The sequence below is a fragment of the Rhododendron vialii genome, chromosome 13a (assembly GCF_030253575.1).
Source record: "Rhododendron vialii isolate Sample 1 chromosome 13a, ASM3025357v1".
NCBI classification, from domain to species: Eukaryota; Viridiplantae; Streptophyta; class Magnoliopsida; order Ericales; family Ericaceae; genus Rhododendron; species Rhododendron vialii.
Genome location: NC_080569.1, coordinates 5,534,579 through 5,783,545, shown reverse-complemented (window position 1 = coordinate 5,783,545; position 248,967 = coordinate 5,534,579). Strand labels below are relative to the sequence as shown.

At 38.4% G+C, this 248,967-nt stretch overlaps 27 protein-coding genes, 2 long non-coding RNA genes, 1 other non-coding gene and 1 pseudogene across 43 annotated transcripts; 15 read left to right on the top strand and 16 right to left on the bottom strand.

Annotated features, from left to right (window-relative positions):
- Nucleotides 1-665: 665 nt before the first annotated feature.
- On the bottom strand, nt 666-7,673 carry LOC131312733 (protein PEP-RELATED DEVELOPMENT ARRESTED 1, chloroplastic). Its single transcript, XM_058340675.1, has 9 exons — nt 7,235-7,673; nt 4,731-4,886; nt 4,134-4,202; nt 3,850-4,020; nt 2,285-2,428; nt 1,924-2,076; nt 1,704-1,769; nt 1,400-1,459; nt 666-924 (listed from the first exon to the last, which is right to left on the bottom strand). The coding sequence occupies exons 1-9, from the start codon at nt 7,562-7,564 to the stop codon at nt 880-882; spliced, it is 1,194 nt and encodes a 397-aa protein (XP_058196658.1). The 5' UTR covers nt 7,565-7,673; the 3' UTR covers nt 666-879.
- TRNAK-UUU (transfer RNA lysine (anticodon UUU)) lies at nt 7,670-7,742 on the bottom strand. Its single transcript has one exon. It is a non-coding gene; the product is annotated as a tRNA-Lys (tRNA).
- Nucleotides 7,743-10,977: 3,235 nt separating this feature from the next.
- LOC131312731 (uncharacterized protein At5g48480) lies at nt 10,978-12,104 on the top strand. Its single transcript, XM_058340672.1, has 2 exons — nt 10,978-11,429; nt 11,630-12,104. The coding sequence occupies exons 1-2, from the start codon at nt 11,155-11,157 to the stop codon at nt 11,868-11,870; spliced, it is 516 nt and encodes a 171-aa protein (XP_058196655.1). The 5' UTR covers nt 10,978-11,154; the 3' UTR covers nt 11,871-12,104.
- A 13,065-nt stretch (nt 12,105-25,169) lies between these two features.
- LOC131312730 (uncharacterized) lies at nt 25,170-28,129 on the top strand. The gene is made up of 4 exons (XM_058340671.1): nt 25,170-25,394; nt 25,507-25,716; nt 26,779-26,955; nt 27,722-28,129. The coding sequence occupies exons 1-4, from the start codon at nt 25,389-25,391 to the stop codon at nt 27,773-27,775; spliced, it is 447 nt and encodes a 148-aa protein (XP_058196654.1). The 5' UTR covers nt 25,170-25,388; the 3' UTR covers nt 27,776-28,129.
- Nucleotides 28,130-30,835: 2,706 nt separating this feature from the next.
- Nucleotides 30,836-43,384, bottom strand: LOC131312729 (AUGMIN subunit 3). Its single transcript, XM_058340670.1, has 18 exons — nt 43,043-43,384; nt 42,107-42,143; nt 41,244-41,347; nt 40,465-40,660; nt 39,736-39,802; nt 39,042-39,145; nt 37,015-37,099; nt 36,638-36,692; nt 36,078-36,209; nt 35,225-35,294; nt 33,867-33,924; nt 33,712-33,767; nt 33,166-33,318; nt 32,581-32,692; nt 32,347-32,488; nt 31,955-32,030; nt 31,584-31,679; nt 30,836-31,244 (listed from the first exon to the last, which is right to left on the bottom strand). Exons 1-18 carry the CDS (start codon nt 43,216-43,218, stop codon nt 31,101-31,103), a joined length of 1,863 nt encoding a protein of 620 aa, XP_058196653.1. The 5' UTR covers nt 43,219-43,384; the 3' UTR covers nt 30,836-31,100.
- A 6,505-nt stretch (nt 43,385-49,889) lies between these two features.
- Nucleotides 49,890-54,463, bottom strand: LOC131312728 (uncharacterized). Of its 3 annotated transcripts, XR_009195956.1 has the most exons (3): nt 54,165-54,444; nt 51,646-52,230; nt 50,931-51,562 (listed from the first exon to the last, which is right to left on the bottom strand). It is a non-coding gene; the product is annotated as an uncharacterized LOC131312728 (long non-coding RNA). The 3 variants fall into 3 exon arrangements; XR_009195955.1 differs by having other exon boundaries at nt 49,890-52,240; nt 54,165-54,463; XR_009195954.1 differs by having other exon boundaries at nt 49,890-52,230; nt 54,165-54,463.
- Nucleotides 54,464-64,661: 10,198 nt separating this feature from the next.
- Nucleotides 64,662-70,256, top strand: LOC131312726 (uncharacterized). The gene is made up of 8 exons (XM_058340668.1): nt 64,662-64,876; nt 65,698-65,854; nt 66,714-66,799; nt 67,491-67,603; nt 67,919-67,984; nt 68,878-68,987; nt 69,105-69,170; nt 69,627-70,256. The coding sequence occupies exons 1-8, from the start codon at nt 64,782-64,784 to the stop codon at nt 70,026-70,028; spliced, it is 1,095 nt and encodes a 364-aa protein (XP_058196651.1). The 5' UTR covers nt 64,662-64,781; the 3' UTR covers nt 70,029-70,256.
- A 2,354-nt stretch (nt 70,257-72,610) lies between these two features.
- LOC131312727 (uncharacterized) lies at nt 72,611-74,531 on the bottom strand. Its single transcript, XM_058340669.1, has 2 exons — nt 74,122-74,531; nt 72,611-73,049 (listed from the first exon to the last, which is right to left on the bottom strand). Exons 1-2 carry the CDS (start codon nt 74,245-74,247, stop codon nt 72,783-72,785), a joined length of 393 nt encoding a protein of 130 aa, XP_058196652.1. The 5' UTR covers nt 74,248-74,531; the 3' UTR covers nt 72,611-72,782.
- A 9,570-nt stretch (nt 74,532-84,101) lies between these two features.
- LOC131312725 (uncharacterized) lies at nt 84,102-85,684 on the bottom strand. Its single transcript, XM_058340667.1, has 3 exons — nt 85,272-85,684; nt 84,916-84,995; nt 84,102-84,573 (listed from the first exon to the last, which is right to left on the bottom strand). Exons 1-3 carry the CDS (start codon nt 85,342-85,344, stop codon nt 84,391-84,393), a joined length of 336 nt encoding a protein of 111 aa, XP_058196650.1. The 5' UTR covers nt 85,345-85,684; the 3' UTR covers nt 84,102-84,390.
- A 2,595-nt stretch (nt 85,685-88,279) lies between these two features.
- Nucleotides 88,280-92,454, top strand: LOC131312722 (asparagine--tRNA ligase, cytoplasmic 2-like). The gene is made up of 8 exons (XM_058340663.1): nt 88,280-88,991; nt 89,600-89,842; nt 90,204-90,794; nt 91,197-91,382; nt 91,475-91,539; nt 91,624-91,753; nt 91,889-91,947; nt 92,144-92,454. The coding sequence occupies exons 1-8, from the start codon at nt 88,602-88,604 to the stop codon at nt 92,325-92,327; spliced, it is 1,848 nt and encodes a 615-aa protein (XP_058196646.1). The 5' UTR covers nt 88,280-88,601; the 3' UTR covers nt 92,328-92,454.
- LOC131312723 (cysteine-rich repeat secretory protein 55-like) lies at nt 92,413-93,382 on the bottom strand. Its single transcript, XM_058340664.1, has one exon. The coding sequence runs from the start codon at nt 93,335-93,337 to the stop codon at nt 92,504-92,506; it is 834 nt and encodes a 277-aa protein (XP_058196647.1). The 5' UTR covers nt 93,338-93,382; the 3' UTR covers nt 92,413-92,503.
- A 4,615-nt stretch (nt 93,383-97,997) lies between these two features.
- LOC131313811 (asparagine--tRNA ligase, cytoplasmic 2-like) lies at nt 97,998-101,008 on the top strand (annotated as a pseudogene).
- Nucleotides 100,960-102,026, bottom strand: LOC131312724 (cysteine-rich repeat secretory protein 55-like). Its single transcript, XM_058340665.1, has one exon. It carries the CDS (start codon nt 101,841-101,843, stop codon nt 101,055-101,057), a length of 789 nt encoding a protein of 262 aa, XP_058196648.1. The 5' UTR covers nt 101,844-102,026; the 3' UTR covers nt 100,960-101,054.
- Nucleotides 102,027-106,431: 4,405 nt separating this feature from the next.
- On the top strand, nt 106,432-108,775 carry LOC131312720 (ras-related protein RABA5b). Its single transcript, XM_058340662.1, has 2 exons — nt 106,432-107,035; nt 108,238-108,775. The coding sequence occupies exons 1-2, from the start codon at nt 106,702-106,704 to the stop codon at nt 108,549-108,551; spliced, it is 648 nt and encodes a 215-aa protein (XP_058196645.1). The 5' UTR covers nt 106,432-106,701; the 3' UTR covers nt 108,552-108,775.
- Nucleotides 108,776-109,329: 554 nt separating this feature from the next.
- Nucleotides 109,330-119,930, bottom strand: LOC131312719 (uncharacterized). 2 transcript variants are annotated; one of them, XM_058340660.1, is made up of 14 exons: nt 119,416-119,930; nt 117,631-117,740; nt 115,664-115,726; nt 115,381-115,573; nt 115,096-115,200; nt 114,870-115,000; nt 114,189-114,768; nt 113,529-113,594; nt 113,239-113,315; nt 112,604-112,885; nt 111,933-112,272; nt 111,700-111,849; nt 110,499-111,035; nt 109,330-109,774 (listed from the first exon to the last, which is right to left on the bottom strand). In XM_058340660.1, exons 1-14 carry the CDS (start codon nt 119,680-119,682, stop codon nt 109,592-109,594), a joined length of 3,084 nt encoding a protein of 1,027 aa, XP_058196643.1. In that variant the 5' UTR covers nt 119,683-119,930; the 3' UTR covers nt 109,330-109,591. The 2 variants fall into 2 exon arrangements, with proteins under 2 accessions (XP_058196643.1, XP_058196644.1); XM_058340661.1 differs by lacking the exon at nt 109,330-109,774 and having other exon boundaries at nt 110,848-111,035; nt 111,570-111,849; nt 119,416-119,913.
- A 7,347-nt stretch (nt 119,931-127,277) lies between these two features.
- Nucleotides 127,278-128,111, bottom strand: LOC131313810 (cytochrome b561 and DOMON domain-containing protein At3g25290-like). The gene has a single exon (XM_058342318.1). The coding sequence runs from the start codon at nt 128,109-128,111 to the stop codon at nt 127,353-127,355; it is 759 nt and encodes a 252-aa protein (XP_058198301.1). The 3' UTR covers nt 127,278-127,352.
- A 2,250-nt stretch (nt 128,112-130,361) lies between these two features.
- LOC131312718 (auxin-induced in root cultures protein 12-like) lies at nt 130,362-131,328 on the bottom strand. Its single transcript, XM_058340659.1, has one exon. It carries the CDS (start codon nt 131,253-131,255, stop codon nt 130,488-130,490), a length of 768 nt encoding a protein of 255 aa, XP_058196642.1. The 5' UTR covers nt 131,256-131,328; the 3' UTR covers nt 130,362-130,487.
- Nucleotides 131,329-133,918: 2,590 nt separating this feature from the next.
- On the top strand, nt 133,919-136,631 carry LOC131312717 (large ribosomal subunit protein eL32z). The gene is made up of 4 exons (XM_058340658.1): nt 133,919-133,974; nt 135,006-135,101; nt 136,021-136,202; nt 136,329-136,631. Exons 2-4 carry the CDS (start codon nt 135,012-135,014, stop codon nt 136,456-136,458), a joined length of 402 nt encoding a protein of 133 aa, XP_058196641.1. The 5' UTR covers nt 133,919-133,974; nt 135,006-135,011; the 3' UTR covers nt 136,459-136,631.
- Nucleotides 136,632-139,501: 2,870 nt separating this feature from the next.
- On the top strand, nt 139,502-145,241 carry LOC131312716 (E3 ubiquitin-protein ligase CHIP). Of its 2 annotated transcripts, XM_058340656.1 has the most exons (8): nt 139,502-139,859; nt 139,961-140,028; nt 140,111-140,174; nt 142,943-143,014; nt 143,760-143,893; nt 144,023-144,176; nt 144,396-144,506; nt 144,585-145,241. In XM_058340656.1, the coding sequence occupies exons 1-8, from the start codon at nt 139,743-139,745 to the stop codon at nt 144,708-144,710; spliced, it is 846 nt and encodes a 281-aa protein (XP_058196639.1). In that variant the 5' UTR covers nt 139,502-139,742; the 3' UTR covers nt 144,711-145,241. The 2 variants fall into 2 exon arrangements, with proteins under 2 accessions (XP_058196639.1, XP_058196640.1); XM_058340657.1 differs by lacking the exon at nt 142,943-143,014 and having other exon boundaries at nt 139,570-139,859.
- Nucleotides 145,242-147,616: 2,375 nt separating this feature from the next.
- Nucleotides 147,617-151,227, bottom strand: LOC131312715 (U-box domain-containing protein 9). Of its 2 annotated transcripts, XR_009195953.1 has the most exons (3): nt 150,707-151,159; nt 148,779-149,931; nt 147,617-148,148 (listed from the first exon to the last, which is right to left on the bottom strand). XR_009195953.1 is itself a non-coding variant. In XM_058340654.1 (2 exons), exons 1-2 carry the CDS (start codon nt 151,001-151,003, stop codon nt 148,846-148,848), a joined length of 1,383 nt encoding a protein of 460 aa, XP_058196637.1. In that variant the 5' UTR covers nt 151,004-151,227; the 3' UTR covers nt 148,634-148,845. The 2 variants fall into 2 exon arrangements, 1 of the variants encoding a protein (XP_058196637.1); XM_058340654.1 differs by lacking the exon at nt 147,617-148,148 and having other exon boundaries at nt 148,634-149,931; nt 150,707-151,227.
- Nucleotides 151,228-160,070: 8,843 nt separating this feature from the next.
- On the bottom strand, nt 160,071-161,332 carry LOC131312714 (uncharacterized). Its single transcript, XM_058340653.1, has one exon. The coding sequence runs from the start codon at nt 161,068-161,070 to the stop codon at nt 160,162-160,164; it is 909 nt and encodes a 302-aa protein (XP_058196636.1). The 5' UTR covers nt 161,071-161,332; the 3' UTR covers nt 160,071-160,161.
- Nucleotides 161,333-169,816: 8,484 nt separating this feature from the next.
- On the top strand, nt 169,817-172,511 carry LOC131312712 (transcription factor bHLH62-like). 3 transcript variants are annotated; one of them, XR_009195952.1, is made up of 9 exons: nt 169,817-170,756; nt 170,844-171,044; nt 171,144-171,209; nt 171,315-171,383; nt 171,474-171,548; nt 171,646-171,774; nt 171,880-171,979; nt 172,073-172,223; nt 172,363-172,511. XR_009195952.1 is itself a non-coding variant. In XM_058340652.1 (8 exons), exons 1-8 carry the CDS (start codon nt 170,133-170,135, stop codon nt 172,108-172,110), a joined length of 1,302 nt encoding a protein of 433 aa, XP_058196635.1. In that variant the 5' UTR covers nt 169,817-170,132; the 3' UTR covers nt 172,111-172,511. The 3 variants fall into 3 exon arrangements, 1 of the variants encoding a protein (XP_058196635.1); XR_009195951.1 differs by having other exon boundaries at nt 172,360-172,511; XM_058340652.1 differs by having other exon boundaries at nt 172,073-172,511.
- Nucleotides 172,512-181,179: 8,668 nt separating this feature from the next.
- Nucleotides 181,180-185,221, bottom strand: LOC131312711 (small ribosomal subunit protein eS8). The gene is made up of 5 exons (XM_058340651.1): nt 185,041-185,221; nt 184,880-184,952; nt 183,224-183,554; nt 182,019-182,191; nt 181,180-181,505 (listed from the first exon to the last, which is right to left on the bottom strand). Exons 1-5 carry the CDS (start codon nt 185,042-185,044, stop codon nt 181,418-181,420), a joined length of 669 nt encoding a protein of 222 aa, XP_058196634.1. The 5' UTR covers nt 185,045-185,221; the 3' UTR covers nt 181,180-181,417.
- An 8,149-nt stretch (nt 185,222-193,370) lies between these two features.
- On the bottom strand, nt 193,371-194,035 carry LOC131312710 (cell wall / vacuolar inhibitor of fructosidase 1-like). The gene has a single exon (XM_058340650.1). The coding sequence runs from the start codon at nt 193,954-193,956 to the stop codon at nt 193,453-193,455; it is 504 nt and encodes a 167-aa protein (XP_058196633.1). The 5' UTR covers nt 193,957-194,035; the 3' UTR covers nt 193,371-193,452.
- A 2,305-nt stretch (nt 194,036-196,340) lies between these two features.
- On the top strand, nt 196,341-196,991 carry LOC131312709 (uncharacterized). The gene is made up of 2 exons (XR_009195950.1): nt 196,341-196,440; nt 196,879-196,991. It is a non-coding gene; the product is annotated as an uncharacterized LOC131312709 (long non-coding RNA).
- LOC131312708 (peptidyl-prolyl cis-trans isomerase FKBP15-2-like) lies at nt 196,890-201,343 on the bottom strand. The gene is made up of 6 exons (XM_058340649.1): nt 201,019-201,343; nt 200,791-200,840; nt 200,496-200,558; nt 199,422-199,512; nt 198,185-198,289; nt 196,890-197,197 (listed from the first exon to the last, which is right to left on the bottom strand). Exons 1-6 carry the CDS (start codon nt 201,092-201,094, stop codon nt 197,109-197,111), a joined length of 474 nt encoding a protein of 157 aa, XP_058196632.1. The 5' UTR covers nt 201,095-201,343; the 3' UTR covers nt 196,890-197,108.
- Nucleotides 201,344-203,755: 2,412 nt separating this feature from the next.
- On the top strand, nt 203,756-207,484 carry LOC131312707 (receptor-like kinase TMK4). The gene is made up of 2 exons (XM_058340648.1): nt 203,756-206,199; nt 206,756-207,484. The coding sequence occupies exons 1-2, from the start codon at nt 203,913-203,915 to the stop codon at nt 207,277-207,279; spliced, it is 2,811 nt and encodes a 936-aa protein (XP_058196631.1). The 5' UTR covers nt 203,756-203,912; the 3' UTR covers nt 207,280-207,484.
- An 11,372-nt stretch (nt 207,485-218,856) lies between these two features.
- LOC131312705 (chloroplast envelope quinone oxidoreductase homolog) lies at nt 218,857-223,465 on the top strand. The gene is made up of 4 exons (XM_058340646.1): nt 218,857-219,016; nt 220,631-220,772; nt 221,599-221,690; nt 222,456-223,465. The coding sequence occupies exons 1-4, from the start codon at nt 218,951-218,953 to the stop codon at nt 223,143-223,145; spliced, it is 990 nt and encodes a 329-aa protein (XP_058196629.1). The 5' UTR covers nt 218,857-218,950; the 3' UTR covers nt 223,146-223,465.
- Nucleotides 223,466-226,384: 2,919 nt separating this feature from the next.
- Nucleotides 226,385-232,502, top strand: LOC131312706 (chloroplast envelope quinone oxidoreductase homolog). The gene is made up of 4 exons (XM_058340647.1): nt 226,385-226,675; nt 229,200-229,341; nt 230,530-230,621; nt 231,487-232,502. Exons 1-4 carry the CDS (start codon nt 226,583-226,585, stop codon nt 232,174-232,176), a joined length of 1,017 nt encoding a protein of 338 aa, XP_058196630.1. The 5' UTR covers nt 226,385-226,582; the 3' UTR covers nt 232,177-232,502.
- Nucleotides 232,503-233,619: 1,117 nt separating this feature from the next.
- On the top strand, nt 233,620-236,808 carry LOC131312704 (pentatricopeptide repeat-containing protein At3g07290, mitochondrial). Its single transcript, XM_058340644.1, has one exon. The coding sequence runs from the start codon at nt 233,860-233,862 to the stop codon at nt 236,569-236,571; it is 2,712 nt and encodes a 903-aa protein (XP_058196627.1). The 5' UTR covers nt 233,620-233,859; the 3' UTR covers nt 236,572-236,808.
- A 3,422-nt stretch (nt 236,809-240,230) lies between these two features.
- On the top strand, nt 240,231-248,657 carry LOC131312702 (serine/threonine-protein kinase MHK). 7 transcript variants are annotated; one of them, XM_058340642.1, is made up of 18 exons: nt 240,231-240,421; nt 241,386-241,676; nt 241,772-241,850; nt 242,788-242,856; nt 242,998-243,087; nt 243,211-243,349; nt 243,458-243,560; nt 243,724-243,776; nt 244,590-244,656; nt 245,004-245,106; nt 245,203-245,268; nt 245,380-245,448; nt 245,520-245,580; nt 245,678-245,782; nt 247,030-247,064; nt 247,202-247,247; nt 247,932-248,007; nt 248,242-248,657. In XM_058340642.1, exons 2-18 carry the CDS (start codon nt 241,669-241,671, stop codon nt 248,369-248,371), a joined length of 1,299 nt encoding a protein of 432 aa, XP_058196625.1. In that variant the 5' UTR covers nt 240,231-240,421; nt 241,386-241,668; the 3' UTR covers nt 248,372-248,657. The 7 variants fall into 7 exon arrangements, 6 of the variants coding, with proteins under 6 accessions (XP_058196625.1, XP_058196622.1, XP_058196624.1 ...); XM_058340639.1 differs by having other exon boundaries at nt 247,012-247,064; XM_058340641.1 differs by having other exon boundaries at nt 240,235-240,421; nt 241,394-241,676.
- The last annotated feature ends 310 nt before the right edge of the window (nt 248,658-248,967 follow it).

Here is a 248,967-nt window from a genome sequence, read left to right as displayed (position 1 = left end):
TTTTGAGTAACACCACAATAATTGCTATTCAGTGCACCACAAAAATAGCAATTGGAGTATACAAGATTGAACACTAAAACGAGTGCATAAACCTCAAATTACCAGAGGGGGGGGGGGGGGGGGGGGGAGGAAATGGATCTTTAACCATACCCACAAAATTTCAGTGGGTTTGATTTTCCAATTTTGGGACAGAAGAGAGAGAAGAGGAGCAGAGGCCACCCACTGGATTCACTCACAAAAAATTCCCTAATTTTGGATTTGACATCCCTAATTTTCACGATGATGAGATGGGGGGCAAGAAATTCTGAAGAGAGAGAACCACACTTTCATTCTTGGCCGTAATGTTAGCGGGTGGTGGTTCTGTTGACAATGACGATGTGGTGGTGGCTATGAGAGAGAGAGAGAGAGAGAGAGCACCATATGTTTTCCTGGGTGAGAGGGGGTGAAAGACAAACGTGTAAGCATCCTCCGTTTACAACTTAACCGACGGCACGGGTGTAATTGATAAACTGGAATAGTTCAAAGGTGTAATTAATATTTATTGAAGTTTGGAGGTCTACGGGACTTCGAGGTGATAGTTCAGAGTTTTTTTTTGGAATTTCCCGTATATTCATTACAAATAAATCCACATGACTTAAAAGACTACAACCCGGACCAAATCCGAATTCATGATCACAACCTCTCTCTTTTTCTTTGGTATAGGAATTTGCTTTGTCATGCACAAGACTACAAATAATAAAATTCTATACAGGTAACAATTGATGGGAAGGGTAATGACATTCCGAAACATGGAAATACCAAAAGAATTGTCGCCCTTGAATCACAAGAAAAATTGTGTGTGTGAACTTACTGCAGCATTCAGCACCCATCGCAGGATAACTAGAATGCTATCTCTTGAAGAATTTGAAGCGTCTTCCGATGAACCTGGACCAAAAGATCAACAGAAGATTCAAAACAAAGTCACTGCAACGAACACAGAACTCTAGGTGCCAAAACCAATGAGCATTTTCACTTGAACCATGAATACTTCCATTGCAAGAGAAGCGACCAGAAAACTTTCTAATGAAGTTATAAGACCTGCTTCTTAACCCCAAGGGGTTGGCCTAGTGGTCTAGACTTGTGACTTAGGGGTTTGCTCCTTCCTAAGATCTCAGGTTCGAAATCTCTTAGATGCTATCAACTCTTTTGGGGCAAGCCCATACGGAGCTTTGCTTCTGTCTCTCCGCAAGTGGGAGGTGGGATTGAGCCCCCAAGACTAGTCGAGGTACGCAAAAGTTGGCCCCGGACACCTAAGTTATCAAAAAAAATAAGACCTGCTTCTTTTGAATCATTTTGCATTCGTAGTACATTACCCAAAACAAACACCCAATAGAGAGCGACAGAGAGGGCCAGAAATTACCCATTCAAGATGCTGAGCTGTGATGCCAGAGATATTTCCTGCATATATGCCGCCTAAGACCTGATAATTCCCCACACACAGACAAAGGTGCATCTCAGAGAGTGAATGATTCAATCATATTCGTCTTCTTCAGTAGAAAGAGATTTTTACAAGATGCTAGTGAGATGATCACCACAATGCACACACGAGAACAAGGGCATCCATGACTTTTCGATTAAATTCAAGGAAGTCAACATTTTTCAAATTTGCATCCTTTCACAAACAATAATTGCTAGCTGTGAGCATACTTGAAAGCGATTAGTACCTTAGAAACAGTCTCGAGAAACATGCCAGGCCGCACAGGTAATGGTTTACGCCCACTAACACTACCCTGAGAATCACAACTATAGAGTCAACATAACAACACCAGCCATTACTCATTCATCTAGCTTGCATTGTTTTTTTTTTTTTTTTTTTTTTTTTTTTGTGCATAGTGTTTTTAGCCCAAAAAAAAAAAGGCTTCTGTCCAAGGAAATTGAACTCACCCTTCCTGCAATTCCGCTAGAAAAATCAGCAGCATTTTCCTTGTCAGTGCTGGAATTGTCTGCACCTTCGTCTTTTCCTTGCATCACATTCTTTATCATCTCCTCTACAGTTTTCCCTGGCTTCAGAGCCACAAGCTTGGTCAGAAAGTTGACCTGCATCGATCAAACTTACTAACGGATTAATGACTTAGTTGCAGTAGCAAGCATGCTTGTCCTTGGAGGAAAATGGAAAGCCCCATTCACTGGTATATGGTGGGGCGGTTTTTAGTATGACAATAAGAGAAATAACTTATTTAGGCCAACAATTAGCCTGGCATTTTCCTTCTGATTCATGATTTCAAATCTCCAGACATGTACTGACCTCTGATTCAGGAAGTGTAGTTAAACCACGGTCATTTCTTTCATCTAGCATTCCACCTCCCATCATATTCCTAGCCTCCTCTCTGATTAAAACAAGCCTTGCGAGTAGCTTTCTATCAGGGACCACAGGCCGAGATTCCATAGTCTGAAAAGGATTATGAATCCACGATAATTTAAGGCAAAATCATTATGGACTGTTTATATACAATACACAACTCATTAGAACCATTGGTATATCACTGATGCGGATCATAAGATAAAAAACAAGAATAGTCGTAGAGGGTTAGTAAAATCAGAATAAGCTTCATGAAGAATTGCCCGATTCTTGGTCAATATGAGCAAAAATGGAATGCCAGTTGGGAACCAAGTTATTTAATTTTTCGGACTTTGAGGTACACCCAGAATCATATAACTAAAAACTACTGGTCCATAATGAAGATCAAGTCAGGAAATTAGGTCCCACGCTGTTTTCTAAGGGGAAAGCTATATTACTGAAATGACGCAGAACTGCACTATTCAATTTCAGTTGATTCCTTGTTACGCTATAAACCAAAAAAGAAAAAGAAAAATATCCTTCTAGCATACAAAATACAAATATGAACAGTTATTGGGACAAAATACTGATATAGTTAGCTGCAGTTCAACAACATCAGCATTGGTCATGGAGTTAATATCTTGGATACTCTCAGCTTTATTTCCTTTTTTTTATTTGCTCGGCCAGATTTTTGTCCTATTGAGAATGAGTGTCATGTTAAGGGTGTAATCATGTAATTCCATTTGGGTTGAGAGTAGGTCTAATGTGGCAAACAAGGAACTCTTATAGAAATGTCTTCAGCTTCCTTCCACATAGAAGAGACCTTGAGGTAATCTCAAACCATTTTGAAAACCCTGCTTCAATATTGATCACTTTGCCATCTACACACAAGTATCACAAATACAAGTTGTCTTCTTGACTAAAACAAAAAGATGAGTTCTGTTCTGTCTTCAATAGACTGACTAGATTCTGTAATAAATCTCCCCCGAAATGGCTTTAATGCTGCAACTGGCAACCAAGGAATACATTTTAAGAAAAACAGTTGAATAAAAACTGTGCAGTCCCCTTTCAACAGTGCAGAAACTGGAGTGCTGCGAGTGCATAAGTTTCCTCTAATAAGAAATATGACTAGAGGAAAATGATTATAGATGCCTTAAAATGTTTGCGACATTTACTTTGTGATTGTGCAATACACCTATCACGGAATTGTGAAGTCCCAACCCAAACTTGGGTTTTTTCACAAACTCGAGAAATACATCCTATGAATCCATGTGAGGATTATCATTACTCAAACCCAACAATCCCTTGTACTTCCTAATGAAGACAATGAGAAGCTTCTTCAATCCTATCATAATATATGTTGCATTTTTTGTGAATATTTAGCCTTCGCATTTGAAACTGAGGGTTTTCTTAACAATGAAGAAAAACTTTCTAAAATAAGAGAGATTCTCAAACAGAGATTATACTTCCAGATGCTTCATCAAATCAAAAAATTGTACAGCAACCCATTTAGGCAGCTTTCGAATAATTACCTCCAATATATCATCAGCCTGGTTGGCTATATCAATTAAATTTGCTCCTGGAAGATGAACCTTCGTGCCATTCTCACCTTGGAATACACCACCACCTGCAGCAACTCGCCGAAGTAATTCATGCCTGCTGTCTTTCTGGGGAGTTCTACAGAGAAGGCCAACCACTTGAACCTAGGAGACATATCACAAGGGAAAATGTATATATTTAACAAAATACACGGTTTGCAAAACCCCTTATCACTAAATCTAGTATATCATGTATTTGAGTTCAGAAGCATCCTCACATGTGGAGGGCACTTTTTTGTCAGGTGGGATAAAACTGTCTCCTTGATAACAACCAAGAGTGACTTGCGCTGCAGGGAATCAATGGAAACGTGTTAAAAACAATCTCTAAAGCCAACAATAAAAAAAACCAAAGAAAAGCAAGAAAAAATGTCCAATAGAAAGGCATCAAGGTCCATCAAGAATGGTCGATCCTGTAACGTGGAATAAATGCAGTCATGCCCGCTGACCCTTAATGTGCCTATGCTGTACCAAAGATGAATTCTTTTGGTATTACCCTAAGCCAATCTATCAGTCATCGGTTAGGTTTAGGAAGTATTTCCTACAGTAGCATAATGAATAGTGCATGGCCAGTCACAAAGAGCTTAGAGCTGTAACTCCAATCAAATGTAATCCCATTGAACTCAAAATTTGGATATGCCCCGATGAAAGTATTTGAGTTTGACAACACATCAACAATAATAAAACAACAACATCAAGTATAATAACAAGATACCTGATGCTTAGTTCAACAATCCAAATAACTAGAATATCTATGTATAATACCAACTGATGGTCCTCCGCAATATGAAAGCAAGAACAAAGGTTGAAATATGTACTTTATCATCTTCGTCATTCTCAGCGAGTTCAATCATGTAATCCAGGGCCATCATAAACCCTGATTCCATCTCATCAACTCTCTTCCCAATAACTCCATGTGCAGCCAACTCCACCGCCAATTTTTCAGATGCTTCATCCATGTTCATATCTTCCAACTACATCCATGGGTAAACATTAGGTAATGTGATCAACAAAATCTATGGACCTTCGTGTCACTAGAAACAAGTCAGAAAATGTTGAAGCAAGGTTACTAAATCATTTGTCTGAAACCGAGAATAGGCTCGTGAAGAGCATAGAGTATTAAGTACAAAATTTGCAACCTATTGTGTGTGTTCGTAGAATGCAGAGTAAATGGCACTACTACTATGTAGCTCAGTTTCTAAGTAAAGAGCCCGATCCGCTCATGATTGATTCAACTCAACAAGCTTTTTTTCACAGTTGTACATCGTTTACCAGGGTAAAATAGCATTAAATACTTGAACTTGAGAACATGCAATATGGTATTACTCAAGCTCGAGTCAAAAACAAAGAAGAGAAAACTATGACCATAGTTGAATCAATCTCGGCAAGTCACCTCAAGAATGAGGGTTCTCACTTCTCACAGTTGCAATATGTGGAGATTTGAGGAAGATCTATCATTGATGCCTTAAATGTCTCGTCCTGATGAAAGGATGACACCTGTGTTTGTATTTGGGAAATCAATATCCACTTTGCCCTCGTAGAAATTTTCCAAGATAAAGAACATGTTTTAAGTTTGAATTGTAGTGTAGAAGGTCTGCCACACTCGTGAGTTGGTTACATCTTGCATCAATTATGGATTCCTATACATACATGTTCACAATAGGCAGTTGTGGACACCAAGACATCGGTGCAAGTGTGGAGGTAAAGCTTGGGCATTGCTAGGTCGCATTCCTTGGAGTTTCTATGCCATGTTCTTTTGCCTCTTAGCTATTAACCGTCGATGTGGGAGGGGAGGGTTGGATCATAATTTGGACAAGCATAAGGCAATTTATCATTCCTAACTGGATTCCAGCATCATAATCATGAAGCAAAAGGAACAACATAGCAACATCCAAATAGTTGGAAAGACAACCCAAATAGGCAATGGTAATGGTGCAGGGATTGTATTCTGAAATTGTACCACAATGGCAAATTCAACTGGGTCTGTATTAGCATACAAGAGACGAGGGAAACTAAGGGGAACATCAAATTGGAAAAAACAAGCAAATTCTGGCGTACTTGATAGCTATTAACCGGAAGACGTTACGGGAAAATATCTAACCTCTGCATCCTACAGGATGACAAGGCATCTCACCATGACAACTGAAAATCCGCTTGTTGGTTGGTTTTGATGGCACTATTACATAAATGGAGCTTAGTGGGGAAAAAAAAAAAACTGGGCAAATGGTCAAAGCATTGCAGACTCATCTTATAAGGGGTTTTTTTTTTTTTTTAATCGATTCAATCCATTTAACATGGAAAGCCCGAAGGCAATACAGATTTCATCACGAAATACACGAGTGAACCAAAACTACCTAAACTTAAACCAAGGCACCAACTGCCAAAGCAGGCCGACGATTCCATCGGGACATAAGAACCAGCCCTAGATAGTAGAGTATCAACAAAGACACCTAGCTCAAACCCACAATCAGCACAAGATGAAATCCAGGCGGGGCTCAACATCGGCACACCCATATCAGGAGGCACACCAACAGACAATCACCGACGAGCGAACCACACTAACACGGGTAAGACCACACCGGTGCAAGACTTGCCGACACTTGTCGTTCTGCCGGTGTTCGCATCCTATAAGGTTGAGATACCTTAAAGACAAACAAATAGCCTGAAATAAGGGGAGAGAAACAATTGAGGGATGAACTATAACACCTTGAAGATTCATAAACATGCGGTTTAGAACTTTCACTAGTACACATGCACAATTTGAACTGTCAATCATATTTCGTATTCAAGTACAACAACAACAATAACAGAATCCATCTAGTCCCCAATCACTGGGGGTATGGATGGAAGAGGATTGGAGACAGACCTAACCATTGGCAATATATGCACAAAGTGACCCCTCCGAGAATACCATTGGAACAGTGACACCCTATATATTTCGTATTCAACTATCTCCGGATAAAAGCACAAAAACATTCCGGAACAAATAAATTCAGTGAATTGATACCGATAAAGAGCAAATAATCGAGGTTATCGCTTACCTATTTGAATATCTAGATTTACCATAGTGATTACTAATTAGTGATTACCAAATTGTCCAATCAAAAAAATCTAGGAAGGCTGAAACAGGCATGTGGCAACTTGATAATTAATCCAATACATTTGGATAAGTGATATCAAAATTGTCAACCGAGACAAGACGATGCGGCTTCTACAGAAGGGTATCAAAGATAAGGAGCGAAGGGTTTAGGGTTTAAGGTCAAACTGCAATAATACCCGCCTAAAAACAACAACACGATAATTGAAGAGTGGAAAAACTTACAAGCTTGGCGACCTCTTGAAGAACAGAGACGACCTGTTCGCCGCCTTTGATGATAGCTTCGTACTGGGAAGGAGCCCATTTTGGGAGCTCCGTTTTTTGCCTCGTCCTCACTCTTTTACCCCGTGACTTGAGTTCTTCATCGGAGTAGCCTCCGCCGACCTCGTAGCTGGTACATAGGGCCAGCAGTTTTTGTTTCTTGAATTGCTTGAGTTGCCACTGGTGGTGGTGATGGTTAGTAGGAGAAGAGGGTTGTGGCGGTGTGATGAAGTAAAATGGTGGGAAAGGGCGAAGATTGGAAGTGGGTATTGTTGGTGTTAGGAGGGCGGCCATGGAAGAAGGATGGGGATGGAAGATGAGAGAGAGATGACCTCTGCAAAATGTTTTCTCCCTGGGTAGAGAGAGAAAGGGGGGCGGAAAAAAAAGTTGAAGGAAAATCGCCGTCTGTGGGAATCGAACCCACGACCACGTGGTTAAAAGCCACGCGCTCTACCAGCTGAGCTAAGACGGCTTGGATGCACAAGTGGGATGCATCTTTGCTTTAATAATATGTTAAATAATGTCCATTGGCCAACTTATCATACACACTTTCAAACACCTCTATATATGTTCGTGATTGATATGTTAAGCTCTCTGCAATTCTGCATTGTCAACCATTTTATCCATTGATTTCGCAGATAGTACTAAAAACGATATCTCACTTAGTACGACTCTAAAATCTTGCAGAGTTGTAGTAGACTCGAGTTCGTTCGTTTACCTCACAACCCGAGTCGAGCTTCAATCTGCTCGCGAACGGCTCAATTGTTTACTGCCTTACTTGCAATAGACTTGAGTCTTGTCTTGCAATCATGATGTATGCATCTTCAAATTAGTAGTATTAATTAGGCACACGGGAAAACAACTTCAGCAATCATCAAGTGAAAATGCTTAAATCACCAAAGTAGATCAACCCATGATGGTCGAGAAAAATTAGACAATGACCCATACAAATGCGTTTGAATGAAGCCCTTCTAGACTTAAACTTGTAGTTTTATTAACATTCAAATGAAAATGCTTAAATCCCCCAAGTAAGACTCATTTAGGAACCCCAACAATACAAAACTGCGAAAGAAAAATGGTAAAGAAGTTTGATTCTCCAAAAGTCTCTTCCTTGTTGGGAATGTCAATGGTTGTTCGACCTCTCGGCCCCCTTACTTTATGGTCATTTAGACCTTGTTTCTTTTGGATTTTGAGGGAGGTTTTTAAAAGTAATAAGTAAAGAAAAATAGATAAGGATTTCGTTTATTAGACCAAATTTCTATTAGGGATGACAGGGAAATATTCTTCCCCATTAAAATAAAATTTGAGTTAGTAATCTAAATATTTTTATTAAGTACGTAAAGGAAAATCGAAAATCCTATGTGTACCGACCATTTTTGGACCGAAACCGTACCGACGGCCGCGCGCGGCCGTCTCCGGCCACCGGACGGCCGATCCGAGCCGTCCAAAAATTTTAAAAAAAAAAACCGAGGGGCCCTACGCGGGAATTAACGTCATCCGATGTGTGTAGGGTGCTTGATCTAAACACCCTATTTTTCGTGTATATATGTATACACGAAAAATAGGGTGTTTAGATCAAGCACCCTACACACATCGGATGACGTTAATTCCCGCGTAGGGCCCCTCGGTTTTTTTTTTAAAATTTTTGGACGGCTCGGATCGGCCGTCCGGTGGCCGGAGACGGCCGCGCGCGGCCGTCGGTACGGTTTCGGTCCAAAAATGGTCGGTACACCTAGCAGTACTCAAGGAAAATATAGAGCAGCAAAAGCCACCGCAACTCTTGGGCTCGTACGTGAAACATAATGCGATTCGGGAAGCGCTTCGCTAAAGGTTTGGAGTTTGGTAATTTGTAATGTAAACCCTATCTTATAAAATAGTAGTATATATACAACCGATATAACATATACTCTCTACATCTGAAATACGTAAGTAGAATTGGTATGAGTCATTAATGTACTCAATTACACAATTTGAAAACTACGTATGTGTCTTGTATTTTTTTCTCATTGTTACTTAATCTATGTACGTCGAATGTTAGTTGCTTTGACCGTATTCCAAAAAACAACAGCAAAAATAAGTTAAGATAACCAAGCCAACAAACAACACGGCAAGCAGGTGTAGCAAATTGGAGAAGTTAATGATTAATTCTCTTATTAAAACCATGCCTCAAATTGTAACAAGATCAGGCCTATTTTGGCCAAATAATCCAAATGTATTATTGGAGTATTACTCCTATTTTGTTCTTGTTCCAAAAAACATCGCATCTAGTTTTGCGTTAATTTTTTTGTAACTTATTGTTTCGTCATATAACAAAAAAAATTAACATCGAAACTCCAATAGTTTTAAATAAAAAAACAAAAATAAATAATATATGTGAATAAAAAATTATTTGGCCAAAATAGGCTTGGTTAGTTCACATATCTTGTTTATGCCCATGGTTTAAAAACTGTCCACAATACTCTGTCATCATTCCGTACTCGACTCTAGAAAAAATGCCAAATTATGTTAAACAAATCCTTTGATTGTTTGACCACACCTGACTCTATCTTGACCATTGACGAATCTTAGGCATTGGCATCTAGTAGGCATTGGCATCTATACTACGAGTAGTACTAACAAATACAGTTAATCATTTTCCGCTTGACCAAAAAAAAAAAAAAAATACAGTTAATCAACTTCCGTCATCGTTATATTTCTGTCGTTATTTTAAGTCGATTGGCACGGTGATTAATAATGTAGCCGTTTACAAAACTTTATCCTAGTACGACTACTCCATAACTTATTCAGACCCCGTCCTGCTAATTATTTTGTTCCTTTTAGTACTATTTTTTTTTTGTATTTGTTAATTTTGTGTCAATTTTTTTGAATTATATCGAGACGAATTTAAAAAGTGAAAAAACTTACTTTTATCAAAATATTTTGTGAAATAATCATTTATTAGAAAAATAATCATTTAATTTTTTTTTGTTTCTAAAATGTGGTTATTTTTGCTAAAAGTAAATTATTATTTTTTTACTTTTCTAAATCTTCTTATTGAAATGAATAATTGACAAAAATTTGTGGCAATACTTAGGTTTTGTTCCAAAACACCTTCTTAAAAAATAAGTACTTATTTTACATTTTCAAACTAAAAAATAATGTAAATAAAAAATATATTTTTAAATTTTTTTACACCGTATAAAAGATCTCGATAAGATTTATCAAATAAGATTCATATTGCTAGAAAAATTATTTGCGTAAATACATTATTTTTGAACTTAAAATTACCTTTTTAAAAAATAAGTGCTTATTTTCAGTTCTGGAACGGAACCTTAAAAGTACAAAACAAAATTTGAATAAAGACAAACTAAAAGAAGTACTCTCTTCATCTCATAAAGTTTGACACTTTTACTATTTCAGTCCCATGAAAAAATTAATTATATCTTTTAATCCGTAATATTTTTTATAAGTAATATAGATCTTGTTTAATAAAATTTAATTTGTTCAATAAAATAAAATTTAAGAAATTACCTAAAACATTATGAATTAAAAGACATATAAAATTTTTAAATGACATGCATTCCTAAAAATGCCAAACTTTACAAAACCGAAGGAATAGTAAAAGTTGGAACCGGGGTCTCACGACCGTTATAAAGCACTGAAGTTTGGTACATCCGTAAATGTAAGCAAAACCAAGGGCCTAGCTCAGAGTTCTAAAACCCCACTTTTCCCCAGGAAAGAGCCCACTGTTCCGCTTCCTCGCCGCTATAAATGCCCCTTGCCTGCGGTCTCGGCATTTCCATTTTATCCAGTCCCTTCCCCTCCTCCTGCATTTTCCCATCTCTCCTAGGGTTTTCTGTTCTCTCCGCATCCTCTCTCTTTCCCTCTCTCCGCAACCGGCAGTAATGGCTCTTGAACTTCAGAACGGAGGCGGCGCCGATAACGGAGGCTCCAAGGCCGTGGTCTTCTCGGCCGTGAAGCCTCAGCTGTTCGTGGAAGACGGGAAGGCCAACGACGCCGTGCAGTTCTACAAGGCCGCTTTCGGAGCCGAGGAGGTGAGCCGTTCCGTGCATCCCAAGAGGAAGGCGGACCAGGAGCTCCCTCTCGTCCTCTCCGCCGAACTCCACCTCGGCTCCTACTCCTTCCTCGTCTCCGACCTCGCCCACGACTCCTCTACTCCGTAAGCAATTTCCCCCCTCGATATTTCCGTGTTTCTACGTCTTCTCGCTCTGATCTACGTAGAAATAGAAGCCGTACATATTATCTTCGTTATGTGATGGTTTAGTTGAGTTTATTATGTTTGCATGTTCTCTGCTTAGGGCTTATAACTTATTATTGGGTTTCCCTAAGCTTTCCTAACGGCTTTTGATGTTTGACCAGCGTCAAGACTTCGGGAACAGGATTCGTCATCTGCTTGGAGACCGATGACGTGGAAGCTGCCGTGTCCAAGGCCGTGAGCGCCGGTGCTGTCTCCGAGGGAGAAGTGGCGGAAGGGGACGGCGCGTGCTGCGGTGGGCGCGTGGGGAAAGTGAAGGACCCCTATGGCTTCGTCTGGATGATCTGTTCCCCGGCCGAGAACTGCGCCGACGTGGAGGCTAGAGCCATGCCTGTGGCGATCTGAACCGTTTCTGTTCTACTGTTTTCGCCTGTTTTTTGTGTTCATCTAATCTGACCGCCTTATTATGACAGTGGTAGTAGCAAGTAGTTGTGGAATCGGCTGTGTTGTTGGTAGTGTCTCGATTACAGTCGTTCTTTTGGTTGATTTTGAAATGAAACGGGGATGATCTTAACCAGCAGCTTTCAGTCGTTGACTTTAATGGAGTAGTAATGAAATTACTTTTAGAAGTTTCGTTAATTAGTTTGTGATCTGTTCGATGTAATCTAATCTCTATGGTGTAACCGGTAAATATGGTCGATGGTAAATAAATAAGCTTAGTGAGTTCAAAGCTCGTTTAGTTAGTTTATTGTAACTTAACTTGGATTAGTAAAGTTTGGCATGTTTGTAGAGACTCTCTATAGTTAACAAATAGGACACGAATACCTGGATTATAAACAAATACGAGTAAGAGTTCAGGCCAAGCTAGAGCCAGAAGGCCCAGAATAGTTTTGAAGGAGTCGGGTTGAAGGAGTCTGAGTTGTTACACGCCAACTTTCAGGTTGACCCGTGTTTGCATCTACAATTCTACATTGGTTTGTGTTAGAATGTGTGTGAACGTTGAGTCTCACATCAGATAAACAGAAAAATGATTGGATCTTAATATACAATTGAATGACACATCGCTTACAATGCTTAACTTTTTAAGTGGATATAGGTCATTCAATGTATGTTGAGCTCAAATATGGTGGATTTTTTGCTGATACTCATGCAAATTGAATCTTGAGCACGTAGTGGTTGGTTGATGCATCGGTCAAACTCTCAACAATTTGTCTATGTATGGAGCTTGCTTTGTGTTTAATTGAGACTCTTGTGAGGGGGTGGTAAGATTGGTTGTCTTCAGTATTAGATGATGAGATTGATGTTTTAAGATTAGTCAATTGCGAGAAAGCTAACCTAAGTTATCAAAAAAGCTGGTCGATGAGAGAGAAATTAGATTTCCTAATAGTAATAGGATCAAGGGGTAGTTCGGTCATTTCAGAAGCCCATAGGATAGTAGTAGTAGTAGTTGTATGGTAGGTTGTTATTGGTGGCGGTGACGGTTTATTGTCTCCCCTCGTTAGTCGAGAGAATATCGTACTTTCATAAAGAAAATTAGGAATTGAATATCTCCGGATTATGCTAGTTGAGAATATCTAACTAATTGTTTTCCTTTTTAGGTATAGAGATAGAACAAGGTTTTGGTTTTTTGGTTTAAGCTTATTAATGGTTGGATAACAGCGAACAGACTAGTGACACGTGTGGTGCAGCAGTAGTATTAGCAATCAAGTGTGTGTATGTATCTGCGGAATCGGCCAGTACAGTATGCGCGTGGGATTGATTTGGACGCTATGCCTCACATGGCATAGTAGGGGTTTGGGTAGGTTTCTCGTGAGTGAAGAAGCAGCCTGCCTACTGGTTACGGGCCAGCTTTTGCAGCTTTTCATTAATTGGTTTTTACTCCCAACTAGAAAAACGTTTTTCATTTCTACTGTTTTCAACGAAGAGAGAAGAATTGTACTCCTACTACTTGGAAATTACCCCTCCGTTTTGACAAATTTGTCTTTTCTTCCAGTGTAGTAGTAAAATGTTTCACCGAAAATAAGGAGAATTGTTTTTATCACTCTCTAAATTTATAATCACAATCTCCTTCATAGAAGACCGTAAAAATCAATTCTTTGATTCTTACACTCTCCGAAATTGATTTTGGCACTCTTTTGAGAGTATGGTTATTAATTTGGAAAGTGCTTTTGATAGCGCGAACCCTAACTTTTCATGCTTGGTGGACCTTCTCAAAAAGACTATTAAGGGGTTGTTTGGCCTAATTAGTCTAATGACTTCTTTTTTTCCCCTTATACAATTTTTTTTTTTTTTTTTTTGCATTTCTTGATTTTTCGTGATTTTTTTTGTTGATTATTGACTCGTTATGACGAGGAATTTAAAAAATAAAAAATTATGATCCAAACCCCTTTTTTAATAAAGACGAAAAAATTGATTTATTAGCTTATTTTGTCTTTATTCAAAAAATTTGGGTTTTTATCACTTTTTTTTTTAAAAAAATTTCTCTCGCTATGACGAACCAACAATCCTAAAAAAATTGACAAAAAACTAACGAATACGATTTTTTTTTTAAAAAGGACCAAAAAAAAACATTTTGCTTATCAGACCAAACAACCTCTAAGGGTCCGCACCCGTATTATGATACAAGTCATTTCCATTCATTAAATATTTCAAATTTTTTCTAAAATTAGTAATTTTTAATATTTCTAACGATTAAATTTTTTGTTTATGTGAGACCTATAAACAAAATCTATTTTGCATATAAAAACTACTTACTACAATTTAAAAACTGGGGGAAATTTTAGGAGAGGTGGCAATAGGAAGAACAGAGTCAATAGACTATTTTACGGGACGGAGGGGTATATTGTATAGTATTGTACTCATCTATATTCATCAGAATTCAGTAAATATTGGCACACATTCGGCATTACTCTCGATAATTTTACTCCAAGAAAAGTATCCACGTAAATTACACCATAATGATTCTGTTCCAAATGCCAAAACTTAGCTGTAAGAATTACTTTGGGAATGTTGTGCAGCTTGTGCTGTAGTATTGATTTGAGGCCGAAACCCCGGAATCCAAATAGGCCTCTTTTTTGGAGCAAAAGAAAGTCAGCCTTGTTAGTTGTAGCAAGTGACCATTGCTGTCAAACGCATAAAAGTACATGGTGCCTACCTCTTCGTTATCACTCCACTTGCATCGAAAATGGGCCTTCTTTACTCGTGTATAGATTTAGCCCATGTACTGTATCCTTTGTGAGAGTCTTATTACATTGTATACAAATCTAACTTCCTAAAGTATCGCCGAGTCCTATTTATTTACTGTATTCGTCTAACTTCCTGAATAAACAAATCTAACTTCCTAAAGTAGAGCCAATAATAATTGGCAATATGCGGCGATACTTTAGTAACACTGTAAGTGGAGTGAAGTGTGCAGTTGATGTCTCCCTTATGCTCTCATGCACATGGGGTATAATTTCCGTAAGCACCCATCCCCTTCCCCAAGCCCCCTAAGATAGAGTAGATTAGGATTAACGAATGGCCAAAAAAAAAACTTCCGATCAAGGCTAATTGCTTGCTTTCGTTAAGTTTGTCATTGGCGTTTTAACCTTAGGAACAGCCCAAGTTTCAAGGCCCAAGATCATATGGGCCAGATATGAGAGTGATTGCTAAAGCCGTAAATGGCCACGGCCCGAGGGTTCGAGAGAGAAAGTAAGCCGCTGTAAAGGAATTTAATTGGGCCATTTGCCGGCCGGCCCAGATTAATGGGCCTACTTCCCACGAGCTCCAGCCACAATTAAATTGAGATAAATTTCTTTCCATCTCCACACTTTTCCCCATCTCGTAGCCATATTTTCAGATATTTTGATCCTCGGAAAAAAATAATAATAAAACTGAAAGACGTGTGAGAAAAAAGGTTCATTTTTTTCACAAAAGGGAAAACACAACCAATTATTCGAGAGGTTTATTCGGTGTTATTAAAGTATCGCCACGTGGTGCTTCAAGACCGTGTGACCAGAAAATAAGAAAATCCAGTCAAGTGAAAAACCGATTTCAAAGTTTTCAAGACGTCCCAAACGTGCCGCTAAGGAATGCTTGTTTTTTTTTTTTCTTCTTTTCTTTTGTACGTAATTAATGAATAGTTGTTGATTTCTTAGCTTTTCTTGCCAAATTCTTGACTTTCTACTCTGAAAACCCTTGAAAAATCATGGGCTAGTGATGACTTTTTGTTACCTAGGTGAAGGAAGTCTCTAAAATCCACGTGATAAAACAGTTCACAAGAGAAGAGAGCCCCTCAGTCCCTCTCACCAGTAGCCCTAGCTCAGAGCAATTCAAAGCTACCCTACAGTACTCACACTGCACAACGTGCATGTCTCTCCCATGGACCCCCCCCCCCCCCCCCCCCCCCCCAATATCAATGAAATTCAATTCTTTTTGTTAATTCAATTATTTTTGTTTAGTACATACAGTACTACTTCTGAATTCCCTGGATCTCTCCCTGTAGTCTGCACTCGCTGTGATTTTTGTTTTTCGTTTTGTTAAAGACTGTGCGACTCTTAGACTCATCGTACCCCTCAAACCTGGCCACAACCATGGTTTTTTTTTTTTTAATTCTAGGCCATAGCCATGTCACCACATGATCTGGGATCATATTTTTTCGTCATTTATACAAGAAGGTAAGCTATTGGAGGTATCGTTATCGTGTTTGGCACTCCAAATTGTGTTTTATTATTCTATGTACGTGTGTTGCTGAATCCTTATAAATTCTTGCATTTTTTTTTTTTACATAGTTTTATTGCTCCATGAAGACCTTAATCAACAAAGTCTTGGGGCCTCCGAAGATTTGAGACAAAAGAATTGGACTATTCTTCTTTCTTTCTATTTGTTCTTGTTGTTTGACTTAAAGTGGAGAAATAACGACATTGACTGGTAAAGAGTAACGATAGTCATGAACAAAAGTTACTTAAGTAAGGCTTTACATGCAATAGACCACGACAAGTTTTCATATTGTGAAATTGAAAGCTTTGCATTATAGTTTTATTGTAAACGCATGTCTATGTAAATATGTCCAAGATACATTCATGTTATCACTCATCCATTCGGTTTCGTCATTGATTCTTCACATAATTCATAAATGAAAACGTCATCCCAAATGTAGCGCTTGTAAAATGTTAATGTCAAAACTTAAAGCAAATAAATCAACGGACATATTCGGTGTTTCATAATCTTCACCATCGCGTATGATTGTAGCCTTTCCTGCTTTAAACTTTTCAAGTCTTTGTGTGTTCTCTGAGCCCCCACACCTATGTGTGTTCGAAAGGCTCTCTGAGCACCACCACGTACGACTCTAACTAGGAGCACCGTCATTTATTGAGGTGTCAGAAAGAAGTTTAGGAGTTCAACTAATCTAAATTTTCAAAGAAGTACTAAAAAATTCGCCAATAGAAAAAAAGTTAGCTAATCAAAATCAACTTTTTTCAGAAAGAAATTTTGACCCCTAAACATACATAATATTAGTGGCAGAGAAGTCAAACAGAGAAACACAGAACATGCCCCAAGAATCTTTAATGGTGGTCGAATCTTTTTAGTGGCTTCTTGACTTCTACTCTGAAACCACCTTGCCTTGAAAAATCATGGGCTAGTGATGACTTTTTGTTCTACTCCAGTATTTAGAAGGAAGAAGTCTCTAAAAAATGAAAGAAAATTCTAAAATCAGCTCAATAGGCTGACAATAATAAGTATGTGAATGTATATAAAAGGATGCAAAAAATACACAAAAATATGTGTTTTTCTTATCTTTTAATATACTTATCGTCAGTCCAATAAACTGACAATAGCAAGACGAAAAAACGAAATGCACATGATAGTATTAAACAGTTCACAAGAGAAGAGAGGCCCCTCAGTCCCTCACTCACCAATAACCTCAGAGCAATTCAAGGCTACCCTACACCCACACTGCACAAGTAAATTGCTAATCCCCCCTGACACACCCCCCAGGTCCCACCTCCCATTTCCCATTCTACCCTCTCTCTCTCTCCCTTTCTTTTCTTTCTCGTTTGTTTCTTCTTCTTTTTTTTCTTTTCTTTTCAGTTTCGTTTTTTTTTTTCATTTTATTTTCAGTTTCGTTTTTTTTTTCATTTTATTTCCTTTTCTTTCTTTTCAGTTTGAAATTTTTTTCTCTTTAATAATATGTTCAAGTCTAATTCTAGGCTTTGTAAAGTAATTGAGAGAAAAAAAAGTGTTTCAATTGATCATGTTTATCCGACTGTTTTATTTTAATTTTTTTGTCCTTTATAGATTAAAAAATATAGTTACAAAAATAAGTGTTTTAATTTTCAATTCGTTTGAACCAGTGCAAAGATGTTATTTTTCTGATCATTTCATCCTAAATGGTTGTAATAAATTTTTGACTTCAAGGCCTTTCAATGGACACCCTAAGAGAGTCTTGAAACTAAATAATGAGTCTTAGGGTATTTGTTGAAAGGCCTTAAACCAAAAAATTCATCATGACCATTTAAAATAAAATAATAATAAAAAACGATCTTTGCTCTGATTTAACTGAATTGAAAATTAAAGCACTTAATTCTTGAATTATATTTTTAAATATACAAAGGGTGTATTTATAGAAATTAAATAATTAAAAGTAATTAAAAAAATTAAATTAAAAAGAAGAGGGGCCCGAGGGCTCTGCTGTTCCCATTGGCACAGTAGCCTCTACGAAGCCCCTAAAACGTTTCCGTTTTAGTTTTAAAAAAAATAAAAACCAGCCATTTGCAATCCTATAGAGTAGAAACGTGATTTGAAGCAATATACTACTGAATCAGTTAAGAGGATCTATGCTAAATAATGGTTAATAAATTTATTAAATTGTACTATAGTTAAAAAAAAGTAATCCTAAATATAACATTTGTATTCTGGATTAGTACGTCGTTTGCAAAATACATTTCGTAATTAGTTCCCGAACACTAATTGTAATCTTAATGAATTTTTTGTTTCAAGGCCTTTCAACGAGCACCCTAAGACTCATTATTTAGTTTCAGGACTCTCTTAGGGTTAGGGTGTTCATTGAAAGGCCTAGGAGCCAAAAATTTATCACGACCATTTAGGATGAAATGATCAGAAAAATAATATCTTTGCACTAGTTCAAACGGATTGAAAATTGAAACACTTATTTTCGTAACTATATTTTTTAATCTATAAAGGACAAAAAAAAGAAAAATAAAACAGTCGTATAAACATAATCAATTGAAATACTTTTTTTTCTCAATTACTTTACAAAGCCTAGAGTTAGATTTGAACCTATTATTAAAGAGAAAAAAATTCAAACTAGAAATAAAGAAAAAGAAATAAAATGAAAAAAAAAATCAAACTGGAAAGAAAAGGAAAAAAAAAGAAAGAAAGAAGGAAGCTGGAAAGAAAGAAAGAGAAGGAAGAGAGAGAGAGAGGGGGGGGTAATTCCGGGAATTGAGGTGGGGCCGGGGGGGGATCCAGATCCTCTCCCTACCTTTTTCTCCCCATATCTACCCCATCTTTTCACCACAACCTGCCACCACATTAATGAGTTCATCCAACGGCTAGGATAAAACACAGCCCCTCCTTTAGTTAAACGACGTCGTCTCATCAATTGCTCCAAACGGCCGGCTAACTTTTCTCCCTTTCCTCCGTTATCTCTTTATACATTTATATATTAAAAAATATGATTAAAAAATTATGTATTCCAAATTTCAATCCGTTTGAACAGGTGGAAAGATTTTAATTTTCTAATCATTTTATCCTAAATGGTCATAGTTAAATTTTGACTCTAGGGCTTTCGTTGATTAGCCCTAAGAAAGTTGTAGAATCAAACATCTCTTAGGGCTAACCAACGAGAGTCATAGAGTCAAAATTTAATTATGACCATTTAGGATAAAATGATCAAAAAACTAAAATCTTCACACCCGTTCAAACGGATTGAAAATTGAAAAATTAAATTTTTAACTATATTTTTTAATATATTAACGGTGTAAAAAAATTTAATTTTCCAATTTTCAATCCGTTTAAACGGGTGTAAAGATTTTAGTTTTTTGATCATTTTATCCTAAATGGCCATAATTAAATTTTGACTCTATGACTCTCGTTGGTTAGCCCTAAGAGATGTTTGATTCTACAACTTTCTTAGGGCTAATCAACGAAAGCCCTAGAATCAAAATTTAACTATGACCATTTAGGATAAAATGATTAGAAAATTAAAATCCTTCTACCTGTTCAAACGGATTGAAATTTGGAATACTTAATTTTTTAATCATATTTTTTAATATATAAATGTATAAAGAGATAACAAGGAAAGGGAGAAAAGTTAGCCGGCCGTTTGGAGCAATTGATGAGACGACGTCGTTTAACTAAAGGAGGGGCTGTGTTTTATCCTAGCCGTTGGATGAACTCATTAATGTGGTGGCAGGTTGTGGTGAAAAGATGGAATAAATATGGGGAGAAAAAGGTGGGGAGAGGATCTGGATCCGGGGGGAGGGGGGGAGTAGCAGCTCTCGCAGCACAATGTGCATGTCCTTGGAGTTGGAGTTGGAGTTGGAATCCACCCCCCCCCCCCCTCATAGATCAATGAAATCCTAATCCTAATCCAAATTCAATTCTTTTTGTTCATTATATTTCTATAGGAATAGTACTACTTCTGAATTCCCCTGGATCTTTCTTTTTTTTTTTGTCAAGCGGAAAATCACCCCTGGATCTTTCTGTAGTCTGCACTCTCGCTGTAATTTTTGGTTTTGTTAAACACTGTGCAACTCTTACACTCATCGTACCCTTTCTAACCCGGCCATAACCATGTCATTGTCACCGAGAATTTTTGCAGATGGATATATCCCACGTAGTATCCGCTCGGCATATTCAAACCGTTTAATACATTATTGGACGACTCGGATTAAAACCATTTCTTTCCCTCACCCCAACACTTTCTCTCTCATTTTTTTCTCTCCAAATCCGAGCAGTCTAAAACGTAATGGACGGCTCGGATGTGTAGAGCAAGCACTACGTGGTGCCCACCCGACACTGAAATTTTTTCCGATTGTCACCCCATTTTTAAAAAAAAAAATCTCGGCCATAACCATGTCACCCCATGTTTTGGGATCATATTTTTTCATCATTTATTTTCACCTTTAGTATGAAATTAGTTTCTGGTCAATATTATGTCAGTTAAACGATACGTGTTAACACAAATTCAAACCTCAATATTGTAACTCTTGATTTGAAAGTATTTTTTTTGAACTGAAAATATGCTTAAATGTGAGAGAACTCAATATTGAGTTTATTTTACTTGCAACAAAATTATGGATACACCATTACTTATACTTATAGTTTTTTTTTTAGAGCGTCTCCAACAGCCTAAGTAAACCTCTATTCTATGACAAAATGGCTAGCCCAAGGCCAAATCGCAGACCCAAGAGTCTCAATAGGAGTCTCGGCAAATCGTCAATTGTTGGCAAGTTACTATAGCATCAGCAGACCATTTCTCTTGCGCTACTCCCCCCCCCCCCCCCCCCCCCCCATATTCATTCTCTCTCCCAAACACGTCCCAGACACTCGACGTGTTTTGCAAATCTACCTCGTCAGCGCTATCACCGATGTTTACATCATTGGCGTCATTTGTCATCTACTCTCTTTGTTAGTGAACAACTCTACCTCTACCTCTACTCTCTCTGTTACGTATTCATCTTCACATGAAGAATTTCCCACCTTTGTAGATTTCGGTTCGGATTTTGTAGGAGAGAATAGGGGATTTTGGTTCTTAGAACCCTAATTTTGATTTGGGGGATTTTGTTTGTAAACCCTAATTTTTAACAATACTTAAGACTATTGGGGCTTTTCTAAATTTTGTGGCCATGTATTATAGAAATTGATATTTTTCCTAAGTAAAATGGCTAGGAATTGCTGGAGATTCTCTCATAAATTTAGCGAGGGAGAGGCTAAATTCTGGTCTATGGCTCAGAGCACGAGGTCTCTTTACTACATCAAGCGTGTTTGAGGGTTCAAAAATCCGTTTTCAGCCCAAGCTAATTCGATTGGTTGGTGGGTTTATCTCTCGCTCAATTAAATTCCCAAATCCTCTGATCGGATTGAAGATGAAATTAGTTGGTGCGCGTAAATTGACACTAACACCTTTGATCGTCGGAGGAAAAAAAAAAAAAAACACATTTCCAAAGTTCTGCATTTAAGATCGGGAGCATCAAATCCTCTTACCTTCCCCTTCATCTTTCATTGGAATATACAATATATTGATCAGCGACAAACCAGGAAAAAGCAATTGACCCCTCCGCGCTGATACAGAAAAAGAAAAAGTATTCAAAGAAAAAAAGAAGAAGAGAAGTATAGAAACCAGGGTCTTCTCTTGTCACTCTCTCTCTCTCTCTCTCTCTCTACCCTTTTTGCAGATTCTCTCTCCAACCTTACTTCTTTGTCTTTCTGTCTGTTAGCGAGCATTAATACTGTACCTGGGAAGCTTTTCATATCTGGGGTTGCGTCCTTTTTCTCCTTCCCTCGAGAGAATTTAATTTTCTCCTACTTGGGGTGGTTAAGGAGTCAGTCCTGGCCCTGTACCACGCCCCAATGGCCTACACTTTAGGGTATGAATTCTGATCTTTTGAGTCCGAGCTTTCGTGATATGATGACGTGTGAGTTTTCTTAATAAAAATTCCTTATATTTGCACATGTGCTCGGGTTAATTTACGTTCACATTTATTTATACGAGGAACTAATTTCATCGTCTATTAGCAAAGAACCTTGTTTTACAGTTGAAACAAAAATTCATATGGAGTTCATAGCATTTAAAAAGTTTCAAATATAATATAAAGTATTCGGAGGCAGCAAACTTTTAAATCTTGTTCTAAGCTGTTGTGATTGAGTTTCTACAAATTGGTTTGAATTATTGTAACACTAGGGTTTGTCCGTGCCTACGGCGCTATCTACTTCGATTGGAATTACTTTTTCTTGGTGACATGAAAGAGAATTAGTGTACGTATGTGATCCACTTTTTCATAACATAAAAAAGAATTACTTGAGAGAACTATCGGTGCCTACGGCACTCCCCCCACGATAATTTTTAGGTAGCCACATATTACTTATGGAGTAGATCAACAAAGAAGTATCAATTTTCTCATGGAACCCAAGTAAATATCAGGTAATAAGTTAACCTGGTAAAAAAAACTCTTCAAAACCATCGTTTTCAATTTTCATAAATAAAAAAAAGGCAATAACAAAGTACAAAACCTACCCAATTCATCACTTTCCTTGTTTTCTACACCACTAATTATTACAAAGCTAACCTGGCATTAAACACAATTACATAACCAAACTCCAACAAAAAATTTACTCATCTCAGGTTAAAAACAGAAAATGGAGACCAAATTAACAATCTGACACCACCTGAATTCTTGAAGCCAACAATCTACCGTAGAAAGTTTAGAAAGTGCAAAGGTTTTCCTGTTACAAAAAAATCAAGGGCAAAGAGCCAGAGACACATGTTAGATAAACTTTTTAAAGGAATGGAGGAAAAAACCAAGCACATTCTATGAATAAAAGGTTATCCACTCTGATGAAAAAGCTACACAAAAGAATATTATAACTGTAGTAACAGAATGCTCTTAATAAAAAAAAGCTCTTCTTCAATATCACAGCATCACAGAGGGGTCCAAACACACAGAACCATAAAGGTCACAACTAGAAAAAAGAAGAAGAAAGTTTTTCATATTTTGAGGCCTGACTCTTACAGTAAAATGCCAATCGCTCAACCACAAACTGACAAAGTAAAAGAAATAGTTTAGCTTACTCTTCACTTGAATGCATCTTATCTCCAACAAACTTGAAGACCTGGCATCTTGCAAAAGGGCATCACTGTCAGTTTGTGGTTGAGCGAATGGCATTTTACTGTAAGAGTCGGGCCTCAAAATTTGAAAAACTTTCTTTTTTTTATCTTTTGTTTTCCAGGTTGTGACCTCTATGGTTCTGCGTGTTTGAATAAGGACAAAAAAATAAGCCAGTTGGCTTATTTAGCCGAACGGGCCCTAACATCTCTGTGGCATTACAGAATGATTCATGTGATCTTGAAGCATCAGTGTGTACAATTTCATTTTGAAGGCTTGACAATATATAAGCCTCGTGTTATTTTATTTATCGATCTTTCTATCTAGCAAATTACTCGTAACTACAACACTCCGTATTTTTTTTTTCTAAACTGTTTTTGAGAATGCATTCGATTGATCAAATCAAATACCTATGGCAAACCCAGAGTTTCTGTATTGGGGCAAAAAAAACTAATCTCTATGACTTGTGCACACACCTATTCAAATCAATCAAGTCGTGGTATTTTCTGTAATACTACCACACTGATCAACCAAACCGAACAAAGCACAATAATAATAGCAAGTCTTTCCTAGCATTTGTTCACCACCAAATCAAACCATCACAGATTACTCTCACAAAATACTATCAAAACAGTTGACAAAAAACGATTATACTAGTACTATTGATTTTATTTTATTTTACGAAATACTAGTACTAGTATCATGTACTTTTAAGAGGCTATATAGCACAAGAAGTTCTTGTATATATGAAGAAGATAAGTACTACTCCTTTCATCCCATAAAGTTTGACACGTTTATTATTCCAACCTTATGAAAAAATTAACTATATCTTTTAATCCGTAATGTTTTTTATAAGCAATATGGACTTTGTTTGATAGATTTTAATTTGTTTTATTAAAAAAATTCAAAAAATAGCCGAAAATATTATGGATTAAAAGATATATGCAATTTAAAAAAGGCACGTGTTCCTGAAAATATCAAACTTTATGGGACGCAGAGAGTAATTTTAATTAAAACAACTAACTCAATAAATAAAAGATCATAAAATTAATTAAGTACGTCAGGCTATGGCCCTTGCTTTCCGGTTGCTTCCTTCCATCCAGTCCAGTCCAGTTTGGACCATTTGTGGGCCTTTTCTGGACTCACAAAAATGACCAGAACCGTTCACTCTTCATAGCTCGTTGTGAACATCGACCATGCCAAAAATCACATTGATTGGATATCGTTCGATATGATTTCGAGATGCTAGTTTGTAAGAAAAAAAGTATGAAACGCTAGATTGTAATCTATTTGACACAATTATATTAATATAAATACATTTTAATATCCTATCAAACGATATTCGATCGACGTCATTATTGACGTGGTCAATATTTTCGACTAGCTCTAAAATATGAATGATTCCACTTATTGTTGTGAGACCCGAAAGGATCTACAAGCGGTCCAAAGTGCACCGGACTGAATAGAGAGTGAGACCGGACAGGAGCCGACCCCATTGGACCCATAATAGTAGCTGCATAGTGTGCACAGCGCTTGCCTCAAAATTCCCCCTTGGATCCCCATGGAGAAATTTTTCACTTCCGAACGGGTATATTCTATGTGATGTCCGCTTAGCACTTTCAAGCCGTCTAATGTATATTTGGACGGCTCAAATTAAAACCTTATCCCTCCTCTCACTCCTCCTCTTTCTCTTTTATTTTTTTTTCTCCAAATCCGAACAATCTAAAATCACATCGGACAACTCAAATGTGTCGCTAGCACTACTTGTTACCCATCCGGCACTTGAAAAAATCCTCATCCCCGTGGGCCACAGAACCGATGCCCGTGATTCATTTCTTCTTTTAAATACACACCTACACCCAAAAGAAAGCCACAAAAGAAAACCGAACCCATTAAAAACACCACCCCACACCGCACCCCCTCGATCTGTCACTTTCTCCTTCTGCCTTTCCACCCTTCCACACCCCCTATAAGAGAAAGCACAAGAATCATTAATTCAAAGCAGAAGAACACAACCTTTGAAGAAATACCATATCTGATCTGAGAAGTCTATCTCTCCAAGATTCTTCAGACCCACCAAATTCCCTCCCTGCCAATGGATGTAAGCATGCACTAGTATTTCTTCCATTTTTCTTACTTCGTTCTTGTTAGTTAAGCTTCGTTTGGGGGGTGTTAATTTCGTTAATTATGGTGTTAAATGATCGGTTTTGCAGGAGTTTTGGAGAGGGCACATACCGGCTTTCGGGAGCTGGGATTGCAACGACGAGTACGGGCTCCCTTTCACTCAGTGTTTCGAATCGGCGAGGCAAGCCGGCGGGTTGCTTCGCTACACTTACTCCGAGGATCGCGACCTGTACGTCACCGGCGATTTGTACCAGAATGACGTCGTCACTCCGGCCATGATCGTTGTTCCTCGCCGCAGGGTAATTAAGCTCGTGACTCAGTCCTTTCGTCGCAAAAAGTTTGTCCGGCGTAGGAACTCAAAACAAATGTAGTACTCCTTTCGTCCCACTTTAATTGTATTGAACACTTTAATTTTGCGTAAGAAAATAAAAATAATACTCCATAATATGTTTTTTGGGTTCAAAAATGTACGAAATATAAAACATTTAAAGTGGCACGAAGGGAATAGTACATTTCCACCAAGAAAAATTATATATAGTAGTAACTCTTTTTTTGATAAGTTGAAAGAACTCGTAAATATAGCAATTACAGCGATATTGGGTGTAGCATGATAAGTTGCCGCGCTTTAGGCCTCTAAAAAATTTTAAATTTTAAGAGGTGATCATATTTTTTAACCCCTTAATAATAATTCGACAAAGAGAATCTCATATTCTATTTTCGCGTTAAACTCATAAAAAATCAAGGAAGGCCGACCGACCGACTCTGGGCACCGTGAATAGTACTTGAGTTTTGGTACAACATCTCAGCACTAGACATAAGAAATGTGATTGACAGCTCTCTGCATCTAATGTGTGGTACTTATTTTACCCACTCTGGTACCATAAAGTTTGCTGTCGTCAAACCACAAGATTTGCTGATGTGTTTTCTGATTTTTTCAAAAGGAAAATTTTAACACCACACCCAATCACACACCCATACTCATAATAAGGGTGGGGTCCACACACACTGGGTGTGTAGTGTGTGCGGGCTCCACCCTTGTTGTGAGTGTGGGTGTGTGATTGGGTGTGTAAATGAGTGCGTAAATGAGTGTGGTAGTAGAATGATTGTTTTCAGAATCTAGCTACGAAAACAGTCCTTTCTTTGGAAATGAGAAAAATCTGAAGGAAAATGATTTTTTAGCATTCTAATTTTTTTATTATGACACTTCAAAATTTATCTTTCAGTGTATTTTATTATGCATAATTTTTATATTAAAAAATAAATTTTAGAGTGTCATCATAAAAAAGTGGAGTGTCAAAATTATTTTCCAAATCTGAACGCTGTCCATTTTGTTTTAGTACATGTTTGATTGATTAACGCAGGCAAAAGCACGTTACCCACATGTGAAAGAAGCAAAAAAGGAGGAATGGGTGGTGAAGGAACCACCTAGCCCTGTTTCGCTGGCGCAGCCACCACGGCCGCCGCGAAAAGCTCCGAAAGCAGTGGATGAAGACCTCTACAAGATCTCCCCGGAGCTGCTCTACGCCAAACCCAAAAGGGTACGTCTTCTAAATTCTTTTACCCCACCTTTCTAGCTACTCCATTTCAAAATTAGTCGCAAGTTTTTTTGGTTAAATAAAATTGAATTAGTACAAGAAATGAATAAAAAGACTGACAAAAAAAAGTTGTGGGTCCTGATTAAATTGGGGCCTACCGGAGACAGCCATTTTACATCATTTGGTACTGATGTTCAACCTTTCCGAAGACCCCGTAACGACGGGAGTCACGAGCCTTGTACACTGGATTTGTCATTTTATTACTAATATTTTTAGATAAAAGATTCTACATACAATAATGATGGGTCCGATAGCGTCTAATATGTGTGAGTTCCACGTACGTCGTGTGAAACCCACGTGCATCAGACGGTCTCGGATAGATTTGTGTCTGTATGCTTCTGAATGTAAATGTGTTTTGTAGAAGAACGAGATATGATGGGATCTCCAGTATATAAACCGTAGTCTCTTTGACTTCGATTCACATGAATGATAATCGTACAACTTTTGTAAACACATTTATGGTATATGGCTATGAGCATAGAAAAATTATTTCATTGCTCCAACACCTTTATCCAAAACACATTTTTACGAGGTCCTTTGCTAAGTGTATAGACCCCACAGAAATTAATGCAGTGGAAGAAAAGTGTTGGACACCGCCACCCTTGCAAGATTTCTTTTTGTTTTCTTTTACAGTTTGTGGGGTTGAGGATAAAAAAAGAAAAGAAAAGCAAATTGACTTTCCCTGATTTCATATTTATGGTTTTGGCAGAAGAGAGGAATGGGCTTCTTTTCAAGCTGCTGGTTGCCAACCTGTGCTTCATGAATCCTGGTGGAGATTATCTATCTATCTAGATAGTGGAGTATTATGCTGCGTACATATATGGAAAAGGGAACTGCTTTTTAAAGTAGAATTAGGTATCTATATATGGTGATCACTGGATGTACTTTTGTGTTCAGTGAAACTCATCAGCTCAAAAAGCCAAAGAAGATGGAGTGTAGGATTATTAGGCAAGAAGCCCTCTTCTTCTTGCCAACGGTTTACTTTTTTTTGGGCAAACCTTTTAGGGTTTTCTGTTGACAATCTATGCTTTTGGCTGTTCTGAGAAATCATGGAGGAGTTATTGTTGGAATTTGAGCTTAAACCGAAAGCTTGGGAATAGATCAAGTTTCCTATTCATGTCGGTGTGTCTGTAATCTATATATATATATATCGTCAGTCTACTTCAGTTTTTTCAATTTTTTCTTTTTACTGTGAAATATGCATGAATTTCAATGTGAATTCATTGTCGGCGACGCGGCATTTAAGCATGCTACCAAAATAAAACCGAAATAACGAAGATAAACAATACTTCTAGTAAAAGAGCAAGTCCAGTGATGGTAAAATGGTTTGAGTCATTCCCCCAAAAATTATGGCATTGCAAATGCGAATGCACCATTGAGCCAAATGTCGCCATTTATGGCCATTTTTTGAGAATGGCTTAAGCTATTCTGGCAAAACCACTCGACTTGCTCTAAAGAAATGTAATGGTGTACATATTGTCCCCTTGTGATGTTGCTCCAAAAAAAAAATAGGTAAAGGAAAAAGAACAAAGAACAGTCACGTTCCGGTGAGGGATCTCGCATTTTATTAAAATGCGGGACTTTCCTTCCCGATTGAATTTCGATAATCTGAGCCGCTCAAAGTGATCAGAACGTGATTTTAATGGTCTCCGCGATAAATCAGCAAAAAAAATAACCGGGAAGGCTTCATGAGCAGTTTTCATTGAACGGTTCAAAAAAAACTGCTCGGATGAAATCTTTCCCGGTCATTTTTTTTACTGATTTCTAGGGGGATCTTTAAAATCATATTCTGCACACATTGAACGGTTCGGATTTTCAAAATTTGATCTGGAAATGAGAGTTTCGCATTTTAACAAAATAAGGGATCCCTCACTTGATCCATGGTGTGTATGTATGTATGTATGTATATATATATATATATATATATATATATATATATATATATATATATATATATATATATATATATATATATAAAACTTACCCATAAATGACTGAAAGTGCAGCGAGTAGAATTTAATTTCATTGGAATGAGACATCGCACGTGGTAACTGGGACTGGGATCAGGTCTCCCCGGCAGCACCTGCATCTAATTGATGCTTTCGAAAACTCCTGCTTTTCCGTTAGTTTTTCCCCACAGCAACAAGGTGGGAGATAGGATTTTTTATGCCGAAAATATTTGTGTCGGAACGTTTTCTGGCTATTGGTTTAAAACATAAAAAAAATTACATAATCCGGCGTCCTAAAAATCGCTCGGCACATAGGTACATGGGTTTTCGAGCATAATGATCTGACCCCGCAAGGTGGGCCATGTAGTTGAAAAGCAAATGTGGTGGGTGGGAGTGCCCTACTTGCTAGAAGGGAGCGAACTTTATCAAAAAATGTGAAAGCAGATAAGCTAAAGAAGGAACTGTCAAGTGAATATATCCATTCTACATTTTTCTTTTCTTTTCTTTTCTTTTCTTATATATATTCAGTAACCAAACGGTCAAGAAAAATAAGTTTCCTCTTGTATTGGTAGTTTCCTCTTGTATTGGTCGCAAGCATGGAAAACTTGAGTTCGTTGTTGACGAAAAGCGAAATTTTCTGGGCTCATAAAAGTCTTCGGATTGCGAGTTGCGGGCTTATATACAGATGAGATTTTTTTTTCTAGGCAATAGAGACTGGAGAGGAAAAAGAGATCATAAGAAAAATATGAAAGCAAAACGAACGGCTAAAGAGGGATCATTAGACAAAGAGAGTGATGAGACACCACTTCTACCGTAAGTTATGCACTGCGCATGCGACAGCGCAAGTGGAAAAGTGTCTTTTGAAAACGGTATTAAAGTTTGCAAGGGAAAAAATTGAGAGCAGTATCATTGTTTGACAAGCATAACTTATGTTATTTGTTGACATCCCAACTTAGATCATGATGGTAAGTCAACAATGAGAAAGTATGGTATAAAAACCAGGGGCCATTAATAATGATCTGTTTTTCACCCTTTTTCTTTGGTTCGGATGCTCGGCCCAACTTATGCACACCTCTACTATCCCCGTCCGGTTAAATGTAGGTCATTCACGCTGGAATAAAAGAATTCACAAGAGATTGCTTTCTTGCGGCCTGACCCCAAGCAATTTCCATGTTTCAAATTCAACATATGGGGGTTTACAGCTTATGACTCTTCTCACTTGAGCGAGCCGTTGGGATCTCTTACAGAACATTTATATCCTCATTTCATGCAATCCTGTACCTTTTGGAATCTATATCAGAACCCGCCAAATTACGTCCAACCATTGAAACATGCATCATCTTCAGTCATCCATCTCTCTCTCTCTCTCTCTACACATAACTAGATAGCTCTGCAGAATTCTTGTTCTGAACCATCTGTAAAACTTTCTCTTCTTTCTATTTCCTATCTTCGTTAAGTTCCTTTCACAATTGTACATAGGTTACAGCAGTAGAGCAGTAGTACGTGTGAAGAATCTTGTAGTTCTTTCCAACAGTCTTCCCGCTACACAACTGGTCCAAAACACTCCTATTCATGCACCCAGGGAATTTCCCAACAAAGCAAGATGATATGGTGGAACTTTCTGAAGTAATCTTAACAACGACAAAGATAACAATTGATATTCCTAACCCACCAAGATACGAACCGGTATCCCTACTTGCATTTCTACGGTGTATTATACCGAAAAAGGGGACGGAATATCAACTATCAGGACAGTTATCACCTTCAATAACTTCGAAGGAAATAGGCAATGGTTCAATTTAGGAGCCACATCCGCAAGCTAATACATCCATCAATAATCAAAACATAAGGTGAAAAAATGGCTTCCAAATGGATAAAGGAAAGCTGAAAAAAAGAAAAAGAAAATGACTTTAGAAATTCCCATTTCCAATTCCACACGGTTCTCCACAACAAAATGAATTGGAAACACTATATAGAGATATAAAAGTGAAACTGCACAATATTGGTACAAAAACAAATAAGATTGTGATCACATCCCTATAAAATGTCATTTGGCATCCATAGACAACTGAAGGTAACAGACATGAAACTTACAAACCTCGGTTCATTAAAGGTATTGATGGACCCACCGAATACAAGTCAATTGCGTTCTGATGAACTATGCAAAGCCCTGACTCGATCCGTCAGTTCTCCAACTTGATTCCGCAAACGCTCGGGATTGCAGAAGAAGTCGACAAAAACCCGCCTCTGAAGGCCCACCTCTTGCGAATGATGTTTCACAATCTGCGTTGCCAAAGCCATGAGGACGAGTTCGTGGACACAAATACTTGTTGATCATTGGTGTCAGGGTTGAGTTTGATAACTTATTAAGAAAGCAGGTTGATAACTACAACATCAATGACCATAGTATCACTATTCGTTTTTCAAAATTTGCTCTTTCTACAACATTCAACAGTCACTCTATAGAATATGGATCAGATTGCTTGATCAAGGAGTCAGCACTTTCCAAAATCACTTTGTCCAAAAAATTATTAAGTACGAATTACCCACATTAGTAATTGAACTTGATTACGTACTTTGAAGTGATCCAAAACAAGAAACAGTAGACTAGGTTGGAATTACCTCATTCTTCTTGCAATGCTCAAGTGTCACTTCTTCAACTGCAGCAGACAGTTTTGCATTGATCTTTTCCATCTCATCCAGCTCTTTCATTAGTGACTATAAAGAACCAAATCTTTCAGAATCAGGAATAACAAATGACACATAGTATTGCTCAAAGTGAATTATACTGAAACCAATGGAGGAGTTACTCATTAAACATGCAGTTTCAGTCATATACAAAGAGGAAATGATTCTACAAGGTTTCATTTTACTTCAGCATGCTGACAATAGTAAAGGTAGGGCGTAATAAACAGACTGAACAAAATGTAAAACAACTATGTACACAAAAGCACGGTTAACAGAGTGTAATGGCCAGTTTATGAAATGCATACCCGAGGTGTCAGGATTGGTTGTGCAGTTGTTGACGATGAAAAAAGTAGTTGCTGCAAACTTTGAATAAAAGTGCACCTAACATATACACAAAACACAAGAGATAAGTGCTAGCTGTTAATTCGAAGTTCCATACAGTGTCATTGATTCACTATTTGATTTGTGAATCGATAAAATGAGAACACATCATAAAGTAATTGGTTATTATTTTGTTAGTAAGGCATGACTTTCATGTCGCTCTCACAGAAAAAAATTGCAGAAAAAAAGTACCAATTTTGTTGGACTGAGGGACAACTTTGTCATGAATATGGCAAGAGGCAGCAATTGAGGACGCTTGGAAAAATGTCTAGCAAATAAGCATCAATCTAATCTAGCTAAGGAGGACAACACTCACAGCTCATTGATGCATCTATTTCTGTCCTCTGGAAGGGCATGCTCTAGGTCAGACTGAAGGGTCATCAAGTCTGACTGTAGGCCAGAAATCTGTTGAACAATTCCTGGTGCTGATACGTACGTAGACAAACCAGCTTGAGCATCTAACCAAAAGGAAAGAAGACCAAGCAAATTTCAATTTCTGAGAAAAGTAGATAGAGCAAGGGAGAAGGAGAAGCAAATGTACTGTTATTACTTGAATGAATACTCAAGAGGTCTCTGACACCATGAAGAAAAGTATCTCGATCATCCACTGCTCCTTGTTCTTGTACATCAGATGCAGCTTGAATCAATGCTAGGCAACGACTCTAGGAGTAGAAGACGTTGAATGAGGACAGATAATAACGCAAAGAAAACGACTAAAATTACAAGAGTAATTCTACTTAATGTTCATGTTTGTCTCGATTATAAGTGATTTCGAGGAGCCTTTAAAGTCTTTGGAACTTGGTGGGAAAAAAAGAAAAAAGAAGGGAATGTATTAAGTAAGAAATTCTAGAGAGTTGGTTATCTACCTCTCTTTAGGGGGGCATAAGGCAAGGAAAATGACTTTTTCCTTGTTTGGTTTGACAGGGAAGATGAAAGCAAACAATATGGTAAACTAACGAAACATAAATTTTATGGAACGAGTGCAGAAAACGAAACTTATTTACTCGATTCCCTTTGAACTTTAGTTCTCTTCAGCTCAAATTAGGAACCATACATAGGGAGGAAAAGTATTATTCCCTTTCCTTTTTTTCTTTCCCTACGTTCCAAACACATCCTTAACGAGGTGTCCACATACCACTCGACCTTTGGTTGCTGACAGATATCCCTGCAGCTCTGACTCAATAACTTTAAGCAACGCATAAGCTCCAAGCATAGTCTTCTTTTCCAGCTGACAGGCTATTTTCAACAACTGATGCCTTGCAAGCTGATTAATCAGATGATTTATGAACTGCAAACATGACAAATAATTAGAAGCTGGAAAAAGATGTGAACTAACGCCAAACACCACAACATCTATGCAGCAGCAGTTGCTAGTGCTACATAATGGAACTCACTGCACACGCATCAAATGGCCAAACTAGTTTTTTCATCTAACCTCATAATCATATAACCATACCTCACACGATTGTTCATCCAACAAAAAAAATTTACATCAAAATTTCTGTATCTTATCGAAACGATAATGCGAAAAGCATAAATTTCAAATTTGACTAGCTTGGTCACAACACTAAGTTTCGAGCAACTACGCATCTCTAGAAAAGCACCCAAAAAAAACACCATTCTTGTCCTTTGCTTTCATGATTACATTGTTCCAAATACAGTTCGATGTAGCAAATCATACCGCTTTTTGCCTGCTAATATAGTATTCTTGGCGCATCACCTTCAAATCATAATCACCTGCATAATAAAGAATGAAATTGTAGTTTCAAAAAGATGAGTAGAAATGTGGGATATGAAGTATTTTAGTCTTCAACTTAAAAAAATTATTTCCAATACCTTGCAGAATGTATGTGTCTTGAAGTTGAGCCAGCTCCCAACAAAGATCAGGGATATTCTACAAATAAATAAAAGCCACACTGATAATTGCGATTTACAGAAATTATCCCCACTCAACAACCTGCCAAAAGCTAGGTAAGAGTTTCTTTTTTGCAAATACAGAAATCAGGGACTTATTTAGGAGAGAAAAGTTGTGACAACACAAATAAATATTACAAACTACATCTAATAGCATTATAAGCATCCATGGCTTTTTCAACCTGGTCAAGGTAGGAATCAACATCACAGTTTTTTGAATTCTCAACAAGCATAGTTATGCATTCCTTGACCGTCATCTGTCGCCAATATAATAGCAAATAACATGCTGAGGCCATTTGAATGTTAAAACAACGGATGTAGCTTAATGGCATGCAAATACCTTTGGTGACAGTACCTTATCTAGCCTTGGTATCGTATTAGTCCTTATTTATTGGAAAGGTTGTTAGATCATGCTCGAGTAATCGCATTCTTGATATGGATAATCAACTTACATGGTTCTCAATGCTAAAGAAAATTTTCCTTGGCTACAAGATGCACTTCCCACTGGAGGTACTTCAAATGTTCAACAATGTTTTCTCCATTATAAATCCCAAAGTCTTTCTATAACACAAGTCACACAACCACCCAAAATGCAAGAAAACCCATGGCGGCTCCTATTTTCAGTGGCACAGCATAGTCTGCACCACGTCTCATGCCTGTTTAAAGGAAAATTTACAATGTTGAGGATGAGGAAATTTACATTAGCAATGCTCTTTTTCCTGATTCTATGACACCTTAAATATATTTGGAAGTAGCAAACAATGAGAGCATGAAATTCATTCCAAATTGAGGGTAAACACAATTTAGTCAAGAACAGCTGTTATAGAGGTTTCCAAAGAACCACGAACTAAGTCATGTATTTCCACAAAAGATGACGAGCAGCTGCTAGGACCTTCCTAATTTATGCCTCAAGAAAAGTACACCCAATTTAGCCCATTAATCGGTGCCTCAGAGGGGTAGATTAGGTATATGACTAACTTTTAGAATAGAATGCATAAAGAGGCTCTACGAGTTTCCATCTCCTCTAGGAACTTCAAAAAAAAAAAACTGATAGCTGAAAATAGAATCAACTCCCAGGATACATCACGGTAGATGGAGAATCAAGCATTCCATCTTGAACATGCCAATAAGTTCTAACATATATATGAAACCACATCATAAACAAGAAAGTTCTGGTTACAAGTTTCAACCACCAAAGGCTTTTGAGCAAAAGAAATAACTGAGAGATTTTACATAACAAGCAGCAGATTAAAAATCAGATACTAGCTGAAGGTTCATACCTCAGATAACAACTTTTCTTCTTTGTGATAAAGATTTGAAAGTTCTCCCACCAGTTCAGCATGTTTTCTCCTACAAATTAGGCAATACAAATGCATGCATTTATTACCAATGGAGCTAATCTTCTGTAGGATTGACTACCAGGCCTAAATGGCATCCATGTCTTTGGGTGAGATAAACATTCATGTAATCGATGGTGATAAATTAAACACATGTGTTCTGTTTGCTAGTAATTAACAAAAATAGACTACCTCTACCTAATAGAAAGACTACCACAACATTATCCAACTTTTTGAGCTTCACAAAACCAATTAGATTTAGATATATTTGAAACTTCAAAGATCCGTACATCATATCGGAAATTACAAAACATTCACAGAAACTTTTATAACACCATCAGAACATGTATGCAGAAAACCTCCAGACATGAAAGCCCTCCTGTCCAAGATTCTAATTCCCAAACAACGGGTGCTTAACAACATTTTATGAAGTACACAAATTTAATTATAAGGATATATAACTATGTAAGACCTATTACCAAGACATTTTTCAGGTAAAGACTTGCTAATGGCTTCTTTTTTATCCCAAGCAACGTAATTATTTAAAAACTGAATAGCTTTAGATATGAAAAATAGAATGTTTGAACTTTCATGGAGATTTATAACAAGATTTCCTTTTGCATTGAGAGCGAGAAAAAGATCATTCATTGCCAAAAATCACACTGTAAGCGCACTTATTTAAGTCAAATCTGGCATTCATTGGATGTTAATTATCTTTGTTTCAGGGAAAGCAAGTAAATAGAGATCATGTACCACATGCCAGCAAATGAAAATCAAGATAAAAAAGATGCTCTACCGAAGGGAATGAAGATCAAGATGAATATGAGCTTCATCAGATGTTACTTGAGCTTTAAGTGCCATGAGAATAGCTTGCTGCTTAGCATTCTCCACTTGAGCTTCTACCCACTGTCTTTCACTCGTTCCAAATCTGTCACGGCATTAAAGAACTAAAATTTCTTTCCTTTGACATGCATTGGAAGACTACAAACTATGTCGGGAGAACACTCTTCCAAAAGACACAGGATTAAAGAAGTATGCCAAAAACAAGTAGCTGTGTTGTTTCACAAGAAACAACGCGTGACAAAAAGGTTATTGAACCTGATCACGTAAGTATGCCAAAAACAAGTAGCTGTGTTGTTTAACAAGAAACAACGTGTGACAAAATGGTTATTGAACCTGATCACATATCATGTTAAGATCTTGCAAAACAGGTAATATAATTTATACGTTCAACCTACTACATCTTTGAAACTCATCTTCAGAGAGATTATAAAATCCTTCATAGTCCATAAACATTGACAGAGAACAATAAAAAACCTAAAAACCACCAAAAGTTGCAGAAGTAAAAGTGCATACATAGAGCGAAGCCGTTGCAATTCAGATACACGTTGATGATGCGACTTCTCCAAATCTGCTTGCATTGGCAAAGGGAGAATGATATGTCAAAATCATCTGACTTTTCATTAAATCAATGGCAGTTAGTTAGGCTTGATGATTTTAGGTGCTATACATATTCAAATTGTCTGGGAGATGGAGAAATGGATGGGTGGGTGTCAATGCAAATTGCAGATATGGCTATAGAATGCTCAAATGGTATCTAGTATGTGCATGTGATCCTAATGACAAAGGTTCCTAAATAACATATGGTCACTAACATGTCACGTTTAGCCTTAAAATATCCTTAACGATCCTCAGAAGGTATTTCAATAACTAGAAAGAAGAAAGAAGACCACCTCGTACTAGAATATTTGACATGTCATCAAGATTCACCCACGAGCATTTAGCTTTTCCCTCCTCTGCAACTAGTCGGTAAGGACCCTGAATCATATTAAGGTAAGCCCATTAAAACCAACATACAATTCCATAAGAAGATATCCAAGAATTTACCCTCAGTAGACAACTATTTCATGATACTGAAAGTTCCAAAAAATGCTTTTACAGTTTTCATTAAGGAACAAAATAGGTCAGTAATGGATAAGCAAAACCATACAACTGTTTTGTAAGCCACTGAGTCACAAAATAGTACCCAAACTAAGCACGAATGCATGTGGCCCACGCTTAGTAAATAACGCATCCCAAGTTAGTATATGAGCCTTGTAGACTTCTCCTCTCACTGCCAATGGGTTTTAGTTGACTGTTTTAACTTGTAATTGAAGCTAGGCTTCAAGATATTTTGGACAAGATCTGTTTCAACTCGGTGATTGGATAGGTCGTTCTCTCTTTGTTTGTGACATAAGTGCACCTTGTTCCACTGTGGTCCCAAAGTTCTGGATCCTTCATTTACCTCTCCCCGTGCAAGTGGGGTCGCACATGTGGGGAAAGTGTTAGGGCTTGTCCCAAACAGGTAAAAATAACATCTCCCATGGGATATGAGACTTGAGGGCCTCTTCCCTCTTCGCCAACTGTTTTTCAGTTTGATGCTTTAACATGAAGAAATATATATCCAACCAAAATCTGTTAACGAAGGTTACATACATCATACATATTTCTCTTTCAGCTCTTATCCTTGTATACAATGTCGCCATCTTTGCCTCTACCCTTTTCTTTTCTTCCCTACTTGTAGAGGGCCGAACCAAAACACCTATCAGGCCTAGCAAGCAGGCAGCCCAAAGCACAGAGCATTTTGGCCAAACAAAGGCGCACTGACCGGCATGCTAGGGGGGGCGTGTGATCTGCGGCGCATAGACCCAAGACAGCGGTATTGTGGAGCTAGGTCTAGGCCAGACCAGGCCAAATAGGTCCGACCCAAGTGAAGACGGAGGATCAACGTAGATACTGGGAGGAGCAGCTCAGTCATGTAGAACCCATCCATGCAGCACTCGGTGAATCATGCAAGACATCAACCGAGAGGTGGGTATCTCTGACGTCATGAGGGGCACAAGCTTTCTTGGAACCTAGGTCAAGTTTCTTCATATTAAGTACAAACTAAACCCTAGCAAGGTACACCATTACTGTTCACAAAAGAGCTCTATCTACTTTCCTTCTCTTGAGTTGAGATTGACTTAGGCATCGGGGTGCCTTTCGGCTGAGTACGGCCGGTTATACACAAATTGGTGTCTGTTCTTGCAAGCTAGGTTGATCTCAAAGAGGAAGGTCCAGATCCATTAAAATCCGAACCAGAGATCCAGAAGAGGAACCAAATCAATCCCCCGCACAACTCTATAATGTTCCTGTGCTTTTCTGGTGATGAGAGCTTGGAAGATGCATGCACTCTTTCTCCTATCTTCTTCCTTTATTCTCTTAGTCTGCTATGTTCTTTCTTTCACCTCTTTGTTCAATAGTTTCCACCCAAATCGAAAGAGAACAAGATAGGTAGGACGATTAGCTAACGTGTCTTTAGAATACTGAAAAAGTATCATAAGAGTTCAGGTTAACCAGAGAGAGAATATCAAATAAGCAGCTTTTCTGCGGATTTTTCTCTGCTAGGTAGGATGATTGGCACCAAAGCAACCCCATGTCACTATCCCAACCATACATATCAAGGATCAAACAGATAATCAATTAACAACTCTATTGTATGAGCCAAAGGGTTCACCCACGATGGCAAACCTTGTTCTCATACATCTTAATGTCTTAAGAGAGCTGGGACACGGATCTTGAAAACACTAGTGATCCCAATACTTTTGCAAAGTGACTGGTCTATTGACTACCTATTTTACGAAGGATCAGGCCACATTCCTCTATTTCTTCTACAAATAATGTCGAAAAACATAATCTGGAGATAAAGCAAACTGAAACTAACAGTACTGTGATCGTGTACCGTGTCCAGTTGTTTAACAAACCACTGATTCAGTTCCTTCATACAAGAAGCATCCACAATCAGGTACGGATGGAAGTCAGAATAAGCTAGGTAGATGCCATCCTCTGCAAGTAATAATAACCAAAAAGTTCATTAGAAAGGTTTTCTTCATAACAGTATAATAAAATCATGTTGTGCATTTCCTTTACTTTTCTCATTAAGTGTCCCCAAATCTGCTTAACTATAAGAGAATATCAAGTACAGGTATCAGAAATATGACCAAGATTAGTTTGGTGCAGATGACAATGAGTAACTTTAACAGCATTTTGCTAGGCTCCAAAAAAAGCAAGCCTAGACAAGCTCAACAATAGTTAGGTAAAAAACTGATGTAGAACAATGGACTGCATCAAAAACCTCAAGGTCCACAACCAAAACCCAACTAGAAAGTTAAACCCACAACTAATTCCTCCGATGAGTCACATTACTGATGAAACTGGTCGCAACTTCCTAGTTTATACACTTTAGGTCATAAAGTATTTGAAACCAAGTGGCCAGTTCAAACACCAATCCATGTATGTTAAGATACAGGTAACTGCCTCCAAAATGAAAAGTTCCAAACTAAACTCTACAAATAACGTCGTAAAATTTCAAAGTTTGCCAGCAGAAATAACCAAATGGTGCAAAAATGACAATGTGCATGCAAGAGCAACGTTACCATCCCCTGAGTGATAATGAGCCAACTCTTGAGCCGTAGAGGAAATCCTTCCCAGAACTGCATTCATCTAAGGCAAAATAAAATACCCAAATCAAGCACCAAATGTTCAGTGCATTTATCTTCTCTACAAAAGAAATGAGTGCATCAAACCCAAAAAATATATATATAATTGAGAACTTTCTTGTGCGCGATTCAAATGAATACAAAGCACCATGATGCAGCTAAGCAAGCACATCCGCTAGATATCAACTACCACCCTCTCGTCCCCATGAACTTCTGTCTTTTGTTAAAATACGATGGAGACATTGGAAACTTGGAAGTTGAGTCAAGACTAATTCTGCCCAATAATGCACTTATCAAAAGGGTGTATCAGTGGTACAGCAATATGTGAAGAGATCAAATCATGAATGCCACTAACATGCATTGTCCCTATGAGACGCTTTACTGGACACATAAACAGACATACCAACTTGACTCGAACATTCCACCCTTTATGAGAGATGGAAAGTTATGACACTCAAGCTAACCGCCCGTGGTCATACATTCTACGAGCTATCAACCAATCTGAAATGATAATATATATCTAAAATCTCATTGGACTTGAAACTGCGTCACTTTGGCAACTGATCTATATAATTAAAGCCGCTACCCCACTTGGCGATTCATTAAAAAGCATAATGTATCCAACTACTACGGATAAGAATAAGAACATTGGTTCATTCTACACACCTCCAAATTTCTCGCCGAAAGACTATCATCTATTGTAGTAAGTTGCCCATTGACATTAGAAGTTGCTGCAACACGTGCTCTTCTTCCTTGGATCAAGGATGAAGCCTGGCTTGTGAGCATATCATACTGATTCTGCAGTTGCCTAAGTTGCCTCTGTAATTCCAAAGCCTCAGCTTTATATGCTAAAGTAGCATCTCTGGAGATTAAAGTTAGTCGACCAAACAGTAGAAGTCAACAACTATGCCTCTGGCTCACTTACAGCTTGCAAAATATAAGATACAAGGAAGCAAAATGAAAACACTTCCACACACAGAAGGAAATTTACAGGCACTAGAAAGAAATCGTTTCTGCATTCAGAAGGAATTTTACAGAGGCTAGAACATGTAACTGATAAGAAAAAATCCAATATCATATTGAACCTGAAAAGCATATATTTCATATCATAGAGCAGAAATGAACCCATCCAAACAAAACATCTACTCCCAAGGGCGACATTCAGATGTAGAGTGGAATGTTGAATGGATTATATGCCACAAATAGTTGCTTAGAGTGTGACATTATGGAACTTAGTTCCCAACATACCCAACCTTTAAAACACAGAAGAGAAAAAGAAATTATATGGCACCAAGGGCAGATACTAAAGCATTGTGACCAACCTAAAGCTGTAGAATAAATTTAAGTAATTAACTAATCACCATTTGCTAATGAAACAAAAAGCCCTTAAAAGATAATTGAAAAAAAGGAGTTGATATCCCAAATATGTGCATGAAAAGATTTACCGTATGTCTTTCAATCCTTCTTCAGCTCCAAAAACTGCCTCTTGGTTGTCTCTCCTAGTTGAAAATGCAGATATACTATCATAAGCAAAATCCAAGTCTTCCCCCTGATAAGTAATCATGTCAAATGTACACAAAATGAGCACATACGATCCCATATAATTGAAGAAAATGCAGTCATTCTCACAACAATATTATATGCACTGCGAATATTCACATACATGGTATTTTACGGCTTATTTGTCGGAATTATGAAAGGCCAGTCAAGTGCACAGTAGTATGTACAGAAGTTCAGAAAGCCATATAACACCAGAGGTTAGAATCAACGAGTTCTGGGAACCTATTTAACATCCATCCTCGACTTCGATCACTGTAGAAGTAAAAATCTAAGCCCTGACACTCTAGTCTTCCATAAAACGAGTTCCAAATTTCAAATATCTTCAATCTTAATCATTAAACTGCTCAAACTCTTAATCATTAAACTGCTCAAACCACCATCCTTGCTACGATGACTAACTGTGCACAATCCAACAAGAAAACCAATCAGCAGCTATATAGGCATCACATAAGCTACGAGTTAGTGTGAGCATTTTCACAGCAAACCAAGGTAAACAGGGGTTAGGATGTGAGTTAGCTTTCTTATTTCTCCACTTTAAGTGAAACAACAAGACCAAATAGAAAGAAGAAGAATAGTCCAATTCTATTGTCCTCAACAACACAAATTTTCAGAGGCCCCAAGACTTTGTTGATAAAGGTCTACACGGAGCAATAGAACTTCATGAAAGAAGCAAGCAAGAACTTAAAAGAATTCAGCAATACATCAAATGATAAAACACTATTTGGAGTGACAAGCATGATAACAATACCTCCAATAGCTTTCCTTCTTGAATAAATTGCTCATACCTGGACAGCAAATACAGGATAGTAGTTTAACAATGGAAACAGCAACTGTGTCAAGTGAAATATAGTAGATATTGACCAATGGATCAAATGATATGTTCCTTGCCTTAACTATGTTTTAGCAATTTCCTTTCCTTTTTAACTTCAAAAGTTCCACTGTAACGAATCCCAAAATTCTCTAAAGAGGAATGGTGAATGAGTTTGTCTTTATTGCATGATCTGCGGTCCCCACTCAATGAGATGGTTTTAGATTGGTGTTTCCCATTCAATTGGTGCCGGCTACAACATGACTAGATCGGTGTAAATCTAAATATATAGCTTTAGCTTCCTTCTAATTCCACACCATAATTTCCTCCCCTATTTCCCTCTCAAACCAAACAGTGAAATTTGTCTCCATTTACAAACAAAAAATCATTCTAGAAAAACCAATAGCTAGAATCAACAAAAAACCAATACTAGTGAGGAAAACAAAAGAAAAATCACAAACACAAAGAGAGCATAAGCAGCCACTGAAATTCCTGAATACAACACAGGACCGGTAATGGTTTTACAACACCCCCACTTCAATCGGAGTGCAATTATGTTCACCTAAACGTTACCCATTACTCAAATTGGTCAATTTCGCCACGAAAAAGGCCAATTAAAGTGGTGGGCAGTGAACAATCTTACGCTACTTCAAATGTACTCAACATAGTTTTAAAGCTTAAAACAGCAATAAACATGACCAGCCCTCCAAATTAAAACCGCAATAAGATCTAAAAAAAACCTAAAACCCCAGCCCAACATTCATAACTGACACCTAGAATCACACTTGAAAACACGTTTGAAACATTGAGAGAAGATCAACGGAATAAAACCCTTTTAATCAGACGGGAATTAAGCGAGGGGAGTGGAGACGTAACTGAGAAACCTCGGAAGGGGAGAGGACGTTGGAGGGGCGGAGGCTGTGGCATATCCAGTCGAGTATGGGGCGGTCGTCGTCGTACTGGAAGGGCCATTCGAAGCTGTCTGGGTCCAATGAGCCGTGCCCTTCGTAGCCCAGCTCACCCAGCAGTGCACACAGCCTCGCTCCGCTCATTGTTTCTTCAAAATTCGAGTTGGGAACTCTCAGATCGGAGAGCAATCGGAGGCGGGATTCGAAATCTCTTTGGTTGCAAGCAACATTGCTTTCTCTTGAATGGACAAAAAGGAGAGAGAGAGAGGGTCGAAGGGTGGTTTTGGCGCCGGCCCGGTTTGTGGGGGAGCGATTGGGTGATGGCACCATAGGATCGAATATGTTGTACATGGCATACTTGTCCAATTGACTACTGCCGCGTAGGACTGACAATTTTGAGTTTTCGAAGGGCCTGTTTGTGCTTCCTGTAAATTGATAGTATCACAAAAACAAAAATTACAGTGTGCTATGCTAGCCTTACCACATGGTTTTACCGCGCCCATTTAGTGGTGTCCACTTCGGATCTTACAAAAATACAGAAAAATATTTATAAATTTTAAAATAATATTTTATGCGATTCTGTAAAAAATTAAAGAATATTTAAATATCCATCCTCTTTATCCATGTCATGTAAGAATTCATCCAGCCATTTTTTTATGCTTATGTTTTCATCCTCTTAATGTGTGAATTACCTTTCTTACCCTTTTTCCTATGATATACATATATTATGTTATATTGCTTTCATAATTTGGTGGGATTGGATTGGATTGTTTTCCTAATTTAGTGGGATTGAATTGGATTATTTTCCTAATTCAGTGGGATTTGGTAAATTTCAATATGATTGATTTTTTTTTTTGTCATGGAATGTATTTGAGAAATCAATATTTTTATGAATATAACATGATAAGTTGACCACATCTTTCCATTTTTTCTTCATTCTTCTAGTTGGCCAACTAGACAATAAAAAATTATATTTTTCATTGATCTTATTACATGAAACATGGCTAAATTACCATAAAAAAAGAAATAACATAACATACTATAACATACTGATAGGCGCGTAAATGTTCACATACGTGCCCCCTAATTTATCTTTACTAAGTCCGTTTATATTGTTACTCCAGAGCTTAATGTTTAATGCTTGATTTTCGTGTTACAGGTATTTGAAGGTTTAATGAAATAAAACTGGACAAATCAAGTCCAGTGACGAACAATGGCAGTTTGTTGGCCGAGATAAGCGTGAGCCGTGGGACATACTACTACTGGACTCTTAGAATTGAAATTGGTTGGAAACATTACAAAATACAAAAGTCTTGGTGGGCCTAAGAGTTAGTTTTTTATTGCTCTCTTTAATTAAGAGTTGGACCAAAAGAAAAGGAGGGGCCCTCCAAAAGCAATTCTCGGCTGGGAATTTACAAGGAGAAATAAGGGTTTTTGGAAGAAAGTCGGCTACAGCAATATATATAGGAAAAGAGGGGAGTTTTGGACGGGGGTATTACTTTTGTACGCATTACAGAGAAAGAAAAAAAAGCTGCGCAGACTCATGCCTTCGGGAAGAGAAAAGAAAGAGAACAGTACGGCAGTCAACAGAAAAATCATTCCGATGTTCTCCTCTTTGATGTCCGGCTAAACTCGTTTCTAGGGTATAGATGAAACTCGATCTCTAAGTAATAATTTTTATGTTTTGATTTAGTGTTTTTATTATTCGAATCGTGGTTGTATGACTGGAGGATTTATTTGCGGTATTAATTTTCTGTATCAAATCTTGTGTATGATTTTCTAGATTTTCATGCACGTTCATACAACAGTTCTTTATTGTTTTGTGATAGCTGAGTAAGATGGGTTATACTCCGAAAGACGCGCCGTGCTATTAGACGATCCGTGCCATAGAGACGGATCGTACTAGTAAGACGGTTCGTGCTAGGCGGCGATACCCCATGCTATTTGGTGATTCATAAATATTTTGGTGATACCGTGAGGCCTGCAAACCCTAACGATATCCGGATTGATTCGAATAATTAACCTTTGTCATCATATAAATATTGTTACAACGGGTCGAGTGGATTCGAAACCCTAGATTTTTTCTCTCATAAACTTTAGTTATTTCTTAATTGCTTTAATTTAATTTAGCTTTTAATATTTTCGAAATCCAACAATCAAATCTCTTTCTGAATTAAGTTAGAAATTAATTAGAACAATTGCAATTCAGCCTTCGTAATCCCTGAGGACGATACTCGGAGTACTTACCGCTATCTTTTAGATAGTAGTAATTATTCTGTTTTATTAATTATTTTTGATACGGAAACGACACGATCACATACTCAAACCGTTACATGGTTAAATCAGCATGACCTTACATGGTTAAACTACCATGACGATTACAACGTGAACACGATAAATATCCCATGATTCAAACAAATATTTTTCATGGTAAACGGTTCAAATAATTTATCAGATGGTTAAATTACCATGACCTTACATGGTTAAATTACCATAACGATTACAACGTGAACACGATAGAGATGATGATTATTGGATAAAGAGGATGATTATTTAAACGTGAATACACGTCGTCACCATCGTCATCCACCTTCTGCATCGTCGGCAACCGACGATTGAAGCCCAACCCTCACCGACCACCAGCGAACGTTTTTTGTCTACCGACGACTCTCAACAAATCTCGAAATCCTCAGATCTGGTAACGAGTGCCTGTTTCGACTCCCGAAGACTCTCCAAAAACCTTACCCAGACGCCAAACCCTCTCGAAATCCCGTTCCGGATCTCGCCACTGCTTGCCCGGAGATCATTTCGAAAATGAAACTGGTTTCGTCGCTCGCTTCTCAAAATCCCGCTGTGGTCCAGTTGGGCGAGCCTCACCTCAAATTAATTGAAACGAAAATGGAAGGGGGGAGGGGGGTTAATGGAAACGGAAAATGGGGGGGACGAGGGTTGTGGGAGATGGAAAAGGAAATGGGGTGGGTTAAATGCTTTTTGGTTGCGACATTTTCGGTGCCGAGATTTTCGGTTTGTGATAAATGATTTTAGCAAAAATATTGGGTTTGGGACTTCAGGACTTATCTTCCATCCTAAAATTCAATACTATATATATATATATATATAGCATGTCGAAGGGCAATATTGGGTTTATTTTAAAGTGAGGATGAAAACATAAGTATTCAAAATGACCAGGATGAAAACACAAGTCGGGTATGAATAGAGGATGGATATTTAAGTATCCCAAAAATTAACTCCAACAGATATTGGTAGGTATATTCTCTTAATTCGTAGGGGCGAAACTACTCATCCCTACGAATTCAGAAAACATAAAACATACTTACCAATATCCGTTGGAGTTGATTTTTTACAACGAACCAAAGGCCTTGAACTGGGTCCTTGAGCCAAACTTCTACTTACCCCACACCTAGTACAGGCAATTCTTTTTGGTTCTAGTCTGGTTTGCGCTTTACGATCATACACACGTATCTTGTATCATGAGTGTCTTTAGGAAGTAGCCTAATTTTCCATAGTAGCGGCCCCACTGCCACACTCACTTAGGTGAGACCTTTAGTGTTATCTGTAACCGATATCCTGCGAAATACCTGTCTCGGACTCATTCAGAGTTAAGCACTTCCTCAAACATCACAATAAAGATCACTATCACCATAGGGATGAGACTTGGGAACACCCCTCAATATGCATAAATATCGTGATCTTTCTAGTCAACCTACAATTTTATTGTTACCCATTGAACCTTCTTCATAGGATCTCCAATCACAAAAGTTGGGTGTCCACTGTGATGAATCTGATGACTGACTTATAGGCTCAGTCCCAAACCCCTCGATGATTTTATGATTAGCCTAGCTGCACGCTAATCCTATCTATGTTTATCGCAAGCCCCTTTTTCTTTTGTCAACATCATCAGTAGACTAGTAGAGTACAAGGTCGTGTTTAACTGAGCTCCATTTCAAGCCAACACTAGCTTATAGACAAGCACCTGCAACATGCTAAGCAAAAATCTCCACTGAAACATCAATTGTTAGTTCTTCATAACCAACAAGCAAGAAATAAAAGGTCTAGAGGTGGTGTCGGAGAGTGGGGGCGGAGAGGAGGAGAGAGCTGGGGCGGAAGACGACGGGGGATGGTGGGATAATAGCATCGTGTATTACTGGTACGGGCCGTTTTTTGGTAGTTAGAATTAGCCATCATGAGATTGTTAAACAATCAAGACGAAAAAGATGTGGATGATGAACCTAGACGAGGTAGGCTGCTCTACATTGATTGAAGGGTTGTCAGTTGAACAACCTTAAAAAAAAAAAAAAATTAGAATACATGTATAGTAAATTTGGTTTAGTCATTTTGTTTTTTTAAACACCCAATTGAAAAATTATTGAACACTCGGCCCAAAAATAATGGAACACCCCACAATCTAATTCAGTGGCAGCTGCACGACAAGGACGAGTGTGTAGACACCCAAAACATTTTTCTTTTTGAAATTTACAAGCTACTACTAATATTATGTATGGTTCTTTTTTGAGTATAGTGTTCGCTACATTAGGAACAATCATCGTTCCATCTGGTAATTAACTTGTAGTTGAACGCGTAATATATTAGCTCAAACACAGTTCACACTCACAATGATAAACATTTTGAGAGAGAGAGAGAGAGAGAGAGAGAGAGAGAGGAGAAGAAGAAATAACTATTAATATCGATCGGTATCGTACTATGTGTTCTCTCTCCATGACTATCGACACAATATACATTGCCTACAACATAAATGTATTGGTTTTGCTTTTTTTAGTTTATGAAAATATTTACAAAGGTCTTTTAAAAGAATTGAACTAAATTGTAAAATTCATCTTCTAAGAATTTTTTTATTGATAGTAACACTCGCAGATTTTATAAGCGAATCCTTGTTAATTGACCTGAACAATTTTTCATTTGGATTCTTGACTACGATAACAAAAATCATTTAAGTTTGGTGATAGGAACGAAATAAGATGCAATCTATCGAAAAAGGCTCATGATATTAATCCTATTCGCTTCAATTTCCCATTAAAAGATATTAGTGAAATAGTGCATCAGTTTGATAATGCTTATGTAGTTGAACATTTGAGAACTCGTGATAACAATTCTAATTAATTTTTTTTTTTCCGATCGCACCATACACAATGATTGATAAGATCTTGTGAAAAATAATCGGGTAACGGAGCTAGTAAAATTAAATAATATTCAAAGACTCTCATGTAAAATCCTGGAACCGCCACTAAAAATACAAGTTGTTGTATTTAACGTGACACAACTGGCAAATAGACTCAATTTTGACATGTTCTTGCGTGATATTGTTCCTGTGGCTTGCCTTATTTTTTTGTGATACGGTTTAGTGTTTTTTTTCCTTTCGAAAAGCATGAAGTTCTTGTATCTTCTAGTGCATAAAAGAGATCTTGCCTGATTGGTGGCGACACATGTATCACTCTCAACTTGGGTGTAGAGATTGCAATTCAACCTGCCCCGCCCCAATCGGAGGCGGATTTGTGTTGTATTTTTCGGGGGTCGGGTCAGGTCGAGGGAGAATTGATGGAACCCTATCGGGGTCGGGTTGACGTTACCCCGTTCGGATACCCGCCCCACTCCGAAATTATTTTATGCATAAAAAATTATTTTTATTCTTGTATTTTTACCCTTACAACTAAAATACCACATAAAATATTAACTATTTCTTCCATTTTGCTTTTAGATAATAGATTTTGGTTAAATTATAATAGTTATTTCATAAACTTTTATTGTTCGTGCTCACTTATTTTAGAATCTAGAACATATTTTCTCAATGAAAAAAAAATGAGTAGGGGAGGATAAACGGCTAAACGCAATACACGATAAGGACGGAATACACATAAATTACCCCGGCGCAACAAGCAATGGCGTCCTTTGTATCTTGAGTCTTGACATAGCGTAGTAGAATCAATCATAAGCTTCAACGCTAAAGACGGGCGCTAGAGTCAGCTAAAGACCAAAGAAGCAAGCATGAGTGATTCCATGAAGGCCTCGATCCTCACTCGTAAACCCTGTTTAACTTGATTTGATGTCAAATTCGCTTTTTATTCTGAAGTGAAAAACCAATAGAGGGAGAGAGATATTAGTGGCTTGGGTGAATTTTTTTAAATATATATTTTTTTACTTTCTCAATAGAAGAAGAGTGTGTCATGAGTCATACTCGTGCTTAGTATATGGTATAGATAGATAGATAGAGATTCATGAACGACAAAGTTGAAGGTTAAACTTTGTAAATCACATTCGTCGTCCACTGTGTGTCTTCCACAAATATGAATCATCGGTATCATTGTCGATGTCTAATCGAGTTAGCTTTTCTTTTCAAGATTATATTCTCTGCAAGGGCTAAATATTTACTAACAATTCAGTTTCCCGAGTCCACATTGGTTCAAAACCAAACCAAACAAAAGGATTGGACGAATGAACAATTCACGAAAATGAAACATGAGTAGTAGGGGAAAACCATGAATTATAGTATCAGCATTCTCTGTGTGTACGAAAACCAGGAAAATGAAAGGACATCTTTATCCATCCTCCTGAATGTTTGACTCATTTACCCTGCTGCATCTTTTGCTTCTATCGCTTGAAATAACAAGACATGCATACAGGAAAAGCCAGGCAAATCACAAGTATGCCGATCTCTATCGCTATAGACAATAGCTAATTATCACCAAATCCAAAGCAAAGCAAATTAAGAAACCACACATAATATACACGAAAAGGAAACCTCTCAAAGATTTTCAACACAGAACATCTCTCTCTTCGTATTTGTAGGAACATTCATCCTTTTCCCACCTTTTTCCCGATCGGCAAAAGGAAATATATTGAGAGAATAGAAATAGAGTACATGATAGGAGGTTGATGAAATCAACTCCTAACAAGGCATATAGCCAAACAATAGAAAACAGAAGCAATGAGCTAAAACCAAAATAGAAGCAAAAACAGCAGCAGCAGCTAGCGAACCAAGGATGCGCTTGTAAACTTGATCAATTCCACCAGCACCAGTGACGTATCAAAGCCTCCTCAGAAGAGAGGGGGAGACTGAACCGAAGGAAAAACTTTGAACATAACCTTCAAAGAACATAAATCCTTCAAGAAATATAGCATTGAACCCAACCGAGACCTTAGACCAAGGAATATTGCAGCAACATCCATGACCAAAGGAATACGTTGCAGAAAGAGAACAAAACCAGGCCAATCAATCCACAGCGCATGAGCAAAACCAATATCAAGCCTATGAGCAAACCATGGAGCAGCAGGAGAGCAATGGTATAACAGCAACAATACATGATCACCAAGAAAAATCGACTAGAAAAGTAGTTTCTGCACTCTCACTCAAACCAACTTAGCAAGCATCAATAAGACTACCATAATTGTTTGGGGAAAAAAAAGAACCAAATCACATTAGCGAATCTCAAACTCAACTGTAAGTGGAGATCCTCGGTTTAGTTCAAATTTCTCGCCAACACAGACACACACAACCCCATAGGAAGTTCCCTTTTCTTCCACAAACCCATTTCAACACAAATTTAAAGACACTACTAATGTCATCAAACCAATGGACTAAGGCCCCGTTCCAGAACGGGTTTTAAGTCTTTATTTTTTAAGAAGGCAATTTCAAGCTCAAAAATTATAGGCTTATTGAAATCTAAAAATATGCAATATAGATCTTGTTTGATAGATCTCATTGAGATCTTTAATACGATGCAAAAAAAATTGAAAAATTATTTTTCATTTACATTATTTTTGAGTTTGAAAATATGAAATAAGTACTTATTTTTTAAGAAGGTGTTCTAGAACGGGGCCTAAGACACATTTGAACATAGCAACAAGCAAAATTTCCTCTCTTGTTCCATTCCATCACCATATAAACCTGTCAATAACACCATTTTTCATGCTCATGAAACAAAGAGACAACAAGAGAATAAATCAAAAAACAAGAGCATAAAATAATTAGACTCAAAGAAACACAACAAAGTAAATGTGGATCTCAGACAATTCCCATTCTTTCGTGTCTCTTTTGCATCCGCCAGCTGAGGTATATCGGTTGGCAAAATCTTCTCCCCCATTCGTTGCCACCTTAACCCGTGTAAGGACCGGCACAAGAACACTGAGGCTTAGTATTTCACATAAAAGGTAGTGCATTACCTCTTAAGACTAGCTCACCTGAGATGCTTCGATACCAACCAACGATGGCACAAGCATAAGCGCTAACTGCGTTCAATTCATCAAATGAGCGACTACGAAAGTGTACATAAACGAAATCCTCAAAATTTTTGGGCAGACTACGCAATACGTAAGCCATAGTCTTACATGACAAAGCTAAGGCATCCTCATTCTAAGCCCTAGAGACTTCCACTCAATCTTCAGTGTACACGTGTCCCAGCTCATTGAAGTAGGGTCTCTCATTGAGCAAAAGCCCTTGAATGGAAACCAGTAGCTGAAGAATAGAGAACAAAGAACAGTTCCACTTCACTTTCATGTTGCCAATGCCAAGTGTTGATTAGGCTCAAGCACACATACCGGCTTGCATATAGGTTGGGATTCGGTCGCAGGCCATGGGAGTGGTAATAGACTTTTGGAGGGTCGTTCGGGTAGTTGAAAGGGAAGGCGATGTCGAAGAAGAAGAAGCCGTCGTGGTGGGGGGTCCGTGGGCTCCAACGATCACAGCTCGAAGTAGGTCGATCCGGTATTCGTATGCCCGGATGTAGATGGGATTCAGGGAGACTCTTTTGGAGAATTTTCCACGAAAATGTCTTCCTGGATCACTACTTTTTTGGAGGATTTTCATGATCTTCTTGTGGAAAATACTGTTTTCATCCGCGAAACAATTATTATTTGACAAATCAAACGATTCAAACTACAGGGCTTTGAATAGTAGTGATCCAAAGGGTCTGAGACACTCTCGAATCATTTGAATCTGACACTGGTCCCCTCTTTTCAGTTGACTTGTCATCTACCACTATATACGAACAAACAAAATATTGCAATATACTTCAGTACAGATTTAGAGATGTCGATGACCTTCAGTTTATATCAAATGCCCTATGTTGTGATATACAGCCCACTGGAATTATGAGGAAACTGATATCACTTTTCACATTATACCTGTTAACAACTGAACATATTCAACATGAGGATTCGAGGAGGAAAGTGTCAAGTAATTAACTCAACCATTCATTCGAGTCTATTTTCAACAATGAAATGTGATATAAGTGAACACAGATGTCCAGTTCTCAAAAAGAAAGCTCTGAAACGACAGTGAGAGCAAATTGAAAAGATGGCTTAACTCTTGAGCAAACTACACTCCACAAAGTTGCCTGTTTTTTACCTTTTCGGCACAGAAAAGTTCCATTCCGGGGACATTGGGTAATTAATTCAAACAAACACTAAATACGCGTATAAATGATCATTTCAATGGTGCTTCAGATTAAGCCATTGTTGACAACACCATAACAATAACTACTCGAAAGGATAAGACATAACTTGAACCTCACATTTAAAAAACATTCGAAATCCTCAAAATGGATAATCTGAGGATAATACAACCATGAAGGGGCAATAACCTGATTCACCAACATTTTTTACCGTCAAAACTTCAGGAATGCACTGTGGAAATAGTTTATGTGCTAACTGTAGGAAGCAGGGGATTATACTTGATTGACTCATTACATGTCTACGACAATTAACTGTCGACCCAAGATATGAATGGTAAATATTCTCTTTTTCTGAGACAGGAACAAATTGCTAAGTGAATAAATAGTAAGATAGGGTAATGCAGACGTGATTGGACATATAATCTAGTACTACAAAACTTCTTGGGCAAGTACGAATCCCGCCACAATATAAATGCCAGTATCACACACACCACAAGCAAACAAGCGTGTGTGCATCGATTCACGAGCACCCAAAATATATTCAACCTTAGCTTGTTTATGAGAGAGGCCAATCTCAAAGGAGCTTCAATCGAATCGAACACGAGCCAATCCCAAGTAGTTTAGATTTTTCATATATCACAAGCCAGAGGAGCCCAATAGTAACTTATTCGAGCTTGGTTTGAAACTTTTAAGAGCTACAAACATTTGTGCATTGATTCACTTGGAATATTGTGGGGGGCTGATTTCACCGTGTCTTTCCTTCTTGAGCCTTCTTCTATGATCCGTGGGAATATTGAAATCTTTGCGTACCTGCAGAACCGAAGAGGGCTGTTCCTCCGGGAAGAAGCTCCGACGAACTAGTCAGTAAGTAGAGAAAGGAGAAGTTTAGCAAGAAGGTATGGAAAGAGAGAGAGAGAGATGTGTTTTTCCTCTCTTTTTTCTTAGACTCCTTCACATGAGGGGATGGTCTTGTATTTATAGTTAAAGATATTGAGTGCTGCACAGGCTGGCTTTGCAACCCACGTGGTGTGCTACGTTCGGATGACGTCACATGTCAGCGTATTTACTAGACATCACTTCTGAGTAAGTTGCAGAACCGCGTTTGTCAGTGTCAGAAAAGAGTCACATCATACAGAGATGTCATCTCAGCTGTTGACAACCCAAATATCAGTGGAAGCTTCTAGAAGATTCTACTGAAGCGATATCCGAACAAATTTATTCCCGAGTGAATGAAACCAATTCGAATGAACTCATTATCTACCGAACAATAGGAACTCTATCCGAACATAGTGGTCCCACCGAACGTTTGAACAAATTACCGAAGGAGACCAAATCTTCATACCCTCAGATAATTTCACGTTCGGCAAAGATTACAAGGACCTCCTTATCTTATCCTTCGGGAAATGGTCACATCCATCATACCAACTCACGTGTAAATCCATAGATGAACTGAGACAACTACGTGCTGAGCTCAGACAAGCGCGACCCATGAGGACTCGTCTACCCCTCGGATATTTCGGCCCACTACAAATATAACGCAAAGTTTTGTTGAATTTCGAAGCACAAGTTCCAGAGCAATGGAAACAAAATCAATTAATCAACCAAACATCGCAAAGGAAAATCGACCAAAAATACCTTTAGAGAGAGAGAGAGAGAGAAGTAGACCTGTTGAGCAATGGAGTGAGAATCCTTTTCCTTTTCCGTCGGGGACGTCCCTTCGTCGTCGGAGTGAATTTAATGGATTTGATACAGTGTGGCCAAAATCTATTTTCATAAAAATTAATTCACTTTGATAATCTCCGATCATGCATCATTCAGATTTCGATTCAAACGATCTTTAACACTGTTTATTTTCTTCATGAGCTCTACAATTTGAACGATTTCGATCGTGGAGATCAGTCAAAACGAGATCAAAATTTGACGAACTCGCGTTGCAGATCCAAGAACGCCCGCTTCCGACGTCGTTTTACTAAACTCTGAACAGCTCCTCTCCATCGTTCGACACAATAGATTTGATAGAGTGTGGCCAAGGCCCCGTTCCAGAAACCTTCTTAAAAAATAAGCAGCTTATTTCACATTTTTAAACTCAAAAATAATATAAATGAAAAATAATTTTTTAATTTTTTTTTGCATCGTATAAAAGATCTCAATGAGATGTTTCAAAAAAGATCCATATTGCATATTTTTAGATTTCAACAAGCCCATAATTTTTGAGCTTGAAATTACCTTCTTAAAAAATAAGAGATTTTTTTCTGTTCTGGAACGGGGCCCAAGTCTATTTTTGCAAAAAAAAAAAATCACACTTATCGTCTCCGATTATGATTCAAAGAGTGCTCGATTCAAAGGATTTCTTTCCAGGTTTATACTCTTGAAAATCCCTGAAACATGAAGGGTTTCGATCATGGTGATGAATTAGAACGGGCTCACAATTTTACAAATACATTTTTTCAAGTGACTTCGCAGGTTTAAAACAGAGAAGTCTTAACAATTACGGACGACGTCGTTTTCGGTATACCTCGCGTGTTCAAGATGCTTTCTTAGATGGAACCCTGTCGACAGGTATACCTCGCGTGTTCAAGATGCTTTCTTAGAGCATGTACACCAATGAAAATGTAAAAATGCTAATCAACAGTGCACTTTTTCATTTTACCTACTCACATCTCTCTCAATACTACACCAATATTATCTATTTTACGTAACTCTAATTAAAATATATATTTTTCACTCATTTTTTTATTACTTTATTGTTGAAAGAGAGGAGAAAGGAGGGAGGAGAGAGAGAAAGAAAAAAAAACTGTATTTTTTAGGTAAAAATAGAGAACAACTATTCACAAATGCATTTTAGTTCCTCTTTTAGCTCATTTGGTGTAGACTATTTTTTATGTTTCTCTTAGGTAAAATAGCAAAAATTGTATTTTTGCTCATCTAGTGTACTTGCTCTTAGATGGAACCCTGTCGACACCGTTTGGACCAAGCTCGCATCTGTTATACGCGAGTTTCTATTAATGTATGATTACCAGCGCGTGCAGTTAACCGAACACCAGTTTTCGTCCACATTTCCCCAAGGTTAATTAATACGTAGTATCTCTCTCGCTCAATTTTCTGCGAATTGATTCTGGCTCTCAACTTGCTTTTTATTCTGAAGTGAAAAACCAATAGAGGGAGAGAGCTATTAGTGGCTTGGGTGAATTTTTTTTTTAACTTTCTCAATAGAAGAAGAGTGACCAAGGGCCCACATAGTACCACAAAATCATTCAGAATTCGATTCAAACGAATTTTTTTTTTAGTCAAAATGCTCATACTAACTCGAGTGAAACGTTTGAAGTGACCAAGGGCCAACACGGTACCACAAAATCATACGGTAAGCTACAAGAAGTCATTTACAGGTAAAAAATGGTAACCGAACGTGGTATTTCGAAACGTCAAGCTATAGAATGGATTTAAGTAATCAACTAATCACCATTCGCGAATGAATTCGCAGAGAAATACGATAAAGCTTCTCTTGCAAAATAAATGATTCCGATCATTGTTGTGGGCTTGAGAGGAGTTCACAACGGCCCAAAACTGGACCGGACTAAACATTAATAAAACTGGGCTGGACCTGCCCCCAATCAAATGCAAAAAAATAACTGCTGTTGCCTGTTTTTTTTTTCCCATTAGTAAGTGCTGTTTGTTGTTCTTAAAGCTGTGTACTCCATATTTTGTATGCAGCCTTGGTGAAAAGGGAAATTTCAGTGACTGTTTTTTTTAACGGCAAAATAACAATTTATTAGGGGAGAGGAAAAAGTTTCCAACCAAAAGTTGGAAACAAAGCATTGGAACAAAGTCCAATGCAACACCTGAGGGTCTAAAGTGCCTAGATATACAATAAACAGCACAGAACACTCAAAAAGCATAGAAGTCCAAATACAACAAACAAAGCCCAACCCAAAGAAAACCTAAACCCTAAACGTCCGCCCCCGACTCTGATAGAGCCAACACCACTGCAAGGTTCCACCGCCGACAACCACCAAGCCACCACAGGCTACCCACGACAGAGAAACTTGAAACCAAAGCAAACTCAACCTGTCGCGGAAGCTGCACCATGCCGTTAGGTGAGTACCGGGCCGCCCAAAATTTCAGTGATTGTCACCACCAGGTTACCGTGGAAAACTGGAGGTAGCGTCCATGAGGAAGCAGATACTTCCTATGTTGCTGCAGAAGTCTTTATGGTAACCTTGAGCTTTATTCCAACTTCCTTGTATCTAATATTTTTAGCTACGCCTAAAAAAAAAAGACGGCAAAGCATCTGGTATTGGCTAGAGGTGGCAAACGAGCAAGTCTGGGTGGATTTGGATGGGTTAAAACGGGTCGTGGGTTAAATATGAGAGGGTTGAAATGGGTCAAAAAGCAAAATGGGTTGAAACGGGATGGGTCGAATATGAGTCAATCCAAACCCAAATCCGCCCAACCCGACCCGTTTTTTTTTTTTTTTTTTCCCTCTTTCTTCTTCCCCCCCTTCCCCTTCTTTTCGTCCCCCTGATTTATCTCAATAAGGAGATTCAGAAAAGTAAAATTTTATGATTAAAATTCAAATTTTTTTTGAATAAAAATGAAGCAATTAGAGGCTAAAAAAACTTTAACAAATCAGGTTTTTACTCTTTGTTCTATGTCCAAACAGTAATGTAACTTCAACGAGGAGTTATAGGCCGCATCAAAGAATTGTCTGGAAGGCGATGATTGCACCAATTGTACAGTTTCGGTCTTCGTTACGTTCGCCGGAGCCATTGCTTAGGTTTGGATTAAAAAAGTCAAGTGACTTTTTTTTTTTGTCTCTATTCAATTTTTTTTTGTATTTGTTTGTTTTGCGACAAATTTTTTATCCCTATTAGTTCGTCTTGACAATAGAATCGAAAAAGTAATTTTTTACTGGAGTATTTTCTTTCCCAATTTTAAAGGGAAAACGAGACACAGTGATTGAAAACATTGTATACAAGTAGCTGGAAATGTAAAAAGAAAAACGTGACACAGTGATATAGAAAGGAAATTCTTTACTGGAGTATTTTCTCTCCCAATTTTAAATATACCGGTCCTCAGCTCATTTTCCTTCTTTTCCCCTCTTCTTCAAACTTTTTAAAAATTCTGTGTTCCACAGTTGTTTATTACCAGTCACAGTGATAGAGAAAGGGAAGAGTATCTCGAGACAAAAAAAGAAAGAGTAGCGAGACATTTGGGTCTTTTTAAGTCCGGCCCATATTGAATTTTGGGCTTTGGATAACTAAAACTAGCAACATTTTTTAATAATCAAAATTTGTGAATCCCACACCACAAAGTTAATTGGTTCCAAAATTTATACACACGCGTATTTCAACTAGTATTTTCTTCTTCTCTTCTTCATCTGCTTTATATCTTCTTTACTTCAACCACAAACTATTTCTCTTTCTTTTCCTTCAAAAGTGAAGCTCATATTTCTCGATCATCTACAATTTAACCCATCGTTGCCGGATTGCCGGATTAAGGTATTTCACTCTTCTTTCCCATTTCTATTTTAGGCTGCATTCTTATGAAGTTAACTTAAATCTGAAAATTGTCTTTATTTGAATTTTTTTCGCATTTGTTAGTTTTGCACCAAACTTTTTATGGGTTATTGATTCGTCTCGACGAGAGGAATTGGAAAAGTAATTTTTAATTTTTTTACTTTTACCCAAGTATTTTGAGAAATAATCATTTTTTAGCAAAAAATAATAAATTTTTCGACTAAAAAGTGGTTATTCTTTTTTGTTCCTCCCCTTATGTTGAGTAAATGAAGAACCTTGCAAAAAAAAAAGAAGAAGGAAGAACCTTGCATTCTTTTCCAAATTCAATAACACATCTGATTTTTTTTAAAAGATTAAGAGTGTGACAGCCTACTCGCCGGTTGAGGGGGGTAGGTCACAATTTATAATGAATGATCCATCCTACTTGTATAAGGCCTTTTAAAGCCGTGAGGGTGAGTCAAAGAACATAGAGACTTCACAGTTAAGTGTGCTCATCCTGGGGTAGTCTAAGGATGGGTGACCCTGCTGGGAAGTCTACGGTCTTTGGGCGTCTAAAGCGGACAATATTGTACAAAGATGGATTAGATCGTCGTGGGCACGTGGCCGCACTGGCTTGGGCCCTCGTAGGGCGCCGTGCGCAGGGCGTGACAAAGAAAGTGGTGGATTTGTGATATAGGCTACAGGAATAGAAAGAAAAAAAAAGTTTCGGTGTTGTTTTGATAGATAACACTAAGAAGAATACCATATGTTCGATATATTTTGCCAAAAAAAAACCATATGGAGAGAAGTGAATGGCGGGAAACAGACGGGGAGAGATAGATTGCGTGAAATTGCAGAGGACTTCTTATTTTGGCTATGAATTAGAAGTGACCATTGTGAACCTCAACATTGTTAAGCTTAGCAACCTCTTAAGTATAATCAAAAGTTAATGTGTCAACTTTTGATTATCTATTTTTGATTATACCACTGTGGATGGCCTGAGTTAGGATTTTTTTTGCTTTCCCTTGAAGTATAACAGAGGAGTCTGACCCAAGAAAGAACAGAGGAGAAATCATCACCACTGCACATCCATTAGCTTAGATATGTGCAGGGGCAGAGCCAGCTGGTGGGGGGAGTGCCACGTGCCACCCCCGTTTCAGGAATTCCCAAAAAAAAAAAGAAGCGTAAATACCCTTAAAAAGAAATAATTTATGCAAAACACAGAGAATATGTTCTTTGCCCGAGCAGCAAAGTTGTATAGCAATGATGCATGCTCCACACACAGGACCTGTGTTTGATTCCTTCTGGCAGCAAATTTAATTTAATTTTTATTTTTCAGTTTTCCCAAAAACTCAGCTAGTGCTCTCTCATTAAATTTTTGCATAAATTTTCACTTGTAATTTCTCTTATTAATTGGAGAGGAATCCAACCCATTTGGGTATTAAATTTTCTCCCACAAATTTGGTATTTTTGTTGCTTATTTCTTTTTGGATTGTGGTGCATGTAAATAGACATATAAAAAGAATTATAAAACATGTCGATTTACATAATTGTATGAATAAGTTATGGTTTAATTCTTTTTCTACACTTGGGGTGGAAGAGGGATGCCCCATTGTCCTCGGCATGCCTGTAAGTTTGTCAATGTATATTTTTAATTTGTTGTGCTTGCTATGGGAGAAAGCGGATGCAATAGCTCCCCCTATTGGAGGATAGGAGCTACTTGTTAATTTTATTTTGGGACAGCGTTCACTAAGAGAGAAAGCAGGATACACCGGCCCTCCTTTTAGAGATTTGAACTCATGTCGCCGGCAAATGGAGAAAGCAAGATGTAGCATTTTCCATGAATTCAATTGACGCCACCCCTATATACAAATCCTAGCTCCGCCCTTGGATATGTGTAAAACCCATACAACTTTTTCTTTTTTGTAAATGATTTTTTTGGGTGAATACAAAATCTATAGGGTCCTTTAAGAATGGGAGCACAAATAAGCACCACGAATTCAACTTTCTAAAAGTCGGCCGCCTAGGCGTTAGGAAGTGGTCCAACGCCTTAATTTGTGCATATGACAAGTTGGTGCTAAATCCATGTCTAGGCGCTAGGTGCCGGCCCAATGCCTAAATGAGGAAGACAACTAGTCGGCGCCTCTTTTCCGCCCGACTAGCTAGCTCCTAGCAATTTTTATAACATTGCTACACACCATTTGGGTTACTTAAAATCGAGCGTATGACAATGCATGAGAGTATGCTGTCAGATAAAAATAGAAAAGCAAGGCAAAAATGGCAATGAATAGAGGGTTTCACCAAATGTGGTTCAAAGGCCGAGAAAAAGAAATTAACTAGGTGATCCAAAACCCTAAACCCTAGAAAGAGAGAACCGAACCGCTACGAAATAAGCGATTTCGCATTTTATTCCGTTCAAGAGAGAAATCAAGAGTCATTGAAAAATAGTTAAGAAAATAGGAACAAGTACAAGAAAGATAAAAATTTCCCGTCACAAAAAAACCAATTAGATTCATTGAAACTTCAAAGATCCGAAAATACAAAACAACAATGACTCTCTCCTCAACAATAGCACAAAACCCTATACTTTTTGAATCGAGAACCTTCATGGTTTTGTAATTCAGAATTAAACCATGGTACCCACAGAAAAACAAATGGCAAGACCCTATACTTTTTGCAACATCAAAGATCCCAAATCAGCGGAAAACCCTTTACTTTTTGCATTGAGAACTTTCATCGTAGTTTAACCAAAAGCCCAAGCACCCCAACAAAACAAATGGTAATATCGGGCTAACATCCAAAGAAAATAATAATACCAGTGGAGCGGTCTTCTGGAACATACTCCCCGTTTCAATTTCTTAAAAAAAGAATTTTTAGAAAAAGAAGGTAATTTCAAGCTCAAAAATAATGTATTTATGCAAACAATTTTCCTACCAATATGGATATTATTTGATAGATCTCCTGGAGATCTTTCAAAAGGTGCAAAAAAAAAAATTTCTTTTTCATTATATTTGAGTTTAAAATTACTTTATTTTTTTAAAAAGAAAATTTATAAAGAAAGCGGAATGAGGCCTAAGATATGGATCGGTCAACTTGCTCATTGCGGTCACGGTTGCTTCTCCCATGTAACATTTGGGATGAAGTTGAGAAGAACCCTTGCGGCAAGAACCAACGAACATATTTTAATCAAAGTAGCCCCCCCGCGCTAATCCCGGTAGGCCTCGGGTCTTTCTTGCCAGAACCAGCATGTTGGAAAATTGCTGCTGCAAATTCTGAACTGTTGGCGAAACCTCCACAAATAATGAAATACGTTTCGAGTCACGACTATGTCGCTTTCCTAAAGACGGTATTTGCCTCCACCAATAACGGTATGCAAAGGGTTGCAACAAACCTGCCTTCAAGATAAATCGAAGCCCGAACTCGAAGTTCTTTCCGTTTGCGTTTGCACTAACGAAACGGACAGAATATCTGCTGAACGGAAATGAGAACCGAGAACCACTGCGTACTGTTTTCTGCAGCAAAACATAATGCAGAATGAATGCTAGAAAATATAGAGAGAGATGCGGAAGAAATTCGGATTCTTTTTTGTGTGTACGAATTCTGTCAAGTAGTGGTCTATTTATAGGCCACTACGTACCCATTAAGAATGGGTATGCACCCGATCGAGACTGACCGTTGGATCAGATCCTACGGTCTAGATCGACCAGTCACACTCGGTCACACCGAACTGGTGTGGTGTTTCACTCACACCCAATCGGATTTGATCCAATACGTTGGATCAAGCCCATTCGCGGCCGACGGCTAAGATCGCAACTCTACGAACCAACGTACCCGTAGGCTCGAGTTGCACCCGATCGGAACCGCTCCGTGTGACTCACCTGCCACGCGTGTGACACGTGGCATCCACGTCAGCGTCACCTTACTGCCAATTCGCAATAAGAAATGACGCCCACAAAGCGCCTAGCACTGACGTGCAAAGTGCGCCGCTAAAGAGCCACAACCCACGCCACGCAGCGCGCACGCGCGTGCGTGTGTACCGGCTCTGCCTTCGCACCAAAGGGCTGCACCACACTAGATCATTAGTTACTTATATTAGGAATGTTTCCTAATATATACCACTCCAACATCTCTCAGCTAACCAATGTGGGACAAAGCTCACAAAGAGAAAAATAAGCATTTTAAGGAAACAAATGAAATTTACAAAACCAAAACCGACGACTCTTTTATTTTGAAAATCTCTAACAATTCCCCACCATTTTCGAAATACAGATGAAATATTCTTGGTTCTTATTACAAGGTTTATGCATACATAAATAGTGTCTTGCGATTTCAATTATTCACTTAGTGAAAACATATCAAAGCTGGTTAGGGCAACATAGTAGACGTGTCTTTGTACTAGTTGTCCTCTGTCGACCAACCGGACGTGTCTCACACATAATCTTCCAAATAATGCAGATATCTCAATCGGTTGACCCGTGAACTGGCCTTAGGTCTTTTATCTTGATTTCATGAACGCTCTAAGGTCTAGCCCCTGTGATCTATAGGAAGCGGCATCACCTCTACATTCACATAGGTAGATCGCTATCCGTGCTCCTATAACATTAGCACAAAACAATCTATTAAGAACTAAGTAGTTCAACCTCCTTTGTATTCACATTATAGGTACAAAACACTTTACATTGGAATGTATAAAATAGCTTTAAAGTGTTTTCAATCACGACATATGGTGTAGTTTCTCATTGAACTCAAGAGATTGAGAGTATCAACCGGTTGAGTTGAGTTTTCACCAGGAGTGATTAAGCTAATTGGGCAAAAGTCCAATTCCCCTTGATGTTTTTAACACCAAATCCCTTGCAAGGCCTTTCGTAAAAGGATCCGACAAATTTTGACTTGACTTAACAAAATCAATGGTTATCACCCCATCAACAATCAATTGTCTCACATAGCTATGCCTTAGTCCAATATGCCTGGACTTTCCATTATACACTTGGTTATACGCTCGCGACAACGTAGCTTGACTATCATAATGCAACGATATAGGTGGCATAGGCTTAGGCCACACTGGAATTTCCAGCAACAGATTTCTCATTCATTCTGCCTCCTTACTACCAGAAGCTAATGCTACAAACTCGGCTGCCATGGTCGAGTCTGTTATCAATGTTTGCTTCTTAGATCCCCAGGAGATTGACCCTCCACCAAGTGTAAACACCTGTGTACCGGCTCTGCCGGTATGGTGCGAAGCACCAAAGGGCTGCACCACACTAGATCATTAGTTACTTATATTAGGAATATTTCCTAATATATACCACTCAAACATCTCTCAGCTAATCAATGTGGGACAAAACTCACAAAAAGAAAAACAAGCATTCTAAAGAAACAAAGGAAATTTACAAAATCAAAACCGACGACTCTTTTGTTTTGAAAATCTCTAACAATTAGAACGGGTCCACTGAAAATGGCTTCGCACCCCCATCGACATCTGGCAAGGTTCCACTACATTTGAGGGAAAGCACATGAAATTGGGAAAGAAGAACCTTGTACAGTGGTATTGCAATGGCACACAAGGTAATGATGGCGAGAGTCTGGCTTGTGATTGGGGGTGGGTTTTGAGGGTTCCGGGTCGGAGAGGGTGCTGGTTTAGAGATAGTGTCGACGGGGAGAGAGGAGGCGGTGGGTTTGGCGCGGAAGATAGGTGTCGCGTTTGGAGAGGATAGGATATTGGATTGGGTACGGAGGGCGAAAACAGAATGGGTTTGGCAAGTTCAACATCTATTTATGGAGATGTGCTATCTATTTTTCGAGGTCCAAAAATAAATTTGGAAATCAAAATTATAAAAGGACAGTGTGTTCTTTCAAAATCTACATAATAAAAAGGGAGAACGGTTTTTTGAATATTCTCTCTTTATAAATCCTAATCATTGATTTGCTCCATAAATCCTACGGCTCTCCTTCTCTCTCTCTCTCTCAAACAATAATAATTGCACGATTATCACTAATTAGATCTCACATTCAAATTTCATATCTTACTCTCTCCTCCTCCTCCTCCTCTCACACACACACACACATCTTTTTCTATCCGCTCCCAAAGTCGATGCCCACCTGTGATTTTCTTCGAGACCGAACACCTTGTGTGTGTGTGTGCTATTTTGAAATTTTTAACGAACCTTCAGTGTTACATGAACATGTTGATACTTTGTTCATGATTACAGTGTTGATTTGCATGTGCGGTGATTATTTGATCCGTGTCTTTGGGCACGAGCATGCACTAAAAGAACTCTGTTTGAACCTAATTTTAAAAAAAAAAATTCCCGTATAAATTAGTTTCGTTGGTGGAGGTAATCAATAGTTTCATAATTCATTTTAGTTGTGTTCAAAATGGGTTGTGCCGTACCTTTAAGCACAGGCAAACCCTAGTTCTCCTATTAAATACAAAGAAGTTGAGATAAATGGGTGATAAATTTCAAAATCTTCTTGTAATGTATATCATGTCCATTCTGCATTAAATTTATTTTGGAGATGAGTTAGAGATGCTCTTAATATTAGAAGTGACGTTTTGTGATTTCGAAGAATATAATGCGTATTGTGTAGTTTTGAACTAATTGAGGTGTTGTCAGTGAAATTTACCGTCGAGTATTCGGGAAGCTTTCAGTTTCAAATCTCCAGACGTCCACAAATCCGACGGTCGTGAAACGTTCCCAACTCCCAACGCCAGTCCACCGCCAGTACCGGAACAAGAGCACTCACCATTGCTTCGGACAGAGAGAGAGAGAGAGAGAGAGAGAGCGCGATGTGCGGGAGAGCTCGATGTACTCTGAGGGCAGACGATATACCCAGGGCTTGCCGCCTCAACGGTCGCCCCGTCCGTTCTATCAACACCGACCGGTAATCCCCTTCAACTCTATCGTCAATACAACAAACATTTACATATCAACGTATAAACATACCTATATATACACATGAATGACTCACTCACGGAGCCATAGCCAGGACTATGCATCACTAGGGCTCTATAAAAACAAAAACAAAAACAAAAACTCCGGTGATAGCCAGTCTTTGACAACATCCCACTGACCGACGAGTTTGTTGGCAATGCGCTAGTGCCTTGGGTGAGTTATTACATCATGATAAACAAAGGAGAGTTTCCAAGTTTAGGAGTACTATTTTATTCACCCACATAATTAATGGGTGAACATTACTCACTATTCATGCTGGGGAAAATTATTCACTTTTTGTAATGTTTCATGAGGATTTTTACTTCGATGATCAGAACTACTCATTTTGTGAGGCTTGTTTTTGTAACAAATCAAGCAAGTCCATTCTTGTTTTGATGAGTATTTGATTGAATAACATGGTCTTGCAACAAAAAATTAGATAGTGTGACTAAGCACTTAGGGGTGTCTAATTGAGATATATTTTACAGAAATGATTAAAAGTTTAAAACATAAAAAGATGGCTTTGAATATTGAAGTGGGACCTAATTTCAGTTATTGAACATAGTATCTTTGATATGCGCTTAGTTGTGTGAGCTAGTTGGCTCAACTCTATAAAAAACAATAATTGTTTATTTAAGTAAAACTAAAACGGGAAAAAATTGCAGTGGGGGCCTGTGCCCCCGGTGGGCCTTGGGTGGCTTTGCCACTGTCACTGATTTCTTCCATATTTGGACTGAACTTTGTTGATTGGAACTTCAAGCATAATTTCAGGTACCGGCCATCGTATAATGTTTCTCCGGGAAGGGATATACCTGTGGTTCGGAGAGAAGATGGTTCTGATGGTGACGGGGTGGTTCTTCAGTGCATGAAGTGGGGACTCATCCCTAGTTTCACAAAGAAAGATGAGAAACCTGATCACTACAAGATGGTATAATCATCTACTTAAGCTTAGTCTTGTTTTGAAGCCATCTTTAATTTCTAGGGAACTTCAACTGGAAAATTTCTTCATGCCTACTGTGGTTTTTGCTTATTGTTTGTTTTCCACATGTCTAAGTAGGATTTTTAATTAATCTAAACTAGATTTTGTGGAAGCATATCGACTACGTTATATTCTGTACCTTGCTAGAAGTGATGTTTCTACTTATGCTATATGTTGACTTCTTTGTTTTACCCTACTTGTGGTGATTACTCCCATATGGTCTTGTGACATTCATTGTCAAGTAGTTGTACTTGAGTCCTTGTGAGCCTAGGTGCCGTTAGACAATGGAATCACATTGGTCTTAACATTTAGTAAACTACATCGTTACCCCATTCTCATTTATGTCTTGTTGCCATAAGCTTGAGGATGTACTGGCTCAAAGTGGCATGCTTGTCCACATTGAAGTTTGGACATCTAGATGGGTTATTATCTAAAGATTAACGCTCCTACACGGTATATCAAGCTCTCCAATACCCACTCATATTTGCAACCTCGTCTTGAACATAGTGATGCAAACATACAGCTTTAACTGCATGATCTAGGCATAGAGAGAAGTAGAATGCAAACACCAAACAAATGCAAACTTGAGAGACCCAAACCCAACACATCCCACGCACAAAAGCTCTAATAATACCATGTTAGACCACCTATTGTTCCAAAAGATCAAACTGTTCAGGGAATATATACCAAGGTATCTGACACTTGTTGCTAGAAAATGATGGCATGGTTTACCGTACGATGAGTGTGATGTCATGCAGATTTTACAGTTAGTATTTTCACTATGATTGTCCTATATTGTGTATGACAGTTTAATGCTCGCGCTGAGTCAATACGTGAAAAAGCTTCTTTTCGCCGTCTTGTCCCCAACCATAGATGTGTGGTGGCCGTGGAGGGGTATGTGTTGTCTTCATCTCTGTTCAAAGGTTCCTTCATGATTTTTTTATGCTCGCTTATTTGCACTAAGCATGTTCATCAAGGATAAGGAAATAATTCATTCCTCCCCTAGTGTCTTTCTGAGTTGACAAAATTCAATCATCATCTGTTCTGCATCAATTAGAAGAGAAGACCTAAATATACTGTTCAACTGCTAGTTATTTTCTACAGCAGTCTCTATGGGCTTCCGTTGCATTTCTGTCGCAGTTCTGTTACTGGTGCTTGTTCAGTCTGATTTTTTATGCTCTCTTATTTACTAGTGCATCAAATTTTTTTTACAGATAATCCCATTAGATTTTCTGTAAAAAAAACTTGATGAATTTTCCTCCCGAATTTTTTTTCGATGCCCGGGGCTCGGGCACATTCATACATCAACAGCCCTCTATTCTTCTTTTGATCAACATTTGCCCTGTATCGACATTTCATGATTATTCTGCTTCCATTGGCATTTGGCCAGTTACATTCTGTTTGTCTCATTGTTTATGTATCCAGCTTGACTATATGTACACCCAAAGTACGTAGAGTTATTAATTGCTACAAAGGTGAACTTGTGGTTTAGACGACTCTTCTACATCTGTATTTTGTATCCTGTTCAGTCATTAATTGCTTGCTTCTAGTATTCATGCTGCAATGGGAATGTCATACTATTCAGATTCTACGAGTGGAAAAAAGATGGTTCCAAAAAGCAGCCTTACTATATTCACCTTAAGGATGGCCAGCCCCTTGTGTTTGCTGCTCTTTATGATACTTGGAAGAACTCTGAAGGTGAATTACCATTGTTTTATTCAAGTTTTGAGCTAACATCTCTGTTGCTACGGATTATTGTATATGCTGCTGTATAGGCATATTGATTGTGCCCCATAATGCTTGTGGTTATACGAGGGTTTAGTCTGATAAGTGATAACTGTTTTCGTGGTGGTATTTCTAGATTAGCTACTTTCTGCAGCTGTCCATTCCCATTATTTTGGCATCATATTGGACAACTGGTTATGTAACATGCTTCAATTCGTATTGGTATTTAAACCGATGATACTTGTTTTGTGCACCTTGGACTAAGTATTCACTTACTCTTATTTGCAGGAGAGATTCATTATACATTCACTATCTTGACAACTTCGTCATCATCAACTTTAGGGTGGCTGCATGGTTAGTCATTTTCCACTGCTATCCTAGAGTGGTTGCAGTTGCGTCAATCCAAAAATTGGAAAGAATTACAGACTACTAGGGTGTTTAGCAACTTGATTTTTGCATTTTCGGATTCTCATTTTCCCATTTTGGGTGTTTGGCATCCCATTTTGAGAATGGATTGTGGGAGAATGGATTTTGGGTTTTTGGGTTTAGAAGCAAAAAACCAAAATCAGGCATGGAGGAGTTTTTTGGATTATTGGCTTTTCCCATTTTGTGGTCAATTACCAAAATACCCACATTCCTCCCTTCATTTTACCTGTTTTGCCCCTCCCTCCTCTTATTCCTTACCTGTTCAAAATAATGGCCAGAGGCAAAAAAAAAATTATCAAAATAAAAATTTAATAAACAAACGTATTCTAACTATTGAATAATAAATTAAAAAAAAAAAAAAACACAAGTGGCAGTGGCATGTTTACACCTGTTGGACAAAGGACAATATGGTAAAAATGCAACCCATAATTCATTTTCAACAATCATCTACCAAATACTACTACAATTTCAAAATACATTCTACACAAATCTTCTAAACACTCTACCATATTCAAAATACATTCTGGCTATAATTCAAAAAGCCAAAAAGCCAAAAAACTGAAAATGAAAAGCCAAAAAGTAGGCTCCCAAACACTCCCGTAGGGATTAAGTAATTTCTGAACGCATGTTCAAACAATTCTTAGATATATTACTAAATGGTTCATCATGTTGGCCTGATGGTTCAAGATGTTGCTTGGATTTGATGGTTGCATTATCCATTGTGAATCTGCAGTTTAGTTTCATGATACTGAGACATGTCATTACTTACCTGGTAGCACATTTGAACATTTCTTACTGATGTCCTGAATTTTTCGTTACAGACAGGATGCCTGTTATTTTAGGTCACAAGGAATCAATGGATACATGGCTATTTGGTTCACCATCTTCCAAATTTGAGACAGTACTCAAGCCATATGAAGGGCCAGATTTGGTAAGCGCTGATATGAAATAAGAAAAACAGGAATTACTCGTCGATCTGCCTATTAAACCAGCTTGCTTACAAACTCTGAACATAGTTTTTCTTCTTTACTAAAACTTTAATTTCCAGGTATGGTACCCTGTGACATCTGCAATGGGTAAGCCTTCTTTCGATGGACCAGAATGCGTTATGGAGGTTCGAATACTTGGCTTCGCTTTCCAATCTTGACATAATTTATGCTTTCATGAGATGATGAAGACCCCCGGGTCAGGTTAAACAATAAATGATTAGGTCTTTAGCAAAATTATCTTGATTGCACAAAATTGAATACGTGACTGCAAACCTAAAGTCCCTAACTGACCTTTAGTTTCCTATCAGTCTCCGATGTATGAGTAGGGCTTTGAAGAGTGGCGACAATACCATGTTGGATGCGGTATAGTGGATTGACTTTGAAATGTGCAAACAATAGAAGGGTTTATTGCTTGGTCTAAGTTTTCAGCTTAGCTGTTGGATTTTAACGACATTCAGTTTCTTTTAGCATGTGCTGCCAATAAATTCTGATCACGTTGAAGAACTATAAATTGCTGGAGGTATTGCACCGTTTTATCCTTCAAGCATACTAATTTGTCATTTCTGTAATACGTTCTGCAGATAAAATTGAAGACAGAAGAGACAAAGCCAATCTCACAGTTTTTTTCAAAGAAGGGAGTCGATAGTGAACAAGGGTCAAACCTTGGGAGCATGCATGGAGATCTCATTAAAAACAATCAGCCTAAAAGCTTGAAAGAGGAACCTCAGACCCAAGACAGGCTGGATCATCCTTTTGTTACCGATGAAGGCAATGATGAATCAAAGCCTAATATTTCGACACTTACAAACGAAGGAGCTGGAAATCTCCCCATCAAGCGAGACTACAAGGAACTTTCAGCTAACACAAAGCCAGTTAGTGGCAAAGCCGAAAAGCCTCAAACAAGTCCAGCAAGGAAGAAGAAAAATGTTGGTCCTGCAGATGATGAACAACCTACACTGTTGTCCTTTTTTGGAAAAAGATAGTAGCACTTCTTATTTTGTATGTTCCACCTGCGTGTGCTAATCAAATGCCTGTATATAGAGATTTGAAGAACGTGTGTACCCTGTTGTTTGTTGTTATTAAGCCTGTGTACTGCTCCATATTTTTGTACGAAGCCTAGAGAAAATTTCAGTGACTATTATCACAAGGTAACCGTGGAAAGAGGGGTTATTTTGGCATAATTTATGGAAATCTCTTGTTCTTTTTTCTTGGATATTTGAAGCCAGTCTCTTTAAGTTTCTTTGAAATCTTTCTCGTTGTCGTCAGACGACCAAGTGCAATGACAAATGCACAAAAGTTTAAGTCTGTATCTGGATCACGTATAAGCAGCCGCACTGCCTAAGCAGAAGTGAAGGATCAACTGATTTAATAGTTGCCCTGTTCCGTCTCCACCTCGAACTCAAATTGATAGAATCAACGAAGTAGAAAAATGGCATGACAGAGGCAAAAGTACACCCGATCCATACTTCATCAGCTATGCCAACTCAACATGTTATTGGCAAATCAAAGTCGCAAAACTCCTATCACCACCCGTTTCCTTGCTCCTATTAATCTTGTAGTAACAATTTCAACATTAATGAAATTTTTTTTGCTGTTAAAAAAAAAGGAGACTAAAACCCCTAGTAGGGTCTGCATCGTCTGATGGGGAAACACACAAACAGCCACACAGCCGGACTGAAATAGCTAACAAAAATTAACTGAATTGCATGACAAAGCCTCTAAATGTCCAACTATCCAAGAAGAATGGAACTACGCCCCCAGAGAGCCTGCATGCAGATATGTGCAATATTAGCAACATAAGCGGTGTCAAAGTTAGCCAAGCTCACTGCCAAGTTTTGAATGCTGATGTCGCGTTGCAATTCGCGAGTAAATTCTCAAACAAAAACGCATACGATTATCAAAAAAAACAAAAACAAAAACACGTATGAATGGTAAAAGACAAAATTGCACCTGCAAGAAAATCACATTTGTTTTTCCACCTTATTGCAAGCCCCTTATGACATTTACAAGAAAGAAAAGAAGTAGGAAAAACAACAAGAAGGAGTTGCTCGTTACAGCAATACTATTATCTAACACAGGGGAAACAGCTGGGGTCGAAAAATGGGTAAAGCCCAATCGCAGTTCTCCATCAATTTTCCATTCGAAGTCATGTCCATAATGATCTTCTTCAACATCTGAAAAGGGCACACCAGGATCCCCCAGTTCACCGCCGGGCGGCGGCACCGGAGATAGAATCTCATGCGCTTCTTGTTCCCCAACCGTATGGTGCCGCCTTTCAGCCGCCTCGGCAGCCGCCGCCGCTTCCGCCGGCACCACCCGACCACCGCGGTGGGGGTGGCAAAGGGGGATATTGCAATAGCACCACTCTTCAGCATTCCAAAAGTTCTACTTGAACTGATGAGTGTCCTCTGGCCTGTTTTCGTTCTTGCTTGTTATATAGTGCGCCACTGTGCAACTTTAGCCAATGATGAGGTTTGATTAATTATTGCGCTCATCATAACAGCAATGATGATTGTTAGGCCCTAATCCTTATACAAACTAAGTAAAGTAATGCTATTAATTAGGAATCTTCATGCCTAATTCTATCTTTAGGGTAGTGGGTTTCATCATTAGAGGGGATGTGCTTTCCTTAGTTTACAATTGATGATGGTGTTTTCTATACTCCGTTTGCTTTATCTGGCTAAGCTTTTTACTAAAATGTGATCACTTTTTTTTCTTTTTCTTTTTTTTTTCTATTCTCTTTTAATCAAACCTATCCCCTAAGGATGTGAAAGGACGTCAGTTACAGGCAACTACCCCTTTAGATACACGACAAAGCGTTTTTTATATCATTCGTTCCAGATTCCGGGATGACGATAAAAAAAAAAAAAGGCTGCTCATTAATGTAAATTGGTGGTTTCGGCCATAGGAATCTTTTGAGTTCGTGGTCCTCTTCTATATTTTTCACAACATGTTTCTTTGCATTGTTTTTGTGCTATTGAAAGACACATTTTCGATTTAGAAGTCTTAAACCCAATTGAGGTGGGCCAAACCCCGAGCAATCTGCGCGAAGGATTTCTGGGCTTCGCAAGGCATACTGGTTTGCAGACAATGATGAGCGCAATAAGCCGCAAAAAATATATAGATTCCGCCACGGATACTGTAATGAAAGCAACCGTTTCTTCTGAGTATCGGTTTTCAATTTCCAATCAACGACGGGTAGTTCTATATGACAAGGAATATGGGACGCGATCACATGGAGAGAGCATCATGTGGGCTACGGGGTTAACCAACTCATGAGGTTTTATCCCAATTGTGAAACAAAAGTCCTCGCAAGAATCCTGAGTCTGATGAAACCGGTACATGCCACGGTTATGTCACATGAAGAAGAAGAAGAATGTTGGGACTTGAGTCAAATTGCAGCGGCGCACTAAAAGACCAAGTTATTCTTTCTCAGCCTAACTTCATTGTTCAATGTTTATATATAGGAGTATATGTTGATACAAATGGGCTTTCATACTCCATCCATGACCATTTGTCAGAGTTCTGGTTTATGATTTCAAAACCTTAATTGGTACTAGAGAAATTCTCATAACTGTAACATTAGAATTGAAGATGGATTTGTCGAAGTTGTCCAAACTGTGAAACCAACCAAAACATTAATTTACCCATAAACATGTCACATCCAAAAGAAAGAGCCAAACAAGTCACCAAAAGGTGAGGGCTTTTCAGTCTTTAACACATAAAAACATTGAAGATCAAGCACTATCAGAGCCATTGCTGCTGGTGTTGTGTTCATTTGTGGAGGGGTCAATTGGATATTTGATGGCATTAAGTTGAAGCTTCCTCAGGGCAGCTTTGCCAAGATCAACTCCACATATGTCAGAGAGTCTGACAAGGTAGAGGAGAACATCAGAGAGCTCTTCACCCAGGTGCACTTTCTCTTCTTCTTTCCAGTCGGGTAGTCCCCTTGGTACCTCCCCTTTCCACTGGAATATTTCAGAAAGCTCCCCCACTTCTCCCACCTGTGTAGATCAAAAGCAAGCCAGAAAATGACCAAAGGCGTTTGGTTTCATTAGATTCCTTTTCCTTGGTGTGACATAAAAAGCTAAATGCTAAAGTTTAAAGATGGGCCTGTTTGGGTATGAGGCAAGATTCTCTATGCCGAAAACCCTTGTGCCTCTGTACCGAGGGATTTTTTAACCGTTGGATTTACAATATAAAAAAAATCACACAATTCAACGGCCGAAAAATACCTCGGCACAGAGATTTTCCGAACAGAGAAGATCGGACCCATTTGCATTATTGGAGAGTTTTGGATCTGACAGCAGGACACGATCGTTTCCGAAGTACAGGGAAAATGCTCCAAAAATGGAGCAATTAGGGATAAAGCCTTGAACTTCCACGCTAGCACAGGCGGAATGTTCACTTCTCTCTTCGATGATGACCAAGGTTCGAGTCCGACGGAGAGCAGATTTGGGGTTTAGGGCTATGAATAGCCTCTCAATCTCCGTTGACTAACATACTAACACTCATGTAACCCCCTAATGTATATCGTTTGCCAAAAAAAAAAAGGACAAAGCCTTGCAACATTATTTTTCTTCTCCACATCGCATTAAATTACTGTGATTCATTAGGTCAAATTAATCAAGGATAATATCGAACAGGTTGTGCTTAATCATTACTATTAAGCAACTTCCTATGATTTCATGAAATGGAATTCTGGAAGAGATGTCGTGCAGACGGACATAGCATCGTAAAGAGAGAGAAGTGAAATACGTTTGACCTGACCTACGGCTAGCTCTAGCTACCCGATGTATGCAATAACTTTGAATATCTGGTATTCGAAAACAGAAAGTCTACGCTCACTGCTTTCCCTCTACTGTCCGAATTTTAAAAAACTCTTCCCTAGAACATGGATTGTCGATATGGACGATAAGATGCTGAGCGGTGGGCATGGCACCGTTGATACCAAAATGATCAAAAACAGTTGGTCAACATAAGTTACATAACGTAGCTGCAGGTGTAGAAACCTTCTAACCGATATGTGTTTGTGGAGAGAGAGAGAGAGAGAGAGAGAGAGAAGGGTATACATACAAGAGCCAAGAGGAGGTTTCTGGGGCTGTGAAATCTGTCCCAGTTTCTTTCCTTTGCAAACTCCTCCATTTTCTTCTTGAGAAGGTCTAGGCTTACACCATCTCCACCTCCTTCCCCACCAGTCATCTCTCTCTCTCTCTCACTTGGCCCAAAACACAAGAATATTGTGTTAGAGAGACCAGCGGGCTCTTTAGACCTAACAAAAAAAGTTGTGTCCGAATTCTTTGCGTAAGGGAAAAAGTTAGTAGCAAAAAAAGAGTCTGCATGTGACAGTGTTCCTGAAGAGAGAGAAAGTCAGTAGCAAAAGAAGAGTCTGCATGTGACAGTGTTCCTGAAGAGAGAGACTCTTTGTAGTACACCGGAAGACTTCAGCGCGATTCGGGTTGGAACTTGGAAGGATGTTTTTTACGCTTGCGGAAAATGAGATGTGTGCGTCATCATTGGCCTAGTGGGCAATCTCGATTGGCATCTTTTTGTTTTCAAAAAGTAATTATTTAATAATTCGGGAGTACCGATATTCCAGACCACTTTACAATCACATTTTTTTGTGGGGCCTATCGCTACGTATATGAACCTTATTGAAACATGTAGTTATATGGTGGTTCGGAGTCCGACGTGGCTGTACTCCTGAATTATTGTATAATTCCGCGGTTTGGAAAACGTGTCAACTTAAACTTGCCTATCTGACTTTTACTTGATGGAATGTTTTTTTATTTGTTTTCTTTTCATTTTTATATCATGCCTTAGCTCGACAAGAAAAATTAAAAAATGTATAAAAAATTATATCTGAAAATTGATTTTTTTTTATTAGAGATGACCGAAAGGACGCTAAAAGACTGTGTCAAAAAGACAGTCTTTCAGTGTCTTCGATTTTCTATTTTAGACTATATTCTTGTAATTTTTCGATTTCACCTGTTGCAACAGAATCATATAATGTACTAATTATATCCAAATTCCAGTAAAGTTTGAAAAATTAACCAAAAGATAGCAAAAAAGTCCCGAAAGTTGGGCCAAAAGGAGCCGGAAAACAATCAAGAAACACATCCAACTTTGGTTTATGTAGATTGAATTTCATTAGAGAAAAAAGAAGGAAAAAAAAAAAAAAACACTTTGTTAAACCAAGCCAAACATATTTATTTAGCCACATGTAAGCCAAAGCGTGAACTTTACAGAAAATGGGACGTGGGTTCGGCCCAAACCACCAGCTATCGCTTTCCCCAATCTCCGTGAGCCCACCAGGCCATGTCTCCACCGGGCGTGGACTGTCGCTCCAATCCAATTTTAGGTTAAGTCCCCGTTCAGCTAAGGGTAACGAGTATTATTATTTATTTTGTAAATTAAATATGATATATTGTGAGAGGATGACCTATCTCTAGGGGTGGACAACAGGTAATTTCGTGTCATTTTCGTGTTATGTATCAAAATCTTATGTACGAAATCTCACAAAAATTTTCAACTCATCAAATCTTTCGTGTCATGTTCGGGTCGTATAATCATATCAAAAAGTTCTACTTTTCACTAAATTTTTATTTTTTTTAAGTTGACCGTTTATCAAACTAATGTCCTATGTATAAAATTAAAAAAAAAAATGTTTATTTTTAGCTCAATTATATGAATTTATTTTGTTTTTCGTGTTAGGCATGTCCACCCCTGGGCTATCTCGTAAAGCGAAAAATAAGTATTTAAAAAATAAAAATCTTAGCGGAACGGACCCTAAGTATATTGAGCGAGAAACATTGTGTAAACAAAATTATTTGCAGTCAATTCCATCACACCACTATGAAAAGAAACTGTAATTTATTTACCCATTGAATCAACCACTTCGTGGTATATTTGCGTCCAATCCTTTGTTTCAGAGTTAGGTGGGACAAAACAAGAAGGCGGACATAGCTTTAATTAATTGGATGGGAGGAAGGTAGATTATTGATGATTAGGTTATGGATTTTAGTCTAAGATGTAAAAATCTTCCATTAATTAATCCTTGGTAGGTATGCATTTATTATTATTTTACGCGTCGTGCTTCTTTGTCTATAATTGTTGCCATTAGTAAAATTGTTTCTACGAAATTTTTTAACTCAAGAGGTTGTCATTCTTTTTAGTTTAGTAGAAACAGCTTGACTACATATAATTAACGGCAACAACTCATCCAGTACTCCTTTTAGTTTAGTGAAAAACACCATCTTAATTATCCGATCCTTCGGGGGGAAAAAAAAGACTCCATTAATCCTTGAAATTGGGCTGCTAATTAACGGGTATCAACAACACTTAATTTTAATCCCTGCCAATTCTCTCTCTCTCTCTCTCTCTCTCTCTCTCTCTCTCTCTCTCTCTAGACCTCCTAGACTCCTAGTAATCAAGAAAATCCATGAAAAGTCTGCATTCAAAGTTTCCAAAACCTCATGTCAAAAAAAAAAAAAAAAAAAAAAAGTTTCAAAAACCAATTGATATTGATATAATTGGCCATGTCTTTTTCACATGTTCCTTTCGCAAAAAAGGTAGTAGTAGTAAAGTCCAATTGCCCTTCTTATTGGTCCCGTTTGAGACCACTGCTGAGTCACCAGCTCTAGAATATTCTTCCCTCTAAAAGTCCCGTGATTTACTTTTTTTTTTTTTTTTTAAGGAAATTGATATTTGTGCTCCACTTTTTACTGATGACGCTTCATGTAACTTCACGTCAAAATTGGAGCGTCGTCAATTAAAAGTAGAGCGCGAAAATCAGTTTTCCTTTTTTAATAGGCTTACAGAACTAGTAAGAATATTTTTTTCCGGTCTTTAACTTTAAAGTGATTAGTCAAGGTCTCTGCAGGTCCGGACATTCGGTTATCGGGAAAAAACAAATAATCTTATTCCACGTGTTGCTATAAGCAAATGGTTCAAGTTCGGTCATGTTATACGCCCAAGAATTTATATTAAGAGTCCCTTAAGATTAGCCAATCAGTGTTAGCTTGTTGGCCGGAACTTGGAACTCTTGTATCTTATTAGGAGGTCAAGAGTTCAAATCTTTCTACCCACATGTGAGTGCTGTTCTAACAATAGCACAAATCCATGTTATTATTTACACGAGGGAAAAAAAAAAAAAAAAGTCCATCTTTTTACATTCCAATGGCTCTCTTTGATAGTTCTGGTTCGAAAGTGATCCCCATCACTTTGTTTGAAAATTTTCCGAGGGGAATGAATCTCTTTTTTTCCCTTAATTTAGATTGTTTTCGTATGTTGCAACTAACTTATCTTTAATAGTTTAACAGAGATAGACGATGCGTTTTTAAGCAAAAATTTACAGCTCGATCGAGAATTTAATCTGTCGTACTAGCTAGTAGCATTGTATTCATTCTGACAACGGTTGAGAGAGCAAAGGGAGATTGGCTCAAGGGAGCTGATAAATAGAACATGACGTAAATTAATCAGACGTGACCACAATCGTCGTAACTAATTCAATTAAATAAATAAAAAAAATGATTTAATTAGTTTTTTTTAATCTGTGTAATTGGGCCCAACAAAATGCAGTGAATTAAAAGCATTTTAATCATTCAAAAGCAAACATTTCGAATATATATTTTCACTTCAAAGCGAACAAAAAGAAAGGATTTTTAAAAAGTTTCTTTTATGGAGCAGTGCCGCTCGATCGATCATCCAAATTTACTTAAATAATGCTGCGCATGCCCCATAATGCACTTTGGAGATCAATAATTAATCCACTAATAGATTTCCATTCACTATTCTGCATCACAATAATATCCTAAAGTTATATATATATATCCACTAAACTGGCTTAGGGCGCTTTGGGGACAATTTTTTTTTAGGATCTTTTGGCTTATTTGACAGCATCAAATCCCTAAATTTTTTTTTAGGATCCTTTGACTTCATATTGGAGATGTCAAATGTTTTTTGAAAGCGTACGTGGTATTTTGGCATCTCCAATTTGACATCAAAGCCTTCCTTTCCAACCCTTGTGCCAAATTCTTTTTATTTGACATCAAGTTATTCCTCTCAAACCCTTAATGTCAATCCAAACGGTCATTTTTTGAAATTTGGCGTGGAGGAGGGTCAGGGCCGGCTCTGAGATTTTGAAGGCCTAAGACGATCTTTAAAAGTGAGGCCCTTAGTAATTGTAAACGAAAATTAAATAAAAAGTCGATCACACTAAATAATTTTGATTCCGATATAGTATTTGTTTGTAATGGGAAGTACTGGAGTAGTAGTGTTTAAGGAGAAAAAAATATGCATCCATGCACCCACCACACTGAATAATTTTAAAGGGCCCAAGGGATTTTGGCGATCCGTGACCTTTTATTCCTCCTTTTTGTTTTTTTTTTCTTTTTGTTTTTTTCTGCGTTCCGTGTTCCATTTTTCCAAATGTAAAATGTCTTTTTGGGTTTAAAATTGGGCTCCAAAACAATACATATATACTAGGTCTTAAAATAAGTAGGGCCCTAATTTTTTGACATTTTTGGGGGCTTAAGGCCCACGCCTCTTGGGCCTTAGCCCAAAGCCGGCAGTGAGGAGGGTGGTTGTCAATTTTTACAACTTTGTCATTCCCTTCAAAGCCACGTAGATTTTGGCATCAAAGAAAGCTGTTAGGTTTAATTGAATTTTGGTGTCAATTGTTAGCGTTAACATGTCTACGTAGGAATTGACATATCCCGTTGGAGATGCTGTTAGAATTGGAAGCCGAAATGAAGCTTTGAAGAGGTCATTTTGGTGGGGGCATGCGTGGCTATGAACCTCGTGCACGAAGTTCTTTAATTTCTTGAACGTACGATGGAAAGTGCATTTGCTAGATGTGGTGTCCAAAATTTTTCCACTTCCTTGTCGGAGAAGACGGTCCAACTGAGAACACGATCGAAATCCAAGACCTACAGAATCGTAAGACCTACATGATCGAAATCCAAGACCTATAGAATTGTAATCTTGTGAGAGAGAGAGAGAGAGAGAGAGAGAGGGGTAGATAGTAAAGAAAAAGATTATTGGAGACCGTTAACAGAAATTTTGAGACACAAAATGAACAAGCCGCACCGGCTGGCTAAAACTCTACTTCCCAACTTTTGTGCGCAATTAATTTGGGCTCCATCTACGATTTTTTTTTTGATAACCGGATGTCCGGACCAGCTTGCACACACCTCGACTAATTTCGGGATCTTAAAGGTAACAACCGAGCATAACCCCCAATGACCCTAAGATTTGGAATATTTGGCATCATCTACGATTATGTTATTGAGCTTGTTTTACGTTTTGAAGAATAACCTAGCCTTTATTAGGAACTTGTGTGGTAGCCCAATCTACAAAATCTTGGCTCATTTGTTTGTGACTAGAGATGGTTAACCTATTACCCACCAAGCCAAGCCATAAGGCCCATGCCATCGCCACGGGCTTTCATCAATTTGCAAAACTAGGAAGGATTCTCAATTTGTTTGGTTTTGAGAAATTTTTTCGATGTAATGAGTGGAGAGGGTGAGATAGAGAAATTTATTGGAAACCGTGTAAAAAATAGAAAAAAAAATTCAAAAACTTGTAAGTGAAGGTGCAGTTCAATTTCCTTCAACTTCTTGTAATGATTTGACTCGGAAAAGTTTATTACTCCAAAAAGTTGTGTATCCAAATACCAAAAACTTTATCATATCATATGGAGTTAATTAACGGATAGATAAATGGAGCCTAAATTGATCTACAAATGGTGAAACCCACACGCTCGCGTGTGTAAATGAATGTGTGATTTGGGTGTAGTTGTAGCATACATAACCGATGAATTCAGTGAAGCAGGGTGATGTTCAAAGATCATCTAAATTCTACCTTTTGGTGGAAGATAAAATTACTTAATTTGCCAGACAAAAAAAAAAAAAAAAAAAAAAAACCGAAAACAAAAAGATGATAGGCACACATTTACTTGACACAACACGTGACACACCTCGCTTACAAAATGTGGGTGCCTGGGAGGGATATATATCTGGATCCATGCATGTGGTAAAAAAATACAGTAGTTGTTTTCAAATGGTCTCTCAAATCTAACACAACCCAAAAATTCGTTTCCATATGAATTTTCAAATCCATACTCTTCACTTACGATTCACTTTTCTCAAAATCTTCTACATCTTTTTTATAAAGGAGTGAGGCTTAGAGTGAATGAAGAACCATCACAAAAAAACCCATTTCTCTGAGTGTCTAAGTGGGTAGCCTAGATGATAGAATAGAGTAAATGTACCAAACCTATGAGCATCTCCAACGGGAGATGTCAAATTCTACGTGGACATGTTAACGGTAACATTTGACACCAAAATTCAATCCAACCCAACAGTCTTTTTTGATGCCAATTCCTACGTGGATTTGAAGGCAAGTCTTCTCATGCCAACTTTGACAACCTCCCTCCTCCATGCCAAATTTCAAAAAATGACCATTTGTATTTTGACATAAGGGTTGGAGAGGGATAATTTGATGTCAAATAAATAGAATTTGACATAACAGTTGGAGAGGAGGTTTTGATGTCAAATTCAAGATGCCAAAATGCCACGTCAGCCTTCAAAAAAAAATTGACGTCCCCAATTTGATGTCAAGAGTTGGAGATGCTCTAAGTATCTAACGCATAAATTCGGGGAAATGGCTTCATACTACTATACTAAGCTTGATGTAGGAAGTTGAAGTGCAATGGAACTTATTTTGGATTTAAAATTGAAATTCAATTTTGCCATTTGGTGCAAGGGAAATTGAATGGGATTCAAATAAGTTGTCCCCCATGTGACTCAGCCAATTACTGGCTTAAAATGTACAGTACCATATTTGGACCACTTTCCATGTGCCACTTGCAGTTCCATGACTTTTCTTATCATAAGCTCTTCTTGACGCTAACTTGTGTTTTCTTGTTTGCTATGTATCTCATTTTGGGTTTGTGTTTCTGGATTTTATGGGTTCTTTTTGAAGTGGTCCATTGCTGTTTTGCCATTTTTGATGCGAGAAATTAGGCTCGATGATTGCCTTCATTAGGATTCAAGTGAAAAAGGTGCCTCTTCTGGTTACTACCTAAAGTCTTTGCTTGTTTTTTTTCTTCCATGTTGTCATCTGTGCATAACTTCAGTTGCTTAGCTTCCTATGTGTTATGGATATATATATACACATACAATTCTTCTCTTACCCAAGTGACTAAAACCCAAGCATACATCTGTATCAAACTAGCCACTCCCGCACCAACCAACATGCGCGTTGACCTCGGGTCTTCGTTCCCCGTACCCGCATAGAATGCGTTGAGTGAAAATGGCTTTGTACCTCCGCTAGAATCCAAAAAAGTTCCTCTACATTTCAGATAACGTATATCAAATGATCGGGAAACGAGAACCTCGTACAATGGGATTGCAATGGCACAAAGTATTAAAACTATGGCTCATAATGTTAGGTATGAAGAAATACTATGGAGTTCTAGAACCAAGGCCAGATGCCGGAGCGGAATGAGGGGAGCGAAGCGCAACGAGTGGTCGCTCTACTCATTTTGCTCCGGCCCTTCGCCAATGATCCGGTGAAAGTAGACTGGGCTGAAGGCCCAGGCATTCTGTAATTGGGGGGGGGGGGGGGGGGGGGGGGGGGGGCAATGCTCCCGCAGTATGGTACGGTTTGTATAGGGGTATTTTTGGAATACAGACCAAATACCATATTAGGGTTATAATAGAGTAGTTATAAATACGCTATGTTGTAAACCCTATTCCATACTGTGATAATAAAAGAACAGCAATCGCTCTCGCTCCCATGGACATACCCTATTTTGGAGAAGCACGTATATCTCTGTGTTGATTTTTTACTGTTTTATACTCGTAAATCGTGTGTGTGTGTGTGACAATCCTAACACAAAGGGTAATAATGGCGAGAGTTGCGCCGGTGAGTGGGGGTAGAGTAGGGTTTGGAGGGTACTGGCTTAGAGAAATAGCGGGTTCAGAGAGAGTGCAGATAGGGAGAGAAAGGGTGGTGGGTTTGCAGCGGAAGAGAGGTGTAGGGGTTAGGGTACGGAGGGTAGAGAGAGAGGGATGTACTTGTGGGTTTGGGAAGGGTCAGGCTACTGGTTGGAGATAGTTCACAATGAATGGAAGGATAGGCGTTACATCCAATGTAAAAATCCGTGGAAGAAGAACGATGGCAAGTTCTAAACCCATTACAAGTGTGCCCCTGGAGCTGGGATAAAGAAGTCGATGACAACCATCCTATTAGGTGATGGCAGTGTTCCTCTTAGTCTGATGGTAGTGTTCCTCTTAGTTTGAGGTAACGGAAACACAATTTGCAAGCATAGATGTATATGGCGGTTAAGATTGCCAAGGTTGGCCCTTTGAGAGTTAGGCTCGGAACGTTTTATATCGTAATTATTGGAGAAATGAGGAAGGAGCAAGAATCTTGGAACAAGATTGGGGACGGTGGGCGGGGAGAGAAAGGGTTGTGGATTTGGTGGAGAGAGTCTAGGGAAGAGTGGGGGCGGAGAGGGGAGAGAGAGACTACCGGGTTGATGACATATTCGCCTCTTATATCCTGTCGTCAAATGGGCCAATACTGTATTATTCACCAAACCAAAGAATGTTGAGCGCACACACAGCAGAAGGAACACTTTAACACCTTGAATGGTACTCCCCCACCTTGGCATCTCCCTACCTCACCGAAGGAAGATTTTGTCACCACCATTAACACATTGGTGATACTTCCTTACCACACCCACAAAATGAGGCCTTTCACCCCTTATATAGATGTGCACTACTTTTTTCTACATTCTAGAATATTTTAGATTCATTCCCTACCATCATGTTGTATAAGACTTCACACATATCTATCGTCTTTTTGAACCTTCCGGAGTCTTCTAGCTTCCTCAAGGCTCTTGTCACATAACTTCTCCACAACTAAATCCTTCTATAACTCTCCACAGCTTTCTAGAATATTGTAGATACTTTCAGATGCCTCTGAACTTTTACAGGAATAAATATTCCAGAATCTTCAAGAACTCCCTATAAAATTCTTGAACTATGGAGAGTGAGTGTTTAACTCTCAACAGAGAAAATGAGAAAACATTGGGTACGAAGGAAGGAGAGAGTCTAGAGGTGGTGGCAGAGAGTGGGGGCAGCGTGTGGGGCGGAAGACAAAGGGGGATGGTGGGATAAATAGCCATCGTGTATTACTAGTACGGGTCGTTTGTTAGTTAGAGTAATTAAACGAGACTGTTAAACAGTCAAGACAAAAAGGATGTGGATGATGAACCTAGACGAGGTAGGCGGCTCTACATTGATTGAAGGGTTGTCAGTTGAACACCCTTAAAAATATATATATTTTTAAAATACAGGTAGTAGTAAATTTGGTTTAATCATTTTTTTAAACACCCAATTGAAAAATTATTGAACACTCTGCCCAAAAATAATGGAACACTCCACAATCTAATTCAATGGTGCCTGCACGACAAGTACAACTGTGTAGCTAAACACCCTAAATATTTTTCTTTTTAAAATTTACTACTAATAACATTATGTAAGGTTCTTTTATGAGCATGGTGTTCGCTACATTAGGAACCATCATCGTTCCAGCCGGTAATTAACTCATAGTTGAACGCGTAATATATTAGCTCAAACACAGTTCACACTCAAATGCCCTTGAGGCTTTATGTGCATCAAAACCTAAACCCATGATGCTTAGGGCAAATAACACTTATCATCCCGTCATGTTTGAACGCCCCGTTCTGCTAAGATTATTATTTTTAAATTACTTAATTTTTGCTTTACGAGATCATTCTCTCACAATACATCACCTTTAATTCAAAAAATAAGTACTTGTACTTATTTGAGTTAGCAAAACGGAGCCTTGGGGACTATGAGTTATGTTACCACCTAGAACTTTTGGAGGAAAATGGAAAAAAAGCAACTCGACATCAGCACCACTCCCCTTATTTAAAACAAGAAAGGGCTTCAAACGTTTTTCTAACAGTCATCAAATTCAGGATCAAGCATAGCCCGAAAACATCACAATATAAGTCCGGATTTTGCGGATATAACCGAAGGTAATACTCTTTTTTCAATATATATGCAACCGATGACAAAACTAATCTCTGCAACTTAATAAGGTAACATACGAGCCAACATCCCGAATCTGGAAAGAATCCTATAACAGCTAATGGGACACTCATGTAACTAGTTTTACTAACAAAACAGTGCAGCAAATAGAGGTGACTTAATAGACTTGAAAAAGTCCATGCAATTTTGCTGCACAATTTCACAATTTCTCTTAGCTCAGTTTCTAGTAGTACTAGCTCTCTCTGCTGTGAATTTATTACCTATGGCAGACACATCTGTAGTGGTATGCACTGTTGATTGGGTCATTCCCCTCCACTGGAACTTGTTCTGCTCTGCACTTGTACTTGCATCCCCTGCATTCATTGTAAGTGCAGGTTGGTGCAGTTGATCCAATCATCATTCTTCTTGAGTCCTTGTTCTTCCATTGATCCCCAAAACCCTACAAGCTCCAAACAAGGTTGAAAACATTCACTAAAGATAATCATCTAGAGAAGAATTGTCCCTAAAAGAATTTCATGTATAATCTCCCAACAGAATGATGGGAGTCAGTACTTGCATCCCTAAAAGAATTTTGATCGGCGGAAGTCAGTATGGTTAGAATAATTAGATTAAAACATTGGAGAATGAGTTAAACTCCTAAGTGCAACCTTGAATGCCATTAGGCCAAAGGCCCCTTGATACCGTTTCATATGCTTTTCCCGCATTTGTTAGCATGTAAATTTGGAAAAGAAGAATTCATGAGAAAAGGTTTCCAAGGAAATGTTTGTTCTTTCTTTCTTACCTGCAGAGGGAATTCCCTTTCCGAGGGAGGAAAATGAATGACCCTATGAGTAAAGGGAACTCCAACTTGTTTTCTATAACCTGCACACATCGAAATGCAAGTATTAAGATGAGAACTTGATATTATTACATTCTAATAGGGCCAAGAGTTTCTCTTATATTCCAACAAATATAAGATTAAGAGAAGAACATTATAAAAAACGATAAAATTGGAACGATATAGAGAAAAACAATTGTTTTTGGAATAAGCCCACAAGAAACAGAACAGTGACCATGAAGCAAAGGAAGGAATTAAATCAGATTCCCAGGGGAAAATTTATGGAAAAAAAATGTGGAATTAGGAGGAGAGAACCTGACCTTGAGTTAAACGTGCAGCACAAATTATGGTGAAGTACAGCAGGAGTAAGTTGGTCTGTCTACTGTTTGCCATTCTTCTTCTTTGTATTGGGATAAGTTTGACGGTGAGCTGAATTGCAAGCCAATGGTATTGCAAGCCAATGGTATTGAAAGGATATGGAGAGAGAGAGAGAGAGAGAGAGAGAGAGAGAGAGAGAGAGAGAGGGGTCAAATAATGACCATAAAGAGAATAAGAGATAGACTGGCCGAATACGCAGAGCTAAGAATAAACACAACAGAGGTCCCCAACTGGCAAACTTTCCAATCTGGTCCAACGCTTGGTCTTGGGTTAATTTATTGGATTGTGACCTGCATTTACCAAAACACCAAATGGTTTTCTGCCATATTACAAATCAGCAAGGGTTTAGTGTGAGATTTTTCAAGGGTTAGAATAGGGATTCTAAAGGTGAGAATCATTTATATTCCTCTAGTTTGGGTAGGGGATATCTCACCCACCAACAAGCAGCATTTAGAGCTTTCCAGGCATAGGAACATGTCTAGAGTAATATCTCTCTGATAATTCCTAGAAGAATGTGAAAAACGTTTATACAATGCATTATACTACAGTGTTACATGCAGTTTCAGTAAAACGCGGATTCGTAACTTACGAGTTCAAGTATTGAACATACAATTAGAAACCAGTGTCGCTAGAGAGATTTACTTGTATTCGGAAATTGTCTCGTGACCAATGATGTTGGCTCTCAAGGTTAGTCGAGGTAAGTTATAAATAAATAAATAAACTGCGATACTGATGCGAAATGCGTCTTTTTCTCCCTATTCTTTCTACCAATTCAACAAACGGAAAAAAAAAAAAAGAAGGCAAAAGTTTCGGGTGTAATAGCAAGTATTTCCCTTTTCTCAGACCACGAGAGTTTTTGCTCAGAAAGTACATTGAGCATTTTGCTCCCAAAACAAACATTCAATAAATGCTTTTTTTGGGGGGGGGGGGGGGGGGGCATTTTTTCGGAGGAATTTTTTAGTGCCGGGGTACCACATGGTACCCGCTTAGCACATCCGAGTCGTTTATTTCGGTTTTGGACGGTTCGGATTTGGAAAGAGAAAGAGGAGAGAGAGGGATGGGGTGAGAGGAGAGAGAGAGTTTCAATCTGAACCGTCCAACACATTTTTGGACGGCCCAGATAGACTGCTAGAACACCGCGTGGGCACGGCCACGTTCCGAAAAATTTCTCTTCTTTCCTTGTCGCTTTCTGACAATGTAGAAGTAGTAAAAAGAAAGAAAAAATCTTGAACAAGTTGGTTTCGTTCTAAAAAAAAAAAAAAGACCCATCTTTTGCTTATTTTCTGTTGTTTGTTTTAAGACCAGTTGTCCTTTTTGTCCATGACTAGGGGAAAGAGGAGGATTCAAATTCTTATAGTCTGTATTTTATGATAACTCAAGTGGCCAGGTAAATTTACACGCGCCTCGATTAATTTTGAAGGTCTTACCTCAATGCTCACTTGTGAGGGAGCCGTATTAAAGCCGAAGCAATTGTTTCGTATGCAATGGCCCCCAAATGAGTCAGCACTTGGGAGGTTTTGAAGCTGAAATCTTAAGAAATAACAAATCTTTAAATCTCAGACTTTGAACACCAAGCCAATATACGGAATCTGCGGTTAACAGGACATCATCATATGCATGAAACTGGCTTGGGCCAAAATGAATTTCAGCTCTGGCCTATGTACTTGTTCTCTGTTAGGATACATGAAATAAAAATAAACAGTTCAGATTTACAGTTTCATGTACTGTATCAATCTCGATAATTTTCTTTGATTGCAAGCCGCTACTTATGGGAGGATATTTGTTTCGAACCTAAAGAAAAGAAAGGAAAATTAATTTTTGGAACCTAGAAGAAAAATATTTTTTTCTCATTTGGTTTGAGAGGAAACAGAGAAGAAAATAACAAAGCAAAGAATTAGCACAGTTAATTTTCCTTGACATTTTTCTCAAAGTTTTCTTTTTCTTTTCCTCAAGTTCCAAATAGGAAGTTAAATTCTTATTTCATATCCGTTTAGACAATTAATATTAAGATTGAATAGTCAAATCTTTTTGAAATCCACGCAAATTAATCCACCACTTAGAGAACTACCGAAGGCAAAAGAGGATTGGTAGAATTCATGACATTCGGATAATGAAAGCGACGTGAATCTGGACTACTCATTTATTTTCAAGGACACTTTCATGGTTCGGATGTCATGAATCCTACTCGCTCCGTCTCAAATTGGATGTCAATTTTTGATATCCGTGGCAATTTCAATTCCTTATATCTTCCAATATAGATCTCAAAAAAAATGCAATATGGATCTTATTTGGTAGTTCTTAATTAGTTCTATTATACAAAGTTTTCAAATTTATGAAAAACATTATAGATTGAAAGATATAAGCGATGAAAAATAACACGAGTTTCAAAAATTGTCATTCTTTTTGGGACGGAAGGAGTGTCATTTTTTAAGTTAAAATGATTAATCAAACAAATTCTTTGTTGTACTACTACTGTTTCTCGAAATAAAACCCTTGCCAATTCAGTTTTTAAAAAAATTCTTCGCATCACTTAAAAAAATCTAATTTTACATATTTAAATTGGTAGGAAGAAATTTTAAAAATTATACTCGAGGTACTATATTTTTTGATTGACACTATATACTCTATAACATTACATATATTTATGTGTAGACTATAATTTTGGGACAAAAATAGTTCCTCCCAACCTTAACCAAAATTTTGAAAGTAAATGTCAAAGGACTTGTAGCTCAATGGTATTTCTTGACCTTTTCCTTGTGGGAGGCCGGTTCAAGCCCCGTCAAGGGCGTTTCCGGTTCAAGGCTGTGGGCAATCTTCAAATCCATGTGGACTAACTTACTAATTAGTTATAACCTTCGCTGACGTATACTGCTGGAAAAAAAAAAAAACCTTAACTACAATTAGTAGCAAGTCTTATCAAATGGGAACTACTCCATTAACGACCATAATTTGGAAAACCGTTATAGGGTGTGAAAACTCCCGCGAATCCCCAACCTTCAAGAATACCAAACCCTAACCCCTCTCCCTCCCTCTCTCTCTGTCCAAATCTCTGTTTCTCTCTCTAAATCCATATCTCAAGACCCCAAAACAATCCCTTTCCTTCACCCCCAGACTTACCCACACCCTCTTCTCTCATCTTCCTCCCCTCCATCTCACTAAATCCCCAAGCAAAGCATCCTTCTAATGTCTCCCCCAATAAAAACCCTAACCCTAACCCTCTCACCACAAACCGATCAATCCCCACCTCCACTTCTTCTCTTTTTACTCAAAAAATGGCCTCCCAACAAGCTGCTACCGAAACCCGAGCCCCCCATTCAAAGTACTCCAAAAGGCTAATCTTGAAAACCGTGTTGGAGGGTGGGACTGGGTTGGTTGGACAGACAATCGTTATTGGAGGGTGGGTTAAGTCCTCCAACGAGGTGAGGAAGGAGCCTCTACCGCCACCGGCCGTGGCCGGTGACACTCCTGCGGCGGCTAAAGATGTTACCTGTGTGGAGATTCTACAGACAAGAATTCCGTTCTTTCGATCAATCATGAAGGTGTTGGGTGGGAACCATAACCCAGGTCGCGGAAAGTTGGAATCTATTGTTCAACAGCTGCCGCCACCGCCGTCAGTCGTGGTTTTGCAAGTTAGTGATGGGTCTTGTGTTCCAAGTCTTCAGGTACATTTTTTATCTGTTCTCTTTATTATCTTCTGTTTGCAATTCATTCTTGAGGTTCATTAGGTTCAAATTGTTGTGTCATGTAAAGATCATCTACTTTGATGAATAATACTACATAAACCAAAATTTTGTAGTGGATTCTCCAGGCTTCGTTTGGATAGATGCAGGCTTCAAATCAAGTGATTTGACTTTGAATGTAAACCCAAGTACGAGTGGTTTAGTTGTGGATAGTTTGCAAAAAATTATCCAAGAACTCAAAAATGTCAGAACCTTCAGTGGAAGATGGATTAGAGGCATGAGGGAGACTTTATTGGGGTCCTTGTATAAGTACAATTCTTGAAATAGTCATTTGATCCATCAAGATAAAGCTCCCGAACCCAATGTGAAAACCCATATGTGAATGGTCTAAGATGATGGCAAATCCCTTCATTTATGAATCTAATATCTATCCAAACAGAGCCTTATAGGATGATTGGGATAATTTCATTTCAAAGAAGAGACACATTCGGGTTGTAGATTCGTAAATATCACTACTGCTACATTAGTTTGGATGGATTTTCGGTTCGTAAATGAATTTTTCTTTGATGATTGGTTTTGAATTATTTTAGGTTTTGGTGGATTCATCAATTGCTCCTCCAATCCAAGTTATGGCTACTGGAACTTGCATATTAGTAGAGGGAATATTGCAGCAGCCAACTGTAAACGTACGGGGAAAACATGCAATCGAGCTCAGAGTAGAGAAAATTATGCATGTTGGGACCGTAGTTCAAGACAAGTACCCATTGTCCAAGAAGCGGCTTCCGCTGGATATGCTAAGCGATTTTCCCCACTTTCGACCTCGGACAACTACGGTAGTCTCATAGTCCCATTGCAATTTATTGTTATGATGATCAATTGCTATTTTGTATTTTGGGTTCACTTAGAGTAATTCTGATGTTCTATATGTAGCCCCTATTTCCCCAAATACCAGCTGCTTGTTATTACGATATTTGGTTATCAAAATCAACTCAAATAGGGGTTTCTGATGAGCAAATTTAATATTGTCCTGTGACTCCCATGCATACTGCAACCAAAATGAAAATAATAAGATAGGCTTAGTCCTTTCGTTCTTTCCTGAATTTCCATGTTATAAGTGATTTGTTTCATCTTTGTATTATTCGATTTTGAGAGCTGTTCTGACATTTCTATTGTGTTGTTTTCCCTGCTGTTGAGGTGGCATCAATTACCCGTATTCGCCATTCCCTAACTCAAGCCACTCACACCTTCTTCTTGAACAATGGGTTCCTTTATGTGGACATGCCCATTATCACAACCACAGACAGTGAAGGATTCAGCGACAAGTTCCAAGTTACAACTCTGCTTGGCAAAGCCATAAAAAAGGAGGCCATTGCCATGGATGATACTGGAGGTGTTAGCCTTGAAACTATCAAGGCTTCCATTAATGAAAAAAGTAAACAAGTTGAAGAGCTCAAAAGAACTGAAAGCAACAGGGAAGCACTAGTTGCTGCACTTCAGGATCTTCGTAAGACAAATGAGCTAGCTGCACAGTTGGAAGCGAGAGAAAAATCCAAGTCTGGAACTTCAGTTAAAACTGAGAGAGTGAAGGTGGAATTTTCCGAAGACTTCTTCTCTCGCCAGACTTTTCTAACGGCTTCTGGACGCCTTCATCTTGAAAGCTATGCATGTGCTCTAGGAAATGTGTACTCATTTGGGCCCAGATTCCGAGCACAAAAATTGGAGTCCAAAAAGCAAGTTGCAGAGATGTGGATGATTGAACTTGAAATAGCTTTCTCTCAGTTAGAGGTACAATTCCATAAACTTTCTGCTTTTATCAGTGTCCATGCTTCTTGATATTGCTCTTGTTCAAGTTTTTCCATCTCTGTTTCTGATCTAAACTCTTGTTAGCTGTTTTGTTCTGCATCAGCTGTAGACCTAACTATGTTTCATCTGGCTTCTATTTGGTATGCGTGAAAAATTCATAGTATACATCTTATTTCGTTTTCTTTTTGATGTTTTAACATTTTTTTATCCAATTAGAAAAGTCTGTTTCTTTTGATCTCATGAAAGCAGTTTTGCATTATGAGCTGGATGTAATACCCTTTGGACTTACTTGATGTTTTGTACCCTTAATTAACTTGCTTTGATATTACAGACATAGTAAATTTCCTTCCTCCATTTAGTATGTGTATCATTTTTGGTTTCCAGGATGCCATGAACTGTGCAGATGACTTTCTGAAGTTTGTGAGCAAATGGGTGCTGGAAAATTGTTCGGAAGATCTGAAATTTCTCTCGAAACGGGTTGACCCAACCATTGTGGACCGCCTTCTATCGTTGACATCAAGTTCATTCCAAAGGATCTCCTATGCGGAAGCAATGGAGGTTTTAAAACAGGTAATATTGTGCTGTCCTTGGTTACAACAGTCTGTACATGGATTCGATTTCCCATAATTAACTCATATGTCATGTCACTGTTTTCTGGGTAGGTCAAAAATAAAAATTTTGAAGCAAAACTCGAGCTGGGTATGCCTCTAACTGAAGAACATGAAAGGTTTGTACATGGTAGCAGTATTTGTCATGCTGTTAGTCTTGGGGGAGTGAGAGAGAGGTAAACTTAATGGCTTTGTGACTGCAGTTATCTGGTTGATGAAATCTACAAAAGGCCAGTTATCATACACAATTACCCTAAAGAACTTCAGCCATTCTATGTGCGCCTGAATGATGATGGAAAAACAGTTGCAGCATTTGACGTGGTTTTACCAAAGGTAATTTGAGCCTCTTTCTTCAACATGTTAAACACCTCCACCATATTTTTAGCCTTTGTTTCTTCGTTCTCTGGGCTTTCACTTTAATCTAGTGCAATATTGCTAGTCACTAATTTGGTTGATATTTGTGTGCAGGCTGGGAAGCTGATTAGAGCTAGCCAAAACGAGGAACGGTTCAATGTATTAACTACCCGGTATGAGCACATGATAGTTCAAGTTTGATTAGTATTTTCCCCGAGTTTGTCGTATTGTTTTGTTATTGGTTAAGTGTGATTCCAGTAGCAGTAATATGGCAAAAATGTGTTTACTTTTGACCTTTATATCTTATAAACATAAAAACTAAAACAACCTCAAACCTTTTTACTGATTTTCTGTTATTCATGATTGCAGGATTAAGGAATTGAACTTACCAAAAGAGCAGTATGAGTGGTATTTAGATCTTCGGAGGCATGGAACCGTCATGCACTCGGGCTTCAGTCTCTCCTTCGATCTTCTGGTTGTTTATGCCACAGGCCTCATCGATGTCAGAGAGGTGATCCCTTTCCCCAGAAGTCATGGAAAGGCCACCAATTAATTCAAATATCTGGCAAAGTGTTGGAGAAATAATATTTCTGGCTCTGAATGTAATTTGATGTACATGTACAAACACAATAATTTCAGAGGTGAAAAGTTCAAATTGAAATGCGGTTTATTCAGAAGTTCATGCATTCTCTTGGCATCTAAACTCATCTGTCAATACAGACTACGACACTAGGGTTTTGAAACAGCAGACACATAATAAGCCAGTGAAGAATTGGCGGATTCATCTTGTGAATCTAGAGGGAAGTAAAAAGGATAGAGTTCGTATCGAACATAGCAACTACTATATAGGACTCGACATCCCTTCTTGTTGTTGCAGAAGTTAGGGAAGTTGAAAGTGTCGACAGCTATAGCCAGGCACTGTTTACAAGGTAGCTGTGACAAATCCCTTGTGCATTGCACCAATGCATAGAGTGTAAGAAAAGGTGTCAGTTTGGTTTTTCCTCTCCCATTCCCTTTGTTCCCGGGCACAACAGCCTCCGAAGAGATCTGATCTATCAGAGCTCCGAGTTCTTTGTTGAAAGTATCTGGATCGGTCACGTTCTGCACATTGGCATAGAAAATTCCATAGCTGGTATCAACTTCTCCAAAGAAATCCTTTATGTCGTACCTTAGGAAGCAATAGTCGTACCAAATCCTTGCATCAGCTTGTTTTGGGCAGCGTTTTCGGATTTCTGTTGCTGCACCTTCGATGCAAGTTTTGCAGTCGTTACCGGTAACATCTGCTCTGCATTGTGCTAGGCCATAGACTTGGTTTTCAGCTTTTCCAAAGGAGGTGGCAATATACCCATTTAGCAGAGTTCCTTGAACCAACTGGGGAAGTAAGCTATCGATGTTTGATGATATTTGGTTGTTAGAAATGTTAGCGTTTGTATTGCAAAACTCGCCCAAAGGATCTGCAGATTCTGCAGAGATAGTGCAGAGTAAGAGCAAGATAAGAAGATGGCTTAAGAAACCCATGTGTTTTTTCTTTTGTTTCCTGGGTTGCTGCTCTCTTGATGGCATCTACATGGGTTTCTTCTTCTTATAGGCTGAGTAGTAGTGGGAAATGAAGTGGGGGGGATGGACAAAGCAGATATTTTTGACTTCGCGTCTTCCACTGGCACAAGTGGGGGAAATGTCAAAGTTTCTGGAAAGAAAAAATGAATTGTCAAAAACCTTTGGAGTAGAAACTAATCCAAGTGCAAGTTTACCTGAGTATTAGCGATAGGTTCCACTTCATTTTGTAGCCATTATTCTTGTCTTTATACTCATCTTTAGCTGCTCAATAATGGAATCATAGTAATGCAGCAATGAGTCATGTGCATCTGGGTAATTTTCAGGGGTTAAATTGCAGTCCCAGTCATATCCCAAACCTAAGGACTGGGTTTCAAATCTCATATGAGAGCACGTACATTTAGGCTTTCCTCTTCTTCCAAACTTTGAAGCATTAACATTTCTCAGTGATATCAGCTTTATTCTACAACTGTGTAGATACGCATGGCAGCAAGAAAATTTAATGAAAATTAGTCAAATTCCTTTGAGGTAGGGCTCCGTTAAATAATGGCTAAAGTTCAACTGATTCTAGATAGTCTTTGGCGACAGTAGATTAATGGAGCTATCGGGTGCTTTGACTCTTTTGTTGGAGTGGTCTTCCTTTGCGGCTTGTGTCCCGGGCGGATTGGGTGGATAAGGAAGAATGATGGATAAGAGAAGGATATGTTATAAGGAGAGATTATTTAAGAGGAGGATTAACTAATTGTACTTGGTTTGAGTAGTAGTTAATATGAGTGAACTGTTAGATAGTTTGATATACATTGTTGGGTCATTTCCTAATAGCTTAAATTTTTAGGATTACTGGTAACTTAATATGGTATATATGAGAGCTCAGATTGCAAGGGGTCTTGGGTTGAAGTCTCTATTTGTATTTGTTCTCCGTTTGTATTATGTTTCTCTCATTTGCATTCTATCGCAATATGTGTGGATGTTTGCATCTCCACGTGCAAGACGAGATTGCACATGAGCAAGGGTTTTAGATTAGCTTGATATACATTGTTGGCCCATGTCCTAACACTTTAAGCTTTTGCGACTACTGGTAACTTAACAAGAGTTAATAATATGAGAAATTACTTGGTTGTCCTCGTTAAATCATTGCATTGAGAACACGGAAAAAAGGTTTGAGGGGTAATTCGGTCTTTTTCCACCTAAATTAGCTAATCCTATGATTGACAGATTGAGGGTAGTGATAGCTAAGACCCTTCCGAGAGAATAAACTCTCCCCGGGCCCCCCTCCCTTCTCCCCCTTCCTTCTCACAGTACAAAAACAACCTTCTTCCATTCCCTCCCTTCTTCCACTTCCCTTCCTTCTTGTACTAACTAGCACCACCACCACTCCACCTAACTAAGTGGCCCATTTTAGCACCACCACCATGCAAGATGGTGAATGCTTTAGTGGTCCTGCTACTCAGTGAGAAGTTGCACTTTTTCCCCCCACTTGGACTTTTGGGTGGAGTTTGCCACTCTGGGCAGTTTTAACATTAATAAAGGATTGGATCTTCGCCTAAGACCTTCAATAAAGAATTGTTATAAGGTCCATTATAGGATTTTGTAACATGTCCAATCCACCTCATATTTTTAAAACATCTCTAGTCCAGTCCATTAGTTTTTTTAAAGTCTCAGGTCCACTTCATTTTTTGACAGGACAAAATTGTCCCTTCATTAAACTTTACACAACCACCACCACTACCGCCGCTGCCACCGCCACCTCCACCATCACCACCACCACGCCACCACAACCATCACACCGCCACCACAACCATCACACCACCAACACGTCCCCACGACCACCTCAACCATCATGCCACCACCATCACAATGCTGCAACCTTCACCACAATTAGCACCACCCTGCTGCCACCACCACCACCACCCCGCCCCCGCCCCCACCACCACCACTACCACCATGACGCAACCACCACCACGACGCCCCCACCACCACCATTACCACCACCATCACCACAACGCCGCCCCCACCACCACCTCCACCACCACCACCACAACACCACCACCACATCAACCACTACGTCGCCTCCGCCGTCACCACCACCACAATGCCGCAACCTCCACCACAATGCCGCAACCTCCACCACAATTACCACCACCACGCCGCCACCACTCCACCACGATGCCTCCACCACCACCGCTCCACCACAACCAACACGCAACCACCACCACCACCACCACAATGCCGCCCTAACGATCATCTACACCACCACCACCACCACCACAATGCTGCAACCATCACCACCACCGCCGCCGCCACCACCACCATGCCCCCAGCCCCGTCACCATGCCACCACGCCCTCACCACCACCTCAACCACCACGTCGCCACCACCACCACAATGCCGCAACCTCCACTATAATTACCACTACCACTCCACCACCACCACCTCCAGCACATCCCCGCCCCCACCATCATCCCCACCGGCGCCCCCACGACGATGCCACCACCCCCACCACCTCAACTGCCACCACGCCCCCTACCACCACCACCACCACCACCACCACCACGCCGCCGCCACCACCACAACGGTGCCACCACCTCCATCGTCTCTACCACCACCACAACGGTGCCACCAACACCACTCCACCACCACAGCCACGCCCCCACCATCATCTCCACCACCACTACAACCTCTATCACCATCACGCCCCCACCTCCACCTTAACCATTACGCCGCCGCCGCCACCACCACAATGGCGCAACTACCACCACAATCACCACCTCCACCACCACCCCGCCCTGACCACCACCACCACGCCACCACCATAATGACCAAATGCACTATACATACATTTCGTTATATATTTAGACTGTAAATTTACACGTTTAGACTGCAAATTATTAAATGAACACTAATGCCCATGATAATTTAGATTGTAAATTTGCACTTTTACACTGTAAATTTGTTAATTGAATACCAACGCTAGAGAAAATTTAGACTGCAATTTTCCACTTTAGACTGCAAACAAAGGCACTTTCGTAAACTTTGCAGTCTAAAAGCGTAAATTTACAGTCGACACAAAAATTTAGACTGCAAATTATTAGATGAACACTAACGCCAATGAGAATTTAGACTGCAAATTTGCACTTTTAGACTGCAAATTTGTCAAATAAACGCCAACCCCAGCAAAAAATTTAGATTGCAAATAAAGGCACTTTCGTAAATTTTGCAGTCTACACAAAAATTTAGACTACAAATTATTAAACGAACACTAACGCTAATGAGAATTTAGACTGCAAATTTGAATTCTTATTGCAAATTTGTTAATTGAACATCAGTGCTAGAGAAAATTTAGGCTACAAATTTATACTTTTAGACAGTAAATAAAGGCACTTTCATAAACTTTGCAATCTAAAAGTGCAAATTTGCAGTCTACACACAAATTGAGACTGGAAATTATTAAACGAACACTAACGCCAATGAGATTTTAGACTGGAAAGAGAAATTTTAGACTGCAAATTTGTACTTTTAGAGTGCAAATAAAGGCACTTTCGTAAATTTTGTAGTCTAAAAGTATAAATTTGCAGTCTACACAAAATTTAGACTGCAAATTATTAGATGAACGTAACGCCAATGAGAATTTAGATTGCAAATTTACACTTTTAGATTGCTAATTTGTTAATTGAACACCAACGCCAGAGAAAATTTAGAATGCAAATTTGCAATTTTAGACTGCAATAAAGGCACTTGCGTAAACGTTGCAGTCTAAAAGTGCAAAATTTGCAGTCTACATACAATTTTAGACTACAAATTATTAAATAAATACTAACACCAATGAGAATTTAGACCATAAATTTGCACTTTTAGACTGCAAATTGTTAAATGAACGCCAACGCCAGGCAAAATTTAGACTACAAATTTGCACTTTTAAACAGCAAATAAAGGCACTTTCATAAATTTTGTGGTCTAAAAGTGCAAATTAGCATTCTAAGCACAAATTGAGACTGCAAATTATTAAATGAACACTAACGCCAACGAGATTTTAGACTGCAAAGAGAAATTTTAGACTGCAAATTTGTTAATTAAACACTAATGCCAGAAAAAATTTAGACTGCAAATAAATGCACTTTCATAAACTTTGCAATCTAAAAATGCAAATTTGCAGTCTGCAAATTTGCACTTTTAGATTGCAAATTTGTTAATTAAACACCAATGCCTGAGAAAATTTAGACTGCAAATTTATAGTACTTTTAGACTGCAAATAAAGACAATTTCGTAAACTTTGTAGTCTAAAAGTGTAAATTTGTAGTCTACACACAAATTTAGACTGCAAATTATTAAATAAACACTAACACCAATGAAAATTTAAATTGCAAATTTGCACTTTTAGACTGCAAATTATTTCCTTAAAACACTAACGCCAATGAGACATTAGAAAAGCAAGACGTATTGGTGGCTGTGGTGGTGGTGGTGGTGTGATGGTTGTGGTGGCGTGGTGGCGGTGATGGTGGAGGTGGTGGTGGCAGCGGCGGTAGTGGTGGTGGTTGTGTAAAGTTTAATGAAGGGACAATTTTGTCCTGTCAAAAAATGAAGTGGACCTGAGACTTTAAAAAAACTAATGGACTGGACTAGAGATGTTTTAAAAATATGAGGTGGATTGGACATGTTACAAAATCCTATAATGGACCTTATAACAATTCTTTATAATTTCATTTCAAAGAAGAGACACATTCAGGTTGTAGATTCGTAAATATCACTACTGCTACATTATTTTGGATGGATTTTCGGTTCGTAAATGAATTTTTCTTTGATGATTGGTTTTGAATTATTTTAGGTTTTGGTGAATTCATCAATTGCTCCTCCAATCCAAGTTATGGCTACTGGAACTTGCATATTAGTAGAGGGAATATTGCAGCAGCCAACCGTAAACGTACGGGGAAAACATGCAATCGAGCTCAAAGTAGAGAAAATTATGCATGTTGGGACCGTAGTTCAAGACAAGTACCCATTGTCCAAGAAGCGGCTGCCACTGGATATGCTAAGCGATTTTCCCCACTTTCGATCTCGGACAACTACGGTAGTCTCATAGTCCCATTGCAATTTATTGTTATGGTGATCAATTGCTATTTTGTATTTTGGGTTCACTTAGAGTAATTCTGATGTTCTATATGTAGCCCCTATTTCCCCAAATACCAGCTGCTTGTTATTACGATATTTGGTTATCAAAATCTACTCAAATAGGGGTTTCTGATGAGCAAATTTAACATTGTCCTGTGACTCCCATGCATACTGCAACCAAAATGAAAATAATGAGATAGGCTTAGTCCTTTCGTTCTTTCCTGAATTTCCATGTTATAAGTGATTTGTTTCATCTTTGTATTATTCGATTTTGAGAGCTGTTATGACATTTCTATTGTGTTGTTTTCCCTGTTGTTGAGGTGGCATCAATTACCCGTATTCGCCATTCCCTAACTCAAGCCACTCACACCTTCTTCTTGAACAATGGGTTCCTTTATGTGGACATGCCCATTATCACAACCACAGACAGTGAAGGATTCAGTGACAAGTTCCAAGTTACAACTCTGCTTGGCAAAGCCATAAAAAAGGAGGCCATTGCCATGGATGATACTGGAGGTGTTAGCCTTGAAACTATCAAGGCTTCCATTAATGAAAAAAGTAAACAAGTTGAAGAGCTCAAAAGAACTGAAAGCAACAGGGAAGCACTGGTTGCTGCACTTCAGGATCTTCATAAGACAAATGAGCTAGCTGCACAGTTGGAAGAGAGAGAAAAATCCAAGTCTGGAACTTCAGTTAAAACTGAGAGAGTGAAGGTGGAATTTTCCGAAGACTTCTTCTCTCGCCAGACTTTTCTAACGGCTTCTGGACGCCTTCATCTTGAAAGCTATGCATGTGCTCTAGGAAATGTGTACTCATTTGGGCCCAGATTCCGAGCACAAAAATTGGAGTCAAAAAGCAAGTTGCAGAGATGTGGATGATTGAACTTGAAATAGCTTTCTCTCAGTTAGAGGAACAATTCCATAAACTTTCTGCTTTTTATCAGTGTCCATGCTTCTTGATATTGCTCTTGTTCAAGTTTTTCCATCTCTGTTTCTGATCTAAACTCTTGTTAGCTGTTTTGTTCTGCACCAGCTGTAGACCTAACTATGTTTCATCTGGCTTCTATTTGGTATGCGTGAAAAATTCATAGTATACATCTTATTTCATTTTCTTTTTGATGTATTAACATTTTTTTATCCAATTAGAAAAGTCTGTTTCTTTTGATCTCATGAAAGCAGTTTTGCATTATGAGCTGGACGTAATACCCTTTGGACTTACTTGATGTTTTGTTCCCTTAATTAACTTGCTTTGATATTACAGACATAGTAAATTTTCCTTCCTCCATTTAGTATTTGTATCATTTTTGGTTTCCAGGATGCCATGAACTGTGCGGATGACTTTCTGAAGTTTGTGAGCAAATGAGTGCTGGAGAATTGTTCGGAAGATCTGAAATTTCTCTCGAAACGGGTTGACCCAACCATTGTGGACCGCCTTCTATTGTTGACATCAAGTTCATTCCAAAGGATCTCATATGCGGAAGCAGTGGAGGTTTTAAAACAGGTAATATTGTGTTGTCCTTGGTTACAACAGTCTGTACATGGATTTGATTTCCCATAATTAACTCATATGTCATGTCGCTGTTTTCTGGGTAGGTCAAAGATAAAAATTTTGAAGCAAAACTCGAGTTGGGTATGCCTCTAACTGAAGAACATGAAAGGTTTGTACATGGTAGCAGTATCTGTCATGCTGTTAGTCTTGGGGGAGTGAGAGAGAGGTAAACTTAATGGCTTTGTGACTGCAGTTATCTGGTTGATGAAATCTACAAAAGGCCAGTTATTATACACAATTACCCTAAAGAACTTCAGCCATTCTATGTGCGCCTGAACGGTGATGGAAAAACAGTTGCAGCATTTGACGTGGTTTTACCAAAGGTAATTTGAGCCTCTTTCTTCAACATGTTAAACACCACCACCATATTTTTAGCCTTTGTTTCTTCGTTCTCTGGGCTTTCACTTTAATCTAGTGCAATATTGCTAGTCACTAATTTGGTGGATATTTGTGTGCAGGCTGGGAAGCTGATTAGAGCTGGCCAAAACGAGGAACGGTTCAATGTATTAGCTACCCGGTATGAGCACACGATAGTTCAAGTTTGATTAGTATTTTCCCCGAGTTTGTCATATTGTTTTGTTATTGGTTAAGTGTGATTCCAGTAGCAGTAATATGGCAAAAATGTGTTTACTTTTGACCTTTATATCTTATAAACATAAAGACTAAAACAACCTAAAACCTTTTTACTGATTTTCTGTTATTCATGATTGCAGGATTAAGGAATTGAACCTACCAAAAGAGCAGTATGAGTGGTATTTAGATCTTCGGAGGCATGGAACCGTCATGTACTCGGGCTTCAGTCTCTCCTTCGATCTTCTGGTTGTTTATGCCACAGGCCTCATCGATGTCAGAGAGGTGATCCCTTTCCCCAGAAGTCATGGAAAGGCCACCAATTAATTCAAATATCTGGCAAAGTGTTGGAGAAATAATTTTCTGGCTCTGAATGTAAATTTGATGTACATTTACATACACAATAATTTCAGAGGTGAAGAGTTCAAATTGAAATACGGTTTATTCAGAAGTTCATGCATTCTTTTGGCATCTAAACTCATCTTCAATACAAACTATGACACTAGGGTTTTGAAACAACAGACACATAATAAGCCAGTGAAGAATTGGCGGATTCATCTTGTGAATCTAGAGGGAAGTAAAAAGGATAGAGTTCGTATCGAACATAGCAACTACTATATAGGACTCGACATCCCTTCTTGTTGTTGCAGAAGTTAGGGAAGTTGAAAGTGTTGACAGCTATAGCCAGGCACTGTTTACAAGGTAGCGGTGACAAATCCCTTGTGCATTGCACCAATGCATAGAGTGTAAGAAAAGGTGTCAGCTTAGTTTTTCCTCTCCCATTCCCTTTGTTCCCGGGCACAACAGCCTCCGAAGAGATCTTATCTATCAGAGCTCCGAGTTCTTTGTTGAAAGTATCTGGATCGGTCACGTTCTGCACATTGGCATAGAAAATTCCATAGCCGGTATCAACTTCTCCAAAGAATTCCTTTATGTCATACCTTAGGAAGCAATAGTCATACCAAATCCTTGCATCAGCTTGTTTTGGGCAGCGTTTTCGGATTTCTGTTGCTGCACCTTCGATGCAAGTTTTGCAGTCGTTACCGGTAACATCTGCTCTGCATTGTGCTAGGCCATAGACTTGGTTTTCAGCTTTTCCAAAGGAGGTGGCAATATACCCATTTAGCAGAGTTCCTTGAACCAACTGGGGAAGTAAGCTATCGATGTTTGATGATATTTGGTTGTTAGAAATGTTAACTTTTGTATTGCAAAACACACCCGAAGGATCTGCAGATTCTGCAGAGATAGTGCAGAGTAAGAGCAAGATAAGAAGATGGCTTAAGAAACCCATGTGTTTTTTCTTTTGTTTCCTGGGTTGCTGCTCTCTTGATGGTATCTACATGGGTTTCTTCTTCTTATAGGCTGAGTAGTAGTGGGAAATGAAGTGGGGGGGATGGACAAAGCAGATATTTTTGACTTCGTGTCTTCCATTAGCACAAGTGGGGGAAATGTCTAAGTTTCTGGAAAGAAAAAATGAATTGTCAAAAACCATTGGAGTAGAAATTAGCGATAGGTTCCACTTCATTTTGTAGCCATTATTCTTGTCTTGATACTCATCTTTAGCTGCTCAATAATGGAATCATAGTAATGCAGCAATTAGTCATCTGGCCCATCTGGTTAATTTTCAGGGGCTAAATTGCAGTCCGGTCATATCCCAAACCTAAGGACTAGGTTTCAAATCTCATATGAGAGCACGTGCATTTAGGCTTTCCTCTTCTTCCAAACTTTGAAGCATTAACATTTCTCAGTGATATGAGCTTTATTCTAGAACTGTGTAGATATGCATAGCAGCCAGAAAATTTAATGAGAATTAGTCAAATTCCTTTGAGGTAGGGCTCCGTTAAATAATGGCTAAAGTTCAACTGATTCTAGATAGTCTTTGGCGACAGTAGATGTAACGCCCCAAGCAGACCACTGGCCCAGTACCTTGATTTTGATGCACAGGCCACACCACATGGCCCAAAAGCCTAAGCACAAGGTACTAGTAGTAGCCCACAAGATTTGTTATATGCCCAAGATCATCCATGTAGACTTCCGATGTGGGACTGGGTGTTACAGTAGATTAATGGATCTATCGGGTGCTTTGACTCTTTTGTTGGAGTGGTCTTCCTTTGCGGCTTGTGTCCCGGGCGGATTGGGTGGATAAGGAAGAATGATGGATAAGAGACGGATATGTTATAAGGAGAGATTATTTAAGAGGAGGATTAACTAATTGTACTTGGTTTGAGTAGTAGTTAATATGGGTGAACTGTTAGATAGTTTGATATACATTGTTGGGCCATTTCCTAATAGCTTAAATTTTTAGGATTACTGGTAACTTAATATGGTATATATGAGAGCTCAGATTGCAAGGGGTCTTGGGTTGAAGTCTCTATTTGCATTTGTTCCCCGTTTGTATTATATTTCTCTCATTTGCATTCTATCGCAATATGTGTGGATGTTTGCATCTCCACGTGCAAGACGAGATTGCACATGAACGAGAGTTTTAGATTAGCTTGATATACATTGTTGGCCCATTTCCTAACAGTTTAAGCTTTTGGGACTACTGGTAACTTAACAAGAGTTAATAATATGAGAAATTACTTGGTTGTCATCGTTAAATCATTGCGTTGAGAACACGGAAAAAAGGTTTGAGGGGTAACTCGGTCTTTTTCCACCTAAATTAGCTAATCCTATGATTGACAGATTGAGGGTGGTGATAGCTAAGACCCTTCCAAGAGAATAAGCTCTCCCCGGGCCCCCCTCCCTTCTCCCCCTTCCTTCTCATAGTACAAAAACAACCTTCTTCCATTCCCTCCCTTCTCCCACTTCCCTTCCTTCTTGTACTAACTGGCACCACCACCACTCCACCTAACTAAGTGGCCCATTTTAGCACCACCACCATGCAAGATGGTGATCATGCTTTAGTGGTCCTGCTACTCAGTGAGAAGTTGCACTTTTTCCCCCACTTGGACTTTTGGGTGGAGTTTGCCACTCTGGGCAGTTTTAACATTAATAAAGGAATGGATCTTCGCCTAAGACTTTTATAATATGTAGTAATATAAAATATAATATCGTTAGATCTTTCAGTAAAAAATAAAATATCAAGGCTAACTTCAATTGAAAGCAAATTCCCTTGAATGTTTTACATTCGCATGAGGTCTATCAGGACAACAATTTTATTGCAAGATGGTCTTCAAGGGCCGATTCGTGGACACTGGACAGACCTACTTCTTAGAACTAAGATCTTGTAGACTTGTAGTGGGACGATGTAGTTTTTAGACAGGCCTCGCATGTTGAAGATGCAAGGAACATTGGAAGTATTTTTCCAAAAAAAACTCTTCAGCGCTCTCTCTCTCACTAGTATTTTTTTTTAACACAGAAGGGTAATAGAGTAATTTCACTTACCACCTCCACTAGTATATACAACACTTTAGCGCACCACTTTGGGACCAATGCTAGACACATCCAATTTTTATATTACCTTTGAGATGAAAATCACATTACTATCTTAAAAAAAATCTTACCCTATGAGTAAAATTTATGTGTTATGAAGGAAATGAATTTATATATGAGTACCATTGTATAAGTTTTCAGAATAAAGATGCAAAACAAATAACAAACATAAATGAGAGAGACAAATACTGTTTACTACTACTATACTCCTACTTTCTAGTATGATTCACCGGAAAAATTCATTCAATTACACTCTTTTACCAGTTCACAATGAAAATAAGTTTTCAGAATAAAGATGCAAAATAAACAACGAACATAAAAGAGAGATATAAGTAGGGTTTTACTTCTATACTCCTACATTATAGTAAGATTCACCGGAAAAATTCATTCAATTACACTCTTTTACTAGTTCAGAATGAGATGGATCACTCCAAAATCAATCGAGGTGCCTGTAATGGCAGAACTTGTTAAAGAATGGAGTGGACTATAGCCCAGGTCAACTTTGAAAAAAAAAAATTATATGTAAATTTTAACCCAACCCGTTTCACCCACCAACCCATTTTAGCGTTGGATATATTATATTCCTGGTTAGGGGTGTCAAACGGGCCGTGTCGTGCCAGCCTGGCCTGTTTAGCTTCATGCCAGCCGTAGTTTCGTGTCGTGCCATGCCGTGCCTGCCCGTTTAATTAAATCGTGTCATGTCGTGCTGTGCCATTTTCAATCATGTCGTGCCGTGCCGTGCCCATTTACTTAAATCATGCCGTGCCGTTTTTCAATCATGTTGTGTCAGGCGGGCTCATTTACTTAAATCATGTCGTCCCGTGCTGGCCCGTGTTTTAATTGTGTTGTGCCGTGCTGGCCCATTTACTTGATTGTGTCATGTCATGCCATTTTTCAATCGTGCCGTGCTTCGTGCCGTGCCCGTTTTACTTGGTCGTGCTGTGTCGTACCGTTTTTAATTGTGTCCTCAAACTCATCCCATGTGGCCGCAAACTTATAACCTTGACCGTAAACTATTACCATGGCCACAAACTAATTCCTGGTGGCGGCGGACTGCAAATGGTTGAGTGTTTACGTGATTATGACTTTCCCCACCACCCCAAGTTACATCGGATGTCGGAAACCACGTGATCGGAACACATTCAGTACTTTCAAAGGAGTTAAAGTCCTATAATGCACCACTTAAAGGCCGCTGAGTTGTTTTTTGAAAATCGGAACCATCTACCTTTTTATGTGGGAGTGTTTATATCATTCATGCAAAAAATAAAGTAAATTGGTTATCGTTATATACTTAATCGCACATAACAAAAAAAAATTCTATTAATGAATCTATGTCCCGATGAAAGGGCTTCCAAAACCGAATAGACCTGAAAATTTGCGAGTGATTAAAACACCAAAAACAACAACATGAACGGTATAGATCGTCATAATTGTGTTGCAATTTTGCGGCTGCAGTACAAGAGACCCGTTTTTATATAATAATATATATTAGTTGTTCCAATTATAAGCACAACAAGATTGTTGCCCTTGATGGTTTGAGATGTGTATCAAGTCCCTAAAGACTTGGGTTTGAACCCCATAGAGATTATTTTTTTAAAACCAATTTTGTTTCTTAGGCTCCGTTCCAGAAACCTTCTTAAAAAATAAGTACTTATTTTGGAACTTCTCAAAGAAAAATAAGAAGGGTTGTTCCAGAAAACTCAAATAAGCAGTTTATTTCACATTTTCAAACTCAAAAATAACGTAAATGAAAAATAATTTTTCAATTTTTTTTGCACCGTATTAAAAATCTCAATGAGATCTATCAAATAAGATCCATATTGATAGGAAAATTATTTGCATAAACACATGATTTTTGAGCTTAAAATTGTCTTAACCAAAAAATAAGTACTTACTTCTTATTTTGTGGAACACCCCTTATTATTGAACAAAAAATAAGAACTTATTCAAGTTTTGGAACGGGGCCTAATGACCTTGGTGGTTTGTGATGTGTGACAAGTTGCATAGGACTTGGGTTCGAATCACATGAAAGTTTTTTCTTTAAAGTTAGTTTTTTCCTTATTTATTGTTAGTTGTTCCAATTTAAAAGCTTATTTTTTATAAATTATGAAACTAAAATGCCTTGTTTTGTAATTAAAATTATTGTTAATTAATCACATTATATTTATGAGTCTCAAGTCAAATTATTTAATTTAATTTTTTTTCATGCCTTGTATCGTGCCCTTTCATCCCCGTCAATTCGTGCCGTGTCCGACTAGAACTGTGTCGTGCCGGGTCAACTTTTGTGCCGTGCCCCTTGTCAGTCCACATTCCCACTAAAACTGTGTCGTGTCATGCCGTACCCGGCCAAAACCGTGCCCGTCCACGTGCTCATTAAAAGCGTGCCGTGTCGTGCCATGCCGGCCTGACTCATTTGACACCCCTATTCCTGGTTTCGCTATTGGGTACCAGCAAAAGCGCAAACTATCCCAAGTTATCAAAATGGAAGATTTGCTCAAAAAATGGAAAGAAAATATGAAGACCCCGACAATCCCGTGTAAAAAATTCCTCCGAAAGTCTTATTTTCCACATCTGTCCGTCAATTCCGCAGTCAGTCTCTGCTCACTTCACTCCTCCAAAACCTCACTCCCATTTCTCTTCCCGATCCCATTCCCAACACCCCTCCAATCCCATCCACTACAAATATCTCTCCCTCCTTTCTTTCTCTCCAACAAATGGGTAATCAAGAAGAAGAGGGAGAGGAGTACTTGTTCAAGATAGTGGTCATAGGCGACTCAGCAGTGGGGAAATCCAACTTACTATCCCGGTTCGCCAGGGACGAGTTCGACCTCCACTCCAAAGCCACGGTGGGAGTGGAGTTCCAGACCCAGGTGTTGGAGGTCGAGGGCAAGGAGGTCAAAGCCCAGGTCTGGGACACCGCCGGCCAGGAACGCTTCCGCGCCGTCACCTCCGCCTACTACCGCGGCGCCTTCGGTGCGCTCCTCGTCTACGATATCACCCGCCGCACCACCTTCGACAGCATCAAGCGATGGCTCGATGAGCTCAACAGTAAGTCGTTTGATACTGTATAATTCTATGTGCTTTACTTTTACACCGTTTATCTACTCTATTACTACTTGTCCTGCTTTGTGGGTTTTGTGGAATTGTCAATGTGAACTAGTGGATTTTTTACTGGATTTCCGTTAATTGGGATGGTTAAGAATGTGGGTATGCTTGATTTTGGTAAATTGAGATGGTTAGCTATGTGGGTATGCTTGATTTTGGTTAATTGGGATGGTTACCAATGTGGGTACTCTTGACTTGATTATGGTAATTTGTGATGGTTAGCAATGTGGGTATGCCTGATTTTTCATTCTTTTTTTTTGGGTATCAGATTTTTCATCCTCTTCTACTAAAAATTGAACATAATAGGATGGGAATGACCATTTGGGAAATTAAATGGCCTGGTGGTTCTGGAGCACCCCAGATTGGCAAAATAAAACTAAAAAAGTCACTTTTTTTTCCCAACAGTGTGTCTGCATTTGGTTTAGGTAAAATGAAGTATCCACCTTTTGTGGTCAGGGCACATGCTTAAAGTTTTTTGTTTCCAAATAGCTCCAACAAGGAACCGTGGACCCTGTAGTGTGGGAGTGCACTACAAGGGTGTAGTGCACAATCCAAGAAGTCCAAAAGTGTTTTTTAGCGGTCTAGATTTGCTAAAAGTATGCTACATGTGGGACGTAGGGACCCTGGTGCTGTGGGTAATGCGCTATCCAAATCATTCATCTCTACAATCAATGATCCAGATTTTTTGAAATGTATACTGTCGCACTATAGGTCCCGTGTCCCTTTGACAGTAGAAATTAGAATGTGTGAAAAACGCTATCAGTGGAGTATACTTGCTATAGTCTATTGTAAAGGCTGGAAATGTGGGTATGCTTGATTGTGCTTTCTTTTCCGCTGGGCGCGGGTTCATGACCCTCGAGTCCCAACTCTCAAAAGATTGTGTAGGAGAGTAATGCAGAAATATTTCAAAAGATTGTGAAGGAAAGTAGTGCAGAAGTCCTAAATTATCTAGATGTGATTTTCCACATTGATATTCCATTGGCACTTGTCTTAGAATCATGAAGCTAAAAGTTAGTCATGAAGTATTAAACATCGCATGTTTAGCATCGATCCTTTCCGATGACATCTACCCAGATTGTCATTCGTCTGAAATTGCCATTACTTTATGTCAACAAGTTTTAACTCTTAATGTGATAACCATGCAGCTCATTGCGATACTACAGTAGCAAGAATCTTGGTAGGAAACAAGTGTGACTTGGAGAACATTAGAGATGTGAGCATCGATGAAGGCAAAAGCCTTGCACAAGAAGAAGGATTGTTCTTCATCGAGACATCAGCCCTGGATTCTACTAACGTTAATGCGGCTTTTGAGATAGTTATTCGTCAAATCTACAACGATGTCAGCAGGAAGATGTTGAACTCCGATTCCTACAAGGCTGAATTATCTGTCAATCGCGTTACCCTAGTTAATGGGTCCGACATGTCCAAGCAAAAGGGAGTTTTATCTTGCTGTTCCTGACGACTCCTATTTTCACGTTATACACAACAGTTCTCTTTTTAGTTCGTTTCGTTTCAGGAATTAATTACAAGAATTTGGAGACTGTTAGTTTCTCTCTGAATTTAAGCATGGGAGTAAACTTTGATGAGAATTACATGTATTTTTGGTTACCTTTATTTATGTTGTGAGGAGGATTCTTGAGTTGCGCAAACTTGATAAAATGGGTGACTCATTCAGCTTTTTTTTTTTTTGGTTGCATTTAGGGAAATGTGGTGTTCGCTTCAATGAATTTTATCTGCAAACCTATGGTCTGAGTGTTCCATATATTATCAAATTATCCAGTGAAAATAACTTTTGTGAGCTTCAACGGAGACTGCATTCCTCTCCATGAAAGTTCATTTTTCTGCTAGGTAAATGGCAATGCCACATACAGTGACGCAATGGGAGCCACAGCTCCAAACAGGATTGGAATTGAAGTGCTACTGATGTAGAAATCCCATAAAAATAAAAGTTCAATAAAATTTGATCCAAACAAAACCCTTAATTCTGAAATTAGCATGGCAACTAATAAAGATGATGATGACAAAAAGAACAGGTCCATCTATATGTTCAGCAGATAGCCATTTTTCAGACAAGAGGAGAGCGTCAAGTACATTTGAAACTGAGGAGTTAATATACAAGAGATTCATCACCATCTTGAAGAGCTTGTATATCAATAGAAATTCGGCATCGTGTTATGTGCAGTCAATATACAAGAGATTCATCACCATCTTGAAGAGTTACATCGAGTACAATTATCAACCAGAAAAGATGAATAAACATCAAAATAGGCATTACGAAAACCGTAAAACACCAATGTTTTCTTTGCCTTTGATTAATAACTATTAACAAAAATAAATAAATGGCAGGTTATTTGCTGCTGATAAAAAATTATCAAATCTCATAACATTAGAAAACTAATAGATACACTAACAGGAAGGCTGTAGCACCTTTTAGCTGACTAATTATACATCTGGAAGATTTGTAGTTGACACCGCCCTGGACCAAAACTGTTGAGGATATCATGGTTTCCGTAGGGCAGATGCTGCACCCAAGACAACGGCTAATAGAACACCAAGACCCGCTCCAACGGAAGCGCCCATAGCTGCAGCAGATAAAGAAGTTTCCTTGGCCTGGGAATCTCGAGTTACAGCCATGGCATGCTCTCGAGTCAATTCCAACAGAAGTTTTTCTCTTGCAAGCTCCTTTGAAACAAAAAGAGAGACCGTGAGGAAATAAGCAAGCTTGGAATTGTCTACAAGCATATAAAAGGAAAAACGGAATTGATAAGAAAAAAAAAGGTTCACAAGTATAGCAATGGCAAGTCCCAAGTAGGCTGGTTCTTGTTCTATTCATCATGAAGAATTCGAGGAAAAGACTCTTTTCCTTTGACGACTACAATCAGCCACTTTCTACCTGGTATCTTTTACGCTAATCCACAAGAGATGAGTTCACTAATGACAGAGTATCCGTGTGCAACAAAATGCCATAGCCACATATTTCTATGTATTCACTTCAGGTTGCAAAAACAGATATTTGGGCTAAACAACTTTGTCACATCCATAGGATATGACATTCAGTTAAACGTTTTGTTCATATTTCCTCACTTTTTAGTCCCCAGTCCCCACACATATTCCAACTACCCAAGTACCAAATTCATTGAGTCAAAGACTCAAGGATTTACACCATGAGTTCGTGCACCCCTCTCCCAATCCACAGTTCACAAGATTCAGCTAATAAACATATTGTTCGAAGGGTTACGATTAGTACTTCACATACCTCTCCATCCTCAATTTATCTGTTTTAGATCCTTTTACTATGTCTACCATCAATTAATAACATAAATACTTGTCTTTTCTCTCCTTTTCTGGTATCCTGATCAACATATATGAATGAGATGTTTCTACTGAGGACAGAAAGTATCCTAACCTGCATAGCAGCCTCCTCATGGCTCTGAAGCACACGATGGACAAGCTGACACAGAGCATTTACACCCTCTACAGGGAAAACGATTGTTTTCTTCTGGAAAGGCCTCCGTACAAGATTTAAAGGAGCAAAAATAAACTTTTGAGGACCCATCCTCTCATCGGAATTTGCATCTTCCACTCCCTGAGACAGAGGAGCACTTGCAGCACTGGGCATAACATACGGACAAGAATTGATGACTTCAGTTGTGCTTGGAGATGCTTGATATGCCTGAAGAACATTATTTATTGCTGCTTTTTGCTGGTGTGCACTAACTGAGAATTTATTTGTTATGGCGAGTACCCAAGGGATCCCAAGGACCTTTGCTTCGTCCAGCAGAAGTGAGAGGGCTGGCTGCTGCTGTGATGCATTTGAGAGACTGCATCGAGGTATGCTGTGGGACAGGTTATGCACAAGAACAATCAAGTCTGTTTTTCTACTAAGATCGTGGATTCCCTTCCAAAGTTCATCCCTGAAACGAGATGCTTCCATATGAAGGTCCTGCAGGGTAACATGAAACAAATATTCACAAAAAAAAAGGTTACCGCCTTGTTTTAACAATTGCCAACTTGTAATTCAGAAAAAGTTGGGTTTGGACCAGTTGGGTCAAAACCCAAATATGAAAAAGAAGAAAAAAAGCCACAAAAAGTCGGACAGCATAATTCGGAAAAAATTGGAGCAAGACGGATAAGAAGCCTTACTTTTGTGTTTTTGCTAATTCCTTTTTTCTCAGTAAGCGGTTAGTTGTATTACCGAAAAAAGTAAAAATAACATTGTCGTTACTAGTATTCAAACTCTATCCCTAAGAAAAGGCACTGGTTCACTGGTTAAAACTCTGGCTTTTAACCTTATAGCGGAAGGTTCCAACCTGAGGACAGCCAGCCCTTTGTACATTTAATCCCAAAGGTTGGAAGTTAGGACTATACCAATCCACTCATCCAAACCCCAATTAAGGGAACTGAACTGGGTGTAATTGATTTACCCAAACTCTATCGCTGCGACTAATCGTATGGCAAGAATCTACTATGAAAGGACCTGCAGGTTTAGGATTCTTCGTCACATCAGAATGCCAACACCAGAAGTGGTAACAACATAAGAAGAGAAACATATTACACTCAGGAGACCTTAAAAATACAAAACATTGAGTTAATTTAACACAAAGGACCTGCAAATTTACTCCTGTTGAATCTGAGTAGAGCAAACCGCCACCGATCCCTTCTTGAATATCAACATGCATTTCCAAATTTTCAATATTAGTAGCAGTAAGTCCTCCTTGACCCAAGATTGCCTTGAGAAGAGAAGTTTTGCCAGCACCCTAGAAAAACACATTATGTTCTTGCCACCTTTAGCAATAAATAGTTGAATAACATATTAGTGTTGCAAGTGTAGAATGAATACCTCTAGGCCAACCAATTGCACCCTGCGGGTTCGAACAAGAACCTCCTTCGAGACGGTAGAGAAATCACTAGTACAAAAGATGACAAAATTACTCAACCCTTCAGGAGCGAGCAATTTTCCACGATGAAATGTGCAAACATCCTGTTCCATTTTCAGATCAACAGAGTTTGAATCAATAGAAGAAAAATGAGGCAGAAACGAATCTGCCACCATCCAATTTTGAGGTGGCCGTTTTAGCGGAGGTCCAACTGAAACGCGGATCTTTTGTATATCTTGCTCTACTCCACCATCCGAAGACAATGTTGGTGATGAAGGAAATGACTCCACTGTAGTTGAGCACCTGAATGAAAGAGAAACAATGGCAACAGATTACCCATCACACAGAAGGACCTCTATGAAGATAATGAATCATAAAACTCTCCACCAAACAGACAAACTTTAAAACAGATTTTAGCAAAACTAAGATGTGTAGACTATTACTACTAGCAGTTTTGACTAAATTTCATCTTGCAAAAGTGGAGCAATAGTTCTCCTAAAATTGTGCAAAGTAGCATGGTGTTCCCCTTTGTACAACCCAATATAGAATAGAATTATCATCTCCTAGGAACAACCGAAGTTACCAAACCTATATATCAACAGAGATGACTAATTCAAAGGATAAAGGTCAATACCAGTTACCATTAACACGAGCTTGAACCAGCGTACAAAGATGTAATCCAAAGCCAGTAATATCTACTTTCAGAGTTTCCCCATTCTTCTCACCCGGAATACCACTCCATCCAAGAGGAACAATGGAAGTGGCTGCACGAATAGCTGGAGACTCTACTATGGGCCCAAGCTCAACAGTACCAGCCACTGAAGCACCTAGCCACTTTTGCAAATGAGGAAATTGCTGCAGTTGCTCCCCTCCCAGGAAGGTTGAAGTCTCGTCTGTCGTGCACATTTCATAGATTCTGCAAGACAAAGGAGAGTTAAGTCATGATAATCCAATTAACAAACAGGGATATACACCAATATCCAGATGAATTTCATGCTAAAAGGGTTAAAGCTACCAACAATTTTTTCTTTAAGAAAGTAGTCGAACTTTGAACGTGTGGCTAAATGGAGAACTAGACAAAACACTTTTTCCTTCAGAAAGCTACCAACACTTCTCCAAATAATCAGGGGCGAAATAGCAAAACAAGAAAATGTGCTAAAGATGTTGGAATAGATCTTGCTCTTCAAGCACAACAAAAATCCAACTCGTAGTCAACCGGCTACATATGCTGGAAAAACAAAAGCAAACTTCCAGAAAAGTTAGCTATACCTTTGAAATCTAGACCTGTATGACTTCATTGAGTGTGACTGAAAACGTTCCCTTACTTCAGTAATCACAGATCTGACCTGAAATTATCTTTGCCAAATCAAAGCAAAAAATGAAAAGTTCTACAAGCTGAATGTACAGATTAATATACTAGTTAAAGTATACTAATATATATGTGAAGTGAATAATGAAAACAAAATAGAATGAAACAGTTCATCCAGGACAAAGTGCTTAAAATTTCGAATGTCATATTGAACCATTGTTTGAATGTCAATAAGTAAACAAAGTTATACCGACGTCAGTTTTGAATACTCGGCACCCGATAGCGACTCCACTGAGGAATTTCCCAAAAGATAGAGCTGTCACAAAAGAAATAAAATGTTGAGTTCACGGTCGAAGGACTTCAAAATTTGAAATATCAGTTACATGAGTTAAGATGAACTGGGAAGATTGCATACCATGTTCTTTTGAGGGTAGCGTAATAATGCTGCTAGTAAACTAAAAATGTTCTCAAGGAACTTTAATGAGGAGAGAGTTATGTCCTTTACACTAGCTATTTCCATCCAGTTCCCATGGATGGTCCATCCAGTTCACATGGAAGTTAGCAGAGTTGTCCCCTCTTACCAAGGATGCTGACAACTAAAACAAAGTTACCTAGTTAAAAACGGAAAAGATATCTAAAGATGGCCAAAACTTAACATCACAACTTCTAGGTTTGACAAGCTTTAACACATCAAGCATGCTAAAAAAATTAGAAAAAGGAAAAAGGAATAAATATATTTGGGAAGTCGAAAAGTTCAAAGTTTCAAAAGATGGAACAAATTTCTTTATAATAAAATAAAAAGGACTATCAAAAAGATTATTAAAGTCATACCAGTTAAAAAAAAAAACTCTTAACAGTTTAAAACTAAATAGCAGAGAACACTGCAGAGGTACCAGTTCATATTGACTACCTGGCCAAAGGGTACGTAAGAAGGTAAATTTGGCACTCTACGCCACGCCTTAGTATTATCACTGAAAGTGGCATTGATGTTTCCAGATGGCTTCCTATCTTTTGCTTCATCTTGGGAGCCTCTTTCTTTCTCAGCTAATGGTTCGAGAGAAATTCCATCAGAACCTTCCTGAATTTCAAGAGACTGTGGTGCAGCTACCACATCATGGAGTGAAGATGTTGGGGCAGAATTAGCAACAGAAGATTCCTCAACAGGGTCACCTTGTTTCCATTTGTATTTATTGAATTGTCTTCTGACACCCTCTAAAGGGACAAGCCTAGAAAGTCTCCAGAAGGAAGTCTGGACAGGGCCTAAACCTAGAACCAGCTGTTCCCCTTCATTCTGTTTTAGTTTTTCGGCCTTTTGTTTCCTCAATCCTTCATTTGACATCAACAAATCACTATCTCCGGCATCACCCGGGATAGGTGGGGTCTGTGCATTATAATGATGAAAATAAGCAGGAGAGAGGATTCGAGGAACCAGATCTTCGGGAATACAGTAAGTCTTAAAGTAATGCTGCCAACCTTTTCTGTTAACATAACTGAAGGGGAAAAAAATGGTGTCAGAAATAAATATTTACGACGCTAGGAATACCGAATATGATGTTACAAATAACCATACATAAGGTGATGTTAAACCTACTCTCTTAAAGCAGCATTCCCAACTGGAGGCTGAGAGAATGTGATACACTTGACTTGAACTTTACCATAGTCTTTTGATGGCGAGGAAGCAGCAATAACCCTCAAAATGGCAAGGGTAGCCAAGGCCGCCACCTAGACAGTCGAAAGAGGGAGCAAAAAAAATATATATCACATGAACAACCAGCTTCTGTCCTAGATGATAGCAAAAATACATCACCCAAACTTACTGCTCCACCAAGTGAATGGCCACATAACACAAGTTTCCGTTTCTTTTTTTGAGCAAGCCTGTACAACTCCAATGCAGGTATACCTTTAGCACGAGCCATAAATCCCTAGAAATAAGAATTCGAAAAGAAAATTATTATAATACGAATAACATAGGTATGTCTCTTCCTACTTGGGGCAGCGGGTGCAGATGGGGGACCACTCAAAACCGGATAGCAAACAAAAGCCAAAAGATAAAACATGCAATGTCGAGATGCAAAATTGAGAATTATAAACTGATCCCTTACCCGATGAACAGCAGGTTTCGGGCTGGATTTTGGTTGCCTTGGCTTTGCTTCAAGGGACTTTGAAACATTCTCGACTCTTATCTTTTGACTGTCAACAGTGACAGATTCAGTAGTCGCAATACCGTAAAGATCTTCTGCAGCATCCTCATGAAATATGGCACCTTGAAATATGTTTGCGTCAGCCATGACATCCCTTTATAATTGGGAAAAAAATAGCTTAATATTAGAAAAACTAAGAAAAAGACGATTGAAGTTAATGAATGAAGGATTATATCAGACTTACTTGTACTGCTTAGTCCCAATGAAGGAAGCAAATAATGTGTCCCCCGCTTCTGCTAACAGATACCTGCAGAAAGAAGAATGCAAAGAACAGAAATCATAAATCAAAGCCATTAAGCAGCAATTAAGTTCCATCATTGATATTAGAATCAAAATAATTTCAACGAAAATTGCATTCTTTTAGCTTCCTGGATGGGAACTAGCATCCAATACACCAGTATTATTGCACATAGGATGTTGATCAGATGAGTGATGATTAGTAATGCATCAATACCATAATTGTACTATAGGTAGGGAAACAAAGTATAAAATTGGCTTACAATGAGGAGGTAGGGTACAAGTGATGGAAGAAGTAAGAACCAATCATTGAAAAAATTGGAAAAGAAGAAAACTAGAAGAGTGACTAAGAGAGGTGAAAAGCTGCAGAGAGATTATCAAAGGAGTGAAAGATGTCAGTTGAACACACACTCAATGTTAAAAAGATTCCCCTTTCTCTCTTCTTTCTTATTTAAACCTTGCCATAGCAAGGATATAGGAGAAAAGTTCTAAAACTCTAAAAGGAGTCCATAAAAAAAATCCTGACCTTCAAAATTCAGGAAGCAAGATTATATGTTGTTATAGCAGGAAGAAGGCTAATGTTAAAACAGCTTTCCATTCTCTTTTCTTCTTCTTCTTCTATGTTGTCATACCATAAATATAGGAGAAAAGCACTAAAAGAGTCCTTGAAAACGATCCTGACTTCCAAAATCAAAGACTAAGATGGTATGAGATTTCTGCATGAAACTGGGGTCTATGCAACATACAATAGTTCAAACTCTCGTTAGGCTCAGGAAGATTCTGCCAATCCTGAAGGAAAGGAGGAGAAAAGGGCAAAGTCAACTTGCCTTGTGAGGCTGCAACTCAGACAATTTGCAATGAATTGAACAGCCACACAAGCTCCACTTGAAGTGAAGAACAGCAAGACCAAGCCAAACCCCAAGTCTACCCAGAGCTACCCAAGTGAAGCTCAATCTGCTTAATTGTTGAGCGCTGGTTGAAAATGGGGGACATCAGCTTGTCCAACCTAGATAGGATGGGAACTATAACGAGAATCAAGCATGAGGTAAGCTATTTGTTCAAACCAGATATTACACCAACTAAATTATAAACAATATGGACAACTAATTGACAGTAAACAGATAAAGTAGACATAAGACTAATTCTCCGTATAATTAACTACAGCGACAGAGCAACCCAGCTACAGAGGCAGGGGCAGAGATAAGTAAAAGAAACCATCCAAGAGTATAGCAATGCAATTACGACATCTCATAGAATGCCAGGAAACTTCAGACCCTGCAACTGTATGCATCCAATTTAACTATGAAATCATGAAACATTGGCCCTCGTCAGAAGAAGGAAAAAAGGAATGACAGTAAATCAGTAATTCAATAAAATAATGAGATGAACTTCAGTTGTCAAAAGAAGAAGGCAAATTACTTAGAAAAAAAAGAAGAAGGCAAAGATAAAACAAAATTAGAGGCAACTGACACATTGGCTACCCTATTTTGGCTGGACAAATCATGATATTCTTGGTCAACTCATGTCTTAAGGATTCTCCAGTTTGAGACATAGCTTCACATCCAGTATCTCTAACACCTTCCAAAATATGATTGTTTAAGGTGATCTGTAACCTTTTAGAGAACTAGAAATGTTGCTGGCCCTTAGCTTCAATCAAGCCACTCCAAACCGAAAAACAAGCCTACCATGAACATGGTCGGGTTGGAAATTTGAACTGAAGCATTACTGCATTAGCAATCTGACTTCCTAAAGAACAGGTAATTTTACATACATCTAACGCCCCACCACCACCGGCCACAATCAAACTTACCAAATAAATAGAAGATTGCAAATTTGCAATAACGAGAAGGTGGTTATCAAAGAAGCAATTGAAAAAAGTAGAAGTTCAAAAAGATTATGACCACAAATACTGACCTGTGAGGAACGTGGTCTGAAGAAGGCTGCACCCGCTCTAAATAAATAACTTGTCCTCCAAAGTCTGCCTTAAATTTGTTAACTGCTCTAACCATCTCAGCAGCAGGTCTCTAAGGAAGAATGAATCGCGTAAAACAATGCCAATCTTGTGATTGCAAATGTTTTAAGAGGCCTTTCAATACATTGTACTCATGACTAGAAAAGATGGATAATTGCATAACAAGGAGCTACTACCAAAAAAATTATTAGGCCACCTCTGAAGGAACCCATATGCAAACAATACGACGCATAATTTCCATTACCAGCTTCTTGAATTGCCATTTTTTAAAAACAACTCTACCGCCACAAGGCTTACATGTGTTTTTTTGCATATAGAGGAAGCCAACATACTAGTTTACAAAGGTGATTCTACCAGTCTGTCACTCATTACCGAATACAACTTGCTAATTCAAACTACTTCACAATTATCTTTAGATCTTCCAATACCCAGGACGAAACCCAAATATAGGACGAGCAATGTCTTGAGTAGCTTACAATCTAGACAACAAATGTAGCAAAATTTTCACGGACATGATTTTTGCCAAAATTGAAAAACAACTATTCGAAAAGCTGGCTAGTATATGATGGTTACTAATTTAGTTATGATTTACTTATTATTTCCTTGTACTATTTCCTCTCCCAAACTAAGAATCAAACAAAGGAAGGAAGCAAGCTTGTCAGTTTCCTTTCCGTAATGGCTTATGTCTCTTATTGACGTCCAAAACACAACCTATATCTTGGAACAGTTTCAATGATGTCGAGTAAATAGGACTCACTACTCTTTCATTTCTCTTTCTCGTCCACAAGTTCCAAACCTCCCTTTCCTCTTTCCCACCAAGTTCCAAACATATCCATGGTAGGTTGGAATTCCGCTAAAACCGTATAATAGTATATTACACAGACGTGAAGTTTGAGTACGTTGTAAAAGTTCAAGCAAAATAAAGTCAAGGATCATGCATCAAGTAATACCTGTAGAGCTTCTAAACAAGCAAAGTGAGCCGTGTAGTAGATTGTTCGAACTTGGTTGTGCAAATACTTCTCTACGAAATTATACGAGTCCCTATATTCGAACACAATACAGCTTCTCTTACCAGTCTAAAATAGGGCTCATAAACAAACCAAATCGCCGAGTTTGAGCTCATTAAAAGCTCGTTTTAGATCGGTTTGTTGCATAAACAGACCAATCTTGAACATCTTTCTGAACCTCATTAAGCTTTCAAACGAAGTAAAGCTCAACTGATTATGTCTGAAAATTCAAGCTACTCAAAATCGGTTCGTGATCGACTCGATTAAAGCTCGTTTGAGATCGGTTCGTCTCATAAACAAGCCAAGCCCTAACAAAATTTTGAAGCTCGTTAATTTTATAAATCAAGCTTGAACAATCAGCTGTCCGGGCTGTTCTGCTCGTTTATCAGACCTAGTCTAACAGCACATGCTCCAACTGATTCCTAGGACACTTGATTCGAGCCTCTATTTGACTGTTTGATTACTTCTATCAGCTCAATCAAAAATTACGTGCCTCGGCCCCAACTTAAGTAACATCTACTTATGTTAATAATCAAACAGTAGAAAAGTCATTACAAAGCTATTGATCTTCCTTCATGACAAGGTGGCATTGCCACTTGGCACTTGGCATCATGACAAATCACGAAAACCATAAGGACAATCAAGTCTTACATCACACTCGACAAATTCAACCACAATTGCAAATCAAAGATGCATTGAAAACTAGTACACAAGTAGTACCTTGTAAACGCACTCGGAGAGCACCATGCAGCAGAGAATGTCTTGCAAATCAGAGAGGGATTCGGCCTTGACAGCGCCGCAGAGATTCTGAAGCTGCTTCTTCTTCCGCTCGTACTCCTGGTTGATTCGCTTCCTCTGTTCCCTGCCGTTAGTCCAGGGCCAGCTCACCGGCACCCGCCATTGAGGGGGCCAGGTCACGTTTAGGTTTGAGATCCTCGTCCTTTGGTCTCTGATCCATGTCTCCACTCTGTGTTGCAGAGAGTCCATCGTCCATCACATGCGAGGGGACGAGGACGGAATCCCTAACTTCAACGGTCGATAGCGCGACGCGATCGGAGCTGCGTTGGTTGCGTGTGCGAACCGTCGTCGGCGTTCTAATTGGAGAGGCGTTATGGGGCAAGGCAGAGCATATGCCCTGGAATCACAAACACTTGCACGCTGTCCCGCGCAGAAATCTCCATCACACGTATGAGGGCAAGGCAGAGCATATGCCCTGGAATCATAAACACTTGCAGTGTGTCCCGCGCAGAAATCTCCATCACACGTATGAGGTGTTTTGGCCCACAACCTAATGCACTTTTTCGTGATTTTCATACCTTTTTTTTTTTTTTTTAAGAAATTAATTAGCCATCTTCTTTACCCTAATTATTTAGGTGTCCATTTTAAAGCCTTTAAATACTTATGTTTCTATCCTCAAAATCTATTATTACCCATTATACCCCTATTCATTTATTAAATATATTATTGTTTGTATATATCTCATTCCCACCGTTTCAAACAAGACTATCCCTACAATGTTCCCATTATTAACAGAATCTTATTCCATCATGTTTCCTATATTTACGAAGCCCATCCCCACTGTTTCACTCACGAATTTATCCTAATATCTATGCGCCATCGTCATTTTTGTCATTAACAGAATCTCATCCCCATCATGTTTCCTAAATCAATACACCATCGTCATTTTCGTCCATCACCATCAAGTCACCATCAGTCGACCACCCACCACAGCAGCAGCACCACCGTTGTACCCCTCTCTCCGGCAACCCCTCCCGTCACACCTCCATCGCACCGCTACTTTGTAGACCGACATCGTGGTAGATATGCATAATCGATGGAAATAAATAGGTTTTGGGTTTCGACGGCAACTTCCGAAGTCGAGCCATGGTTGAATCGCCACTCACCAATCTACTTTGGAATCGGAGGTGGTGATGGTGATGGTGATTTTCAAATTCCGGTGATATTGTCTTCTTCTTTGTAGAATTTTGCCCCATCAGAATTTGCTGTTTCATTTATTTTTTCCTTTTCTTTTACCTTGAACATTCAAATATGAAATGGGAAAATAATCCCATGATTCTTGGCATAATGGGAGTTTATGATTTCTACGTTTACAGAGATTTGGGTTTATCATAGATTTGTGGGTTTTGACCAAACGAACCTTATGCAGAAATTTGTCTTGATTTTTATGATGTGTTTGTAGCTGAAATTTAATGTATTATGTATGGTTGATTTTCATGACAGTTTTGCATAAATCTGTCATATATTTGTAGGATAAATTTATGTCATGATATCCATGATAGTTTTGCGAAAATTTGTCATGATTTTTTTGGGTAATCAACATGGATCTCTAATGTTATCATATTTGTCATGATTTTTATGACGTGTTTGTAGCTGAGAGAGAAGATTAGGAGAGTGAAAGAATTAAAAAGATTAGGTGAGAGAAATGTTTGAAAGATTGGAGAGAAATTTGGGATAATTAAAAAAGATAAGGAGAGAGAAGGATTTTGAAAATTAGGAGAGAGAAAGGGTAGTTTAGGATTTATTTGAATTTGAGGATGGAAAGATAAGTTTTTAAACCCACTAGGATGGAGACTTAAGTATTTATGTTGGTAAGGACCCCTATTTAAGTTTCCCTTTTTTTTTTAACACATGTACGAGGCACAGTATATGAAAAGAATACAGTCATGTCTTCTTTTCATAAACCCTAAATTTACATTACGATGAGACAGAAGAGATAGTGCGATTATAAAAATGTAAATGTGAAAATCAATTACTACTTTTTTTAAAAAAATAACTTAGGTGACCGGATTAGTTTTTGTCAAACATCAATTTTTTTGGAAAGAACATGCCCTTTGCAAGTGTAGAGACCCGTAATTTCATCATTTAATCTTTGGTATTTATAATGCAATTGGTCTATAAATAAATATGAATTTAAGTTTTGAACAAAATGTTGTTAATGTGTGAGGGTGTATGAGTTGGAGGTTATAATGTGATGTTTGTTGAATACAGGGGTGTTAGTGCATTAGGGCTATATGTATCAACACTCACAAAGAGAACACTTCACTTTCCCCTTTTCTTTTTTTAACGCCAGCTCTCTCTCCCTCCTCTCCCTTTCTCTCGGTCTCCTCTCTCTCACTCCCTCAACCAAATTCTTGCTACTCCACCATCAATCCTTGAAAACCCACGCACATATCTTCATCCTCGGCCCTCGGATCGCGTGGGAAGATCTAGCTCGGTGGAGGCATATTTCGGATTTGGAGGCTAGGGTTTGGTTTGAGCTCAAAACTTGGTCTTGATACTTGAGGTAGGGATCTCCAGCCTTCTTTATATGTGTTAAGTGTTGGTTTGATGTGCAAGGATTAAGTTTGATCATCTATTTTGAGTCTTGAATAAATCTAGTGTATGCTGAAAATTTCGTGGGTTCTGGTAATCTGTCTTTTTGGGGCCCTTCTGCTAGGAATCAATTTTTGGAGTCTTCATAACTGTTAAAGTTCGTTTCAATACGAAGATTTCGGTACCAAGATCATGCAAAACCGATAATCACACAATTAGTTATGAATTTTTGAATACTGGCTGTTTGCTGGATGTGCGAATCTGTGCGTGGCTGTTTTCTTTTAACTTCTGGGCATGATGAACATTTTGGGTGGCTTTGGGTCTTTTACAGGAGTTGCATATTTAAGTTAAGAAGAGATTGCGTTGGAATTAAGTAATTTGGTTAAGTATACAATTTTTGGTGAATTTCTAAAGCAGGGTTGGTTGACTGGTGCGAAAATGGTTGCGAAAATGGTGCGAAAATGGTTGCGAAAATGGTTGTAAAACTATGTGTAAATTTCTCTCCTTGATCAGTATGGAACTCATTTAATTGTAAACGTTTGGGAGACTTTATGTATAAAAAAAAAAAAAAATTTAGAGAGAAGAAGAAGAGACTTTGATTCTTTATTTGGATTGGCATGACAGTTAAGGGTAAATATAGTTGAGAGGAAGACTTTTGTTGTGGAAAATATATTATTATTTTAGCTGAAAATCGAGGGCGTGACAGCAAGGGCAAGAAATCGAACATCGATTAATCTTTGGGGATTAATTGCACTATTTACTAGCGGGAATCTCAATTAAAATTGGAGCAAATCTTCATATGATTGGGTTCCGAAGGAATTACGAGCACCTAGGAAGATCTGAACGTGGAACTTTAGAATGAAGAAGACCCCTAAGTCTCAGGCTTGACCACCAGACCGACCGGATTGGAGAGATAATGCGCTTTTTGCATAAGGTTTATGGCACGCAAGTGTTTTAGTGGTAGTATTAAAATACATTTCGTTAAAATTATTATGGGGATTGAAGTAAAATTCATTCCGTTAAAATGTAGGCTCTGTTCCGCTAAAGGAAGTACTTATTTTTTAGTTAGTAAAGCAAAAAATAAGTACATAAAAAATAGGAACCTTAATGGAATGGGGCCTTAAAAAGTTATTTTGTAGAAACATTTTTAAGTTTTATTTTTATGTTGAATCAAGAAACTATCTAATTTGTGAGATCTATAATATGGAGTATTATTTAAACACTTTTACTGCAGTACTAATTTTCATTATAATTTAAAAACTGATAATTGTATCTTGAGAAAAGATGATACGGTTTTGAAATTCAATTTCATCTCTAAAAGGATGTTTTGGCTACATAACCTACTTGGCTTATTTTTTTGTTTTTATTCAAAACTTCCTCGCATTTGTTAATTTTGCGTCCAAATTTTGTGGATTATTGATTCTTCCCGACGAGAAGAATATATCAAGTAAAACATTATGGTTCTTCCCAATAATTTTTCATTCGATAGGGCCGGGATAGATCGATCGCTGTTGCTTCTTTACGAAAATTGAGTATTAGTGTTTTTTTTCTCTTTTGTCATGCAAGATATTATGGGTCAGCTTGCGCACACCTCAAACTAATTCTGGAAAATGATGACAAATAACGTATTTTAATAATTAATACCCACCAAAGACATTTTCAATAAATGTTCTTAGCTTGTCCTTAGCAGATATTAATTATCAAAACTCATCATGGGCGTCATTTCCCTAATCCATATGATCCCACTCAAAATATTTTTCATGCTTACATGCGAGGCGAGGTGGGCCCGAGAGTTGTTAGTATGGTGGGCCCACCTGATCTATGTAATTATCTTGATTTATATCTTCTCACTCGTGTTCATGTATGTATAGCTACTGAGAAGATGAAATCACACAGTCGTGAATTTGTGATAACTCTTGTGTCACGATCTTGAATTATTTCCCAAGATCAAGTCATATTTTATCCTTTTTATTTTATTGTCCCTTGTTCTATCTGAATCAGACAAAAAATTATTTTCTTAACTAGTAATACGTTTTATATGTGAATCTCATTTCATAAGTTTAAATTAGGTTTATTAAATAAAGTTTTCCAAATCACATAAAATTATATAGATCAATAGACACAAGTAATTCAAAAAATTGACACAAACCCTCAAAAGTGCTAGTAAAATATTGGGACCCAGAGTGTAACAAATTCGTCTTTAAACCAAAAAAAAAAGATCGTGACAAATTGGCCGTGTCAAACAGCCACCCTACGCTTATTCGTTTAGAAACAATCATAGAAAGTACCCCTACACAAAAAGGAAAATCATAAGCTTACAAAAACAAAAATAATCATTTGAACAATGGTGGACATCTTGTTTGTTAATATATGATGACGCTCTGATAGTGATGTTATAGAGGAGGCTGGGCTAGCAGCATTTCTTTGTTGGGCATTATGGAAATCTAGGAACAAGGAACACAACCAACATGGGGTTGCAGGTTCAGAGCCGGTCCTGACTTTCGGGGGCTTAAAGTAAAAATTAAAAATAGAACCTCTTTTGTTGGACTATAATAAGAGATAAAAAAGTAGGAGGGGCCTTTATATTTCAAAAATTTTTGGATGTGTAAAGCGGCCGCAACATTTGCTCTAGCTCAGGGCCGGCTTTGAACAGGTTGGTTAGAATTCAAGAATGTTATTGAAACGACCAAGGGGAATGTACCTGTTATTCATCCTCCTCAGAGACCTACTTGGAAACCAGTACCTGATCATGGCATTATTAAAATCAACGTTGATGGGGCTTTAGATGTACGTAAAGGTGTGTGTGGAATGGGGTTTGTTGCTCGGAATGCTGATGGTAGCTAATTACTTGGGGCAGTGATGGATTCTTTCAAAGGTGTTTTTTTGGTGCGGACTGTTGAAGCTCTGGGTTTTCGACGAATCAGTTTTCGAATGGAAATTTTCTGAGATTATAATAAAAAGGTGATGCACTACAAGTGGTTCAGGCCCTCAACTGGTCCAAGACGTATGAGGATTGTGATTCATAATTCAGTTATTTTGGACTGTATTAGCATCTTTATTCTAATCTTGTTCATTTTTACACGTTAAATTTGATTGTAACACGGTAGCTCCTTGTCGGATATTGGAATGATATGTTGGCGGGATGACTATTCTCAATAGCTATCATCTCCAGCGTCAGAAGATATTAGAACTTGTCGCCTGTCTTCACATTAATAAATTTATTCTTCTCGTGGGGGGAAAAAAAAAAAAACAGCCACCCTACGCTTATTAGAAAAGCAATCATAGAAATTAGAAAGTACTCCTATAAAAAGGAAAACCATAAACTTACAAAAACTAAAATAATGTTTCCAATTCTAGTAAATGATTAATTAATCAATTCCATATTACCCAATCAAAAACTGCGCCACGGTGAGAGGAAAGGAAAGTGCTATTACCACTTCCAAAATTTAAACCATATCTAGAATTACCAACCTATATAGAAAATTTCCACCGTCAAAACTTATTACTTTCCCCCGCATAAATGCTCAAACTATGTGAGAAAAACTTATTCACGGAGGCTTCGTAAATTAAGTGTTTACAGCGCTCAATCTCGCGCGTCCAAAAATTATTTTGGATGATCCGGATTAAAAAGTAAAAACAAACTATTACCGGTCAGAGATATTTAATAACTGTCAAAATTTTAAAAAATATATCGCAACTATTAATTGTTGAAGTAGACAAGTGAGATTGCACGTCTGGTATTTACGGCTCTCTACGTAAACCCCCCAACCAGACATAACAATTACTCCTACAAGTCTACAACAATACTTACCGTCGTTGCCGCAACCAAATACCAAAAAAACGGCGCGTTCCCTCCAATCACCACCATTATCTCCTTGAGTCCTTGTCCACAGTTCGTCGAACTGACAGTAGTCGGAGAAGTCGTCGGACTTCCGTCACTCACCGTTCCACCGCTCTTCACCAACTCCGACATCACCACAGAGTTGCGATTCTCCGGCCCAAATTCGTGCGGACTTGGAACACCGTCCCTACTCGCCAATGAGCCGACATTCCAACCGTAGGTTCTGCGAGTGGTGAAAGTTTGTGAATGGGAGGTGAGATGAGGACGGCGGCCATGGAGAGGCATGGGAGGAGGGCAGCTGTTGGGAGGTGGATTAATGCGGCCATTTTTTAGAGAGAGAAAGAGAGTATGGTGGGGAATTGCTCCAGTACGGCCGGGGAGTTATTAAATATGTAGAGAGAAAGAGAGTATGGTGGGGGAATTGCTCCAGTACGGCCGGGGAGTTATATTAGGTGTTCGGATAAATAAGCCACTTCGGCTTATTTTTTGTCTTTATTTAAATTTTTTTCGTATCACTTGGCTTATTGTCATTTTTTTGGGGGATTATTGCATCCTCACGTCAAGAGGAATCTAGAAAGTAAAAAAATTTGACCGAAATCCAATTTTTTTTGAATAAAGACGAAAAAATTAATCTAAAAAGTAAAAATTTTTGACCGAAATTCAATTTTTTTGAATAAAGACGAAAAAAATCAATAAGCCAATTTTTTCGTCTTTATTCAAAAAAAATTGGATTTCGGTCAAATTTTTTTACTTTTTAGATTCCTCTTGTCGTGAGGATTCAATAATTCCCAAAAAAATGACAATAAGCCAAGTGATACGAAAAAAAATTGAATAAGAACAAAAAATAAGCCACTGTGACTTATTTGTCCGAACGGGATTAAAAGGGAGAGGCAGGATCGTGCTAGTATATATATATGAAAAACTTCTTTATGAGGAGCTTTATTTTTTAGAACTTTGTTAGTCTTTACGGCATCTTCAATCTACCTCTATTCCTTCAAAATATATAATGGATGTGATACATTGAAGGATAATTTTGTAATTTATTTTATTTTTCTTTCACTTTTTGTATTTTTTGGGAGAATTTTTTAGAAATTTACTGTCCTTTTTAGAGTCTAGTTCTTCAAAAGTAAATATGAAATACAAAATTTCAAAAAAAAATTTGAGGAATTTATCGTCTTTTTTAGAGTTCGGTCCTCTAAAAGTATATTTAAGGCGTCACAAATCACAGTCATAGAAAGTACTACTATGAAAAGGAAAAACAAAAACTTAGAAAAAACAAAAATGGTAATTCTATATAATATTCCCAATTCCAGTAAACAAATTACTAGTAATTAATTCCATATATATTACCCAATGAAAACTGCCACCGTGAGAGGGGAGATCACGACGGACGACGGTGACAAAAGGACCCTAAAATGCCAAAACGGATCCGTAAAATAATTGTTTAAAAATCTATAGAAAAAATTCAACCCCGTATTTGAGTCTAAGACCAAATTACAGTACCTGCGGCCATAACTAACACCGAAACAAAAAGCCCAAAACCGAGGCTTCCAATCCTATCACCACCGCTATGTCCTTGTCGTCCTTCGTCGGCGGAACTGTCAGTCGTCGAAGAAGTCGACTGACCAGCAGTACCATTCGCCGTTCCAGCAGTACCATTCGCCAAATCCAACGTTCCCACGGAGCTAAGATTCTCCGGCTCCACCGCATGCGGAGCCGGAACGCCATCACTCATCTGCCCGCCGACGTTCCAGACGTGATTCACCGACGTCATGTTCTTCGGCAGCTCCAGCGTGGCGAATATCCCCATCACCTCGCCGTCATACTCCGCGCTCACGTAAGGCACCACGAACGAGATCGGCGCCGACGGGAACGTGGGTGGCTTGGAATCTATGTTGAAGGGCCTAACGACCATCGAGCCGCTGTCGTTTTTCCTGTACGCGAGTAGAGCCTGGGTGCCGACCATTTGGGGCTTGTCCGGGTTGATGCCCCAGGCGATCCAACCGGAGGGTGAGGCCGGACGAGCGAGGAAGGCGATGGAGAGATAGGAATTGTACAATCTGGCGGTGTTGGCGTAGTCCCAGTGGAGGACGGCGTTTAGGGTGGGGAGTTCCACGCAGTTAGCGTAGGTTTTGTTACTGGTGAAAGTTTGCGAAGCGCATGTTTGGGAATGGGACGGCGAGATTAGTAGGGTGGCGATGCAGAAGCATAGGAGGAGGGCTGGGAGTCGGAGGGCGGCCATTTTAGCGCGAGCGGGAGTGAGAGCGGAGTGGAGGTGTTGCTCCAGTATGGGGAAGTTATATAAAGGGAATGCGGGAGAGGGACAGGATTGAGTACGGAATTTTACGAGCAATATTTACGTATGCAGATTTATGCGTAGAAATTATCACACGAGAACTTGGCATCTATTTCCGAATATGTACATGCAAATTTGTTCGGAGATACTTTTCCAATTTTGCGGAGCAATATTATGTGCGCAGATTTATGCGTAGAAATTATCGCACGAGAACCTGGCATCTATTTCCGAATCTGTACATGCAAATTTGTTTAGAGATACTTTTCCAATTTTGTGAACTTGCAGCGATATGCGTAGATCCGGGTATGGGAATATTAATGATGTCGCAATCTAAGGTTGGTTAAACTATTTGTAGGGCATGTCCGAAGTTTCTAAATAGTCATGTAATCGTGACACATTTAGTTCACAATTTCTTCTTTAGGCTCCATTTTGTTAAAGTTATTATTTTTTCAGTACTTATTTTTCGTTTTGCAAGACAGATCATTATTTCACAATATATCACTTTTAATTCAAGAAATATTCAAATAAGTAATACTACTTACTTTAATTAATTGGTGGAACACACCCTAAAGTTATATTATTTCCAAAAAATGCTTTAATTGTGAAATATGTTTTAATTTCCTCAACTTGATTTTTGTATCAAAAATCAACTTTAGTAAATATTATATATAAATAAAAACAACTTAAGCATGGTGTCTAATTGGAAGGGAATTACATGAATCCCAAATATTGACAATTAATTTTTAGCATTGAAAACACACGATTTAATGATCTCCTCATAATTAAAGTAGTTCATGAGAGGAAAAAAAGTTGTCATTGCAACCATATACTATCAAGCAAAAGAATGTGTTTAATGTTTATATCTACTTATTAATACCATCCATTTTTCGATAAATTAATTCAAATCTTCGTCAATAATCTTGAATATTTATTTGAAACCAGATGCATGGGTTTGTTTGCTAGTAATTCATTTATAAATGAAAGTATAAATGTAGAACATGACTCATTAAATGAGAGGGAAAAAAATACTACGTTGAATTATAGAGGCTAGCTAGGCTTCACAATTGGCTAAAATGTGCCCCGGTCCTTTTTTTTTTCCCTCCTTCTCCAAACTTCTTCCAATTTAATTTGAGCAAAGCTTTGTCATTATCGGAATTCAAAAAGTAAAACATTGACGAACACTAAACTAAAAATTGTTAAAGAAAAAAGAAAACCAAAAAATTGAGTTTTTGCTCTTATGTTTTAATTTGGCTAAAGAAGTCACTTGGCTTATTCTTTTGTTTTTACTAAATTTTTTTTTTATTTGTTAGTTTCACGTCAAATTTTTATGGTTTATTGGTTCATCTCGACGAGAGGAATCCGAAAAAAAATTGTGATCCAGACTCATTTTTTTAAATAAAGCCAAAACATTTGACTTTTTGGCTGATAATTAAGTTTAGACCATAATTTTTTACGGTTCTGATTTCCCTTATCAAGACAAGTCAATAATTCATAAAAATAATGCGAAAAAAAGATTAAAAAAAAGAAAGAAAGAAGCCAAGTAGCTTATTTTGCCAAAACACCTCTTAATTAGTTTTGTCTTGTTCGAATTTTGTACAATTTTTCAGTAATTTATATGACATATATAGCACAAACATGTTTTAGCATATAATCAGAGTAGAGCACAAATTCGCCAAATGTAGCCTAATTAATGATTGTGGTGGCATGCAGAGAGGCATGGGCCCCCAAAATCAACAATCGGGCTTGTGACAAAATAATCTATTGGCGCATGAGAAAAAATCCACGAAATTGTCAATAGTTTTAATTGAATGAATCCATGAAAACAAAAACGAAAGGTACATCTGCTCCTATGAGAACATTGCGAAGATCGAATAAACATTTTCGATTTTTTTTCCTTTCCGATTCCTTGAAAAATATACTTCTGATGTACCGTCACGTAGTAAACTTTTATAACGCGAGGTGGTGGAGAAGCCTAAGGCAAATGTTGCCACAAGTGGCTTAGAAGCACATAATAGCACTACACAAACACTTGTGTGGAGATCACCGCCACACTTGTGTCTATGAAATAAAAAATGCGATATCAATGTCACTGGAGACTATTCCGCCACTATGAGAACGAAGATCATGACGAACGATGGTGACAAAAGGAATCTAAAATGCTAAAAAGAAAGTGCTATCTATATATACCACTTCCAAAATATAAAACCATATGGTATCTAATTAAATCACCAAATCTTTAGGAATTTTCCTCCCTCAAAACTTCCTTCCCTCCCATAATTGCTAATATATCTATGGGAAAAAAAATTCAACCCCGTACTAATTCTAAGACCAAATCACAAAACTTGCCATAATTAATACCGAAGCAAAAAGCCCAAAACCGCCGCTTCCGAACCTACCACCACCACTATGTCCTTGTCCTCCGTTCGGACCGGCGGCACTGCTGGTTCCATTTCCGTCGCTCGGCGTTCTGCTACTCTTCGCCAACTCTAACGTCCCCACAGAGTGAAGATTATCCGGCAAAATCTCATGCGGACTCGGAACACCATTACTACTCACCGATGAGCCGACATTCCAAGCGTGACTCACCGACGTCGTATTCGGCGACAATGCCATCGTGGCAAGTATCCCTATCATCCCGTTGGCGTACCCCGTGCTCATGTTAGAGACAGCGAACGAAATGACCGACGGGATGACGACTTTTGTGGAATTCAAGTTGAACGTCCTGACAGCTAACGAGCCGTCGGGTTTCTTGTAGGCGAGGAGAGCCTGGGTGCCGAGCATTCTGGGCCCGGCCGGGTTGATCCCCCAGGCGACCCAACCGGAGGGTGCAGCCGGACGAGCGAGGAAGGCGATGGAGAGAGAGGACGTGGCGTTGTCGTAGGTCCAGTGGAGGGTGGCGCTTAGAGTAGGGAGGTCCGTGCAGTTAGCGTAGGTTTTGTGACCGGTGAAAATTTGTGAAGTGCATGTTTTGGAATGGGAGGGCGAGAATAGGAGGGTGGCGATGGAGAGGCAAAGGAGGAGGGCTGGGAGTTGGAGAGCGGCCATTATAGCGGGAGCGGGGTGGGAGCGGTGGAAGAATTGCTCCAACATGGGGAAGTTATATAGAGGGAAAACGGGAGAGGGGCGGATCGAGTTTGGAATCTACGGAGCAATATTACGTATACAGATTTATGTGCTAAAATTAACACTGATGAATTTGACATATATTTATCTCCAAAATTGTACATGCAAATTTAATTCACGTAGAATTTTATTCTTATAGTACTGTTTTCTTTCCAAAATATGCCCCGAATGTGAACGTGTTTTAATTTTGTCAACTCGATTTTTTGTATAAGTTAATCAACTTAAGGAACTTTAATATCGATCCGATCAAAAAAAACAAAAAAAAAAAAAAAGATTTAAGCAACTTATAAATAAGAAAGGTCCTAATCAAATTACCGGACCCAACGTCACCTTCGAAAACTAGTGTACGAGCCGCTAATGGAGTCTAATTAATTAGAAGTGAAGTGCATGCATCCTATAAGTATTGACAATCAATCTTCAGCATGGAATTCACGCAATTTAATGAATGATTTAATGGCGTACTCATAATTTCGTTCAGATTATATATATATATAAAGAGAGAGAGAGAGAGAGAGAGAGAGAGAAAGAGAGAGAGAGAGAGAGAGAGAGAGAGAGAGAGAGAGAGAGAGAGAGAGAGAGAGAGAGAGAGAGAGAGAGAGAGAGAGAGAGTCATTTTCGAATGAGGAGGTCCTTATTTTAGTTAAAATAAGGACCTCTCATTTTCTTCCATTTTCCGTTCAAAATTTCGATGATCCGAGCCGCTCAATGTGTTCAGAACGTGATTTTAAGAGTACTTACGAGGAATCAGCAAAAAAAATGATCGGGAAGGGCTTCATCCGAGCAGTTTTTATTTGAACCGTTCGATAAAAAATAAACAAAAAGTGCTCGGATGAAGCCTTTCTGGTCCTTTTTTTTTTGCTGATTTCTCGCGGGTACCTTTAAATTAAAATCACGTCTTGAATACATTGAGTGGCTTGGATTATCGAAATTCTATCGGGAAATGGAGGTCCTTATTTTATTAAGTTAAGGTGGTCCTTAAGAGAAATGTCAAAGAGCAGTTTTTGTTTATTTTTTATCGAACGGTTCAAATAAAAACTGCTCAGATGAAGCCCTTCCCGATTATTTTTTTTACTGATTCCTCGTAAGTACTCTTAAAATCACGTTCTGAACACATTGAGCGGCTCGGATTATCGAAATTCGAACGGAAAATGGGAGAAATGGAGACCGAGATCCTTATTTTAAATAAAATAAACACCTCCTCATTTGAAAATGACTGTATATATCATTGCAACTTCTTAAATGTACCATGCATTTAGTATTAATGTGTTCAATGTTTACATCTACTTATTCCCATCCATTTTCGGATAAATTTCAAATCTTTGATAATGCTCCGTTTAAAATGGTGCATCGTGTGGGTTTGTTTGCTAGTTCATTAACAAATGAAAGTATAGTTGCAGAAGATGACTATTGAAAACAGTACGATGTTGTATTTGTAGCTTTATGATGTACTCCATAGAGACTAGGCTTCACTTTCGCTAAAACGTGTCCCTTTTTTCCCTCCTTTTCCTCCAAACTTCTTTCAATTTGATTTGATTAAAGCTTTGTGATAATTGAAATTCGTACAAGAAAACATGGACGAACACACTAGCAAACAATAATGTATTTTTCAATTTCTCTCATCAAATTATAAAATGAAAAAATAAAAAGGCAAAAATTTAAGTACAAATTTTCAATAATTTGTTTGACATATGGCACAAACTTGTTTAGCATCTGCAAATAAAGACGCCTCAAGCTCTTTTTTAGCCTGACTGTGGTGGCATGTAGAGAGGGGCATGGGCCCCCAAAATCAACAATTGGGCTCTTGACCCACTGAATATCCCCCTCCAGTCATCTTTAGTTCGGGCTCATGACAAACAACACTGCTACGTCTGTCGATCTGTTTCATCGGTTAACATCTCACCGTTTGTTTCGGCAACTAATGATCCGGTCTGAAACCCTGTTATGCAAATGCAATGAAATTGAGAGCGGTAAAAGAAGTGATAAATTTTGAGCGGTAAGCATAGACTTTCTGCATGACGTAATTATCTATCTATTAGCTCATGATAAACACTCTATGAAACTGTCAATAATTTTTAATTCTGTATGAAAGATGATTATGAAGAAAAAGCGGAGGTCATATGGGAAAAGTGAATAAACATTTCCGGTCTGTTCTTCCCATCTTCCCTCAAAAAATTTTTTTTTGAATACTTTTGATGTATTGCCACGGGATGAACTGAAATATGTGGCAGTAGATTTTAGACGCAATTTTTTTTATTAAGTTTTGTTCAAATTTTACATCACATTGTTTGTCTCGATGAATGAGATGGAAAAGTATAAAACATAGACCGAAATTGAAAAAAAGTCATGTAAGACTGACAAAAAATACTCAAAGGACGTACTAATTTAAAGAATCAAGATAAAACAACTAAAAAGATCAAAAAAGACAGTTAAAAAAATTAGAAAGACCGCGACAAAAATAACGTAAAATTAAGGTTATATTTGGAACTTGGGAAGGTTTAGAAGAAATTGGAGAGAAAATTGAACTTGTTTCTTAAATTTTGTGATGGGGAGGCGTACGATGTTACGGTGCTACCAAAGCACGTAAACATTTCCTCTCAGGTATATAAAGTGGAAAACCCTAGATCTCATTTTCATCATCCAAGTAGTAGGGTTTAGAGGAGGACGGTTTCGGCGCAGCATCCCAACAAGGTTCGAATTCCTTGTTGTTTCAATTATAGGTTGATCGAGCTAGGGTTTCTATGCATTTCTGTTGTACTTTCTGTTGGATGATGTTTAATTGTGCCGTCTATCGCGCTGAGTTTTATTTTAGTTCAACTTCTGATATGCGAGTCCGAGTAGTATGATAGATTGTTGACGATTATCGATTAAGGGTTCGATGAAGTGAATTCTAATCTATGTATTACTGCGGATCCATGCGTTGATCGGGATTAGTTTGCTTTCTACGACTGGATTAGGATCTTGGAAAATGCTTCGTATTCCTTGAATGGAAGCTCCTAACTTCTCTTTGATGAATTTTACTCTATTGCCCATTAGCTAGATGGACTGTTGCAGTGAAGCGTGGTGTACATGTATCACGTCTTGTCATGAAAAAAATTGTCTTCGTTGTCTTTTTTGTGTGGGTAATTGGGATAGCCAATTAGCCACGACTCCATTACGAGTTACATAGGAAACATGGGAGGGATTTCGGTGATGCTGGTAATATGCTAAATTCATTTGAGTCGGTTTTATCCCCGATTAACCTCTTTTCTAATCTTTTTGAAGTGTAACCGTTGGCTTCCTCATGAGTGGTGTGATTTCAAACAAGTTCCATTTGGTTCAAATTCTACAATCACCACGGCCCACTTGAGTGATATTAGTGCTCCACTTTTAGTCTCCCCCACTCGTGGAAGAGATTAATATTCGAAAAAGTTATAAAAACCTGAAATGGAGCGTGAAATCCTTCTCTTCCTTTATCAGCTTCACTTTAAAGAGTTCAACTAATATTGTCTTTTTACTAAACTGGAGTGTATAAAGCGCCTTGTATTTGGTCCCGATATGAAGAGAAAAACAGAGGAAACTCCCTGTCTGGTGCCTATTGAGCCTAAGAACCTTCATAGTTTTGAAAAATCAATATGTTTTCTATGCCTATTTTGATGTTCATGTTTGTCTTGATTAGTATTCTTTCTCCAAGTTTTAGTCATTTCTAATTAAATGTGTTGTTTTGTTGGCCATCTTATAGACACAATGGCTGTTCCTTTGCTCACCAAGAAGATTGTGAAGAAGCGTGTGAAGAAGTTCAAGAGACCCCAAAGCGATTGGAAGATCTCTGTGAAGGTATGATTTGTCTGGTTTTTCTTCTATTTGGTAGTGGCAGCAGTTCACTTTGCAGCTGGGGTTTTCCCATTTGCCCTCGTTTACATTGAAAAAATGGTGATTAGTTTTCAAGTACTCTTCTGGGGAAGATATTTAGCTTTAAAGGCTTGTACTTGGCAGAAACTAGAGATAGTTAAAAGCAATTTGGTGAAACTTATATTAGACTCAGTTTATTTCATTTCTCGTCTGCTTTCTTACATGGTAAAGTTTTTCTGTATATCTGTTTGCTTATGACGTTTTCTTTTATTGTAGTTTGCTCATGACCATGCTTTTGGTTTTCATGGATATTAAACCTGCAATGTTTTAGCACCCTGTTGACCTCCTGACAGATTTTGGAAAAGAATCACAGGAGTTGTATTAGTTTGATTGGAAATATGAAGATTTAGAATTTTTATTGCTTCTCGCACTTCATTTGGTTGCACTTTGGCACTAGAATTCCCCTGGTCGTGCCAATTCCCCGATCTCATTTGAAATGCTGCAGGAAACTGCCACATTGATCAATAATGATTGTTGACAGATACATGTTTAGAGTGTTGTTAAGGAATGTCAACTTTTTTTTGGTATTTGGTATGCTTGACATTCATTTTGGGGATGCTCATTTTATGAATTTTCAACATTGATAAATATCAGTTGAGTCCAGGTTACTCTTCTGAGATTTCACCATTTGTAATGCTTTTATGCGTATTCTAGCATCCTTGATATCATAATATGCATCTTTCTATCGATCCTTGAGCTGTGATGTTTGCTCAGATGTTAAGTTCTGCTGATTTGTTAAAGCAAATGCTGACAATGTCGTCAACTTAGCCTTTTGAAATGGATGATTTTTTGGTGAACTGGTTGACATTGCCTCTTATTTTGTTTATGAAATTGTCGGTTCCAGGAAAACTGGCGCAGGCCCAAGGGTATCGATTCCCGCGTTAGGCGGAAGTTTAAGGGAGTCACTCTCATGCCTAACATTGGTTATGGTTCAGACAAGAAGACTCGGCATTTCCTTCCTAATGGGTTCAAGAAATTCGTTGTGCATAATGCCAAAGAGCTTGAAGTTCTGATGATGCACAACAGGTTCCAGACTTTTTCTAAGATTTGTTATGTCCTAGATACTAGTTACATAGTTGTAGAAATTTACTTCAACAAAATTCAATTGTAAATGTGTCTCTCATCACTTTTTTGTGGACTGATTAATCTCAGGACTTACTGTGCGGAAATCGCACACAATGTATCGACTAGGAAACGGAAGGAGATTGTTGAGCGTGCAGCGCAGCTGGATGTGGTTGTGACCAACAAATTAGCCAGGTTGCGCAGCCAGGAAGACGAATGAGCTTTGGTGGGATACATTCTATATGTATTGTGATTTTGGATTATATTCACTTTTCACTAGGAGTATCACTACTATGGATGATGCAGTTTCTGTGCTGTTCTTAATATTTGCTTGTGTTGCTACTTCTTTCAACTACTTTGCTCAGTTACATGATGGCAATTGGTGTTTGTTTCTGTTTGATGCTCTGAGCTAACGGCATTTTATCTGTTTTCGTTATATCTCTTGTGTTTGATGCTCTGACCATCGAAGCTTCATATTTTGAAAGCAATGGCCCTTTTTGTGTGAAATGGACGCTGCTATCTTCTCGTTATGACCAAGATTTTTATAAATGCTCGTTTGTTAGCAATAACTACTGTTAGCAATCTAAATTTAAAGCATGTTGGACAGTGGTAAAAAGGGATATCGAATGGGAAATACTGTAAAGAGGTTTGGTTGGGCTTGGGTGAAATTCTAAGGGAGTGTGTGTGTGTGTGTATATACACACACACACGGGCTGGTTTCATGAACAACTATTTAAACATTTAAAAAAACACCTCATAGTTCTTGATCAAATTTTAATAATTCGAGCCGCTCAATGTGATCAGAAAGTGATTTTAAGGATACTCGCTAAGAATCAGCAAAAAAAAAGATCGGGAATTGCTTGATCTGAGTAGTTTTTAGCTTAGATTTAATGTATGTTGGACAAAAAAAAAGATCGGGAATATATATATATATATGTATATATATATATATTCGAATAGTGCAGATTTATTAGAAAAAAGAGAGGGCAGGTTTAGTATAGGAAAATGCCCTTACAAAAGAAAATTCAGACAGCAAAAATCTGATCCAAACAAGGCGCAATTGGACGGTTTGGGTCTCTGGATTGAAGAGGACGTTTTGGAGACGACTTGACTTGAGTCTTGGCTGGTGGGAAGAATTGAAGTCGTCTTCGACTTGACCCTGTTCCACATTTCAAAATAAGTTCTTCAAAAACAAGGAAACAGTACATAAGAAGGCTAGAGTGAATTGCTACGCACAAGTAGCATTATGTTGGCACTCTATCCTGCGGCCATTAACCAATGATCAAAATACGACAGAAAGGGCAGAACACCCAAAGAAAGAGGTCCAAAAGCCCTGTCCAGATCACAGCCCAAACAGGGCCCAAACAAGCATTTTCTCATGCTCGAGCTTCCCCAAGTGTGAGGATATCATTCATTTGTTTTTGTTTTTGGCTTTTTGTTAATATATGTGCCAAGGCATATGTTAACCATCATTTAATGAAACTAACTAACCCCACTAACACGGGGAATAGTGAAATCCCCAGGAACACTTCACATGCTGTATACCAAAAAATAATCTTCACATGCTATAACTCTTTTTTTTTTTTTTTACATCATTATATTTATCTTCGTGGATAAGTATCAAAAAAATTCTTAACATGCTATAGCGGGTCTCCTTCATGCCTCACTCTCCCTCAACTTTTGGTCCGTTTTTTTTTATTTTATTATTTTTTATTTAGATTTTTGTCTTAATTTTTTTAGATTAATCATTAGTCTCGAATAAACAAATCAGAAAAGTATAAAAACATGAATTGAACTTTAAAATTTTTCATATAAGACGACAAAGATACCAAAAATACCAGTTGTTTGGTATTTTCCGTCTTTAGTGAATTTTTTTTTTTTTTGCTTTTGATCATATTTTTAGACTCCTTTCGTTGAGATGGACAATTAATCCAATAAACATAATGTGAATCTAACCAAAATTTTAAAAAGATAGAACAAATTGCGCAAAACAAAGAATACCAAAATTTAGGGAGAACGGCTTCTTAATAGCCCGACTTTTTCTGTTTTCCTTTGTAAAGTAAATTTGTTGATCGAGATCAATGCATGCTTAGAATATTACCGAGGAAGAAAACATGGGTTGGTATGTTTAACATGTGAAGCTGGGGCATTTCCGTCCATTACATAAACAGCTGCCCTCCCAATTATTACGCTTAGATTTCCCATGGAAGTGGAATCGAATTCTGGAGGTATAATATATTCCCATCATGTGCCTTATGGCACACATTAACAAGGCTCTTAAAAGGGGAGGAAAAAAACACAGCCCAAGATTAGAAAGATATCATCCATTTGTAACCAGCATATCTAGATTTTTTTTTTTTAAAGAGCACATGATGGTCGAAACTATTGATCACCCTTTGTTCGTTCCTCGTGCTTGAAATTAATGTCAGTAACATTTCACTAAACAGAGCCAAATATAAGTATGGTCCATATAGAGAAGAGAAGAGCGGAATAAATTGTTACTCTGATTCATCATATCCACTAATCCAAGCGTGAGAACCCAACTCTGGTTATGGTTGATCCCTTTGACTCCTAATAAATAAGTCACAATGAAAAGACATCAAAAGTGTGTTGTATTTGCGAATAGAATGAGACGAAAATAGTTTTATTTCGATCGGGGTGAACAACCAAATCGTAAAGGAAAGAAGTCAAAAAAACGTATTGTATTGTATTAGTCAATAGAAGACGTCAAAATTATTCCTTACTTTGATCGAGCTGTCTTAGAGAATTTATAATTTTTATGGAGATACTTGATAAACTATTAGTACAATCTTGGACGGGTCAAATTTATGTGTCTAAGGGTAGGAACTGTTGTGTCTGAAATCAGTCCAAAACATACAGCAACAACACAGGAGTATTTTGTAAATTAACCTATAAATTTTCTCAGTGGTTTTACCAAAAGAAAATAATAATGCCAAAATTATTTTTGTTAATGTCAAAACTCAAGTGCAAAAAAGGTTTGTACCATGCTCAATATATAAGACTTTTATACAGTTGAGTTTTGGTACCAACAAAGACTGTTTTGACATTATCACTGCCCTTACCAAAAAGAAAGTATTTTGTGCAAAATCTAATTGAATATATAAGCTCCTTATTGATTTGTAAAAGGATCTTTTTTAAAAGTAGTAACTAGATATTAATAAATTCTTTTTATTTTTAAAAAAGTTACTTTTATAGTACTCCAGTAGCGTATTAATTTGATGGGAGTAGTTACTTTCCAACAATAATTTAACACAATCCAAACACAACCTAATCTACAGTGTCCCCTGTGACCTTTTCAGTTTTCTACGGAGGTCGTCTCTCTCTCTATCTCTCTCTGCCTTTCCCGCAATCGAGCGTTCCCGGAACCTCTCCTCACCCCCCAAACCCCCGTTGAATCCCTTATCCATAGAGATTGCAGATTACCGATCAAACTTCAAAGACATTTTTGGTTTTTAGATGTAGATTGAGAAATAGAGAGAGAATATGGCTCCGTCCGCGGCCGAATCCCCATCGGCTATACAAGCAGAAAGGCTGAGACAAGATGGAAACACCTACTTCAAGAAAGATCGCTTCGGCGCCGCCATCGATGCGTACACTGAGGTCTGTACACGTCTCTCTGATATTTCTATTAGCAACGTGTGTATGTATGGATTTTGAATTCATGGGTGATTCTCCTTTTTTCTTCGTGTTGGGTTTTACAGGCCATCACTCTGTGCCCTAATGTTCCCGTGTACTGGACCAATCGCGCTTTATGTCATCGCAAGCGCAAGTATGTACAATCACGTTCCCTTTCTCGACATTATTATGCTTTAAATTGGGGTTTTCCAATTTGTGTTTATCGTGTTCTGTAGTGATTGGACGAAAGTGGAAGAGGATTGTAGAAGAGCAATTCAACTCGATCACAGTTCTTTCAAGGTTAGGGTTTTGGATTCTCCCAAATGTTCATTTTTTTCATAGTGTTTTCAGGATTTTTTTTTTTTTTTTTGGCTTTGGGGATTTCCCTCTCCTCCCCCCCATGTCCTTCATTTATTATTGGTTTTCGTGATGGTCTACGGATTTTCGATGCCGAGCTACTATTTGCGGAACTCCCTTTCCCGACATATACCCGGCCCAGTTAACTCTCTTTGTTTCGATGAAAGCCTCATCGCTCGCCTTCTACGGGGAACTTTTCTTGACTATTTACCTCCAAAGAAAAATCGGAAGCAAAGGGCAAAAAGTAAAATACTCCCTAATAACGCATAAAGAAGGGTGCTTGAGTTCTGAATAAGCAGGAATCAACCAACACCTTACTACTCCATCAAAATCTGTTGCTATTTCCGCCATTGTGTTCCCTCGCTTGGAAGAGTCTGTCACGGAAGTCTCCTTAAGTTGCTCAATCAACAGAATCACATGGAAATAACTTCAAGTTTGGAATTGGAAGAGTACCTGGGAAAGGTCCTTTTCTCAGCCTTTCAAGGAAAAAACTTACAGCTCAGAAACCTATCAAAAGGTTGCTTTGGGTTTTGTTAAGGAGGTGGAATAACTTGCCTTATAATCTTCTTGTTTCTTATGATATTAGAATACACGTAAAGATAGTGTAAACTGTGCACTTATTTCCTATGGTTGAAAGGTGAAAAGTGGAATGGGGATAATATCAAAATGGAAGACAGGCACTTGTTCTAGGATTCCTTTGCCAATGTTTTGGGGATCGTAGCAGCGGTGGCGGTCTTGGGTGTTGCAGGTTGTGGCCGGTGGTTCGAGGGGTTGCAGTTTGGGTCTTTGTTCGAGCGAGCTCTTTGCCAGATGGTTTTCTTTCGAGATAATTGAAAACTTCAAGAGACGAAGATGTAGGTTAAGATTTTGCAAGCCGCAGTAGTATGAGGGTATTGTGCACTCTCTAAGGCTATGTCTATGCTTTTCTTTTCCTACTGTATTGTAGTGATTTCATTTTGTATCCTCATGATGAATGAAATTATTTTTGCGGATACAACAAAAAAGTTTTGAGTCTCTGACAATTGTGGTTTGTTAATAGATACATACAAAACTTTGTCACATCTCCAGTTGTCCAGTTGTAGAACATGAATTCTAGCTGAAACAATAGATCTTCCTCTAACTTGGCACGTTGAGGTGCAGAGGAACTGCAAGTGCTTTCTCAATCTAGACTTTTAATGACAATATCCCCTGTTTAGGGAAATACAAAACTTTTTGTGGTACCTTCGCTTAGGTGCTTTCCACTGAAACGATGTCAGTTTGTAAATCAGACTTCAACAAATTGTATGAAGAGGCCACAACAAGAAAGCCTTTAATAGAGGTCAAATACTGGCTGAATGGATAACAAAAGATGTGGCATGATATCTTTGATATGCTCTCTGCCGGAGGGTTAGTACCATGAATCTTACTTTTTAGTGATTGCCTTAACCATAATATTTCCTAATCGATGCCATGCGATGTTGTGATTAAAGGTCTCCTTTTCTTACTTTTTGGTGATTGCCTTAACCATGATGTTTCCTAATTGCTGCCATACTACATGGCAATTAAAGGTCTGCTTAGAATGTGAGAATTGCTATGCTACTTCTGCGTGATATTGCTTTCATAAATTGGAGAATGGGGAATTAGGTGTATAGGCCTTAAGTTATTGTTAACCACTCTTTTGGTTGTTGAAGACGGTATCCTGGATAGCGGATCGCCACGATATGTGAAGCGGGAACGGGATCATGGTATGCCATACCCTTCGGAATGTGGTACGGTGGGGGTAGGCTCCTTCGGATCGTTAGGTCTGAACGAAATTAGTTCGTTCTGAATGCGAACCATTTTTTCGGGTAGTTCTAGTACTAGTAGCATCTATGTATGACATTGTACTTAACAAATCATCAATGGGATTAATTTATGAGGGTTTGTTTGTTATATGATAGTGTATTTATCATCTCTACGCCATTTTTATCGTCAGATGACTCAGATCACTAGAATCCCCGTGCCAATTGCTATACCTGATCCGGATTGCAATTTGTAACCTTTACAGCGAATTGTGATAACCCTGGTTTTAGGGCTGATCAGAATTTCAGATGCCATATCGCCTCATTCCGTGTTGATAATTTTTCTTGGTCTTTGAAATTTGAATAGACTAATGTCATCTTGTGGGACCATGAATTCTCATGGTACTATGATGAAGGCTTCTCATCTTAACTGCAGATAGCGATGAAACTTCTCTGTGGTTGATCAACCGAATGTCAAGCTTAATATTGGCTGTTGCCTGTTGGACTTCATCTAATAAGTTTGATGTATTTACTTGATCTGAATTCATATGCCAAACAGTTCTTTGTTGTTCCTTTATTCTTTTTGTTTTTTGGTTTCTATGAGCGACAATGTGAAATTTCTTATGACATGATCCTATAGCGTGTTACCACTCCAGTATTACGTTCTTAAATGTGTAGGATACAGGAAAATTGTTTTGTGCCACCACTTACAAAAGAAAGTAGATCTTCAATTTGCACTTCAAAAAGGAATTTTGACTTTTTCACTGCTAGCTTGCGTTGTTAAGATGTTTTTTTTCTGATGGATGGTATGGCATTAGCTTATTGCAGATAAGATATTTAGATTCTTCTTCTAACTAACTTGAAGTTTAAGATCTTTATCTGATGCTTATACATATTTCATTATTTTCTTTTGTAATCTAACCTAGGTCTCATGTTTTCTGGAAATGACAGGCCCACTACATGCTCGGGCTGGCATTGCAACGAAGGCATGAATATGCTGAAGGAATCAAGGAATTGGAAAGAGTATAAACTTCCTCCTAAGATATTTTGTGTTGTCCAGTTGATGCAAAAATGACATATAGTAATTTCTGAGTGAGATTTGTTTCTAGTGGCTTTTATTTTTCATTTGCTGAGAAAAATGTGGAATCTTTAGTTTTCTTGCGTAATTTCTGCTGCATTTCTCTGTTAGTAACACTTTTCCCTAGTTTCCGATGTAAAGTCTGTGCAATGCATGCATTGTTTCTTTCTTTTTTCTTTTTGTGTGCATGCGCGCGCTGTGGATTAGCTTTTAGACCTTTGCGCTTCTCTGTTAACGCTTTACTTGTTTCTGATGAGAAGTCTGTGCAATGCATGCTTTTTTTCTGTTTCTAGTGGCTTTTATTTTTCATTTGCTGAGAAAAATGTGGAATCTTTAGTTTTCTTGCGTAATTTCTGCTGCATTTCTCTGTTAGTAACACTTTTCCCTAGTTTCCGATGTAAAGTCTGTGCAATGCATGCATTGTTTCTTTCTTTTTTCTTTTTGTGTGCATGCGCGCGCTGTGGATTAGCTTTTAGACCTTTGCGCTTCTCTGTTAACGCTTTACTTGTTTCTGATGAGAAGTCTGTGCAATGCATGCTTTTTTTCCCTTCCTCTGGGGATTAGCATGCATGGTTTTTTATCATTGTTTTTTTTTTTTTTTTTTCTGAACGGGAATTTTGTTTATCCTTTTCAACCATTGAGCATGATAAATCCAAACTGGCTGAGATGTAATCTAAATTACTCATGTAGGCTTTGGATCTTGGGAGGGGTGCCAACCCACAGAGTTACATTGTTGAGGAGATATGGCAGGAACTTGCAAAAGCCAAATACCTGGAATGGGAGCATGAATCTAACAAACGTTCATGGGAATTGCAAACCTTGAAGTGAGACTTTGATGTTTGAAAGGGCTCCCTGTCTAAGCTCTCATAAAGCTCTTTAAAGTTTTTGCGCTTAGACATTTGTGTCCATTGTGATGTTGACCTTACCTTGTCTTTGTTTGTTGCGTACCTCAGAGAAGCTTGTGAGTCTGCTCTTAAAGAGAAACTTTCACTTGATTCTTCCCAAATCGAAGGGTTTTTAGATGATACTATTGATTCCAATTCTGCGCAATTGGAGGCTCTAGGACAAGTATTTGAGAAAGCGGCCGAAGCTGACTTACCAACAGAGGTGGGCATTAAGCCATTAAGTACACTTAGGCCCTGTTCTGCTAAGGAAATTTTTCGAATTGAAGGTGATGTATTGTGAGAGAATGACCTATCTTGTAAAGCCGAAAATAAATACTTAAAAAATAAGAACTTTTGCGGAACGGGGCCTTATTTGTTCTTGCCCTTCACAAGAGGTTTAGGCCCTTAATTTTGTGATTTCCTCCGTGATTGCGGATTTCAGGTGCCAGATTACCTATGTTGTAAAATAACGCTGGATATATTCCGTGATCCTGTCATTACTCCGAGTGGGCTTTCGTATGAGAGGGCAGTGATCCTTGAGCATATGGAGAAGGTAAAGTTGGAGCTTGACTTGCATGATTAAGTTTTGATTTCCGTCATCTATTATTGATTTCTTTCATCAACAAGTCAGGTGGGAGAGTTTGATCCGATCACACGTGAACCTCTGCACCTATACCAACTGATACCAAATTTGGCCATTAAAGAAGCAGTGCATGCATTTCTAGACAAGCATGGCTGGGCATACAAGATGGATTGAAAGTTAAAGAGTTGAATTGTTATAAAAGAGAGGGGCAAGAATCGAGTATGAATATTTGGTCATCCCTTGAAACCCTCTTGCCACAACAGATTGATTGGCCCCAATTGTTGTCCTGATGCACCAGCGAACGTGTTTGCTTTGCAGTCTTCTCAAACTGTACAGGTGATATGGCTTATTGTATTTTGTACAGCTTATTGAACCTTGCTTGAAGATGAATTCTGGTGTGATAGAGAGATTGCCTTCTCATTTGCGATAGAGATGATCAAACAATCTTTCCTCTTAAGACAAATTGTACCAAAGGGAGCCAGTTGACTGAGCTTTTAATTGTGTCCTAGTTGCTATGACAAGCATTCTCATATTATGTGTGCAAGGCTAGTTGGCTTAAGAGGTCCTCAGAATTAATCTGCTGGGATGGCAGTGTTTTCATTTGTATTTGTGATATTAAACCGGTATAAACCTTGAGTGGGTATAAATTCGCGTGCTGCTGGAATTCTCGCGCAACTTTTTTATTCCGAGTAACATGTTACCTCATTGCCAGACTCGAATCCTATTTTGTTCATCCTTTTTCAAAGGGTTGTGACTTGTGAGATTACTCAATGCTCATACTTGTTTCTCTAGTAGAATCCACTGATTTAAGTGGGGTTTTATTGCTTTGAATGTACTAATCATGAATGTAGATTAACAAAATGGTTCTATGCAAGGGCCAGAAAATCCCTTTGGATAAGAAGAGGAAAGACAGAAGATGATTCATCTTCCACCAATAACTCAGTCATTAGACATGTTGCAAACATCAAGCGTGAAAGGATGGATGACTAGAACATGTTGGGTTCTATCACTTATGGACAGCCGGCATGACATGTAGGAGAACATTGGCCTTTGTTTGTGTCTCGTCAGCACAGTTTTCACATCAAAAGCAACAATAAAGCATCGCATATTATTGCCACCAATAATAGGGGTCAACAAAGAGCGTCAAGCTAAATGAGTGGTGTTTAAAGGGTATTGTGTGTGTGTTTAAATGGTCTATTATGTTTCTCCTTAGTCAGCAATTGCCTAAGTGAGTTGATATGTGAAATTGCCTTTTTGCCCTCCTTCAAACTAACTGAGTGGTGGAAACTCGGATTTGATTGGATATGGCCCAGTTTGAGTCCTCGTAGCCCCTTATTGTGGCTAAGCGTATCCTTGCATTATCCACACGTGGGATTTTAGCTTCGGTCCCGACATATCTACATACCTATGGTGAGGTCCTCTACAGGTAGTGTTGTGGTCTGAATGAGTATTACTTCCTGACGGAGATAATAGGTACTAGACATGCACTTTTATTTTCGTTATAAGAAAAAATGAGGGGACTAGATAGAGAGTGAAATTATTATCATCTTTACTCGATACCTCGTAAAGCCTTGTGTAAGCATATCATTGGATTTGTCTTCTGTTTGTTGTGTGCTTTTTTACTACCCAATTGTTAAATCGTAAAATGTTGTACGTATGTGCTTGTGATTGGTTCTTCCATGGGAGATGGGCCTACTTAAACTTGTCATCTTCTTTCTAAAAGAATCAATCAATTTGCGGGAATAATGTTTGTGGTTTCACCGTACCTACAATAATGATCGAACAGAGTAGTTAATCCAGGCCACGAGTTAGTCTAATTGGGCATCCATAGACGTATAAACGAATGTCATCTGTGAGAATAAAATCAATTGTTTTAAGATTTAAAAGTAATTGTGTTGTCTAATTATTGTTCCACAAGTATGATTTGTTTATAATTTTTGGTGTGAATAAAGTTCTGCACCCGAGCTATGAGATGAGTGGGGTTCTAGATGGGCACGCAATGGCTCAAAACTTACAAAATTAGAGGGAATGAAAATTGGACTCCAACCACACATTCCCCTGGCCATACTAAGTGTAACTTTATATAAATACGTGATTTTGAAATGGTCCGGAGCATCATGTGGCGACTGAATAATTACTTTGTGTGCACAATGCTAGTAGATTTTTTCTTCATGCATTGTTATACTCGTTGCTATCAATGTCGAGGGAACATATGTTTCTTGTATTTATTTAAGCTTTACTAGTACAATCGTTTTCCCGCCCGCCCCCGTCTTTACCATTATATACTACCATGCAACTCAAAACTATTTCATTTCATGGGTACGGTCCGTCACCTCTCATAATGCAATGATCTCGATGACAATGGGCTCCACTGTCATTTTGAGAGAGTAGGGAAGAGGAGATATGTACCATTTGTATGAATAATCCTTCCTCAGTGTTCTAAAATAAGAAATTAATCGGCAATTAATTGCTGGTGGAGCCTATCCGATTAAGTCCAACTAACAATTAGTCGTCGATTATTAATTAATATATACTGATTAATCGCTCTAAGATAGCCGACCGTCCGACTAGCGCTTAGGCCCCGTTCCAGAAACCTTATTAAAAAATAAGTAGCTTATTTTACATTTTCAAACTCAAAAATAATGTAAATGAAAAATAAATTTTTAATTTTTTTTGCATCGTATAAAAGATCTCAATGAGATCTTTCAAACAAGATCTATAGTGTATATTTTTAGATTTCAATAAATCCCTCATTTTTTAGCTTGAAATTGCCTTCTTAAAAAATAAGGGCTTTTTTTGAGTTCTGAAACGGGGCCTCCTAAAAATTGTGCCTCCTAAAAATATTGTGCCTCCTAAAAATATACTACTTTCAAGAACATGCCACGTCCATTCCCACATGAGAAAAAGGAGAGCAGAAACATTGATTGTGATGGGATAATAAAGAGAGGTTGAAGGGTAAAAGTGCGTTCACAAAAAGGAGAGGGCTGCATTTTAGATGGACCACAGCAGTAGATACCAAAATGCCATTCAATGTGGACACTGTCCTCCCGTTTCATATGGAATCTAATCCTCAGCCATTCATTCAATTTTTTCCTTTTCAAAGATGGCAACAACGACAAGGTTTTGCTTTGTTCTCCAGTCATTGAAGTATTGGAATTTTCGACAATCAAAGATGTAGATAAGGTACCATCCTATATTTAAATGAGAAATTCCAATATCCAATGAAATGGGCTCACATTGAATGTGAAGTGCAGACAAAACAAATGGGGCCATCTGTTTTCAAACAAGAAAAAAGATCACAATTGCCACTTCCAAGCAAAGTTCCAGCAATCTACTAACAACCAAGTGCAAGAGTTACTAGAAAACACAAAAGCAAACATATCAAAACATAACGAGAATGGAAAACTTTGGCAGGCAGACGGATTGAGACCAGGGTCCCGATATGGCAAATAATGGGTTGGAGGCCACCTAAACCGGATGGGTTTCAGTTAAACTCAGATGGAGCATTGTGGTGCAATTCGACACAGACGGCGCCAGGAGGTCTAATACGAGACCATCATGGAAACCGGGTAGCTGGGTATTGCAGAAACATTGGGGCAGCCACCTGTTTGACTGCAGAAATTGTGGGGGTTGAGAGATGGATTGCAATTAGCGACTAGACTCCAATTACCAAACTTGGAAACGTAAACTGACTCCATGGTCATGATGCAGCCACTTGCTACACCTTGTGAAGAAACGCAACAACTGAATGCATTATTGAACAATTGGCAGGTACATATTGCAGCAGGTAGGAGTGAACCATTGCAGGTACCTATTCCAGCAGCTAAGAGTGACAGAGGTGAACCATAGTTTATCGCGAAGGAAATACTTGCGCAGACTGGTTGGCAAATTTGGGTTTCCATCATTTAGATAAAATGCAAAGTTCAGTTTAAATTCAATTAATGGCAGATGCCCGAGGGTTGCATTGCCCAGACTGGTGTACTCTATTTTGTCTAATCAATGCTAGCTTAATCCCTTTGACCAAAAGAAAAAAAGAAAAAAGAAAATCTCTGATGGCAAAGAAGTATATGTACGAGCAACTACAGCTGCTTCATGTGTAGTTCAAGCGATCTACTAAGTGACCCATGTGCATGAAAATTGCCCAATACTATTGTTCACATTGACCGTACGTAACTCATAAACCTGAAATATAATTTACAACATGGAGAAGGCTGATGATCATAAGAAGTGTGAATCGCATACCGTTGGTAACACTGAAAGAGGTAGAATTTACAGATTCTGAGCATGGAAAAGCTGCACAAGAGACTTATTACGCAGTATGGGTAAGATTGACAATTCTATTCAATCTCTCAAGAATGCCACTGGCCTTCCTCTTCGCCCTCAAAGTCCCATTTTGTGCAAGCTGAGAGATAGTCCCATAAGTAGTCTCTTCTTCCCTCATCTCCTTCCACTTGGTTCGGTCGTTGAAACAAATTGTATGGAGGATCGCAATGCAATTCTCTTTGTTTCGAGGACACAAGCTCTCCCTAATTACACTGAGCAAACAAGGAACACCCCCAAGCTCTCCCATTTCCTCAACCGCCTTCGGATTGCTTGAAAGAATTGCAAGGATAGCCAATAGCTCATCCACATGGATACGATTCGCGATCTTCTTTAAAATCACTCTCACTGCGCCATCCCTCACGGCGCTTGCCTTGTTCTCCTGGATAATACATAGGTTAAAAACTGCCGAGGCAACATCTTTCATAGCTAGTGGATGCCCTTCTTCTAAAAGGTCTATTAGGGATTTCAGGGCACCGGATTTTCCAATAAGCGCCTTATTTGAGTCCAAAGCTGACAATGTGAAGAGGGTTGCAGCCGCATTGCTTCTCGTTTCTATTGTCCCAGATCTCAGTGCATCTATAACAAGAGAGATAACCATTGGAGTCTCCGCAACAAACTTCTTGTTGTTGTCGTGGATTGATAGATTCAAAAGCGTTGTGATTAGGTCTTCTTGGAGCTCCGGGTGAAGGTCGATTTGAGACCTGTTTTGAGAGAGAGGATTGAGCAGCTGAGGTATTGCGTCCATAGATTCGGAAAAGAGTGCCCGAAAAGAAGGCATCCTCTTTGTCAACAACCGCAATTCCCTTGCAGCTTCCTTCTGTTCGGACAGAGTCGAGGACATTTTCTCGAGCAAAGAAATGAAATGGTCTCGATCGGCTTCTGTTAATCCATCCTCATTGGAATACTGAGTTGGGTCTGGCAATTGCATCTCATGACTTTTACACCATTGTGATATCATTTCGCGAATCAAAAGGTTAGGCGTAAGGAGGGTGTGTGAGAGGACTTGTTGAGTTCGAGGGCATGTCCGGTGCCCCGATTTCAACCATCTCTGGATAAATGGTCTATCATACGTCTGAAATATTAGGGAAATTCAAGTTAGAGAAACCAACCAAATCCATAAACAAAGAAGTTCAGGTTATGAACAAACATACCTCAATGAACAAATGAAAATGCAGAATACACAATTCTCAATATATTAAAGACAAATAAGTTTTCCTTTACTGGGTAAATAAACAAAAGACAAAAGTTATCAACGTCACAGTATTAAATCTGGTTAAATGGAGAACCCAAATCCTTGTAGAGTAGCTTAACTGAATCTTTCAGCAATAGTTGATAACTAATAACCATTAAAAGGTAAGTACACATCGTTATCTTCTCCATCATTGAAGCTGAGAGGTCACGGATTAGGGGTTAATCAAGAGATTTAACTTACAAATACAGACGGAAAAAAATTCGAATTCCATATTTCCAACTACAGAGCAGCACTTCCTTAAACAGTACAAGTAGTTTTTAACCTTTACTTTTTCCCCCGCTTGATAAAGAAAATTTTAAAAATAAAGAACACAAAAATAACCGAATGAAATCAGAAACTCTACGGACACAACTCTGAAACACAACTCCGGCCGCAACACAACCATTCGATACATGTGGACCCATGTATATCAAACGGTCCGGTTGTATCTAGAGTTGTTTTTTAAAAGTTGTGTGCTCAGCAATTACTAGCATTGCTCGAAAATAGAACGAAACCAAATTAAACAGCTCTATCAACACAATACCCCTTGAAAAATTACAAAAACTTATGGGGGGAAATTTGCAAGGAACGAAACTAATTGGAAGAGAATACGGACCTGACCAGTGGAGACAATAACAGGATCTCTCATGAGCTCACTGGAAATAGGGCACCGAAACTCCTCTGGACAGCAACTCAACAAGCCCCCATCGTAACTCGGTTTTCTGAGAGAAACCCTTGTCTTGGATTTCACCTCCTTGAGTGCACGCAGCGTCTGGGTGGCTCGATCGATGGTCTCCGCGTTGGAATCGTCGTTGTCCACGATTGCCCTGACCAGTCTCTGCAGCTCCTTCTTCAACTCCGACGCCTTCGTTATCATCGTCGGATCCCCGTCGAATACCCCCGTTTTCGCCATTAGGAATTACCGTCGAATTGTGCTACTTATTGTTGGCGTAGCCGTGTGGGGGTAAATGACAGTGTGCTTGCTCTGTTTCAGTTTTTCTTCGGCTTTGAATTCTCTCTCTCTCTCTCTCTCTCTCTCTCTCTCTTTATAGTCTATATAGATATACACGCACAGAGATACACACGCCCTTGACACTGCAAAGTGCAAAGGAGCATGAAACAGACACCCCTCAACAATTGGTAGTTTTTACATGACCCCATGTATCTTTTAAAGCCTACAGATGGACACCTTTCACAGATCGTAGTTGAATTTACACCCAAGCAAAAGAACGAGGATAGTAGTACCCTTCACACCCAATCAAGGCCAGTTCAAGGTATTTGGAAGCTCTAAGCGAAATTTTTGGGTGGGATCCTACATATTTTTAAAATTAAATAACAATAATATAAATGTTTATTATATAAGTATTTTGGTCTATATTGAGCATGTTACATGCTTTGGTTCCGACAGCTTAAGTGGTTGCCTTGTATCCTCTTTGATCTCGGTTCGAGTCACAACAACTATAACTGTATAGCTTGATTTTTTTATTTTATTTTTTGCAAAAAAACACTTCAAAATAAAAATATTTTGCCAAAATTCAAATTCGGAACATTCATTAAGATATGGAATCGTCTTACTACTGATCCAACAAAATACTTTTGGGCCCAAATTTTGGAGGCCCAAGCCAAGGCCTTCTGGGCCTTGCCCTAGGGCTGGGCTTCCACCCAACAGTAACTTGAATAGGACGGAAGGAGTAATATTTATCCCTGAACGTTTATCAAGGGGTTATGTAAAGGGGGACCTAAGTTGGTCATAAATGACAATATGGGACATACTTCTTGCATTACAAACGAAATTCGGAGAAGGGATGCGAGTTAAAAATCCAAATACATGAGGGGTTATCTACGAAACCCTCATGAAATGAGAGAGAGAGAGAGAGAGAGAGAGAGAGAGAGAGAGAGAGAGAGAGAGAGAGAGAGAGAGAGAGAGGGGTCCCCGGTGGCCCGCGATGTACGCAATCACGAAATCCGGCAAACAGCTGGCTGAGGAAAAGCTTGCTTACGACTCCTCATGCATTGCTTCTTCTTCTTTTTTTTTTGATTGAAAGATAGAGAGCAAGGATTACCTGCAACCGGTTCTACTTTTTCTTCAATTTGTTTTGTTTTAAGAATGAATTTAAGCTGGTTTGACTACAGTTCATTTGCGTGATTAACTATTAAGACGCCTTTTGACACGCAAGGATTGATTGATAATTAGTCATGCCATGTCAAAAATTGAAAATCATTTTAGATTGAATAATCGATTTTGGCACTCTATTTTTTAATAATCACACTCCAATATGAATTTTTAACTTTTAAGTGTTCAAAATATACACAACACGAACACTTTAAGGACAAATTAATACTGAAGTGTGATTATCAATATTTAGAGTGCCAAAATCATTTTCCTTAATTAGATTATTTTTGAATCACATTTGTTCAGGAATTTTTCCGACGAAAGAAAACAGGAGTGGAAGGAAAATTACAGATTAATATTTGATGAACATAACTTTTAAGTAGTATGATTTTTATTTTTTGACAGAAGTTATGAAATATAAACAATTTTGATCATTAAATTGTTTTTTTTTAACACAATAAAAAAAATGCTTTACTTTTGTTTTACAAGAAGGCACTAACTGTAATATTAGTGGGAATATTAAAAAGGATTATTGTGTTAAAGAGCACTAATGTTGTCCGCTGCCTCTCTTTAGTAACGTACTACTGTATAATACTAGTCCTTTTTACGTGCAAACTTCCTCTGCCACACATTACCAAGCAATTATTGCCCTTTTTAATTAAGGTCAAAACCTTTTAAATTTGTTACTTAAAGGTTAAGCCAAAGATAAAAGTTTAACATAAAAGATACAGATATGGGTCTGAAAAGTCCAAATAAGGACCCAATATCGGCCTTTTTACTATCTACTTTATTCCCTAATGTCCCAAAGTTTAGTCTATGGAAAAACATTCAATTTTTAAAATAAACATAAAAGCACTTTTGTGTATAATTTTTTTAAAAGTTTTTCACCAATTTGGAGAACAGATCTTTAATTTGGTACAAAGAAAATTTTAAAATTAAGTACGTACAACAATACTTTATGATTTTACGTGAAAATTAGAGGTCATTTCATATATAAATAAATTAACTTTGCGGAACGGATGGAGTAATCATGGAGTAACTGTATTTGTCTGCCACGTTTTGATATGTTTTCAAGGTGATACTTTACCCAATCCAATTCAATAGTATGTTGTGTGGGGCTCAATTTTCTTTTTAATCTGTGCAGGACTAATTCCAGAGTCAATTAGCAGATGGACCATTTAAAGTTTGTGCTCGTGACAATGAAGGATCAGGTCTAGCTCATTCTTGTGCTATGAGCTTGCCAGCGCTAGCGTTTCTGGACAGTAGCTTCTTGGATCGAACCGGACGGCCTTCTTTGGTGGAGTGTGATCGTTGCAATTGGCCTTTTCGGTAGAAGCGTCCTAGATCGTTTGTTGTGGGATAGAAATGATCAGAAATGACAACTTACCCCGTAACGGTTTACGAACATTCACCTCCCGTGTAGACAATCGCTTCTATCATTGTTATATAAGTGTGCTTTAATAGTCTCCCCGGATTTGTTTACAGAGTTATTAGGTTGAGTTGGGTGCATGCGGCATTCCCCTCTGTGTTCTTCACGAGGGTATTGTATATCTGTAATTCGATCTTCAGATATTCTTTTTATGTTATCAACGACAACGATCTTCTTCTTTTTTAAAAAATTAAAAAAAAGTGGGGGCAAAACCCCGTATGGACTGGTCTTAAAAGAAAGGATAACACGTACATAGGTAGGGCTGCAAACGAGCCGAGTTTTGCCTTGCTCGAGCTCGGCTCGCCTTAGTTTTCCTCAGCTCGAGCTCGGCTCGAGCTCGAATCAAGCTGAAATATGTGGGCTCGGACTCGGCTCGAACATATATTCAAAAGCTCGAGCTCGGCTCGGCTCGGCACGAATGGCTCGTTCGGTATATGTATGTATACATATATATAGATATATGTATATGTAAGCTCGAGCTCGGCTCGAATGGCTCGTTTGGTATATGTATGTACTGTATATGGCAGCTCGCGAGCTCAACGATCCAAGCATCAAGTGGCTCGAGCTCGTTCATTTGCTTGATGAACCGAGCTCGAACGAGCCGTTAGCGAGCTGAGTCACGAGCCGCTTGCGAGCGACTCGGTTCATTTGCAGCCCTATACGTAGGTAGTTCGCACTTTCCACCTGAGATTAACCCCTCGGTCAATCTCTTGGGAATTTTATGCAAGGCTTAGTTGAGATTTGAGTGACGTAGTTTTTGGCGTATGTGGTGCATGTGTACTTTAAAGTAATGTGATCGATATATGCAAACAAATGTGGTACCATGGCTGTCTTTTAAGTACTACTTCAGTAGACAGTTTAACATGAATCCAGAGAAGAGATCATGGAATCTCGGAATGGCCACCACACATATCTTCTCGATCCGCAATCATGCATATTGAAGAAAATGTGTAGTGTACTACTGGTATTACAGAATGGATAGAATTAGCTAGTCATGGACTATGGGACACAGCTAGAATCAGCTTGAAATTGGATGGAACCCTACCATCATGTGGTCGAGAGCTGCACAAGATAAGGTTTGGATTGGATTGGATTGGATTAATTGGGGGCCGGCCGGCTCAAACAAATGATGAATTGATGGTTCATAACTATTGATTTGTCTCATTGATCTCCCCAGTGAAGGTGAGAGTTCGAGACCCATGGGGGCGCAACCGGAGTTTAGTGCTATGGATAGACAGCCTTTGAATCTTCTGTGAACTAATTTACTAACTAACTCCTCCAAATTCCGCTGATGTATAAAATGTGACAAGAGAGAGAGAGAGAGAGGATAAAATGATGTACTTTTCAATAGTTAAAAAAGAAGCAACATGAACCAATTTAGGAGTATATATCAGTAGTTACTCGTTAGGGTAGAGTAGTATTTGGCGGGACATGGGGAAGCCAGAGGAGCAGTTGTCGGCAATCGGCATGCAACTCATCAACGTGGATACTAGCATATTCTGGATCGGAAAGTCTATAAGTACATATGTTCATGTACATACATCACGCATATACGTCTTTTGGGCCCGTTTCGGGTCCCAAATAAATTATCGAAACCACTCATGTTGTTTAAAATATTTTGCTAACGGTCCTTTCAAAAAATAAGCTCAATCTAGTATCGATAAAAACGTTTACTAAACTTCCAACTTTGCTTTAGAATTTAAGCTTGAATTTTTGGATAAAGTTGGACATTTCGTACACATCCTAATTGATACCAGATTGAGCTTATTTTTTTGTATCAATGGCACCTCTATTGTCCGGACGCCCAGATTAAATGAAGAAGACTAAAATAAATACCGGGATCTGTGCAAATGACACGTCAAGATTATGAGACCCCACTGAGAAATTTTTCAGTGCCGGGTGGCCACATGATGTCGAGCACGCATCTCGACAATCCAAACATATTTTGAATGGTTCAGATCTATTTGGATTTAAGGGAGTGTTTTGATAATTATACATTAAAATTATCCAAATAGATTTGGACAATTCAAAATACATTTAAATGGCCAAAATGGTGCTCGGCACCGTGTGACCTGTGTCCACCCAGCACTGAAAAACTTTTCGACCCCACTGGCCACAGTACGGACATGGTTCCAGGTTGGCCAGCTTTGAAGAGAGCTTAACAGATGAGAAGAAGGTTTCTTCAAGTCCGATCTCTTCTGTTCCAAAAACTTTTGTGTCGAGAGATTTTTTCAGAAGTCGAATTGTGTAATTTTTTTTTTAAATTCAACGGCCGAAAAATCTCTCAGCACAAAGGATTTTTGACACTGAGCTTGTTCCTTCCTCATCATCTCTTAGATTAGAGTAGGGATTAGAGCATCCACAATATAATACGGAGTAATTAAAACCAAAACGTTACTAAAATTAGCAATATGTGCTTAAAAAAGTGCTCATATTGTAATGATCAAATTTAGCAATCTCTTAGCAACTCATCAAATTTGGGCATTTGGATAATCAAAACTAGCAACTTTTTGCCAATAATCAAATTTATTGGATCTCACATCTTCTTAATCAAGTATAAACATCATAGAAAAGTGAAGATCACTCTACATAAAACAAATGCTTTATTGGTAGGTGAAACTCACTCTCCACTTTGGCAAGTGGTTGTGCATTTAACAATATTGATCACTTTATGAATTTTAACAAATGTTCTCCACTTTCACTTACAGTATTTGACTAGAATGCCATTCAATATAGATTATTAGATCAAGAAGAAAAAAACTGACCGTTAGATTTGAATTTTTTCCAACTCATTTTGATTATGGGCAAAAAATAAATAATGTGAGACTTGACATTGCTAATTTTAATAACTTTTAAATGGATAATCAAAATCTAATGTGACAAGTTTTGATTATTCGCCTTTAATTATTACATTGTGGATGCTGTTAGATCGGTGACCTTTTTATTTCAGGCTTCGAAATATCTCCCATGGGCTTGGCTTCATGATTCAAATGTTTCTGAATTTGTTGTTTGGGCTGATAAGGTCCGTGAGGCCCATTAAATTTAGGCCTGCCTTTCTTGCACAACTGCTGATTGGCTTGTTGGCTTATTGATCTTCTCAGTATAAACCCTTACCCACAAAATGACCCATGATATTCTAAGGCCCCGTTCCGGAACGTAAAATAAGTATTTATTTTTTAAGAAAGCAATTTCAAACTCAAAAATAATGTGTTTACGCCAGTAATTTTCCTGGCAATATAGATCTTGTTTAATAGATCTCATCAAGATATTTAATACGGTGTGAAAAAAATTAAAAAATTATTTTTCATTTACATTATTTTTGAGTTTGAAAATGTGAAATAAGCTGCTTATTTTTTAAGAAGGTTTCTGGAACGGGGTCTAAGTGCAATTATACACCGTTTGTTTTTAAAATCATAATTACGTTTATAAACCGTTTTTTAATCTTCCTCGGATAACCTAATTTACATGTATCTAGTAGGCATCCTAATTTGACGCAGTGATTCACTTTAACATTGAATGATATAAACCTTTTGGGTGGAGATAGCTCCTGAGAACGAGTTATGCAAGACGAGGGTTCCCATTAGCATCATAATCAAAAATGGCGTGCATTGCCATATACTAGTCCACATACGAGTTATGTTAGAAATAATTGATTTTGATTATATTTTTGGCATAATTGATTTCTTAAAAAGCAATGTTAAAATTGAAGTTATTAAAATCTCTGACCTGGACAAAACAATATGCATGATCAGTTTGTGTACAAATCTTTTCTAGGAAAGATAAGTCCCCTGGCTCGTAGTTGTCTTTTAGCATGACAAATAAATCTTGGCCAACCTATTTTATGACTTTGGTCCTTACTGGTTTTGGCTGTTTATATAGTCATCCTATTCGGTCAAATAAAAGAAAAAGTTAGAAGACTCTAGAATTTATTTTTTTGCAAAGTAGAGACAAGTGGACAACCAGTAGTTTCTGCAGTTTTGGTTCAGCTCACCATTGTTGACCTTGGAGTTGCGCATTTAAGCCTCGAGAACGTTGCAAATCAAGATCTGTTGAAGATGTACAGCTCAACGTATTTCTATTGCATTTAAATATTTAATGAAGATCTAGCCTTTTGCTAGAAGATTTCTGCTCAAAAGAAATGTTTCCAACGGTTCAAATATTCAAGCTATATAATGGAAGAGGTTCATCAGCTGCAAGACATAGAACCACCAAGCTACAATAGAGAAAATACTCAGAGCATTACAAGACCAATTTTCACCCTCTCTTATTCTTCATTTTTCATACAATTACTTTGAGAGATTTGTGAGCAAAAATTGTCATATCTACTCTTTGAGGAGTGTTGTAATTGTGAGCTACAAATTTTATTATCTTTTGAGAGATTAAAGTGTTTGAGAAATCAAACACTAGTACTGTCGTTCCTCCGAAAAGCTAGGAACGACAGTAATTGTAAGCACCCGCAAGGCGTATTGGTGTAATTCTATTTTTATTAGGGGAACCTTTAAGCGATTACTTGAGAGAGAAGTGGAGTAGGTTGGACCGTGAACAAATTCAGACCAAATCACTATAAACTGGTTTTGCACTTCTTATCTCTCTCATTATATTTGCTAATTAGTTATTTGCTTATGTAGCTTTTAATTGGTAATTTTTTAATTAGCAATCTTATTCACCCCCCTCTAAGTTGTTGTCTGGGTAACACTTTTTGGTGGAGATAGCTCCTGAGAACGAGTTATGCAAGACGAGGGTTCCGATTAGCATCATAACCAAAAATGGCGTGCATTGCCATACACTAGTCCACATATAAGTGCTGAACAAGGCTCCGTTCTGGTTTCTTAGAAAATGAACTTTTAGAAAAAGAAGGCAATTTCAAGCTCAAAAATTATGTATTTATGCAAATAATTTTTCTACCAATATGAATCTAGTTTGATAGATTTCATTGAGATCTGTTAAACGGTGCTAAAAAAATTTAAAAAAATATTTTTTACTTTTTATTATATTTTTGCGTTTGAAATTACATTTTAAAAAAAAAAAGGTTTAAAAAGAAAGCGGAACGACACCTACCATTCTTTTTCAAACGGGACTTGCAAACATTTTAATTTGTTGATGGAGAGCCATAATACGGCATAAAATACAGTTAAATAAAATATCCACACAAACTTGTGCGCGGTCTATTCTAAGTATTTTTTCACATATGTTCTTCCAAAATTACTTGGGAGGCCCCACCATGACAATGATGGAAGTAGAGTTGGGAAGTCTTTAATAAATAGTAAACCCTCAAAGTCTTTAACTAATAAGTAAACCCCCAAAGGTATCAGAATATGCCTGAAAGGTCCTCCGATCAATTGTTATTATACTCCTATATCCGAGAAGACTAGTGACTTTCTTTTTTGATAGAAAATCTATCATCATCTAATCTGAAAAGATATGCTATGCTCATTTAAGAAAATGCCATTATTCATCCATATCCCTCCAACCCAAATAAATCTTATTATAAAACTAATAATAAACCCTTGGATAATGGTTACATAATAATCCCTCTTCTATTATGTCTTTCGTCATTCTATATCTCCTTCACTCTTGTGAAATTTAATTAAAAAAGGGAGAGTGACGGCTAAGGATGTGTTTCGATAGTTAATACCCGTAAAGAATATTTTCAATATTAACAAATGTTCTTAGTTTGTCATTGACGGATATTAATTATCAAAACATGTTTTAGACAGTTATTTTTCCATTAAAAAACCCTTAACAAATGGACCGTTTTGACCACTAACAAATGGACTGGAAAAGACAGAAGGCCCTTCGCAAGTGAGCAAGAGTCATTGGCCTTATCCTAGGAGCAGTACAATAACCTTATCCAAACACGTACCCCACCACAAAATTTTTACATCCACACTACATAGTACACACCAACTATTGTCAGAAAATTGCCCTGTATTTCATTACTGTCACATCAAAAGACGTGAAAAAAAAAAAAAAAAAAAAACAACATTGAAGACATGTCATCGTTCAAAAATGGGACCCATGGGCCTTCAAGATTTTGCTTTCTATTCGCCAATAGAAAAGTCTAAACAAACCGATCAGGGAGGCAGACGATGTAAATTGATGGCATGGATGATTTGAGTCATTTAATAATTTTAAAAAATAATTATTGAATTTGTAAAAAATTAGTTGAATTTGATATTTGTAGATACTCAATTTAACCTTTAATTTGTAGATTGTGCTGATTCTTTGAGACACCATACGTTTTTTTTTTTTTTAATTATTGAATAGTTCAAATCATTTGTACAGAAGTACAACACTCGGAGCGACTCCAGCACCCGCGTGGCCGAATGCACTGTTGGTGCTTCCGATCCGTTTCCTAGCAGAATTACTGGTGGGGCAGCAGCGAATAACTTTTCTACACAGACGAGGTGGAATCGCCGCGTACCAGAAACGATGATGTAACATGGGAAACACAAAACGACAGCGTTTTTATTTTTTAATACTTTTACAATTGAAACCGCTAAAACGTACACAGAAAACTACGCCTATCCTATCTCGTACGAGTTGTCGCGGGAAAAAACAAACGCCCATTAACGGCGTCGAACCCAACCGAACGGCACTTGACTGCAAAACCCGTTAAAACAGACGGCGAGTTAGCCGGAATCGCATTCACCGTCCGACGGTACGGGCCAAACCACTTGTTCTGCATGTACCGGTTCTTCCTCCACGGCGGCAGGCTCAACTCTCTGCTCTTCAAAGACCGCTTCGCCGCGTCGCTCATTACCTTCACAATCTCCTTCAACTCTTCACCCCTCCCGATAAAAACCCCGGGCAACTTCTCCAACAGACGCTCGTACCGATCAGTAGGCCTCGCGATCTCGAATTCCGCAACGAAATCGAGGTCGATGAAGTAACGGTGGGACTGCGACGTGGCGGGGTCCGGTTGGACGACGACGTCGATGAATTCGTAGTTACCGGCGGTTAATCCGCCCGAGCTCTCCCACTTCGTCTTGCAAATCGCCGCATTGTAGCCTAGCTCTCTCAGAGACGCCATCACGGCTCGACGGAGAACCGATCTGCTAGGTTTTACCGAGGAAAACTTAAACGCCGTCGCTGCGTTGGACACGTGAGCTGATAGTGAATTCCTGAAGGAATCTGCGTTCATCGTGACAGATGCATTTACAAGGTCCTCGATCACGTCCGTCGGATCGCACATTGAAGGATCGCGCTCGGAATCGGACTCGTAATCCGGCGACTCACCAACACCTCCGCCGCCGCCGGCGTCATCCTCAAGGAAGCCGTGGACGAGGTCGGAGAGACACGGCGAGTACTCCTCGCAGCCGTGCTCGCTCCCGCTGCTGGCGTAGACCGGTTCACGGCCGGCTTTCCCGACGATCAGAGCCTTGACTCTGTCGTTTAGCGGGTCGGTGACCCGCTTCGCCCTCGCAAAACCGGCCATATTCCAGGTGAAACTGTTTTTCCCAAACAAATTATAGTAGCTTATAGAATAAGAGTTTAATTCTTCTTCTTCTTCTTCTTCTTTGTTTTTTTACCAAGTAGAATAAGAGCTTCTACTCTGGATTTATTGAGGTTTTCAGAGGAATTTACTAGCGAATATTCGACAGAACAGTGCAAAAAAGAAGACTGTTTTTGGCTTTGGTGTTTTGTAAAAGGAACTTGGGGGGATATGCTGGGGGAGTATCCGAGTGAGGGTGATGACGGGGGGGCAGGATATCCGACGGGCACCCAGAATTTATTCTCTCTTTGGGTGGTTTCAGGAGGTTAGCTACGTGGAGGGATACGATTGGTTTTGGGATTTCGAAAACCTGTCCTTCATGCAGTGAGGGAAATAATTAATTTAAATGAGATGAGACTGTCTCGTAGAATTGGATAGATGTGTTCCAAGTGGTGATCATATCATATCATATACTATAATACTTGATCGCATGGGGGGCTTACCCTTTCGTGTGACGATAGGGTTAAGAGTCGGATTAGACTTTGTGCTCACGAGTGCTCTTGATTGAGTTTAATACTATATATAATTCATGATGTTCGGAGTAATTTATGTTACACACAAATACGCTTATACAAATATATCTATATAAGGGCATGTACACAAGAGTAGGTAAACCCACTTTTATAGTCATTTTACCTACTCAAAGCCACAAAAACCATTTGCACAAGCCTCTTTAAACACTGGGATACTTTTCCTTCCCAGAAAATTCTCGGTAAAACTAGAGAGCCACTATTCATAAGCAAACCATTAAAATATTATTCTTCTTCTCTCTCCTTCTTATCACTCCCTCATTCTCTCTCTACCACTCTCTCTGTCTCTCTTTTTTTTAGTATATTTAATAAGGATAAAGAGGTATAATAAAGAGGATTGATGTGGGGTTGAGAGAAATTTGAATAGGTAAAATGAAAAAAGTGAATTATTGTGTAGGTAAAATACCTTTTGTTGGTGTACATGTTCTAAGAATCAACTCGTCACTGTTGGCTCTCTATTTTATTTTGACATGTCACAAAATATTAGTTTTGTTTGGAAAACCAACTTAAAAAAGTGTGTGAATGTTCCAAATTTATCCTCCGTGAATAATTAAAACTAACTTTATAAAGGAAATTCAAAGGGGGTAGTTGTGAAAATTAATACTCATTTTGAAAGGAGACTTGCGTTTAATGCTCTTTCTTCCCCTGATCGGGAAGCATGATGCATGCATGCATTAAAAATAAGAATGCAAAGTTTGGGTGTACTTGAGTACGAATACAATTCAGAATGGAAATTAAGGAAACGAACGACTCCTGAATGGTTTGAGCTTCGATCACGTGCCGGCAAATCAACGTATTTGTTGCATTAATTCTCTAAGTACGTGCCTCAGCGGTGGAGATTAATTCGAGCTGTTAGAGTAGTAACCTGCAATTGCGAATTGTGTCGAGGGGAGAATGATTTTCATTTGTGTTATCAAGAACCAGCTGAAATCACATGGCAAGCGTCCGCTGCCACTTCAACATTCCTGAGGTTGCTTGTGACAAGTAATTTGAGGCCCTCTCGAAGAGAAAGTTGCTATGGGTACAGACACAACAGCAGTACATACATCAGGTATCGTAGATAGTTTGGGGACACTTCTCGGGGCGGAGCCAGTATTCTAGGACAGTGAGGTTAATATAGAAACATAGTTACTCTAAATTGTCTTATCTGTATTTGCTAATCAATAACTATAACCTTTTTACTGCTTCCACAGGAGTTCGCAAATTCTAACTTTTTTAGTAGTATTAATTTAGTGAGTATTATCCACATGTTTTTGACTAATAGTTAGCCAAATTCCAGTGTTAAAGAGGGCGAAAGAATTAATTAAGTGGGATTGAAGCTGGGGCAATTATCCTAGTATTATGATGCCAAATTCATATACAATATATAGATCGAAAATAGTACTATTTTATTAGATTAATGTATGAATGTAGAAGTAGTTAGTGGGGTCAAGAGATCCCATTTGACTATATGTAGCTCTGTCCAGACTTCTCGAATCCCGTAGAAATAATTCGAGTCACTTATTTTGTTCAAATTTAAAGCATATCATTTCATAAGAATGACACGTGGATAGATATGTTCCAGGAGGTGCATCAGCATCGTAATTTGGGAATCGGGGGTGGGGCTTGGCCGCTTGGGCTTGGGTAGGTAACGGGGCGAGCTAGGAAGCCGCCCCTTCGGGCGAGGAAGGGTGAAGAGTCAGATTCGACTTTCTCAAAGTTTTGAGACTTTTGACAAACAAATGCTAAAGTTTTCCACATGATTGTTTTTAAAGCGGTCTACTTTTATATGACTCTTATCACCATCTCTTTAAAGGTTCAATATTTTTGGAAGATAAATTGTCAATTTAATTAACGGCTCTCTATTATTAGGCGGGCAAGACCACTTGGATGCCAGACTTGCCAATAAACATGTAGCTGGACCCTGTAATGTAATGTAAGGGTGCATTACAAAGTCATTGTGCGCAATCGAAGCCATTCAAATGTGTCTTTAATGATTGAGATTTGCTAAAAGTATCTTATATCTTAACAGTAAGATTCTATTTAAAAGCTGAACCATTAGCTGTAGATATTGAGTAAGGAAACTTGAAGCAAGGTTTGATCGGGCCTTTTTGGACGAGGCTAAATTGCTTAACGAGACTAATAGTGAAGTGATATAAGGGTATGTTTGGTTCGATAGAATGGAATCGACAATGGAACGGAATTGGAGAAAGTGAGATTGGAATATCCTTTTCATTCCCAAGTTTGATTGTACCTAGAAATAGTCATTCTCATCTGTAATGGAATGGTGTGGCAATACTAATTTTTGGAGAGGCAATAGTAATTTTCGGTGTGACAATAGTAAATATTGGAGTGGAAATGGTAATGTTGGTGTGACGACAAAGAAATGGAATGACAAATTTCTTTAATAAGGTGAATAGTGATTCTATTTAGAATGATCATTCTATCATTTAATGGTGAACAAAACACGAGAATAAGTATTCCATGGAATGACCATTACATTCCAACGTTGATTCCATCGAATCAAACATACCCTAACAATATTTCGTTAAGCAAATAGAAAAGAATAGAAATATGCATGGTTCACTAAAATACGTATATTAGGGGAGAAAATGATCAAACGGTTACTTGTTTGATCATTACAATTTATTGTTCCCATAGCTACGAGCCTACGACTAGATTAAATATAAATATTAAAATCCTACTTTTTGCAAAGATCAAATCCAATTTACAATGAATAATGCTGAGTTGGCTGTGATTTGGATACTTATTTTGTAAATTGTTTCCAACTTCAATTAAATAAAAATAGCGGACATTTTCTTCTTGTTTTCTTTTTGTGCGGGGAATCATTAGTAGTTCTGGTTTAATGTTCCAAAATGTATCGTGTAATTAACAAACATGTCATCATGAGTTCCTATAATCAAAAGAAAAAATCTTATTTACAGAGGAGCCGTGAATAAGATTTGCAGAGTTCAATCTCAGACGACTGAGATTGCGCAAAGCGTAACTTATTCTCTCATAATCAAAATGAAAAGCTAGAATAGACACAGACACAAACGATTACTAAGTAATTACTAATAACTAGACCAAATTACTATATCCGAACACCTTAACTAATCAATCTTAGTTGTGGGCGGGTCCTGGTGGCAAGGCCCTCCAACTAGCGTGGCCTGGGCATGGAAAGTAGCATGGACGTGTCACGTGCCCACCCTGTTATGTATGGGTGCAACAACCAATCGGATTGATAGACATCGCCATCTTGTTGTGAATTTACAACAAAAATAATAAGTGTGGTTTTAAATAAAAAGAGAGCGAAAATCAACCCCAAAATTAAGAAGGGTAAATTTTACTGAGACTCCTAAAGGTTTTTCTTAATGATAGATAGATATCTCTTTCACGTATGAGAAATGATTATAAATCCCATGTGGTTTCAATGTTCAATTTCATCAACAACGAACCATCAACAGTTTGACCAAACATGTGGCGGAATTAGCTAAAAATGTCTTATGCTAACAAATTCACCAGAACGATTCTTTCAATGAGTAGGGCTGTCAATAATTTTACCAACTTTGATCAAAACAGATCTTCCGATGGGAAAAAAAAAAAAAAAGCAGTCATTTTGAACCATACTCAAAATACCCCACATAAATGAATATATTTGGTCTTGAATTGTTAATGGGATTGGGCTTGTTTTGGGGCCTTTTCTAGGTTTCACGAAGTTGTGGGCTTAATTGGACTAGGTTTGGGCCAGGTAAACTCCAAGCAAAGGAGCTTTAGTTACAAAAACTGAACAAAATTGGGCCTCGCCTGTCTTTTTTTGGTACATGGGCCTCGCCTGTCAACTAGGTCAGTCTGTTACTTGGGTTTGAAGCAGTTATTCTTTGGGAATACTACAACCCTACACGTGCGTTTATTTGACGGGACTGATAGTGAAGGAACATTCTAGTTAGATTAACAGTGATAAAACTAAAAATACTGCCCCTACGACCATTATACAACTCGCAATTCTAGGTGTTATATATTCGATAAATACTTAATGTGGACGACGATAAGAAAATTTAACTAAATACCAAACTTGTGATTTCCGCGTATATATGATTCATTTGATGCTCATTTTGGTCAAACAAATAGGCCCAATAGGTTAACTTTAGTGCCGATGAAGATCAATAATTAAGCAGACACAATACCAGCAAAGGCTAATCGGTTGGTCGATTCGTAAGAATGTGAGCGTCTACATAAATGCTCGAATAATGATATCTTCAAGTAGTAATTAGGTGGCACTACGTTTGAACTTATTCTTTCGTTTGTACTTCGTAACATCTTGTCGTACAGTGTTTTTTCTTTTGAAATGAAAATGATAGTACTACTGTAGTAATGGTTATTTGAAAGAGTACTGGGGCCTCTGCCATTTTAAGGTAATTTTGGTGGTGCATAAAACCCCCTCATGAAGTAACCAAACTGTCTGTCTGGCTTATAATTTAGATGAGTAATCACACCGTAAAGGTAGTTGCTCTTTCAAGCTTCTTTTGCATTTCATAACATGGTAAAAAAACGTTATTCACATTTATTTAAGTTTTCCCTGTAATACGTGTATTTTGTTCGGGCCAACTTACGCGCGCCTCGACTAATTTCGGGGTCTTGAAATTAACGACTGGACAAAAAACCCTCCAGTAACCCCAATATTTGAAATGTTCAACCTCTGTAAAATTCGGATATGCAATCTCGTGAAAGACAAACACTTTACTAAGTTCTCATGCTCACCCGGCCAAACTGATTAGGTTAAGTTTTACTATTGTTTCACCCATTAAAATTCGTACTTATTACTTTTCAGTGGGAGTCATATGCCACAGGCCCACAATTAGCCAGTCTTATATTTACTGCTTTTAATTAACTCTGACGTGAATTACAAAAGCCCCCAAAAAACCCTCTTGCGTGTATCCATTCAACAGTGACACGTGTGCATGTGGGACCTTATAATGAGACTTACCCATTTGGTTACCAAGGCCGACATAAAGAAGTGTAGAGGTTGAGGGTGAAGTATAAATAATGCATTCCTCATCTCAGGAATAGAGTTAATAAGAGTTTGATTAGGGCTTAAACATTGTTAAGTTTTCCAGACAGAAACCTATTGACCCGGAGAGGTGGAAAATTAATAATGCAATGATAATTGAGTTGGCACAAAGGAATCATTATATATATTGTACTAGTAAGTTTTACGGCCCCGATCTGGGTTGGCCGAAAATATTGAAGGTTTGAGATCTAGCGGTTTGCTTAGATTTCAAGTTTGAAACCTCGTAGGTGCTTTCTGTTTTTGGGATTGAGAGATGTTGTCAAGCGGGAATGCTTGGTAGCGGTGCCGAGCGGCCGATTCGGCCGTTCATCTCAGCAATTGAAGGCTCGAATCTTGACCGAGTAATGAACAATTCAGATTTGTATGCGTTCAGATTCAATCCGAGCCGTCTGTGCCGAAATAAACGGCTGGATACTACTGGACACCCTGCTCGGCAGAGGGGTGCTTGGCAGCATCTTCTGTGGCCTGTGGGGTTTATCCATATAGGGTTTCTTCCATATTTTTAAGTGGGCTCTTGGTTTGTTGACGGTAAGAATGGTTCTCGAGAGATTAGTCGAGATGAGCGCGTAAGTTGATATAAAAAAAAAATTTCATATGTTTATGGTCCTTAAAAAAGAGTAGGAAATAAAAAAAACACTAATGTGATTGTTACTCTATAATGTTTCTCATCTGAGTGAAACTATAAAAACATAGTATTATTTTCAATCAAAACCCATTATTATTCATTAAATTTGACTCTTTTTTTATTATGTATAATTGTATATTAACTCTGACTTTTATACCCCCAAAATTAGTTCCGACATCATGACATTTTAAACTCGTCTACATATATACTCGACTCATTGAACTTTTGTCACTATTTTGTATCCTCGATTTACGTAAAAAATTATTACTATGAATTGGAGACAATAATATATTGTTCTTTACTGGGCTGATCTCCAACTCCAACGACCATGCATGTACATGTAATTTTTTTTTTTCCGGAAATGCAAGGTGTTCCGGGCTATTATGCGTGCACGACAAACTAATTCTTACAACCCTTTCACGAACTTTTCAAACACTTATGCATGGGGTGATGTGGCCCCAAGAGTTGCCTAATAAAAGTCTTGGACTTGACTTAATTAACCCTCATTGCACCTGATCAAAATCCATAAAACTTCAACTTTTTTGTTATTATTATTTTCTTCTTCTTCTTCTTTTTTTAATTAGTACAATCCCAAAGCTTGAAAAAATGTCCAAATTATGACAAGCAAACTAAAATTTCCAGCGTTCAATATCTTGTTTAAAACTCCTTCAAATTCAATACCAGGAAACCAAAGGGAGGTTGAAGGTATTGCGCACCATTAAACCATTTGGGTTCTGATAATAGGAGTATTTTGATTTGGAAATTGATTTTGGCACTCCAGTTTTAGTCACTGTCACTCCACTTTGTTAATCATGTGAGAAAACAAAACTAAGAGTGAAGTATATTTGGCTAAAAGTGGAGTGCCAAAATCACCTCCCTTTTGATTAATCTATAAATTAATGGAGAGAAGGAGAGAAACCATACATCTGTTACTTTAATCACAAAAAACTAAAGATTTTGAACCTATAATTGGATTTTGAGTAAGAGAATGGAAATCAATTGATGTCAGAGATCTCAAGGCCAGGTGAGCTTGTTGAGCTATGGAGAATTGCTGAATTAAGTGAAATTCGCCCCTTATATATTGGTTTGTTTGTTTAATTGTTTTTTGTTACATTAAAGAAGAATTTTTTTATTTTTTATTGGAAATCACATCAAAGAAGAATTTCATAGCTATAAAAGAGTCATTACAAGAAAATTAAACAGTTTGAAGCAACACGATTACATGATAAATAAGGAAGCTATTTAAACAAGAATACAACAAGGCAAAAAGAAATATGTCTCGCAAATCATCTGGTGTCGATGAGGTTATGTCTGCTTGTGAGTGGATGATAGAAGCAACAAAGATTATTACAGTACTATTTGTTACATGATTGAATGAGACCCATGTTCAAAATTTTGTAATCTGTTCGCTTGTCATGGAGGAAAATCATTTCAGAAAAGATAGTGAAGTGAAGTAAAAGAATTCTACGCATTCATTTGGTATATAAAAATTCAAGAGAAATTTGAAAAACCGTAATACAGTCATAGCGTAGAAACTAGTGGACAAATAAAATTCATGCAAAATCTTGTATATTTTCATGAAAAAAATTGGAGACACGAATCCCATAATTTTTCTGATAATGGAACACATCCAAAATGCAAGAAAGTTAAATATTCCCGCACTTTTTTTCCCCTGCAACTGAAGGAGGCCAATTCAATGTTGAGTGTATAAAGTAGAGTTTGATTTTGTGGGCTTTTTCTACAATCTTTGCGTACCAAGAATTTCATGATCCCGCAAGAAGAATATCAACCATGAAAATAAGAAGTTTTTTCAATTGTTTGGGTATTGATTTCCAAAGATCAAAGCCCAATGTACGGATAAAACATAAAAAAAAAAAAAAATCACAGGATCTAATGATTTGACAAAATGAAAAAAATGTGAATTGTACGAAATGAACGTACATCAGATATGTTCAAAAAAAACAAAACATGCATCAGATAACTTCATCATCATAATGATTTTTTTACTTCATCGTCATAAGGTTTAAAAGTTAAATTCTAGAGAATCTTTTCTGTTTTGAGACAAAAGACCAAATCAGAGATAAATCTCACCCTAGGGTGAAAAAGAGTTGTTTCCTCTGCCACTCTTCCCTCCCAGGAGATGAGAGCTAAAAAGGATCCCGGGATGAGTTGTAAACGTAGACATATTATGAGTTCGAAACTTGGCAAAGTCTTGTCTTTTGGGTCAGGCCGCAAGGGAGATGTCTCCTGCAATCTCTAATTTCGGAGACTAGATCAAGATGAGCAATAGTCGAAATATGCGTAAGCTGCTCTGGACATCCTTGCTTTGACGTTTATTTTTTCCCCTTCCGCTCTTTACGGCGAGAGAAACAGAGAAGAAAATAACAACTACCAGACAGACACAGTACATAATTATACAAAAAATGTCAAACAAACAAGCAAAACAGTTTCCTCTCTCTGGCTATATAACTTCATCTCTACCCAACCCAAAACCTTCCCCCCCTCTTCTCTCTCTCTCTCTCTCGATTGAGCTTTTTCAGCACCAACACAATCTCCTCTCACCAACCCATAGCCCCATTCGACCCTACTCCAATCCCCATCAATACCCAATACCCACCTCTCAATTTCCCTCCCCACCTATACCTCACCTCTGTTTTCCTCTCTCTGTTACACCTTCCCAATTTGTTTCCTTTCCTTTCCCCTTCTCCATCAAATACACTCAATTTCTCCCCATTTCCCACCTGGGTCTCCCTCTCTGTTTCTCAATTCACCCCAAATTCCCACCAATTCTCAATCTTTCATGGACAACCGCTACTTCCTCAGTTCTGGCATAATCCCACCGCCATTCTACTCAGAACAGTCGCCAATGCCGACGTGGCATTCCGTCTCCAATCTGAATTCACCTCCCAGGCTACACTTGCCAATTGTGGAACACCTCGTGAAAGAAAACATGCCCAATTTGGGATTTCCAATGGCTTTGAATCCCAATTTGCCGACAATCTCCGGCGATCCCGGCTTCACCGAAAGAGCGGCGAGGTTTTCCTGCTTTGGTAGCCGCAGCAGTTTCAACGAAAGGACGAGCCAGTTGCTGGGCAGTACTGAGTCGCCGTACAGATCTAGTAGTGCATTGATGGAGAGGGAAAAGATGCCTAGGGTTTCGAGCAGTGGTTCTTTCAAGGGAGCTGGATCTCCAATGAGTGCTCGAGAGAATTGGAATTCGATACAAACCCATTCGGGAATGAAGTGTGCTGGTGACTTTGACATGAATTTGAGTCAAGTACCAATGTCCGATCGAGCTGAATTCCCCAGTTCGAACGAGGGCTCCTCTGTTTCTGGGCAAATTCCGAATGGGGAAACCGGATCAAAAGGTCCATGTGATTCGAGTTCCAAGAAAAGGAAAGCAGCTTCCAGAGGAAAATCTAAGGTAACAAATATTGCCAAGAAATGTCAAAAGCTGGAGTTTTAGTTTGTTTTGATTCAGATGAGAGATTCTTGAAATTCTGTTTTTCAGGTGGTAGAGGCAGAGGATGATGGGAATACGAAAAGATGCAAATCTACTGAAGGCAATGGGATTGAAAACGATAACGTGAAAACAGAGAATAAAACTGATGAAGAAAAGGGTAGCCCAAAGCCTGCCGAGCCCCCAAAGGATTACATTCATGTTAGAGCAAGAAGGGGTCAAGCTACTGACAGCCATAGCCTAGCTGAAAGAGTAAAACCTATAGCCCAATTCTATCAGACATTTCTTGTATTCCTATTTTTGCTGCGGCTAGCTTAGTGTTGTAGTCTTCTATATTTGGTATTTGGGCAGGTTCGGAGAGAGAAGATAGGTGAGAGAATGAAACTTTTACAAGATCTTGTACCAGGTTGCAATAAGGTGTGTGGCAAAATATTTTGTGAGAAACTTAGTCAATGTTGAGGATTATGGTTTAGGGCATATGTTGTCAATGTCTAACTTGATTGTCTTGTATTTGTTGCTTAGGTGACTGGAAAAGCACTTATGCTTGATGAGATTATAAACTACGTGCAGTCATTACAACGCCAAGTCGAGGTAAATTTGGAACTTGAGCTCGAGCTATGTTGTCATTGCAGAATTCAAGTGTAATGGCTTGACAGGTAGTGTCAATTTCGGTTTGTGCAGTTTCTATCGATGAAATTAGCTTCGGTGAATCCAAGGTTGGATGGTACGAACATGGATAGTATCTTCCCAAAGGATGTAAGAACATGATGTATATATTTTGTGCAGTTTCTTGGTTTTATCTACTGTGCGGTGGTTTTCTGAATTGGGTTGTTGGGCTTGTTGTGAATTCTAGGTATCTCAGCCTAATGGATCCTTTCCTCATCCAGTAGCAGTGACCCAAAGTTCAGTGCACCCTCTAGACACCACATATTGCCAAAACATGGGCACTCTAGTTGATGAATTAGGCCAAGGTCTTCCACAGGTATTTTGCCCCATTCCTAAAGGACAGATGATAAGTTTCATAACCAAGAACTATTCAGAGAATGATTTCATCATCTAATGACGGTTTTCGACTTAAAATGTCCAGTTTCCGACATTGTGTGAAGACGACTTGCAAAGCATTGTTCAGATGGGCTTAGGCCGGAGCCCAAACTGCGATATGGGATTTTACTCACAGTTTTTTTCTGGTAAGAGTTAGAACTAGTATGAGAATTTGTACTTGCATGTATTAGCACATGAATAGTTGTGGATTATGATATGTATATTTTTCCCCATCACAGGCTCAAGTCAGAAATCCCACATGAAAAGTGAACTTTGATCACACCTCATTAATCCTGAACCTGAGGGCTAGATGGAGAGAGAGGGTGATGTGTATAGAAAGAGATTTTCATTCTTAACTGGTGCTTTCATGGACTGCTAATCCATCTTTAGGTAAAATTAAGATCACCCTTTCTCTCTTAGCTTTTATCATTTCATCTTATTATTGGATCCATTTTGGTCTTCCTAATCTCCTTTTTTTCTTCTTCTTTTTCTGTATGATCTGGTGAAAAGGTGCAAATTGTTGTAGCAGCACCCTACTGTATAATATAGTCTCTTAAGAAATTGAGAAGCAAAAATTTCCACAGCTTTCATTTTCCATCCTATTCGACATATGTATTGCATACAGTTGAAAAATCATGTCAATTCGACAAGATCTATTGTAATCTCTCATCTTCATTTTGTGCTCATTGATCCTGTCATTTACATACAATGGTAACAATGTAATTAGGTAAACTTCAAAGGGTTGGTCTGGTGGTCAAAACTTGAGACTTGAGAATTTACTTCTTCCTAAGATTTCAAGTCAACTCTTTTGAGGCCAGTTCATACGGAGCATTTGTTCTGGCTTCAAGTGAGGCCCCCGTTTGTGGACGGGTGGGTTTATAGTCTCGATATTAATCGAGATGCGTGTAAGCTGATCCGAACACCTGGTTATCAAAACAGCGTACGTAATTTGGTAGATTTTGATCCTAACTCAAGAAGTTGTAACCAGCTGTGAGAGTGGGCTCCTCAATTCTCTCAAAAGTCTGAATCTTTATGATTAGGACATGGTTTAGCTTGAGCTGTAGTCAACCATAATTTCCGGCTTTTCTTGAGCCCTGTAATTTTCATAAATTACCCAGAAAAACAGAAGCTTCTGTTCTCTTTTTACTGTACACTCTTAGAATTGAATCAACCAAAAGTTTTGTACTATTCAATTTTGTCATGAGATTAAGAATTAAAATATGACCATTTACAAAAATCCCAGCTTGGCATTGGTTAGTTTCTGACCATACCCAATAAATCTATAGCCTTAATGTCTCATCTACCTTTTGTAAATTATTGTTATTAGTGAAAGGGTAATGTAGTGGAGTTCAGGCATGAAAAGATGCCCTTGAAGATAAATTATTAATTTGATGAGATGTGGTTAGTAGGAATGCATTTTCTAGGTTAAACAAAAGATACTAATTTTTTTTCCTTTATGTGTTGCAGCTTTGTCTATTGTTTATTGAGACTTCCATTATTGGTCCCCATTTCAGTCTGTTTTGTTTGTCATCAAGATTCTTTGGAAATTATAGTTTGTGTAGAAGTGTTAAAAACCAGAGAGTATAGTTTGTCAATGGTTTAGGTGAAAGTCTTGTCCCAGAGGCCAGAAGGATACACAAAGTAACATTCATATATACTGCTAAACAAAACCAAATGGCTTCTAGCCCAGTGTTTGGAATTCAAAGTTATGGATAGCTTTTAGACCTCCTGTAAACTAACTAACTAATTTCCCCGCTAGCCCTCCACCGATGCATACAATATTGGCAAAAAAACAAAAAATTACTGCTAAACAGGTCAGATTGTGTTGAACTTTAGTTGTCAATTGATTCACGGCATGATCAAGGGTTGGCCTGGTTGTCAACGCTTAGACTTGTTTTTGGAGTGACAAAGGCTTAAGACTTGGAATTTTGCTTCCTTCCAATGTTTCTGGTTCGAAACCTCCCGGGGTCTTGTCCCTAGTTTAATAGGACTCCTCGATAGTGAAACGGTTGAACTAGTCCCAAGAGATTAGTCGTAGTGCGCGTAAATCGTAGTGCGCGTAAACAGACTGAACACCATTAGTTATAAAAAAATGATCCATCGGTGTGTTCGTAGAGCTTAGGTGGCTTTTTTTTATTAGTGTTTCCTTATATTTTGCTGAGAGAGAGAGAGAGAGAGAGAGAGAGAGAGAGAGAGAGAGAGAGAGAGAGTGCTGCCTTTGCTATTTCTGGGTGGGAAGTATGTGCGCTCTTGGAAAGGAAAGGCAAACGAACCACTCTATTACTATCCAAGGTTCTTCTTTAAACACTCAGTGGTGGTGGGGTGATTGGTGAATTAATAATACAGTAGTGGTTAAGACCGAAAGATTCAGAAGATTATTTCTTTTCACGTTGCATTGCAGGTTGAAGCTTTCTGACATTTCCTCTTTCTTTCTGAGATTTCCAGAAAGAAAATTGAATGTGCTTTTTTTTTTTTTTTAAAGAAAAAAAAAACAAGGAAATGAAATGCTGCCAATAAAGGGATGATTAGAAAAGTGTGAAAAGGATTTGGCCCCTTTTTTTTTGTAGGGTATTATGCATTTATGATCATTAGTTTTAGGGCAGGTGTCCCATTATTTAAAGGTTTCCCTCTTTTATCCTTTCACTTGGAAGGTGAGTTTTTCCCTTTGATGAGGGGACAGCATTAACTACTAAGGACCATCATTTGCCTCAACAACCCATTCATTTTGCCTTGTTTGGGACCAAATTAGGAGAAACTTTTATGTATACCGGGGATATCAAGGGGGTTGGTATCCTCTTCGGTCCATTTTTTATTTTTTGGCTATTTTTTGATCAAATTTTGATGATCAGTTTCATTCATTTTGTAGAGTTTGGTGAGAATCTTATTCATACAAAAAATCGTGTTCATTCGGCACACGTGAAAAAAAAAAATTTGGGTTCCGATTCAGTGTGTTTTTAGACCCAATTTTGGTTTTCTTCAATTTTCACATATGCCGATTATATACCTACTGAAGTTTGATGAACAACATTTTTGATATGATTAAAATTCTCGCCGAACTCTACTAAATGAACGGAATCAATCATCCAAATGTGACCGGAAAAGAGCTAAAAAATCCAAATCGAACCGGAGGGGACACCAAAGGTCTTGGTATCCCCGGTATACATAAAAGTTTCTCCCAAATTAAATTCAATTATTAACATATTGCCATTATATAACAGCAGAAGAAAAAACCATTAAGAATCTATTTAAAGAAGAAGAGGAATGAAAAAAGAAGATGGAGCCAAGTTAATTGCTATGTCAACCACTTCTGAGAGGCCAGAGAGAAGAAGTGCAATAATTACATGCAACATCTATGTGATATTTGTCTTCGGGAAGACATTGTGGCAAATCCAGTACTAACAACCAGCTAAATAGGTCTAGGAAACACAAATTCCGACCACAATTGTATTTGGAGCCCGTCTGATACGTGTATTAATTGAACGGCTCTCGATGCAGTTGTGTATGTCCGGAGTAGTGTTTTTTACAGCTGTGTTTTCTCGCATTGCTTGCAGATTTTCGAGTACTCAAACAGGAGCAGGAGTCTCATTAATGTAGTGATAATAAGAACGAAAATATTGGAATGGCAATGCACGTCTCTGGTCATCAGAAAGAGTCTCATCAAAACTAATAGTCTCAATGTACTCGTAAGTATCGCAATATCTGAATTTCATTGCATGGCTCGCGACATCCAGAAGCTGCTTCGAAGTACCATCCTTCAAATTGCGAGAAACAACTCTACCGAGTATATTCAACAACAGCAAGGACTGATCATCGTCGTCATCCTCACCCTCGCCGCGAATAACGCCGAGTACAAACGTCACACCCAACCAGAAAACTTTGTTAAGATCAACATGGTACTTGACAAACCATCCAGACTTCCAGAGTAGTCACTTCCCATCTCGAAAACTTGGAATTTCGCCGCCACCGGCTCCTCGATAAGATGCAAATGGCCATCGGACGGACTCGCCGAAGAACCTAGTACCCTGCCTCTTCCAACTAATAGCTCTACCGGAAACACTCCGAAATTCTGGAACTGCCGGCGGCATTGTTTCAATGCGCTCCAAGTCGACGTCGAAGCGCAACAACCGCGCAATCCAGTGAATGTTTCCATTCCAAAACACCCCTTGATCAGTGAATGGATGATGCGCGCCAACCCCCCCCCCCCCCCCCCCCCCCCCCTAAAGCTACTCACAGAGACCCTCCAATGGCGAGTCTCTGACGAATATATGTCAATCTGATAGCAACCGATCAACAGCAGAGGTTTTCTTACACATACTACTTTGTAATGGGGCAATTTTGCTGGATCAAAAGCTATATGAAGCCCCACAACTTCAAAATCGCGAGGCGGGTGCAATGCTATATACTTGGTTTGTGGTCGGGTTTATTACGATATAACTGCCTCGTTGAAAGATAGAATAGAGCAACAACAAACCGTTACAAGATTGTCTAACGTAGATACCTGAGAAAAATTCCCCTTGCATAGAACGACATGGAGAGATTCGAGCGGAGGCGGCCTTGGGAGAGAAAAGTCAGGCGGAACGAATTTGAAGATGGTGGAACGCGTGGCGGGGGAGGGGAGTCGGGAGTAGGAGCGGCGGAGGAGAGAGAAGTGGGGGCAAGAGATGAGAGAGGGCCAGTGTTTGGACATGGTTTTGAAACGGAGGACAGACTTGGCGGGGGTTCGAACGAGGATCGCGGAGAGGACATCATGGTTGTCGGCGACTGCCGTGGCTGATGAGAGCGCCATTGCTGTCGAGCGAAGATCAGTGCAGCGTGGTATTACACACTTTGTTGTCATACACAGTGTCAGCTTTAGAGCTTGGCAGTACTGTGTGCAATAACAATATTAGGGTCTAGGCCTTAGGGTTTTTAAGGCCTCTAGTTTTTGGTTTTGAACGGTGCATTCGGAACTTGACGGGATGCTGCCGAGCATCTCCGTGTCCCTGTAGAGCGGTGCCGAGCAGTCTATGCGGCTGTTCATCTCGGCACGGACGGCTCGGATTGAATTTTTGAGCGCATATAAATCTGAACCGTCTATTACTCGGCACGGACGGCTCAGAGCCTTCGATTGCAGAGATGCACGTCCGGATTAGCTGTTCTGCACCCGCTTTACAGGGATGCTCGACGGCATCCTCCATTCCGGAAAAGAAAGGAAAAGAAAACTATGAGAAAAGTGTAAAGAAAAATTCACTATCCTTGATTCTTCGTTTTTTTATTTTTCTCTCCGTTTCCTCTTAAACCAATCATGAAAAAATTAATTTTTTTTCTTCCATAGATTCCAAACAAACCCTAAATTCGAGGTTTGTTGTACAAACCAACCACATTGTAACATTTTGTCGAGATTGATCGGCGTAGTGAGCTGTGCTATTATGTAGTCAAAACAACTAATTTACACATATTCTATATAACATGTTAATGTGGCGTTGATTCAATTTACCAAATATTTATGTAATATTGTCACATTGACATGTCATGCACAATTTTGTCAAAAATGTTGTGTTTTTGAGCTTTTCCAAATTTGGCTGATCCAGTAACCAGAAGACACAAAAAACCAAACAAAACCCCAACTGATTCATTGAGGTTATAGCTGATCCAGACCAATAAATTAATATCCGTTTTCTAAGCTTTTTTTTCTTTCCCCCCACTACGATGGCTCGACTTATAAACAAAGTACATTAACAAGCCAAACTATTCGAGTTTGAGCTAGTGTTCATTTGCTGAAAATTAACCGTTCAAGTAGTATTTGTTATATAAACAAACAATTAAAGTTTATTAATTAAACTTTTAAATGAAGCTTAGACAAGTTACTATTCTTTATTGGTTAACAAACAAGCTACCATTCAGCTGTGATCGGAATTAAAGCTTGTTTAGGATCAACACGCCATATTGAATAAGCCAAGCTAGCTTGAATATAAGCTCGTTAATTTTTCAAAAGCAAGCCTTCAAAAAAAAATTATCTAGCTTGTTCGGCTTGTTTATCAACCCTACCAACAGTACATATCGAATTAGACCAGCTGGAATGGTACTTTGTACGACTTTACAGCGAAGCAATCTAACCTAAAATGTTTCAGTATCTGAATGTTAAAGGTTTTGTTGGCATTAGCAGAGAGGTTGTCCTTCATCAGGCCACATGGGTGCCGAAAGCTGGTGGTTCCTAATCCGGGGTGCTGTAGTGCACCCCGTCCCGTGTAGGGCACTATAGCACTTCCGGATCCGCTTAAGAGAGATCACCATAACTGCAAGCAACTCGCTGGCATTATTGGCCCCATGTGGATTCAAAATCGCAACATGAAAAATAATGCGACACCCTTTTTCTCAAGCATCTTGCAAAACCAGCCTCAAATCAAACTAAATCCCAACATGATACACTAGAAGGTCCAAGAAGAAAATTCCTCGCTCGGTAAGTCCGTCGCGGTGAACATTCTAAAACATTTTGACAGTTAATACCATTCAAAATTGCATGGCAGGTCCGTGAAAATCTTGAGACCGTCGGAGAAAAGCATAGATGCGACACCCGCCTCTTATGTTGTTCTACTGCAACTGTAATTGAAAGTACTAATGAACACGATACTTACCAAATGAGACCAACTAAGAGCTTACTAGAGATGGAAATAGCAAAACAACTAGTACACACGAAAGAAACCAAACGTCAGGCATCATTTCAGCAACTAGAAGTACAAGAACACGAGATTATTATCAACCTCATCATCTAATCTAGTGTTCAACGGCAGCCAAATATCGATGGGCAAAAAACCCACCAGTGGGGAACAGAAATACTGGGGCATCCATCCTTCGATTAAGCAGCTAGCGGCACCTGCTGCACCTTTGCCCTTCTTCCTCTGGAGCTGATCTTCATGTAAAACTCGAGCTCCTTATCCTCCAGAATGTATCTAGAGATAAACATTTAAGTAGAAATTGCAAGTATATATGATGACACTGTTAAGGGTCTGTTTGATGATAGAAAGATGACAGCATCTGATTATGTTCAAAAAGTACATGAAAATGTTCAAAATTAAAGAGATGCAGGCCAACAGCCTACCGCCAGAAAACTGCTTCTCGATACGAGGATTGAGTTCACAACGTGATTGCTCTTCTTTGTTTCCTCTGCACCAATTATCAGTGATAGCAAATACTGAAACAGAACAGAATGGCTACAGTTTGGCAGTTATGGGTTGTTTGCCTTGCTAAAATGTTAGAAGTTCCGGAGCTAATTGCAAAAAAAACCATGTATGCCAAACGAGAATATGAGTATAGTTTGTCAAAGTCTTGTCCCAGAAGGATACACAAAGTAATATTAATATACTGCTGAAGAGGTCGGATTGTTGAATTTTAGCGGTCAATTGATTCACTGATAGTCAAGGCTTGAGACTTAGAAGTTTGCTTCATTCCAATAGTTCCGGTTCAAAAACCTCGTGGATGCAACCAACTCTTATTATAAGGTTAGTTCATACAGGGTCTTCATCTTGTCCCAACTTAAACAAGGCTTCTTCTAGTGTACGGTTGAACTGGTTTCGAAAGACAAGTGGACGTGGGCGCGACCATACACCTTCAGTTATAAAAAAAATCATTCATCAGTGTGTTTTTCTTGCTTAAGTGGCTTTTTTATTAGTGTTTCTTGATATTTTGCTGAGAAAGCTAGTGATTAATTAACTAAGGCTTCTCTATGTTGAGTGCTACATAGGTTTTCTACTTTCTTTTCTTCTCATACTTTGCAATTCTCCTATGAAAGGAGTATAGCTGTACAGTCAGAAGGGTCTCTTTGACATGGTTTGTTTTTGTTGGGACTTAATAAATGGACTCATACTTATCAAAAAAAAAAACTAAAAGTAATTATCTGAGAGAGAGAGAGAGAGAGAGAGAGAGAGAGAGAGAGAGAGAGAGCTGCCTTTGTTTTCAACTTTCAAGTCCAATTATTAACTGTCCTTCTGGAATTAAAATTTTGCCTAGTAGTAACTTTTTTGGGTGGGAAGTATGTGGGCTCTTGGAAAGGAAAAGCAAATGAACCACCCTATTATGCAAGGTTAATTCTTCTTTAAATACTCAGTGGTGGGGTGAATTAATAATAGTGATTAAGACCGAAAGGTTCAGAAGATTATTTCTTTGCACGTTGCATTGCAGATTCAAGGTTTCTGACTTTTTTTTCACCCTTTCTTTTTGAGATTTCCGGAAAGAAAATGGGATGTGCTCTTTTTTTTTCGTTTTTTTTTTGTGTGTGTGTGTGTGTCTAAACCTAGGATTTGGCCCTTTTGCAGCGTGTTTATGAATTGGAAAATGATAACCTCAGTCCCAAGGGCGTTGGATAGTAATAGATATCCGAAAAAAGTATACCACTAATATTTGTGAAAGTGTATAAATATCCGTGAAATATGTATTACTCCAATATCCATGAGATTTGAGGCGATTTCGATGGATCAAAAGCTCTATGAAGCCCAAGAATGGGGGTGTATGCTGATGATGCACAATAACGAGGCGGGCACAAGGCCATATACTGTTTGGTTGTGAGATTTAGTACGTAATAACTGCAGTGTTGAAAGCTAGAACACAGCAACAAACCATTACAAGATTGTTGAATATGGATACCTGAATGAACGGAGGAGCCATAGACAGAGAAGAGTTGGGTGAAACAAATTTGAAGTCAGAACGCGTGGTGGCAGAGAGAGCCAATGCTTGCACAAGCTTTTGAATCTGATCAGAGACTTAATGGGGATACGGGGATCTTAGATAGATCGTCGTTGTTGGCAGTTGCCGTGGCTGATGGGAGCGCATCCTCCACCACTGTCGATGGTTTGACAGCAGTGGCCGCCATTGCTATCAAGTGAACATCACGCAGTGTTGTACTATACAGTGTTATGTTTAGAGCTTTCGGATAGGTTCTAAGGATCAGGGTTTAGGGTTTTAAGGTTCAGGTTTTGGTTTGCAAAAACCAACCACCTTATCTGTTTCCAACATTAAACGGACTGTTGGAAGCCCACTGCTTAGAGAGCACCGAAGTGCAGGCACCTTACAGGAAATATGGTCCTGTGAATTCAACATTACCGGAATGCAAATAATCCCAAATGCTACCCCTCTCGAGCATCTTTTGCAAATTCCACCTCAAATAGAACTAAATTCGCACCTGACCTGCTAGGTCCAAGAAGAAAATTTCTCACTCCGTAAGTCTGTCATGGTGAACATTTTAATACTTTTCAAACGGTTAATATTTTACCAAAAGTTACATCGCAGGTCCTAGAAGATCTTTAGATTATCAGAGAACACAAATAGATGCAACACCCACCTGCAACTGTAATTGAAGGAACAAACACAATGCTTTGACCAAAAGAGACCAACTCAAAGCTTACTAGAGACGGAAATTGTAAAACATTATGCAAAACAACTGCAAAAATAGATGCGACACGTAAGAAGCCAAAAGTTCAGGCATCATTTCAGCAACTAGAAGTACAATAATACAAGAGATAATTATCAACCTCATCATCTAATGTTCAAAAGCAGCCAAAGATGGGAAAAACCCACAAGCAAGGGAACAGAAACACTGGGCAATCTTTCAATTAAGCAGCGGCACCTGAAGCACCCTTGCCCTTCTTCTTCTGGAGCTTCTTCATGTAAAACTCGAGCTCTTTACCCTCCAGAATGTATCTAGAGATAAACATTCAAGAACAAAAGATAAGTAAGAGGACACTGTTATGGGTCCGTTTGATGATAAAAAGATGACAGCAGGTGAAGTGAAAGAATGGAGAAATAACCAAATTGTTTTCTTACATGCATCTGATTAGGTTCAAAAAGTACATGAAAATGTTCACTCTCTATGTACAAGAGTCTGGATATCACAAAAGTCAGATAATCTGTAGACTACCTAAATCAAACTTGACAATCTAGACAGTCATAACTTCCTGAATTAAGTAAGTAGTTAGGAAAAAGGGACAAATTGAAATTCAAATAGTAGATGACTACATTCATTAGAAAATGATGAAAATCTAGACTTTCTGGTGTTTTTGCAACAAATAAGAACTTTAAAGTTTAAATGCACAAGCGAGTTGTTTGGCAATCTATATTTTCTCTTATCATCACTTCAGGCCATTCTCAAGCTAATCAAACAGATACTACAGAAAAATAGTGTAACACTTCAAAAACTAGTTCCATTAGGCTTACCCATCAGCTCTGCCACATTGACCCGGGCGAGAAGAGATGCAGGCCAACAGCCTACCGCCAGAAAACTGCTCCTCAATATGAGAATCGAGTTTACGAGCCTGCTGGCGCTTTTCAATCTTCCTGAGGACATGATTGCTCTTCTTAGTTTCCTCAGCAGCCGCACCTTCTCCCTCCTGTAACCATTGTGCACCAATTATCAGTGATAGCAAATATTTCAGCAGAACAAGATGACTACAGTTATTATGTTATGGTGGGTGTGCGCGTGTGCATGAGAGAGAGCACTAAAGGAGATCACCGCCAAGACAAGAGGTATAGTATAAATCTGAAGTGTATCAAGGAGCAATCAAGAAATATTGCAAATAACTTAAGAGTTATCTCCACAGCATTTGGGATGCTTGAAAATGCTTCGCAACTTGAGGACTTGCATGTTTACAAACTCAGCACAGGTTAAGTAGAAAGATCAGCATGGACAACTGATATCATGACTAAAGACATCACACAGTCACACAGCGCATATTACCTATATAGGATTCCAATCAAGGAAGGATTGTAATCATACATGGGCACTAGCAATTAAAAATTTGGTACTAGAAAGAATATATAAGTTAAGTCATGAAATCGAGGCAAAGTGTACAAACAGTAAGTTCATAAACATCCAGAAAGTCACCTCAAAATGAAACCGATCAGTAAAACTAATATTCGACAGAGATGCAAAATTAAATAGCTTACAATGCAGGAATATGTGCAGTGCTTCCCTATTCTACAGTTACATGGTGTAATAGGTACCCAACAAATGCACGCTCTGTACAGTGCACATTTCTCCATGGTATTTGCCATCACTAAAATCTTCCAAAGTTAATCATAAAAAGCCCAACGTTCTAAAAGCCACTAGGCGCTAGTCGGCGGTCGGCCACCTTCAAGCTTCGAGGCCTAGTAATCGGCGCATAGCACTTAGAAACCGGTGATTAATCGGTGCATAGCAATTAGTCAGATCTAGTTGGGTAGGCCCCGCCAACAATTAATTGCCGATTAATTCCGATTTTTAGAACACTGATAAAAACAAAATCTGTTATGCTTCGTACAAGGCTAAATGCAGTAACAAAAAACTTCAGTGGATAAAACAATAATGTATAGTTTAATAAGACGAAGCAAGCAAACCAAAAAAAGGGTCATTGATCCAAAATTGATGTTGTCAAAATCATCACCTCAGCAGCTTCCTTCTTAGTTGGCCCCTTCTTCTTCCTCCCAATATCAACACCATAATGCTGAAGATACCACTGCCTAAATGGGGCTGCATCCACCTGAATGATTGCACTCTTCACCAGAGTTTGTGTCCTAACAAGCTCATTGTTTGAGGCATTATAAACCACATCAAGCAAACGGGTCTTACGAGTTACAGCCTCGCTACCCCATGAAAAATTCCCAGTGTCCAATCTGAGGGCCCTCCATTTCACATTGCCACCACGCACACGGATTCTCCTAACTGTCTTGTTGCTTGAGAGCTTCGTGTTTGCAGGTTGACGACCGAGTTCATACCTTCAAACAAACAAAAGATGAACGGAATTAGCAATTATTCAGAAAGACCTACAGAAGTACAGAACTGATAAATCTGAAAGATCCAAAGTTCCTCCGATGGATATAAAGAAAACTTCAAAACTTATGCTGTATTTGGATGAGTTTTTGAGAAATTTTTTATGAGAGTAATGATTAGAAGTAGAGGTAATGAGTAGAGAGAGATCGAGAGAGAAATGAGAATAATAATTAAAGATAGGAGTAATGAGTGAAGAGTAATGATTGAAAGTAGAGATAATGAGTATTTTTTGAGTTGGAATTTTTTTTCTAAAAGGGAAACAAACAAGGCATTACAGTCTACATTACCCATAACCGTTGCAAGAACATAAATTGGCCTCTACAAAGGAGTACATGACTATTCAACAACATTGTATTCCCTTCAAGCCAATGATATGACTAAACGGAGGTGTTTTCCAACACTAGAGGAGGTGTCTCCAATCTCTTTAATTGCATGTGATTTTCAGTCCAAATCTCATTGTTAATTTTGTCTTGTGCAACTTCAAATCACTTTTCATCAGTTGGATCATGAACAGCAAAAAATCTTCAAAAACAGAAATTAAAAAGCCACCATCTTAGAAGAGATTCAAGAGAAGATAGCAGGAAAAAAAGAAACTCAACCCGAAATGATGCAATTGACTACTTTGTCCGTCCTTATTCTCTATTCACACCTACTCGTCCCAATGAATTCTATTTTGCTAACTGAGGGGCCATCCTTGTTTACCAAAAAGTAAATGTAAAACAGTGAGCGCTTGATACACTAACAGTCCCTTTGCATTGCGCAAAAGGGTATGATAAGGAAAGGGGAAATTTTCTCACGTAGATTTGGTGAGAAAGGATAAGGAGCCAATCAAATGAAATCCTATCTTTGTTCTTGTCTCTCCATTTATCACCAGAATACTCAATCCAAATACGTGATTTGGCCAGAAATTGTAACTCTTCCTTTTCTTTCGTTATCAAATCCCTCAATCCAAAGGGCTGTAAAAGCGCACTGACTATTCCAACTACTTGGTAAAAAGGGCTAAAAACAAGACCAGCTCAAGAATTGAATTATTATTCGATGAGATCAAATCGTAAGGTTGACAAAGTCTGTATTTTTCACCAGCCAGGATTCCTCAGAAATTTCGTTAACAGACAAACCCTAAGAACCATCTGGTAGAACATTTCAGCTACATAATCCAGGGCCTTTTCAAATCCTAACAAAAGTCAGCAGATCTATAATCTGTGGTCACAAATAGAAACACACACGAGCTGATAGGTACGAGAGTTCTGAAAGTGTATTTGTTACTCACTTTCGCTTCTTCCTCCAGGCCTTCTTCTTGCCACCGGTGGCACGCCTCTTGTGCATCGAGTCCCGAGAGATACCTGCAAAGCTAAAAAATCCATTAGAGAGAGAGAGAGAGAGAGAGAGAGAGAGAGAGAGGGATGGTCTATTAGGGTTGGAATTCCTTACCCATGTTTGCTGATCAGTCGAGAGGCGACCACTCTCTCTCTCTCTCTCGCGGCGTTGCTGGCTTTGTGCGAAAATCTTCTCCAAGAGTGATAGTAAAACCCTAGGGCTTGGCGGCGGATGTGTATAGTCGTTATTTCGGTTTCATAATGAGCCGAGGCCCAATATATGAACGAAACAGAGACCAGGGAGCAGAAAGCCCAATCCGGCAGCAAGGAATGGCCCATGTAATATGGGGTACCATTCTCCGCCCGTTTTGCGCCCTCTTCCGAACTTTTTCCTTTTTCACGGCGAAAATCAGTATTGTTAGAATAGTAATATTAACGCTTAAAGAAGAGGGGATGAACTCGAAGTTCTCCATAGACAATCCTCAGTATTATCTAGCAACCGATCAAAGTAACCATGCGTTTGATTAAAGGAAGGAAAATTTTAAAATCAGCCCAATGGACTGACAATAATAAATGTGTGAATGTATATTAAATAGACAAAATTAAATAGGCATCCTAAATGAAAAACTTATATAGGTGCTCATCCATATGGGTTTGAATACTTATGTTCACATCCTCAAAATGCATTCTTGGCCCATTATACCCCTAGTTATATACATATATGTATATAGCTATTTATATATAGATATATATTTCTACCCCATTATCTTTCCACAATTGGTGGGATATCACAATTCAAAAATCCTAATTGAATCACAGTTCCTATTTTCCCCTTCTCTCTCTCTCTTTTTTTATAGGCTATATTTTCCCGTTCATTCCTATTTCCCATAAAAATAGGATTGAACTCTCTTTCCCATTCAGTACCTATATATTTCCCGTTCATTCATATTTCCCATAAAACTCTTTTCCTCGTAAAATCCTTTCTCTGGAACCGAAATTGCAGCACACTGCCTCGCTCTCTTCCCTTCGAACAGCATCTTCGCCGGCCATATCCTTCCACCGCACACTCTCTCCTCTCTCCATCAATAGAGAACCAGAAACATGGGAGGAGATGGGACACCGGCGACGGGACGATGTCGGTGGCAGAACATTGTTTAGATCGAAAGGAATAGTTTGAAAAGTTTGTACCGACAGCCATGGTCGCGGCCGCGGCCGCCGTTGGTTTTTGCTTTTGCAACTGATGCGAGGGTGGCTGTTGGATCGTGGTTGAAGTTTAGAGATTTTTCATCTAGCGTTTTTAGGATCAAAAGGTAGAGGGGATGGGTGTGGGATATTGTGTTCGTCCTCTTAATCGTCACCGCAGTTTTAGTTATTATGTTTTTCGATTTTTGTCATGTTTGTGAATTGATGATATTTTGTTCATCTATCTTGATTGAAACCTACATTTCTCAAAACTTGTCATGTTTTCTGATTTTTATCGTGTTTTTAATTTGATCATGTTTTTTTATGTGTGTGGGATTTTGTGTTCGTCCTCTTAATCGTCGCCGCCGCTATTACCGGAATATCAGTTTTAGGTATTATGTTTTTCGATTTTTGTCATGTTTGTGAATTGACGATATTTTTTTCATCTATCTCGATTGAAACCTACACTTCTAAAAACTTGTCATGTTTTTTGATTTTTGTCATGTTTTTTATTTGATCATGTTTTGTTCATCTACCTCGATCGAAACCTGCACTTCTCGCAACCTGCCATGTTTTTTAATTGATCTTATTTTGTTCATCTACCTCGATCAGGTTTTGCCATATTTTGTGAATTGATCATGTTTTGCTATGTTTTTCGGCTTACACATTCTTTTTTGTAAGAGTCGTGTTTTCTTTTTAGATTTTTGGGTAATGAAAATATGAGATAGAAGATTAGGAGAGAGAAAAAATTCAAAAAATTAGGTGAGAGAAATGTTTGAAAGAGGAGAGAGAATTGAGATAATTAGAAAAGATTAAGAGAGAGAGAGAGAGAGAGAGAGAGAGAGAGAGAGAGAGAGAGAGAGAGAGAGAGAGAGAGAGAGAGAGAGAGAGAGAGAGAGAGAGAGAGAGAGAGAGAGATTTGAAAAATTAGAAGAAAGAAAGAGTAGTTTAGGATTTAATTGAATTTGAGTATAAAAAGATAAGTATTTAAACACATTAGGATGAACATCTAAATAAGTAGGGTAAAAATGATGGCTAATTAAACTCCCCTATTAAATAGTGTAAAAAGTACACAGAAATATGTGTTTTCATTGTCTTCTAGTGTACTTATCGTCAGCTCAGTGGGACCGTTAAAGGAATGTAGACAACTCCGAGTGGCGTTTTTCGTTTCTTTTGCTTGCTTTTTGGGATAGTATAATACGGGATGAGCACAATTATTGATATAAAAAACTGACAGACGAATTTAGTGGATGTTTTTTTAACAAAGAACCACAAAGGCATTCGCCCATCCAATCGATAACAGAGGTGTATTCTTTTCATGCATTTTTCACCAAATGGCAGGGAGACAAACACATTATGAAGTCGTTTTTTTGGGCAGGGGAAGAGTGAGTTTATCACAAGTTGTTGGCGGAGATGATGGGCTTCCATGCCTAGCTTGTGAAAAGAAAATGTAGTGTCGTGCATTGTCTAGCGCGTCGACGTGCACATGTCATGTCATGCCTTGTTTAGCTCATTGACAAGCACACGCTGGTGACATCATACCTTGCCTAGCCCGATGATAAGCTCATGCCTTATTTAACTCGGTAACAAGCACATGTCGTGTCATGCCTTGTCATTTGTTGTTCAATGTCTTATTTCCATCATCTGATTATTGATAATCCATCAAGTTTATTTTTTGCACGACTGGTTATACTTAGTTTAATTCCAAGAAGAAATAGTAATACACAATCTGTTAGTATACAATACGTAGAAAAGCTTAATTTTAGAAGTTGCATTGCTAATTACTGGGGCGTGGGGGAGGTGCGGTGATTTTTCGTACTCATCGATAAAGTTTATTACTTCGCACGCCTCTCCTTCTCCCAGGAGGGCCTTTTCTTGATCATGTTCCTGCACAAATCAAACGAATAATTTAGTGTGGTGTTCATAGCATCGCCACAGCCACGTGGTGTGCTCTGGATCACTACAGAACCACACATTTATATGAGGGTATATACACTTAATCGTAGATTCTACAATAATGTGGTGTTCGAGTAATCCAGAACACCATGCACGTTGCGGTGCTCTCGAACTATTAAATAATTAGACTAACCAATATCAAAAGGGTGACAAATTAAGCGATCCACCATGCTATGTTAACCTATAACCGATAGAGTGATAAAGACTGAAGAAAACATTTTTCGACAATCAAAAGAAGGAAAAGAATAAAACATTAGAATTTTCTTCTTCCCAAAACTAATAACAGACCAACGAAATGTGCGTAAATTTCCTTCCAACCATCTATATTTCATCACATTAGAATTTGGTTGGTGGCGTAGCTAAACCATTTTTTTTTTGGTCTCAAACTGATTTTGAAACGAGTTTTTAAAGAGTGACACAAACACTAACTCAAGTAGCTTGGTGTGTTTATCGCCCACGTTCATCCAAGTGTTGTTGTTTGCTATCCCTAGCAAATTACTATAATTTTATTTGGGACCTAGAACCTTTTCCGGAAAATTAAGAAGAAAAGGCCAAAAATCACATGATTTTTTTTTTTTTTTGATCCAGCCAAGAATCACATGATCAAATTATAAAATGAACGAGAAAAGGAGATTTATGGAAATACAGGTAGAAATCAAAATTAAAGTTCTTTACCAAATAATTGAGTTGCCTACTAGCTAACCAATCCATCAAAAATTTCCAAAAATTATGTAACATGAAATTATGAAAAAGTGGCATTTGATAAAAGCAGATAATTTCCTATTAATGAAATACCACTTGAGTGCATGGAATCAATGGTGCATAATCAACGTTAGCACCACCCATGCTATGTTTGGGTTGAAATTTTTTTGAAAGTATCACGAATGGAAAGAAAATATCGTGCACTATTTTTTTTTCTTCATAAATTAAAGGTATATTTTTCTCATGTTTCTTTTTTCTCACGCAAATTCCTCCGAGAATTCGTAATTTTTTTTGTTTTGCTCAGTAGAATTCGTAATTTTTATTTTTCTCATGTCCAAACATAAGGTTACTAAAATTTGGAACTGAAGTCTGATGTACACACAGTGACAAGATTATTAGTGTAGACACACGAAACAATGAAGATTCCATGTGAATGGTTTGTAAGGGCATCCACACTGCTTGGGTAAAATGGCCAACAAGGCTCCGTTTGTTTCGCTGTAAAATGTTTTTTTAGAAAAAAAAAATTTTAACTTTTATTTTTCGGTGTTTTGTTGACACATGAAAAGTATTTTCCAAAACAATAACAAATTGTAGGTTCTGAAATATTTTAATAAAGTAGGCTCTCTCTCTCCTCCTCCTCCTGTCTCGTTTTGTATGTAATATGATTTGGGAGAAGAATGGAATGGAATACGCGGTTTTGGAAAATGTCGGACCATCGGGAGTGAAATGTAAAAATGACTTACTACCAAAATTAGAGGAAAACATTTTCACCCCGTTGGTGCAAAATGTTTTACCTTCAACATACTTTTCTCCCTTCTTTTTCTAGCTAAACAATGGAAAATGGGTAAAATATTTTACCCCAAACTATTTTACGTCCAAAACAAATGGAGCCTAATTCTTGCCATTGCCAGAAAATGACACAATATATAGTTGGGTGCTGCATCCACGAACTCAACTTCCTCTCAAATTTGACAATTGAACACAAAAACCACAACAGTTGAACATCCCCATTATTCAATTGAGCTGATTTTCTAGGCTTTACCCATACTTTTACTCAAAATTGAGTAAAAGCTTTATTATAAATGGAATGGTTGTAAATTTGAAAGAAAAAAATAGCCTTGTAAAATTTGAGTAAAAATGTTGAATCTCCCTAGATTTGAATAAAAATTTAAGCAAAACTTAATTTAGTATAGGTTTAAATATTCAAGGAGTGGAATGGATTTGAGGGAGATTTTACTCAACTTTCGGTTTGAGTAAAAAAAAGAAAAGATAAGGGCCAGACATACCGCTTTGGACTTGAGCTTCTTCCACCACCGGCCTTTCGTCTTTTGATTATATATTGTTGTTGTTTGTTTCCCTTGTAAACTGTTTTCATATATTAATGCATTTCTATCGTGTTCCAAAAAAAAAAAAAAATAGTTATCATACTATGATGAGGAAATTTGGATAGAATGGAACCTCAACTTGGCTTTCCCCACGATATATAGATAATGTGCTATCTTCTGCTGCTCGATCACTTTCTTGCTATTAATTGATCGAAAACTGCATGAACTGAAATTAATTTAATTAGATGGAAAACAATCTTATCGTCCATCTTATCAGTACTTTTGTTATTTTCTTCTTTTATTTCTGGTTGGTTTCTAGCCAATTTTGTTTTCGTTTTAGGGTAGCGTATAGCATATGATCAGTATCCAAGTCAATGGTAGTACCAACCTCGTTGGGATGATTCGTTCCGATTATGGTGTCATTTTGTCCATCGTCCTGTTAATCTTTCTACTTGATCTATACTTCAAAGCATGGGTCATACTAGTTAACTAGTAAATTCAACTCTTCCCAGAGGCAGAATACTGTAGATTCTACTCTTCCGGAGGCGGAATACTGTAGGCACCGGAAATTCGCTAATTAAACTTACAAGAGGTTCTATCAGCTCAATTTAAAATCCACACAAACTGTTGCTACACTGCCTTTGGGCCAACTGTTAAATGCAACTTTGAGTTTGAAAGATCTCTCTCTCTCTCTCTCTCTCTCTCTCTCTCTCGTATGGGATGTACAAATCTAATTGGAATGTGAACAGGTACTTGCCATGGATAGATTGTTACGTACCCATCTTTGATCATTTATACCGATCGAGCAAATGGGTGACTATTGCAAATGACGCATTAATAACTACGTTCTAAATACTTAGTAAAAGTCTAGCTAGATCTGAATTGACCTAGATTGTGATGGAAAACCAACTCTTTAACATTATTATGCAAAATGTTGGATTGACAAGATCAGGGTACATAGGCCGATGATTTTGCCACTCTCTTTTTATTAACGCCACTCCATTACAAGTGACATTAATAAAAGAGAGAGTGGTAAAATCATTTCCCGGGTATATATTCTACTTACCCAACCGGGAATTGTGTAAGGCACTAGCTAATAAAACAAGCTGGGCTTGATGACAGGCATATATACACACACACACACCTGCAGAGGTCTCTTACATATCTTTGAGGGCCATATATATATATATACACACACACACACCTGCAGAGGTCTCTTACATATCTTTGAGGGCCATATATATATATATATATATATATATATCATTCAAGCTAGTATATATGCAAATATGGACATTAGGATAGATGAGGTGAGTAAACCATGCGACCATCCCTTTTGCAGAAAACTACTTATTACAACTGTAATTTATAGATTCACCATTAAATTAATGACCAACATTTTGGAATAATTGTCCATAAAACTTCGTGTACGACTTTAATTTGTTACATTTAAGTATATTTGCTATTCAGAAGTAGTAGCAAACTAACTAACTAAAATAAAAGTGAAGAAGCCCCAACGTATTCTCAATCCAAAGAACTGATAAACCAAGGAAATTAAACCTGCAGTACACGATCCCGAATGCACACGATCCTTAATGCAATCGATTCCTGTTACTTTTGCTTATAATAGGAGTTGTTCATACTTGTGCGGGAGAGATCGTGAACAAGCAGATAATTAAAGATATGGAGAAAGATATTACTATTGGCGGAAAAGAAATTAACAACCTGCTAAACGCATGTTCTATTTGAGTGAGTGAGTAATCATCTGAATCGAATCTCATAAATATGCGTGTCCGGAGTGTGTTGGTGCGTTGTGTAGAAGCTCTTTTTGGCGCTTTGTCCTCATGGTCAGCACTCTCTTCTCTTTCTGTAACCATCAACAATAACCACCAGGCACCAGTTTATAAGCACCACAATCAAACATATTGGGCTAAGTACCAAATTATGAGTCTAGAAAGAAATTTCCAAAATCATTCCAAAAAGATTAGAGATAAGAAATTGCCCAATGAAGACTGATTTTTGTCTCAGCAAGTAAAACTATGAAAGGACCTCAGAGCTATAAAAAATTAAAAACAAAAAAACAAAAAAGCCATCCGATCATCTTTGCGGGACCCGAGACGGGCGCAAAAGCGATCTGTGCGCAGCTGCTGTACACCACCTGCTGTACCTGTAGCTTTACTGTTAATTTTGCGGTCTTGTTAGTCCCTTCACATGGACTTCTTTCATGCACCAGGTTCATCTGGTTACAGGCATGCATCCTGGACTAAGACCAAAGCCTATAAGATCAAAACATAACAAAGCGATACAAACAAGCTACTAGAAAAGTTCTACATCAGCAATACAAGACAATCTATCACCCCATGGCATCAGCTCTTTCTCATGACAACATGCAAAATATCCAATCTATCGAAAAACCTTATTCCTCTAGGAATTCTCCACCTTATTCCATGAACACAGACAGTCCCTCGTAGAATTACCAATACAAATCCCTAGCTGGTCTCTGTTCAGGTTCTTTTTTTGGTTGATCCTTTGTTTCCTGTCCTTCCACAGGCAGTAAACCAATGACACCTTCATCACCTTATGGTGGTGGAAGCCATCCCCCTTTGACATTTTGATCATACCAGTCTATAATTCCAGGAAAAGTGATAGGCACACCTTAGGCATCACTCCTTGCTAAAATGGGAGTCCATACAGATGTAGAGAACACACAAAGAAGAGATGATGAGGATGGTCCTCTATATTCGTATTGCATAGGACACCAACCAAATTCACATTCATTCATCCCCAAGTGGTCAATATGTCTCTAGGATGTAGGTTATGTCGTACTGCCAACCAAATAATAAAAGCCCACGTCGGGACATTCTTACCAAACCATATCAGTTTGTGCCATTTCAGCACTTACCTAAATCTCTAAAACAACTCCATGCCGAATTTACATATATAAAACCACTGCATCCACCCCTCTATTCATAGCCTTTGTTTCGTTCTTTCATTTTCCCGACCTCCCCCCACCCCCCCCCCCCCCCCCCCCTCCTTTAGGCATGCATATGCCTGATCCCATTTCACTTTTGGACAGTTCAGGACTTATGTTCATCTCAGCTTCTTTGACCAACTTTCAAGGCATCACAAAGATGGAGCTCCAATCCAAGTTTCTTTTGTATACATATGCTTCATAGAAACGGCTAATGAATCATCCATGACTGTCTCACATAATCGTAAAAGGCTATCACATATTTAAGATTCTTTGAATTAAATGTGCAAAAATAAGAGGAAAGACAGGTAATAGAAAATGAATAACTTATTCACTCATATATTCATCCCATATATGGAAGGACGGAGGAAATTGGTTAACAAACAAGCAATCAACCAAGAGTATTTATAATTTCAAGAGCAACTAGAGTTAGTTGTTTGATAAGATCATTCTCAGCTGTGATGGGTGATTCATCGAACTGGTCCTCACAAGTATCAGCTACATCAAAAACTCCATTTGTTGCACTTCCAGCTTGAGGATTATTTTTGCCCACACACTGTATGGCTTCGGGGATATCATAAAGAGCATCTCCATATAGCGAGGCGCAAATGGTGAGAGATTGTTTTAGACCATGATCCTTCGTCTTTTTGAGTAAATCATTTACTTGGTTGAGAATAGCATTCACTCTGGCAAGCATAACTTTTAAAACGATGCGGACAAGGCCCTCGACATCTGCAGTTTTGCTATCCGGGTTCGACCTTAGAGTTGAGATACAGAGATTGGGATACTTAGTTTTATTGCAGGTATCGGCTATTAAATCACCACATGAACAGTAGTTTAGAGTGAAGAGGACCCAAAAAAAGAGAAGTAGCATTCCTCTCATGCCGAGATACATCTTTTATTTCCTTCACAAGTGAGCGTTGCGAAAGGATTTAAGCAAGAAATTGAAATCAGACAATAAAGATATCGCAACAAGAGACGAGCATAACCTCGAATAGCTTCCGTTATATAAACAAGTAGATGGTATTTTACAAAGGACCATTTTACAATCACTTAGATCACCATAACCGTACCAGATTGCCATGGTATTTTAGATTACCATCACTTAGATGATGATGATGATGGAATCGGGGGATGGTGCTCTGCAGTGGTATGCACAACACCGTGCTGCGCATTTCTGCGCTGTCGGATCGTGCATCCGACGGCTCGGATCATATCTCGGCAATGAATGACTCTCGATCACTGGTTGCCGAGATGAGATCCGAGCCGTCGGATGTACGATCCGATGGCTTGAAGGTGCGCAGCAGGGTGCTGTCCACCTTACTGCACAACACCAACTTGAATGCAACTTTTTTTCCCACATTTGACTATTTTCTGTTTAGATTTTGGAATGAAATATCTAAAGATAAAATCTTGGTTTTCAAAGATCAAATAAGTAAATTAGTTACGAGAAAACGAATTTCATTTGACTAGGTACTTTTCTAGACTCACCATAAAACATAGGATCGTAAGAATCTCCACATTTCTAGAAATAAAATCGATAGATGACTATTAGCATGTAATCTGATTGGCATTGACACGGCTACAGTGGAGGCCGGAGTTCGAGCCCCACGAGGGACAGATTTGCGATTCAAGGCTTTAGACAACCTCTCAACAATTTGTTGACTACTAGTATAAACACTTTGCTAACCCCCGCAACTAGTACTCCTATGCACGCTGGTCCACACAACTGATCTATTTAGTCTCAATAGATTTGCGATTCAAGGCTTTAGACAACCTCTCAACAATTTGTTGACTACTAGTATAAACACTTTGCTAACCCCCGCAACTAGTACTCCTATGCACGCTGGTCCACACAACTGATCTATTTAGTCTCAATAGTCAATGCGTATGTCTTATAATTCCAATAATTCATGTACAACCAACATACTTCAAAAAATAACATATGGGAGTGTATTTTTTTTTCCGGTAATTAAGAGTGGTCCCTGGCCTTGCTTGCGCACATCATAGGACTAATCTCTCCAACCTCCACCATCCTTTGCTAACCCAAAGGGTTTTTATGCATGGGGTGGCCCCAAGTACTTGCAATATAATCAGATTATCATCACTTAGATGACCATATCAGATTGATCTAATTTTTCACAAGCCCACTTGATTTTTCTTTTGAAATTATTGAATGGCTCAAATCATCTATGCGAGGCTCGGAGTGTGCTCTACGTGCCATCGGTACGTACTGTCGGTGTATTTGGTCGGTATGGATAGTAGAGTTGTTTAATTGGCTCCCACTATTGAATCATGGGATTGATTCCTATAAATTAATCCAAATGCGCTAAAACTACCATCACCAAAACAGTTATAGCAGATTCCAAAACCTAACTCGAAGAAGTCTAACTCCCTTCTAACTCTACCAATATGCAAGGAAAATTTGACCTTAATTCTTCGTATATTATGTATTTAAGCTTGGAGATATTGACGGTTCGTATCTTAATTCGAGCAACGGACGGCTTGGATCTAATTCTGCCGAGATGAATGACCGGATCAACTGTTCGGCACCATTACTAAGCATGGGGTGCTTGGCAGCATCTCCCATCCCGAAGAAGTCTAACTCCCTTCTAACTCTACCAATATGCAGGATTCTGTGTAGACTTCTTCATCTATTTTAGAAAAAGTTAAGCGGAACGGGGCCACGTCTTAGTACATGTTTTCTTTTTTCCGTTGTTCGATTGATTTTACCATTTATTTTTTTGTCATAAAAATATGTAAAGGGCCCAAACCTAGCTTAAAGTTCGGTCTAAGGCCCCAAAAATATTAGGGACGGCTAAAACGAAAACACTTTTGAGTAAAGGAATTTAGACAACTCCGAGTGGCGTTTTTCCTTTCTTTTGTTTGCTTTTTTGGGTAGTATTATATGGGATGAGCACGACTATTGATATAAAAAATAAATAATAAAACTGTAACTCTCTTCCATCACGTGAAAAACTCTCTTTTAACCATTGGAAAATATGAAACTGGACACCATTAAAGAATTTCTTAATCCAGTACGTCAATGCTTGAATGATGGATGTATTACATCCTCTCTTTTTTTTATTATTACTCCCAAAAATGAAGTGTATAAAAGCCTTGTACTCATGTGCAAGGTATATCGCTTCTAGGCATTACAATTTTGGCACTAACAAAAACAGTTTTGGCATTATCATTTTTTTTTTTTAACCGAAGAAACTTCATAAAAGATTACGAGGCCTCCAATTAGCTGCACAAACACACAAAAACCGGGGGCGGCGGGGTTGGGGTGGAAGGCACCCAACCAACTGCATGGGTTAGCTCCTTTTAAGCATGGCATGAGGAAGCCACCAAGTGGGCAGCTTTGTTACATGATAATGTTTTCTTAGTTTATTGGTCCTTTTTCTTATGGAAGTTAGTCTCTTGTTAAAAAATAAAAATACTAATAAAGATGTTATCTAGTTTAAGCCCTTAACTGCAAGTGGAGTGAAGTATAGTTGGCCTCTTTTACATACTCTCATGCAAACGGGCAGAGTTCGATTCCCGTAACCCTCATTCCCCTCTCCCAAGTCTCTTAAGATAGTGTAGATTATGATTAACAAATGGCCAAAAAAAAAACCCTTAAACTAAATAAGAAACACGGGCATCCAATCCATTAATGTTTGGAGTATAACAAAATTTAATGAACGTAACGTAGGTAGATCACTTCGTAGGAGCGAAATAAATGAACTTTTAGTTTGGCACAGTAATTCCTATCATTTGATAGGGAAGCCGAGCAGTTATTCAAGCGAAACGGCGATTCCAGGGCGAAGCTAAGATCCAGAGAAAGAACCGGTGAACTCGAAGTTCATTGCAAACGCGTTAATGCTAAAAATATAAGAAAATATCCTCACTCATGTTACAATTACTAGGCATGGACTTCTAATATCTTAAGTCACAAAGTGAAATTGAATATCTATCTGGTTTACAAAAGTGACAAGGCATCAATCCTTCAAGTCGCCCAGAATCCAGCTACTAGGAAACCTCCTGGAGAACAGCTTGCTTTTTCTATAGCTCACTGTCACCTGTTTCCTCACCTCCAGATGGTTTCCCATTCACAGCAACAAGCTCGGTATCGAAAATAAGGGTTGCACCACCTGTGAATAGTCACAGATATATTACTATACATACCATCCGCGGATATAGCAAGTCGATCAAATCTGAATGGATGGTAAAGCAATATAAAACATAGATAAAACTAGTCACAGAGAAAAAAAAGTGTTGCTTAAATCTACTCATGCTAGAGCAGAAAACCATAATAGAAACTCATTGACCAGGTGACATATGGCTGTGGAAGCTTCTACTCATGCTAGAGCAGAAAACCGTAATAGAAACTCATTGACCAGGTGACCTATGGCTGTGACTGGTTTTCCACAAAGCTGCAAGCTTTCAACTTATACATACATACATGATTACACAGTACACACACACACAAACAGAGAGAGAGAGAGAGAGAGAGAGAGAGAGAGAGAGAGAGAGAGAGAGAGAGAGAGAGAGAGATGTACAACCACTAACCAGCAATATTAAGCATTCGTTTCTTGTAAAATCAAGAGACTGCAATTTATTGAAAACTGAAGAGTGCATGCTAATGAGCCCTACTAGTATCACTTTACCAAAAGTACTAAGCAAAAGGATAACTAACTTGCCGAGCAAAAAAAAAAAAGGATAACTAACTTGTAAAATATTTTAGTCAACAAGTACCGACTTGGGACTGGACTTTCCTGAACTTTTGTCATGAAAGCTACTTATTCAAGCTAATTTCTTACCCAGAAAATAGAGCACTTATGGCAGAATAAAATAACATAGGAAACCAAAAGTTAGACTGGATTCTAGGCGTTCAGGCCTCAGGGACAACCACTGTGAGAAAGATAACTGTCAAAGAAACCTTAGGTTTCTGTGGGAAAGATGGCCCCCTACAACACTCTCTTTAGTCTTAAGTCTGTGCCATGACAGTATATCTGTATAACACTTACGGACTTCGTAATATACTTAGTGATCTGAATTCCTTTCATGCCTCTGACTTACAAATTATGCTTGCTCCAACAAGAGGTTTGCAAGAAAAAAATAAACTCATCAGATATTACCTGGGATGGTGGGTGGTGATCCCTGCTCCCCATAACCAAGTTTTGCAGGTATTTTCAACTTCCTTTTCTCTCCTACGCACATTCCCAATAGTCCTTGGTCCCACCCTGGAAGGAAGGAGTTATTTAGACAAAAGATACTTTCACAATGACAATGGAAGTTCACTAAGTGGAAATATGAATGCAGATATCCTTCAAAGTTCAAACCTGTTTTAAAACATCAAGCACATTCATGCACTATTACAAGAAACATTACCATATGAAACCAATAATTTTTAAGTAAAAGACATGTGGATGATCGAAACAAAGTGCAGCAATGCCTATTGTATGTTTACTTTTCTGCATCTACCTTTTCAGTTTGTTTTCTTTTAAAGCTTTGTCGTGAATTACTTTGAAATCACTTCACGTAACTTCAGGGTGGTGGGGTTGATGTTCCGGTATGGTCATACAAAACTCAAAGACAAGTGCAGTACTTAATGTCTATTGGTCATGCTATTGAGAAAAAGCTACAATCCAAAATCAAATTAGAGTTCATTTTGCATCTCATCATCAAAAACTATGAACAAAAGAACTATAACGATAACGAATCCTAATCCAGAAATGCCCAAGATGACTGAATGCTGGCATATCTTGTCCACGTCACAACACCTGCTTGTGGCATGAACCAACATGTGGCCACCATGTTGTTTTCTCTTTGACACATTGTAGCCTAAAAAAAGATTGTAGCTGTTTACGGAAAATGCAAGGAATAGTTTTTTCCTTTGATATTAACTGTCAAGTGCTTAGCACAAAAAAAAACTGTCAAGCGTGTCTGAACTCTGAAGTCTTCTTTCAAGTGTGAGATGTAAGGCAGCAAAATAATGTTCGAGTCCATCTCCAATTCTCCATTGTCTTGCTGAATTAAACTTGTTCCGAAAATCCTACTGCCGGTACCCCATTTTCCGAACTTGTACAAAAAGTAGAATTTATCTTCAATTCTATTTTCACGATTCTTAAACCCAAATGCGATGCTTCTTGGTTTTTATGTACTTGAAATTAGTTTATCCATCATTCCCACTCACAAGAAGGTATGATGAACATACTAATCCATACCATAAATCCACCTTTTTTATGGTAAAGAATTTGGCTGCAAAAGTAATTTACCCTAATCTAATCTTACTTCACTTTCATTTTGTTTTGTGTTTAAAGGAAGTTGCTGAGCATTTGCACACATAGTAATTGACCATTAGATTCCACAGACCTTTAATCACTTGACCACTGCCTAGTTCAAACTCAATTGGGTCACCCCTCTCAAAGCTGGAATCAAATACAGTTCCATCAATGAGTTTACCCTGCCAAGATAAGCCATATAAAAAAGGAGTAAGAATCAGTGAGAAGAAAAACTGGAATCTAGCTTTACAGTGCTGGATGGATAGTAAACATGAAACTGAAGAGTTGGTGACACCATATGATATATTAGAGAAGAAAAATTGAACGCATGTATAAAACTTACAAGTTACAACAAGAGGAAAAACATCGAGGGGGCAGATAACTATAATAGAGATTGAGAGGACTTAACAAAGAAACAAAGATGCACAATTATAAAGTTAAATCACAAGATCAAGAAACATGAAGTGAATAAGGGAGCCAGTGAGTTTTTTCTTTTTCTTTTTAATAGAGATTGAGAGGACTTAACAAAGAAACAAAGATGCACAATTATAAAGTTAAATCACAACATAGTGAATAAGGGAGCCAGTGAGTTTTTTCTTTTTCTTTTTTTCTATTGCTTGGCAGATTAATTTTCCTTTATGTTTGACCACGATGCACTTACATTCATCTACTAGCATATTTGTTCTCAGACTTCAAAGTAGAAGGCCTATCCTGAAAGCCGAAAGGCAATACTTTACAGAAAAGGAGTGTAATTTCTTCTAACTGATAAATGTCTCAACTGTGCCTACAAAATCTACTAATCAAAATGCACAGCAGCATCAAAATTTAATATCTGATGCTCAAATCATAGGCAATACATCCTGATACGATCATCATTTGATCACAATAGAAGGTAACAAGCCATGTCTTGTCGATTGAAACAAGTCATTCTAAGGCAGGAGATCCACCAACAAACTAAACCCCATTACTGTAGCTGCGTTTCAAACCCCCCTCCATAAGCGTGTAACTACTTATGCCTGCTAGGTTCAAATTTGCGGATCCAATCCAATATCCCAATATGGTTATTAGCTTCATATATAAAACAAACTTAATGTGTGAAACAAATGCTATTGTCAGAGTGTAAGATGATTATCCAACAATAGAGCAGAACATAGCCATCTCTCACCCGATAGTGCACTTTGATTGTATCACCTTTGTGCGCCTGAATGTTACAAGACTCGGGCTTGAACTGCAAGAACATCAGGAAGATCCAGAAGTCAAGTAAGCAAAATCATAAACAAAGATAACGTCTCCCATATATTTAGCTCACATAACCCACACACACACACACACACACACACACACACTCCACTGATTCCAGCTTAAATGAAATCCTCACAACAATGAAGAAATTTTCTAAATCTGCATCTAAATGTTTTTTCGCAGCTAGTACGGGCACTCATAACATTCAAAGCAATTACCTTTACGCCGATCTGCAACTCAGTTACATCCCGCGTCTTCTTCGCAGAAACTGAAAGACAAAAGGAGTATTTTTTCGTTATTTCATCGGATAGTAAGGTCAGTATTGAAATCGGCATTATTATTTTCTTTCCCTCATAATAGCTATCTCTTTCTGAAATTGATCATTTGTAGAGAATGCTCACCCCAGATCATACAATTGGAAAAACATAGGAGGGTAAATTAATCACCTAGTAGTGAGGAAAGAGCCAACAGAAGCAATATGGAAGCGACCTTTGATGAAGAGCTGAATCTCACCTTCGCCATTCTCTCTCTCTCTCTCTCTCTCTCTCTCTCTCTCTCTGAGAAATTGTAATCAGAAGATGGCGACGAGAGCGGCGAGATTTCACAGGCCCTCAAGCTATCAAATGAAATTCACAATTTGTGGCCGGAACTTAACAAGTCATGGCGGCTTCGTTTTGTCTACCAGACTAGAATTGTGGCCGTAAGGTACAATTTGGGCGTAAAAAACGGAGACAAGAGGATAATGCCGACCATCTCCCGGTAGACCAACGTCGACTAGCTGATCTAATCGTTCATCTCGGCATAAATAGCTCGGATTAAATTTGAACACATACAAATTTAAATCGTCAATTGCTCGGTTTAAATCTGAACTGTCAATTACATAAATGAACGGCCATATCGGTAGCCTTTCCTTTTAAAAAAGGGGACATTTTTTGGTAAAAAATTTGGTTTTAAGGAGTAGAAATTATTCAATGCCCTAGGAACGAATCTGGCTACACATTAGTGTGGGGATTACACACTCGGAGGTGGGAGAAGTGTTTTGGTGCAAATTGGATACCAGTGGCGGTATTCAGTCCGCATCTGAGTTGTTCAAATGTGTTTTGAACGGTCTAAATCCGAGCACTCTCTCTTCTATCTCAGCTTCTAAATCCTAGCTATCCAAAACAAGTTTGGATTGCTCGGATGTGCGCTCCGGTACCATGTATACTATATACCCTATGGCACCCAAAAATTTCTCCCGAGGTGGACATCACAGTAACGTAGGGAAAAAAAAGGGAAAATTTCAAAAAAACTCCTGAACTTTCTGACAACTTGCAAAAAAACACCTGAACTTTCACTATTAACAAAAAAACACCTAAACTTAGCATTCTGTTAACAATTAGACCCCTGCCGTCCAATTCAGTTAGTTTGTAACGGATGGAGCTAACGGAAGGCATTAACTTTTTTTCTTTTTACTTTTTACATTCAAAAATTACTTTTAACTCTTTCTTTTTTTATTGGTAAATAAATATGCAATAAAGTTCTTTTTTTTTCTTACTATTTATCAAAAATTACTTTAACTCTTTTTTTTACTATTTACAAAAATAACCTTAACCACCATCTTTTTTGTTACTTTCTACCTTTCCCCTTCTCTCTCTCTCTCTCTCCCTCTTTTTTTTTAGAACTTTAACCCCACTCCACCAATCAAACTGCCAAAGCTCTAGCTCTAATTTCAGAAATTCAAAATTGCTTTTAACCTCCTTTTTTTTCAGCATTCTTATTTTTTATATTTTTTACTTCCAAAATTACTTTTAACTCTTTATTTTTAGTACTCTCTCCGTCCCCTTTTTTTGTGTCCAGTATTTCATTTTGGGCTGTCCCTTAATAAGTGTCCATTTTGTAAAGTTAGGGGGGGTAAAAGTTGGTGTATTGTCTATTTTGTCCCTAAAAGTAGATTTTATTTTGAAAAGTTAGTGAGTAAAAGTGTAATGATGATGGGTAAGTATAGAAAGTGGAGGAAAAAGTTAATGTGAAAGGTGTAATGATTATGTCTTTTTAATAAGTTGGAATTACGAAGCAGGACACTTAAAAAGGGACGGAGGGAGTAGTAAATAAATATGAAATAAAGTTTTTTTTTCTTACTATTTATCAAGAATTACTTTAACTGTAATCTTTACTATTTATAATAATAACTTTAAGACACATTTTTACTTTCAAATACTCTCTCTCTCTCTCTCTCTCCACTGATGAAAATCCTCTCCCCTCTTCTCTCCACCGATCAGTTTGGAGAAACCTAAAATTCCTCTATCAGTTGGTTGTGGGGTTAAATTTGAAAGTAAAAAAAAAAAAACGGGGAGGGGTGCGGGGAAGCAGGGGGTGTTAAAATAATTGTCGTAATAGTTAAAAAATGGGGGTGAATAATTTTTGGAAAAAAGAAAGGAAAAAAAAACTTTATTGCATATTTATTTATGACTAAAAAATGAATGAGTTAAAAGTAATTTTTAGAAGTAAAAGTAGTAAAAAAAAGAAAAGGTTACACAGAGGAGGTTAAAAGAATTTTTGAATTTCTGAAATTGTGGCTAAGGCTTAGGCGGTTGGTTGTGGGGTTAATTGGAGGTGTGGAGTCGATTCTAATAAGAAAAAAAGGGGGAGAGAGAGAGGGGGGAAAGGTAAAATTTGAAAATAAAAAATAGGGTTAAAGTAATTTTCGATAAATAATAAGAAAAAAAAACTTTATTACATATTTATTTACCAATAAAAAAAAAAAGAGTTAAAAGTAATTTTTGAATGTAAAAAGTAAAAAAGAAGAAGAAGTTAACGCCTTCCGTTAGCTCCATCCGTTACAAACTAACGGAATTGGACGGTAGGGGTCTAATTGTTAACGGAATGCTAAGTTTAGGTGTTTTTTGTTAATAGTGAAAGTTCAGGTGTTTTTTTGCGAGTTGTCAGAAAGTTCAGGGATTTTTTTGAAATTTTCCCGGAAAAAAATTTAGGCTCTATTTGAAACTTGTGGAAAAGAAAAGAAAGTGGGAAGAAAATGAGAAGAAAAAGAAAGAGAAAATTCACTATTCTTAAAATTTAAAATTGTTATTTTCTTCTCTCTTTCTCTTTCAATCATACAATATGTGAGAAATTTTTTAAGTTTTCCTTCCATTTCCTTTCCTTTTCTCAAGTTCCAAACAGAGCCTTAGATGGTTCAAACCACAAACAAATCATGCAGTTCACCGGCGATCAAACTACCTCAATAACGGTCACCCGTCCACTTCTCTCCTCCACCACAAACCACCCCCTTCCGCCGTCTCACTCTCTCTCTGTGTCATTGCCAAACCAACAAAACTAAACAATCACCACCACCGCCACAATGGAGGAACACGGAAAAATACACCCAATCAAACTCCTATTCCTCCTCCTAAGAATCGCCACCGCTGCTTCCTCCTCCTCCTCCTCCTCCTCCTCCTCCGACGCATCCATCCTAACCAAACTCGCCGAATCCCTCACCCCAGCCCCCTCCGGCTGGTCCGCCGCAAACCCCTGCGACTGGACCGGCATCGCCTGCGACTCCACCGACCGCGTCACCTCCATCAACCTCCCCTCCAAATCCCTCGCCGGCCAATTACCCCCCGAGTTAAACCAGCTCTCTCGCCTCAAATCCCTCTCTCTCCAACGCAACCGCCTCTCCGGCCCCTTCCCCTCCCTCTCCAACCTCCCCTCCTTGGAACAAATCTCCCTCGACAACAACAACTTCTCTTCCATCCCCTCCCCTTTCCTCTCCAACCTCACAAGCCTACAAACCCTGTCCATTTCCGAAAACCCCAATCTACCCCCCTGGACCATTCCTCCCACCCTCTCCGATTCCACCACCCTCACCTCCCTCTACGCTGGTAACACAAACCTCTTCGGCGAAATACCTGACGTATTCGGCTCGTTCCCGAACCTTCAAAATCTTAGGCTCTCGTATAACAATCTAACCGGGGGTTTACCCACTTCGTTTGCGAAATCAGGGATTCAGAACCTGTGGTTGAACAATCAGGCTGTGGGGTTATCTGGTCGGATTGATGTGTTGGGCTTAATGCCGGAATTGACTCAGGTTTGGCTTCATTTAAATCAGTTTTCCGGTCCCATTCCGGATTTATCCGAGTGTGCTTCGATGTTCGATTTACAACTGAGGAATAACGAGCTAACCGGTCCTGTCCCGGTTTCTCTGACTACTCTTCCTAAGCTAGTTAATGTGTCGTTACAGAACAATAGATTACAGGGCCCGGAACCTAGGTTTGCTGATGGGGTCCAGGTGAGTCTCGGAACGACGAACAGTTTCTGTAATCCGAGTCCAGTACCTTGCGATTCGCAGGTGAATGTGTTGCTTGAAGTTGCAGGGGCATTGGGTTACCCCATGACTTTGGCTGAGTCTTGGACTGGGAATGACCCTTGCCAAGGTTGGCAATCTGTGTCTTGTGATGCCAATGGGAGTGTTACCGTGCTTAATTTTGGGAAACAGGGCTGGGCTGGGACGATATCTCCAGCCATTGCTAACCTCACAGGATTGACTAGTCTTCTTTTGAATGATAATAATCTTACTGGAACTATTCCTCCTGGATTGACAAAGCTAGCGCTACTCCGGCTTCTGGATATATCAAACAACAATGTTTCTGGGGAAGTACCGGAGTTTGGCTCCGGTGTGACATTGAAGACATCCGGTAATCCGTTTCTAGGAAAAGAAGTGGCATTATCAGAAGATGGAAATTCAAGTAGTTCGTCTGGTGGAACTGGAACTGGAACGACTGTTGGTTCGACACCGAGTAAGAATAAGTCGACTGTAGCGTGGTGGGTAATTGTTGCTACGATTGTTGCTGCTGTGATTGTTATCGTGGTTTTGTCGTTGGTGATTTATAGGAGGTTTGTGAAGAATCGGAATAGCAAATACGAATGGATTAAAAAAGGGTCTAGAAATGGGACCAACAAGTCGAAGAAGAGTGAAGATAGTGCTGTTATTGAGTACGGTGGCTTTGGAAGTGAACTCCCAAGTCAAGGCAGTGCTGATAATAGTGATATTCAAGTTTATGATGGTAGCAATGCTGTGATTCCGATAGACGTGCTGCGAGAAGTTACAAACAATTTCAGTGAAGAGAACATATTAGGTCGGGGTGGATTTGGGGTTGTTTATAAAGGTCAATTCCACGATGGGGTGGTGATAGCAGTGAAAAGGATGGAAGCAACCATGGTGAGTTCAAAGGGGATGAACGAGTTCCAGGCTGAAATTGCCGTTCTATCTAAGGTTAGGCACCGGCATTTAGTCGCACTTCATGGGTTCTGTGTCAATGGAAATGAGAGGCTTTTGGTCTATGAGTATATGCCTCAAGGAACATTGGCCCAACATCTATTTGATTACGAAGAAATGGGGGCTTCCCCGCTTACTTGGAAGCAAAGAGTCGCAATAGTGCTAGACGTTGCAAGAGGGGTGGAGTATTTACACAGCTTAGCCCAGCAGAGTTTCATCCATAGAGATCTTAAACCCTCTAATATTCTTCTTGGAGACGACATGAGAGCTAAGGTGTCGGATTTTGGCTTGGTTAGGAATGCGCCTGATGGAAAGCAATCGGTGGAGACAAAGTTAGCTGGGACTTTCGGATATTTAGCACCAGAGTACGCTGGTAAGCACAAGTTCATGATTATTTGCCGAACTTGTTTAATTGCATTGGTCAGCTGGTTCTGTCTTGAAATGTTTGGGCTAATTTGGCTGCGTTAATATTGCCAATTTCGTATTGAGTTTACTGATCCAGAACCTATCAATTGTTTGGGCTAATTTGGTTGCGTTAATATTGCCAATTTCGTATTGAGTCTACTGATCCAGAACCTATCAATCTATTAATCAATTCAAGTTTTTTTCTTAGCAGTCAATTGAAAGTCATCTATGTACTACAGAAAACTTGAAAAATACTTAATCTGAGATATGTTTTTTGTTTATAAGCAATGCTAACCTTACATTTTCCTTAGAGAATTTTTTTTTTTTATACTTTTTCTTGGTTCATTTTACAATCAAGCACGTTTTAGCACATTATGTATGTGGACTGTAAACTGCCTTCGAAATTTTTTCAGCTCATTAGCACATATTCCCTGGTCTTTAAGTTGATTTCAGTGTTAGTTCGGAGTACTATTCAATTCAGCATGTATTCAAGCTCGTTGAACCATGCCTTATTGTTTCCTCAGCCACTGGAAAAGTGACCACAAAGGTTGATGTTTTTGCATTTGGGGTGGTGTTGTTGGAGATAATCACGGGCAGAAAAGCACTAGATGATACCTTACCGGATGAACAAAGTCATTTAGTCAGTTGGTTTCGAAGGCTACTCAACGACAGAGATAGCATCAGGAAATCTCTGGACCACACACTTGATCCAGATGAAGAAATGTTCGAGAGCATATGCAAAGTAGCTGAACTAGCGGGTCACTGCACTGCTCGTGAGCCATTTCAGCGGCCAGATATGGGTCACGCGGTTACTGTCTTGGCTCCCCTTGTTGACCAGTGGAAACCAACTGCCCGTGTTGAAGACGACAGCTTTGGCATTGACCTCCACATGAGCCTTCCTCAAGCCTTACAAAAATGGAAATCTGGTGAAGGTAGTTTCTCAATGAGCAGGAGTTTTCAAAATGTTTACACATCTACAACCACCCCAAGTGGACATTCAGATTTCGCGAGCTCTTTCAAGTTGAAGGACAGTAGCAAATTGCCATAGTTAAATAGCAAGAGAGCTTTGTACACTGTTTACACCATGTTTATCAATGAATACTTCGAGTTATTTTGCTTTTTGATACTTGAGTTATTTTACTACACAAATCATCTTTTTCAGTTTTTTTTTCTTTATTTTTACTAATTCTTTCTTTCATAGTTGAATAGATTCCTCTTCTTCAAAATTTGTTCATATATCAAGGAATACAAGAGTTCCCTTTCCCTTATCTGGATTCCTTGATGTTTATTGATTCCCTTGTTTAAGAACTTGGTCACAAAGAAGTGGTAATAGAGATATGAACATATATATATATATACTGTGTATGACAAGAGCCATGCAGTGATTATATGCAGGTTTTGTTCATTGCTTAACTCGAGGCCATTTATTGATCAAGCGCAACACGGGAAAATTCAAGATCTTAGTGTAGAGGTGCATCACCATGCTGATACCCCTGTTTGGTATGGTACTTGTGCATGGGGGGAAATATTAGTCTGTAAGGGAACAAATGTGCTTTTTCAAAATCAGTGTTTTAAGGATTTCAGGTGCATAGGCCAAAAGTAGAATCTGTGCCATATCTTTTCGGCACAGCTTTGGGGACCTAAAAAAAATAGTAGTCATAAGCTACGGTACTTAAGCTGCAGCAAACACCCCCTTAGAACTACAATTTTCTTCAGATGTGCAGGGATTCTGATTGAGCTAGCTTAATATGTCAGCCTGTTGTAATTTTGTTGACCAATTTTGCATGTGTTTAAAATCATATTTTCATGATGAATAGACAGAGGTAATGAAAGCTGAATTGCTTATCTTGATCATTGCTGCACCGTAGTTAATTCATTGCCCCCACATGTTCTCTACCACGTTCTTCGATAATCAAATCACGTATAGGATACGAGTTGCAGGATAATATGCTGTTTTCGTTCATATCATTGAAACGGTTCCAAAACTGAAGTTAGGAAACTTCGAGATTGGAGAAGTATGAACCAAAAGCCCTATGACCACACCATCACAAATCCTTTCTAAAGATGAACTCTTTGATCTTTACAAGTACCACCCATTGGTAAGACATGTCCAGAGGTTTCTGACTTGCTGGATCACCTTTGTCACCTAAATGAAGTTATAAGATTTGTGTGGTGTTTGTTTTGGTATCTAAGCGAGTGTGGACCACGCTTTTCTGTAGCGCGCTATTGTTTTGTTTACTTCATGACTGTGTCCAGATACGCAACAGGGAAGGGCAACTTTTTGTTGCAATTTCTATTACCGATGATAGCATTTCAAGCGAAATTGGATGTAAATTGTTTTCTTTTCATGTGACCTCCTATTTTCCTCTTGCTTTCAATCGCGTTTTGTTGTTTCTTTAATGCGACCATCTCATTCATGCAATAGAAAAATTGATAGCGGCATTTAGGAATAGCCATGTGAGTGCTTTTGACATGATACTACGTCCATGATATTCTTAAAGGGCAGTTAGGCAAATTCTTGGTGGTAAATTTGTGGACATTAGGATTCCCGTTGCAGTGGACCTTTTAGCTTGCAGCCAAAGAGGTAATTTCTGGATTATGTTACTTGCTGAATCATTTCAGTTTTCGTTAGTGCTGGTTTAGTTGTTGAGATATGTTATAAGCAAGTATAGGTAGGTTGCTGATTCTAGCACATTTTCTTGAATAAGGAGGAAAACACAGATCGCAAATCTTCCTTCAAATCAGGTCATATTTCATTGACTGCACAACGTATTTTCAGTTGAATTTTGTCTCCGTTAGACCTGACACCATAAATCCAAAGAAAAAAGAATCCAGAGAAATATGTTTCGCGATGGGATTCGACCTTGAAACTTTGCATATGTGTGGAAAACTTAAAAAGGGAGGCAGAGAATCTGATTGAGAAGCTGATGAGAACAAAGGTTGACGTCTCTATGTGTGAGATTTGCTGCATTTGCATGGCGAATTTTGATTACGTAAATAATGCATGTGAAAGAAAGCAGTGGCACTGCACCTTTACATGGTCGTGCCGAAATATCGTAACTATAGAAGGATCTTATTCATTGCAATGCCTCGTAAATACAAGAATTGTGTATCATTCATCACAAAATGCCTTGTTCAATTCAAGGACACAACAATATATACTATAAGAAACACCTCCCCTTGAATATTGCCTGATTCCATCCTCTGAAGCTCCTCCTCTCTGCTGCCATTTTGTGTATCTAGGTGCGGCAGCGCTGTATGTTTGAGCAGCCACGAGTGTAGGGATTGGCAGGAGTTCTACGGGGATTCACCAGTGGTGCGCCAGGGCAACCTGGGTGGGGACCGCCAGGCCGGTTGCAAGGGTTAAAGACCTCATAGCTTATGAATTTGGGCTTTTGCGTCTGGGCATTGGCCTCGACGCTGCTCAGCACCAACACCGTGCTGATGAGAACCAGGCACAAGAACAACGGCTTCATCATGTTACAACTTGACAAGAATTTAAGTTTCTCGAATCCAGACGCAGGTATGTTTTTCTTTTCTGAACAGAATTAATTGGTGAGCTTTATATAGATTTTTTCAGAAGGAGATTCATGGCCTAAACTAGCACTAGTTGATAAGCCCTTTGTCACGGAAAAACTGCAAGTGTTGATAAGAACGATCTGTGAATGGTTGAGAGAGAAATTTGGTATATTGATGGTATTGGATTCTGTTCATGCAAAGGCATGAATAGGATTAGTCATTGACCATCTTGTTGATCACAGACTATTGAGAAAATTGTCATTTCAAGCTGTAATAGGTTATATATAGATTTGTCTATTTTGGACCAACAGGTTGGGTTGACTCAAAAGTTAAAGCCTAAAATTTAAGGGTTTGCTCCTTCTTGGTTCGAAACCTCTCAAAATTTAGGATCGGTCTATATGACTCCAGTTAGCGATCGATCCCAGGATCAATTGAGTGTCCGAACACCTGGTTATAAAAAAGAGAGCGTATGTGATCCTGTAAATAGTAATCATGACTAGAGCGTATATCCCAGACAAAAATATGATTAAGTACCTCTCATGTAGAAACATCAACGGAATATATTTAATTGGAGCCGTCTCCCCTAGCGATTAACTCTTCCTTTTTTTATTCGGCCAATTGGAATCCATTCAAATGGAAGAATCCGTCTATTCTCTAAAATGAAATATACATTGAATACAAGAGAATGATTACAAATTTTAAAATGCGCTGAAATTCAGTGTGCAGGTTTTCTGAGTGGAAGGGTGGAAGAGGGGGTGATCGCCATGGCTATCTCTCCTGCGAAACAGAGAATTTCAGACCTCCAATGGAACTTTCTAGGAAGCGATGAGCCACCCTAGGTCCACATCGACCCACTAAGTCAGAGTACGTAGAACAAAACTTGTCGCACACGGCATGTGATCCATAGATCGCAAGTGAGTCCCACCCGTGGTCCTGTTCGATTTGAGTTTTGATGGAGTTTTTTAAGAATAAAAAGTGGAGAGAAAAAGAGAACTTATTAAAGACTCTGTTCTGAAATTTTGAGACCCTGAAATAAACAAAACCGCTTGACTAAGAGTCAAGTCCCACTACTTTTCCCCTAAAACACAGCTTTTTGCTTGCTTTTGGGAGAGTAGTATATTGTAAATGAACTTCAAATTTATTCAACCTTAATTAACCATTTCAAACCTTCAATGGCGTAGGAGTGTGATAAGACCAGCTTTCTTCTTTTGACTCCCTCCAGATTACCAAGCCCTAGTTATTATATTCAGAAAGGAGGATTACCTATAATTTAATTATAAATTTGCTCTAATTAGATAAAATGTAACATCAACTATATATTGGTATGTTAACCTAAGGGGTCGGCCAAGTGGTTGTAAAAAAGCAATAAATGCTCCTTCGTGAGGTTACAGGTTCTATTCCCCACAAAAAGCCAAACATTTCAAACCTTGGGGCCACTAAGGGTTATGCTCGGTCGTTACTTTCAGGGTCCCGGAATTAGTTGAGGTGCGCGCAAGCTGGCCCGGACATCAGATTATAAAAAAAACAAAAAACAAAAAACTATTGGTATGTTAAACCTTGTAAAATCTTCGCGCCATTGACTTGTTAAAATGTGCAGGCAACAACTACCCATACTTCACGCGGGTAAACAGATAATTCTATAAATATATACTACTAACCAAGTTCCACCCCAAGAAACACTCAACGATATTGTTTTGAAGGTTCCACAGCAAATCACAAACCTTTTCCTTCCTCCTCAAGTCTTCTCTCTCTCTCTCTCTCTCTCTCTCTCTCTCTCTCTCTCTCTCTCTCTCCAAAAAACATGGTTCTTTTCCTCCTGAAGATCATTTTCCTGGCCGTGACCACCCTATCAAACATAGTTTCCCGTATAATCTTCACCACGGCAGCATCCTTCATATGTTTAGTAATCCAAGGCCTCAAAGTCCCCGGTGAAGCCGCGAAAGGCGGGTTAGAACAAGTCGCAGAGGTGATCAAGTCTTGTGTGGAGTACTTGGCGGAATTCGCATTCGAAGTACTGAGCAGTGTCGTTTCTGCTGTTTTTGATCTTGTCAAGGAAGGTGTTTTAGGGTCCGTGTCTGCGACCGGATCGGCCATCGGAGGACTCATGGAGCAAACGAGGAATTCGATCGACGGGTTGGTGAAAGAGTTGGTTTCGGAGGTTTTGGGGGGGTTTACGGAGATGGTTTCCACAATAGTTGCAGATTTGTGGAACAATTACAAAGATGCTGTTGGATACGTAGCGGAAAATTCTTGATCGAATTTTTTTTTTTTATCTTTTGGTCAATGTAGAGTTGGATGTAAAATATGTAGTATATTCTTTTGTCAAGAAAACTTAGTTCTTGTGTACAAATAGCATTCCCCTCCGTCTTGAATGGTTGGTTCTACGCTCAAGAATATTCTTTTCAAAAAATTTGACTGTTTTGTTATTTGTATTTTTTCGTCTTTAGTGATTTTTTATCAAATTTTTTACTTTTTTGATTTTTTTATCAAATTTTTTACTTTTTGGATTTATATGGCTTCAAAAAGTAAAAGAGTTTGTTCAAAAGTTAAAAAAAATTTACTAAAGACAAAAAAAAAAAAAAAAAAAAACTTACAGAACTTTTCTCATCTCTCAAAACTAATAACCAAAGTGTTTTCTGTGCAAAATTTTTTAAATTTCAGAAATTTAAAAAATTATGTCTATTTTTCTAGGCGTTTTGAGTTTTGTCTCTATTTTTTTGTTTTGTAATTTTTGAAATGTCTCTATAGTTGTTCATGAGCTATTGTCATTTTCTACTGGAAGGTAATGTTAGGTCCAGAATCGTTGTGCGAAGTTCGTACATTGCAATTTGTTTGATCCTTCTCCCCCACGTAAAATGATGATCAGAAAAATTTGATTCGTGATAGATATCTACTAATTGTGGATTGAGCAATGCTATGTACGTACACAATTTTAGAATGCAACAATAGAGTGTGGACGCAACTATGGTTAGAACTGTTCAATACACGTGAACTCGAATACATCGGACGACGGACGGCGCTCCCAACACAGTTGTATCGAGAGTTATTTTGTAGACTTTTTTGGTTTTTTTGATTTCTTGGGGACTCTGCTGTTACCAGATGGAAGTTGAAACTTGGAAGAGATGTAAGGCAGCGAAGTACCCCACTAGGACCACTGGTGGTGAATATGACTTGTAGCCCATACCGCTCTATTGGGCTTGCTTGCCCCTGACGCTAAATTAGTCAAAGCGATTCGGGGATGGATGAGTGGATCCCTAATTTGTAGCCACAGCTCCAACATCAACCCAATTTTAGACCTTTTTTGAGGAGTTGGATCCCCTCGGTCCAAGTTTTGAAATAGAGGAGACATTTCAAATTCGGACTTTTAATTGTTAAAATCAAAGAAATTGATTTTGGCACTTCTGTTTAGTCATTGGTACTTTATTTTGTGCCTTGATCATGTTAGATTATAAAACAAAATGTAAAGTGTCACTGGCTAAAGTGCCAAAATCACATCCCTAAGACAAATGGTTTGGATTCGCTCAAAAATACTCTTACCGATTATTGTTAATTCTAACCGGTTGGAGTTTCTAGGCAAATTTTCCGCCATTAAAAAAAAAAAAAAGAGTTTCTAAGCAAATCCAAATCGTTAATTATTCCAATGAATGGTCTGAATTTGAACTGTTTACTTTTGTTCAAAACTTAGACCGGAGAGGATTTGATTATTATTATTTTTATCATGCCAATTCTAGGCATAAGGTCAGCCTATATTTTGTGGGCCCGATTGGATGCCGTATAAGTTCTGGGTGTATTATTTATGAATGGGGTATAAGATAGTAAGAGGTATTAGTTAAGAAGGGAGGGCCCATATTGATGTGATATTTATAGAAGGTGTATTAAAAAGTAAATGATTTGGATGATGTATTAGAAAAAGGGGATAAATTAATACTTGGTTTGGATGAAGGATAAATTGGGTGTATAAGGGAGGGTGTATGATGTAAAAAGCTATCAAATGACTTATTTGCCCTTGTGCAGTGTTAGATTATTCATTTGATTAACCATATAATGACTTGGCCTCCAACTTTGATTAATTTTGTTCACAAATAATCAATAATAATTTAGTTAATTACTGTAATATAATAATTAAATATATTATTTAATATATAAAAAAATCGTTTTTTTAAGTGCTTTATTATAGGAGTATTTTTGTTATTTTGTTTATTATGAAATGTAAAATGTTAAGTTTATTTTATACAGTACATTATTTTCTTTTGCTCTTGTGTAGTGTTAAATTAGATTATTGATTAGATTAAATATATAATTACAAAATCCAATACAATTAAATATTTTTTCATTATTAACCAATAATAAATTCCTTAACTAATATATTAATTAATTTGATAGTCAAAAAAATATAAAAAATCGTTTTTTAGGTGCAAAGCACCGGATAATTTTTTCACAATCAATATTGAATGGTTGGATTGCCTTGATTTCCTAGGTGCAAAGCACCAGATAATTTTCTCATTATTATTATCGACAACAATCCATCTCGATCTCTTTTTCTTCTTCAGATCTGAGAGTCCCTCGCCATCTTAGAGTTCCTCGCCGGAGTCTCCCTCTCGCACGGTCTCTCTCCCTCTCACTCGCCCATCACTGACGACTATGCCACTCTCCCCAGATCAATTAAATCCCTCTGCTGCTGCATCCGTCCGACGGCGGCGAAGAACCAGACGACGTCATACTCTCTCCGGTGATGTAATCTCCGACGACGGTCTGCTGTCTTTCCGGCGCTCTGCTCTCTCTCACTGTAATCATTTCTCTCTCTCTCTCTCTCTCTCTCTCTCTCTGCGTGTGTGTGTCTCTGTGTGTGAAGGGGGCAGATGAAGAGGGGAATGAGGGAGGGTAGAATGGTCAAAATTCCGGGTGTATTCAACCGGCTAATTTATTGCTACCCCTGGGGGTGTCTATAATTAGCCTGGATATGGGAAGAAGAGGGATTAGATAATACACCCACACAAATGGCATCCAAACGGCGCAAAAAACGTCATGTCAAGCCCTTATACAGGTGTATGAGCTAATACACCCCTCCAATACAACATCCAATCGTAGTGGTTTGTCCATTGAGATAAGTCACTAGAGATTTCATCTCAAATTCAAGTGGATGGAGTTACGTTTGACCTGGTATTGAGAGAATCAAGGAGAGAACTTTCTTCCTTTTTTATTAATAAGTATATACATCATTGTTCTACAAATATTGCACTAAGTTACACTAAAAATTTATCAAATTGTCTATCGGCAATAATTTCTCTTTTCTTATTTCTTCCAGACAAGAAATTAATCAACTCTCTCCTGTATTCGCATAAAGGAAATAAAAAAAGAAGTTACCCAATCAAAAAAACCGGAATCAAGACCCCGAAAAATTGATTTATTTTCAGGCGAGCCTTTTGTTTTTTCGACAGATTCCTTTCATTAATTGTTGAAAAAAAAAAACCTTATTTCTGTTAAATCGGGAAAACTTTTTTCGTCAATGTCCAATGCCGGTGTTTTTCTTCAAGTTATTGAATTTCTTGGAGTGAAATCGCGTTTGGACTAATTTATTTTGGTAAAGACATACCATATTATTTAACTTCAGTTATTTTTTCTTTCTAGTTTTCCCTCATAGTTTTAATAGTATAACTTTTTTCGTATTCAGTGAGTTGTTTTTTCAACTTTATTCTAGATTTTTTTTTCCATTTTACGATTTTCCTTGTTAAAATGAACAGCTAATTTAATTTTTTATCCGAATATAATAAAAAAATCGATAAAAGAAAGACCAAAAAATTTAGGCCGAGCCCGAAAAGTCTACTTCCACATAATAATTAAGCACAGATAATCCACAGAATTTTCACGGGCCCACTTCGTGTAACGCCCCGAAAATTCGGAGACATTAATAAAATATTTAAAAGATTATTTTCACAAAAGAAATTTATAAATTTACTACGTCACTAGTTCAAAAGCATATGTCATTATATTACAATCGTTTTGAATGAATCAACATATTACAATTTCTAAATAAACTTAGAAGCTTTCAAAATAAAGTCGACTTAAATTAATCATAGCGACTATGCGCACGGAAACCAAGGTTTTCAGCTTCTTCCTCATTAGGATTTAACTCGATCGAATCGTATGACACTACTATTCCATCTTCGGTACCTGGCGTTCGAGTTACCAGGGCAACATAGTACCGTGAGAGATGACGCTCAGTAGCCAAAATCCACCCGAACCCATAACTTACAAGCCATAGGAATATAATTGTCATGCATTAAAAATAACATAAAAAGAGAACAATCAACTTTTCTTTCATTACTATCCTTTAACCTATGTGAAATCTTGGATCTTATCCATAGAGCCGTTCCTACCCATAACCTCCGGCGTAAGGCACTGGTGTGGTCCGACTCCCCTTTTCCAGATCTGGATGAAAAATATCTAAGTTATATACCCGGTATCCCATCCGCGACCATAAGTTCGGATAAAACTTCACCGGATGCGCACGCAAGCACATTTATACCCGGGTTGTGACACAAGCACAATACCACCCTTATGTCCCGTCCCAAACATGCGAGAGCCGATCACCACCATGCCATACCCAGGGTTCGTAAATCAACACTTTCAACAAATCGCCACCAATCAACCCCCAACAATTTAATCCCCGGATTCCTTGTCCGGAATCACAATTCAATCCCCGGATTCCTTGTCCGGAATCACAATCACAGCCTCTCACTTTATTATCTTTTCCATTAATCCTATTCTCACGTCTAATAAGTTAAATCCACACCTCGCAACCAACCCCGGGAACCTATTTGTCCAATCTATCAATCCAACAACATTTCACATAATTTAATACTTCTAGAAAACATGTAAACATGCTACGGTAATTAATTCTACGATAACAACCAATCATGCGATAAAATTTATCATACCATAGAATTTATCATTTGAATATATTAATCATGCGATTAAACTAACATCAAACCGAAAATATTTAACTTAGGGACTTATATTATTATTTCATATTCTCTAGGGCGGTTTTAAAAGCTATTCAAACCCAATGGTGGAATTTACAAGCTAATCTAACTCAAGGGGTTAAACAATAATTATTCTAAATTTTTTTTAATCTTTCCCGGGCTGTCTTTCTTTTCCTTCCTTTTCTTTTAAAAAGAAAACAAAAACAGAGGCAGCGGTATGCTGCCTTTCCAGCGGCTGCACTTCTTCTTTCTCTCTCTTTTTTTTTTAAAACAAGAACAAAACGGTGGCAGTGGTGTTCGAATATAATCATACCGAAACATAAAAATCATTACGGACACGTTATATACGTAGGGAGATGAGTTTCGAACTACCTCTCGTCCGACGAAACGATTTACGGAGGGATTTCGGTGGTGATTTGGAGCGACGGCGGAGCCCGGTGGTGCTTGGAGAAGTGAAGTTCGGGTGATGCTGGAAGACTACGGGTGGGAGGTGGAGAATGGAGGCTGCCTTTTCTCTCTCTCTCTCTCTCTCTCTCTCTCTCTCTCTGCCGAAGGGAACTGGAAACAGGAGAAGAAAATGGGGGTTTATAAGATGGGTTTTGGAATTTATTTTTTATTTTTTATTTTTGGAGTGTTGGAGTGGTTGGATGGGATAGGAGGCATGGTGGGAGAGTGGGTTTCTGAATTTTTTTTGCAGGGGAAGAAGGTGGGATTTTCGGCTGAAAAGAAGAAAGGAGCGGAAGATGTGAGGTGATGGGTGGAGTATTGGTTTGGGTTAGAAAAATGATTCAGTGCAACTCATGCACATATTAGAAAAACTATTTGCTGGATACGTGCGCGCACAATCGATTACGTAATTAAAATTGGCACGACAACATAAATATATATATATATATATATATATTGCATTAAATAAAATAACGATATATATACATATATATATATATATATTGCATTAAATAAAATAACGAGCAAAATATTATTTTTGTTTTAGAAATTATTATTATTTATTAAAAATACTGGGTCTTTACACTTCGGATTCCGCAAAGACGATTTGAACCGCTCATGTTTTTTATGCATTCTTGTAAAAATCCATCTCAATTGAATATAGATAATAATGACTTTTTTAAAATTCGTACTGCATAATTGACTTATTCGCCTTATGAATTTTTAAAAGCCCGATATCCTATTGAGATGATATTTTTTTCAAAATGCATAAAATATTATTTAAAAAATTTAAACGGTACGAACCATCCTTGAGAACTCTGGATGGGATGGGGCCTTCATAAAATCTATGCATTATCTGTCCTCCATTTATATCTGCTCATGGCATGCACAGTTCAGCCGAGCCTGACTTGGCCACCTAGTCATTGCGGCCGCTTCCATCTGTCCTCCATTTATATCTGCTCAGGGCATGCACAGTTCAGCCGAGCCTGACTTGGCCACCTAGTCATTGCGGCCGCTTCCGCACTACGGTCATCGAACCCAAAATGCGGTCGCCGACCAATACATGCTGTTTGGAGCCCACTCCGGACCTCGCAAAGATGATTCGATCTATTCAATAATTAAAAAAAAAAAAAAACGACAGCCCACATAATAAAGAAAAAATGAGTGGGTACCGCGAAAAATCATCTCGATCCGATATGTGCAGGTGCTCGGATCAAACTTCTCATCTTTGGAAAATCGGAAAAAATGGAAAATTGGTTTTCCGATTTAAGCTTGATCCGAGCACCTACACATATCGGATCGAGATAATTTTTCGCGTATCCACTCTTTTTTTTAAAAAATTATTAATGTTTTGTTTGGATTGAAATTTGAAAAGTTTTTTGAAAAATAGTATGGGCAATAAGTGGGGAGAGATAGAGGGAGAAATATTGAAAGTAGAGAAAATTTAGGAAGAATTTTTTGAAAAATTCTTTTTAAGTTACAAAGAGAACAAAGCTCGAATCATCGGTGCGGAGACCGAAGTGGACCCACATGGTGTGCATGGCCGGCCACCGCATTTTGGGTTCGGTGGTGGCTGTAGACTTTCTCTTCCGTCCATTTTATGGCGATGATACCAATTGACACGTCACGTATCTGCAGTTGCTTGCGAGAGAGGTCGCAATCAGTTTTCCTATGCTTCGTACACACTCCACTGTTGTCGCTGCTAAATTCTCTCTCTCTCTCTCAAATATACTCTCGCACGTTGTCTCTAAACATTTGCAATTTCCATTGATGGCCGGGAAGCGGATGCACGCGGTTCAGTACAACTGCTACGGAGGAGGACCCGCTGGTCTCACGGTAATATATATATTTCTTCTTCTTCTTCTTTTCCTGTTTCCCAGTAACTCTCGGCGCTACCCCTATCATTCCATGAATTTTCTTTTTTCAAATTCTAGCTCCCAAAGTCTTTACATACATCCATATCAACATTTTCATTTAGACCATTTTCATATAGTTTGTTAAGAGAATGGAAAAGACGAAGTTTAGTGATATCTCAGAGCATCTCCAGCTCGGACCCACCTTATAAAATTCAAACTTGGGTCAAAACTTCATCAGGGTATGCGCCCTTTTTTTTTTAAAATCGCATTTGGGTATGTCTTCTCCGGAGGGGGGTGCTGCCCAAGGGGCAGCAGCGTGCTGCTGTCTCGGGTTTTCGGGCCCATTCCGGTCTCATTCCGATGATCGAAAACGTTCATTTTGTAGAGCTCATCGAATAAAATAACTATGCAAAAAATCAGCTTAATTGGATATCATTAAGTACCTGATCGGAACCTTTTTATCTTAAAAAGAATGGATCCGAAACACTGGATCAAATCCACTGTAACCTATGGACCGAGAGTTATATGGGCTCCGATTAGGCACTTAATGATATCCAATTAAGCTGATTTTTTACATAGTTATTCTACTCAACGAGCTTTACAAAGTGAACATTTTCGATCATCGGAGCGAGACCGGAGTGAGCCCGAAAACCCGAGAAGCAGCACGCTGCCCCATGGGGCAGCAGCCCCCCGCCTCCGTCTTCTCCAATGCTAAACTTTCACTTTTACCCAAATCTATTGTTTTTAATGTTTTCCCATCATATTTTCTACTAAAATGGCACATTAGTAAATAATAAGGAAGTGAAAAGAGTTGTTGAGAAAAATGTTTAGATCTGGTTTCCCCTTATGTAGTAGGTAAGAAAAAGAGTAAACAAAAATGGGTAGGCTAAAGGATATGCCATTTGGAGATGAGTTTTTAGCGCTTTCACCCAAATTTTGAGTTAGGGTAGAAAAAAGGGGCAAGGATCGGAGATGCCAAGGTCATCTTTCCAAATTTATACCCTTTCCTTCTTTGAGTAAAAGTTGTCACTGACTCACTGTGCAATTCCAGGCATACTGCATAAGTTATTTCCCTCTATATGTATACACGAAAAAAAAGGTGTTTGATCAAGCACCCTACACACATCGGATGCCGTTGATTCCTGCGCAGGGGCCCCCTCGGTTTTTTTTAAAAAAAAATTTAGACGGCTCGGATCTACAGTCCGGTAGCCGGAGACGGCCCGGCGCGGCCGTCGGTATGATTTCTATGGGAATCTCGTCGGTACCATTAGCAGCACTCAGAGAAGTAGTGGAGGTTGGATTTATAAAGACCTGTAAATGCAGGAGTGCAGATCATGTTCTTGAAGTTTGAAAATGATCTCTATTAATTTTTTTCTCGCTTAATCTGATTATGCTTCTGTGAGTTCTTCGGGAGTAGAGAATTAGAAGAGAGGATGACGTTTAACCCTGTTTTGGTAGTTTGACACTTACATCTGATATGTACGAGAATATCCATCACTTGTAAATTGCTGAAGTTGTACAAAAGGATTCACTGTGTTTAATTAATTTATCCGTTTGCCAATCAGTTTAAAGTTGCATTTAATGCATCCTGCAGCATGTCGAGGTTACTGCTCGTAACCCAAAAAAGGACGAGGTGTTGATAAAAGTGGAAGCAGCTAGTTTGAATCCGGTTGATTGGAAAATGCAGAAAGGCGCGCTGAGTCCGATTTTACCTTCCAAATTTCCTTACATACCTCGTAAGTTCGTTGACGCGTATTGTAGATGTAGTCATTACTTGAAGTTGCGAATTTCCTTTTCTTTTTCTCCAGCTCAGCTGTCTCACCTTAACTTTAGAGCTGGTTATGTTTCATTTAGTTGTACTTGAGGCTTCAGTCCTTCACTTTTATAAACTCAATACAGTCTATTCGTCTAAATTGTAAACTTCTTCCCATAGGGACCTTCATTATGGCAAGAATTGGTCTATCTCGAGAATGTGATATCTTGAACATGACTGTGCCATGATGGTACATTTTGGTTAGTGTCTTTATACATAAAGATCCAGCAATTAACACTCAAATCAGCTATATCAAACTATTATAGTAGATAATTTCAAGATCGATAAGAGCGTTTGAGTGTTACATATGGTCTTCCCTATCTTTGAAAGGGTTACCACTCACGACACTCCTCTCCTCCCGACATAACCGCAATTATGGGAAATTTCTGGAATGCATTGAATGGGAACAAACAATGAAGTTTGTGTGTGGAAAAGAGGACCAAAAGATCCTAGAATTGACACATATTCACAAAGTCGTAAATTATCTCAAAGTTTCTTCTTTTTGTGTTAACACTTACTAATGTCGGGTGAATGTTCCAAGAATTGTTCGATTCTGGAAGATTTTTTGGCTTGGTAATTTGGTTACATGTAATTGAAACTCCCTTTCCCCCTGACTTTATGATGTTTTGTTGCTAATATGAGCTTTGAAATTTACGTTTGAAGGACTTAATGAACTTGATCATATTGATGAGTTGGAAGGATTAGAACTTACTTTTGGTCTGATTGTTTCCTTCTTGTGGTTGGAACAGTAACTGATGTGGCAGGAGAAGTAGTGGAGGTTGGATTTGGAGTCAAGAAATTTAAACCTGGTGACAAAGTTGTAGCCTATCTTAGTCCTTTTGTAAGTCTCATTTCCCCTCTCTCTCCGGTTTTTGCATATGCCTGTAATCACCAAAAGGCAATAGCTAAGCTGCAGAGGCAGACCTCTTGTCAGAAAGTTGTGAATGATCCAAAACTTGTTTTCACGAGGACCACTTAAATACTATTGTCATCTCATAAAATTCAATTTTGAGGCTCGCCATCTCATAGAAATTATTTTTTAGGCTTGCCTCTAGATGAGGCGGTTTCCCTAGAAGCTTGTAACATCAGATGGTACTTACCAGAAAGGGAAAAAAATGAAAACAACCTCAGATCTTTTTCTTAAAGCGCCTAACCGAAGGTTATTTTCCTCCTTTCACTGTTTCTATGCATCAACCTTGAACTAAGTTGGTTAAAAAGTTTTTCTGGTTGAGTCAATTTTTTTCTCGTTAATTGATCATAGTCAACTTTTGATGTTAAATGTTGCCACAATTTTTGTTGCGTTAAAATGAAACAAACTTAAACACCACCAAAAATAATGAAGGAAAAGAAGGCTAAAAAAATGTCATTTTGCTTGATGGGTGGCAAGTGCTTACCATTAGACTGGATGATTTGAAGGGGAGGTAATCACCGAATGTGTAGAAAAAAGCAATTTCGGTGTGCTGGACTGAACTTTGTTGCAAAAAAAGAAGGAAACAGCGTTATGGTGTAGAGAGTCGCTTAACTATTCAAAAGCAACATTTGTATTGTTTGACATGGTCAATTTTCTCTATCGTTGTTTTTGGATGTTCCCTGGATTGAATCACAGAGGGGAGGTGGTCTTGCTGAGTTTGCTGTGGCCAAGGAGAATCTGACAGTTCCAAGGCCTCCCGAGGTATCAGCAGCAGAAACCGCGGGCCTACCTGTTGCTGGCCTAACGGCCCACCAGGCCCTTACCCGGTCGGCTGGGGTCAAGCTTGATGGAAGTGGACCACGGAAAAATCTTCTGATCACGGCTGCCTCCGGTGGAGTAGGCCACTATGCAGTTCAACTAGCAAAGTTAGGAAACACGCATGTGACGGCCACTTGTGGGGCCCGCAACTTGGATTTTGTGAAGGGCTTGGGGGCTGATGAGGTATTGGACTACAAAACACCTGATGGGGCAGCTCTGAAAAGCCCATCCGGCCAGAAATATGATGCTGTTATCCACTGTGCCACGGGCACTCCTTTCTCTGCTTTCAAGCCTAATCTAAGCCCGACTGGGAAGGTGATAGATCTGACTCCAAGTTTTGGTTCTTTCATGACTTTCGCCATGAAGAAACTGATATGCTCTAAGAAGCAGCTGGTGCCGTTTTTTGTAGTTCCGAAAGGTGAGAACCTTGATTATCTTGTGCAGTTGGTGAAGGAAGGGAAGCTTAAGACGGTTATAGACTCGAAGCATCCTTTGAGTGAGGCTGAAGAAGCTTGGGCGAAGAGCATTGACGGTCATGCCACCGGGAAAATCATTGTGGAGCCTTGAAAATATCGTTTGTGGAATCATTCAGGTTACTTCTATGTAAATTAATTAAAGAGGGTATGCATGTGATCTGTTAGACAGGTACTAGGTGCTGCATAAAGGTCGGGTGTTTGGTGATGCGTTCTTCTGCATTGTAATGTTTCGGATACAGTAGACATGGTGTTTTCATGTAAATGACAGTAGACATGGTGTTCTTGGTCTCATCAGGTTGCTAGGTTTGGTTGTGTTAGTCAAATGCCGATCGTTTGTTCTGTACGAAACTATGTATTCTGTGAATGTGGTTGATTCCCTGTTTAGTCAAAAGTAATCACTAGGCTTGTTCATGGGCTATGTTCATCTTTATTCCATATTTCGATCCGAGTTCTTAACACATTGTCTGAACAGGATAGATGTAATTAACCCCAATGGTGTAACGTACGCGTTACTGGTTCATGGGCTATGTGAAGCCTGGGAGACTGAAGAAGCATTTCGATTGAAGGAAGAAATCAGTGAAAAGGGCTGCTAGCCGAGTACACGTACTCTTTTTTTTCAAAATTATTTTTCTTTCTTCTCTATCAATTAAAGTAAAATAAAGTTTCCTTCTGATTAAAAAAACTCGATATTGTAGAAACTTTATATCCATCTCAAAATCAATTGGCAATAAGTGGAGAGTTCCCAGATGTTATTAAGTGATCACCCATTCTACCCCCAAGCAATGTGGGATTCATTTCCTCAACATCCCCCCTCACGTGCAGCCGCGTTTGAGGTCTGTCACGTGTGGCCACTTTTGGGTCCTATTATCATGCAGCCTTTTTGCTGGTCTGTCATCGTGGGGTGTGGATTGTTAATTTTTAAAATGTGGGGTGGAACGGGCCCCGCTCTGATACCATGTAGAAACTTTATATTCATCTCAAAATCAATTGGCAATGAGTGGAGAGTTCCCAAATGTTATTAAGTAATCACCCATTCTACCCCCAAGCAATTTGGGATTCATTTCCTCAACATAATATGGTGATTTTCTTCCATTTTCTGGGAGTGATCAATTGGCCAAGAAGTCATTTGCAACTTGAAAATCGTCATGCCTCACGTCACGTCCATGCGTGAGGGACAAGTTGGTCTTTCTTTTTGTAGTCTCCGTCGCAAAAAAATATTGCACTCTTTGTTTTGTTTTTGTTTTTTATACTTAGGAAATTTTGTTTTGTTTTTTGATTACACATATAATTCATGAAAACGAGAAAATATAATTTAACAGAAAGTCTATACATACGATTCTCGGGGCGATTCCGGGGACACCTAAAAAAACACCTCATAGTTCCCGATCAAATTTTGATGATCCGAGTCGCTCAATGTGATCAGAAAGTGATTTTAAGGATACTAGCGAGAAATCAACAAAAAAAAATGACCGGAAAGGGCTTAATCCAAACAGTTTTGAATTGAACGGTTCAAATAAAAAATGCTCAAATCAAGCCTTTCCCAGTCTTTTTTTTTTTTGCTAATTTCTCGCTAACACCCTTAAAATCACATTTTGCACACATTAAACGGTTCGGATGATCAAAATTCGATTGGAAACTATGAGATTGAGATTTGGGTGTTTTTTTAGGTGTTTTTTTGGGTATCCCTTGAATCGTCCCGTACAATTTTAAACACAACTCACCATTTCATAATTATATGCAATTTATATTTGGTCGAAACAAAATTTAAACACAACTCACCGTTCGATAATTGTGTTTGGATTTTTATTTTAAAGTTGCGTGTGTAGTAATGCTTGTAATAAAATCTAGCAATAAGGCCCTATTCCGCTAAGATTTTTATTTTTAAGTACTTATTTTTCACTTTGCGAAACAAATCATTTTCTCACAATATATCATATTCATTCCGCTAAGATTTTTATTTTTAAGTACTTATTTTTCACTTTGCGAGACAGATCATTTTCTCACAATATATCATATTCATTCAGCTAAGATTTTTATTTTTTAAGGTCTTATTTTTCACTTTGCGAGACAGATCATCTATATTATAAAATAGAGCAATTTTTGTCTACTCATATAAACCCAACACCATCTATAACTGTCAAATCAAATTTTGAATAGTCTATATCTGTCCATTCGAGAGTATACTTCATAATATAAGCCTCCTAACCTTATGACTGGTAAATTCTTTCAATTGATTGCTTTTAAGTTTTTTTCCTTAAAAGGCTTGATTTTCTTTTTGAGTTTAAATCAAATCAATTATTGATTTCCCTCTAAAGTTGATTTCCATACATTCAATTCAATATTTTTTAGCTACATGTGTAAATCAGCCTAAAAGGAAACAATTTAAAAGCAAATATTGAATTGAATATAAAGAAATCAACTTTAGAGGGAAATCAATTATTGAGTTGATTTAAATTCAAAAAGATAATCAAGCCTTTTAAGAAAAAAACTTAAAAGCAATCAATTGAAAGAATTTATCAGTCATAAGGTTAGGAGATTTATATTAGGAAGTGTATTCTCGAACAGATAGATATAATCTCTTGAAAATTTGATCCGACAGTTGTAGAGGGTGTTGGGTTTCTAGATTAGAAAATTTAAAATAGCGATGAGAGATCAAAAACAAAAACAAAAACAAAAATTGCGATAAAAAACTTTTTGTGTTCAAAACGCTTTGAAGCACGGGCAATCCCTTGTTCTCTCATATTATATCATATTTAATTCAAAAAAATCAATATTTTATTTTAGTTAATGGATCACACCCTAACTTCTTATCATATGAAGAAAAAATAACTCAAAATTAGGTATTTCGACTAGTATTTTGGGAGTACTGCTATTGGTACCGATGGTACCGTAGAGAAAATGCACCGACGGCCACTGGACGGCCGATCCGAGCCGTCCAAAAATTTTAAAAAACAAAACCGAGTGGGCTTAAGCGAGAATCAATGGCATCCGAGGTGTGTAGGGTACTTGATCCGAGCACCCCTTTTTCGTGTATATACACGTATATACATATATATACATATATAGACGAAAAAGGGGTGCTTGGATCAAGTATCCTACATACCTCGGATGTCATTGATTTTTGCAAAAGCCCACTCAGTTTTATTTTTTAAAATTTTTGGACGGCTCGGATCAGCCTTTCGGTGGCCGGAGACGGCCGTCCGGTGGCCGTTGGTGCATTTTCCCTACAGTACACGATGGTGACAACTGACACGTCACGTATCTGTGGTTGCTTGGGAGAGAAGTCCAAACGGTTTTGCACACTTCATTGTTGTCTTGTCGCTGCTATAAATTTTACTTTCTTCCCTCTCCCCTCTCTCTCTCTCTCTCTCTCAGAAACTCCTACTCGCGAAATCCAAACAGTTTTACTCTGCTTTTGCACACTTCATTGTTGCCTTGTCGCAGCTGTAAAAAAATCGAAAAAAAAATCACTGAAGACGAAAAAAAACACTGATGGCAAAACAGGTAAATTTTTTGTAGAGAATATTTATGAGAGGAGAATCAATCAAAGGCAAAATGGCCGGAAAACTGATGCATGCGGTTCAGTACGACCACTACGGAGGAGGAACCGCTGGTTTGAAGGTAATTTCGTTTCTGCCCTGTTTCCTATCTAATTGGTCCTCTGAGTGTTTCAATTTCTTCTGAAATTCTGTCATTCAAATTTCAAAGACCCTTTTTTCTGGGTCATGTGGAGTATGTTCAGTTTGGGTTTTTAGGAAGGTTTTAAAGTGTAATGAGTGGAGAGATAGAGGAAATTTGCTGAGACCGTGCGCAAGAGTTTTGAGTACCCCAAACGAACAAGCCCTTGAGGACCTAGAGGTTTAGTGTCGGTGAAATTAAAGACCGAAAAGGAATTTAGTGTAGTCAAACTATATGCTTTTAATCTCTTATTATAGGTCTGAAATTTCCTGGGGTAGTTCATACAGGGCTTTTCCTGGCTTTAATTGGGCCCCGCTAGTGGGACAGTGGTCCCTGGATTGTGAGTTGTGCGTTGTGCGCAAAGTGGCCCGGACCCCCGAGTTATGAAAAGGAAAAACTATATGCTTTTATAGCCCAGGCAAAACGGAGTACCTTTCTATAGTGCAGGGATGTTGCCCTAATAAGGTTTAGGTTTTCCAGATCTTCACAGCACAGCACGGCGAGGCACTGTCATTTTGGACCACTCGAATGTGGCATTTAATTTCTGGTAAATGGTTACATGGTGAAAAGAAGATGTTCGTTGCTAATTATAGATGCGAAAGATAAGATAGGGGAAAGTGCTTCAAATTGTGTTTAATTGTCCTTAGCAAGAAATTGTCATGTCCATTTGTCTTTTGATGTGGGATTTTCATGAGCCTGAAAAAGCAATGTAATAGGAAAGTGGCTGAACTGAAAGCATCTTTAATTTCCTACATACCAAAAAAAAAACAACTGAAAGCATCTTTGATTGGGAGTTATAAGAAAATTGTGCCTGAAGAAAAGAGTGTCTCTGCCCGAGGTCGAAGCAGTACCTGAAAAGAAAAAAAAGCGTGTCTGCAAGAAAGGATCAACCATCTGTTCAGTTTTGGCTCCTAAAGTACGCGAGATTCATTTGTTTGATTACACAAGAATAGAATTCATCTCCAACTCAAACAAGCATACACAACAGTATATCTTAAGCCACTAGTAGATTATCTATAAAGTGCAGTCAGTCTAAGAGAATAACCAAATGAGACCAAACAAAGCCTTATGTCTCAATCAATTTGGTTGGCAGTTACCTACATGAATTCGTTATTCCCAAAGAGTTTTGTGACGTTACTTTTGTCGAGGGCATCATGTTTCATGATATAAAAAAAACATAGATTCCTTCTAACTACCACTTCTAATGACAATTTTAGTCTACCATCCCCTTCGTTTTACCATCAACCGTAACCATATCACTCCTCCTAAGTATAGTATGGGTCGATTTACGATGGACATGTCCAAACCAAGTTAATTTATTCTCTCATCTTATGTTCAATCGGTGCTCTCCCTATCATTCCAAGAATGTTCTTCTTTCTTATTCTGACTCCCGAAGTCTTATCACACATCCATCTCAAAATTCTCATTTAGATCTTTTTCATTTAGTCGGTTAAGAGAATGAGAAAGGCAAAGTTCTGTTGAATAAAATTAGTGATCACCTAAGAGTATCTCCAGCCCTGACCCATTTTTTTAATCCAAATTTGAGTCATAACTCCATTTGGGTGTATGCCTTCTCCAATGCTAAACTTTTATTTCTTCTACCCAAATCAATAGTTTTGTATGTTTTCCCTCCACATTTTCTGTCGAAATGGCACATTACTAAAAACTAATAAGAAAGTGAGAATATGTAATGAGAAAAAAGGGTTGGATATGGGTTTTCCCTCATTTGGGTGAGAAAAAGGGTAGACAAAGGATATGCCATTGGGGATGAGTTTTCAGTGTTTTTACTCAAATTTTGAGTTTGGGTAGAAAAAAGGGTAAGAATTGGAGATAGTAAGGTCATTTTTCCAAATTTAGACCCTTTTCTCCTTTCAGTAGAAGTTACTATGGAATTCCAGGCATGCTGCATAAATTATTTCCCTCTTTCAGCAATCAGAAGTTGGAAACCGCTATTTAGCATATTAAATCTCTGCCAACCGAGAGGGAGGTGGCTTATGATGTTGTTTTGCCTTGACACCATTGAAGTAACTATTAATCTCTGAAAGGGGCGGGGGGCGTATGGGCAATTTTCCCTCTTATCCCATTGGTTGCTTATGTACTGCTTGGTCTTAATTTATTCATTCGAATATGAACTTTAGCCTTCCTCGTTGAGGATATGAAAGCATACAACGACCTCTAAATACAGAAGTAGAGATCATGTTTTTGAAGTTTGAAAATGATCTCTCTTTTAATTTTTTCTTGCTTAATCTGATTATGCTTTTGTTGTCGAGTTCTTTGGGAGTAGAAATAGAAGAGAGGATGAATTTTGATCCTCAAACTTTCCAATGGATCCTGGAATTTCTTTTTGATAGTTTGACCCTTGCATCTGATTGAGTATATTGCTGAAGCTTGACAAAAGGATTCATTGTGGTCAATAAATTTATCCTTTTAACAATCAGTATAAAGTTGCATATAATGCATCATGCAGCATGTCGAGGTTCCTGTTCCTACCCCAAAAAAGTATGAGGTTTTGCTAAAAGTTGAAGCAGCTAGTTTGAATCCAGTTGATTGGAAAATGCAGAAAGGCATGCTCCGTCCTATTTTACCTTCCAAATTTCCTTACATACCCGGTAAGTTTGTTGACGCGTATTATGAGTATATTTGTTAGATTGCTTGACATACTTTGTTGGACCCATTTCCTAACAGCTTAAGCTTGTGGGACCACTGGTAACTTAACATGGTATCAAAACTCAGGTTGGGAGAGGTCTTGGTTTCAAGTCTCTCTATTTCCATTTGTTCTCAGTTCGCATTCTACTTCTCCCATTCGTATTCTGGTTCACTCTATCTATTAAAATTTGCATCTGCATGTGCAAGACGGGGTTGCAGGTGAGGGACGGTGTTAGATAGCTTGATATGCATTGTTGGGCCCATTTCCTAATAGCTTAAATTTTTGGGACCATTGGTCAGTATTCATTACATGAAGTTGCGAATTTCCATTTTACAAGCTTCTATTTTCTAATTCGTATCTCTTTTTTTTTCTCTAGCTCAGCTGTCTTGCCTTAACTTTAGAACTGGTTATGCTTCATTTAGTTGTATTTGAGGCTTTAGTCCTTCACTCTTATAAACTCAAGTCTATTCGTCTAAATTGTGAACTTTTTCTCAAAGGGACCATTATGGCAAGAGTTGGTCTTTCTAAAGGTATATCTGTCATTTGGAATGTTATATCTTGAACATGACTGTGCCATGATGGTATTTGGTTGGGCGTCTTTGACCATATCCAGCAATTAACGCTCAAATCAGCTATATTTAACTATATTAAACTATTATAGAAGATAATTTCATTATCAATAAGAGCGTTCAAGTGTTCCATAAGGTCTTCCCTATCTTTGAAATGGTTACCACTCACAACTTGTCTCTCCTGTAGACATAACCCCAATAATGGGAAATTTCTGGAATGTGTTGAATGCGAACAAACAATGAAGTTGGTGTGTGGAAAAGAGGAGGCAAAAAATTCTAGAATTGACACAAATTCACAAGGTAAAAGATTATCTGAAAGTTTTCTCCTTTGTGTGTTACCACTTACCAATGTCAGGTGAATGTTAATTGTTTATCTTCTTGTGAAGTTGGTTACATGTAACTGAAACTCCCTTTCCCCCCGACTTTATGATGTTTTGTTGCTAATATGAGCTTTGAAATTAACATTTGAAGGTCTTGTCTAGCAATTTAATGAACTTGATGACGTATGTCTCATATTGATGTGTTGGAAGAATTAGAACTTACTTTTGGGGCTGATTGTTTCCTTCTTATGGTTGGAACAGTTACTGATGTAGCAGGAGAAGTAGTAGAGGTTGGATTTGGAGTCAAGAAATTTAAATCTGGTGACAAAGTTGTAGCCTATCTTAGTCCTTTTGTAAGTCTCATATTTCCATGGTTTGTTACCCTTTCTCTCCGGTTTTTGCATGTGTCTATTCACCAATAAGCAATAGCTAAGCTGCATAGGCAGACTTCTTGTCAAAAAGCTTTGAATGATCCAAAACTTGTTTTCATGAGTAGTTGATAACATCCCCGATAAATACTATTGTCATCTCATAAAACTCATTGTTGAGGCTCGCCATCGCATAGAAATCATTTTTGAGGCTAGCCTCTAGGTGATGAGAAGCTTGTAACATCATAAGGTACTTACCAGCTCTTAAAAAATGAAAAAGAAAAAAGAAGGTACTTACCAGAAAGGGAGAAAAAGAAAAAGAAACAACCTCAGATCTTTTTCTTAAACCGCCTTATGTAAGGTTATTTTCCTCCTTTTAACTGTTTCTGTGCATCAAGTTCAACTATGAACTAAGTTGGCTCCGGTTGACTCAATTTTTTCTTGTTCTTTGATCACAGTCAACTTGTGATGTTAAGTCTTGCCATGATTTTTGTCGTGTTAAAATGAAACAAACTTAAACACCAAAAAAGAAATGAAGGAAAGAAGGCCAAAAAATGTCATTTTGCTTGATGGGTGGCAACTTGCAAGTGTTTACTGTTAGATTAGACTACATGATTTTAAGGGAGGTAATCACCAAACGTGCAGAAAAAAGTAATTTTCGGTGTGCTGGAGTGAACTTTATTTATAAAAAAGAAGAAGGAAAAAGGCATATTGGTGAAGAGAGTCGCTTAATTATTCAATAACATTTGTATTCTTATTTATTTTTGCTCAGCAGAGTAACATTTGTATTGTTTGACATGGTCAATGTTGTCTATTGTTGTTTTTGGATGTTCCCTGGATTGAATCACAGAGTGGAGGTGGGCTAGCTGAGTTTGCTGTGGCCAAGGAGAATCTGACAGTTCCAAGGCCTCCTGAGGTATCAGCAGCTGAAGGGGCGGGACTACCTGTCGCGGGCCTTACGGCCCACCAGGCACTTACCCAGTCGGCTGGGGTTAAGCTTGAAGGAAGTGGACCACGGAAAAATCTTCTGATCACGGCTGCCTCCGGCGGAGTAGGCCTCTATGCAGTTCAACTAGCGAAGCTAGGAAACACATACGTGACGGCCACTTGTGGGGCCCGCAACTTGGATTTCGTGAAGGGCTTGGGGGCTGATGAGGTATTGGACTACAAAACGCCTGATGGAGCTGCTCTGAAAAGCCCATCCGGCCAGAAATACGATGCTGTTATCCACTGTGCCATGGGCATTCCTTTCTCTGCTTTCGAGCCTAATCTGAGCCCAAATGGGAAGGTGATAGATCTGACTCCGAGTTTTGGTTCTTTCATGACTTCTGCCGTGAAGAAACTGACATGCTCGAAGAAGCAGTTGGTGCTGCTTTTGGCAGCTCCGAAAGGTGAGAACCTGGATTATCTTATGCAGTTGGTGAAGGAAGGGAAGCTTAAGACTGTTATAGACTCGAAGTATCCTTTGAGTAAGGCTGAAGAAGCTTGGGCGAAGAGCATGGATGGTCATGCCACTGGGAAAATCATTGTGGAGCCTTGAAATTTCGTTTGTGGAATCCTTCGGGTTACTCTTATGGAATTAAAGAGGGTATGCTTGTGATCGGTTATACATAGATGCTGGGTGCTGCATAAAGTTCAGGTGTTTGGTGATGTGTTTTTCTGCTTTGTTGTGTTTCGGATTACAGTAGACATGGTGTTTTCAAGTACATGACAGTATTTGGTGGTTCTTGGTCATCAGGTAGGTTTGGTTGTGTTAGTCAAATGCGGATCGTTTGTTTGTTTGTTCTGTACGAAACTACGCACTGAATGTGCTTGATTCCCCACATATAATCGCAAAGCTTGTTGAGGGTTTTTTTTTTTGCGCAATGATGTCTATTTTTCCGATAAGATTATGGTATCAAGGTGTGTTTTCTGTCGCGGGAGAGAAAGAAATTGCATTATCAGGAAGAGCCAAATGGTTACCTTACCAGTTTGCTGTTGATGAGCTCGCACTCATATGGGCGTTAAGCTCAGTTTAATCGAATATCTATAATGGTCCGCCAATGGCTGGTTAAAAAATCCAATTCCTGAGTGTAGAACAAGAGGAGTAGAAATCAAAATTTTCGATTAACTACTTACCCATGTTCGATTGGACAGAATTTTGGCATGTCTCGTAATAAATCAGTTCTGAGAAGAAGAAGAAAAAAATGCAATTCCGGTCATTAATAAGTGGACTCGAATATGGCTCACCAAAAGTTAATTTTGCAAGACACGTCCAAAATCCAATTATTTTACCAAAACGTACACAACGCAGAACGCGCACCGATTTGCGCTATTCCGGGTTCCTTTTTTTCGTGGCGAAATCAAGGTTATTGATAAAGTCAACGAAGTTTCTTTGGTGTTCTACCTTTGCGTAGTCTCGGTCCACAGTGGAAGGCTCCGCACCTGAGCCTCGTTAGTCTCGGTTCATTTTGCTTTACGAAATAAGTTATTCTCTCACAATACACCTTTATTTAAAAAAATAAGTACTTTTTTGAATTAGTTGAATAATTTTGTTAAATGCAAATACTTGATCAAAAATCTAATTCTTGGGTGTAGAACTATATCGATAGACTCGCGTGTTTTGATCAACTCCTTAAAAGCCGGTAACTAAAGCAAGTATTGTGATCGTTTTAAGCCAACAAAAAATTCCTTAGTTGTAACCCCTCCTACTTTTTTTATTCTTTGTTATAGTTCAAAAAAAGAAATTCTATTTTTTATTTTTGCTTTAAACCCAAAAAAATCAGGACCGGCTCTGCGGGTTCAGTCATCAAAGTGACCTATCATTTTTTATAGCATCACATACCTCACTAGAAGTTTGTTAAATTCCCGAAGATGGACAAAACTCCGTTAAGGGAAGAAAAAAAAAGAAGAGAAAATAAACGAGAGACAAAATAGAAGGAAAGTTGGAGAGAAAATAAGAAGGAAGTTGAATTGTTATTTTCCTCATCTTTGTACAGGGATCCAAAGGGGGAATTTTTATTTTTATTTTTCCCTACTCTTTTGTTCACATCGAGGGATTTGATTTTCTGTCGCCGCTTCTGCTCGTTCAAATTTCCACAATTTCATCAGTTCTTTCACCGTCCTGTTCCAACCTCTAAACTCACTTCTCTCTCTCTCTCTCTCTCTCTCTCTCTCTCTCTCTCTCTCTTCTGTCTCTCCCCTCCATGTACACCTACAAACATGCCTGTGCAAACTTACCTGCATGTTGATTCACACCAACAGACTTCTCAAGTCACGCTTCAAACCTTCTCATGTCCACAAACCCCACCCCTTTTCCATGTTCTCATCAACTCCTCTTCCCTCTCCACCCAACCAAACAGTCCCAACTCCTCTGAACGACACCGTTCACCATATATCTTCTCTGATAACCCAACCCAACTGGGAACAAAGCAACCGCTTGAAATCACTCGTTTCTCACATGCCTCCCCACGTAGCTTCCAACGTAATTGCACGCCACAGCTCCAACGTTGAGCTGGGTGTGCGTTTTTTCACATGGGTATGCAAGCAATCCACTTACTGCTACGATTTCCACTGTAGAGTTCATCTGTTGAAGTTAATGGTTTTTCGTAACTTGTTTGTTGTTGCACATAAGGCCGTAGTTTTCTTGATTAAAGAGTGTAGTTGTAATGGCGAGGTTGAGATTGTCAAGTTGATGGGTGCTCTTGATGAAATGCGAGAGGTAGGGTTTAGGCTTAATTACCCTAGTTACAGCACTCTTTTGATGTGCTTAGCTAAGTTGAGCATGGGTCGATCGGCTTTTTTCGTGTATAGAAGAATGGTAGATGATGGGTTTGTTGTTGGCATTGTTGATTATAGGTCCATTGTTAATGCCCTGTGCAAGAATGCGTTTGTTCGAGCTGCTGAGATGGTTTTATCAAGAATTTTGAGGGTTGGGTTTCGTTTGGATGTCCATATTTGTTCCTCCTTGGTGTTGGGTAGTTGCAGGGTAGGTGATCTCAAAGAGGCCTTCCGAGTGTTTGACATAATGTCTGAGCAGGAGGGATGTAAGCCCAATGGTGTAACGTACTCAGTACTGATTCATGGGATATGTGAAGCCGGTGAGATTGAAGAGGCGTTTCAGTTGAAGGAAGAAATGAGTGAAAAGGGCTGCCCGCTGAGCGTGCGTACTTATACCGTCCTCATCAAAGCTCTTTGCGACATAGGATTGACTGACAAGGCTTTAGGCTTGCTTGATGAGATGGTTGTGAAGGGATGTAAACCGAATAATCACACTTATACAGTGTTGATAGATAGGTTGTGTGGAGAAGGAAAGATTCAGGAGGCAAATGGGATGTTCAGAAAGATGTTAAAAGACGGGTTGTTTCCTGGCATAGTAACCTACAATGCGTTAATCAATGGTTACTGCAAGGAAGGGAGGGTTGTCTCTGCTTTTGAGCTACTTAGTGTGATGGAAAGGAGAAATTGCAGACCTCTTATTCGCACCTACAATGAGCTAATGGAAGGCCTTTGCATTGTAAATAAGCCTTACAAAGCGATGTTGCTACTGAGAAGGGTCATTGATAATGGACTATTGCCTGATCGAGTTTCCTACAACATTCTGATCGATGGTTTTTGCAAGGAAGGGCAACTTAGAATGGGATTTGACATATTAAAATCAATGGAAGCACTTGGCCTTGGACCTGATGGTTTGACTTGTACTGCCATAATTGACGGGCTTTGCAAACAAGGGAGACCGGAGGAAGCAAATGGGGTCTTGGGTTTGATGACAAAGAAGGGACTATCACCTGATGTTGTAACATTGACTGCTCTTATTGATGGGTATTGCAAGATTGGTGAAGTTGGAACTGCATTTATGCTTTTTGAGAGAATGGTTGACCGTAGATATTTGACGAGCCCGCATATATTCAACTTATTCCTCGATGTTCTCAGCAAACAAACTAGGTTGAATGAAACAAATGCAATGGTGGGGAAGATGTTCAAGTATGGGTTAGTTCCTTCTGTAGTGACTTACACTATATTAATAGATGGGCTGTGTCGAGTAGGTTGTACTAAAGATTCCTTTAACATGGTAGAACTTATGAAACAAAGTGGGTGTCTCCCAAATGTTTACACATATACAGTTGTCATCCATGGCCTTTGCCAACTAGGAGGAGTAGAGGAAGCACATGCTCTTCTCTTCAAGATGCCCCTTTTAGGTCTATCTCCAAACCACATTACATACACTATACTGGTACAAGCACATGTTAAATCTGGTAGGTTGGATTGTGCAATTAAGATTGTGAGTTCAATGGTTAGAAATGGCATTCAACCAAACAATCGTATCTACCATGCATTGCTTGCAGGGTTTGTTATGTCAGCCAACAAGGAAGGAGCTCTGAGCTCTTTCCATGATGTAGCGGCTAAATACTCCCTTATAATGAAGAACGATGGTGATTACTTTGCTGAGCATGTTTTCAGAGAAATAGATATTGGCGATGCTTTTGAACTTCTAGATAAGATCAAGGAATGTGTGGGCTCCACGGTGGAGTTGCATAATTCTTTAGCAATGGGTTTATGCAAAGTGGGAAGAATGTCAGAAGCAGGTCATCTTGTCCAAGATATGGTGATACGTGGTCTTGTTCCTGACAAATCTGTCTGTTCTTTGATCATTAAGCACTTCTGTGAGGAGAAAAATTTTGATTACTGCCTTGGGTTCATGAAACTAATTCTCGACAATGGTTTTATTCCATCCATTTCGTGTTACTGTTCTTTGATACTTGGTCTTCGCCACAAAGGAAAGGTTCAAGAAGCACAAAGACTGGTCTGTGATCTCTTCAGATATGCTAATATTGAGGAGAAAGCTGCAGTATCACCTTATATTGAATTCTTAGTTAAGGAAGATGAACCCTTTGAGTTCCGTGAGCTTCTAAGACAAGTTGAGCAAATGTATCAGAATGAGAGGCCAATTATCTAATTCCTAATCTGTCCGTTTGTCCTGAAAAGCAAGCAGGATGTAAACCAGATTCAAATCACTGTAGTTGAGGGACTTATTGGTTTTACCAATCATTCATTTACTGCATCTTCAGCATGTCAAGGTTCCTGTTCCTGTCCAAAAAAGGATGAGGTTTTGGCATTTTGCTAAAACTGGAAGCAGAAAGTTTAAATCCAGTTGATTGGAATATACAGAAACGCATCTGCGCCCTCTTTTTCCTAGAAATTTTTTGGTTCCTGGTAAGTTCTTTGACTCCTACTGTAAACTTATTCGTGACGTGGAGTCGCATTCTTCTGCAAGCTTGTATGTTCTTATACTAATCTTCCTTTTGTCTAGCTCAACTGTGTCTTACCTCAACTTTAGAGGCTGTTAGGTTTCATTTCGTCGTATTTGAGGCTTTAGTCCTTCGCTCTCACAAGCTCGATAAATTCGTTTCCTCTAGAACTTTTTCCATAGTGGCCTTCATTATTGCACTAACTCTTGCGCTGGTCTATCTAAACGCATATCCCTCATCGAAAAAAACTATTTCGAACTCTCACTCTCAATCTCTTCCCTCTTATTTCCTTCTACTCTCATCCAAAATTATCGACACCTATTTCTATATATCTTCTGTTTTGTTCGGATTAGATTTGAAGAGTGATGAATTTATGTATCTCGGAGATTTTTGTGTCTGATTTCTCCGTTTCTCGCTCTTTCTATGTCGAGCTATATTGCTCCTATTTTTTTTTTTTCAAGCGTGCTGTGAACCATGATTTTTATTGTGTGATCATTTTCATTGATTTAGAAAAAACTGGCGAAGAAGATCTCCATGGGGAAATGCATGAGTTACAAGAATTGAATAAGAATCAAATCTACGCCCCGATTAATCATCACCACCATTCCCCGCGCTACGAAGCGATTATTGGCCCATTTTCTATCTTCTCCTTAGATAAATTGAAGAACGCACAGAGAAATAGAGAGACAGGAGAATTAAAGTTGTGAAAAGTGGAGACTACGGAATCGGAGAGAGGTGAGCTGGATTTGCGGTCGATAAACTTGGGGAAGGAACGATCGGCGAGAGACGTCGAAGAGGAGGGGGGGTGGGGGGGAGAGAGCGGAAAAGTTATTAAGAGGGGGAAGTCAGAGGTGCTGACCGTGCTGAACCGACGTTAAATGTAATCGAGGCCAATTTGTTTCAGCAACCACGGGTCATAGTTCCAGCCCCAGTCCATGTTAAACCGATTTTTAACTCATCTAAATTTATCTATTCAAATCTTTTCTCGATTCAAATCTTTTTTCGGTAAAAAGATTTTTATGCAATCCGTGCTTTGAAATATTCAAATCTTTTTCTGGTAAAAAGATTTGATTCACGTTTGTTTTCCGAAAAATTACATTACTTAAAGAAAATTCTTATGCATTCTCAAATTTTCGATTACACTTACCATGTAATCATTAAGTTTAAATTATTTGACGTAATTTGAAGTGCCGTAGGCATGTATAATTTGCTAATACAAAAGAGCAAAACCAAATGTTAGGGAGCGGGGTAGACAATTTATAAAAACATAGTCACGAAATGAGTCTAAGAGAAATGGTAGAGAAGAAAATGCAAATGATTGATTGGAAAGAAAATTTACATATACACCCCAATTTAAACCGAGCGTAAGTAATTGATCTGAAAAGAAAACCCCCACACTGTCGCAAACATAGAAAAGGCATACACCTTCCTGGGGAGGATCAATATAATCAAGACATCTTCTTGAACAAAGTAATGCCAACAAATTTTTGGTGCAAATTGGGTACCACTAACGTGGTACACGTGCAACATATATAAACCGTCCAAACATGCAATCGACGGTTTGGATTGAAAGGTACCAAATAGATTTTAGAAAAAAGAACAAGAAGAGGAAAGAGTGTTTTAATCCGAGCCATCTTGGGAGATGAAATCATACTCGACGTCTAAATAACACTTGTTTTAGGACTTTAGGGCCTGCTTGGATGGAGTGAAAAGAGAGGGGAAAAATGAGAGGGGGTATATAGAGAGGGGCCCACCCGTTTTCTGCCGTTTGGCATATCCCAGTTTCGTCCCCTATTATTTCTTACCCCCTCTTTGTTTTCGTCATTTTTTAGGGTTTGTCCGGTCTTAGTTTTGGGCTCCTCCTGAGGTCCCCAAAAATAATCCGGTTGTAGAGGGATATTTTGTGAACGAAAATACCTATTGTTATCCCCTTTCCCCATCGTAAGGCCTCCTCGTTTTACTGTTGCTGCCCATTTTTTGTCTGTGGCAGAGAGGGCAACTTTCAAATCATGCTTGCAACTTACAAATTGAGTGAGGCAAATAATCAATATAGGTGTGAGAATAAAATTCATGTAAAAAGAGTTATGAAAAATGATGAGGTGAAAGATGGACCCATGTTTAGAGAGGAGGGAGAGAGAGAGAGACGAAAACAGAGTGCTCTGTTTTTCAAGGTTTTTGGCAGCCACTGGATCAAGGGCCGGTCAACCGGCTGGTTGACCTATATTTCAACCGCTACGCCATCCGGATGCATGCTGATAGAAAAAAGAAAGAAAGAATGCAACTTGCCAAAAAATGGCCCAAGATTCTTAAATATTATTAGGCCCAATATTCAAAAGAGGCTCACTAAAGTAAATTTCCTGTAAACTAGCAAAATCAAAAAGCAAGCCCAATCAATATCTATATCAAGTCCATCCGTATAAATATGCCTAATAACAGTCAAGTTGAAACTAACATTTTATCTCGGGAAATGATTTTGTCACTTCATTTTTTTTAATGTCATTTTTTTGTAAGTGTATTTTTGCACCAAAAAATACACTTGCAGGGGAGTGACGTTAACAAAAAAAAGAGTGACAAAATCAACAGCCTTTATCTCCAAAAGCTAATTAGATTAACATTAGCATCTTTAACAACACAATGAAAATTCATTCTAACACAATCATCAAAATCAAATTCCTAAAAAATCACTTTCCAAAAAAAATGTTTTCATTTTTCCGAACAATTAAAATTGCATCTCCTTCAATGAACATTTTCTAGATTAAATGAATTTATAAGGCTTAAACATTTTATAGATTAAATGAATTGATTTTATCAAATAAAATGATAAATACAAACCATTAATTGAAAAAACGTTTTTTAATATAAATTTTTAGAATAGACATTTTTTAATCAATTTCTTTTTTTTATACTTCCAATTGTCCAAAATTGATTAAATATATTGATTTTTGAATTTATATACTTATTTTAATACATAATTAAATTTAACGCTGCACATGGGCAAAATAGTCATTTAATTGCTTTTCCCATCATCCACCCCTTCTTATCTCCTCATTATGTAAACCATCCAAACAAAATCAAATTTTATTCCCCTATTTAATACCTCATCCAAACCACGTACTATTTTATTCCCCTCCATAAATATCAAATTAATATGGACCAACCTATCAAAATTAATACCCCTTACTTTTCTATTACCTTTTCATATATTTTTTATTCCCGATTTTTTAGCACCATTCAAGCAGGCTCTCAGGACCATTACATCAACTCGCAGCCCATCTTCGGAACGGGAGATTGAGGTGCATCACGTAATAAAACGACGTCGTCTGCGGATTCCGCTGTTATTACATTCCTATTTCCTACGCCAGTAATCACCCGCCGGTACACCCCTCTCTCTCTCTCTCTCTCTCTCTCTCTCTCTCTCTAAAACGGTTTCTTGTTATCACCAGCATCGCTCCAACACTGCTGATCCGAATATTCATCTCTCTCCACAGCTCTTTCTTTATTTGTTTTATTATTAACCCTACTTATTTGTTACCAGATAGCATCTCTATTCCATCGATGGTGAGTTTTAACCTCTTCTGATCTTTTCTACGTATGTGATTTGTAAGTTTAGGGTTCGAGTATATAGACCCCTAGTCAGTATACTTCTAGAATTTGAATTGCATTTGGACCACCCTTAGGTTTTAATAACTTGTTTGTGTTTTGGTGTTGCCTGTGCGCTTTTAGATTATAGTTCAACCATGATTATTGATACAAATTCAATGTTTTGTTTGGTTGCACTCTCTGTAGAAGCGGATGATTGGTGTTTACAAATTCACGATTTTTTAATTCTTAGTGTCTCTACTCTCGACTTATAATCCTTAATTTGGGGTTAAAGGCCCTCGAACTGATTTAATCATGTCTGCAATAAATTTTGATTGTGGTGATGTTCATGTCAAAGAACACTTTTTTTGCTAATCACGCCTCGACTAAGCCTAGGCACCCAATTCCACCGTCCTCTAGCCGGGAGTCCGATTAAAGCTGGGGCAAAGCCCGTATGGACTGGCCCCGTAAGAGTTGTTAGCACGTTTCGAACCTGAGACCTTGGGAGGAGGGAACCCCAAGCCCAAGTCTTGACCACCGGGCCAACCCGAGGGTTATCAATTAACACTTTTTAAAACTTTGATAGTTTTTACATATTTACTTTCCCTCAGTTTTGCTCCTTATTGTGTTGACTGTGTGTACAGATGGTATCATTTTAGTTATTAAGCAGATACAGAAAATCAGATGTAGCTCTCCTTGATTGTTTGCAGAGTTGCAGGGCTCCCTTTTCCTACTTTTTTCCTCTCTTTTTTTTTTTCCCTCGAATTTTTGATGTTTGTAGATTTGTTTCGCGGAAAGAATCCTTGGTGAAATTGGTTTTATTGAAAGATTTTAGCTTTGTGATGTTCAATTTGTTTATTGTATTAGTTACAGCTGATTTGTCCCATTGTTGTAGCAGAAGTGCATTGTCCTTGGACTAAGCTGAACTCCTTGTTTGTTGAAGTTGCCCAGGAGGTTTTACAGATCATTGGTGGCAATTCTAGATGATGCCAGATAATTGCAGCTTGTAGAGGCTGCATTGAAGCATGTTGCTAACTGTTTGGCTACTGATTAACCTCTTCAGCAATGAGCAGTGGGTGTTTAGTGACATCTTCTATGTTTTGTTGTATTTTAGCACTGAAGAACTTCTAGAAGGAAATGAAAAACACTGTGTTGCCAGTGTAGAAACTTCTGTTTGGAGGTTAGAAGTCCATTGAACGAGTTTTGACATAACCGCAATTCTAAGAATGGAAAAGTGAGTTTCTTATCCTTGCTTTGAACTTCTTTATATTATTATTGTTTGTTTCCCTGATCCTTATGCTTGTTTATTCTGGTCCATGATTCTTTCAGATATAGAGTTTTGGAGGAGCTTGGAGATGGTACTTGTGGCAGTGTATATAGAGCAATCAATATGGAAACATCTGAAATTGTAAGTAATGGTCCGCTAGCAAATCTTACTTTTATGTTTATAATGCTGTTATATTTTCTTTATATGAATATGAAATAGCATCACAACCTTTTGTCGTGTAAGTATTGGAGCCTGGTTTTTTGTTTGGAAGTATTAAAATAGTGAAGGGCTTTTGGAAATAATCTTATCTATGCAAAACACAGTTATCTTACTGTAATTTGTGCTATAGATCTGTGTTTTATATATGGCTATGAAGAGAGCCATTCATGGTGCAACTAGGTGAAGTGAGAGAAGATGAGAAGTGATTGGTATAGATATGGTATAATGTTCTATCCCTCCCTCTTTCCGCCCCTCTTGTATCTCTCTCGCCCCTCTTCATGTATTCACATATGAGTACTTATATTATCATACTTTCGTTGTCAGTTGCTTTTTGAGGTGTTATACACCGCGTATTTGCCTAATCTTAGATCTTGTTTACCAATTGTATGCACTATGCACTTGTAATACCTCAATGATGTGTTTACCAAAACTACAAAGAACAAAAGGGCTGTCTCATCTTTGTCTAAATGAAAACAAAGGAAACTACCGCCAATGTCGGGTTACAAGCTGACACATTGAAGAACAATTTAGTCAACTCTATGATAAAAGACTGGGTGCGAGATTACTGACGCGGTGCATTTTTCTGATTTCCTATTTCCAAAATAGGTGGCTCAATTGGAAGTCACTGGGAACAGTGTACCTGAAAATGGCATTTATGCCTCTTTTACAAAATTTCAAGTGCCTTTTCCCCTTGTGTTTGGCTAATTTCTTGTTCTTCCAGATTCTGATCAATCAGCAATGTCATGTACTTGCATATGGCATATTCACTTGTCTTTTGAATTTATTGGTAGGGAATAAACTTATATCTTGTGTGAATTTTGGCCTGAAAGTATTTGAGGAGTCATTAGTGTTATCTCAGGTCGCTGTGAAGAAAATGAAGAGAAAATTTTATTCCTGGGAAGAGTGCATGAATCTACGAGAAGTTAAGGTATGCAATTTTTCAATCCCTGGAAGGATATATTTTACTTTGTTACTAGTCTCAGTTAATCGTGCAAGTTCTGCTTGTTTTTGAAGCACTACATACCTGAAACATGCAGTTTGACATGTTTTCTTTCTTGTTTGTTGGCAGTCCCTCCGTAAGTTGAATCATCCTAACATCATAAAGTTAAAGGAGATTGTCAGGGAAAATGATGAGCTTTTCTTCATATTTGACTACATGGTAGGATCTCACCCTGTTTCTTTGTTATGATCTCTTTATTTGATGGCAGAAATTAGAGTTATTTGCTGTTTCCACCATGAATTTTAATCTGCTTCTGCTTGAATCTGGGCTTTACCTCCCCAGGAATATAATCTGTACCAAATAATGAGCAGAAAACAGAAGCCCTTTTCAGAAGAGGAGATTAGAGCTTTTATGTCTCAGGTTCTGCAAGGACTCTCTCACATGCACAGGAATGGATATTTTCACCGAGACTTAAAACCTGGTATAAATTTCGTTCAGTGCTGTAGTGTTCTCCTGTATTTTATTGCTACTGTTCATGTGGGGTAGATTCTTTTGAACCTAAATAGTCATTCATCCTTTGACTTCCAAGAGAATCTGCTGGTGACGAAGGATGTCATTAAAATTGCTGACTTTGGGCTGGCTAGAGAAGTGTCATCAATACCACCGTTTACCGATTATGTTTCCACTCGGTGGTAAGTGAGTTCAAGTTATGCTGTTGAACCTTTCTTATTATAGAACTCAAAACAATGCTGTTGCCTGTTACACATTTGAGCATGCATGTGATTGTTCTCGCATTATTCACTTTAGCTGCTTTCTTTAGTAACTTATCATCAATATTTTACACCCTTGTGTAAGGTATCGAGCTCCAGAAGTCTTGTTGCAGTACTCAAAATACACTCCTGCTATTGGTATGTTATATACTCTTGTTAAATGTTAAAGAAACTGCTGCATTTCTGGAATTAGGTTCCGGTTGTTGGTCGTTTAAGCACTATCCATTCATGCTGAGATTGTTGCTGTCATCCCTAACCTCGTTACTTTTTGCATGGATTTCTGAACTTCTGGCTTGTGTCTACTGAGCCCGTTTTTTGTTATGACATGGATTAGCATATTATTTTGTGGAGTCATAAAAAATATCTTATCACTGCATGCGTTCCGAGAAGTGATATTTGTTCATAAGCATAGAGTCTGGCTAATATCGTCTTGTTCATTGAGAGATTCTAGCATATTGACCAGTTACAGGGGGGTTTCACAAATTTCATGTAATAGTTATTATTATACTCGTTATGTAGTAGCGTTTGGGTAACCATTACTGTTAGCTTTCTTGACCAGTTAGCTTTTAATTGTTGGAGGGTCTGGTGCTTTGAACTACCATGGCATGATGATTCATTCAATTGGTCAAGATGATTTTTTTATGCTCAATAGACAGCGATGAAGATGCAAATCTGTATACCTTTTTTGATGAACAATGATTTTGTTGAAAGTCATGGAATAATGGCTAAAACACATTGGAATTGGAAATGTACAGCTTGAGATGGAATCTTTCTTAATAATTGTTCTAGTCTTACAACAGTTGATGGGAAATAATAGTTCCTTTAAGGAGTTTGATCGGTAGATCTCTAGTTGCTTGTATAGGAATTTATTGGATTTTAACATAATGTATGAGGTACTCTGGCTATGTTTTCCTAGTTGGCTCCTGATTGACAGTTTTGACTTGCATACAGACATGTGGGCTGTTGGCGCAGTACTGGCTGAGCTTTTCACTATGTGCCCCATTTTTCCTGGTGAAAGGTAATCTAACTCTACAACCGACAGCTACAAATAGTTCTTGTGATAGTGTTAACCATTAAGCTTAAAAGCCTGCCGTTAGAATGGTCATTGCACATCTTTAGTAGAAAGACCTCATAGATAGAATGATTGGTTTTCTGTGATGCTGTGGGAATCATCCCTTGTTATTTACTCATGACTCATGAGATGCTTAACTTTGTTGTACGTTTGAAATACATTGTGCTGAATTACCATTCTAGGTTGGAGTTAAATTGCAAAATCTAATTAGTCCCATTTAATGTGTTGAGCTAAAACTACTTGAGGAAGGTCGTCCTGCTACATCTTATTTTTCTCCTTTTTCTTATGGCCAGTGAAATAGATCAGTTGTACAAGATATGTTGTGTTCTTGGTGCACCGGATTGGACAACCTTTCCTGAAGCAAATGCTCTACTTATTGGTATTAGTTATTCAGAGGTAATTTTGTAGTCGAACTGATTGCTTTTCTATTATATTCCTATGCCCCTCCACCCACAAAATTTTAAGGATTTTATCTCTCTTTGTTCTTTGTAGATTATGCCTACCAATCTCTCAGACATCATTCCAAATGCAAGCTTGGAAGCTATAGATCTGATAAAGGTGGGTGCTTTATGTATGATCCTTACTTTTATTCCGAGTTCCCTTATTTTTGTTGATGGAAGCAAACTTTGGAATGTTTCTATACTTCGTTTCCTTCATGATTTTGCTCAGCAACTTTGTTCCTGGGACGCACTAAGGAGGCCAACTGCAGACCAATGTTTGCTACATCCATTTTTCCAGGTAATGTGTGATCTGATCCACAGCTTGCTTTGTTACTTAATGTTTGATTTCTAACAACTTCCAATGAATAGGTTGGTATGCGGATTCCTCGTCCAGTATGGGATCCTCTTCCGCTGAAGCTAAATAGCATTGGTGAGAGATAGTACCATTCTGCTGAATATCAAGTCTTACATAGTTTATTATTAAAAACCTTTTTCTTAGTAAAACACTCTCTCTGATTGGTATACAGGACCTACACCAAATCTCGAGTTGAAACTATGGGACTTTGGCACTCAACCAGATGATTGTTTTCTTGGTTTGACCCTGGCAGTGAAACCCAGTGTGGCCAAATTGGGTAATCAATCATTCAATTGTCTTCACTGCATCATACTTGATTCAAATTTTAACGTTATTAAGCACGGATGGTGGCAATTTTTGAATGTGGTATTGTGTTTGACAGAAGCTCTAGATTGGGGTTAAGGCTTTATGCCAAGACCTTGTTTGAACAGTTGGACATTGTCGAAAAAGAAATCATATATCGTTGAATCCTTAAGTTTTGAATGGATTTCCTTTGGAGGACTGTCTTTAGGAGGTCTTATGTTGTTAACTACTGTAGGTAGAGTCAATGGTGATAGATCCCGGTTAGTGTATAACTTTGCTACAGAACCTGTGGACTGAATAGTTACAATGAGCTATCCCTCTGTCCCATGTATGGTCTGCTTTTAAGCTTTTGTGTACACGTTTTATGTGACTGGATGCTCTCTAAACATTGTTTTGTCTTTCACTTGGTACATGGGTGTTAGGATTAGCATTCACTCTTAGAGCATCCACACCGGTGTTTGCCATTTCACCCTTGTCATTTCCATTTTTGGCCAATGAATAGCGTCATTTCGCCAAAACTATGCCATGGGTGTAGCACCCATGTATGCCATTTGCCATTCTCATTTTTCTCCCTCTCTCAATCAAAAATGGAAATTTTGCCATATGGTTTCTCAAATTTGGCAAATGAAATGGCCTTTGCCATATTTGAGTTTGTGGGTGTGGGGCGGTAATTGCCATTTCTTTTGCCATTTTTGAGAAATGACAACAAATTTTCTAAAAAATAGCAACCGGTATGGTTGCTCTTAGGGGATATATTTAGTCCCATAAGCCTTTGTTCTGAAATATGAAATTTATGGCACAGCGTCATGTTTTTAACAGTTTATGCTCTTTATATGGGGAAGGGAAGACAATTGGAAAGAATGACTGCAGTTTCTTGGTTTAGTGATGGGGTCACTATTTTCCTGTGTATGGCTTCCCATGGTTTACCTAATTGTGTTTTGTCATTGTTACCTTATGAGCAGTCTTCTTCAATTATCATTAGTGTCATGCTTGATTACATTGGCAAAGTATATTGTTTTTGTGACGATTTTGCGCAGCTTTTTGAATAATTTCTTGTTTCTGAATGGCGTAGCTGTCTATATAATATAAAATGGGATGATGGTGTCTTTGTTGGACCTTTGGGTTCTCCATGTTACATTGTTAATCGTCTTGCCTTGATGTATTTAGACAATCTTTTCCCAAGGAATTCATTTTTTCTAATAGATGATTTCATCCCTGCAGACATTTCCAATACGGTATCTAATGGTGCAGGAGAGGTGAGTTTCTGAGGCTGCATGTAGAAAAATGCTTTTGTATCGTGTGATATTCCATGATGGAAATTTTACATTATATTTCTCCTTGCGAAGCAAATGGATTTAGTATGTTTATAAAGGTTGTGAACTCCGTCATGCAGGATATAATGTTTTGCTCTGGTTTCCGGGATCATCCACAACAGTCAGGTAATCAATGTGTTAATAAATTAGTAGAGTGTTTAATTAGCTGATTGGAGAGAGTTTTAAGATTTGAGGGCCGAAAACTGGAGACTTTATGACCTTCTGGAAAGCTAGAACTCAAAATCAAATGCTATTTTCAGTATGCACTGGTAATATTAACTGAGGCAAGGAGGCATCTTGAGGATCCGTGTGTAATTTGTGGAAACTGGAGGTGCTTTATAATCGTGGTATTGATATACGATGTTGAATTGGTAAAATTTCAAAAACCCAAACAAGGAGCAGAACAAATGTGCTAGTCTGTGTAAACTTCGCTCAACAGTGTCAATTCTCACAAAACTATAAGGGCCAAACAATGAAAAGAACCCTCGGTGATATGAAGGAAACAAAAAGGTTTTGACACCCTCGCAAGCTTTCAACTTCGCTGCAATTTTAGTTGTGTTTCTGAATGTGGGAAATGAGTGGCTCATGTGGGTGTTATAGACCAACAATTGGCTAACATGTTAATTGTCAGAAGGGGTCATCTCATTGGGTCTAGTAGTTGGATGGTCGAAGGAAGAAATTAGTTTCAAACTTTGATCTGGTATCCTGTGTGGACCTTTGATGAGGCAACAAACAATTGTTATCTTCTTTTCTGTTCAATGATGATTTTTTTATGCTTGTTTCTGATGATTTGTGTACTTCGGTTTCCAGTATTTTGGTCACTGCTTTCTCCTGATCATAATGGAATTGCCCCACCAGTAGAATCATCCTTGTCATTATCATTCAGGTGACTCTCTCTCTCTCTCTCTCTCTCTCTCTCTCTCTCTCATGGGCACAGACACGTGTACAAGCGTGCATGTACGCAAGGCACACGCACACAACTCTCTGTCCTACAGATTTAGTTGGTACTTTTATAGTTGTAGATGCCATACCTTCTGGGGACCAGGATGAATATCTGCCATACCCTCATTTCTTTGGAGGTTGTGTTCACTTACTATTCTGTTTTACCATTTCGTGGCAGTCCACTCCCACATTCATCAATTGAAGTTCCTCAATCAGCTGGATTCACCATTTCATCTATGCAGCCTAATATCTTAGACAATCCATTTTTGGCCATGTCCTCCCCATTCCAACAGGGTCATTTTTATTAAGTTGATTAACAGTGATCGAATAAGGAGGGATTGTACAAATTTTACTCGTATTTAGTTCCTATCAAGATGCCTACTAGGATTGCACAAGAATTCTTTTCGTTGAAGTAGCTGTGGATATAGATGAATGTATCTGATTATTTATTGAGGGTTTTTTCCCCCTTTTTTTTAATCTTGTGCCCCATTTGAGGGGAGGGGTTGTCGAGTCAAATATGTTGGCTGTGATGTAATTCCCTCGAAATGCATCATAGAATTTTGTGAGAAGATGCTTCTTAGAATTTATTCTTTTTACCGTGCGTGTGGGTATTCTGTTCAATTTATCTGAGTTTATTTTGGCCGTTGAGGTAAAGAGAAACAGATGCTTCATGAGAATATGGAACAAGTGGACACAGGCTACAAGTGAGATTTTTCCATTTCCCAGTTCCCATTACAAAGATCTCTCTCTCTCTCTCTCTCTCTCTCTCTCTCTCTCTCTCTCTCTCTCTCTCTCTCTGTGTGTGTGTGATTGGTAGGTTTCTTTTAAGAGTGAGTGGTCTTATTATTGACCTGTTTGCTCTGGTATGGCGATTTTATCGTGATAAAGTCCGCGAATCCTTCGT

What these genes read in the sequence shown, in the direction of transcription:
- LOC131312733 (XM_058340675.1), bottom strand. Translation starts at nt 7,564, where the DNA reads ATGGCCGCCCTCCTAACACCAACAATACCCACTTCCAATCTTCGCCCT. An exon ending in AGGCTGATGATATATTGGAG is followed by an intron (nt 2,429 to 3,849) that starts GTAATTATTCGA and finishes AATCCTTTTCAG; the next exon opens with ACTATGGAATCTCGGCCTGT. An exon ending in TTCTCGAGACTGTTTCTAAG is followed by an intron (nt 1,460 to 1,703) that starts GTACTAATCGCT and finishes GGGAATTATCAG; the next exon opens with GTCTTAGGCGGCATATATGC.
- LOC131312731 (XM_058340672.1), top strand. Translation starts at nt 11,155, where the DNA reads ATGGCTCTTGAACTTCAGAACGGAGGCGGCGCCGATAACGGAGGCTCC. An exon ending in GCCCACGACTCCTCTACTCC is followed by an intron (nt 11,430 to 11,629) that starts GTAAGCAATTTC and finishes ATGTTTGACCAG; the next exon opens with CGTCAAGACTTCGGGAACAG.
- LOC131312730 (XM_058340671.1), top strand. An exon ending in TCGTTGTTCCTCGCCGCAGG is followed by an intron (nt 25,717 to 26,778) that starts GTAATTAAGCTC and finishes TGATTAACGCAG; the next exon opens with GCAAAAGCACGTTACCCACA. An exon ending in TCTACGCCAAACCCAAAAGG is followed by an intron (nt 26,956 to 27,721) that starts GTACGTCTTCTA and finishes TGGTTTTGGCAG; the next exon opens with AAGAGAGGAATGGGCTTCTT.
- LOC131312729 (XM_058340670.1), bottom strand. Translation starts at nt 43,218, where the DNA reads ATGAGCGGAGCGAGGCTGTGTGCACTGCTGGGTGAGCTGGGCTACGAA. An exon ending in TCCCCTTCCGAGGTTTCTCA is followed by an intron (nt 42,144 to 43,042) that starts GTTACGTCTCCA and finishes TTTGCTGTCCAG; the next exon opens with GTATGAGCAATTTATTCAAG. An exon ending in AACCAATCCTGACACCTCGG is followed by an intron (nt 31,680 to 31,954) that starts GTATGCATTTCA and finishes GGTTCTTTATAG; the next exon opens with TCACTAATGAAAGAGCTGGA.
- LOC131312726 (XM_058340668.1), top strand. Translation starts at nt 64,782, where the DNA reads ATGTGCGGGAGAGCTCGATGTACTCTGAGGGCAGACGATATACCCAGG. An exon ending in CGTTCTATCAACACCGACCG is followed by an intron (nt 64,877 to 65,697) that starts GTAATCCCCTTC and finishes GCATAATTTCAG; the next exon opens with GTACCGGCCATCGTATAATG. An exon ending in TACTTGGAAGAACTCTGAAG is followed by an intron (nt 67,604 to 67,918) that starts GTGAATTACCAT and finishes TCTTATTTGCAG; the next exon opens with GAGAGATTCATTATACATTC.
- LOC131312727 (XM_058340669.1), bottom strand. Translation starts at nt 74,247, where the DNA reads ATGACTGGTGGGGAAGGAGGTGGAGATGGTGTAAGCCTAGACCTTCTC. An exon ending in GAAACCTCCTCTTGGCTCTT is followed by an intron (nt 73,050 to 74,121) that starts GTATGTATACCC and finishes TGATCTACACAG; the next exon opens with GTGGGAGAAGTGGGGGAGCT.
- LOC131312725 (XM_058340667.1), bottom strand. Translation starts at nt 85,344, where the DNA reads ATGGCAAACAGTAGACAGACCAACTTACTCCTGCTGTACTTCACCATA. An exon ending in TGCTGCACGTTTAACTCAAG is followed by an intron (nt 84,996 to 85,271) that starts GTCAGGTTCTCT and finishes CGATGTGTGCAG; the next exon opens with GTTATAGAAAACAAGTTGGA. An exon ending in AAAGGGAATTCCCTCTGCAG is followed by an intron (nt 84,574 to 84,915) that starts GTAAGAAAGAAA and finishes TGGAGCTTGTAG; the next exon opens with GGTTTTGGGGATCAATGGAA.
- LOC131312722 (XM_058340663.1), top strand. Translation starts at nt 88,602, where the DNA reads ATGGCCTCCCAACAAGCTGCTACCGAAACCCGAGCCCCCCATTCAAAG. An exon ending in TTCGACCTCGGACAACTACG is followed by an intron (nt 89,843 to 90,203) that starts GTAGTCTCATAG and finishes CCTGCTGTTGAG; the next exon opens with GTGGCATCAATTACCCGTAT. An exon ending in TTGACGTGGTTTTACCAAAG is followed by an intron (nt 91,754 to 91,888) that starts GTAATTTGAGCC and finishes ATTTGTGTGCAG; the next exon opens with GCTGGGAAGCTGATTAGAGC.
- LOC131312723 (XM_058340664.1), bottom strand. Translation starts at nt 93,337, where the DNA reads ATGCCATCAAGAGAGCAGCAACCCAGGAAACAAAAGAAAAAACACATG.
- LOC131312724 (XM_058340665.1), bottom strand. Translation starts at nt 101,843, where the DNA reads ATGGGTTTCTTAAGCCATCTTCTTATCTTGCTCTTACTCTGCACTATC.
- LOC131312720 (XM_058340662.1), top strand. Translation starts at nt 106,702, where the DNA reads ATGGGTAATCAAGAAGAAGAGGGAGAGGAGTACTTGTTCAAGATAGTG. An exon ending in ATGGCTCGATGAGCTCAACA is followed by an intron (nt 107,036 to 108,237) that starts GTAAGTCGTTTG and finishes ATAACCATGCAG; the next exon opens with CTCATTGCGATACTACAGTA.
- LOC131312719 (XM_058340660.1), bottom strand. Translation starts at nt 119,682, where the DNA reads ATGGACTCTCTGCAACACAGAGTGGAGACATGGATCAGAGACCAAAGG. An exon ending in CGAAACCTGCTGTTCATCGG is followed by an intron (nt 115,201 to 115,380) that starts GTAAGGGATCAG and finishes TCTTATTTCTAG; the next exon opens with GGATTTATGGCTCGTGCTAA. An exon ending in CTTACGTACCCTTTGGCCAG is followed by an intron (nt 113,595 to 114,188) that starts GTAGTCAATATG and finishes CTTTTGTGACAG; the next exon opens with CTCTATCTTTTGGGAAATTC.
- LOC131313810 (XM_058342318.1), bottom strand. Translation starts at nt 128,111, where the DNA reads ATGGCCGCCCTCCGACTCCCAGCCCTCCTCCTATGCTTCTGCATCGCC.
- LOC131312718 (XM_058340659.1), bottom strand. Translation starts at nt 131,255, where the DNA reads ATGTTGGAGCAATTCTTCCACCGCTCCCACCCCGCTCCCGCTATAATG.
- LOC131312717 (XM_058340658.1), top strand. Translation starts at nt 135,012, where the DNA reads ATGGCTGTTCCTTTGCTCACCAAGAAGATTGTGAAGAAGCGTGTGAAG. An exon ending in ATTGGAAGATCTCTGTGAAG is followed by an intron (nt 135,102 to 136,020) that starts GTATGATTTGTC and finishes TGTCGGTTCCAG; the next exon opens with GAAAACTGGCGCAGGCCCAA. An exon ending in GTTCTGATGATGCACAACAG is followed by an intron (nt 136,203 to 136,328) that starts GTTCCAGACTTT and finishes GATTAATCTCAG; the next exon opens with GACTTACTGTGCGGAAATCG.
- LOC131312716 (XM_058340656.1), top strand. Translation starts at nt 139,743, where the DNA reads ATGGCTCCGTCCGCGGCCGAATCCCCATCGGCTATACAAGCAGAAAGG. An exon ending in CCATCGATGCGTACACTGAG is followed by an intron (nt 139,860 to 139,960) that starts GTCTGTACACGT and finishes TGGGTTTTACAG; the next exon opens with GCCATCACTCTGTGCCCTAA. An exon ending in TCCTTGAGCATATGGAGAAG is followed by an intron (nt 144,507 to 144,584) that starts GTAAAGTTGGAG and finishes TCAACAAGTCAG; the next exon opens with GTGGGAGAGTTTGATCCGAT.
- LOC131312715 (XM_058340654.1), bottom strand. Translation starts at nt 151,003, where the DNA reads ATGGCGAAAACGGGGGTATTCGACGGGGATCCGACGATGATAACGAAG. An exon ending in TTATTGTCTCCACTGGTCAG is followed by an intron (nt 149,932 to 150,706) that starts GTCCGTATTCTC and finishes CTAATATTTCAG; the next exon opens with ACGTATGATAGACCATTTAT.
- LOC131312714 (XM_058340653.1), bottom strand. Translation starts at nt 161,070, where the DNA reads ATGGCCGGTTTTGCGAGGGCGAAGCGGGTCACCGACCCGCTAAACGAC.
- LOC131312712 (XM_058340652.1), top strand. Translation starts at nt 170,133, where the DNA reads ATGGACAACCGCTACTTCCTCAGTTCTGGCATAATCCCACCGCCATTC. An exon ending in CATTACAACGCCAAGTCGAG is followed by an intron (nt 171,384 to 171,473) that starts GTAAATTTGGAA and finishes CGGTTTGTGCAG; the next exon opens with TTTCTATCGATGAAATTAGC. An exon ending in ATAGTATCTTCCCAAAGGAT is followed by an intron (nt 171,549 to 171,645) that starts GTAAGAACATGA and finishes TGTGAATTCTAG; the next exon opens with GTATCTCAGCCTAATGGATC.
- LOC131312711 (XM_058340651.1), bottom strand. An exon ending in CTAAGAAGGAAGCTGCTGAG is followed by an intron (nt 182,192 to 183,223) that starts GTGATGATTTTG and finishes CAATGGTTACAG; the next exon opens with GAGGGAGAAGGTGCGGCTGC. An exon ending in CAATGTGGCAGAGCTGATGG is followed by an intron (nt 181,506 to 182,018) that starts GTAAGCCTAATG and finishes GTTTATCTCTAG; the next exon opens with ATACATTCTGGAGGGTAAAG.
- LOC131312710 (XM_058340650.1), bottom strand. Translation starts at nt 193,956, where the DNA reads ATGTATCTCGGCATGAGAGGAATGCTACTTCTCTTTTTTTGGGTCCTC.
- LOC131312708 (XM_058340649.1), bottom strand. Translation starts at nt 201,094, where the DNA reads ATGGCGAAGGTGAGATTCAGCTCTTCATCAAAGGTCGCTTCCATATTG. An exon ending in GGCTCTTTCCTCACTACTAG is followed by an intron (nt 200,841 to 201,018) that starts GTGATTAATTTA and finishes TTTGTCTTTCAG; the next exon opens with TTTCTGCGAAGAAGACGCGG. An exon ending in CAGTGGTCAAGTGATTAAAG is followed by an intron (nt 198,290 to 199,421) that starts GTCTGTGGAATC and finishes CCTTCCTTCCAG; the next exon opens with GGTGGGACCAAGGACTATTG.
- LOC131312707 (XM_058340648.1), top strand. Translation starts at nt 203,913, where the DNA reads ATGGAGGAACACGGAAAAATACACCCAATCAAACTCCTATTCCTCCTC. An exon ending in TTTAGCACCAGAGTACGCTG is followed by an intron (nt 206,200 to 206,755) that starts GTAAGCACAAGT and finishes TTGTTTCCTCAG; the next exon opens with CCACTGGAAAAGTGACCACA.
- LOC131312705 (XM_058340646.1), top strand. Translation starts at nt 218,951, where the DNA reads ATGGCCGGGAAGCGGATGCACGCGGTTCAGTACAACTGCTACGGAGGA. An exon ending in CAAATTTCCTTACATACCTC is followed by an intron (nt 220,773 to 221,598) that starts GTAAGTTCGTTG and finishes TGGTTGGAACAG; the next exon opens with TAACTGATGTGGCAGGAGAA. An exon ending in TAGCCTATCTTAGTCCTTTT is followed by an intron (nt 221,691 to 222,455) that starts GTAAGTCTCATT and finishes ATTGAATCACAG; the next exon opens with AGGGGAGGTGGTCTTGCTGA.
- LOC131312706 (XM_058340647.1), top strand. Translation starts at nt 226,583, where the DNA reads ATGAGAGGAGAATCAATCAAAGGCAAAATGGCCGGAAAACTGATGCAT. An exon ending in GAGGAACCGCTGGTTTGAAG is followed by an intron (nt 226,676 to 229,199) that starts GTAATTTCGTTT and finishes TGCATCATGCAG; the next exon opens with CATGTCGAGGTTCCTGTTCC. An exon ending in TAGCCTATCTTAGTCCTTTT is followed by an intron (nt 230,622 to 231,486) that starts GTAAGTCTCATA and finishes ATTGAATCACAG; the next exon opens with AGTGGAGGTGGGCTAGCTGA.
- LOC131312704 (XM_058340644.1), top strand. Translation starts at nt 233,860, where the DNA reads ATGTTGATTCACACCAACAGACTTCTCAAGTCACGCTTCAAACCTTCT.
- LOC131312702 (XM_058340639.1), top strand. An exon ending in AAAATACACTCCTGCTATTG is followed by an intron (nt 243,777 to 244,589) that starts GTATGTTATATA and finishes ACTTGCATACAG; the next exon opens with ACATGTGGGCTGTTGGCGCA. An exon ending in GGATCATCCACAACAGTCAG is followed by an intron (nt 247,248 to 247,931) that starts GTAATCAATGTG and finishes TTCGGTTTCCAG; the next exon opens with TATTTTGGTCACTGCTTTCT.